Raw genomic sequence first — 218,586 nt, 5'->3', positions numbered from 1 at the left:
CACACCTGTAATCCCAGCACTCTGCCTGGTATGATTGCTTGAGCTCAGGAGTTCAAAACCAGCCTGAGCAAGAGCCGAGACTCCAATCTCTAAAAATAGCTGGGGGTTGTGGCAGGTGCCTGAAGTCCCAGCTATGCCGGAGGCTGATACAAGAGAATAGCTTGAACCCAGGAATTTGAGGTTGCTGTGAGCTATGACATCATAGCACTCTACCGGGAGTGATAAAGTGAGACTCTGTCTCAAAAAAAAAAAAAAAGCCCCCAAAACCCCAACATATTTTTCTTACTCTTTAATTGATCTAACAGATAATAGTTCGTTCAAAATAATAGCAAAAATGTATTTGATTGTGTGTTCTTATATACATATATATTTATTTGTGCTTCTGCATTAATGAAATGAATGATAATAATGGTACAAGAAATAGGAGGGAGGAATTAAGATCATTTTGTTATTATTATAGGTACCTGCACTACCCATGTAGTGGTATAGTATGGGTTTTTTTGTTTTGGGGTGTTCTTTTTTTTTTTTTTGAGACATTCTCAAGCTGTCACCCTGGGTAGAATGCCATGGCTTCATAGCTCACAGCAACCTCCAACTCAGGCTCAAGCAATCCTCTTGCCTCCGTTTTTCTATTTTTTAGTAGTGATGGGGGTTTCGCTTTTGCTCAGGCTGGTCTTGAACTGGTGAGCACAAGCAATCCACTGGACTCGGCCTCACAGAGTGCCAGGATTACAGGCATGAGCCACCACGCCTGGCCGTGTTATAGTGTTATTTTAAAGTAAACTTGTATTAGTTGTAAATGTATATTGCAAACTCTAGGACAAGTATAACTGTAACTGATATGGGCTAAGAAAGGAGAAAAAATGGAACCATATAAAATTATAATTAAAATCGCAAAAAGCAGAAAAATAGTGGAAGGCAAAAACAAGAACAAAGAACTAAGCCATTGAATAGGGAACAAATACTGTAAATAAAAGTCCAATTGTATTAATAATAACTTTAAACACTAATGGTCTTAATATACCAGTTAAAAAGACAGAGATTGTCAGAATGGATCAAAAAAACAAGACTCAGCTATATGTTGTCCACAGGAAACCAACTTTAAATATGAAAATATAGGCTCGGCGCCCATAAAATAGTGCTTACGGTGCCAGCCACATACACTGAGGTTGGCAGGTTTCAACTTGGCCCAGGCCAGCTAAACAACAATGACAACTGCAACAATAAAAAAATAGTCGGGTGTTGTGGCGGGCGCCTGTAGTCCCAGCTACTTGGGAGGCTGAGGCAAAAGAATTGCTTAAGCCCAAGAGTTTGAGTTATATGAGGAGTCAAAAGACTTAGGAGAGAGAACCACTTTAATACTGAAAAAAAATGAAGTTGGACGACTGACACTACCAGACTTCTAGACTTACTATAAAGTGACAGTAAATAAGATAGTGTGGTATTGGCAAAGAATACACAAATAGATCAATGGAATATAATAAACATTCCAGAAATAGAGTCACATAAATATAGTCAAATGATGTTTGACACAGGAGCCAAAGAACTGCAATGGAGAAAAGTTAACTTTTCAACAAATGGTGCTAGAACAAATGGACATTGACATGCACACATATGAATTTACACACAGACCTTACACCCTCCACCTCAATTAACTCAAAATGGATTGCAAACCTAAATGTAAATGCAAAAAATATAAAATTTCTAGAAGGTATCATAGGAGAAAATATAGATGACCTTGGATATGATGATGACTTTTTACAAAGTTCACACTTTCTGGCTTGGCGGCTGTACCACAGTGGTTATGGCTCCAGCCACATACACCAAGGCTGGTGAGTTCAAACCCAGCCTGGGCCAGCTAAATAACAATGACAACTGCAACAGAAAAATAGCTGGGCATTGTGGTGGGCACCTGTAGTCCCAGCTACTTGGGAGGCTGAGGCAAGAGAATCTCTGAAGCCCAAGAGTTTGAGGTTGCTGTGAGCTGTGACATTCCAGCACTCTACCGAGGGTGACATAGTGAAACTCTGTCTCAAAAAAAAAAAAAAGAAAGAAAGAAAGTTCACACTTTCATCAGCAATTGTTAATCTGTCCAAAGCAGATGCATACATAAATAAATGATGAAAATTCAGGGTAGCAAGATCCTGTTTCTGAATAAAAGGAGAAAGAAAATGAAAATGTTATCTATGGGCTCTTAAGAAATGGAACAAAAACTGGTTTTACACATGCTTCTGGCATAAGACAGACTATATGGAATGAAGGGACAGGATTTAAATTTGGCTTTATGATTTTCAAAAGGTCACATGATATATAGTTTTACAAAGAAGTTCTCCCTGAATAATGAAGAAATGTATTTGGTAGTATGGAAAATGCTACTTGCACCTCAGCTCATGCCCTCGAAACTCTTGGTGATTTCCACCTAATATAGACTCAGTATCCACTGAAGTGTGACAAGTGTGTTTTTTTGGATTCCTGAGATTTTTCACTAAGGACTCTTGATGTTTCAGTAACAAACAAAGTTTGTGAACTGATTAGTTCAGTATGTGAAAAATATTTACACTGCACACATATAGATATAGATTTATTTTTTAAAAGAGAAACAGGGTCTCACTTTGTCACTCAGGCTGGAGTGCAGTATAACACAGTCATAGGTCACTTATAATCTCAAATTCCTGCATTCAGGCCATACTCCTGCCTCAGCCTCCTAGGTAGGTAGGACAACAGGCAAGCACCACTGTACTCAAAGCTTTTGGAGATTTTTTAATCAGCAGACAATATCAAAACGAAAAAGTTTTAGGATTTTATTTTCCATACTACCATATACATTTCTTCATTCTTAGGGAGAACTTCTTTGTAAAAGTACATATTATGGGACCTTTTGAAAGTCCAAGTTTCAGGATTGGAGCAACTACATGTGTAATACATAGGATCTTAAAGATTATTTAAATCCCTTTAAAAGGTAGTTGACTGTTCAAACAAACATAATTCACTCAGAGAATCACTGTATCACTTATCTAGGGTGGAAGGGAGCTGAGAGCCCATTTTGCAGATCAGGAAATGGGAATCACTAAAAGACATCACACCCTGCTCAGTGAGACTGGAATCCAGGCCTCTACTCCTGAACACCAGAACTTTCGCTGGAATAAAGAAAAGTACCTTGTTGTGGTTTCCTAAATGTAACCTAGCTTACGCTACTCTGTTTTTCCAGACGCCAAGAAATGTTTGGTTAAAAGTATATTAACAATGAATTAGGTAAATACATGAAACGTATAATAACTATCGGTATCTTAAAATACCTTGTAAAAATCCTTTTTTAATGACCCTCGCTTCCACCCTACAGTTAAAGAGATTTATTTTTGAAATACCTCTACTGAATGTCTCATTGCTGTCACAGACTTAAAAGGAGGGTGGGGGTTGAGGGAGTTATCTTTGTGTCCAGTAGGGGGCACCACTGGCAAGAACAATGAGAGTTCCTGGAAATGACCCAAAGGAGAGTCCCAGAAACAGATGAAAACAGGAGAGAAGGAGTCAAGTGTTAGAGGGATTTTTAAAGCTATAAGTATTAAAAAAATGACCAAGAGGCTCAGTGCCTGTAGCTCAGTGGCTAGGGCACCAGCCACATACACCGGGGCTGGCGGGTTTGAACCCAGCCTGGGCCTGCCAAACAACAATAATAATAACTACAATGAAAAAATAGCCAGGCGTTGTGGCAGGCACCTGTAATCCCAGCTACTTAGGAGGCTGAGGCAAGAGAATCACTTTAAGACCAAGAGTTTGAGGTTGCTGTGAGCTGTGATAGCACAGCACTCTACTGAGGGCGACATAGTGAGACTCTGTCTAAAAAAAAAAGAAAAAAGGGGGGATGGAGACAAGATGGCTGACTGAAGCCAGCTTTCCACAGAGGCTCCCATCCAGAAGGAGAGTTAAAGGACAGAAATTTAGCAAGAAACCTGGCGGATTAGAACTGTGCCAAGACAGAAGGTTGAAGAATGCACATCAACCTTGCTGAGGCGAGCTGCGACCCCAAGGATACAAACAAAAGGTACAAAATCCATCACCAAGTGGACAGGAGTCCCCTCCCCCATGAGAATGGCTCGGAGTGCCCCATAAACAAATGAGCAGAGTTTAAAAGTCTTCCCATTATACTCCATGGGAGAGACCCTCTAAAAACTGGATCTACTTCCCCTACTAGGGTGCCATGGCGCTCTCCTGCCAGGCATAAAACTATGTAAAACTGTATATATTCTCTACCTGCAATTCTGAGCTCCCAGCACTCCCCTCCACTCTCACTCTGAGGTCTGGAGGCCTGTCCCTCAGGAGTCCAAATTCTTGGGTGATTTCTCAAGGAGTGTGGGCAGGGCCTGGACTGCTGCTGCTCAGTGCTGATTCTGTGGTAGGGGAGTGAGGAGAGGATGGTCGGCTAAGAGGGAACCACGCTGGAGTGGCAGTGCCCCGAGGCACAGAGCAGCAGCTGTTTCTGGCAACAATAGGGCTCACCCCTGGATATTCTGGAGTCACACCCCCTGTCTCTCTGGGCTACCAGAGGAGGCCGGGCATCTTCTCAGGTAGCAACCACCAGCGGAACAGATCTGGGATGGAAATGCAGGCCCTGTGAGTAAAGGATTTGCCTGAGCCAGTACCGGCCTGGGTGGAGCGTGGGGACTAAAAAACGCACACGCAGTGCTGGCTGACTCCCATGGGGGTGCTGACCCAGAGGACCATTTTACTGAGCCTAAGACACACCTGGCCCCCAGGGGATCATCAGCCTAGACAAGGGAGGGCAGGAGGCTAGAAATGACAACTAACTGTGCTGCGAATACAAACTTCCAGGCAGCAGCAAAGACAGGTCCTGAGGCGTAGGTTCTGTGAACTCAACACAGCTTCTCTTCTGCAGGGGAATTTAGCTGGGATAGAAACAAATTCTGCAAAGTTGTTCTGTTCAGTCAGTAACATCAATCAGGGGCAGGGCTGGAACTGAGTGAACACCCCCGTCTCCATCAAGCACCCAAGGTTGTCAGGCCTTACCTCCCCCTGCTGCATAGAGGCAGAGAGCAGCAGCCTGGCTGAGGAGACATAGATTTCCTTGTGATTCAGGCAGGTGCAACCCCCTGGAGTATCTGCTCATTGGAGGCAACTGGCTCACAGCCCTGTGGGGTTATCAGTGACTGGGTGTGACAGAGGTGCAAGGTGGGGAAGGAGGTATCAACCTTCCCAGACTAATCTATTTGCTGGGTGGGTCCTCCTGACCTCACGGAGCACTGAGCAAGTTATATTTGAGTTGTCAGCAGACCCCTGTGATCTAGTTGCCAGAGACCTTTTAAACTCTTCCACCTGAGACAGGTGCTGACTGAGACAACTGATTTGGACATTTTGAACTGAGCCAATCACCCGAGGACTATCCAAGTGGTGTCCTGGGTGTGTGGTTTTAGGAAGGTTTGATTTTCCTTTTCCAATTGTTGCTTGTGGGGGACGGGGTGACTTAATTGCTGGTATTTCTCCACAGCTGAGACTTCAACCCAGAGTAACTGTTTCACTAGGGTTGGATGGAGACCAGCTGAAAACAAGACAACGCCACTTAACCCCACAACACCAAACAGGTCCCCAGTTTTTCAGGCTGTAGCACTATACGGGTTCTCTGCAAAGCTCCAGGGGAAAAGTCAAACAGTGTAAAATAATCATGGGGTGGAATCAGCGGAAAAGCACTGTTAATATGAATAACCAGAGTAGATCAACCCCCCCCCAAAGGAAAGAAATGGCAGATGTAAGTGAAGATCCCATTCATAAACAAATGGCCGAGATGTCAGAAATCAAATTCAGAATTTGGATTGGAAACAAGGTTAATAGAATGGAGGAAAATTTGGAATTAGAAATTCGAGGAGCAATTCAAAAGTTGGAATCAGAAATTCCAGGAGAAATTCAAAAGTTGTCTCAAGAATTTGACAAATATAAAGACAAAACCACCAAAGATTTTGAAACATTGATAAAGAATTTTCAGTCCTCAAAAATATGAAAAATACAGTAGAATCCCTCAGTAACAGAGTGGAGCAAGCAGAAGAAAGGATTTCTGACATTGATGACAAAGCTTTTGAATGCTCCCAAACTCTCAAATACGAAGAGAAATGGAGAGCAAAAATGGATCATTCTCTCAGAGAGCTCTGGGATAATTCGAAGAAGGCTAATATCTGCCTCATTGGAATCCCTGAAAGTGATGAAGTAGCTTCGCAAGGCACAGAGGCCCTTCTCCATGAAATTATGAAAGAGAATTTTCCAGATATGCCAAGAGATTCTGAAATTCAGAAAGCAGTTTCAGAACCCCAGCACAACTCAACCTGAATAAGACATCCCCCAGGCACATCATAATTAACTTCACTAAAGTTAATATGAAGGAGAAAATTCTCAAAGCAGCCAGACATAAGAAAACCATTACCTACAAAGGGAAGAATATTATAATGACTGCAGATGTCTCTGCTGAAACTTTTCAAGCCAGAAGAGGGTGGTCATCGACTTTTAATCTCCTAAAACAAAATAACTTTCAACCCCGGATCCTGTATCCAGCTAAACTGAGTTTCATTTATGATGGAGAAATTAAATACTTTAATGACATTCACATGTTGAAGAAATTTGCCATAACCAAACCAGCTCTTCAGGATATTCTCAGACCCATCCTCCATAATGACCAGCCCAATCCTCTACCACAAAAGTAAACTCACTCAGAAACTTTTGATCAAACTCCAACTTCCACGGTGGTGAAAGGATTAAAAATGTCCACTGGACTTTCAAAAAAATTGATACCCAAAATTTTCCAGACTTATCTATATTCTCCATTAATGTGAATGGCTTAAACTGTCCTCTAAAGAGGTACAGGTTGGCTGACTGGATACAAAAACTCAGGCCAGATATTCACTGCATACAAGAATCACATCTTACCTTAAAAGATAAATATAGACTCAGGGTGAAAGGATGGTCGTCCATATTTAAGGCAAATGGTAATCAGAAAAAAGCAGGTGTTGCAATTCCATTTGCAGATACAATAGGCTTTACACAAACAAAAGTAAAGAAGGATCAGAACGGTCACTTCATAGTTGTTAAGGGTAATACTCAATAGGATGAGATTTCAATTATTAATATTTATACACCCAACCAGAATGTGCCTCAATTTATAAGAGAAACTCTAACAGACATGACCAACTTGATTTCCTCCAGCTCCATAATAGTTGGAGATTTTAACACTCATTTGGCAGTGTTGGATAGATCCTCCCATAAGAACCTGAGCAAAGAAATTTTAGATTTAAACCTAACCATCCAACATTTGGATTTAGCAGACATCTACAGAACATTTCATCCCAACAAAACTGAATACACATACTTCTCATCAGCCCACGGAACATACTCCAAAATCAATCACACCTTAGGTCACAAGTCTAACCTCAGTAAATTTAAAGGAATAGAAATTATTCCTTGCATCTTCTCGGACCACCATGGAATAAAAGTTGAACTCAGTAACAACAGGAATCTGCATACTCATACAAAAACATGGAAGTTAAATAACCTCATGCTGAATGATAGCTGGGTCAGAGATGAGATTAAGAAGGAAATTGCCAAATTTTTGGAACAAAATGACAATGAAGACACGAATTATCAGAATCTCTGGGATGCTGCAAAGGCAATCCTAAGAGGCAAATTTATAGCACTGCAAGCCTTCCTCAAGAGAATGGAAAGAGAGGAAGTTAATAACTTAATGGGACATCTAAAGCAACTGGAAAAGGAAGACCATTCCTACCCCAAACCCAGTAAAAGAAAAGAAATAACCAAAATTAGAGAGAATTAAATGAAATTGAAAACAAAAGAATAATACAACAGATCAATAAATTAAAAAAGGTTTTTTGAAAAAGTCAATAAAATAGATAAACCTTTGGCTAACCTAACCAGGAAAAAAAGAGTAAAATCTCTAATCTCATCAATCAGAAACGACAAAGACGAAATAACAACAGACTCCTCAGAAATTCAAAAAATCCTTAATGAATATTATAAGAAACTTTATTCTCAGAAATATGAAAATCTGAAGGAAATTGACCAATCCCTGGAAGAACATCACCTTCCAACACTTAGCCAGAATCAAGTGGAAATGTTGAACAGCCTGTATCAAGTTCTGAAATAGCATCAACCATACAAAATCTCCTTAAAATCTAAAAATCTAAAAATCTCCAGATGGTTTCATGTCAGAATTCTACCAAACCTTTAAAGAGGAATTAGTACCTATATTACTCAACCTGTTCCAAAATGTAGAAAAAGAAGGAAGACTACCCAACATGTTATATGAAGCAAACATCACCCTGATCCCCAAACCAGGAAAAGACCCAACAAGAAAAGAAAATTATAGACCAATATCACTAATGAATATAAATGCAAAAATATTCAACAAGATCCTAACAAACAGAACCCAGCAACACATCAAACAAATTATACAATCAAGAACAAGTCGGTTTTATCCCAGGGTCTCAAGGCTGGTTCAATATACATAAATCTATAAATATAATTCAGCACATAAACAAATTAAAAAACAAAGACCATATGATTCTCTCAATTGATGCAGAAAAAGCTTTTGATAATATCCAGCATCCCTTCATGATGAGAACACTTAAGAAAATTGGTATAGAAGGGACATTTCTATAGAGGCCATCTACAGCAAACCTACAGCCAATATTGTATTGAATGGAGTTAAATTGAAATGATTTCCACTCAGATCAGGAACCAGACATGGTTGCCCATTGTCTCCATTGCTCTTTAACATTGTAATGGACGTTTTAGCCATCGCAATTAGGGAAGAAAAAGCAATCAAGGGTATCCATACAGGGTCAGAAGAGATCAAACTTTCACTCTTCACAGATGATATGATTGTATATCTGGAAAACACCTGGGATTCTACCACAAAACTCTTAGAAGTGATCAAGGAATACAGCAGCGTCTCAGGTTACAAAATCGACATTCATAAATCGGTAGCCTTTATATATACCAACAATAGTCAAGCTGAAAAAACAGTTAAGGACTCTATTCCATTCACAGTACTGCCAAAGAAGATGAAATATTTGGGAGTTTATCTAACAAAGGATGTGAAAGATCTCTACAAAGAGAACTATGAAACTCTAAGGAAAGAAGTAGCTGAAAATGTTAACAAATGGAAAAACATACCATGCTCATGGCTGGGAAGAATCAACATTGTTACAATGTCCATACTACCTAAAGCAATATACAATTTTAATGCAATCCCTATTAAAGCTCCACTGTCATACTTTAAAGATCTTGAAAAAATAATACTTTGTTTTATATGGAATCATACTTGTTTTATATGGAATAACACTTTGTTTTATATGGAAGAAACCTCGAATAGCCAAGACATTACTCAAAAATTAAAACAAAGCAGGAGGAATCACGCTACCGGACCTCAGACTATACTATAAATCAATAGTGATCAAAACAGCATGGTACTGGCACAAAAACAGAGAAGTAGATGTATGGAACAGAATAGAGAACCAAGAGACGAACCCAACTACTTACCATTATTTGATCTTTTACAAGCCAATTAAAAACATTCAGTGGGGAAAAGATTCCCTATTTAACAAATGGTGCTGGGTGAACTGGCTGGCGACCTGTAGAAGACTGAAACTGGACCCACACCTTTCACCATTAACTAAGATAGACTCTCATTGGAGTAAATATTTAAACTTAAGACATGAAACTATAAAAATACTAGAAGAGAGTGCAGGGAAAATCGGTCTGGGCCAGTATTTTATGAGGAGGACTCCCCAGGCAATTGAAGCAGCTTCAAAAATACACTAGTGGGACCTGATCAAACTAAAAAGCTTCTGCACAGCCAAGAACACAGTAAGTAAAGCAAGCAGACAGCCCTCAGAATGGGAGAAGATATTTGCAGGTTATGTCTCCAACAAAGGTTTAATAACCAGAATCCACAGAGAACTCAAACATATTAGCAAGAAAAGAACAAGTGATCCCATCGCAGGCGAGGCAAGGGACTTGAAGAGAAACTACTCTGAAGAAGACAGGCGCACAGCCTACAGACATATGAAAAAATGCTCATCATCCTTAATCATCAGAGAAATGCAAATCAAAACTACTTTGAGATATCATCTAACTCCAGTAAGATTAGCCCATATCACAAAATCCCAAGACCAGAGATGTTGGCGTGGATGTGGAGAAAAGGGAACACTTCTGCACTGTTGGTGGGAATGCAAATACCTTACACTTGTCTATAATCCATTTTTAATGAATTTTTGCATGTGCAAGAGATGAGTCCTGTTTCATTCCTCTGTATGTAGCTATTCACTTTTCCTAGCACCATTTATTAAATAGGGCATCTTTTCTCCAGTGTTTGTTTTTGTCTGCTTTGTCAAAGATCAGACATAGGCCTAGGCAAAGAATTCATGACCAAAACACCAAAGGCAAATATAGCAACAACAAAAAGGAGGCTGAGACTAGAGGATTGCTCAAGCCCAAGAATTTGAGGTTGCTGTGAGCTGTGATGCCATGATACTCTCTCTACCCAAGGCGACAGAGTGAGACTCTGTCTCAAAACAATAAATAAATAAAAAATAAATAAAGTAGCAAAAGGAACAATCTGGGAAATAAATAAATTGTCACATAGCCACACAAATGAATACTACAGAACAGCGAAAATGAGCCATTGATACAACATGAATGAGTCTGAAAATAAGTATCCTGAATGAAAGAAGCCAGACTAAAAATGGTATGAATGAATGTATTTATACAAAATGCTAGTGTGGTGGATGTGGTGGCTCACACCTGTAATCCCAGCACCATGGGAGGCTGACGTCAGAGAATTACTTTAGGCCAGGAGTTTGAGACCAACTTGGGCAATATGGTGAGACTCTGTCTACAAAAAAATTTTTTTAAAGAATTAGCCAGATGTAGGGCGGCGCCTGTGGCTCAGTGAGTAGGGCGCCGGCCCCATATGCCGAGGGTGGCGGGTTCAAACCCAGCCCCGGCCAAACTGCAACCAAAAAAAATAGCCGGGCGTTGTGGCGGGCGCCTGTAGTCCCAGCTGCTCGGAAGGCTGAGGCAAGAGAATCGCGTAAGCCCAAGGGTTAAGAGGTTGCTGTGAGCCGTGTGATGCCACGGCACTCTACCCGAGGGCAGTACAGTGAGACTCTGTCTCTACAAAAAAAAAAAAAAAAAGAAAAAAGATTAACAGAATTAGCCAGATGTGGTGAGTCGTGCCTGTATTCCCAGGTTGAGATGGTGCGGCAGGGGGATCGCTTGAGTCCAGAAGTTGGAGGCTGCAGTAAAGTTATGATGATGTCACTGTACTCTAGCCTGGGTGACAGAGCAAGACCCTGTCACTATATAAAATAAAATACAGTGAAATGTAATTCTAGAAAATGCAAAGGAATCATTAGTGACATAAAGTAGATCATTTGGTTGCAGGAGGACTGAGAGTGAGAATGCAGAAAGCTGGAAGGAAGGGGTTACAAGGGGTTAGGAGGAAAGTTTCGGAGGTGACAGACACAGTCACCATCTTTACTGTGGTGACATTTTCCGGAGTGTATACATATGTGAAAGTTCAGACATTTTACACTTTTTTTTTTTTGCAATTTTTGGCCAGGGCTGGGTTTGAAACTGCCACCTTTGGTATATGGGGCCCGAGCCCTACTCCTTTGAGCCACAAGTGCTGCCCCATTTTACACTTTTTTAATTTTTGTTTTATTTTATTTTTCAGATTAATATGAGGGTACAAGTGATTAGGTTACATTGTTGGCATTTGTTAGGCATTGTCCAAGTTCCAGGCAACTCTTCACCCAGGACGTGTGGGGTTTATCCTTATAGTGGGCCTGTTGGGTGAGCACTTACCAATCCTCTTCCCTTCCTCTTCCCCCCTCCTTCTGAACTAAATTGTGTTTTTCTCTTGTATGGCATGTAGTTCATCTACTGGTTTCACGTTAGTATTGAGTACATTACGTACTTGCTTTTCCATTCTTTTTTTTGGAGACAGAGTCTCACTTTCTTGCCCCCAGTAGAGTGCCGTGGTGTCACAACTCACAGCAACCTCAAACTCTTGGGCTTAAGTGATTCTCTTGCCTCAGCCTCCCTAGTAGCTGGGACTATAGGTGCCTGCCACAACTCCTGGCTATTTAGAGGCAGGGTCTCACTCTAGCTTAGGCTGGTCTCAAACTCGTGAGCTTAGGCGGTCCACCTGCCTCAGCCTCTTGCTTTTTCATTCTTGTAATACCTTACTAAGAAGAATGTTCTTCAATTCCATCTAGGTTAGTACAAAAGATGTGAAGTCTCCATCTTTCTTTATGGTTGAATAGTATTCCATGGTGTGTGTATATATATATAGTGATACACACACACACAAATAGTATAAAAGTGTTCTCTTCTCTCCACCTCCATGCCAGCATCTGCACTTTGGGAATTTGTGACATGGGCTAATCTCACTGAGGTTAGGAGATATCTCCAGGTGGTTTTGATTTGCATTTCTCTGATGATTAGGGATGAGGAGCATTTTTTCTTGTGTTTCTTACCCAGTGATAAATAGGATTGATTATTCTTTTTGTTGATTAATTGGAATTCTCTGGAGATTGTCCTTATCAGCCCTTGGCAGAATTGTAACATGCAAAATCTGGAGGCGTCACTTTCCCAGACCTCAGGTTATATACTGTAAGTCCAAAGTGATTAAAACAGCATTGGATTGGCGCAAAAACAGAGTCATTTGTGGAACAGACATCTGTGGAACAGAACAGAAAATCTAGAGATAAAACCAGCCTCATACCGCATTCTGATCTGCAATAAACCAAACCAAAGCATGCACTGGAGAAATAATCCCCACTTAGTAAATGGCATTGGGAGAACTGGATTTCCACATGTAAGAGACTGAAATTGGCCCGGCCAGTTAATCCTAGCACTCTGGGAGGCCGAGATGGGAGGATTGCTTGAACTCAGGAGTTTGAGACCAGCCTGAGCAACAGCAAGACCCCATCTCTACTAACAATAGAAAAATTAGCTGTGTGTTGTGGCAGGTGCCTCCCGGCTACTTGGAGGCTGAGGTAGGAGGATCTCTTGAGTCCTGGAATTTGAGGTTGCTGTGAGCTAGGCATACCATGGCATGCTAGCCTGGGGCAACAGAGTGAGACTCTGTCTCAAAAAATAAATAAATAGGTGGCTCCTGTGGCTCAGTGGATAGGGCGCCGGCCCCATATACCGAAGGTTGTAGGTTCGAACTCGGCCCCAGCCAAACTACAACAAAAAAATAGCTGGGCACTGTGGCAAGTGCCTGTAGTCCCAGCTACTCAGGAGACCGAGGCAAGAACATTGCCTAAGCCCAAGAGTTGGAGGTTGCTGTGAGCTGTGACACCACGGCACTCTACCGAGGGTGATAAAGTGAGACTCTGTCTCTAAAAATAAATAAATAAATAAATAAATAAATAGCCAGGCATGGTGACTCACTCCTGTAATCCTAGTGCTCTGGGAGGCCCAGGTGGGTGGATTGCTTGAGCTCAAGAGTTTGAGAACATCCTGAGCAAGAGTGAGACCTCATGTCTACTAAAAATAGAAAACTAGCTGGGCATTGTGGCAGCCACCTACAGTCTCAGCTACTCGGGAGGCTGAAACAGGAGGGTCACTTGAGCACAAGAGTTTGAGGTTGCTGTGAGCTATGATGGCACAGCACTCTACTGAGGGCAACAAAGTGAGACTCTGTCTAAATAAGTAAATAAATAAATAAAGTTAAAAAAAATACTGAACCTGCATCTCTGACCACTTATAAAAACTGACTCATGATAGATAAAAGGTTTAAATCTAAGGCATGAAATAATAAAAATCCTAGAAGAAAGTGTGGGGAAAACCCTTGATGATATCGGCCCGGGGAAGAATTTTTTTTTTCTTTTTGAGACAGTCTCAAGCTGTCACCCTGGATAGAGTGCCATGGTGTCACAGCTCACAGTAACCTCAAACTCTTGGGCTTAAGTGATTCTCTTGCCTCAGCCTCCCAAATAGATGGGACTACAGGCACCTACCACAGAGCCTGGCTATTTTGTTGTTGCGATTGTCATTGTTTTTAGCTGGCCTGGGCTGAGTTCGAACCTGCCAACCTCCTTGTACGTGGCCAGCACTCTACCCACTGAGCTATGGGTGCTGCCCCAGGGGAAGATTTTATGAAGAAGACTCCATTGGCAATCGCAACAACACAAAAATAAATGGGACTTAATTAAGCTAAAAACCTTCTGCACAGCTAAGGACACACAATTAAAGTAAACACATTTTACATTTTAGATAGGTGCACTTTATTCTGCGTCAATTTTATGTCACTATTTGGGGTGTCACTCCAGCACCTGTTTCCAGGCTCTGGTAATAAGCAGCCTCTTCCCTGTGTCTCTAGCATGGGCTGATCTCTTGGTCACCCCAGTGTTCAGTGTGGCTTCTCAGCTTCTTCATCACCAAGGTAAAAAAATCCCTGAATTAAATTCCCTTTGTTCTGAATACTTGAAGTGGCTTCTGTTTGCCTGATAGACATTGTCTGGTACATTTGGTTATGAAAAAAATAATAATAATTTCTACTTGGAAGGATGTCATAAGGCTACCTGCTTTCTCATGCAGTCTCCTGGGCACCTAGAACACCCACTCTTTTCCTTTCTTCCTTCCTTCCTTCCTTCCTTCCTTCCTTCCTTCCTTCCTTCCTTCCTTCCTTCCTTCCTTCCTTCCTTCCTTCCTCCTTCCTTCTTTCTTTCTTCTTTCTTTCTTCTTCTTCTTTTATTTTTTTCTTATTCTTTTTTTTTTTTTTGCAGTTTTTGGCTGGGGCCAGGTTTGACCTGCCACCTCTGGTATATGGGGCCAGCACCCTACTCATTTGAGCCACAGGCGCTGCCCTTCTTCTTTTATTTATTTATTTTTGAGCCAGAGTCTCACTTTATCACCCTGGGTGGAGTGCTGTGGCATAATAGCTCACAGCAACCTCAAACTCTTGGGCTCAAGCAATCTTCCTGCCTCGGCCTCCTGAGTAGCTGGGACGACAGGCGCCCACCATATTGCCCAGCTAATTTTTTCCTATTTTTACTAGAGATGGGATCTCCCTCTTGCTCAAGCTGTTCTTGAACTCCTGAGCTCAAGCAACCCACCCTCTTCGGCCTCCTAGAGTGCTAGGATCACAGGCATGAGGCAGAGCCCCAGCTTCATGTCACTTCTTGTTGGCTTTCTAGAGAAATCCCTGTGTATTGGGGGGAAGGCTTTGTGGTTGTCTCAGTCTATTTGTGCTGCTGTAACAAAATTTCACAGACAGGGCTATTTATAAAGAATAGAAATTCATTTCCTGTAGTTCTGAGGCTGGAAGCCCAAGATTAAGGAGCTGGCAGGCTCAGCTGTCCAGTGAGGGTCCAGTCTCTGCTCCCCAGACGGTGCCTTAAACTCTGTGTCTTCATATGGCAGAAAGTGAAAGGCAAAAGGAGATCGAGCCCTTTCATGGCATTAATCTATTCATTAATTAATGAATATTCTATCATTAGAATTAGTCATAATTCATAATGGTTTGGCCCTTATGACCTAAACACCTGTCAAAGGCCCCAAATCCTAATAATGTTGCATTGGGGATTATTACATTTGCAACACATGGACTTGGGGAATATACTCAGGCCATAGCTGTGGTTAAATAAAATAGTCTGTAGTTAACAGGGAACTAAGTGGTTAGAGGGTGAGCATGAGGTGACATTAGGAATGAGATCCTACTAGGATAGAAAGGTTCCAAACAGGCAGTGGAGAACTTGAAGGTCAAGTTTGCCTTCTGTAAAGTGTGCTCAGAAACAAACATCTATTCATTCAGGTAAAAATATAAAAAAGTAAATTCCTTGGGCCAGGCATGGTGGCTAATGCCTATAATCCTAACAGTCTGGGAGGCTGAGGCAGGTGGATAGCTTGAGCTCAGGAGTTCAAGACCAGCCTGAGCAAGAGCAAGACCCTGTCTCTACTAAAAATAGAACAACTGAGGCAAGATGATTGGTTGAGCCCAAGGGCTTGAGGATGCTGTGAGCTATGATACCAAGGCACTCAACTCAGGGTGGCAGAGTGAGACTCTGTCTCAAAAAACAAAAAAATGAATCCTTGCACATTGTCAAAAGACAAAATTACAACAAACTCAAAGAACGCAGTTGGCCTTATTGCAATTCTAAAGTTGGGCAGTGCTTCATTCTGTAAAACAGAATATCTGTTCCAATGATTAGAGCAGAACAGGTTGGTTTTATTAACAGAAAGGGCTGAAGAGAGAAGCAAAGAACAAAAAGCAGATTGGTCATTTCAAAGTTAATTTCCTTATAAGGTGGAGACAGGGAGACAGAACAATAGAAGGATAACTAATTGGTTAACATTAGGTTACTTCAGGTTAAGGATTGTGGAATAATAATAAAATCCTAAGTCCCCAACTAACTGAAGGGGCACCCTTGGCCCAGAAGAGCCCAGAAAAACCTTGAAAAACTAAGTTTTCCAGCCATGACAAGACAGTAGATTGGTCACACCTTAGCACACTCCCATCACTAACTGATACCAGATTTTTCCTAAGAATTAAACAAAAATAAGCCCTGGGAAAATAAAGAGTGGAAATCTCATTCATTCACTGACTTCAACCAACCACCCAACCACTCAACGTCACAGCCAGAACTCCACTCTGTTTTTATGGTTTCAACGTGACAACTGAGCCCCCGCCACAGTGCGTTCTTTCCTGCCCTGTGGAGGGGGCTGGGCACAAAACACCTTTGTGTCCTGTTTCACTTTTTGACACATAGAGCCTAATTTTCCTGCATTTTAATGTTAAATCTCCACCCCAAAGTGAACATGGAATGTATGCAATATGAATGTTTGCTTAACATGCATGCTTATGACCCCTCCCCCACAATGATTATCCCTAGCTCTGCCTATAACCTGTTCGATGTCTAGCCAACCTCTCTGGCAAAAATTCTTGTTCCATGCTTCCTTCTTCGAAGAGCCTGGTTTTGGTCTCAGCCCTAGGTCCCGCTTCTCAGCCTGTAGCTTGCAATCTTTTATAAGAAATAAAGCTCTCCTTTCTAAATGTATTCATCTTGTGATTTTTTTTTTTAATTTTTTATCAATACATTTCATTACTACAATATCAAAACCCCTCACATTTGTTAATGTCTTTACCAGGCTCCTCAGAAAAGTCTTTGGGAGGCCTGGTAGTAGCTCTTGCAGAAGCAGATACAAATTCTCCAAGATTCTAATTTTTTCTTGGAAGCTCCACTTTTATCAAATATTTTCAGTGGTTTTCCCTGAAATAGTAGGATTATTTCGTTCCTTTTTGGGAAACTCTCTGCTGAATACCCAAGGCTGAATAACTTTAGTTTGTCTGCCAGTTCATCTTTTAAGTTAATTTGGTGTTCATGAAAAAGCCTATTGGTTCAGCCCACAACCAGATTAGGTGAACGCTTTTCCTTGAAATACTCCTTGGTCCTGGACGTGCAGCAGAAGTGTCTCCTGGATGCTTCCTATTTTGTCCCACAGAATATTAGAAAGTTATGTATTCAAGGATTATTATCTGATAAAATCAAACCAGATGAGATGGTGTCCAACTGTACTTGCAGCTATTTAGGAGACTGAGGTCAGAGGATCCCTTGAGGCCAGGAGTTCAAGGCTGTAGTGTGTGATAAGTGCACCTATGAATAGCCACTGCACTCCAGCCTGGGCAACATAGTGTTTCTTAAAAAAGAAGATTTCATAAAATTAATCTTTTTTATATAACACCACCACATCAATAAAAATCAATCAGTTTTATTGCTCCATCAAGGGCATTCTTTAGCAAAACTGGCACATTTTTATAAAGGCCTGTAAGGCAGGACGTGGTGGCTCAGGCTTATAATCCCAGCAGTTCTGGAAGCTAAAGTGGGTGGATTGCTTGTGCCTAGGAGTTTGAGACCACGTAGTCAGCAGGTGTCGGGGGCAGCTCTGCATGTTTCTGAGGGAATCTGCATTACACATGAGACCACGTAGTCAGCAGAGGTCGGGGGCAGCTCTGCGTGTTTCTGAGGGGATCTGCCTTACACATGAGACCACGTAGTCAGCAGGCGTGGGGGGCAGCTCTGTGTGTTTCTGAGGGGATCTGCCTTACACATGAGACCACGTAGTCAGCAGGCGTGGGGGGCAGCTCTGTGTGTTTCTGAGGGGATCTGCCTTACACATGAGACCACGTAGTCAGCAGGCGTGGGGGGCAGCTCTGTGTGTTTCTGAGGGGATCTGCCTTACACATGAGACCACGTAGTCAGCAGGCGTGGGGGGCAGCTCTGTGTGTTTCTGAGGGGATCTGCCTTACACATGAGACCACGTAGTCAGCAGGCGTGGGGGGCAGCTCTGTGTGTTTCTGAGGGGATCTGCCTTACACATGAGACCACGTAGTCAGCAGGCGTGGGGGGCAGCTCTGTGTGTTTCTGAGGGGATCTGCCTTACACATGAGACCACGTAGTCAGCAGGCGTGGGGGGCAGCTCTGTGTGTTTCTGAGGGGATCTGCCTTACACATGAGACCACGTAGTCAGCAGGCGTGGGGGGCAGCTCTGTGTGTTTCTGAGGGGATCTGCCTTACACATGAGACCACGTAGTCAGCAGGCGTGGGGGGCAGCTCTGTGTGTTTCTGAGGGGATCTGCCTTACACATGAGACCACGTAGTCAGCAGGCGTGGTGGGCAGCTCTGTGTGTTTCTGAGGGGATCTGCCTTACACATGAGACCACGTAGTCAGCAGGTGTGGGGGGCAGCTCTGTGTGTTTCTGAGGGGATCTACCTTACACATGAGACCACGTAGTCAGCAGGCGTGGGGGGCAGCTCTGCATGTTTCTGAGGGGATCTGCCTTACACATGAGATCACGTGGTCATCAGGTGTCAGGGGCAGCTCTGTGTGTTTCTGAGGGGATCTGCCTTACACATTAGACCACGTAGTCAGCAGGTGTGGTGGGGCAGCTCTGCGTGTTTCTGAGGGAATCGAGCCCGTATACGAGTAAACGTATATATACCATGCAACCCATGTTCACTTTGTGGAGGGGGTTTAGCATTGAAATGAAGTGGAATTTGGCTCTTTACATCAAAAGGTAAACGATGGGACAAAAAGACTATACAGTGTTTATAAACTGGCTAAAACTGGCTTGAGGTCTGCACTTGCTCATTAGGAAAGAATGTTTGTAACACCAGTCTTCTGTGCCACAGAGTCATAGTGGTTTGGGTTGTAAATCAGAGTTAGGAGGCAATTTGCCTGACAATTTGTTCACCTGGCCTTCAGGAGCCTGACAATTTGCCCCATAGCTCCTGTTAAGAAGTCAGCAAGAGGCTCAGTGCCTGTACTGAGTGGTTAGGGCGCCAGCCACATATACCAGGGCTGGGCGGGTTCAAACCCAGCCCCGGCCTGCCAAACAACAATGACAACTGCAACAAGAAAATAGCCGGGCATTGTGACAGGTGCCTGTAGTACCAGCTATGTGGGAGGCTGAGGCAAGAGAATCGCTTAAGCCCAAGAGTTTGAGTTTGCTGTGAGCTGTGACTCCACCACACTCTACCCAGGGTGACAGCTTGAGACTCTGTCTCAAAAACAAAAAGAAAAACAATGACAACTACAACAACAACAACAACAAAAATAGCCAGGCATTGTGGTGGGTACCTGTAGTCCCAGATACTTGGGAATCTGAGGCAAGAAAATGGCTTAAGCCCAAGAGTTTGAGTTTGCTGTGAGCTGTGACACCAAGGCACTCTACTGAGAGCGACAGTAAGACTGTCTCAAAAAGAAAGAAAGAAAGAAAGATAGATTCAGGAAGAGAGTTGGATTGGTAGTGGGAGCAGAGAGCAGAACCCAGAGACCCCTGAGCAGCCCCGCTGCTGCCCCCAGCCTAGTTACTATTGCACATCTGGAGGAGCCGCCCCAGTCCCCACCACCCCCAGACACCATCACCCCCGGTCACCCTCACCCCCAGACACCATCACCCCCGGTCACCCTCACCCCCAGACACCATCACCCCTAGTCCCCATCACCTCCAGACACCATAACCCCAGTCACCATCACCGCCAGACACCATCACTCCCAGTCCCTATCACCCAAGGTCCCCATTACCCTCAGTCCCCATCACCCCCAGGCACCATCACCCCCAGTCCCCATCACCCCCAGGCACCATCACCGCCAGACACCATCACCCCCAGTCCCCATCACCCAAGGTCCCCATCACTCCTGGTCCCCACCACCCCCAGTCACCCTCACCCTCTGGACACCATCACCCCTAGTTCCCATCACCCCCAGACACCATCACCCCTAGTCCCCATCACCCAAGGTTCCCATCACCCTCAGTCCCCATCACCCCCAGTACCCACCACCCCCAGAAACCATCACCCCTAGTCCCCATCACCCTCAGTCCCCATCACTTTGGTTCCCCATCACTCCCAGACACCATCACCCCCAGTTATGGTCATCCCGATCGTGAGCAGCAAGGCCCAGACCCAGCGGCCACGTCCTTCCCCCCGCCCGCCCCCCCCCAGGCTCTGCCCACGCCAAGCCTGGCACCATGGGCAGCTGCGCAGGGAGCGGTGGCCCAGGTGGCCTCACATCAGTGGCGCCTGCCGGTAGGGACAAGAAAGTCATCATAAGGAAGGTTTTGGGAACAGTAAAATGGTTCAGTGTAAGAAACGGAGACGGTTTCATCAACAGGAATGACACAAGGAAAACGTAGTTACGCCAGACAGCCGTAAAGAAGAATAACCCAGGAAGCCCCTTCGCAGCGCAGGAGATGGAGAGACAGTGGGGTTTGGTGTTGTCGAAGGAGAAAAGGGTGCAGAGGCCGCAGATGTCACAGGCCTTGGTGGAGTTCCAGTTCAAGGCCGTAAATGCGCAGCAGATCAGAACCTTGATAGGCTCCATCCACGTTGCAGGGCTCCTCAGCGCAATTACCAGAGTAGTGAGAGCCTGGAAAGAATGAGGGCTCGGAGAGGGCTCCTGAAGGCCAGGTCAACAACACGGCCCCACGGCAGGCGCACGTTCCCTCCTTACTTACAAGCAGAGATCCCACGGGGGCGACCACAGCGCTCCAACCCTCCTCACTACATGCAAGGCCCCGTGGGCATCGACCACAGCGCTCCAACCCTACTCACTACATGCAGAGACCCACCCCGGGGGCGACCACAGTGCTCCAACCCTCCTCACTACATGCAGAGACCCCCCCCCCCCGGGGGCGACCACAGTGCTCCAACCCTCCTCACTACATGCAGAGGCCCCGTGGGCATCGACCACAGCGCTCCACCCTCCTCACTACATGCAGAGGCCCCGTGGGCATCGACCATAGCGCTCCAACCCTCCTCACTACATGCAGAGACCCCGTGGGCTTCGACCACAGTGCTCCAACCCTCCTCACTACATGCAGAAACCCCGTGGGCATCGACCACAGCGCTCCAAGCCTCCTCAGTACATGCAGAGAACCCGTGGGCATCGACCACAGCGCTCCAACCCTCCTCAATACATGCAGAGACCCCACGGGGGCGACCACAGCGCTCCAACCCTCCTCAATACATGCAGAGACCCCGTGGGCATCGACCACAACGCTCCAACCCTCCTCACTACATGCAGAGGCTCCGTGGGCATCGACCACAGTGCGCCAACCCTCCTCACTACATGCAGTGCCCCGTGGGCATCGCTCCAACCCTCCTCAATACATGCAGAGACTCCATGGGCATCGACCACAACGCTCCAGCCCTCCTCAATACATGCAGAGACCCCGTGGGCATCGACCGCAGCCCTCCAACCCTCCTCAATACATGCAGAGACCCCGTGGGCGGCGACCACAGCGCTCCAACCCTCCTCACTACATGCAGAGACCCCGTGGGCATGGACCACAGCGCTCCAACCCTCCTGTGCAATGAGAAGTGATGGAGGCGTTGACAGCCAGGGTGCAGGAGAGCAAGGCAAAACAGTAAGACAGAATATGGATCCGGGTTACAGACCATGATTCTGCAGGGGCCAAAGACAGCCCAGAGAGGACGCAATGAGGAGGATGAGGAGAACCAAGGAGATGAGACCCAAGGTCAGCTGCCGCCTCAAAGTCAGTACCACAGCAACTTCAATTACCAGCACAGACGCCCAGAAAACCCTAAACCAGGAAAGATGGCAACGAGACAAAAGCGGCCCATCCGCCAGCTGAGAATCCCTCTGCTCCAGAGAGTGAGCAGGCCGGGCTGAGTAAATGACGCTCACCATCTCTACCAAGGCTCGGGTTTAGTCATCCAACAAGAAGAAACGAACATGAAATTCCAGCAGCGAGAAATGAACAAAAGATCGGCGCTGAAGACGTCAGTGCTGCTTTTTGCCCATTGAGGAGATGAGCAGAACTATCTGCATTATCTATGCAGCATGGCACGTTTATTATTTTTACCTAAAGACATCTTTTTTGTTAGTAACAAATGTGTGCTGTTGTTGTTGTTGTTTTAAGCCTTGTTTTTTCTCAATATGCCTTTAAAGGTTTTTAAATCGTTTCATATCTGGTCAAGTTGAGATTCTTAAGAACTTCATTTTTACTTTGTAATAAAAGTTTACAACTTGATTTTTTCAAAAAGTCAACAAACTGGAAGCACCTGTTAATAAAGGTCTTGAATAATTAAAAAGAAAAGAAGAAGTTAGCAAGAGTGTGTTTTCATTATAGCTGTAGGAATTTAGGAAGATGCCATGCCAACTGGGTCTGGAACTTTGAACCTGTAGGTAACTTCTGTTTCCTTAACCTTAGGATCCCTGTCTTAGTTGATAAAGGGGCATCTATTCTGGTCCCTAGGTCACAGATATTATTAGTATTATCATTTTATGAATGGGGGAACTGAGGCTCAGAGAAGTTAATTAATTTGTCCAAGTTCACACACCTGAACAGTGAGGATGTTGGCATGGGAACCCAAGTGTATTTGACCTCCCATATTCTAAGCTTTTCCCTTATTCTGATATTTTCTCTTAAAACCCCTGGGTCTATCCTGGCACTTTAACCTGTGCGAGCCATTTGAGCGCAATCTAGGGTTTGTTTCCTGGGTAAGTGCTGAAATATCTACTTGTATTTGAGGTCAATACATCATAGGAATAAAATGTGCTGTGTCTAGGCTTTTAAGTATCTAAATGATCCAGAATTAGTTTTCAAAGGGGAAAATAACAGCTTTATGAAACAGGATTACAAAGCTAAAACTTAGTATCTTAAAATCTCTAAGCTTCACAACCCAGAAAAAGAAAAGAGAATACATTTCTCCAGTTACAAAAGAACCAATGAGCTCTAAAGGGAAGAGCAAGAGTGGTATTTTCCTGCAAACTTCCAAGAAATAAACATGAGTAAAAAAATCTGTCTTTTCTTGTGCAAAAAAATGACTGTTAAAAAATAAAAGAAAGAGACCATCATTTTGCTAGGCAACACCAAAAACTGATTATCTTGTGCCTGCTTGGGTAAAAGACAGAAAAGCCAAATGATGAAAGTATGCCACCCATTTAACAAACAGCTAAAGTACATTATCACACAGTTAAGTAACTTTACCAAATAGGGTCCATTTTAAACACCAACTTTAGTCCAATGTATTAATCTAGCATCTCTTGGTGTGAGCAAATGTCTTACATACAGCAGGTGCTCAGTAGTCCCAAAAGCTCAGGGCTTAGAATGGTTTTTTCCACCACTTAGTATAGCTGTGTGTGGTTACAGACATATCTGTATATATATATGAGGGAGGCAAAGAGGTGAAGCCCTTGCCCAAGGTCATGCAGCGCTCTCTTCTGCAAAACTGAAACAAACCCCAATCTGTGGGGAGAGAACAGAGGGGATGCCTGAGAGATAACATCCCTGGCCCCTGAAGTTAGACTGCCTCAGCACAGGGCTGGGCGCTAACATTTGGTAACCACGTTACAACCGTGAGCACCATGGATGACTTGCGCTTCATAGGGTTATTGGTAAGAGTCCTGTGACAATTCGCATAAACAGATGGGCCATGACATTTACAAAGGCAATTCAAATCGACTACTCTTAGTATTTTATTACTGTTAAATTTACAAGAGGCCATTGGTTTGGACTGAGCTCCTGTACTTGGTTCCACTGACCAAACTAACTGGGGTCATCCATGCAGAAGTTCCACATGACCAAGCCCAAACTAAGTTGTTTACTTCATCTTACAAGAAATAAGGAAATGATAATAGGCAAATTCCAAAAAAAAAAAAAAAAAGCAGTTTCAGCCATCATAATAAGGAAGCCCCCTCTGCTTTAACCTTTACAAGGAAAGTAAAGGTTCTCAGTTTCTGCTTTCCTCAGCTCTTTTCTGTCTACAAGCCAACCTTCTCTGCTCAGCTCATTTGAACACTCATTCCATTTTATAAACTGATGTGTTGCCTGATTTGAAAATGAAAGCCAATTGTATCTCTACATTTGTAAATTTAGTCCAGGCAAGGTGGATGACACACCTGTAATCCCAGCACTCTGGGAGACCGAGATGTGTGGATCACCTGAGCTCACAGGTTCAAGACCAGACTGAGCCAGAGTGAGACCTTGAGTCTAAAAACAGCAGGGCATTGTGGAGAGCAGCTGTAGTCCCAGCTATTTGGGAGACTGAGGTAAGAGAATTGCTTGAGCCCAAAAGTTAGAGTTATGAGCTGTGATGCCCCGGCACTCTACCGAGGGCAAAGTAAGACCGTCTAAATAAATAAATTTGTAACTTTGTCTTTTGATATTATCAACTTTTGTGCCCTTCTAATCCAGCAGCCTGATGGCTCTTTTACAAATGTCTCAGGATAATCAACTATTTTCTGGGCTGACAAGGGACAAATTTCTGGGCCCTGCTTTAAGACACCAGCCAACATCAGTAAAAAGCCATAGGCAACTAGCACTTGGGATTGGAATATTTAACAATTTAAATTGGGAATGAGGTCATTTAGGGATTGTTTCTTTCTTTTTTTTTTTAATTTATTTATTATTAAGTCATAGCTGTGTACATTAATACAATCATCGGGCACCATACACTGGTTTTATATACCATTTGACATATTTTCATCACACTAGTTAACATAGCCTTCCTGGCATTTTCTTAGTTATTGTGTTAAGACATTTTTATTCTACTTTTAGTAAGTTTCACATGTACCCTTGTAAGATGCACCGTAGGTGTGGTCCCACCAATTACCCTTCCTCTGCCCATCCTCCCCCCTCCTGGGATTGTTTCATGTTGATGTCACATGACTCAAGACTGGCTAGGCTTGACATTCCAGTGCTCTGGTTTGCTTTTCAGCAGTGCCCATTATGCTGCTCAGTCCCTCTTTGAAGGTTTCTTTTTATTTTAGTAGCTGTTTGTGTTAACAAGATCTCTGGTTAATTCTTCTCATAACTACCTGCTCTTGCTTCATGGTGTCAGATTCTTGGTTGTTCCTATGGGCATTGTGATGATACTGATTTTAATGTCCTGATAACTTTTTTTTAAGACAGGGTATTGACAGGATGTCTTTCTGCAGTGGGTCCTTGGCCCTCTAGAATTCACTTCAAGGCTTTTCTCCCACACTAACTGATATAGGTTGAATTGTATCCCCCAAAATTCGTATGTAGAAGTACTACTCCTTAACATGATTGTATTGGAGCTAAGGTCTAACAGAAGGTAGGCCTTATTGATTTATGACTTTACTTGTAATTCCTGTCTGCCTGAAATAATGTGTAAAACCAAGTTGCCTCCCCACCACGGAGATTGCTTGCTCAAGGCTTCTTGGGCATGGCTCTGGGTCATGGTCCTGTGTACTCAGCTTGGAATAAACATCTTTGAATTATTTTACAGAATTCCTGTTCTTTTCTGTTGACAGATGTTAGTGGATAGAGGCTAAAGGGAAGGTCTTACTTCCACCCTCCAAAAACAGATACTTGGGAGTCTTCTATAGCTACCCCAAAACATTGTGTCTAGACAGAGGTGGCTCTGAAATATGTATCAGAGCCTTAATAACTGCACAGAATCAAGAATTTGGGGTTGGAAAAGTGCTGCTCCCAAAGACCAAGTGGCATGCTGCTGCAATGTTAACTAGACAGCATTATCCCAAGCACTTAGGAAATCTGGGCTCCCTTCTTTGTTGTGCTGCTAACCAGACATGAGATCCCAGGCAATTCCTGAACCATCTGAACTCCATCATGTGATGGTGGCACGTGTCTCAAGCCCACAGTGAGTTTGTTTTATACCCAGGTCCTTTGGTTTCCAGTCTGTTAACAGGACTGATGACCACAATATGGAAGGTGCAAGACAGCCATTGATTAGTAGGTAGATACTTTTTATTTCCCCTTGAGCAGGGCAGAAAAGCTCTGAGAGGGCAGACAGGTAAATGGGATGCCTGGGGCAGAGTGGAAACAAAGCCAGTACAGCCTACAGCCCATACAGACCTTCAGGGAGAGGCAGAAAGCACCTCCACTGGTTCTGCCGCAGTCAGGAAGGTGGTTGGGGGCAGAGGTAGGGAGCAGGGTGGAGATGGAGCAGCAATAGACAAGGAGCATGGCTTTGGAGAGCAATCGGAATTGGAAATGTTTGGTTATTTTTTTAATTATTAAATCATAACTGCGTACATTAATGCAATCATGGGGTACAATGTGCTGGTTTTATATACAATTTGAAATGTTTTCATCAAACTGGTTAACATAACCTTCACGGCATTTTCTTAGTTATTGTGTTAAGAATGTTTGATTATTTTTAATTTGAGGCGAGTGTGTGTGGGTGTGAGAGAGAGAGAGAATGCGCTCAATTTTTAAATAAGGTAAATAGGTATCATTTTTCTGATGATATTTTTTCAGTGAGAGTAAGATATCCAAAACGATTATAAATAGAGTGCCAGTGCTGAACTCCAGACATAGGTCCGAAGATTTGGAGAGGGAGATCGGAAGAGCGCTCCTCTTAAGAGATGTAAATAGCCAGTGGCCAGGCCACAAAGCCTACGGTGCACCATGGCTGAAGTGTGGTGAGCCTGTTAAACTCGTCTCACCATCTTTAATAAAATGAGCCTTCCTTGCATTAAGTCCAGTGGGCCTTCCTGTGCGTGTGTGAGGGAGTCAGGGCAGCTGCACACTTGGGGTCCACCAGGGAAGGTCCCCTGCTGGCCTCCACCTCAGGCCCTTTTGTGTCTAGAAGCAGAACAAATAGCAACATTATCAGATAGGGTGCTTACTATGCTATGCCATGACCTAGGTTTATACTGGTGAAATAAAAGTAGAAAAATAGAAATAAAAAGGGATGTGGTCTCTGATCCCATGAAACTGAAACCCATCTATTCTCTTTTACTGCCCCCCTCCCATTTAGTCTTCTCCAGCCCTGTGCAACCCTGCCAAGTGCCTACCAGGTTCAAAGTGTCCAACTCTGTGAAATGATCACAGTCCCCTCAGTGGGCTCTTCAGGTTGGCTTTACCGTGGATGGTGGAGGTAAACTCACTGGCTACTTTGTAATCTAGTAGTGATTTCTGGTTGCCAAAAGTAGGTGTCATTATGTGCAAGGGCGGAGGAGAGAGAAGAAGGATCAGGTCCTCTGAGGTCCCTTTCCCCCTCAGGGGATGAGCCATCCAAGAGTATAGCTGGTTCTGGAAGGGTGGTAGGCATGCCACGGGGTTGGTGTGGAGTTAAAAAACAGAGCCCAGTTCTGTTAACTGACCTTCTGACACTTTGCAATTCTGCCAAGGGTCTCCTGCCATAACAGATGTTCTGTGGAACAAGCTTTACCAGTCATTGAATTTATTACAGTTACCAGCCCAAGCACAGTACCTCTCAACCTCTAAACCTAGTCAGTATGTGGCTTATAAAAATGAGCTTTCTTCAAATGACAGTTGTCATTTTGTAGCCTCTTTCAGAAATACAAATCATTCTAACTTTATCCCAAAGAAAATGTGAAAGTTTTATGGCTCTATAAATATTTGAATAAAACAATGGACTCGTTCTAGTTACTTTTTATCCTGTGTGCTTGCCAAAGGAGAAAGTAAATAGCAGAAATCTTATCACCAAGAACAAATTGTAATTTATGCCTGAGTCAAGATGTAATTCAGTACATACATACATTATCAGTCTCTTCAGAAGCCTTATTCCTTCTGGAGGAAGGTATAATATCTCTATTACACCATCTAAAAAAAAGTAGTTAGCCAAACCCCAGCTGGCTCCTTGATCGCAACTCAGCTTACTCCTGGAAGTAAGTACACATAGATTGTTTGTTACATTTTTATACCATTACCTTGACACTAATATAGAATTACCTAATTCACGAGCTTATTCCTAAATCAAGAAAGCACAAAATGTTAATAGCAACAACAGCAACCTTGATGGTATCATCGAAATGTAAATGCCCAAAGCAATTTTCTTAATTTGTACAATTGCTTAACCATTACAGTGGAAGAATCAAGACCATTGTCAAGCCTCTGTCAAGGAGAGTCTTTTTTTTTTTTTTTTTGTAGAGATAGAGTCTCACTTTATTGTCCTCAGTAGAGTGCTGTGGCGTCACAGCTCACAGCAACCTCCAACTCCTGGGCTTAGGTAATTCTCTTGCCTCAGCCTCCCAAGTAGCTGGGACTATAGGCGTCCACCACAACGCCTGACTATTTTTTGGTTGTAGTTGTCATTGGTATTTGGCAGACCTGGGCTGGATTTGAACCCACCAGCTCCAGTGCATGTGGCTGGAGCCCTAGATGCTGAATTACAGGCGCTGAGCCATAATTTTCCTTTATAAATATGAGGCACGCAGACCTTGCCTACAGTGGATAGGAATTGGAAATGTTTGGTCACATACAGAATCACACAAAGTGTACCATCAGCCCAGTCCCCCCAGGACTGTGAGTTCTCCTCCCACCTTGGTCTTTCTGATGTTGTAGACTTGCAGGTTGAGCCCTCCTGTATTCAGTCCTACCCCCAGTAGTGGCAGGTTACTTTTGATTTGCAATCTTGGAGTTGTAGAACCGTCTGACTTGTCCTACTAAGTCTTGAAAGCCAGTGTATATTTTACATTTGTAGCATATGTCAGTTTGGACTAGCCACATCTCAAGGACTCAGTAGCTACTGGCCGTAGTATTAGCACAGGTCTAGAAAGTCCACATGGTCTTCCACTCAAAAGATATTCTGAGTTATTCTCCATCTCCCTTTCAATTAATTAAGCCAAGCGGTGGTAGTAGGTAGTGCAACCACGGCCTCCCGCATGCTCAGCCTGGCCGGGCCAGTTGCTGCACTGCTACGCGCTCTGCCAGAGTGCAGACATTCGTTGTTGTTTTTGCTGTGGCTACTGTCTCAATCCCCCTTACGGTGTGTTTGATAAAAGAATTAATGAGATGTGCCACTGCAAAAAGTAGGATGAGTCATGAGAAAGACTGTCTCCTCTGACCAAACTTGAGTTGGGCTCCTCTGAGTTTTCTTTCGGACTAGTCCTTAACCTTGGGCTCTGACCTTAGTCTAGTGGCTATGCCCGCTTAGTCCAATTATAGCAAGAATCTGGCAGGGACAGTTTGCTGAGAACCCCCCACACTTTGTAGCCAACCATTCCTGGTAGCTAATCAAATTCTTTTTTTTTTTTTTTTCCAGTATTTATATTTTTGAGTTCTGGTAAGACATTTACTATCATCTACTATATAATTTCCATATAAATTATCAATTGTACAGTGGTGTTTCACATAAAATATATACTTTCTTTCTACGCATGTAAAGTTAAAGAGGAATAAGAACAAAAGATACCCTGTACATATAAAAATGCCACTTTTTGTTCCTGGCATTTGTAAGTCACACATATAAAATTAGTAACAAAATAAAAATTCCCTACCAAGGGAGAGCTGAGAAAAATTACCTTGATGGGCCTACAGCTAATTAAATTCTTTATTCTTTACCCCCAACACCTTCACCTTGGCTTGCCTTCAGCAGTAACTCTGTCCAGGTGGTTTACCCAGAGTCTCCTCTTATGCCTGTTATTTCCCCTTAGCAATTTTCCATCTACTGACACTGTACTCCTTGGCTATAAATCTCCTTGCCCTTGTATTTGGAGTTCAGACCAATCTCTTCTCTACTACAAAACCCCATCGTCTTAGGCTGCCTTGAATAAAGGCTTCCTTAGTATCTTTAATAAGTGTCATCAATGATATTTTCTTTAACAGTCAAGAGGGTGCTAATGGGGAAACATGACAAAAATGTAACCTCCTATAAGGAGCATTTGCTGGGTTTACAGGACCAATATCCTTTTCCCTGTTCCTGTGAGTTATGATTATACCATCTCCCAATTCCAGGTGGTCTTAGTGGAACTGTCAACTGAATTTTTCTGGCCCAAATGTGGACAAGTGAGTGAAAGTAGGCCAAAATTAAAATTCTGTTGGGAAATGGAACCTTCAAAATTCAAACCAGGGATGGACAGGGAGTGTTGGTGGCCTGTTGATTCTTGCTTCCTTGGTCCCTGGATCTAGCACAGTTCCTGCCTTTCTGAAGATAATCATCAGTTTGCTGAGTGTGGACTTTAGTTATCCATATAGTGACTGTCAAGAGGGTTTATCCAGACAATGGGGTTTTGCGGTAGAGGAGAGAGATTGGTCTGAACTCTAAATACAAGGGCAAGGAGATTTATAGCCAAAGAGTAAAGTGTCAGTGGATGGAATTGCTAAGGGGAAATAACAGCATAACACACCTCTTTAAGTTTTTAAAAGATGCCTTTGTCCATATTGTACATGACTCTTGAAAGGTCTGATGTTGGGGATAATTTAAAAAGGTGAAGTTATAGCTACTGGAATAGGCTTACTGGGTATGCAGTGGTGGAGAAAGTGCAACACCCAGGCACCCGGGAGGATAAACCCTTGACTTTAGGAGGTATAGTGGAGGGAGAGACATCAAGGAGAAATCCCCAGAAGACTTCCTTACAAAGGAAAGCACTACAGTGAGGGTCTCCTAAACCCTGGCAGAACCCTTCATTCTGACTGCTGGGTCTGCCATGCCCGGACCATGGCTTGATTGCCACTCTTCTTAACCTAACTGCTAAGGCCACTGAAAACTTCAAGGGATAACCCCAAATCCTGCACCCCCAATGCAAAATTTCTGTCCACTCACGTCATCGTCTTTCCCACCTCAATTCCTGTGGACATTGCTCAGTCATTCCTTGGGGTAGACGAATGTCCCCCCACTGGCTGTGTGGACAAGCTGGACAACCTGGACTTGCAGCAAAGCCAGACCTAGATTCGTTTACACAAATTGAGTTGGGGACTTCATGGCTCACTGGTCTACCAGGAAGCCATGCTGGAGGCCCTCAACCTACACCCTTCAAGCAATATGGGTATCACTTGGGGGATGCCAACAATTCTCCTTTTCCAGGGGCACCATGTATACCCCTTGGTACTGCACTTCTTGTGTGGAAACAGGCATTAGTTTACTTTCTGTTCAAACCCACATGAATTTGTACTTTAGAGTTGGGTGTAAGAGACCTTCAAGTATTTAGGATGACTGCAGAGATTGCCCTGAAATGACTCTATTTTGTTGACTTGAGGAAACCTTCCAGGTGGATACTGACTCCTTATTTTAGCACACATTACAAATTGTTTTCTCTACAATGGGAATCATCCAATTAAAAAAAGTGGTACAAAATTTGTCCCCATCTTTAATAAAATTCCCACCACTTTGGACCTGGGAACCAGGTCAGCCTCAGAATTGCCTTAGACTGCTTTTGTGGGTCAAGACACACTGTGCATCACTAACACATCCTGCTGCACCTCAGCTAATGCCTTATGCCACGTGGGAAGGTCAGTAAAGAATCTTAATGACAATAATGGTCTATGAGATTTGTTTAACTCGGTGGGTCCATGACTTTGAGAGACAGGGTTGAGATTAATACTTCAGGGCAGCCTCATCCTGCTGTTTGGGTTCTGTCAATAGTGTCAGATAAAAAGAGTAAATTTGGTCCAAGCAGCTGTTGGTCAGAGTAGCTGACAGAGGGACTCAGTTATGAGAAAATACAAGAGTATGGAAATAACTACTGGCTGTTATTTGAAAAATTCTCCTTGGGATGTCTCTAGTTTTGCTTCTTGTGAATAGAGACAACATTTATTCCAGATTATCATTTCAATGATGTTAAATAGGGAACATCCTTGCAATACAGAGGGAATATATCTTTCCAGAGTAGAGGACAGGTTTAATATGATCTTGTCTATCTCTGTCCTGTCTAATATGATCTTGTCTATCTCTGGGAAGAGATCGGGCACACTTACTGTCCATTATAAAAGGTTTGGGTTCCCGTGTTCAGGGCCTTTCTTTTGGTGATGCAAATCTAGTGTACCTGCAGCCTTCATCTGAGCTGCTCTGTGTTACTTAGGGAATGAGGGGAACCGATATGAGCAGGATCTTCATGCCACCTGCTGTGCTATGACCAATGAAGTCCTTTGTTTCTAGGCACACACTCGGTGGCTCAGGCCTATAATTGTAGCACTCTGGGAGGCCCAGGAGGATGGATTGCTTGAGCTCACAGCCTGAGCAAGAGCCAGACCCTGTCTCTAAAAATAGCCATATGTTGTAGCAGGTGCCTATAGTCCCAGCTACTTGGGAGACTGAGGCAAGAGAATCTCTTAAGCCCAAGAGTCAGAGGTTGCTGTGAGCTAAGATGCCACAGCACTCTACCAAGAGTAACAAAGTGAGACTGTCTCAAAAAAAAAAAATGGGGGCGGGACACAATTATAAGAGGGACTTTACCTAAGAAATGCAATCAGTGTAACCTGGTTCTTTGTACCCTCAATGAATCCCCAACAATTAAAAAGAAAAAGTCCTAAAAAAATAAAATAAAATAAAGAAAAAGTCCTTTGTTTCTGACTTCAACATCTTGTGTTTTCTGCCAGCATTCATAGAACTATGGCAGGCCAGCTTCTTAGCTAGCAGGCAGGGTAAAGTTTCAGACCCTTTACAGTTCTTGACAAAATGTCAAGTAGGTAGTTGAATTTTGAAAAAGTAGAGTTCACAGGACTGGTATGGAAAGTATCAGGCTACGGAAACAGCCTAAGTGCCCATGAACCCATGAATGGATTGACAAACTGTGGTATATGTATATCATGGAATACTTTTCAGCCTAAAAAAAAGAGACTTTACATCTTTTGTATAAACTGGGATGGAGTTAAAACATTCTTCTAAGTAAAGTACCACAAGGATGGGAAAGCAAGTACCCAATGTACTCAATACTAATATGAAGCCAGTAGATAACTAATACATACCCACACAAGAGAAAAACTCTATTCAAGTTGGGAGGAGGGAAGAAAGGGGAAAATGGAGAAGGGAGGGGAATTGGTGTGCTCCCACCTAGTGGGCACAACGTAAGGGTGTATGGCACACCTCCGGGGGCAGGACATAACTACAACAGGGACTTCGCCTAACAAATGCAAACATTGCAACCTAATCATTTGTACCCTCATATTGAAGGGAAAGAAAAGAAATTAATTCATTCATTCATATTATTTAATATGAAAAAAAAAGAAAGTATCCAGCCATCTAATAGTTTTACCATAGTATTACCATAGTATTAGCATGCCTGGATACTTTTTGGAAGCCTCACATGTCCTGGGACATCCCTCATTTGCAGATAAAGAGCCTGAACCTTAGACACAAACAGTTTATCCAAGATAATGGCAAGGTTACAATCGAGCAGAAATTGGAACCAGGTCTATATGCTTATTGATTAAACCTGGCTGTCAAGTCAGACTACAAATTTTCCTTCTTCTCTTTGCTACTTCTTTTTCCGTGACTGACCCTGTTTCATAATTAATGAAAAGGAGATGGTAATAGTACCAGCCTTAAAGGGTTATCCTGAGTTATTTGCTTTTTTTTTTTTTTTATTGTTGGGGATTCATTGAGGGTACAATAAGCCAGGTTACACTGATTGTTTTTTGTTTTAAGATATAGTCTCACTCTGTTGCCCAGGCCAGAGTGCAGTGGCATCATCATAGCTCACTCACAGCAACCTCAAACTCCTGGGCTTAAGCGATCTTCTTGCTTCTGAGTAGCTGGGACTACAGGCACACACTACCACACTCAGCATCGTTTTTTTACTTGTGGAGATGGGGTCTTACTCTTGTTTAGGCTGTTCTCAAACTCCTGGTCTCAAGAAATCCTCCTGCTTTGGCCTACCAAAGTGCTGGGGTTACAGCCATGAGTCACTGTCCCCAGCCCAGAGTTTTAAATACTTTAAGTTTTGTCAGACAAGATTGTCATCACAATGTTTTGCATGCATACGCACACGCACAAATGCTTGGCACCCAAATAATGTTCCTTAGCATTAAGATAACTTGGTTTACTTTGTACCTACTACTGATGGCCACTTTTGTCAAGAGCTCATTAAAGCAAAATTGTCATGTGAGGAAGCAGGACCTGAAATGCTGTGAGAAACTAGCACCTGGGAGGTTTTTCTTGGCTATGCATCATGATTAGAAGGTAGCAGAACAGGCTTTAGAAAAGCAGTTTACCTCCTCATGAACCGGTTCTGTCAAGAACTTTCTAAGAGGTGTTAAAGACTAATCTTCCAAAGACCACCAGGATAAGCCTGTTAAAATCAGATTTATTATCTTGGTATAGTAAAGGGGACATTCTATAGAATGTTCTTCAACATAAAGGAGAAAAGCATCTTTTGCAAGGTTTGGGGTCCCATTGAAGGAGTCTAACGAGGCTCAGCACCTGTAGCTCAAGCGGCTAAGGCACCAGCCACATACACCAGAGCTGGTGAGTTCTAACTGGCCCAGGCCTGCCAAACAATGACAACTACAACCAAAAAATAGCCAGGCGTTGTGGCGGGCGCCTGTAGTCCCAGCTACTCGGGAGGCTGAGGCAAGAGAATCGCTTAAGCCCAGGAGTTGGAGGTTGCTGTGAGCTTGAGATTCAGTCTCAAAAATAAATAAATAAATAAATAAATAAATAAAATAAGAAATAAAAATATAAGAAAAAGGAGTCTGAAGAGGCAGAGTTCAGTTCTGGGTTGACTGCTAAGGTGGATGTTGCAGAAGCAGGATGAATCAGGACTTGGGTGCTGTCATAAGGACAGGGTGCCTTACCAATGGAATATCCCCGGTAATAGATTAGCAAAGCAGGTCTGGGGGGTGGCGTTGGTGAGAAAGCAATAGGCACTCAAAGAGGGGCCCTTATGGTATTTCAAGCTGCAGCTGACTTTCTCTGTGCCTGTCCTCCCAGCCTGAATCACAAGAGGGCCACTTTGTTCTTTTTCAGGTCAAACTCAGTTCCAGTCTTTTAGTCCTGACAGATTATTATTCTTTCAGAGTTAGTATGCTATCTATCAGAATTTGGCGTGTTTATGCAATTGTGGAAACTTCCAAAAGTCTGGGTGTGCAGATCTCTGAACCCAACCTCTGTTGGGATTCACAAGTTAGAGAGGGAATTCAGTCTCATTCACATCCTGGGCTGTTGCCAAAGGGTTCCTGTATATTGACTTGTTGTTTGTTTTTAAAACTTTTTTTTTGCGACAGAGACAGAGTCTAGCTCTGTTCCCCTAGCTAGAGTGCAGTGGTATCATTACAGCTCACTGCAACCTCAAATGCCTGGGCTCAAGAGATACTCCAGCCTCAGCCTCCCAAGTAGCTGGGACTAAGACCACATAGCCACCATGCCCAGATAATTTTTAAAATTTTAGTAGAGATGAGGTCTCACTCTTACAGTCTATTTGTCTGAATTAGTATAATCACCCCTGCTCTCTTTTGGTTACTATTTATTTGCATGAGGTATTTTTATCCTTTCACTTTCAATGTATGTGTGTCCTTAGATCTAAAGTGAACCTTTTGTAGACAACATATATCTGAATCCTGTTTGATTTATTGTTTAAAAATCCATTTTGCCAATATATGTCTATTCATCAAGGAGTTTAACCCATTTACATTTAATGTAATTATTGATAGGGAAGTACTTACTTTTAGCATTTTGTTATTTGTTATCTGTATGTTTTGAACAAATGTTTTTGTCCCTCATTTCCTCCATTGTTGCCTTTCTTCATTTTCAGTTTATTTTTTGTAGTGACACATTTTGATTCTGTTTTCATTTCCTTTTGTGAATATTTATAGCTATTTCTTTTATGGTGACCATGGTGATTATATATGACATCCTGAAGCTATAACCACCTATGTTGTTGTTTATTCTGTTTTATTATTTTTTCTTTTCTTTTTTTCATGATAGATCAGGAGGCAATATAACAATCTATTTTGAATTGAAATTCAATTACACATAAAACTATATTCCATTATAGTTTTGTCTCTCTTAGCTTTATATTATTAATATTATAAATTATATCTTCATATATTATGTACCCACTAACATAGATTTATGATTTTTTTACATACTTGTCTTTTATTTATTTATTTTTTTTAGAGACAGAGTCTCACTTTATCACCCTCAGTAGAGTGCTGTGGCATCACACAGCTCACAGCAACCTCCAACTCCTGGGCTTAGGCAATTCTTTTGCCTCAGCCTCCTGAGTAGCTGGGACTACAGACATCCGCCACGAAGTCCAACTATTTTGTTGTTGTTGTTGTTGCAGTTTGGCTGGGGTTGGGTTTGAACCTGCCACCCTCAGTATATGGGGCCAGCGCCCTACCCACTGAGCCACAGGAGTCACCCCTGTACTTTTCTTTTAAATCCTTTAGAAAATAAAAAGTGGAATTAAAAACCAAAATTACAGTAATACTGTAATATATATATTATTGATAATATATATGTATTTGTCCATGTATTTACCTTTACCAGAGATTTTTATATCCTCGAGTTACTACCTAGCATTCTTTCATTACAAGTTGAAGGACTCTCTTTAGCATTTATTGAAGGGAAAATCTAGCGGTTTACCTTATAAAATCTAAAAGTATCTTAATTTCTTCCTCAGTTTTGGACAATTTTACTGGATGTCAAATTCTTAGTTGATAACTTTTTTTTCCTTTTAGAAAGTCAGCACTTTAAAGATATTAACCTAGTACCTATGGCCTGCAAAGGTTCTGCTAAGAAATATGCTTATAGTCTAACTGAGGATCCCTTATATGTGACAAGGCACTTTATTGTTGCTGCTTTCAAGAGTCTCTCTTTGTCTTTTGTTTTGAACAATTTGATTATAATGTCTGTTGGAGTTTCTTTGTGTTTGTCCTTTTTCATGTTCACTAGGCTTCTTAGATTTGTAGATTCATACCTTTCATCAAATTTGGGCTGCTTCCAGCCACTATTTTTCTTCAAACAAATTCTTTACCCTTTCTGTCTCTTTTTTTCTTCTTATATTTCCATAATGTCTATGTTGATCTGCTTGATGATATCCCATAAGTTGGACTCTGTTTACTTTTAGTTCCTCAGACTCTATAATTTAAAATGACCTCTCTTATATTCACTGATTCTTTCTTCAACATATTCGGGCCTGCTGTTAAGCCTCTACTGTATTTTTCAAATTAGCTATTGTATTTTTCTTTTCTTTTCTTTTTTGTTCTTTTTTTTTTTTTGAGACAGTCTCATTATGTCACCCTGGGTAGAAGAATGCCGTGGCATCACATCTCACAGCAACGTCAAACTCTTGGGCTTAAGCAATTCTCTTGCCTCAGCCTCCCAAGTAGCTGGGACTACAAGCGCCCCCCACAACATCCAGCTATTTTTTGTTGCAGTTGTCATTGTTGTTTAGCTGGCCTGGGGCAGGTTTGAACCCACCAGCCTCATTGTATGTGGTCAGCACAGTAACCACTGTGCTACGGGTGCCAAATCTAGTTATTTCAGTATTTTTCAGCTCCAAAATTTATGTTTAGTTTTTACTTTAATAACTTTAATCTTTTTGCTGATGTTCTTATTTTTTTCTCCGTTCTTATGTTGTTTTCCTGGATTCGTTTAGTCATTATCCATGTTTTTCTTGAGCTCTTTGAGCATACTTAAGATAATTGGTTTAAAGCCTTTGTCTAGTAATTCCAATGTCTGTAATTCTTCAGTTAAAGTTTCTAGTGATTTATTTTGTTTTATTTTTAATAGACCATTTTTTTGTTTCTTTGTACATCTTGTGACTTTTGTTGTTATTGGAAATTGGGACACTTGAAAAAACAGTCACCTCTCCTAGTCTTTGCAGACTGGTCTGTAATAGAGAAGACCTTTAGTAATTGGCAGAGCAAGTTATAAGTCTTGGGATCAGCCAAGGATGTCCCAGGTCAGGCTTGTATGTTTCCTTGTTTTTTTTTTTTTTTTGTTTCCTTGTTTTTTATTACCCCTATATTCACGGCTTGTTTTTTTTTAATTAATTTTTTTATTGTTAAATCATAGCTGTGTACATTAGTGCAATCAAGGGGTACAATGTGCAAGTTTCATATACAATCTGAAATATTCTCATCAAACTGTTCAACGTAGCCTTCCTGGCATTTTCTTAGTTACTGTATGTAGGCATTTGTATTCTGCATTTAGTAAGTTTCACCTGTACCCATTGTCATGGCTTGTTTTATGTCTTAATTTCCTAATGAGTCTCACTCCAGCTTCTTCTTCAGGTCTTAGATGTTCTATTATATTTCTCTATCCATAATCTTTTGCTCCAGGCATCTACAAGGCTTCAGTCCCCTATAGTTTTCACATACTGTGTGCCTGTCACGCTTTTTTTTTTTTTACATATACATGTGTTTATTAGGTTTCCATTTTTTGCCTTCACAAAATTAAAAAGGCTTAAAATTTAATAACAATAACAATGTTTGGGTGGCGTCTGTGGCTCAAAGGAGTAGGGTGCCGGTGCCATATGCCAGAGGTGGCAGGTTCAAACCCAGCCCCAGCCAAAAAAAACTACAAAAAAAAAAAAGCCAATAACAATGTTTAAGATAAGGACTAGAAACAAAAACCTTGTAAAGAACAAATGAACATAAATACATTCAGAAAAGAAATAATAATAATGCAAAGAAAGGAATATTTACATTGTCAAATAAGAGTATGTCTATTATAGAATGCTTTGACTCTGAGATTCAGTATGGAGTCATCAGTTAACTACTTCTTATTTTTTTACGTCTCAAAAAATAGACAACTAATATTTATAAATAAAAGTAAAAGATAATTTCAAACAATAAATCATGCCAAATCTTATAGACAATAGAAAAAGAAGAAATACTTCAAATTCATTCTACTTCATCTGGATACACCTGATATTAAAATTGGAGAAAAAATATTATTATAAAGGGGAAATTACAAACATATTTCACTTATAAATGAGGATGCAATATCCTAAACAACATATTAACAAGTTGAATTAGGAATTAATGTTTAAGTAATGCACTTTGGTCAAAATTAAATCCAAACGGTCTGTGAAGCTAGTGAATGATGCCCCATGATCATATCAATGTACACAGCTATTATTTAATAAAAAAATTAAATCCCATTTATGTGAGAATTAGTCACTATTTTCTTTTCTTTCCTTGTTTTTTTTTTCTTTTCCTTTCCCTCACCCCCTCCTTCTTTCTCTGTCACACTTTTTTCTAGTGTGAAATCTGAGCTAAACTGCCTTTCCCTATCTGAAAACTAATACACCTAGCTTGCTACCATTCAGTTTTGAAGATTTTAACTTAGGGCAAGAATAGCTTGAGAAGGCTATGAATAGGGTAGAGAAGTTTGGGAATTTTCTGCCATGGAAAGCCCAAATCAACACTGGCAGCATATGGTGATTCTCAAGCAAATGTTTACCAGAAGGCCAAGTGCCAAAAAGATATCATAAAATACTGGCTTCAGAGACCATTTGGAGCCAACTACACCATGAGAAATTCTGTGCTGGGATGTAAATAAAGTGTAGTATCTCACTTTCTAATTAATTGTGTCACCATGATTTCGCCATTCCTCTTGAACCATGTGACTTGAGGTATTTAAGTTTATGACAGTCATATCCAGTTTCCACAATCCTCAATTCCTTATCTACTTACTGATCTGGCTTCTCCCATGTATAAAAGACAAGACCTCAACAGTCTTTTTACCTCAGCAAAGTTCAGTGCTGAGAAAGTGTATATATTTCTTTCATCTAGAGTAGAAGGTGATGGGATGGCTGGTTCCAAGAATGATGAGAGCATTGTCCCAAAGAGACAAACAATGAATTCTGTCATTAGCCTAACTTGATGGGTTCAAGAAAATACAGGGATCCAAAAATTATTTCTCATTTGAGTTTCAGTGTAATCTAAATGTGATTGATGCTTATTAGGTTGTCCATTCATCTTTCTCCACTGCCTCCCCCAACTTTCACCCCTTTCCAGACAACTGCCCACTCACACCTATAAGTTTAAAGAAGGAGTAGCCATAATTGTCTCACGTGGCCTTGCCCATCTGACCTGTGCTGAGCCAATCAAAGTCCTTTCGCTGAGAATTTGGAATAATTATCAAGATATTTCCGTCAGGCCAGGTGGTTTTTAGAACAGAGGTGATGGAAGCCAGGGAGCCGGGGGGTGTCTGTATCCTGCTGTGTATTATAGAATGAGAAGCAGAACAATCTATCCTGCCATGAAAGATGAGGCAGTGAATCCTGGCAGTGTCAGGTTGCCCACCTCCAGTTTGCTTCTGCAATTAGACACTCTTGTAGTCTCCTTTGCATAAGCCAACTCTAAAAAACAAGACACTAAGGACATAAGAGTAGACTGACATACCTCAAAGAAAATACCTTCCTGTCTTCAGCAAAAAATCTGGAAAGGAGACAAAAATTAGAAGCATTTGATTCTAAATCAATGCTAGTGTATTCCATAAATCGTTAATTATTCTGCACTGAAGTATTTTCTCTACCTTTCACACTATTCCCATGGAAGAAATATAATAGTCAGTACAAGGTATAATGATTGATGTAGTATTGTATAAAAGTAAAGGCACAGACCCTGAAGTCAGAAGATCCTCCAACTTCAGTTGCTCTTAGGAGCTGACCCTTGGAGAAGCAGCACAAAAACAAAAGGGAGCAACCAGACAGGATCAATAAATGCACTTGCAAACAGTCCAAGGGAAAAGGCATTGAACTTGAAGAGTTCTGGATTACTTCAGAAACTCAATTTTATGAGGTTCCAGAGGAATTGGGTACAGGCTGACAGGAGAGAAGAACTTAATGTCAAATGCAACCATTTTCACAAGGTCCCTGTCGGCACGACCTTGACCCATCTTACTCTCTCTGATGTTCATTTCACAGTCTAAACTTTGGTGGTGGTAGTCCTCACTGTGATTCTCCCAGGATCCTGGCCAGGGTGGTTGGAAGGGTTAATAATACATTAACATGCTGATTCTGTTCCATTCCTCCTGATTTCTTTTAATCTTACTAAGATTTGCATTATAGAAGATAATGTCCAAAGAAATGACGCAGAATTGGGTCATGGATTTTACATATACACATGTTTTAGAGACAAGACTCATGGGCTTAAGTAATCCTCCTAGTTCAGCCTCCTGAGTAGTTAGGACTACAGGCCTACCCATGTCTGCTAAACATGTCTAGCACATTACCCTCTAGCCTAGCAGAATGTGTTGGTTATTTTTAAAAGAAATTTCTTGGCTGGGCATGGTGGCTCACCTATAATCCTAGCATTCTGGGAGGCCAAGGCAGGAGGAATTGCTTCAGGTCAGGAGTTCAAGATCAGCCTGAGCAAGAGTGAGACCCCTGTCTCTACCAAAATTAGAAAACATTAGCCAGGCGTGGTGGTGTGCACCTGTAATCCCAAGTACTGTGGAGGCTGAGGCAGGAAGATTGCTTGAACGTAGGAGTTTGAGGTTGCAGTGAGCTATGATGATGCCATTGCACTTTAGCCGGGGTAGGGGAAGTAAGACTGTATCAAAAAAAATCTTTTGCTACCCATTTCCCTTTTTTTTGCTACCCATTTCTTATTACATGAACTCAAAATTTTTAATGATTTGGAATTATTGTATGTTTTTCAGTGTTGCATAGCAAAGAGAAGAAAGATTTACACTCAAGAAGTATTTCGGTGTATCCACACTTCTTGGGGACGGGACACAATTATAAGAGGGACTTTAACTAACAAATGCAATCAGTGTAACCTAATTCTTTGTACCCTCAAAGAATCCCAAACAATAAAAAAAAGAAAGAAAGAAATATTTCAGGGAGAAAGGATCTTTTTCACTTTGTTGTTGTTCTTTTATTTGTTTTGTTTGTTTGTTTTTTTGTTTTTTGGATTTTTTTTGTAGAGACAGAGTTTCACTTTTATCACCCTCGGTAGAGTGCCATGGCGTCACACAGCTCACAGTAACCTCCAACTCCCGGGCTTAGGCGATTCTCCTGCCTCAGCCTCCCGAGTAGCTGGGACTACAGGCACCTGCAACAACGCCCGGCTATTTTTTTGTTGCAGTTTTTGGCCGGGGCCGGGTTTGAACCCGCCACCCTCGGTATATGGGGCCGGCACCCTGCACACTGAGCCATAGGCGCTGCCCTGTTTTTTTGTTTTTTGAGGCAGTGTCTCACTATGTTGTCATGACGCCCGGCTATGTTTTTGTTTTTGTTGTTGTTGTTGCAGTTGTCACTGTTGTTTAGCAGGCCCAGGCCAGGTTCAAACCGGACAGCCCCAGTGTATGTGGCCAGCGCCCCAATCATGAGCTATGAGCACCGAGCCAGATCTTTTCCACTTTGGCAATTTTTTATTCCTATTACTTTTCAAAAGAAAGATGTGTCCTCAGAGAAGGCCAGAAGACTTAACACAAGCAAAAATTCACTCATAGAAGTCACAGATGTAAATCCAAGAAACAATTCACTAATCTCCCCAGTAGATGAGTACAGCATTTGAAAGCACCAATATCCAACTGGCCCATTAATACAAAGTCATTTTTCTATTAAAATGCAAATTATGTTATTACCCTTTCATTCTAACACCTTTAGGTTGAAACAAAACTATGCACCAACTGTTTTCCTCATTCATTAAAATGACAAGTCAACCAAAACAGTCATGGTAGAATGGCAATACATTTGCAAGCATCATGGAAATGCAAATATTCTCTTAAGCATTATAGTAATCTAACTAGCAGCTCTGAAACCTTTGTTATAAAAAAAAAATACATTGTTAGCTATTTAAAATAGTGCTTCAGAAAACCTTGAGCTGACAAGATTCCATGCATTGATATCATCATGTAGGATAAACATTAAGACGTTTCAACTCTTATGACCTTTGGGAGGAAGCTATAATATCCTTTGTTAGTGAAAGATCATTTCCACCTTGCTGCCTTTTCCAGAAATGCCATATTTAAGTTACCTAAAAGAAATAGTCAGGATATTGGAGAAACAGGATTCACATTTTACTTACAACTAAGTCTGTTAAAATAATAAAATGCATTTTTTCTGAAACAAGTGTGAGACTGTAAAGACAAAGTCTCTTTAGTGCTGTCTGCCTAGAAAATGAACTTATGTTACATATATACTGGTGAAGTTCTAGAACAAGTTTAGAAAAGCTAATAAAGGACATCCAAATGGGTGCAGAGGAGGTCAAACTCTTTTGCTCTTCGCCGATGATATGATCTTATACTTAGAGAACCCCAAAGAATCAATCACAAGACTCCTGGAAGTGATCAAAAAATACAGCAATGTTTCAAGATATAAAATCAATGTCCATAAATCACTAAGTAGCTTTTGTATATACCAATAATAGCCAAGATGAGATGCTAATCAAAGACACAATTCCCTTGACAGTAGTTTCAAAAAAAAAAAGAAAAGGAAAGAAATACCTACGAATACACATAATGAAGGAGGTGAAGGACCTCTACAAAGAAAACTATGAAACCCTAAGAAAAGAAATAACAGGCTTGGCGCCAGTGGCTCAGCAATGATAGCACCAGCCACATACACCGAGGCTGGTGTGCTCGAGCACAGCCCAGGCCTGCTAAACAATAATGACAACTGCAACACCAAAATAGCTGGGTGTTGTGGCGAGCACCTGTAGTCCCAGTTACTTGGGAGGCTGAGGCAAGAGAATCACTTAAACCCAAGAGTTAGAGGTTGCTGTGAGCTGTGATGCTGCGGCAGTCTACTGAGGATGACAGTAAAAAAAAAAAAAAGAAAGAAAAGAAAAAAAGAAATAGCAGAAGATATTAACAAATGGAAGAACATACCATGCTCATAGGAGGGAAGAATCAACATTTTGAAAATGTCTATACTACTCAAAGCTATCTACAGATTCAATGCAATCCCCATAAAAATACCACCATTATACTTTCAAGATTTGGAAAAAAATCAATTTTTTTTTTTTTTGAGCCTTGGTAGAGTGCTGTGGCATCATAGCTTACAGCAATCTCAAACTCTTGGGCTCAAGCAATTCTCTTGTCTCAGCCTCCCAAGTAGCTGGGACTATAGGCGCCTGCCACAATGCCTGGCTATTTTTAGAGACAAGGTCTCGCTCTGGCTCAGGTTGGTCTCCAACTTGTGAGCTCAGGCAACCCACCTGCCTCGGCCTCCCAGAGTGCTAGGATTACAGGCATGAGCCACTGCACCTGGCTGGAAAAAATAATTCTTCATTTTGTATGGAATCAGAAGAAGCCCCATGTAGCTAAGGCAATTCTTAGAAATAAAAACAAAGCCGAGGGTATCACCCTACCAGACTTTCAGCTATACAACAAGGCCATAGTGATCAAAACAGTATGATATTGGCACAAAAATAAAGACATTGACATTTGGAACCGAATAGAAAACCATGAGATGAAACTAACATCTTATTGCCACCTGATTTTTGATGAACCAAACAGGAAAATACACTGGGGAAAAGAATCCATATTCAATAAATGGTGTTGGGAGAACTGGATAACCACATGTGAAAGACTGAAACTAGACCCACACCTCTCACCACTTACAAAAATTGATTCAAGATGGATAAAAGATTTAAACTTAAGGCATGAAACAATAAAAATCCTCAAAGAATGTGTAGAGAAAACACTTGAAGATATCAGCCTGGGGAAAGATCTTATGAAAAAGACTTCTGTGGCAATTGCAACATCAGCAAAAATAAACAAATGGGTAAACTGAAAAGCTTCTGTACAGCTAAGGAAATAAGAACCAAAGCAAACAGACAACCTTCAGAATGGAGAAAGATATTTGCATATTATGAATCAGACAAAAGCTTGATAACTAGGTTGTACAGAGAACTCAAATTAATCAACAACAAAAAAGACCCAACAATCCCATATATCACTGGGCAAGAGAGAATAGAACCGTCTCTCAAGAAGACAGATGAATGGCTAACATACATATGAAAAAATGCTCATTGGGCGGCGCCTATGGCTCAGTGAGTAGGGCGCCGGCCCCATATGCCGAGGGTGGCGGGTTCAAACCCAGCCCCGGCCAAACTGCAACAAAAAAAAAAAAAATAGCCGGGCGTTGTGGCGGGTGCCTGTAGTCCCAGCTGCTCCGGAGGCTGAGGCAAGAGAATCGCATAAGCCCAAGAGTTAGAGGTTGCTGTGAGCCGTGTGACGCCACGGCACTCCACTGAGGGTGGTACAGTGAGACTCTGTCTCTACAAAAAAAAAAAAAAAAAAAATGCTCATTGTCCCTAATCATCAGAGAAATGCAAATCAAAACCACTCTGAGATACCACCTAACCCCAGTGAGAATGGGCCACATCAGAAAGTCTGAAAGCTGCAGATGCTGGCATGGATGTGAAGAGAAGGATGATACAGTCTGGGTAGGCTGTGATAACTAAATGCACGTAAAAGACAGCTCATGGCTCGGCGCCTGTAGCACAGTGGTTACGATGCCAGCCACATACACCGAGGGTGGTGGGTTCGAATGCGGCCTGGGCTAGCTAAACAACTGCAACAAAAAAATAGCTGGATGTTGTAGTGGGCACCTGTAGTCCCAGCTACTTGGGAGGCTGAGGCAAGAGAATCGCTTAAGCCCAAGAGTTTGAGATTTTTGTGGGCTGTGATGCCACAGCACTCTACCAAGGGCAACATAGTGAGACTCCGTCTTAAAAAAAAAAAAAAAAGACAACTCACAATACAGAGCAGCTAATGATGAGTGGTAAAGGAATGTGATAGACATTAATGAACTTCCAAGGAGAGAGATTACTTTGGCCTGTGATAGTGAAGATGGCTACACCTCAGGATAAAGATAAGAAACCCCAGGCCGGGCATGGTGGCTCGCACCTGTAATCCTAGCATCTGAGAGGCCAGGATGGCTGGATTACCTGAGCTCACAGGTTTGAGACCAGCCTGAGCAAGTGCAAGACCCCAATCTCTAAAAAATAGCTGGGCGTTGTGGTGGGTGCCTGTAGTCCTAGCTGGTCGGGAGGCTAAGACATTAGAATAGCTTGAGTTTGAGGTTGTTGTGAGCTATGATGCCACCGCACTCTACTGAGGGCAACAAAGTGAGACTCTGTCTCGAAAAAATAAAAAAAATAAAAGATAAGAAACCCCTTGGCATAGTATAGAAAATAATGGTTCTCAAACAATTGGGCAGTGTGTTCTGACAGTGACTGTCATAACTCGGAAGATGCTAGAGTCTTGTAGTGGGTAGAGGCCAGAAGTGATCCTCAACGTCCTACAAGGCCCCTGATGATGACAATACCAACATGGAGAAACTCTGACGTAGAGGAAGGAACACAGGACTTGGAACAATGGAAATACCGGCTTTGAGCAATATGTAAGGCAAGCTCATTCACACCCCCTCACCATGCCCTCAATAAGGTCAAGAAGATCATGTATAACCCATTGTAGAGGAAGTTTTTAACTGAGAAGGAAGACAACCTGAGGTCTAGAGGTCAATCTCCTTTTCCCTGGCCAGCCCAGTATGCAAATGAATACATCATTCTCGGTGGCAAGGCTTCAAATTATGTCAAAGCATAGTAATAGGTACTTGCTCTCCGTCACTAAAGCTGCTGTTGCCAGGTGCCTGATTTTCCTGATTTTCTGGCCACCATAATTCATTCCGAGTCCCCAGTCCGGCACTCTTATCTCCAGGTGACTAGCCAGCTACCTGGTGGTATGCCAGGAACTTTGGACCCCTTTCTTCTTGGAAAGGGAAGCAATTTTTCCTTCACCATGACAGACTTATTTTGCATTTGGATTTGCCTTCTATTTGCCCTGCCTCTGCCAGCACCACTATCTGTGGGTTGTTTTTTGTAACAAGAAATGATCAGGAACGAAGTAATGGTATTACAAGTGATTTTGGGCTTGTAAAACACATCAAAAAGAATGCTCAAAAGTGTTTAAAGATCCTAAATCTGATACAAAAACTCATATTGTACCATTTGAAACTTGGTTACTCGTGGAAAGAGGCATATTATAAAATTGCAAGAGATCTGTTATATTGCTTACAGAGGTGTTTGGTTAGTAGCTGAAATGATATGTAACAAAGAAATTACTTTCTTTTTAGTAATTTGGAAAAACAGAATTCTGCTTTAAGCAGTGTGCTTTTAAAATACATTAGAAATGATTTGTTTAAAAATAGGAATAAGGATATAATAGCTTCGATTAAATATTTAAGCAATGCTATAAAGAAAACTGCAGGCTCTTTTACCTCTAGGTCACAAGATGGCTGCTAGCAATTTACAGGACAAGACATTACTTCACTTGTCCCACTCACAGAATGAAAGCCCTTCCCCTAAGTACCACTGGACCAACTTTGATCACTTTTCCCATCCATGAACCAAGAATAGTTGCCAGGGGTGGTCATGTGGACAACTTGGAGATAGGGTTAAAAAAAAATGTAAAATTAGGGCAGCACCTGTGGCTCAAAGGAGTAGGGTGCTGGCCCCATGTGCCAGAGGTGGCAGGTTCAAACCCAGTCCTGGCCAAAAACTGCAAAAAAAAAGTAAAATTAAAGGTGACCGTGATTGCAGTCCAGGTAGATTTGTAGATGTGTTATTATGCATTGAAACATAGGAAAGGGTAAAGATTTTGTCAGCTGCACCATGTGTGACTCTGTGACTTCAGAGACTGTCAAAGCCTAGTGATGTTGAGTGGCAGAGAGCTGTGAGTGTCCTATCAAAGGAGGAAGAAAATCTCAGACCACATATCACAATTTGGGTTGAAAATTTTATCATAAAGAATTATCATCGGCTCAGTACCCATGCTTAGTGGTTAGGGTGCCGGCCACATACACTGGGGTTGGCAGGTTTGAACCTGGCCCGGGCCTGCTAAAACAACAATGACAACTGCAACAAAAAAATAGCCGGGTGTTGTGGCAGGCACCTGTAGTCCCAGTTATTTGGGAGGCCGAGGCAAGATAATTGCATAAGCCTAAGAGTTTGAGGTGTCTGTGAGCTGGGACACCATGGCACTCTACTGAGGGTGACATAATGAGAATGGCTCAAAAAAAAAAAAAAAAGAATTATCATCGAGAAAATTCTATGAAAGAATCTGTTTTATTCACTTATGTGCATACCATTTCAGGAGTTTTTAAGGAATAACTCCTTAATAAGTTAGCAATAAGTAGACCATCATTGTGACTTTCTGCAGACACGACATTTAGAGTGATCCATATAATTCTGGCATCTTGACTTGCTCATTTCTCAAAAGAGTCACTTGTGAAATGGAAACTTCAAAAGAAACCCAAAAGCCTTAAAATATATATATGCTTTATGATCTGAAGATGACTTATTATCAAGCAAGACCTGCCAAAAGACCATTTGATAAAATGGGTCATCTGGATACCTGAACTCCTCATAATAGCATGATTCCTATCATGGTCTCTAAGGAGAGGTTTGCTTTTTAGCAAGGCTAAGTTGTTGGGTCAGCCCTGGAAATAGTCTCTAATTGAGTAAATGAAGTGCATAGGTTTGAACCAGTGCCAGGCATCTAGTGAAAAGGGCTAACGTCAGAGAAAGGCCCTGGGAGGCAGGATTGGGATGGTGAGAGCACTTCAGTTGCTCTCGGGAGGTACGAACATTAGTGAAATGAGCTGCTGGGGGGCCAGGGGATTGGGAGGGGGCTGTGAAGTGGTGAATATGCTCTTTCCAGGAGCAACAGCATCTGCTAAGCTCTGGGTGATGATGTACATGTGAGACTTGTCACACCTTCAGAGGGCCACCACCTCTAAATGTTCATAACTAATTCAATTTTTTAAAAGTCTGTGGGTCAGCACTTTGCAAGCCTAACAGGATATTTATGTAAGTGATATGAGCCCACAGACCACTAGTCTGAGCACAAAAGTTGTCCTCTATCCAATGGAATCTAGAGCTAACGGCACAAGGACTTCTCACCCCCGTTATCCATGATTAAGCTTTGCACAAGAAATGCTCCCCAAGCTAGGTCAGCTCTCTCCCTGCAGGAGGAATTCAAAGCCAATAGTCAACTCTCTCAACATTTTTAGAACAAGCAAAAGTCCTGTCTTGTTCAGAAGTCACAAGTCAGTCTTCTGAGTTGAATGAAAGAATGGAGAATATTGATGCTATTTTTTGCCAGGGATTGAAGAGCATAAAAGTTATGCGATAGTTACCTTACTCTGTTTCCCTCCCATATATTGACCGGTATGGTACTTGGTTTCTTCCATGACAAATTACTGGGAGCTTGGCATGTGAAAGTCAGGACAGGGAGTTGGGAGTCTGTTGTATATACACTGCTGAGTCAATGAAGTTTCTGAAGTTTCTGTTACGATTAAGAGCATAAGCTCTGGAGCCAAATGCTTTATTCACATTCTGATTCTACCATTTACTTAGTAGCTGTCTGAGCTCAGGCAAATTGCTTAACTCATCTATAGAATGGGGATAATAAAATACCTAACTGTGTGGTGGTTAAGGTTTTTTTATTTTATTTTAGAGACAGGGTCTTATTCTGTTGCCTAGGCTGGAGTGCACAGGCACGTTCATAGCTCACTGCAGCCTCAAACAATCCTCCCACAGCAGATTCTCAAGTAGCTGGGGCTACAGGAGCACACCACCAAGTCTGGCTAAGTTTTCTTATTTTTTTGTAGAGATGGGGTCTTGACGTGTTGTCTGGGCTGATCTCAAACGATCCTCCCACCTCGGCCTCCCAATGTGTTGGGATTATAGGCATAAGACACTGTGCCTGGCCTGTTATAAGGATTAAATAAGTTAATTTTTAGAACAGGGCACCACAAAGTTGATTGCTATTATGGGGAAAATATTATTTTGAAAATTTGAGGAAACTGGTGCTCAGAGAAGTTAAGTGGCTTATTCAAAGTCACATTACGGGGGGAAAAAAGTAACTGCTGGTCTTTGAACTTCAGTTTGTTGAATTCCAAATATAGTATGATAGCCTTATGGTCCTTTAACCCCACTCCAAATGTTTTCATAATGATGCTGGGTTTGTTTGATTGTTTAATATATATGATACGTATTTAGTATATTATAGAAATCAATGGAGATAACTTTGGATAAGTAACCTTCTAAATAATTGAGATTGAATTCTCCAAAGAGGAAAGCAAGTTCAAGGAAATAGTTGAAGATTAATGAGGCAAAGCTGGTTTAAGTCCTATAACCCAGAAAGTAGAGAGAAAAGAGTCTTTCTATAGACAGGAACTTCAAACAAAAAAGCTTGCCTTTTTAGGGGAGAGAACTAAAACTTTTTTCACTTGGTGCTTGTTGTGGGATATGGTAGGATAAACTTGAGCTTGATTGGTAAACCTGTCAGTAAAGCCTAGAGATCAAAAGAGGCCTCCTGAATGAAATGGCCTTGCAATGCTAATGTACACCAGAAAGTTCACTCAGGAACATTAGTCTCAGATCGACATCTCTTTATCAGCAAAGGCCTTATAAACAGCAGGTGCTCAAATAATAGTCATAAAACCTCAGTTCAGAAGTAGCTGAATCACCATTTATTTACAGATAAGGAAATCAAGGCCAGGAGAGATGAATGACTTGGACAAGGTCACCCAGTGAGTTGGTGGCAGAGTTAAAACTAGACTCCAGGTCTGTCTGAGTCAGTAGTGAGGCCCATGACCCTGGAGTCAGACCCCACAGAGCCAAATCCTTTATTGCTTCTTGTTTCCTTCATTAGTTTGAGGAATTATAAACTATTTGGGGGCTTCAATTTCCTTACTCCTAAAACAGGAGGAAGAACAGCCCTATTGTTCCCACCTCCACTTCCAAATGGGTAAAAGTGGGCAGGCAAATAGGAAGAGTGTTTTAGTAGATTAGCATCAAATGCTTACCTTCTTTTCTTCAGTATTTCCATCAGAGAGCATCTTTTTTTGGAACGTCAACAGTAAATAAGTCTTTTAAAGAAACCACATTGTCAGGTGTAGCTGAGGCAAGAGAATCACTTGTGCCCAAGAATTGGAGGTTGTTGTGAGCTATGACACCAAGGCACTCCACCGGGGGCAACAAAATGAAAAAAAAAAATAAATAAACCACATTGTATCTATGATGTGTGCGCTCATGCACACACATACAACCGTGTGTACATGTGTGATTTTTAAGTAACATTATATAAAAAGGGAGCATGATTTTTATTTTTATGTGTATTTTAGAAACAGAGGCTTGCTCTGTCACCCAGGCTGGAGTGCGGTGGTGCTCACTGCAGACTCCAACTCCTGAACTCAAGTGATTCTCCTAGATCTGCCTCCCAAAGTGCTAGGATTACAGGTGTGAGCCATTGTGCCTGGTCTGGGGATGGTGATGTTAAAATTATATTTTAAATGTGACATTATTTGGAAAATGAAGCATCAAAAAATAATTCTGTAGTGCCAGCAATTGAGCGTTTATATTGCAAATTAAACTAACGATAAAATGATGATCCATTCTTCTTAGGTAAATGAAGTTCTCTTCAAGCTGTAAGGTAACACTGGTTATTTAAACAAATATAGAACATTGATCCAAGGTAATTATTAATGTAGTTCTTATCTGGGGCAGTAATTATAATTCAAAAACTATACCAATATTTTTAACAGAGAACTTCTTTGGGGATGAAGATTTAATCTTCAGCAAATACTGGTTAGGCAGAAAAGACAAATGAAATTTCTGAACCTCACAGGTGAACTTATGAAAAATTAAAGTAAATGATGATGGAGTAGAAGACTTCAAAATAACAGGTTTCTTGTGCTTATTCCTATTTTAAATTATAATAATCTCTCTTTTTTTTTGAGACAGAGTCTCAAGCTATCACCCTGGGTAGAGTGCTGTAGCATCATAGCTCACAGCAACCTCCAACTCTTGGGCTCAAGTGATCCTCTTGCCTCAGGTTTTTTCTTTTTTTAGTAGAGATGGGGTCTCACTTTTGCTCAGGCTGTTCTCAAATTCGTGAGCTCAAGCTATCCACCCACCTCAGCCTCCCAGAGTGCTAGGATTACAGATGTGTGCCATCACGCCTGGCCTAATTACCATAATTTTTGATCAAATAAATTGTTACAAGCCATTATAGAATCTGGCTGTCGGCCGGGCATGGTGGCTCACACCTATAATCCTAGCACTCTGGGAGATCGAGGCAGGTGGATTGCCCTGAGCTCAGGAGTTCAAGACCAGCCTGAGCCAGAGTGAGACCCCGTCTCTACAAAAAAATGTCAGGCCTTGTGGCAGGTGCCTGTAGTACCAGCTACTTGGGAGGTTGAGGCAAGGGAATCGCTTGAGCCCAAGAATTGGAGGTTGCTGTGAGCTATGATGCCATGGCACTCTATCAAGGGCCACAAAGTGAGACTCGGTCTCAATAAAAATAAATAAATAAATATAAATTTAAAAAAAAAGAAAATTAAAATCTGGCTATCTAAAGCTAGGTGCAGTAGCTCATATCTGTAATCCCAGAACTTCAGGAAGCCGAGTTGGGAGGTTTGCTTGAGGTCAGGAATTTGAAACCAGCCTGGGCAACATTGCAAGACTCCATCTCAAAAAAACAAACAAACAAACAAACAAAACAGCCAAAAGTGTTATCCTGCAGCAATCCTAGCTACTAGGGAGACTGAGGTGAAAGGATCTCTTGAGTTCTGGAGCTTAAGCCTCAGTGAGCTATGATCTTGTCAATGTACTCTAGCCTGAGTGACAGAGGGAGATCTTGTCTCTTAAAAATAAATAAATAAAATAAAAATAGCATAAAATAAAATAAAATCTGGCAATATATAAACCTGCATTCAAGGCAGCATCAGGTACTAATAATAGTACCCAGCTTTCTGGCCTGGCCCAGCTCAGTACAACCATGGCCAGCATCAGATTTTGTTCAACTTAAAAAGAATAATAGTTCTTTTTTCTTTCCCATTTCCCCCTTTTTATTTTCACATAGAGAAAATATTTGCCTTCAGGATACAAAGTTTTTTTTATCTGGGTCCTGAAAGAGAGAGAGGCATTTTTATAAAATGAGCAAGAAATGAAAAAATTTTACATCATTACAAGGAGGTTCATTCGGCCTATCCTTCATTAAAGAACTATATAGCCTACTGAAGAGAAAGAACAGTCACAAGGACCTATAACCAGAACTAAAGGAACAATGAACAATCCATCCAGCACCAAATTACTGTCTACTAAATACCTATAAGGCTTGAAGAGCCAATGAGTTTCTTAACTATGTAACACATCAAGTAATATACTGCTATTTTGTATCATCTCTACCCTCATCATTCATATCCACATTTATACAATACACAGGCTTCAAAGTGAGCATAGGATACTGCTTACACAAGCAAGTAGAGAACAATTAGTGTATATCTTTCAAACTCTTCCCCTTTTGGCTGCCTTCCACATCAGGGAGACTATTGAGCACTGCGTTCAGATCTTAAGTATGGGCCACCTCGTCAGAGTTTGTTTCTCCATATGGATAACTGTGAAGACGAATCTTCCTCTCCATTTAATAAATACCGTAAAATGACGCCTTGTGTATTAGTGTTTTGGCCTGGGGCTAAGCATTCAGTTGTGATTAATTCAAACTCTGCCCCGCCTTCATGGAGGTTAAGGTTTTTGTTAATTGAGCTTACTTTTGCCATTCATTATCCAAAATACATTTATAGCCCTTGCCTTTTTTTTTCTTCCTTGAGATAGGTTTTTGCTTTGTTGCCCAGGTTGGAATACAGTGGCTATTCACAGGCACAATCATAGCACGCTACAGCCCCAAACACCTTGCTTTAAGCAATCCTCCTGCCTCAGCCTCCAGAGCAGCTAGGACTACATGTGTGCTTCTGCCCCAGCTTTTTTTTTTATTAAAATAGCCTTTGCCTTTTACTGTGAAGTTGGACCCTTTGAAGAAGCTTGGATGAACTAGGGAAGTTCAAGGAAAAGTACCTGAAAACAGCAAGGAGTCAGTGCCACCAAATATTATCTGCTATTTCATTTTACTCTTACAGCAGCCTTATAAGGCTTGAGGAAGGCAAGTATTATTATCCTCACTTTTCAGAGGAGGATATATAAAGAGAGGCTAGATGACGTGATTGAGGTCACTAAAAGCTACTTGGTAGTCCAAAAAAGGACTAGAATTTTGGTTTCCTACCAAACAGGTTACCAGTGGGAGCATTACTATTCTCTTCTCTTGTTGAGCAATATCTCCTTCCTAATTCCTCCAAAGGGCTCATCTTTACCTGAAAAGAAAACTTCTAGTACAACCCAATGAAAATTAAGCATTGTTGGGATCGGTGGTCCTTAAGATCTCTTCAGGCAGCTGTCAATCACTGCTTCAAGGGATCTTTTCCTGAGACTTCCCAAGTTCTGAAAGTCCGAACTTAAGGGCCATGTCCTAGAGACCTTTAAAACAGACAAGGGTTATGGGGGCAAGACATGATTGCAAGAGGGACTTTACCTAATAATTGCAATCAATGTAACCTGGCTTATTGTACCCTCAATGAATCCCCAACAATAAAAAAAAAACAAACAGACAAGGGCACAGAAATAATTAAAGAAATACCTCCATTTGAAAGTATTTGGTCATACACACGTAAGCACCTGCTCCATCTATCTTTTTCCCTAGCTCCCCAGCTAGTAGATACTAAGTGTCACCAGTATTTTTACAAATTTATTTCACAGATAAGGCAGCTATATTAACATACATTTAAATAAAAAATGTTTAAATGTACTACATTTTTGAAAGTATATCAAACTTATTTCATGTGTCTTTGTTCTCCATCCAGAGTTCATCCACGTGTATATAAACGCCATATGTATTTTTAATCATGATTCAAATTTTATTTTTTTAAAAAGTATATAAATAACAGTACCCTAATTGATATAAACACTTATTTTATCTACTTAAAACATTTAGGATTGACTGTAAGGAAATCAAAGACCATTGCTCCATATTTGAACCCTCGTCTGAAGGATGGGCATGGAGAAGAAAAGAGATGTGTACCAGAGTTTTGCATTTAGATATGGGAAGTACTTTGAGATGAGATTACATGTGGGAGTAGAACAAAAAAAAAATCTTTTGGGGAAGGAAAGGACTTATTTAAAACAAGTCTGAACTTAACTTTTTTTAAAAAAAAGGAAAAATTGCCTTGGCATCTGTAGCTCAGAGGCTAGGGCACAGGTCACAAACCCACACTAGGGCTGGTGGGTTTGAACCTGGCCCAGGCCTGCCAAACAATAAGAACTATAAAAGAAAAAATACCTGGGCATTGTCGAGGGCACCTGTAGTCCCAGCTACTTGGGAGGCTGAGGCAAGAGAATTGCTTAAGCCTAAGAGTTGGAGGTTGCTATGAGCTGTGACGCCACAGCACTCTACTAAGGGTGACATAATGAGACTCTGTCTCCAAAATAAGAAAAATGAAAACTTAATTTTTTGGGGAAAGATTAATTTAAATCAGCTGGGTGCGGTAGCTCACGTCTGTAATCCTAGTGCTCTGGAAGGCCAAGGCGGGTGGATAGCTTGAACTCATGAGTTTGAGACCAGCCTGAGTAAAAGTGAGATGCCTTTCTCTACTAAAAATAGAAAACCTGAGGCAAGAGGATCACTTGAGCCCAAGAGTTTCTGGTTGCTGTGAGCTATGATGCCACGGCACTCGGGGTGACAGCTTGAGACTCTGTCTCCAAAAAAAAAAAAAATTAATTTAAATCCTTACAACATAGCTTGGCACCCATAGCTCAGCAGTTAGGGTGCCAGCCACATAAACTGAGGCAGGCAGGTTCGAACCCAGCCCCAGCCTGCTAAACAACGACAACTGCAACAACAATAACCAAAAATAGCCGGGCATTGTAGCAGGCGCCTGTAGTCCCAGCTACTTGGGAGGCTAGGGCAATAGAATCACTTAAGCCCAAGAGTTAGAGGTTGCTGTGAGCTATGATGCCACTGTACTCTACAGAGGGTGACATAGTGAAACTCTTATCTCAAAAAAAAAAAAGAAAATAATAATGATAGTGATGGATGAGATACTTACGCTGGGATGGAAAGATCATCTTTAACATCTGAAAAATCCTAGTGTTGGCTTGGCGCCTGTAGCTCAGCGGATAGGGCGCCAGCCACATACACAAGAGCTGGCAGGTTTGAATCCAGCCCAGGCCTGCCAAACAACAACAACTACAACAAAAAAAATAGCTGGGCGTTGTGGTGGGTGCCTGTAGTCCCAGCTACTTGGGAGGCTGAGGCAGGACAATCGCTTGAGCCCAGGAGTTGGAGGTTTCTGTGAGCTGTGATGCCACAGCACTCTACCCAAGGTGACAGCTTGAGGCTCTGTCTCAAAACAAACAAACAAACAAACAAATATATATATATATATATACTGTAGACTAAACAGTAAGCATTTATTTTTTATAGTTCTGGAGGCTGGGGAGTTTAAGATTAAGGTGCCAGCAGATTTGGTGTCTGAGGAAGGCCCACTTCCTGGCTCATAGACTGCCATCTCCTCACTGTGTCTTCACAAGGTAGAAGAGATAAAGGAGCTCTCTGGAATCCCTTTTATAAACACTCTAATCCCGTTCACGAAGCCTTGACCTTCATGACCTAATCACCTCCCAAAGGCCCCATATGTAAATATTAGGGTAAGTACACTTTGGTGGGGACACAAACATTCAACCTATAGTAGTTATTGTATCTTAATTTTCTTTCATAATCTTTTTTATTAAAGCATAATTTTGTACACTGATGAATTTATGGAGTTCAATGTACTGCTTTTTAAATTATTTTTTATTAAATCATAAGTTCGTACATTGATGCCTTTATGGGGTTCAGGGTACAGCTTCGATATGCAATGTGAAGCACATACATTGAACTAAGTAACACATCTATCACAATTATGCTAATTTCTTAATAGTTTTGAAATGTACCATTGCATCATGCACATTAGGTGAGATTCCCCCCAAATACCCTCCCTCCTTCCATATCCTCCCTCCCCTCTCTCTCCTCTTCCTCTCTACTTTCTGGACTATAGTTATACATTCATATGAATGTATAGGTGATTATCTATTGATTTCATAGTAGTATTGAGTACATTGGATGCTTTTTTCCCCATTCTTGAGAGACTTTACTAAGAAGAATATGTTCCAGCTCCATCTAGGTAAACATAAAAGGTGTGAGGCCTCCATCCTTTTTATGGTTGCATAGTATTCCATGGTATACATATACCACAATTTGTTAATCCATTCATGAGTTGATGGGCACTTGGGCTATTTTCATGTCTTGGCTATTATGAATTGGGCTGCAATAAACATTCTGGTGCAAACGCCTTTGTTGTAAAATGATTTTTGATCATCTGGATATATACCTATATATATTGTATAGGAATTGCAGGATCGAACAGTAGGTCTACTTTTAGTTCCTTGAGTGTTCTCCAAACTTCTTTCCAAAAAGGTTGTATTAGCTTGCACTCCCACCAGCAGTGTAGAAGAGTCCCCTTCTCACCACATTCACGCCAGTAGTTTTGGGATTTTGTGATGTGGGCTAATCTTACTGGAGTTAGATGATATCTCAAAGTGGTTTTGATTTGCATTTCTCTGATGATTAAGAATGATGAGCATTTTTTCTTGTGTTTGTAGGCCATGCACCTGTCTTCATCAGAGAAGTTTCTGTTCAAGTCTCTAGCCCACAAAGAAATGGGGATTAGTTTGAATTCTCTATGGATTCGAGTTCTCAGACATTTGTCAGAAGCATAACCTTGCAAAAATCTCCCATTCTGAAGGCTGTCTGTTTGCTTTACTTACTGTGCTGTAAGTACAGTAAGTACTTACTGTACAAAAGCTTTTTAGTTTGATCAGATCCCAGTAATGTATTTTTGGTGTTGTTTCAATTGCCTGAGGCATCCTCCTCATAAAATATTCTCCCAGGCCAATTTCTTCACGTGTTTTCCCTGCACTGTCTTCTAGTATTTTTTTTTTTTTTGTGTTTTTTTTTTTTTTTGGCCGGGGCTGGGTTTGAACCTGCCACCTCCAGCATATGGGACTGGCACCCTACTCCTTGAGCCACAGGTGCCGCCCCTCTTCTAGTATTTTTATAGTTTAATGTCTTAAGTTTAAATCTTTTATCCGGTGAGAATCAACTTTCATAATCTTGATAGCGTTACAGGTACTTATCTCTAACTTAGCTCCAGGCACCTTAATAACTACAAGATTTAAAAGCTCACTTTCCTGGTTCATAATTTTGGTTAGAAGATTGAGTCAATAACCTCTAATGTTTAATAAGATATCTGGACACAAGTACTCATCAGTTGTTTCTTTTTCTCTTGAAAGTACATCCTGCAGATAGAATGAAGAGAAACTACTTCAGGCTAAATAATTTGATGCTTTGTTTTGTTTTAATCTACATGGTTAGAATTAATTACAGCGGATAAGGACTTTCCCATTTGGGACACAAACCTGTGAATAGAAAACTTTGTAAAACACTGATTTCACTAGGGGCGAGAGGAATGAATAGGCGGAGTTTAGGGAAACTACTCTGTATGATCCTATAGTGGTAGATACATGTTATTAAGCATGTGTCAAAACCCACAGAATGTATAATACAAAGAGTGAACCCTGATGTAAACCATGAACTTTGGTTGGTATTGATGTGTCAATGTTGGTTAATTGACTATAACAAGTACCGCCACTCTGGTGATGATGTTGACAGCGGGGAGGCAGTGTCTGCCTGTGTGTGTGTGTGTGTGTGTGTGTGTGTGTGTGTGTGTGTGTTTTGGGCTTACATGGGAACCCTTACTACTTTCCACTTAATTTTGCTGTGAGCCAATAGCTGCTCTAAAACATAAAGGCTATTCAAATTGATTTCACAAAACTTTCAGACATAAACATATGTTTTTAAATAAACATGTCTTGTTTTCAAAATGTGACTTTGTTACTAAAAATCTTACAGCCTTTTTTAATAAGGTAGTACCTTTTTATACGTGATAATTAAAAATAGTATAATGAAGTCATTTGATAAGAGGACCTTTTGTTTGTTTTTTTGAGACAGAGTCTCACTATGTCATCCTCAGTAGAGTGCTGTGGTGTCACAGCTCACAACAACCTCAAACTCTTGGGCTTAAGTGATTCTCTTGCCCCAGCCTCCCAGGTAGCTGGGACTATAGGTGCCCGCCACAGTGTGCATCTATTTTCTGTTGCAATTGTCATTGTGGTTCAGCTGGCCCAGGCCGGGTTCAAACCCAGCTCCCTTGGTGTATGTGGCTGGTGCCATAACCACTGTGCTATGGGCGCCAAGCCAAAAGGACCTTTTTGGCAAATTATTTTGTACAGTGAAGAATCACTCTAGCTGAGTTGCATGATAAATCCAGGAATTCCCTAAAGCACCACACATCAGAACATCAGATTTTAAAACATTATTAAAACAGAACCTGAAAATTGGAGAGAAGACACTTTCAAGATTATGAGGTAATATCTGAAATAATTGAACATTTTATCTGTTTTCTGATTGCTTTATAATCTGGTAGCAATCGCAAATCGGTGAAAATTTTCTAAGAAATAGCCAGATGCTTTCATTAGATAGCATAATAGAAGGTGAATCTCTGGAATCACGGGAGTAAGGCGAGGCCTATTTCATTCTCTGGGAACTAGCCAATCTCCTAAAATATAGTTTACAGTGGTGGCTCATCCTGCTCCTGTGGGTGACAACGAGAATTCCACTGGGATCCCAACTCTAAGAGGTATTAGGTAAGAGGCACTTTTAGTGCCTTGCAAGAGTACACGCTAAATCTTACCTGTTAGAAAAGAGCACAGGATTTAATGGTACATTCTAAACTCAAGATGGCCATCCTGCTCCAGTAGAAGGAGATGATCCTTGAAGAATGTATGAGAGAGCATCAAAAAAGTCCCTAAATAGTACAATGGAAATCACAGAAAATGGAAACCAGCAAGTAGGTGTTTCTTTTCAGGGCTTAATGGAATCCAAATCTGAGTCAAAAGGTTGGTAAGAGAGAATGATACACAGGCAGTCAGAATCCTGCCCACCCGAGGCTGCATGATAAAAACCAGACTCTCCTGGGGCAGTGAGGGAGGGAGATAGTCGGTAGTGGGGGTGGGTGAGGGGAGTGTGAGTATGACTCTCAGCACGAGTCAAGGACGCAGCAACTGATGGGAATCAATAAACACACTCCAGTGAGCTCAGGAAAAAGCATCTGAATTTGGAAAAACTAAACTTCCTGAGGGTCCCAAAGACTTGGGGTACAGATTGATAGGAGGGAAACTTAGTGCCAGCACAGAACTGTCCCACTGGCCCCCGTGAACAGCCAGCTGGCCATCAGCCTCTCTCTGTGCACCGTCACTCTCTCCATGACCTTGTTCCTTTCTGTTTTCTGTGATGTTCTTTTCCACATTGTAAGAACATTCACAGTGTTAGATCTCACTGTGATTTTCCACAGACCCTTGGTGGAGTGGAATGGAAAAGGAGAAGGAGGACGATGTAAGTAGCCCCAATGTGTAGGTGATTACATGCAACTTTGTGAATTTTTGTGAAGGCTTTTGCTTTATGGAGGTGGAAATTGGCAGGAATATGATTCTAGTTTTCCCAATTATTTAGATTTCCCCCACCACATCATATATTAACTTTTAGAATAGTACTGCAAGAGGATACCCGAGAAGGGTGAGGTCCAGGAGAATAGGTCTTCCCAAGGAGACCACAAGGATACACCTGCAGGGTCCTCTCCACGGTGACTCAGCTCTTGGGAATTTGTAGACTTAACTTCCTGGAACGTGGAAATTTCCACTTCTGTGAAATCCTGTAGTTCTGTGGGAGCTAAAACAGCATCTTCTGCTTGATTCAAACTGACCAATGAAAAAGGTACCTATGGGTTGGAACTTTTTGACCGGAGATAAAAAGGGAAAGACCAAGCCAGTTGGGGTGTGCATCCATTTCGAATTCTTCTATGCCGTAAGCTCCGGTGGCTAAAATAAAGCCCTTCCTCTTATAAACATGGTGTTTGGGTGCTCTTTCTCTCCAGTGGGCCTCATCTTCCTGCAACAGTACCATAATATGTTTGTTATATAAAAGATGGTTTTATCCAAACTACATATATCGCCATGTAAACTCCATTAGAAATGGAAATAATACCATTTAGAATATTTAGAAATGGATAACTAATTCAAATTTATCAGCTTTAATGCTGTTAAATGGAAAATACTTGAAAGTGTCACAGCTGAGTAAATATCAAAGAAAAAAAGGTATACTTTAGATAGAATAATAACAAATGGCAGGCTGGCCAAGTTCTTCGATTTAAAGTACTTTTAATCCAGATTACGTGTCAAGAGATGAGGGGAAGAAATCCCCTCAGTAAAATTCAGAAATCTGATCACCAGGCAAAATTTCCCTATAACTAAGTCACAGATGGAAATCCAGTTTCTTAAAAAAATTGCTGTGGTCAGTTGTTAACACACCAGTACTATCTACACAGTTGTTTAAATATGACAGATTGCCATGACTCAGCAGGTTCATTAATCACAATTCAGCTTGCTATTAGGAGAGAAAATTACTGGTGTTATTAAATTTCCACTCCATTAACTTGACTTTTATTTAGAGCCATTTATCAATGAATTCCTTCTTTATTAGAAGTCACAAGTTAACTAAGCTGTAAAGTCGTCAAAGAAACACAAATATTTGATGATATCCTGGAGATGTAAAAACTTAGTGCAATTTTGTTAATTCACAAAGTTTCTCAATCTATTCAAGACAACTCAAGCCCTTCCTTCAAAAACCATTAGCTATAGACATCTGAAGTAGTGCCTGGGGCAAACTCTTAAAATAATGGTTTCCAGTAATTGGCATCAACCAGTCTAAGGAGTCTGTTGCTCTCTCAATCTTTTTTATAGTCCCCAAGTATACCTCTGTTTAAGGAACTACAGAGTTTCACCATGTTGCCCTCGGCAGAATGCCATGGTGTCACACAGCTCGCAGCAACCTCCAACTCTTGGGCTTAAGTGATTCTCTTGCCTCAGCCTCCCAAGTAGCTGGGACTACAGGCACCCGCCACAATGCCCAGCTATTATTATTATTTTTTTTTTGGCCGGGGCTGGGTTTGAACCTACCACCTCCAGCATATGGGGCTGGCGCCCTTCTCTGTTGAGCCACAGGTGCTGCCCCGCCCCGCTGTTTTTTGTTGCAGTTGTCATTATTGTTTGGCAGGCCCAGGCCGGGTTTGAACCCCCCAGCCTTGGTGTATGTGGCTGGCGCCCTACCCACAGAACTACAGGTGGCGCCCTGTAAACTCTTGTCTTAATGGAAGACGGCCAGCTGTATTTTACTGCATTCTTCAGGAATATTCCTTTCCAACAAAGCTGCTTCCTAGCCCTCCATAGAAAATATTCAGTGGTGCCACATTCAGGGTTAGTCCGGAGTCAGATTATCTTCTACAAGAATCTGAGATCATAAACAATATTAACTTGTCAATCAACAAACGTTTATTGACTACTCTTCAGAGAAATATTAGCCACTAAAAAGAATCTAGTACAAAAAGACTGCTCTACAACTTTACACTCTAGATGAGCTATAACACACTAACACACAGGAATAGCTGACTCTATAGATGAGCTATAACACACTAACACACAGGAATAGCTGACTCTAATACAGAGCAGCAGACTGTTAGCACTAAATGAAAGTTTGGTACTTGTCTCCACAGGTAAATGAAGAAAGAGGAGAGGTTTGAGGAAAAGGAAAGAGAAGTTTGTGAATGTGCTGGCAAATGAAAAAGATGTCAGATTCTTTTCTTAACAAACCATTGTTCTATTGCTATTTAACTTCAATCTCCTAACTTCTATTGGAGGACATTCCATTAGGCCACCTCCTTTTGTACAAAAAAACAAAGAGCTCTTCCCTGTCCCTCTGATTACTGGCCTCTGACAGAAATACAGGATTTTATTCCCTAAAAGAGTGAGGAGGGTTTTTTTTTTAATTTTGAGACAGTCTCACTGTTACCCACCTCGGTAGAGTGCTGTGGTGTCATAGCTCACAGCAACCTCCAACTCCTGGGCTTAAGCAGTTTTCTTGCCTCAGCCTCCCAAGCAGCTGGGACTACAGGTGCCCGCCACAAAGCCCGGCTATTTTTTGTTGTAGTTGTCATGGTTGTTTAGCAGGCCCAGGTGGGTTCGAACCTGTCACCCTTGGTGTATATGGCTGGCACCATAATCACTGTGCTATGGGCTTCAAGCCAAGTGAGGAGGTTTTAAAGAGACAGCTTGTAATATGTTTTACCCTTTTTCAGACCGTTACTTATGTTACAGGTAGGAAATGCTATGGGATCTGAAAACTCATTCTAGACTACAGGGATGAGATAATTAGGCCATCTATAATGGGAAAGAAGAGAAGAGAAAGTGATAAGAAGGATGAAGGAATTATTCATATCTGATAGCAAAACAGAGTGAATCTGTAATAACTATAAATCTACTTTTGTACATGGTATCAACATGACTACATTTCTAATATGAATAAGATTATCTCTGACTTAAGCACATTTGATACTCTCCATGTGAAAAGGTGAAGCACCCTGAGGTCATCCATGGTTGATTCTGTTTGGCTCCATTTAGAATCACAGGAAATACAGTCAGGCTGGCCCTAGTGGAATGGCTATCTATGCTAAGGCTCTAGGTTAACCCCTTTCCGTAATCTAGCTTGACCAAATCAATTCTAAATGATCATTGTGCTGATTGACAAAGCTGGTACTGACTGTTCTCAGGTTAATAGGTCTAGGGGCTCCTAAAGTTCCATTCAAAAAATGTGGTCGGGGTGGCACCTGTGGCTCAAAGGAGCGGGGCACTGGCTCCATATGCCGGAGGTGGCGTGTTCAAACCCAGCCCTGGCCAAAAACTGCAAAAAAAAAAAAAAAAAAAAAAAAATGTGGTCAGTTTTTCTGTTCCTTAGTTCCAGGTAATTATATTTATGTAACCTGGGTGGTGTTAGTAACTCATAAATGACATAAGCAACAATAGTCCTACTATTGCTGTTTCTGGTCAACCAGCATCCTGATATGTGCTTTTTGTGGTGTACTGCAACCAGTATCTGTGATAATTTAATAAATGTGTGAATACAGGCAGAGGTAAAGACAATGAATTAGAATGGAGTACTCAATGAAAACATAACTTCCTGAAGGAAAGAAACATAAGTTGCTTCTGTCTCACCAGAAGCCTTTGGCCTCTACTAAAAATAGAAGGTAGCAGCACCTGCTATTTGTGCAACTACCTCCTGCCCATTCCCTGTAGACTGTGGGATACTGAATCAACGTGCTTGCTTCCTCTAAACTCTAGAAGGAATGTAAGTTTTGATAGGAGGGACAAAGAACTAAAAATGACTGGAATTGATCAGCACAAAGGTGATGCCCTGGAAGAGACTGTCCGTTAGTTTCTACTCCTTAGAGTCCTTCCTTGAATTCTGTCCTGATGGACTTGCTTTTTCAGAGGCATGGGTGGTGAAATCTTCCTCAGTAACATTTTTGCATTTACTATTCTTTTTTTTTTAATTAGCTAAATTGGATTTTTGTGTCTTAAAATCACAAAAGGGGCTTAGTAAAGTCAATTTTCCTCCTGTTTCAACTTCCAACCACATCCTTAGGGATGGGAAGATTCAACCTGAGCATCAACTGCAGAAAATCTCCAGTTGATTTTAGAAAAAGCAGAGGTAAACAGTCCAGGGAAAGAGAACAAAGAGGTATAATCCCCTCAAACCACTCATAACAATGAACATGAAAACAAATCTCAACAGACATCACTGTGAATGTATTTTAGTATACCCATGTCTCATGACAAACACCTGCTATGTCCAATTTCACTCTCCAAGAGAAACCCATTTTGGCCCTAGAAATTGTGTGTCAGGCTTGTGCGCTGACAAATAGAAGTATTGCTACCATTAGTTTCTGTATTAGGTAACTAAGAAGACAAGAGCTGACTCCAGCATCAGCCATAGATTCTGTTCTCTATATATCCAAGGCACTGGAGCAGTGATTTTCAACCAGTGTGCCATAAGAGAATCTTAGATATGCGACCAAATTTTTTTTTTTTTTCAGTTTTTGGTCGGGGCTGGGTTTGAACCCACCACCTCCGGCATCTGGGGCCAGCACCCTATTCCTTTGAGCCACAGGCGCCACCCTTATGCGACCAAAATTTTTAAAGATCATTAATTATTTTCAAAAAAATGTTCACAGCACAGTAAATATTCTTTTTTTTTTTTACTTTTTCTCAATCAACATAATTTAAGTGTGCCGTGGTAGTTTAACTATAGGTTCAAATGTGCTGTAAGGTAAAAAAAAAAAAAAGGTTGAAAAACACTACCTATAGAGCTACTTAGAGACTTTAGATTTTTTTTTTTGAGACAGAGTCTCAAGCTGTTGCCCTGGGTAGAGTGCTGTGGCATCACAGCTCACAGCAACCTCAAACTCCTGGGCTTAAGTGATTCTCTTGCCTCAGCCTCCCAAGTAGCTGGGACTACAGGTGTCTGCCACAATACTTGGACTTTTTTTTTTTTTTGGTTGTAGCTGTCATTGTTGTTTGGCAGGCCTGGGCTGGGTTCGAACACGCCAGCTCCAGTGTATGTGGCTGGCACCCTAGCCGCGGAGCCACAGGCGCCAAGCCGGGACTTGAGATTTTATAGTGAGAAGCTTATAACCCACATTTTCAAAAAGTTTTTTTGTTTTTAAGCTAAGGAAGATCTGGACATGTTTGGAGGCAGAAGGGAAAGAATTGCTAACAAAAAAAAAAAGAAAGGTGGCTTCATTGGCATGTGACCTGTGTTGTCACCCAGGGCCCTGCATTTGACTTTATGCTCTGCTACCAGTGTCTTGAAAGTTTTGAACCAGGCCCTGTATTTTCATTTTGCACTAGGCCCTGCAAATTACGTAGCAAGTCCTGAGGTACTGGGTATGTGATGTATCCAATTGATACATGTCAAAGTGCTCTGAAAGGTATAAAGCACTATCCGGTAGGCTGATTAATGCTCCTCCATTAATGTCCACATCCTAATTTCTGGAACTTGTTAATATGTTACCCTATATGGCAAAAGGGATATTTCAGATGTGATTAAATTAAGGATTTGGGGATGGGGAGATTATCCTGGATTATCTGGGTGGGCCAAGGTAATCACAAGGGTCCTTATTTGATGGCGGCAATAGAGTTAGGGACATAAAAAGAAGGCAGGTGACAAGAGAAGCAGAGGAAGTAAAGGAGCTGTGACCATGTGATGCAAGGTCATAAACCAAGGAATGCAGGTGGTCTCTAGAAGCTGGAAAAGGCAAGGAAACATATTGTCCTCTAGAGCCTCCAGAAGGAATGCAGCCCTGCAGATTCGTTTTTGATTTCTGCCCTCTAGAACTATAAAATAATGTTTGTTTTATTATAAGCCACTCAATTTATGGTAAATTGTGATAGCAGTTATAAGAAACTAATATACATCACATAATGTAAGATGATCTATTTTTATTTTTGTATAAATCAAGACTATCAATAAAACTGATAGCAGTTATCATTTACTGAGCACTTCCTAGGTGTGAGACAGTATCCTAAACTTTCTGTATATAATCTTAAGTAATCTTAGAGCAATATTTGAGGTGGGAATTAAGTCCACATAACTAGAGTGTTTTATAACTGCGTCCAATCTATGTCACTCCAAGCTTTTCTGTGCATTTATCCCCACTCTCATATTTCATCATAAACTTTTGAATTTGTCTTCGTGATTTAAAATGCACTATATTTGCACGTGTCAACATAGGAGTGGGGGCAGGAAGAGGAAGGAGATGACATCCATACATGGGGTGCATAAAATGAAAGAGGAGCCGAAGCCATCTATACATATTGCAGGTTACAGGAGTTGCGAAGCTACAGAAAAGTGAATGAGACTCAGCAAGCGCTCAGGTCGCAAGCCAAAGATTCCACATCGTTGGTTCCTAACTTGAGTTTGTACTGGGCAAAATCCTGGAGCCTGAGGCGTCCCGGAGCCACACGCGCTGGGGGACCGCAGGGACCAACGCGGAGTTGACTAGCCGCGTTTCCCGGGAAACGCCCGGGGGAGAGGCGACAGCTGGCCAAGTCCAGGAAGAGGGCGCCCTGCTCCCGCGCCCGCACCTCCTGGTGTTTTGGAGGCCCGCGTGGTCCCGCCTCATTGGCCGCCGTGAGCCCCGGGAGGCGGAGCGTCCTCCTCAGTTGTAGTTCCCAGGATTGCTCGGCCGCCGGCTCCCCCTTCCGACCACGGCGCGCAGGCCGCGGCCAGGGACCACAACTCCCACAAGGCTCCGCGCTCGGGGCGTGGCCGCAGAGCGGTGGAGGCTGGGGGCGGGGCCGCCTGGGGGATGCAGCGGGGGCGCTCGGCTTTCCGGCTTCACTCACAGCTGCCCGGCGTCGGGCGGAGAATTGCTCTGCCTCAGGACCGGCGTGCAGACCTCTGACCCTGGAGTCACTGGGCGGCCAGGAACCGTTCCCTTAGGTCGTCGCCTGGGCCGCCCGCCGTTCCCCGCCCCCGTGGGCCCCGGCCGGCCGCTGCTGTGGGAGAGGTCAGCATGAGCCGGGGGGTCCTCCGGGCCGGCGCCGGGCAGGGGGCGGCGGCGGCCGCGTTGCAGCTGCTGGTCACGCTGAGCTTGCTCCCGAGCGTCGTCGAGGGCCAGGTAAGCCCGTGTGATGGCGGGTCCCGGCCGAACGCCCTGTAGCCGCTGCGAACGGGCAGCGGCTGTGGCGCGGAGGGAGGCCAGGCCAGGTCGGGCCGGAGCCGAGGGCATTTCTGACCAGCGGAAAATCTGGGGGGCAGAGACCTGCCGGTCGGTCAACCGCAGGAAACGCCTGCGAGCCGCCGGCGGTGAGCGGGGATGGCGACACTCGGGGCAGTGGCAGTCAAAAGAGGAAGATGGTGACGGTCCCCGGAGCTGTTTTTGTTTTTATCTTTCGGTTGTTTTAAGCGGCTGGGAGTGTGGCAGAGACGGGACAGGGATGAAAACCCCAGAGGTTTCGGGAGAAGAGCACAGGTAGAGATGGTGACAGCCTTCCCTTCGAGAGTTAACGAGGGAGGGAGGCTGAGAGTAGGTGGCATGCTTAACAGACCCCCAGGTCCCCGAGGCCCCCCAGAGCGGAGTGGGCTTGGGGCGGGGGTAAGACTTAACTTCCTTGAACTTCTGGACTAGAGATCCCTGGGCTTTTGCCCTTGCTCAAGACGGCTTCATTTTTACCCAGCTGTGCGGTGTCTGTGAGCCCGGGGACAGACGGGGGTCTAAATCTAGCCTCGTGGCTACTGGATGGAGGCCCTGTCAGTAGCGAGGTGCCGGCTGGAGAGTGTGGGGGTGTCCCTGAGAAGCGAATATGACAGAAGTGTTTTCAGTGTGCTGGAAATCGGAGGTTTAGCTTACCAGAGCCTTTGCCTTAAGAGAGGTGTTTACTTCTTTTCTATCAGTTGAATTTGAGAATTTGAATAGATTGCCAGGTGCTGCTGTGTCTTGCCTGCACCTGCTGCAAACTGCTAAGAGTCACACACACACAAAGTGTCTCAGGTGGCCTGATAATGAGGGGAGATGTCATTTGAAGCAATTCTCATCTAAGAAAAACTGAAGGTAACTGTGAGTGTAACCTCATAAACATGTTTTTTTCTGAATTTATTGAGACACTTATTTTATGATTTTATGGTGCCCAATGCTAAATCCCAGAAGGCTTGAATATTCCATTAGTAACCATATTTGAATATTTTTAAAATAATGATTTGGTAAAAGTAAAAGGGCAAAACTTTTGGTACTGGGGAACATAATTAAATGCAGATTTTCTGGTCCTACCTCCAGCTGTACTGATTGAGTGGATCTGGGATGTGAACCAGGAATCAGCATTTTAAATACATCTTGAAAGTCAGTAACTGCAATGCAGTTATCCTGTGGACTACCTCTTGGACCCCGCTTGGAAAACACTGAAATAAATAGTGGAAGTATGGGCAGACTTAACTAAAAGTAAATTGGCCAAATTGTCTTTGGCAAAATTATTTTCTAGTTACTAGTTGGTTGTTTGTCTTTGAGTGGAATTTACATTTAGATATTTTTTCTTAAATGAGATTTTTCATTTTCTATATAGCATATATTGTGTACTTTATCATCAGCCTAGAAGCTTAATTTTAGATTTCTTCATCTACCACTAATTATGGGTAATTAATGTTTTATAATTACACCTGTACTTTTAATTTCATTATATTCAAATGAATATATATTGTTGAAGTGCTAAAGATTTGTGCATATTCAAAGTAGCATTGTGCCAGACAGTCTTCAAAAATGAATTTATTTGGTGAGCTGTTTTCAGCAGTACTTTTGATCATGTTTTAGATAGTACATTATCAGATTTTATTCATACAGCTTTTAGAAGTGGGATCATTGAGGTACTGAAGTTCAGAGAGCTTAAATGACTTGATTGAGTGACTAGAGACTTAATATGGCCTCCTTCTGGTCTATATGGTATATTGGTATATTTGCCTCTCTGTAGTATAAAAAAGCAGGATACCAGGAAAAACAAAAGTTAAACTCAGCCAGTTCTTTCACTTCTTCCATACACTAAATTGGTAGAAAAACAGTAAAGGTAAAGAATTATAGGAAATCAAAGTCAATTAATGAGCTATTGATTTTAAATATATCTCCTTGCAATAAAAGCAGAAAAATATTATGGAGCAGAAAAATATTATGTAGCACATAAAATGATATGCATTTCTGTGTCTCATGCCCCATTTTCTTACAAATGAAATGCAAATATGCTTTGTGAAGCATGTTTGGTGAAGCACTGGGAACCTACAGGCATAGTGCATACAAGTGATGTAACAATTTTCCCATAAAAAAGTAATTTTAGTCACAGATATATAGTAAATTCTTGTAAATACATTTATGAGGTGGCAAGAAATCAAGGAATACACAAAGCCCCCCACCCCCAACAACGAAAAGCAAGACTTAGGACTCTAATAGCGCCGTACCAGTCCATTACCCTGAGGTTTTCTCCCAAACACTAAAGACCTTATGCTTCTGCTTTGACACCTGCATGGGGAAGGTGGGTGTGGGCAAGAAATTATGTCTATATCTACCCAACGAGAGGAAACTAATAGGAGATGTCACCATAAAGCCTGAGCTCCAAAGAGCTACATCCCCAATGTAAGGGTAAGTGAGAAATAAATCCCACTTCGAGTAAGGGGAATGTAAAGAAACTGGTAGGAGGCTCAGCGCCTGTAGCTCAAGCAACTAGGGTGCCAGCCACATACACCAGAGCTGGCAGGTTTGAATCCAGCCCGGGCCTGCCAAACAACAATGACAACTACAACCAAAAAATAGCTGGGCGTTGTGGCAGACACCTGTGGTCCCAGCTACTTGGGAGGCTGAGGCAAGAGAATCACTTAAGTCCAGGAGTTGGAGGTTGCTGTGAGCTGTGACACTACAGCACTCTACCCAGGGTGACAACTTGAGGCTCTGTCTCAAAAAAAAAAAAAAAAAAGGAAAGAAAGAAACTTGGTGGGAGAGTGAGGGAAAAATAAACTCTCTTGAGAATTTGTAACCCATAAACCAGCCCTTACACAGGTTTGCAAGCCAAATTCATGCTACTTGTTCTAGGAAAATTTAATTTATAGCAGTTCCAGATTTGTATGTTCTAGGCTACTGGTAAAAGCAAATATCCCTTCCCTCTGAAGGAATTTTTTTTTTTTCTGTAGAGACAGAGTCTCACTTTATGGCCCTCGGTAGAGTGCCGTGGCCTCACACAGCTCACAGCAACCTCCAACTCCTGGGCTTAAGCGATTTCTCTTGCCTCAGCCTCCCGAGCAGCTGGGACTACAGGCGCCTGCCACAACGCCCGGCTATTTTTTGGTTGCAGTTTGGCCGGGGCTGGGTTTGAACCCACCACCCTCGGCATATGGGGCCGGCGCCCTACTCACTGAGCCACAGGCGCCGCCACTAATTCTACTGTTTTAAGGTTCTCTTTTGACCCACATGATCCTTCTGCCTCTGCCTTATTTTTTTCTGTTCCTTCTTTAGGAAAAGTATTTAAAATAATTGTATTTATTTTATTTTTCCTATTTTGGTTCTTTTCTGTCTTCAGCCTATTCCAATCAGACTTTTTCCCCTACCACTCCGCCTCTCTGAAACTGTTCTTGTTGAGGTTACTCATGTCCCCTTTGTTGCTAAGGCCAATGGTTAGTTCTTAAACCTCAGCTTTACCGATTGCCAGCATTTTCCTCCAGCTTATTATTTACTTTCCTTGAAACATTTTCTTTTGACACCCATGATGCTAAACTACTTTGCTTTTCTTATCTGTTGGTCTTTCTCAGTATTCTTAGTTCATCCTCTGCCCTTGAACCTCAGGATTCAATTTTGTTCTTTTTCCTCTCTCTTTATCGGTTATCTCATCTAGTCTTCTAGACTGGGATTCTCAGCTCTAAATCCATATATCCGACTTTTTTCCAACCATTTCCACTTTGGTGATTATTAGGTATCAGGAACCACATTTTTGATCTGCTTTTCCCCTTATACACATGCTTCACCCAAATGAGTCTCCTTGTTGGTTTCTCAAACATAGCAAATTCATTCTTGCCTCAGGCCTTTGTACTAGCTGACAGAGGAATGAGCAGCACAGAACTTGAGATTGGCATCTGAAGTGGGGGTGTCTTAGGAAACTTAAGAGTCTGTCTGCACTAACTCTGGATTGTTACTGTCAGAATAGAAATGTTGAACACCCAGTTGGTCTCTGGAAGTTGGAGAATTGGTTGGTGTGATTTTAAAACATCCCAGATTCAATAAAAGCTAAAGTGGTCTTCTAGGGCGGCACCTGTAGCTCAGTGGGTAGGGTGCCAGCCCCATATACCGAGGGTGGTAGGTTTGAATCCGGCCCCAGCCAGACTGCGACAAAAAATAGCCGGGCGTTGTGGTGGGCGCCTGTAGTCCCAACTACTCAGGAGGCTGAGGCAAGAGAATCGCCTAAGCCCAAGAGCTGGAGGGTGCTGTGAACTGTGACGCCACAGCATTCTACCGAGGCAACGCAGTGAGACTTTGTTTCAAAAAAATAAATAAATAAAAGTAAAATAAAGTGGTCTTCTAATTCTTGCCTATTAGCATAGTCCTCCTTGTTCCTAAAAAACATTAGGCAAAATTACTGCCTCAGGGTCTTTGTACCTAATCTTCCCAATGTCTGGGATGCTTTCCCTCCAGATACCCATATTTCTCCTTTTTCTCCTTCAAGGTTTGCCAGAATTTCAGTGAGACCTTCTATACCTGTCCCATTTTAAATGGTAGCAGCCCCAATTCTGCATTCTGTTTCCATTTCCTACTGTTTTTCCATATGTAATATCACTTTATTACCATCTGATGCTATACTTTGTTTATTCATTCCCCCCCTTTCTTCCTGTGAGAACATAAACTCTTTGAAGGAAGAAATTTTTGTTTCTTTTTTTTCTTCTAATTCTACATTTCCAGCACTTAAAACAGTACAAAGCTCATGTTAGACCTCAATAAATATGTTGAATGAATGAATAAATGAATGAATTCATAATTGAAATCTAAAGAGCCAACAGGATAATAAATATTAGAGAGAACTTAAGATACGTGGAGAATAGACTAAGAATGTCTAATATCTCTAATTGGAGTTCTAGAAGAATATGGTAGAATAAGAAAGAAGCAGTACTGATTTCTATAGATCGGGATGAAAAATAATTCAGTAGGCTCAGCACCTGTAGAACAGTGGTCATGGTGCCAGCCACATGCACCAAGGGTAGCAAGTTTGAACTCGGCCTGGGCCAGCTAAACGACAATGACAACTACAACCAAAAAATAGTCAGATGTTGTGGTGGGCGACTGTAGTCCCAGTTATTTGAGAGGCTGAGGCAAGAGGATCACTGAAGCCCAGGAGTTGGAGGTTGCTGTGAGCTGTGATGCCATGGCACCCTACACAGGGCAACAGCTTGAGGCTCTGTCTCAAAAAAAATAATAAATAAATAAATATATATATATATGGATTGTATTAATTTTCCATTACCCCTATAGAGTATAACAAATTGCCACAAATTTAGTGACTTAAAACAACATAAATTTATTATCTTGTTGTTCTGAGTATCAGAAATCTGAAAGTGGTTTTTACGGCATTAAAATCAAGGCATCAGCAAAGATGCATTTTCTCTGGAGTCTTTTTCTAAGCTTCTAGAGCTTTTCATGATCTTTTGCTTGTGATCTCTTCCTTCCTCTTCAAAGCCAGCAGTATACCATCTTTCAGTCTCTCTCTCTGACATTCTTATCTCCCTCTTATAAGTGACTTTTAACTATTAATAGATTAGTCCCACTTGAATAATCCAGTATTGTCATCCCATCTCAAGATCATTTAACCACACCTCCAGGTCCCTTTAGCCATGTAAAAATAATATACAATAGAACCTCTTTAGTTGACCACCTGCCTGCATTGACCATTTCCTTAAGGTGACTTAATTTTCATAGACCAGACATGCACCACATGTACTCAGTGGAAGTTCCATATGTTGCCCACCTCTGTATGTTGACCTGTTTGTTACAGTCCCCGTGGGTGGCCAACTCTGCTGTATTTCTAGGTTTCAGGAATTAGGGCATGGACATCTTTAGGGGAGGAGCAGTTATTTTTTGTGGTATATAGGGCAACAATAGAGTGAATAAATTGTGATATTTTACATCTTGTAACACTTAAAACTAGGAAAATGAATGAACTACTGCAGACTTCATCATCACAGATAATACCAAAATAAAGTGTTAGCCAAAGAAGAATGTTATGAAAGACTTCACACTTTCGATTCCATTAATATTAAAGTTCAAGAATAGGGGGGAAAACTCTTTAAGTATATTGTTTAAGGATGCATTACAAAGAAAAGTAAAATAAGTAACAAATATAAGATTTGTTTTTACTTCTACGAAGAAGAAGGTAGATGTAACTAAGGAGAAATTTAAAGGATACTGGCAATATATTTTTAAAATGGTGATACACTGATTTTTGTCTTAGTAAAAGTAACGTTTAAAAGTTAAAAATATGCACATAGCAATTTTGTGTACCTTAACCCATCTCATACCACAATTAAAATATTTTATTATTATTATTATTTTTTTTTGAGACAGAGTCTCACTATGTCGCCCTTGGTAGACTGCCGTGGCATGACAGCTCACAGCAACCTCAAACTCTTGGGCTTAAGTGATTCTCTTGCCTTAGCCTCCCAAGTAGCTGGACTATAGGTACCTACCGCAACGCCTGGCTATTTTTTGGTTGCAGTTGTCATTGTTGTGTAGCAGGCCCCAGCCGGGCTCGAACCCGCCAGCCTCAGTGTATGTGGCTGGCACCCTACTCACTGAACTATGGGTGCCAAACCACAATTAAAATATTTTAAAGTAATAAAGTATTGCGGTTTATAAACTAAAAGTCAGCACTTTAAAAAAAATTCATAATAAAGAGGAAGGAATTGCTCTTTTAAATTATTGTACTTTTAAAGCTTAGAAAGATTTTTGGTTTTTGTCTTTTATTCCCTTTTGTTATTTAGAGAACTAGAATTTGAAGTCTTGCAAGTAGTGAGAGCAATAGAATGAAATTGAGGAGTTAGTGAAGGGATTCTGGTAAGTGGCAGCAAAGCATGTAGAATTCCAGAGCTAAAATTCTTGTTAATGATCCCTTCTTTATCTCAAGATAATGTAGCTCTAACTCTGTGTTGGGAGGGAGTTTGAGAACATATTTATACTCCTGGGGAGAAAGAAGAAGAAAGAAATGGCTGGCAAGGACTGGTTACCTTTTTCTGATCATCATTTTCATATATTCCTCCTATGGACTACATGAATAACTTTTAACAGGCTGAGTCCCATTTTTGTTTTTAATCGAAAAGTTCATTTGGGGTAGCTGAAACTTCATATGTAATTGCAAGAAATAATACAGAGACATCCCGTGTACTGCTTTGTCTTTATCACAAGGTGTGACATCTTATGAACATACACAGTATTGTAACTAGGATATTGACATTTATGGAATCTGTTGATCTTACTCAGATTCTCCCAGTTTTATTTCATTTGTGTGTGTACGTATTAGTTCTGTACAGTCTTATAACATGTAAATTCATGTATTCACCACCAGAGTTAAGATACTGTACAGTTTCATCATCAGAAGAATCTTGGTTGCCCTTTTGTAATTACACAACCTACATCCTTCCCATCACACTCTCCCATTCCAGCTCCAGTCTCCTATCCCAGTCCCTAATGACTGGCAACCAATAATCAGTTTTCCATTTCTAAAATTTTTTCATTAAAAAAAATTCTGTATTGGCTCAGTGCCCATAGCACAGTGGTTATGGTGCCAGCTGCATACACCAAGGCTGGTGGGTTCAAATCCAGCCTGGGCCAGCTAAACAACAGTGACAACTGCAATAAAAAATAGCCAGGCATGCTATGTGAGAGGCAAGAGATCACTTACGCCCAAGAGTTTGAGGTTGCTGTGAGCTGTGATGCCACAGTACTCTACCGAGGGCGACATAGTGAAACTCTTTCTAAAAAAAGAACAAAAAGTTCTATAAATGAAATTATATAGTATGTAACCTTTTGGGATTGGCTGTTTTCACTCAGACTAATTCCTGGAACATAAAAGTCAATGAGTCCCATTCTAATTTAGCAGAGGAGTGTTTTATGAAATTTTTGGACTCTGAATTCACTTTGTATATACCAATTTCTCTTCTTGGATTAATGTATACTTTGAGTATTAGATAAAAGCAAGGATTTAAAAGTCTGATTTGGGAATCATTTCTACTTTAGAAAAATTATTTTAGGGTAGTGCCTATGGTTCAGTGAGTAGGGCAACCAGCCCCATATACTGAGGGTGGTAGATTCAAACCTGGCCTTGGCCAAACTGCAACAAAAAAATAGCTGGGCGTTGTGGCAGGTGCCTGAGGCAAGAGAATCGCCTAAGCCCAAGAACTGGAGGTTGCTGTGACCTGTGATGTCACGGCACTGTACTGAGGGCAGCAAAGTGAGACTTTTGTCTCTAAAAAAAGAAAAATTAGTTTAAGGTTGCTAAATCTTAATTTTCTTCTGTGTGATATGAAGATAATACCTTATTCATACAATACTATTTTAAAGTGTATCTGAGATAACATAAAAATCTTAGCATCATGCCTGTCACATAAATGTTCAATAAATGACAGCCTAAAGCAGTGTTTTTCAACCCTTTTTTTGTTTGTTTGTTGTTTCATAACACACTTGGACATATAAACTTCTGCGGCACCCTTAAATTATGTTGATGTAAAAAAAGAAATATACTTACTGTACTTGAAACTTCTTTCAAAGATAATTTAATGATATTTAAAAATTTTCACAGCACACCAGTTGAAAATGACTGGCCTAAAGAAATGGTATGAAAGATATGGGTACTATGGCAATATTATTAGAGTTTGTGGCTTCTGGGTTGGTTTGAGAAGAAATTGCTTTAATATTCTGTTATCTACTTGGAATTCCACTATATTTAAGCCGAGGAAAGAATTTAATATTTTTCTTTTTGAACACTAAACAAAAAAGTTCAGTTTTTCAGAATAGGTATATCTAATCTTTCTATAATATTTCTTATTTCATTTAAATGTTAAAAGTGACTGCTTTAATGTTATATATCTTAATCAGCAAATACTTGGCTAACTTGAATGAATAAATTATCTTTTTATCTAATAGTATAGATTTGTTAAGGTTGAAACATCAGTAATTTACATATTTTAAATTATATATATATGCACACACACACATTCTAGGTTGCTGGAGTTCTGGATGATTGCTTGTGTGATATTGACAGCATCGATAACTTCAATACCTTCAAAATCTTCCCCAAAATAAAAAAATTGCAAGAGCGAGACTATTTCCGTTATTACAAGGTAAGGTTATAATTTTTTATTCTGTTGATACCAAAGATTTCTATATAGCTATCTACAGATGTGACTTTCATGACTCTTTTGAAAACCCATTTCAGCTTCTCTTAGCACAGTATGTATACATGTATCTTTTATCATTTGAATGTATTAAGTATTGTAATGAAAATCTGTCAGTCTTTTTAAACACTGAGAATGTGAACTCCCTTCCTACATTAGGAGAACTCCTCAGTGGATTTTGAGACAGAGACTGTCTCTGTAATAGAAGCCCAAAATGCCTTGTGATGTAGGTGCTGCCATCTAAACACACCAGGCTTTGAGTTGTGTCAATGGCAGTGTGCTAGCATTGTTGGCAGTACAAACTACCATAGCAGCAGATGTTTGTTGAGTAGCTCTTTGGGAGGGCTGGCAAATCAGGCTGAGGCTACAAGTAGAATACCACCTGTAGTAGCAAAATTGGTTCTTTTTTTTTTTTTTTTTTTTTGTAGAGACAGAGTCTCACTGTACCGCCCTCGGGTAGAGTGCCGTGGCGTCACACGGCTCACAGCAACCTCTTAACTCTTGGGCTTACGCGATTCTCTTGCCTCAGCCTCCCGAGCAGCTGGGACTACAGGCGCCCGCCACAACGCCCGGCTATTTTTTGGTTGCAGTTTGGCCGGGGCTGGGTTTGAACCCGCCACCCTCGGCATATGGGGCTGGCGCCCTACTCACTGAGCCACAGGCGCCGCCCCGCAAAATTGGTTCTTAAATCTAAATCTAGTAATCGTCTACTCTAGACCTTTACAAGATGATCACTGATTGTTTAGAGGTAGCACTAGTCTTTAAATATGATCATAAGGCAATATTCAAAATAACATTTCAAATATTAGGACATCTTAAAAGCTGTTTTGCCTGTGTTCTTGCTGTCAGGATTCGGCTGGTTTATAATTTCGTTGATTTTAACTTTTACTTCTAAAAATTGAGCATAATTTTCTTTTATCCTGATTCTGTATTGGCTATCTTAGCTCTTTAAAAAAAATTTGCAGAGAAAAAAAATCCAGTATCTTAACAGTTCTAAGTTGTGCAGAAAGATAACAATTTAGAGAATTAAAGATTTGGGAACCTATCCCCTTTGCCCAAGAATATTCAAAAAAGGTGAATGTAATTTAAAAAAAAAGTGAATGTTTCTTCTCTATTCAGTATCCTTTAGGAATACATATTTGATGAATTTCTTTCAAAGAATAATCTTACACCTAAACTACTAAGTGTTTATTAGGCATTTTACATAGAAATAAGATGAATGTTTTTTTAAATTCTTATCACTAAATCTATAAATCTGTATTTATTTGTAGCTTCTTTCTCCTGTTGCCTTTCTACTGTTGGTTTGAACCATATGAAATTGTTACTTTTATATTTCAAAAATGGTTGAATATGCCATTTTCATATGCAACAAAGGAAGCATTTCTTCTATCAAAGACCATCCCTTCACAGCAGGTCCAGATCACATCTCCATTCAATGTTTCATGGCCCCCACTCTTTCACTTCTTCCTTTTGGGATTGTGTCTTTTATTTCTGTATCCCTACAAGGCCTACTAAAGAGAGAGATTGCTTGAATGAGATATTTGCATGAGGATGGTGCCTGTAGCTCAGAGGATAGGGTGCCGGCCACATACACTGAGGCTGGTTGGTTCGAACCGAGCCTGGGTTTGCTTAAACAGCAATGACAACTAGTACAAAAAAATAACTGGGCGTTATGGCGGGCGCCTGTAGTCCCAACTACTTGGGAGGCTAAGACTAGAGAATCACTTGAGCCCAAGCATTTGAGGTGGCTATGAGCTGTGACACCATGGCACTCTACCCAGGGCGACAGCTTGAGATTCTGTTTCAAAAAAAAAAGAAAGAAAATAGAGATATTTGCATGAATATCTCATTTAACCTTCACACCAAAAATTTGTCATCAGAATTATCCACATTTTTCAGATGAAGAGATAATGGTTTAGGCATCCTAGGTAAGGCACTTTCTTTTTTTTTTTTTTTTTTTAAGAGTTGGGGTCTTGTTCTGTTGCCCAGGCTGGAGTACAGTGGTAGAGTCATAGCTCACTGCCGCCTCAAATTCATGGGCTCAAGTTATCTTCCCTCCTTAGCCTCCTAAGTAACTGGGACTTCAGGGATGCACCACCATGTCCAGTTAGATGGGGAACTTTTGTTGGCTAACAAATAGAAGTTTTATTAAGAAAAGATATGAAATGGCTCACAAAATTGAAAGATAAGCTGAGGATGCATACTTCAAAAAAAATTAAACTGTAGAGCTGGACTAATGGCCACCAAAATTTTGATCAAATTAATCATTTCCCCAAGTTTTTGCAACAATTTATACAAGAGTCAGATTTCTGGAGTAGAACCAATAGCCTGCTTTTATGAAGCTGGACAGTTGGCTGGTGTCACTGGTATTTATAACTTCTCTTTTGTACTATCCGTTCTATTCCTTTATTCACCAAATATTTATTGAATCGATTACTTTGTGCTAGGTGCTCATCTAGGTACTATGGATACAGTAGTAATAAGAAAAAGAAAGCTTTTATTTTGATTAGGGAAACATTAAACAAGTAAACAACAAAGGTAAGTTCTGTGGGGAAAAAATCAAAGTGGGAGATAGAGTATAATGGGAATTGAGGGTGCATGGGAAAAGTAAGTAGCTCTGTTTTAAAGAAGATAGGAAAGAAGGTATTTATGCTAATGTGTTGAGCAAAACCCTACCTAATGTGAAACTGTAGCAATTACAAGATTTGGGAAAAGAATGTTCCAGAGAAGGGGAGTAGAACAGCAAGAATGAAGGTCTTGACACAGAGAAGAAGCTCAGTGTGTTTGAGGAGTAGGCAAAAAATGGGGTAGGCATGAGAAAGTAAATGAGAGGGAGAGTTAGGGACCATATTTTTTTTTTTTAGGGACCATATTTTTTAAAAAGAGGGCCTTACTGACCATATAAGGGTATTAGATCTTATTGTGAGCACAGTAAGAAACTATCAAAGAGATTTTTGTGCAATAACAGGTGTGCCCCCCCAAGAGCTACGTGTTTAATGATAACTACATGCTCCACCCCCCCCCTCCCACCCAGCTGCACCACGAATGTCCGGAGTATAACACCTGCTTGTTAATGAGCAACCGATCTTAATTCGTTAACTCCTGTAGCTGCTTGAGGGTTTGTCTCTGGGCAGCCAAACATCTTCCTACCGGCTAGGAGATTGTCCTGCTCCCAGCGCCTCCCCCAAGAGCCAGTGACCGCTTCCACATGTTTGGTATGCAGTCTCCTACGGAGTGCTAGAATTGAAAGAGGTGGAGAAGGATGAAATTGTGGTTGTATAAAGAGGTAACACCAACAAGCTTTTCTGATGGATTGGGTGTAAAAATGTTAGGGAAGTGAAATTAAGGACGATGTCTAAATTTTGGGTATATAAAAAATACATCATAATCAAGTATTATTAGATTTTATTCTAAGAATATAAGAGTGATTCTTTTAGATCTTTAACAAAATTCAACATATGCTCCTGATTTTTAAAAAAAATTAATTAAGTAAGAATGATGTATACTTTCCTAACATGATCATTTCAATCTTAACATCACCATAGCCAGCATCTTACATATGGGGAACTACAAGAAGAATTCTCACTTAGGGCCGGAACCAAGGCAAGGATACCCATTATTTCTGTTACTGTTGAATATGTTAACCAGTATAGTCAAAGGAAAAAAACAAATAGAGACATAAAAATATTAAAAGAATAAGTAAAATTATTTCCATTTATAAATAAAAAAGTACACCTAAAAACTCAATAATAAAATGAACATTAACAATAAAAAATGCATTAAGATAACAAACTATAAAGTTAATATACAAAAAATTGGTATCTTTATAAATGCAAATAATAAGCAGCTAGAAGATATAATGGAAATAAAAACCCATTTACATTAGCAATGAAAAATATTAGTTAGGAATAAATATATCAAGAAATACGTAAAACCTAAGGAGGAAAGTTTGAAAACACCCTGAAAGACACACAAGTATACTTAAGTAAATGGAAACCTATCATTTGTAGCATAAGATGTTAATTCTCCTCAAGTTAATATATTATTTAATGTGATCTTAATAAAAATACCAATGTGTTTTCATCTTTTTCTTGGAGCTAGATAAACTGTTAGAGGTTGGGTTCTCTGGGAAGCAGACACTGAGATCGTGATTAGTGTGCAAGAGCTTAATTAGGGACTGCTCTTGGGACCAGCAATTTAGGGAAGGAAAAACAGAAGGGAGGAAATCAGAACTGGTCAAAGGGAGAAGTCAAGTTGTGATGCTGCCTACATGGAAACCTCAGGTGACCCTACAGGGAATTCTTAAGATGATAGTTAGCTGTTCCCCTTTGGGGTGTGAGTTGTAGGCCTTTATATCCCTACTTCACTTAGTCACTGGATGAAACCTACCACAGAAAGGGTAATCTTGGATCAGATGGTTCTCTTCAGCTAGGCTGTCTGCCTGCATTCATTTCCAAAGCTGGGGTAATGACAAGCCTTTCATTCCCAAAGGGTGATCTACATACACAGCATGTCACAGTGTACCTCAGTCTACTGCTTACACCAGGTGTTGGTTATCTACTGCATAACTAATTAGCTTAAGATTTGGCAGCTTAAAACAGCAAACCAAGAAGGTGCCATTTGAGGAAGCCTAAAGCCAGTGAGAAAGCAAGCTATGTGAGTACCTGGGGAGAGAGCATTCTGGTCAGAAAGAACAGCAAGAGTAGAGGCCCTGAGACCGTAGCACACTCATGTATTTGAAGAACAACAAGGAGGTCAGTCAGCAAGGAGAGGAGAGCAGGGGGACCACGTCGTGTCTGGACCATGTCTGGGACCATATCAGCCATCATGAGATGAGTTGGAAGATTTTGAGCATTGTTAAAAGGATCACTCTGGTTGTTATATTGAAAATAAATGGTTTTAAGGACTAGTTGAGGAAACCATTAAAATGCAATGGAGATGATCTAGGAAAGAGAAGACAGTGGCTTGAACCACAGTGGTAACAATGGAAGTCGTGAAGTGTTAAATTCTGAATATTTCCGTCTTTAAAAAATATGTTTTTAATTAATAAATAATAATTGTGCCTAACAAATGCAATCAGTGTAACCTGGTTTCTTGTACCCTCAATGAATCCCCAACAATAAATAAATAAATAATAATAATAATAATAATTGTGTAGCCAGGCATTGTGGCCGGCGCCTGTAGTCCCAGCTACTAGAGAGACTGAGGCAAGAGAATCACTTGAGCCCAAGAGTTTGAGATTGCTGTGAGTTAAAATGCCCCGGGACTCTACCAAGGGCGACAAAGTGAGACTTTGTCTCCAAATAATAATTGTATATATTGAGAAGGTATAATAGGATGTTTTGATTTGTGTTTACCTTGTAGAAAGATTCACTTAAGTGAGTAAATATATCTACCACCTCACCAATTTTTTTTTTTTTGGTGATAACATTAAAAATCTTTTAGCAGGCTTGGTGCCCATATCTCAGAAGTGGTTAGGGCATCAGCCATGTGCATTGGGTTCTGGCAAGTTCGAACTGGCCAGGTCCTGCTAAACAGCAATGACAACTACAACAAAAAAATAGCTGGTCATTGTGGTGGGCACCTGTAGTCCCAGCTACTTGGGAGGCTGAGGCAAGAGAATCGCTTAAGCCTAAGAATTTGAGGTTACTGTGAGATGTGATGCCATGTCACTTTACTGAGGACAACATAGTGAGACTCTGTCTCAAAACATATATATATGTATTTTAGTAGTTTTGAAATATACTTGAGTTTATTTGTAGACACTTTATTCCATCGGTTGGTGTTTGTTTTTATACCAGTACTATGCTGTTATGATTATCATAGCTTTGGAATATATTTTGAAATCAGGGAGTATGATGCCTCCATTTTTGTTCATTTTGCTCCAGATAGTTTTATCTATTCAGGGTCTTTTCTGGTTCCATAGGAATTTTAGGATTAAAAAAATTTTTTTTGTATAAAATTACATTGTAATTTTGATAGGAATTATATTGAATTTGTAGATTGCTTTGTACAGTATGACATTTTAATATTCTTCCTATCACTGAACAGGGAATGTCTTTACATTTACTTGTGTGTGCTTTAATTTCTATCAGCAGTGTTAAGTCTACAGATCTTTCACCTCCTTGGTTAAGTTTATTCTGGATGTTATTATAAATGTGGTTGTTTTCTTTTTTTTTTTTTTTTTTGAGACAGAGTCTCTCTGTCACCCTCAGTAGAGTGCTCTGGTGTCACAGCTCACAGCAACCTCCAACTCTTGGGCTCAAGCAATTCTCTTGCCTCAGCCTCCCATGTAGCTGGGATAAATAGCCACAATGCTTGGCTATTTTTAGAGATGAGACCTTGCTCAGGCTGGTCTCGAACCTGGGAGCTCAGGCAGTCCACCCACCTGGGCCACCCAGAGTGCTGGGATCACAGGCGTGAGTTACTGAGCCAGCAAGTTCTAATTGTTTTTTGATGGAGTCTTTAGTCTAATTGTTTTTAATGGTGTTTATAGAAAATCCTAAAGATGTCACCAATGAACAGAGACAGTTTCACTTCTTCCTTTCCTATACGGATGCTTTTTCTTTCTTTTGCCTAATTACTCTGTGACTTCATTACTGTGTTGAATGTAAGTGGTCAGAGCATCGTTTTCATCTTTCTTTTTTTTTTTTTTTTTGTTTTTTGGCCGGGGCTGGGTTTGAACCCACCACCTCCGGCATATGGGACTGGCGCCCTACTCCTTGAGCCACAGGCACCGCCCTCATCTTTCTGATCGTAGAGGAAAGGCTTTAACCCTTCACCTCTAAGTATGATGTTAGCTGTGAGTTTGTCACATATGACCTTTATTGTGTCAAGGTAGATTCCTTTTATACCTATTTTTTTCTTTTTTTTTTTTTATTGTTAAATCATAGCTGTGTACATTAGTGCAATCAAGGGATACAATGTGCTGGTTTCATAGACAATCTGAAATATTCTCATCAAACTGTTCAACGTAGCCTTCATGGCATTTTCTTAGTTATTGTATGTAGACATTTGTATTCTGCCTTTAGTAAGTTTTGCCTGTACCCATTCTAAGATGTGCACCGTAGGTGTGGCCTCACCCATTACCGTCCCTCCACCATAACCTCCCCCCTCCCTTCCCCTTCCTTGGCCCTTTCCCCATAGTCTTGTGCTTCATGTGAAAGCTAGAATTTAGCTTCATAGTAGGGCTGAGTACACTGGATACTTTTTCTTCCATTCCTGAGACACTTTGCTAAGAAGAATATGTTCCAGCTCCATCCATGTAAACATAAAAGAGGTAAAGTCTCCATCTTTCTTTAAGGCTGCATAATATTCCATGGTATACATATACCACAATTTGCTAGTCCATTTGTGGGTCAGTGGGTACTTGGGCTTCTTCCATGACTTAGCAATTATGAATTGGGCTGCAATAAACATTCTGGTACAGATGTCTTTGTTATATTCTGATTTTTGGTCTTCTGGGTATAAACCTAGTAAAGGAATTATAGGATTGAATGGCAAGTCTATTTTTAGGTCTCCAAGTATTCTCCAAACATCCTTCCAGAAGGAACGTATTAGTGGGCATTCCCACCAGCAGTGTAGAAGTGTGCCCTTTTCTCCACATCCATGCCAACATCTCTAGTTTTGGGATTTTGTTATGTGGGCTACTCTTACTGGGGTTAGGTGATATCCCAAAGTAGTTTTGATTTGCATTTCTCTGATGATTAAGGATGAAGAGGTTTTTTTCATGTGTTTGTAGATCGTGCGTCTGTCTTCTTTAGAGAAGTTTCTCTTCAAGTCCTTTGCCCACCCTGAGATGGGATCACATGTTCTTTTCTTGCTAATACATTTGAGTTCTCTGTGGATTCTGGTTATTAGACCTTTATCGGAGGTATAACCTGCAAATATTTTCTCCCATTCTGAGGGCTATCTGCTTGCTTTACTTACTATGTTCTTGGCTGTGCAGAAGCTTTTTAGTTTGATCAGGTCCCAGTAGTGTATTTTTGATACTGCTTGAATTGCCTGGGGAGTCCTCCTCATAAAATATTCACCCAGGCCGATTCCTTCAAGAGTTTTCCCTGCCCTTTCTTCAAGTATTTTTATAGTTTCATGTCTTAAGTTTAAATCTTTTATCCAGTGAGAGTCTATCTTAGTTAATGGTGAAAGGTGTGGGTCCAGTTTCAGTCTTCTACAGGTTGCCAGCCAGTTCACCCAGCACCATTTGTTAAATAGGGAATCTTTTCCCCACTGAATGTTTTTAATTGGCTTATCAAAGATCAAATAACGGTAAGTAGCTGGATTCATCTCTTGGTTCTCTATTCTGTTCCAGACATCTACTTCTCTGTTTTTGTGTCAATACCATGCTGTTTTGATCACTATTGATTTATAGTACAGTCTAGGGCCTGGTAGCGTGATTCCTCCTGCTGTGTTTTTTTTTTTTTATTATTGTTGGGGATTCATTGAGGGTACAACAAGCCAGGTTACACTGATTGCAATTGTTAGGTAAAGTCCCTCTTGCAATCATATCTTGCCCCCATAAAGTGTGACACCCACCAAGGCCTCTTTCTGCTTTTCCTCCCCCCCATAACCTTAATTGTCATTAATTGTCCTCATATCAAAATTGAGTACGTAGGATTCATGGTTTTCCATTCTTGTGATGCTTTACTAAGAATAATGTCTTCCACTTCCATCCAGGTTAATACGAAGGATGTAAAGTCTCCATTTTTTTTAATAGCTAAATAGTATTCGAATCATGGTATACATATACCACAGCTTGTTAATCCATTCCTGGGTTGGTGGGCATTTAGGCTGTTTCCACGTTTTGGCGCTCCTGCTGTGTTTTTATTGCTGAGTAATGTTTTGGCTATTTGAGGTTTTTTCCTGAATCCATATAAAACGAAGTATTATTTTTTTAAGATCTTTAAAATATGACAATGGAGCTTTAATAGGAATTGCATTAAAATTATATATTGCTTTGGGTAGTATAGACATTTTAACAATGTTGATTCTTCCCAGCCGTGATCATGGTTATGTTTTTCCATTTGTTAACATCTTCAGCTATTTCTTTTCCTAAAGTTTCATAGTTCTCTTTCTAGAGATCTTTCACGTCCTTTGTTAGGTATACTCCCAAATATTTCATCTTCTTTGGCACTACTGTGAAAGGAATAGAGTCCTTGACTGTTTTTTCAGCTTGGTTATGGTTGGTATATATAAAGGCTACAGATTTATGGGTGTTGATTTTGTAGCCTGAGACATTGCTGTATTCCTTGATCACTTCTAAAAGTTTTGTAGTAGAGTCCCTAGTGTTTTCCGCATATACGATCGTATCATCTATGAAGAGTGAAAGTTTGATCTCTTCTGACCTATTTTGGGGGAGGTTTTTTTTTTTTTTTTTTTTTTTGCCAGGGCTAGGTTTAAACCCGCAACTTCTGGCATATGGGACTGGCACCCTACTCCTTGAGCCACAGGCACCGCCCTGGGGAGTTTTTTTAAATGATGGACAGATGTTGAATTTTATCAAATGCTTTTTCTGTGTCTACTGAGGTGATTGTGGTTTCTGTCCTTCATTTTATTAACATGGTATATCTATTTATGGGAGGTTTTTTTGGTATCAAAACCAGCTCTATTATGGCAAAAGCTGGACCTGAAGCCAAAGTGGTTGTCCCATGACTTGGCACTGAATTGATCTTACCCATTTCAGCACTTTGTAACAGCTGGAAGCTGCTATGCACTGCTGTCTGCCTGGGGCTGGGGCCTGCCCTGCAGGGAGGTCAGCCTTGCAGTCAGTACCCTCCAAGTGCCAGAGTCCACGAGTGAGAGCAGTACATTGTGTTTATTGATTTAGGTATGTTGAACCATCACTACGTCCCTGTTATAAATCCCACATGATCACAGTGAACAAGTTTTTTTAATACACTGTTGACTTTGGTTTGAGAGTATTTTGTTGTTCGAGGATTTTTTTGCATCTGCTTATCAGGGATGGGCCTGTAGTTTTCTTTTTTTTGTAGTGTCCTTCTCTGGCTTTGCTATTGGGGTAATGCAGGCCTTATAAAATGAGTTTGGAAATACTTCTTTTTCTTTAATTGTTGGAAGAGCTTGCGAGGGATTGGTACTAGTTCTTCTTTAAATATTTGGTAGAATTTAGCAGTGAAGTTATCAGGTCCTGGGCTTTTCTTTGATGGGAGACTTTTTATTACTGATTCATCTCCTTACTTTCTGGTCTGTTCAGACTTTTCAATTTCTTCCAGATTCTAGCTTGCTAGGTTGCATGCTTCTAGGAATTCATTTGTTTCTCTAAGTTATCCAGTATGTTGGTGTATACTGGTTCTTGGTATAGTCTCTTGTGATCCTTTGTATTTCTTTGATATCAGTTATAATGTCTCCTTTTTTATTTCTGATTTTGTTTGAATCTTCTTTTTTGTTGTTAGTATAGCTAAAGGTTTGTTGATTTCTTTCTTTAAAGATATTTTAGTTTCATTGATCTTTTCTATTGTTTTTCTGGTCTCTATTCCTACTTTAATTTCTGGTCTCTATTCTTACTTTAATCTTTGTTATTTCCTTCCTTCTGCCTTTTTCTAGTTCATTGAGGTGTACAATTAGGTTCTTTTGAGATCTTTCTTTTTTAATGTGGGTGTTTATTGCTGTAAACTTCCCTCTCAGTACTGCTTTTGCTGCCTCCTGTAAGTTTTGGTAGGTTTTGTTTCTATTTTCATTAGTCTGGAGATACTTTTAAATTTCCCTTTTAACCTTGACTCCTTTGATTATTGAGCATGGTGTTCAATTTCCATATATTTGTGAGTTTTTCAAGATCCTATTGATTGTTATTGATTTCTAGTTCTATGCTATTGTGGTCAGAAAAGATAATTAATGTGATTTCAGTGTTTTTAAATTTGTTAAGACTTACTTTGTGGCCTAAGGTATGATCTGTCTTGCAGAATGTTCCATGTGTACTTGATAAGAATGTGTGTATTCTATTGCTGTTGGATGGAATGGTTCGTAAATTTATGTTAGATCCATTTGGTCTAAAGTGTAGTTCAAGTCCAGTGTTTCCTCATTGGTTTTTTGGTCTAGTGTTGAAAGTGGGGTATTGACACCTCCTATTATTATTGTATTACAGTCTTATCTTTCCCTTAAGATCTATTAATATTGCTGTGAGGTTGGGTATGTATATGTTTACACCTGAGCTGGCGGGTTCGAATCCAGCCCAGGCCTGCCAAACAACGACGGCTGCAACCAAAAAATAGCCAGGCGTTGTGGCAGGTACCTGTAATCCCAGCTACTTGGCAGGCGGAGGCAGGAGAATCGCTTGAGCCCAGGAGTTGGAGGTTGCTGTGAGCTATGATGCTACGGCACTCTACCCAGGGTGATAGCTTGAGGCTCTGTCTCAAAAAAAAAAAAAGAAATCTCTTTCTCTAAAACACTCATAGGCCTACTACACATGTATTACCAGGGACAGAGTTGATCACCCTGGGTTGCCAATCTACCTATTTTTGCCTCTTGCTCTATGATGTGGATATTGTTTATTTCACTTAACACATATTTATTGTGGTGTCTAGTATGTTTCTAGGCACTTTTTTAGGCACTGGGGATAAAATAATAAGGCAAATTTCCAATCCTTACAATGGAGGGTGCAAACAATAAATAAGTAAATAATATTCATGTATTGGTAAGTACCATAAAAGAATATGAAACAGTATGTTAGGGTAGAGGTTGTGTACTGAGCACTGCTTTAGAGAGCCGCTCAGAAAGTTCTCTTTGCTGAGGTCATATTTGAGGGAGACCTGAACGAGGTGAAGGAGTGGAGAAATAACAGAAGGTCTGGAGAAATAACATACAAGCAAAGAGAAGAGCCAGCATAAAGGCCTTGAGACATAGGCAGTGTGTTCCCAGCAAGAAAACCAGTGTGCCTGGAGGAGCATGATAGGAGAGGTCATGGAGGTGGGCAAGAGACCAGGTTATGAAGGGCCTTGTGGAGTTTGGATTTACTTCGGTGGTGATGGGAAGCCAGAGGAAGGTTTTGAACAGAGATTGATATGATCTGATTTGTTTTAAAGAGAGAACTGCAGTTTCTGTGTGGAATAGATAGTAGAGACTGTTGCAATAGTTCATTCAAGAGATAAGTGGTGACAGTGAAGGGTGGGGAGAAGTGAACAGTGAATTGTTTAAAGAGGAATAAGAAAAAGGAGGAAACAGAATAAAACCCAGATTTTTGACTTGAGCAATCCGTCTGCAAGTCCTGTGCAATTACTGCCTTCCCATAATGTTTAGAATATGAAAATTCGGAGTTTTTGCACTTGGTTAAAATGTCCTGCATGATCTATCCCTTACTTACCTATACCCTCGTTCCCTAACACCGTCCCCTTTCCATACTAAACATCGTCCAGACTGGTGTTTTTCAGACTGTCTAAGCTCTTAATTGCCTTATTCAAATGCACATTTCCTCCAGCTTTCATCCATTCTAAAATATTACCTCTTCAGAGGCCTCCATCCACCAGCTTCATTATTAAAAACTAGATTTTTCTTTGAGCACTTACCACAGCTTGTAATTAAATTTATTTAATTACTATTTCCTCCAGTAGATTGTAAATTCTAGAAGGCAAGGAGGGAGTTTTCTCTGGCTCTTTTTTTTTCCCTTGCACAGTGCCTGACACCTAGTGGATGTTCAGTATGAAATGTTGAGAGAACCGGGATTGAAAAGGTAACATCAGAAAAAAAAAAAAGGTAATATTAGGGGGTTGGAAAACATTAAAGTAGTTCTAAAATGCTTTCCAGTGTTCTTCAGATGAGCAATGAGCTTCAACTTTCTTTTTTGAAGTGTGAGAAGACAAATAATAGCCATTTCATTGTAAAAAAATTTTTTTCTTTTTTGAGACAGAGTCTTACTATGTTGCCCCCGGTAGAGTGCCAGGGCATCACAGTTCACAGCAACCTCAAACTCTTGGGCTTAAGCAATTCTCTTGCCTCAGCCTCCCAAGTAGCTATGACTACCGGTGCCCACCACAATGCCCAGCTATTTTTTGTTGTTGTAGTTGTAGTTGTCATTGTTGTTTTTAGCAGGCCCAGGCCGAGTTCAAACGCGCCAGCCCTGGTGTATGTGGCCAGCACTCTAACCACTGAGCTACAGGCACCAAGCCTAATTGTAAAATTAATATTACATTTGGGTATCTGAAAAGCTGCAGTCATTTTAAATTCTGCACAACATGCCACAAGGATAGGAAACTTTTCCTTCTTATTCATCACCATGTCATCGGTGCCCTGCATGGTGACTCAACTTGAAAGCATTATGTAACTACAATGCATATTTAATAACATTAATTTATTCTTTCTCTCAAGGTTAATCTGAAGCGACCTTGCCCTTTCTGGGCGGAAGATGGCCACTGTTCGATAAAAGACTGTCATGTTGAGCCCTGTCCAGAGGTATAATAAATAAATAAAAATAAAAGGGGAAAAAAAAGCTTACTATCTCTTAGACTTTTAGATAAGCATAAGCTCTTTTAGGTAAATGTCAATGGATTTGGACTTGTCAACAAATTCATATGTTCTCAGCCCTCCCCAGATTATTGAAGACTATACTTCCCACCAAAATAGGTTTGAAGACACTTCCATCCAGTATTATTGGATGTGGAAGGATAATCTGATTCTAAAATGAAAGAAAAATCAGAAGCCTGGATCTCAGTTGACTTTTATTTCATGCTTTATTGAGTCTACATCTTGTTTCAAAGGACAAAAAAAAAAAAAAAAGAAAAATGCTACTGGACCTAAACTTCAAATTCAGAGTGGGAATTAGAGTAAGTGGAAAATGCCAGGCTTAGAATTATTTCACTTGGCCTCACTACATTTACATTTTTAAAAAGGGTATATTTATTACCAAGAGAATGCTACATTTTTTGACTCTAATTTTTGACATCTCCATCAATAGTAATTAGTTATAAGCTGTGTCTTCATTTTACTTTTTGCTTTTCTTACCTAATCTCTTAGTCTAGTTTGTTGTCCCTAAAAATAGAAAACAACATCTGGACCAATGTTCTAAAGAGAGAATTCTTTAAAATTTTATTCTCTTTGGGCGGCACCTGTGGCTCAGTCAGTAAGGCGCCGGCCCCATATACCGAGGGTGGCGGGTTCAAACCCGGCCCCGGCCAAACTGCAACCAAAAAATAGCCGGGCGTTGTGGCAGGCGCCTGTAGTCCCAGCTACTCGGGAGACTGAGGCAAGAGAATCGCTGAAGCTCAGGAGTTGGAGGTTGCTGCGAGCTGTGTGAGGCCACGGCACTCTACTGAGGGCCATAAAGTGAGACTCTGTCTCTACAAAAAAAAAAAAAAAAAATTTATTATCTTTATTTTCCTTTAAGGGTAAAATATATGTTGTTTAAAATTTTATTAGATAAATCAGTTATAATAATTCAGATTTATTTATTAAGGCCTATAATTAATTAAGGGTTTTATCGAAAAGAATACTGGACTATATGTGTAGTTCTTCCTTTGATAAGCCCTAGATTAATAGCCGGGCATTGTGGTGGGCGCCTGTAGTCCCAGCTGCTCGGGAGGCTGAGGCAAGAGAATCGCGTAAGCCCAAGAGTTAGAGGTTGCTGTGAGCCGTGTGACGCCACCGGAGGGTGGTACAATGAGACTCTGTCTCTACAAAAAAAAAAAAAAAAAGAAAAAGATAAGCCCTAGATTAATCATATGGACCAAAAATTTGACTCTTGCTTTCTAGTAATCTAAAATTTTCTAAACTTTGAATGTCATCTTAGAGCAGAAATTCAAATTGTACACAATATTTTTCAAATAATTTTGAATTTTTTAAAGCTTTCTTTTCTGTAGGTAAGAAAGTTTATTGAAAAAGTGATTGCCAGTTTTTCTAACCTAAAAATTACTATAAACTATAAAGAAATACTGCAATAGGGGTTATTAGAGTTGATTTTGACTCTCTGACTTTGTTGTTCAGTTTTCTGTACTTTGATTTACAAGTTTTTATATTGGGATAACTCTTCTGCCTCATGACAGAGTATTAAAATGGAATTTGAGTGAATGCAAATATGCTCCCCATAGAATAAAATACTCAGTGAATTAAAGCAGTGCATTATCATTGTGTGAAGGAATTTCAAAAAAATGTAAAGATCATGTTTTAAATTTCTTTTGTTTTTAAGAGTAAAATTCCGGTTGGAATAAAAGCTGGGCATTCCAATAAGGTGAGTCCCTTTCCTCTCTGAATATCTCTGCTTCACATAGTAAGACTTATTAACCATTTACTGACTGACAGACAGTGGTTACAACAGAGAACCATGATATGATTGGTTAGTTGGGAATGGAGACATTTTGCCTCAGAATTCCAAATCCCTAATTTGTGCCTCAGACAGGCTGTGTATCCCTAGCTTCTTGTGAAATTACCTCAGTTCTGGGGGCAAGACATGATTGCAAGAGGGACTTTACCTAACAATTGCAATCAGTGTAACCTGGCTTATTGTACCCTCAATGAATCCCCAACAATAAAAAAAAAAAAAAAAGAAATTACCTCAATTCTGTTTTTGGAATCTCTAGGAGAAGTATTAAAATGTAACTATAAGCTCTGCACCCGTTGCTCAGTGGTTAGGGTGCTGGCCACATGCACCGGGACTGGCGGGTTCGAATCTGGCCCAGGCCTGCTGAACAATGACAACTACAACAAAAAAAATAACCGGGCATTGTGGGGGGCGCCTGTAGTCCCAGCTACGTGGGAGGCTGAGGCAAGAGAATCGCTTGAGCCCAAGAGTTTGAGGTTGCTGTGAGCTGTGACACCAAAGCACTCTACCGAGGGCAACAAAGTAAGACTCTACCTCAAAAAAACAAAATTCCTTTATTAACAACTACACTTTTCTGCATATGAACATGCCATAATTTATTTTGCCATTCTTATATTTTTAGATAACTATTGACTTTTAGTGTTTCACTATTGTACATAAGTAATACAGATCATCGGGCCCTCTGCGTCCTCTCCTTCATGCTGCGTGTAGTCTTTTGTGTTCACTTTCTCATGTTTACTTTTGTTTCAGATCTGTAATAAATAAATAAAACAGTATAAAGGCAGTTGAAATCCTCTTAACCCCTTCCCAGTCCTATTCTACTTCTTCCCTCCCTAGAGTTAACCATCTTTTTTTTTTGAGACTGAGCCTTACTTTGTTGCCCTCAGTAGAGTGCTCTCTAATCATAGCTCATGGCAACCTCAAACTCTTGGGCTCAAGTGATCCTCTTGCCTCAGTTTTTTTCTGTTTTTAGTAGAGACGAGGTCTCACTCTTGCTCAGGTTGGTCTCAAACTCCTGAGCTCAAGCAGTCCACCCGCCTCAGCCTCCCAGAGCTCTAGGATTACAGGTGTGAGCCACCACACCTGGCCCCTATCCACTTTCCTCAAGGATCCTTCTGTGGTTTTATACTTTTATTGCACGTGTACCTACAGGTTGTATACTTACTACATGTGTATCCACAAGTAATATACAGATTAATTAGTGTAAAAATTTTTTTTAATTTAAATATTATATTTTTGTATTTATTAGGTTAAAAACATTTTTTCAGTTTTTTTTACTCAATCTTATGCTTTTTAGATTTTTCTCTGTTGAGGGTCATCACCTGTAGTTCCATACACTGGACCTGGCAGGTTTGAATCCAGCCCAGGCCTGCCAAACAATGACAACTCCAACCAAAAAATAGCCGGGCGTTGTGGTCGGTGCCTGTAGTCCCAGCTACTTGGGAAGCTGAGGCAAGAGAATTGCTTAAGCCCAAGAGTGTGAGTTTACTGTGAGCTGTGATGCCACGGCACTCTACCCAGGGCAACAGAGTGAGACTCTGTCTCAAAAGAAAAAAAAAGGTTTCTCTGTTGATACATATGGATTTTGTTCATTCATCTTAACAGTTATATAGTAGTCAATTGTATGACTATAACACAGATTAGCCAATGTATCGATGGCCATTTAAGTTATTTGCAATTTTCGCTGTTTCGAACAGTGATGCCCTAGTAATTTTGTCTTTTGTCTCATGTAAGGGTTTTTCTAGGTCTATATTTAAAAGTTGGTTGTGGGAGGCACCTGTGGCTCAGTGAGTAGGGCACCAGCCCCATATACCAAGGGTGGTGGGTTCAAACCTGGCCCCGGCCAAACTGCAACAAAAAAATAGCCAGGGGTTGTGGCAGGTGCCTGTAGTCCCAGCTACTCGGGAGGCTGAGACAAGAGAATAGCCTAAGCCCAAGAGCTGGAGGTTGCTGTGAGCTGTGACTCCATGGCACTCTACTGAGAGCAACAAAGTGAGACTCTATCTCTAAAAAAAGAAGAAAAGGTGGTTGCTGCTGGCTTGGCACCTGTAGCACAGTGGTTATGGCATCGTCCACATACACTAAGGCTGGCAGGTTGGAACCCGGCCCGGGCCAGCTAAACAACAGTGCCAACTGCAACAAAAAAATAGCCGGGCATTGTGGCAGGTGCCTGTAGTCTCAGCTATTCGGGAGGCTAAGGGAAGAGAATCGCTTAAGCCCAAGAGCTTGAGTTTGCTGTGAGCTGTGACATCACGGCACTGTATGGAGGGCAGCATAGTGAGACTCTGTCTCAAAAAAATAAAAATAAATAAAAAATAAAAAAGTTGGTTGCTGGACCATAGGGTCTATCTATCTCAACATTACACATAATAACAAATAACTTTCTAAGGTGGTTGCATCTTTAAATTGTTTTCTTAGAATATTGTCTCACTAGTAGGACTGCTAGTTCAAGGGTACATGCGTTTTTACAGCTATAGATATACATTGTCAAATTTCTTTCACAACATGGTTTTTACACTTCATGCCAACACATTAACACTGCTTGTTAAATTTTAATGTGTTAACTTATTTAGTTGGGGGAAATCTGTGCCTCATTATTATTTGTATTTCTTACATATGATAGATGTATCATCATTAACAAATTGATTATTCTGCCAGTGGAAGATGAATAAAGAGAAAGTTAATAATACTAAACTTACTGTGAACTTCCTTGCAGTACTTGAAAGTGACAAATAATACCAAAGAATTAGAAGACTGTGAGCAAGCTAATAAACTGGGAGCAATTAACAGCACATTAAGGCAAGTTTTATTTTAGTACTATTAAGAAAATATTATCTTATTTATATCCATAATCTAGTTTTCTTGTGATTTTGGTAACACATTTTTGCTAAACACTACAGTTTCAATTAATAAACTTTTAGAAAGAAGAAAAAGTTACTTCTTCATCCTAAATTCCGTATTGCTTTGCCTCTTCTTGGCTCATTTGTCCATAAATTCCTAGAAAGTATCATCAGTAGTAAATCTGTTAAAAAGTAGAAATTTAGAATAATAGTAGACCCTTGCAGTACTATGGCTCTATTCTTCCCGATTATTATGGGAAAGATATTATTAGATTATTATCTAAGTCTTTTATAAATAGTAATTCAATCTATGTTACATTTTGAACAATAAAAGTTGCTATTAGCATAACTTAAGTTTCATCTTTTTTTTTTTCTGTTAGCTTTTCCTTATCTGCTTTAAGCAGAAACCAGCTTTTGAAGACCAATATTAACTAATTTATAAATAGCCTCAGATTATGAAGTGTGGAATGACTGGACATAATCTGTAGCAAGGACTAGAATACTACAGGAATTCTTTTAAATTTCCATTTGTTTAGATTTGTATTTTTATGTACTATAATTATTAATGACTCATATAAAGTTAGCCAGTCTTATTATCTTATTTATTGAAGAAAAACTTTAGTAAAGAAAAGTAAAAAAGATAATCTAATAAACTCCTACGTATCCTCCATTTCAAATGAGGAAGTGTGAGCATTTTCTACCATTCCAAAGAAACAAAAAACATCACAGACAAATTTAAAATCCCTTATGTTCTATTCCCTAATCTTTTCTTCTTTGTCTTTAGTTTTCCTTTATATAAAACCATATTTAACATTCTGCTACCTTTTTTCATTGCTTTCTAGAGCTGTGTTGAAACACAGGGAGATTTGTCTCATTCTTTTAACTGATGAATGATTTTCACTATATAAATTCTTATTTTATGTGTCTATTCTACTGATGGACATTTAGGCTATTTCCAGTTTTTTACTTTTAAAACATGCCACCTTACACATTCCTGAATATGTTGCTTGTTGTGCATTAGAAGTAAGACTGCTGAATCACAGGATTGTCCTTTTGCGACTATTCTTGACATTGCCTACTAGTATTTCAAAGTACTTCATGTGAGGGTGCACTGACTCCAGTGCTGGGAGCTTGTTTTGTTCTCCACATCCTTGCCAAAAGGTGATAATGTTTGGTGAGTGTGAAATAGTGTCTTGTGTTTGTTTAATTTATACCTTGTACTTATTAGTGTGAGCTTGAGCATTTTTTTATCTGTTTATTGGAGATTTAGTTCTCATTCATTCAACAAATGAATACTTACAATGTGCCAAGCACTGCTCTGGGGTACCAGGAATTCAGTAGGGTACATTGTAAACAAAATTTCTGCCTCATGTAGCTTAATTCTTATTGGAGGAGATAATACAATAAACCAGATATACAAGTAAAAGTAAAATGATGATGAGCGCTAGGGAAAATGTAAAGAGTAGAAGAATGGAGAAAGAGCAAGAGTGAGGAGGGCAGCACCGTTTTAAATTGGGTGGTCAGAGAAGACCTAAATGATAATAGGACATTTGAGCACATTGCTGAAGGTGAAGGGGTGAGTCGCATAATATGGTTGCCTGGGGGCTGAGTATTCCTGGTATATGTAAGTGTGAGTTAAAGGGCCCTGTGGCAGCATCATGCCTAGACTTGAGGATCCACACAAGAAGGTCAATACAACTTGAAGGACAATGATCAAGGGCAAGATAGAAGAAGGCAAGATCCAAAGATACAAGGCGGGGAGGGGGGAGTAGGAGGGGATCTGATAGAGCACTGCAGGCAACTATAATGAATACTACTTGTTTGCTTGTTTGTTTTGAGGCAGAGTCTCGCTATGTCGCCCTCGGTGGAGTGCCGTGGCGTCACAGCTCACAGCAACCTCCAATCTTGGGCTTAAGCGAGTCTCTTGCCTCAGCCTCCCAAGTAGCTGGGACTACAGGCACCCGCCACAATGCCTGGCTATTTTTTGTCACAGTTGTCATTGTTGTTTTAGCTGGCCCAGGCTGGGTTCGAACCCGCCAACCTCAAGTGTATGTGGCTGGCACCGTAACCACTGTGGTACAAGCGCCAAGCCATAAATACTGCTTTTAAACTGAGTGGACCACAAGTCATTGGAGCATTTTGAGCAGTGGCATGTGATAAGGGAGCCTGATCTGTTGTAGAAGCCTTGTTATGTGTTATTGTAATAATGCAAAAAAGACATATAGTTAGACCAGGTGATAGCAGTGAAAATGATGAGAAGTAGTCAGGTTTTGGATGTATTTTGAAGATTGAGTTGATAGAATTTGCTGAACGTTTGAATATGAAGTATGAAAAAGATGACCTTTTTGGATAACTATTAAGATTTAAAACTATAAAAATGGAGTTGCCATTGTCTTGAACTGTGGACAACTGCAGAAGAAGCAAGTTTGATGGAAAGTTATAGTGCAGCTTTGACTTGTAGTTACCAAGCAGGCAGGAAGAGTCTGAGTTAGGGGAAAGTTTGGGGAGTTAGTGAATGTATAGTAATAATCACCAAAGAGAGAGTGTAAATAGGGAAATGATTTAGGGACGAGGCCTGAGTCATAAACACGGTTTTGAGGTCAGTCGCCTGTTCATGTCTCTTGTCGTTTCTCCAACGGGGAAATTGGGGGTTGGATTGTTTGAGCTTGTCTTTTAATTTTTCTCAGAGATTTTTTTTGTTCTTCAATAGAAATTATTAATTTTTCAAACTTTTTTTTTTTAATTTCAATTGGCTTTATTGGATTCTAGAACAGGGAAAGACATCATTCTTTTTTTTTTTTTTTTTTTGAGACAGAGCCTCACTTTGTCGCCGTTGGTAGAGTGCTGTGGCATCACAGCTCACAGCAACCTCCAGCTTCTGGGCTTAGGCGATTCTCTTGCCTCAGCCTCCTGAGTAGCTGGAACCACAGGCGACCACCACAACGCCCAGCTATTTTTTTTTTGCTGCAGTTTGGCCGGGGTTGGGTTTGAACCTGCCACCCTCGGTATATTGGGCCGGCACCCTACTCACTGAGCCATAGGCGCTGCCCAATTTTTCAAACTTTTAAATACATATACAATAAATTATAAAATTTTAAATCATGTTTTAAATTTAAATGCATATACAATACAGTATAAAAATCTTACAAAAGTGAATCCAATCCTGCAGCCACCATCCAAGCCACCATACTTGCTACCCAAAAGGATTACTATGTGAAATTTCCTAGTCATTCGTACTGTTCAAAGTTAATACTTAATGTACTTTTTGGTATATAGTATTCTATAATAAGAATTACTACATTTCCATTCTATTGTTGATAGCTGGATGTTTTCCACTTTGGGCCCATTTCAGAAATATTTTGGTAAATACACATATGCCGTTCTCTAGAGAATATATCTAGAAGTGGAATTAGATCTGCCAAATGGTTTTCCAAAGTTGCGACTAAAGTATATTGCCATTAGCAATATATGAGAGTTCCTTGTTCCAAACTTCTCCTACAGTTGGTACTGTAATTTTTATTTATTAATTTTTTTTTTTGAGACAGAGTCTCACTATGTCGCCCTCGGTAGAGTGCCGTGGCATCACAGCTCACAGTAACCTCAAACTCTTGGGCTTGAGTGATTCTCTGGCCTCAGCCTCCCAAGCAGCTGGGACTACAGGCGCCCACCAAAACGCCCAGCTGTTTTTTTTTTTTTTTGGTTGTAGTTGTCATTATTGTTTGGCAGCCCCGGGCTGGGTTCGAACCTGCCAGCTCTGGTGTGTGTGGCTGGTGCCCTAGTCACTGAGCTACAGGCACCAAGCCAGTACTGTAATTTTTAAACAATTTTTCCTTAAGGTATAATAACATAAAATTCAGTCGCATATTTAAAGTGCACAGTTTGATGTTTTGGTGTGTATGCATACCGACAAGACATCCTCACAGTTAAGACAGTTATCATATCTGTCACCCCCAGAAGTTTTCTCGTGCTCTCTGATAGTCCTTCAATCCAGGCTCCTCCTGCTCTTTTTGCCCAGCGTGAAGACTACTCCTTTAACCTCACAACACCATCTTGACGGGAAGTACTGGGTTAAGCCCAAGAAATTCTCATGTAAATACCTTTGTATCCGTCCTCAAACTGAGTTCTGGAAAAGGTAGACTAGATGGTCCCTTCTAACTCATCTATAAATCAAACTGGCCAGCTCTATTAGTGTTAGGTGTTGCATTCAGTATCTTTTTCCCTACCTTGGCTTTAGGCAGGGGTTAGAAGAAGCAATCAACAAAGCCTTTCAAATGAGGATGCTCAAAGAAAAATGCTCGCCCTCGTAGAGTGCTGTGGCGTCACAGCTCACAGCAACCTCCAACTCTTGGGCTTAAGCGATTCTCTTGCCTCAGCCTCCTGAGTAGCTGCGACTGCAGGCACCCGCCACAACGCCCTGATATTTTTAGAGACAAGGTCTTGCTCTGGCTTAGGCTGGTCTCAAACTCATTAGCTCAGGCAATCTACCCGCCTTGGCCTCCCAAGTGTTAGGATTACAGGTGTGAGCCACAGCACCCAGCCCTGATCATAGATTTTGTTAAACGTGAATTAGGATGTAAAATGATAAACCATGATAAAAGTGGTATTGGTATAATCAGTGAATACCACATTGGGTGGGAGCTAAAAGAAATACAGTTCTTAATATTTTGGATCTTGTAATTGTAGGAGCAATTTAAATCAAGAGAATTCTAAAAATAAATTTTATTTATTTAGTTCTGGAAGAAATATAAACATTATTACAATTTCTAACTTAACTGAAAAGGCCAGCTTGATTTTTGTGTTTTAACTGCATGTTATATGTATTTGTAAATTAATTTGTAAGTAAAACAATTATTAGACTAGGGCTAATAATTTTAATGTATTTAAAAATATAAATCACTCATGGAATTTAATATGTTTTTCACATAATTTTTTTATCATTCCTTCATGCAGTCACTAATGATGGAATGTGTGACATCATCTAATAAAGAAGTGACCTAAGATTATTTATTTTAATTACATTAGAATACAGTGTTAAAATTTTCAACTCCAAATTTAATCCTTTTTCTTTTTTATTCCTCCTTCCCATAGTAATCAAAGCAAAGAAGCTTTCATTGACTGGGCAAGATATGATGATTCACAGGATCACTTTTGTGAACTTGATGGTAATAAAATTAAACTATTATAATTAAATTATTTTAGTTTTAACCCATTTATAAGACATTTGAATCAATGGAAATATAATCTGAGTGAATAGTGGATTTTGCTCTATAGATTTTATTCTTCATAATGGCATTTATTGAAAGCCTGCTGTGTTCCAGGACCTGTTAGGTGCCTTAAATACACTGCTTCTAATCTCTGCAGCCACCTTAATAGGTGTGTATTATTTCATATTTGAGAAAACTGAGTCTCAAAAAGACTAAATAACTTGCCCAAGATTTACACAAGACCTTCAATTGAATCTACTCAGTTACAGGTCTGTGAACATACTATAAACATGTTTACATTGGAATTTGCTGTAGGTCTTAACAAGCTCACTTAAAGATGCTTTCCAATACCAGGGAGGACTCCTTTTTTTTTTTTTTTTTTTTTTTTGAGACAGTTTCACTATGTCACCCTTGGTAAAGTGCCAATGGCACCACAGCTCACAGCAACCTGAAACTCTTGGGCTTAAGCGATTCTCTTGCCTCAGCCTCCCAAGTAGCTGGGACTACAGGTGCCCACCACAACGCCCAGCTATTTTTTTGTTGTTGTTGTCGTTGTGTAGCAGGCCTGGACCAGGTTCGAACCCGCCACCCCAGTGTATGTGGCTGGAGCCCTAACCACCGAGCTACAGGCGCTGAACCACCAAGGAGGACTCTTAATTCTATTCCCCAAACTCCTTTCCAAGAGCCCCCTCGGATGGTGCAAAGATTGGACACACTATATCAGAGTAACTATAACTTCTCTTAAGAGAGGATAATTGCAGTGACTCACAATTTTTATCAATAGGATAATAATCCCAAAGATTGTGCTGAGTGGGCTTAAATCATTCATTTGGCCCCTTTTTACTTTTTATCTTGGTATTGTATTTTTGGTGGTGGACAAAGGAATTTGGGTTTCAAGCATGCATAGTTGGAAACAGACTGCAGTGCTGCTGAACACTTCAAGTATCTTCAAGTATCTAGAGCAATCATACTGCCTGTTAAAACAAAACAAAGCTGATAGAATTGATTTTACTCTTGTAATTTTTAGCTCCCTTAATATATATTTTCAATCATTATGCTATCACGTCTGAATCTTTTTTTTTCTTCATTGGTTATTTAGTTGGTTTTGTTGGGTGAAGGGACTGATACTGGCCTAGTCTGCCTGTTCATAGAGGACACTATACACATGTTGTCCCACAGGTACACACATGAATATTTATACATCCATATATACATACGTCTGCATCACTGACAGCAGTGTAGGGTGTATCATTTAGTTTAGTGGCTTGTTGTCTGTCTTCTCCAACTAGACTGTGAGCTACTTCAGGGCAAGGCAGTATCTTTTTGGTTCACTACTATATCCCTGGTGCCTAGAACAGTGCCTGGACATGGTGGGTATTTAATTAATATCTGCTGAATGAAATAGTTGATTCATGAATAGCCTAAATAGTATAACAGAGTTTTACTTTCTTTTTTCCCTTAAAATACTTTCTAAGTCTGTGTATTACTTAAGAACTTTATGAACTATAGATTATTCTCAACTGTTTAAATCACAGCAATTTGGGATAGGGTTAGTGATGGAGGGCTGTGTGTTAAATCCTAAGTTTATAATATAATACTTTTTATCTGTGACCATGAACGAAAATCTTACACACTAAGTTGTCCCATGTCACCATTATGTTTTAATGGATGTATAGGTTAGGAGGCAGGGACGAATGTATAGCGTCCTTGAAAATGTGGTGTGACCTCATGACTCTTAGGACTGTGAAAAGAACATTTGGTTGGGCGGCGCCTGTGGCTCAGTGAGTAGGGCGCCGGCCCCATATGCTGAGGGTGGCGGTTCGGACCCAGCCCCGGCCAAACTGCAACCAAAAAATAGCCGGGCGTTGTGGCAGGCGCCTGTAGTCCCAGCTGCTCGGGAGGCTGAGGCAAGAGAATCGTGTAAGCCCAGGAGTTGGAGGTTGCTGTGAGCCGTGTGACGCCACGGCACTCTACCCGAGGGCAGTACAGTGAGACTCTGTCTCTACAAAAAAAAAAAAAAAACATTTGGTTGAGGAAAATGGTATACTTGAGGAGGAGGAAAATAACTTTAGTTCAAGTTGATGAATTCCTAGAATTAGGAATTTGGATTCAAAGGAAATTCAATCCTTAGGTAATACTTAGCATGGTCAAATAGAAGAGCTTTCGAGCAGCTTTGTACAGGGAGAAGAGAAAAGGAGAAGAAGGTCCAGAGAGAATTATCTGAGTGAATGATGCAGCCTATTACAAAGAAAATTTATAGGTTAGGAACAAATTAAAATCAGTGTCACAGATGGCCGGGATAAGGATAGACACCAGCAATAATGTGTTTGCAGGGAGCTCAGCCTGGATGTGCTTTCTCCACACATGCTGCTCACTCTTGATGTCTGGAATTTCTGTTTGTTTGTTTATTTACTTGAGTCAATGTAGATCAGCGTTTGACAAGCTTTTTCAGTAAATGGGCAAACAGTAAATATTATAGGCTTTGTAGACCATACAGTTTGTCCCAACCTGCTCGACTCTGCCATTATTGTGTGAACACACTAGATAAGCAAATGAACATGGCTCTGTTCCAAGAAAATGTTATTTACAAAAATAGACAGTGGGGCAGATTTGGCCCTTGAGTTATAGCTTACAAATTCCTAGCGTAAGTTAACAAAATCCACTCTTTTCATGATTTGAAAAAGTATTAAAACATTTTTTAAAAAATAACTCTTGATTGGCAGTGCCTATAGGTCAATGGATAGGGCACCAGCCACATACACTGAAGCTGGAGGGTTCAAACTTGGCTCGGGCCAGCTAAAACAACAATGACAACTGCAACAACAACAACAAAAAATAGCTGGGTGTTATTGCAGGCGCCAGTTGTCCCAGCTACCTGGGAGGCTGAGGCAAGAGAATCGCTTAAACTCAACGAGTTTGAGGTTGCTGTGAGCTGTGACCTGTGGTGCCATGGCACTCTATCCAGGGCGACAGCTTGAGATTCTGTCTCAAAACAAACAAACAAAAAAACCTCTTGATTGAATTAAAGGAATGAACATTAGGAACACTGAGAATATGAGTTTTATTTAAGGAAGTAATTATAAAAACCAAGATTAGTGAGTTAAGTGCAGTGGTGCACCTTGCTATCCAGCTACTTAGGAGGCTGAGATGAAAGATCACTTGAGCCTAGGAGTTGGACTCCAGCTTGGGTAACGTAGCAAGACTCTTGCCTATTAAAACAAAACAAAGCTGATATAAGTTTAGCTCCCTTAAAATATATATATTTTCAATCATTATGCTGTCACATCTGAATCTCTTTTTTCCTTCATTGGTTATTTAGTTGGTTTTGTTGGGAAAAGGGGTTGATAACTAGTCTACTCTGCCTGTTCACAGATGACCTGTACACGTTGTCCCACATGTACACACATGAATTTTGATACATCCATACATACATATGTGTGAATCAGAAAATATATATTTGCTTAGTTATGTTAAATATTTATTTAGTTTATAATCAAATCAATTTTGCAAATAAATTTATTCAGAAACAGCTCAAAGATATTTAACAATAGAAATTAAATAATCAATTTTAACATTTTATTGTACTTTTACTAAAAACCATACTTTTAATAACTTCATAGTTAGAATTTTTATTTTTAAAGTAAGTTTTTTTTTGTTCTGTTTTCTTTTGTTTTGAGACAGTTTCACTATGTTGCCCTTGGTAGAGTGTGGTGGCATCACAGCACACAGCAACCTCAAACTCCTGGGCTTAAGCAATTCTCTTGCCTCAGCCTCCCAAGTAGCTGGGACTACAGGTGCCAGCCACAACGCCCAGCTATTTTTTGTTGCAGTTGTCATTTTGGTTTAGCTGGCCCGGGCTAGGTTTGAACTCACCAACTTTGGTGTATGTGGCTGGTACCATAACCACTATACTATGGGTGCCAAGCCTAAAGTAAGGTTTAGAAGTTATTATAGTCCTGAATCAATCTGTGTTCTTAGACAGTTTTTATTTATCCACCTGTAAATTGTTTCCTTTGCCTTGTTTTGTATAGTGGAATATCTTTATAATTTTAGGGCTAGAAATGGAGGTGATATAAAGTTTGCAAAATCATGTTTCCAATGTAAGTTATATATAACCCATTTAATAATGGTAAGTTGTTAATTATCTTTGTATTCTTCCTACATCATAAAAGTACCAGGTAATAGCTTGGTGCCCTAGCACAGTGGTTATGGCGCCAGCCATGTGCACCAAGACTGGTGGGTTCAAGCCTGGCCCAGGCCTGCTAAACAACGACAACTACTACAAAAAAATGGCCGGGTGTTGTGGCAGGTGCCTGGCTACTTGGAAGGCTAAGGCAAGAGAATTGCTTGAGCCCAAGAGTTTGAGGTTGCTGTGAGCTGTGATGCCATGGCACTCTACTGAAGGTGACATACTAAGACTGTCTCAAAAAAAAAAAGTACCAGGGAATCCTCAGAAGGTATGATCAAGGTGCCATTTTCCCTTTATGATTGTGGATAATCCCAATCTATGGTCATTGAATATCCAGTGAATATTGTTCACTGCCAGGAAAATACACTGTTGGGTAATGAAAGGAAGAAGGGCATTTGATGACTATATTGGCACCCTTCTTTTAAGCCAGGTGCCTATGAACTATTTATTTAATCTCATGACAACAAAAGGTAATAAGGGTATAAATAAAGGAATATATCTGTGCCAACATATGTAGTACTTGAGCTTATGTGTATATAAGATCATACAATTTTCTATAGTGATGAAAGTATATGTTTTCCCTTCCTACCCAGAATGTGTGCTTCAACAATTAAGAGCTTTTTTTTTTTGTAGAGACAGAGTCTCACTTTATTACCCTGGGTAGAGTGCTGTGGCGTCACACAGCTCACAGCAACCTCCAACTCCTGGGTTTAGGCAATTCTCTTGCCTCAGCCTTCCGAGTAGCCGGGACTATAGGCCCCCGCCACAAGGCCCAGTTATTTTTGTTGTTGTTGTTGTTGTTGCAGTTTGGCAGGGGCTGGGTTTGAACCCGCCACCCTCGGTATATGGGGCCGGCACCCTACCCACTGAGCCATAGGCGCTGCCCATTTTTCTTTATCATTTGTATTCCTCAGAGATTTCTATCAAAATGCCCAAATAGTAGATATACTCATTCGCGTTTTAATGTGGAAATGGTTATTTAATATAAGGTTTTTCAAGAAGTTATTGAAAGTTGTGCTAACTGTACTGGTTTGACTGTGAAAAAATCACTTCAGTATGTTAACATTGGTAAAAATAAATAATACGTGTTTTTAAAACTAGAGCATTGTGTAGTTTATCAGTAATCAGATTTGAATCACAAAGTAAATCACCATTTACTTCAAAAGTCCAAGTAAAGAGTAGAAGGGAAATCTCTATTTTTAATACAATATATATTAAGGAAATTTTTGCAATCATGTGGTTAGGTAGGTGTATGCTTAAATAAACAATCACGTAAAATATTAACAGGTTAGGATTTTGTTTCGTCTTTTCAAACTTGGGTGATTAAAAATTAAGAAAGGATTGGGCGGCGCCTGTGGCTCAAGGAGTAGGGCGCCCGTCCCATATGCCGGAGGTGGCGGGTTCAAACCCAGCCCCGGCCAAAAAAAGAAAATTAAGAAAGGATGAATGTCTTTAATAAGGTGAGGGATATGACATTACTTAAAAGAGCACTGAATAGTGAATGGAAAGTTGAGGTTTTTTTCTCTCTCAAGTAATTTTTCTTTTGAGACAGAGTCTCACCATGTTACCCTTGGTAGAGTGCCGTGGCATCACAGCTCGCAGCAACCTCAAACTCTTGGGCTTAAGCAATTCTCTTGTTTCAGCCTCCCCACATAGCTGAGACTACAGGCGCCCACCACAACGCCCATCTATTTTTTTGTTGCAGTTGTCGTTGTTTAGCTGGCCCAGGCTGGGTTTAGACCCACCAGCCTTGGTGCATGTGGCCGGCGCTATAACCACTGCGCTACAAGCACCAACTCATAATTTTTCTACGTCCTGGGTCAAGCACATTCACAAATGTGCTAACCAATCTACATCTAAGTTGGAGACTACTTGAAAAACGTATTTCTTAGTCCCAGCTACTCGGGAGGCTGAGGCAAGGGAATTGCCTAAGCCCAGGAGTTGGAGGTTGCTGTGAGCTGTGTGACGCTACGGCACTCTACCAAGGGCGATAAAGTGAGACTCTGCCTCTACAAAAAAAAAAAAAAAAAAGAAAGAAAGAAAGAAAAACGTATTTTTTTTTTTTTTAGACAGAGTCTCAAGCTGTCACCCTGGGTAGAATGCTGTGGTGTCACAGCTCACAGCAACCTCCAGCTCTTGGGCTTACGTGATTCTCTTGCCTCAGCCTTCTGAGTAGCTGGGATTACAGACGCCCACCACAACACCCAGCTATTTTTTGTCTTTTTTTTTTGGCCGAGGCTGGGTTTGAACCCACCACCTCCAGCATATGGGACTGCCACCTCCAGCATATGGGACTGGCGCCCTATCCCTTTGAGCCACAGGCGCCGCCCAACACCCAGCTATTTTTTGATTGTAAATGTCATTGTTTGGCGGGCCTGGGCTGGATTTGAACCCGCTAGCTCCTCCCACCCATGTATGTGGCTCGCGCCTTAGCTATTTGAGCTACAGGCGCGGAACGTAGTATTTCTTTAACCTAGTCCTGTTTAGTTGGTAACACTAAGTGTCAGGTAAATGGTGAAATATGGATGGTTTTTATGAACTGTTTCTCGTTCAGATGAGAGATCTCCAGCTGCTCAATATGTAGACCTACTGCTGAATCCAGAGCGCTACACTGGCTATAAAGGGACCTCTGCTTGGAGAGTGTGGAACAGCATCTATGAGGAAAACTGTTTCAAGTAACTGGAGGGGGTGTGGCAGGAGGAGTAAAGGGAGGGTGGAGCAGAGGGGCACATTTGTGTTGGAAAAAAATCAGATGTAAAAGTCAAACCATTTAACGTTTGGGTATTAATGTTTTCTTTTTCAGGCCTCGATCTGTTTATCGTCCTTTAAATCCTCTGGCACCCAGCCGAGGTAGGTTTTTCATAGATACATTTCATGTTTTTAGATATTATTTATAAAACATCTTTGCAACGAAACTTTAGACTGAAAATTTTTTCAGTTATTTTATATTTTTTCCTAATTTTATCGACAAAGATAAAGATTAGTTGTCAACAAAGTGTAAGATTAGTTCCTAGTCAAATCTCAAGATTTCTATACACATTTTAGATAACTATTTTCATTTATTAAGTGCCTACTATATGCCAGACCCTAAATTAGAAGGGGTTTTTCTTTTTTTTTTTTTTTTGGCTGGAGCTAGGTTTGAACCCACCACCTCTAGCATATGGGACCGGCGCCCTACTCCTTGAGCCACAGGCGCCGCCCTAGAAGGGGTTTTTCCCTAAAGGCTTTTTATTTGCCTTATAAAGTGAACCTGATGCCTCACAGCAGCCTAGGAATATTTGAAAATATGCCATGTTAATCAAAGCCTTGGTAAAATAACTAGCATTTCTAATTCTGCCTGGAGTTTCTCCCAGCAAGGTCAGGGAGAAACTGAGCTGTCAGTGGACTCATCCAGGTGGTCAGTGTGTTGACTTCCAATCACAATGGGGAAATGGGTCTCCCTGGGTCTCTTCATGGGCACCATTTGTTGTATTTCCTGACTTCTGTGGTGTCTGGCATTCCTCCAGTGATCTTTCAATATCTGCAAGTTATAAGGCCACAGAGACTGTGGCAGTCACCTGGGCCTCCTGGAGCAAAGTAGGAAGAACGGAGATAACCAAGCTAGGCAGGCTGGCGCGACACACAAAGACCCCACCCGACTGTGGGAGGCTGCTGGCTGGCTGCTGTGTCTAACTGCACAGTTGCTACTCCAGTGCCCCTGACTACCTAAACTAGAAGCTTTATGTAAAATAAATTAGAATATGTGAGTAAGCCACATATATCAGAGATTTCCTGGGGACCTCTTAGAAATCTACATGCCCAGGGACTATCCATGCTAATTAAGTAAAAATCCTTGGTATTTTTTGAACTCTTTAGTTTAGGTGGTTCTAATATGCAATATTAGGTTTCATTAATCTAATATTAGGTTTTAGAACCAATGGCTTTTATTAGGTTTTATTAATCTAATATTAGGTTTTAGAACCAATGGCTTTTATTAGGTTTTATTAATCTAATATTAGGTTTTAGAACCAATGGCTTATCCCAGTTCTTCTCAAACTTCAGTGTTCATACATCTCACATAGAAAACTTGTTAATGTACAGGTTCTGATTCTGCAGATCTGGGTGCTATGCAGGATGCTGACCTATGTACCACACTTTGAGTAGGAAGAACATAGAGAAGTTTTAGAAACTTAGGCTGCCTTCAGCAGTACTCTAGAAATGTGGCTAATGTGAAACCAAATTTGAAATTTTAATTTATTTTAGTTCATTTACACTTTAAAAACTGAAGCAAGATAAAAATATTATTGCCACTAAACAGAACTTTGTTTTGGTAAGATTCCTTGCATCATGTAACATTATTGTGTCATAGGACATGTATACATTTTACTTTTAATAATGTAGATATTAGAAAAACATTTTTTTTTTTTTTTTTTTTGTGGAGACAGAGTCTCACTTTATGGCCCTTGGTAGAGTGCCGTGGCATCACACAGCTCACAGCAACCTCCAGCTCCTGGGCTTAAGCGATTCTTTTGCCTCAGCCTCCCGAGTAGCTGGGACTACAGGTGCCCGCCACAGCACCCGGCTATTTTTTTGTTGCAGTTTGGCCGGGGCTGGGTTTGAACCCGCCACCCTCGGCATATGGGGCCGGCGCCCTACTCACTGAGCCACAGGTGCCGCCCGATATTAGAAAAATTTTTAATTGCATATGTGCCTGCATTATGTTTCAATGGGACAGTATTGCTGTAGTCATTTGGGCACATCCTCATTCTGTTCTCAGAAACCAAACCCTGGGAGCAACCCTGTAATGGACTTAAGCATTCCAATGTTTTCTTTAGACTGAAATTTATTTTTAAGAAATTGAATTTCCTGGTCTAAATTTGTATCTTTTTAGACATTTTGAGAACCAATAGACTTGGAAATATTGAATACATAGACTGCGTTTGCATGCTGAGTCTATCACAGTGTGGCAAATAATCTTTTTCCCCAAATTCATTTCGAAACTGCCTGGAGACGGGGATTGGGTCATGGAAAAGACATGTGTGGCTTCTTACCCTTTGTCTCTTTTATTACTTTCAATTCATAACTTTCCTGTTTTCAACTTAAATGTTTTTTTGTTTGTTTGTTTGTTTGTTTGTTGAGACAGAGCCAGAAAATAGCCTTAAGCTATTTCCCTGGGTAGAGTGCCATGATGTCACAGCTCACAGCAACCTCCAACTCCTGGGCTCAACTTAAATGTTTTAATTACACAAAATTTTATAAAAATTGAAGCAGTATAGAAGGTATAAATTGAAAAGGGAATGCTCTTCCCCAACCCAATTACTGTTCCACATAGTATACAGTTTGGAAGGTATTCTTCCAGATATTTACCATGGTCAATTACTTTTAAAGCAGAAAATATTACTGTTCACTCAGTAAAACTCTGAAGTCACAGGAACTTCCATGTTATGATAAATTAGAGACCTAAAACTGCTAGAAAGATGAGGAGAGGAAGGAAATCACTCTGTAGAAAAAGATGGAGGGAAGGAAGAGAAAAGGAGAAAACAACATATTAAAGAAAGACAAAAGACTGGGTGAGGGGAAAGAGAATGGGCGCTGGCTGTTACAGGAGTACTCCATAAAGTAATTAAATAGCTCTTGCTGATGCTGTCTGCATCCTGTCGCCATTGAAATTGGTGATTAACAGCTCCTCTTTAGTTGTCTTCTTTTTTTCATTTTTTTTTTTAGAGATAGGGTCTTGCTTTATAGCCTAGACTGGAATACAGTGATCATAGCTCACTGCAGCCTTGAACTCCTGGGTTCAAGCGATTCTCCTGCCTCAGTCTACTCAGTAGCTAAGGCTAATTTTTTATTTACTGTAAAGATGTGGTCTCCCTATGCTGCCCAAGCTGGTCTTGAACTCCTGACCTCAAGCGATCCTCCCGCCTTGGCCTCCCAAATTGCTGGGATTACAGACATGAGCCACTATGCTTGGCCCCATGTCCTCTGAACTGTGTTTCTTCCATACTATTCATAAGTTGCAACAGGTTTGTACATCTATTTTTCTAACAGTTTGGAGCAAAATGACTTTTTTTCCAAAAACAAAATCTTACATTTAGTACCCTACATATAAAGCTGACAGGTGGAGCTATGGAGCCCTAAAGCCCAACCTTCTAGCCTGTTCCTCATCTCTAGGGAGCCCTGGAGCAACTCCAGCACGAGGGCTTCACTGACAGGGGTCCTCAAACTTTTTAAACGGGGCCAGTTCACTGTCCTCAGACCATTGGAGGGCCAAACTATAGTTAAAAAAAAAAACTATGAACAAATTCCTATGCACACTGTACATATCTTACTTTGAAGTAAAAAAAAACACAATGGGAACAAATACAATCACACCACCCCATGTGGCCCATGGGCCGTAGTTTGAGGACCCCTGGTAGGAGGTACTGTTACTAAGTATACCTGTACTGGAGAGCAGTAGTTTAAATGAGCAGCATATTTCAGCATAGAAACAGTTATATTCGGACAGGGTTGTGCACATAAAGATTAAAGGAGAAGCTTTGTATATCTGCTAATTTTCTAAAGTAGTGGGTTTATTATTTTTAGTTGCTTTCTGGCATTATTTATTGCATAAAACATATGTGCAAATTTTATACTCTTTGGCCTATGTTCTTATTTTAAGAGGCCTCATTTCCAGGATGACTACACTGACCAAAGTTCTCATGATATATTTAATAGTTTAACACTTTTAATCTCATGTTGAAATATGTAAGATTGGAATCTGAGCTGTGTAAGATACTTTCTGAAATCTTTTCTATTATTTTCTTTTAGGTGAAGATAATGGTGAGTTGAAATGCTTATGTTTGTGTTTGCTTTAAGTGTAAAGGAAATGTTTACCATGATCAAACTTTCAAAAGAAAGCGCTTATCCTGTTTTTCAGAAAATAACTACCTGAATGGGTGACATAAAACAGATTATTTTTTATAATTTAAAGTTCTTATATGTTTTAAAAAAATACAAAGACTATTTCACCTAAATGTTTAATTTGGAAAACAAGTTCGCATTCCAAGTTCCCCATTTACTGGTTATGATCATCTACTTGAATATGTTCTGGGGCAAAGCTGGAGGAGGTGGAGCAAGATGGCGGCCAAGTAACAGCTTCCCTGCAACTGGGCACAGTGAGTCTGGGGAGATAAGACTTGAGGCATCTCTGGCTCGTGGGATCTGCCTATAATCATCCCTTTGAGGATACAGGGAGTCAGCAAGGGACTTCTGAACCCCAAGAGGAGGACAAAAAAAGTGGAAAACTGGCAAGTGGTTGCATGTGTTCATTCGACCTAATCCCGCTGGCAGCCGTAAGTACAAGCAGCAGTGAGACTGCAAAACGGAAAGGCTTTACCTGTGAACTGTTTTGGTGTTTTTGGACTTGGCACTCAGTTGAACTCCCTTAGGGAGAGCTTGAGCAGGAGTGTGGAGAACTTTGGGCATGGTCTAGGATCCCAGACTGAGCCGCTGAGCCGGACAGAGCTAATAGTGTTCGGCTATGGGCACAGGGAGCCATTGTGAGAGAACTGCCCTGACAAGCTCTGCCCTCAGGGTTGCAGAGCAAGGATCGGGCGGGAGCTAGTAACCTAGTGACTGAGCAGCCTAAAGGTGGAGACTGAGCTGCCTTATAGCCTTAACCCTCAGAGGCAGAGTGAGACCAGTTTTGGCACACTGGAGCCTTAGGCTGTTGCCCTGGGCAGAGTGCCGTGGCATCACAACTCATAGCAACCTCAAACTCCTGGGTTTGGTGTGGCCCAGACCTCCATAACAGCTGCACCGCAATCCCCAACCCGCGAGAAGAAGAAAAGAAATAACCAAAATCAGAGCAGAATTAAATGAAATTGGAAACAAAAGAATTATACAACAGATCAATAAATCCAAAAGTTGGTTTTTTGAAAAGATTAATAAAATAGATAAACCTTTGGCCAACCTAACCAGGAAAAATAGAGTAAAATCTCTAATTTCATCAATCAGAAATGGTAATGATGAAATAACAGACCCCTCAGAAATTCAAAAAATCCTTAATGAATACTACAAGAAACTCTACTCTCAGAAATATGAAAATCCGAACGAAATCGACCAATACCTGGAAGTACACCAGAACAAAGTGGAAATGTTGAACAGGCCTATATCACGTTCTGAAATAGCATCAACTATACAAAATCTCCCTAAAAAGAAAAGCCCAGGACCAGATGGCTTTACGTCAGAATTCTACCAAACATTTAAAGAAGAACTAGTACCTATATTACTAAACCTCTCCCAAAATATAGAAAAAGAAGGAATATTACCCAACACATTCTATGAAGCAAACGTCACCTTGATCCCCAAACCAAGGAAAGACCCAACAAGAAAAGAAAATTATAGACCAATATCACTAATGAATATTGATTCTAAAATACTCAATAAGATCCTAACAAACAGAATCCAACAACACATCAAAAAAATTATACACCACGACCAAGTGGGATTTATCCCAGGGTCTCAAGGCTGGTTCAATATACGTAAATCTATAACTGTAATTCAGCACATAAAGAAACTAAAACATAAGGACCATAAGATTCTTTCAATTGATGCAGAAAAAGCTTTTGATAATATACAGTATCCCTTCATGATCAGAACACTTAAGAAAATTGGTATAGAAGGGACATTTCTTAAACTAATAGAGGCCATCTATAGCACACCCACAGCCAATATCATATTGAATGGAGTTAAATTGAAATCATTTCCACTTAGATCAGGAACCAGGCAAGGCTGCCTATTGTCTCCACTGTTCTTTCACATTGTAATGGAAGTTTTAGCCATTGCAATTAGGGAAGAAAAGGCGATCAAGGGTATCCACATAGGGTCAGAAGAGATCAAACTTTCACTCTTTGCAGATGATATGATCGTATATCTGGAAAATACTAGGGGTTCTACTACAAAACTTTTAGAAGTGATCAAGGAATACAGCAATGTCTCAGGCTACAAAATCAACACCCATAAATCTGTAGCCTTTATATATACCAACAATAACCAAGCCAAAAAAACAGTCAAGGACTCTATTCCTTTCACAGTAGTGCCAAAGAAGATGAAATATTTGGGAGTATACCTAACAAAGGATGTGAAAGATCTCTACAAAGAGAACTATGAAACTCTAAGAAAAGAAATAGCCAAAGATGTTAACAAATGGAAAAACATACCATGCTCATGGCTGGGAAGAATCAACATTGTTAAAATGTCTATACTACCCAAAGCAATATATAATTTTAATGCAATTCCTATTACAGCTCCATTGTCATTTTTTAAAGATCTTGAAAAAATAATACTTCGTTTTATATGGGATCAGAAAAAACTTTGAATAGCCAAAACATTACTCATCAATAAAAACACAGCAGGAGGAATCACGCTACCAGACCTGAGACTGTACTATAAATCAATAGTGATCAAAACAGCATGGTATTGGCACAAAAACAGAGAAGTAGATGTCTGGAACAGAATAGTGAACCAAGAGATGAATCCAGCTACTTACCGTTATTTGATCTCTGACAAGCCAATTAAAAACATTCAATGGGGAAAAGATTCCCTATTTAACAAATGGTGCTAGGTGAACTGGCTGGCAACCTGTAGAAGATTGAAACTGGACCCACACCTTTCACCATTAACTAAGATAGACTCACTGGATAAAAGATTTAAACTTAAGACATGAAACTATAAAAATACGGGTGGCGCCTGTGGCTCAAGGAGTAGGGTGCCGGTCCCATATGCCGGAGGTGGCAGGTTCAAACCTAGCCCCGGCCAAAAACTGAAAAAAAAAAAAAAAAAAGAAACTATAAAAATACTTGAAAGTTCAGGGAAAACTCTTGAAGGAATCAGCCTGGGTGAGTATTTTACGGAGGAGGACTCCCCAGGCAATTGAAGCAGTATCAAAAATACACTACTGGGACCTGATCAAACTAAAAAGCTTCTGCACAGCCAAGAACATAGTAAGTGAAGCAAGCAAACAGCCCTCAGAATGGGAGAAAATATTTGCAGGTTATACCTCTGATAAAGGTCTAATAACCAGAATCCACAGAGAACTCAAACGTATTAGCAAGAAAAGAACACGTGACCCCATCTCAGGGTGGGCAAGGGACTTGAAGAGAAACTTCTCTAAAGAAGACAGACGCGGTCTGAGGCAGCCTTCCTGCTCTTGCCGTGTGCTGGTGTTGGAGGACCCTCCCTGCTTCAGATTTACCAACAGCATGAATCAAGAAAAGTTAGCCAAACTTCAGGCTCAGGTCCGGATGGGGGCAAGGGTACAGCTCGCAGAAAGAAGGTGGTACATAGAATAGCTATAGCTGATGCCAGAAAGCTTCAGAGTTCTCTTAAAAAACTGGCTGTGAACAATATAGCTGGTATTGAAGAGGTGAACATGATTAAAGATGATGGGACAGTTATTCATTTCAACGATCCCAAAGTCCAAGCTTCCCTCTCTGCTAACACCTTTGCAATTACCGGTCATGCAGAAGCTAAACCAATTACAGAAATGCTTCCTGGAATATTAAGTCAGCTTGGTGCTGACAGCTTAACAAGCCTTAGGAAGTTAGCTGAACAGTTCCCATGGCAAGTCTTGGATAGCAAAGCACCAAAACCAGAAGACATTGATGAGGAAGATGATGACGTTCTAGATCTTGTACAAAACTTTGATGAGGCATCAAAGAATGAAGCTAACTAAAATTTTTTCTGATTTTTGGAAGCTGGCATGGACTAGATTTAACAAATCAGCTATGTGGTTCCAAAGTTTTACAGACACGGAGAACATCACCTGTTACTAGTTCAGTAATATAAGTATTTTGTATATTAATAATGCTGTTTGTTCAGTATTTTTCAGTCATTTGATTTTGCATTTTGCACTTCCAGGATCTGTTCTTTTGGTCAAAATATGAAGTATTAGTGGAGTTTGAGGGTGTTTTGGGGTTTTGATTCTTGGGTTTTTTGTTGGAGTACTTTTGGTGTATGTATGTGTATGTATGATTGTCAGTATGTATGTATACAGTGGAGAGCAAATTGGAAAACAGTTCTGTTTATCCTTCTCCCTTCCCCAGTAGAAATAAAACAAATCTTTAAAAAAAAAAAGAAGACAGACGCACGATCTACAAACACATGAAAAACTCATCATCCTTAATCATCAGAGAAATGCAAATCAAAACTACTTTGAGATATCACCTAACCCCAGTAAAAGCCCATATAACAAAATCCCAAAACCAGAGATGTTGGCGTGGATGTGGAGAAAAGGGCACACTTCTACACTACTGGTGGGAATGCACACTAATACATTCCTTTTGGAAGGATGTTTGGAGAATACTTAGAGACCTAAAAATAGACTTGCCATTCAATCCTATAATTCCTTTACTAGGTTTATACCCAGAAGACCAAAAATCAGAATATAACAAAGACATCTGTACCAGAATGTTTATTGCAGCCCAATTCATAATTGCTAAGTCATGGAAGAAGCCCAAGTGCCCATTGACCCACGAATGGACTAGCAAATTGTGGTACATGTATACCATGGAATATTATGCAGCCTTAAAGAAAAATGGAGACTTTACTTCTTTCATGTTTACATGGATGGAGCTGGAACATATTCTTCTTAGCAAAATATCTCAGGAATGGAAGAAAAAGTATCCAGTGTAGTCAGCCGTACTTAATGAAGCTAAATTCTAGCTTTCACATGAAGGCTGTAACCCAAATATAGCACAAGACTATGAAGAAAGGGCCAAGGAAGGGGAAGGGAGGGTGGAGATTAGGGTGGAGAGAGGGTAATGGGTGGGGCCACACCTAAGGTGCAACTTAAAATGGGTACAGGCGAAACTTACTATAGGCAGAATACAAATGTCTACATACAATAACTAAGAAAATGCCATGAAGGGGCGGCGCCTGTGGCTCAAAGGGGTAGAGCGCCGGTCCCGTATGCCGAAGGTGGTGGGTTCAAACCCAGCCCCGGCCAAAAAAAAAAAAAAGAAAATGCCATGAAGGCTACATTGAACAATTTGATGAGAATATTTCAGATTATATATGAAACCATCACATTGTACCCCTTGATTGCACTAATGTACACAGAGATGATTTAACAAAAAAAAAGAATATGTTCTGAGGAAATGGAGTGAAATTAAGATACTATTATCAGATAATTTGTCCTGTGACTTCTTTATTTTCTTACTCACTTTGAAATTTATAATCTCAGTTATCAATATCAGATGAACAATTTATCAAAAATTGGTTACTGAATATCAGTTATAGGTACCTTCAAAGCAGCCAAAGCAATTATGTCAACTGGATGTTTATCTTTATCTTTGTTGAGGAGCACTGTGATAACCATTGTGCAAAGTAGGATGATGTATAAAACATGATGCCAGCTCGGCACCAGCCACATACACCTGAGCTGGCAGGTTCAAATCCAGCTTGGGTCCAACCAAATAAATAGCTGGGTCAGGTGCCTGTAATCCCAGCTACTTGGGAGGTGGAGGCAGGAGAATTGCTTGAGCCCAGGAGTTGGAGGTTGTTGTGAGCTATGATGCCACAGCCTTCTACCCAGGGTGACAGCTTGAGGCTCTGTCTCCAAAAAAAAAAAAAAAAACCATGATGCCATCCGTCTGGGAGCTAACAACATAAATACTCTTCACATAGTACAGACAGTAAGTTTCATTATACAGCTTCTTAGGGGTAAACAAATCATACCATACTGGAGTGATCTGGGAAAGCTTCCTGGAGGAGGTGTGGCATTTGAGATGAATTTTGAATAATGGAGCAGATTTAGGCTAGCAGAATTGGACAGTACATGCTAGTTGGAGGAAATAGCATGAACTTAGGAGTTGAGAAAAGTTAGGCATATTTGGGGAGACAGTAAGGAAAACCTTTTAGTTGTAGGAAAGACTACATGTGGTGGTAGTTTAAATGGGAAAAATGGGTAGATGTCAAATTATTGAGGACCTTGGGAGTTAGACTTCCTGTTGGCAGTTGAGGTTTTTTGAGTAAACAGGTGAAATAATGACAAAGGAGCCTTAGTTAGTATGTTGAATGAGTGAGTCTATAAAATGATATTTGTGGTGTTCGCAAAGGCAGTAAACTAATTCCCTGCCATCTCATTTATCCTACAGATTCCTTACTCAGCTCACCTCTTTGTTAGGTTTTCTATAATTTCCATCACTCTCAGTTAAAAAATAATATGAAGGGCGGCGCCTGTGGCTCAGTCGGTAAGGCGCTGGGCCCCATATACCGAGGGTGGCGGGTTCAGACCCAGCCCCGGCCAAACTGCAACCAAAAAATAGCCAGGCATTGTGGCGGGTGCCTGTAGTCCCAGCTATTCAGGAGGCTGAGGCAAGAGAATCGCTTAAGCCCAGGAGTTGGAGGTTGCTGTGAGCTGTGTGAGGCCACGGCACTCTACCGAGGGCCATAAAGTGAGACTCTGTCTCTACAAAAAAAAAAAAATATATATATATATATATGAAAAGGGCAGCGCCTATGGCTCAAAGGAGTAGGATGCCGGCCCCATATGCCGGAGGTAGTGGGTTCAAGCCCAGTCCCAGCCCAAAACTGCAAAAAATAAATAAATAAATAAGAAAAGGTAACTTAGGTACATTAAACAATCTTGATCCTGATCAACTGCCATCTTTTTTTTTCCTGCAGTTTTTGGCCGGGGCTGGGTTTGAACCCACCACCTCCAGCATATGGGGCCAGCATCCTACTCCTTTGAGCCACAGGTGCCACCCCCATCTTTTCTTTTAAACACTCAGAAGAAGAGTATTTATTGGTCCAGGAGTAGTTACTATTTTTAAATTGACAAATAAAAATTATTTTTATCATGTCCAACATAATACATTATGGGATGGCTAAATTAAGCGAATTAATATATGCATTACCTTACAACCTTATCATGAAAACAGTTAAAAATCTCTCTTAGCAATTTCAAGAAATAATAAATTGTTATTAACTATAGTCACCATGTTGTGTAATAGATTACTTGAACTTATTCCTCCTACCTGAAATTTTGTATCCTTTGACCAACATGTCCCAGCAACAGGAATAGTTCTTAAGGCATTAGTACACTGATAAGCCCTTTCATATTCTATTATTAACTTTTCTGAAGAATTATATTTAAAATTAAGGTATATTTTCAAAGTTAGTAATGTTAGGTAAATGAGGAAATATAACTAGCTTTAATGTCTTTGGAAAGAATGGAATCAGAAATAAAGTTGAACCTCTGTAAGTTGGCCACCCAAGGGACTACAACCAATTGGTCAACATATGTAGGTGGTCAACATAAGAACAAGCCCTTCTGTGCTGACACGTACATGCAGTTCATGTCCAGTCTATGAAAATGAGGTCAACTTGAAGTGGTCAACTATGCATAGTGGTTCTGCTATAATTTATTTTTTGTATTAAACAAGTTTTTATTTAATCAAAAAATTTCCAGCACCTGTAGCACAGTGGTTATGGCACTGGCCACATGCACCAAGGGTGGTGGGTTTGAACCCAGCCCAGGCCAGCTAAAAAAAAAAAAAAAGACAACTGCAACAAGAACAAAGCAAATAGCCGGGCATTGTGGTAGGCGCCTGTAGTCCCAGCTACTTGGGAGGCTGAGGCAAGAGAATCACTTAAGCCCAAGAGTTTGAGGTTGCCGTGAGCTGTAAATACCACAGCACTCTATCGAGGGTGATGTGGTTAGACTCTGTCTCAAAAAAAAAAAAAAAAAAAAACTTTTCCCTCAAATTTTAAAAAAGTTCTGTGGTTATTATTATGAAAAGCAAATTTAAGATAAACTGTTTGCCACCATGCTTTTTGATATTTAAACCTTCAATTAGTAAGATTTACAAAGTATTTCGAATGAAATGTTCTCAAGAATTTTCATAGTCAAAATGTCATTTGTAAGAACAATACCCTTAAAATTACTTAAATTATTTGTGGGCTTTATTTTCTAGAATCATATGCCTATTTCTGCACTTCACTTGAAGTAAACATATCTAGAAGTATTACTTAATCTATCAAAGTAAAAAATATTTTATAAACCTAATTTATTGTACAAATGACCACATAAAATATTTTAACCCAATTTTCTGTGCCTCTTTTTTTAGGAGAATCATTCTATACATGGCTCGAAGGTAAACTTAAGTGTTTTATTATTATTTTTTTTTTTTTTTTGGCCGGGGCTGGGTTTGAACCCACCACCTCCGGCATATGGGACTGGCGCCCTACCCCTTGAGCCACAGGCGCCGCCCAAACTTAAGTGTTTTAAATATGGTTTTTGTTAAAAAATGTATTGAGCCGGAGGTGGCAGGTTCAAACCCAGCCCTGGCGAAAAACTGCAAAAAAAAAAAAAAAGAAAGAAAAAATGTATTGAAACTGTTATGTACATTTTATTGAGCATATAAATTTACATACTGTGTTTTGTAAGCTTTAGAATTTTATTACCCATATAACATGGTTTTGACAGTGTTTGAAAGAAAATAACATTTGTGTTAGGTTGTTACATTTTGGGATAAAATTATGTAAAAATTCTAAGGATATTGGTCAGCCAAAAACTAGTGTTATATAAATACTATCGCCACATTTTCCCAATGGGTTCCCTGGTCTTATTTCCATCCTGTATGTAATGCTCATCCAAACTACTTTTCTAGTAACCAGTATGCAAATCTGTTTTTAAAGTAGAAACGTTCCTTTTGGAAGGAAAGAAGTACATTTTATGGAAAAAACAAGGAAGGAAAGATAAATTTGAATTCAAAAGGTTCTAACCAAGTTTCACCCAAGTTAATATAATCTAAATTTGTCTAATTAAAAGACCAGGCATTCTAGATCCCAATGTCTTAGATAACTTTGCATTCTTGTTATTTCCAGTGTTGAAAATATGTTGGGGGCGATGCCTGTGGCTCAAAGGAGTAGGGCACTGGCCACATATACTGGAGATGGCAGGTTCTTCAAACCTGGCCCTGGCCAAAAACTGCAAAAAAAAAAAAAAAAAAAAATATATATATATATATATATATATATAAAATGTTATTAATGGAAAGCTTAAATGTTCTAGGATTTTAATAAACTTAGGGCAATAACTGAACATATTATGTTTTAAAAAATGTATTTTACCTAATTACTATTAGTTTGTGAAACTAAAAGTTAAAATATATTAATGAAAGATAAGCAAATTGAGTGACAAAGGAAAATTGGTAGCCATAACTTTATAGGAACTCTACAGAGGTAAACTAGTTAATTCTAGCCTGTCTTTGTTAATTGATCATGTAATCTCATGAACATGATTTTTCATTGTTTTTAATTATCTATATGCATATATTGGCCATTATTAAAGTGACCATTATTGATGTGCAAATACTGTTGAGAGTAATACTAAAAAATAGCCTATGTAGGAGAAGACAGTTAGCTCTTCTCTCTCTTACTCTAAAGATAGAAATTGTGGAAAATAGCATTTAGGTTACAAGAGTAATCAGAGCTTTGCACTTCCTGGTGTCCCTTCTCTAATCTTCAGCCATTTTATTGGACATAAGTATTGCTTATGGAGATGTACGTTAGAAAAAAAAGAATGTAAACTTCAAATCTTATCTCTTTTTTTTTTTTTTGAGACAGAGTTTCATTTTGTCACCCTCAGTAGAGTATCATGACATCATACAGCTCACAGCAACCTCAAACTCTTGGGTTCAAGAAATCCTTCTGCCTCAGCCTTCCCAGTAGCTGGGACTACAGGATCCCACCACAATGCCAGCCTATTTTTTTTTTTTTTTTTTGTTAGAGATAGGGGTCTTGCTCTTGCTTAGGCTGGTCTTGAACTCATGAGCTCAAGCGGTCAGCTCCCCTCACACTCCCAGAGTGCTAGGATTACAGGTGTGAACCACGGTGCCCAGCCTCAAATCAGATAATTTTGCTCCTTGATAACAGATTTGATGAAGTTTTACTAGAATAGTTAGTACTTAATATTTTATTAAATTTATTCATAGTGTTTGTATCTCCTACTATAAACATGCAAAATGGGTCATATACTTTTTTTTTTTTTTGGCAGTTTTTGGCCTGGGCTGGGTTTGAACCTGCCACCTCCAGTATGTGGGGCTAGTGCCCTACTCCTTTGAGCCACAGGCGCCGCCCTGGGTCATATACCTTTAAGAGGAAGCTATAAAATAGAATTAAATTTCTATCTTTTGGTTCCCACCCATGACAATTCAGATAGGGAACAAGATCTCAAAACAATTATTTATTCCTATAAGAGACTACTTGTTTCAGAGCCATCTCTATACTAGAATATATTAAAAAAGAGAATAAATTAATTTAAAAGATCTTGAAAAGATGTAAAGTAAGCCACATTAATATTCATACATTAAAAAAAATATTTACTGGCTCGGCATCTGTGGCTCAAGTGGCTAAGGCGCCAGCCACATACACCTGAGCTGGCAGGTTCAAATCCAGCCTGGGCCCACCAAACGACGGCTGCAACGAAAAAAATAGCCAGGCGTTGTGGCGGGCGCCTGTAGTCCCAGCTACTTGGGAGGTGAAGGCAAGAGAATCGTTGAAGCCCAGGAGTTGGAGGTTGCTGTGAGCTGTGATGTGACAGCACTCTACCCAGGGCAACAGCTTGAGGCTCTGTCTCAAAAATATAAATAAAATAAAATAAGTAAAATAATTTAAAAAGTGTCCTGGGAGGCGCCTGTGGCTCAGTGGGTGGGGTGCCAGCCCCATATACAGAGGGTGGCGGGTTCAAACCCAGCCCCAGCCAAACCGCAACAAAAAATAGTTGGGCGTTGTGGTGGGCGCCTGTGGTCCCAGCTACTTGGGAGGCTGAGGCAAGAGAATTGCTCGCCTAAGCCCAGGCGGCACCTGTGGCTCAGTGAGTAGGGCGCCAGCCCCATATACTGAGGGTGGCGGGTTCAAACCCAGCGCTGGCCAAACTGCAACAAAAAAATAGCCGGGCATTGTGGCGGGCGCCTGTAGTCCCAGCTGCTCCGGAGGCTGAGGCAAGAGAATCATGTAAGCCCAAGAGCTGGAGGTTGCTGTGAGCCATGTGATGCCAGCACTCTACCGAGGGCAGTAAAGTGAGACTCTTGTCTCTACCAAAAAAATAAATAAATAAATAGAATTGCCTAAGCCCAAGAGCTGGAGGTTAATGTGAGCTGTGACTGTAATGCCATGGCATCTACCAAGGGTGACAAAGTGAGACTTTGTTTCAAAAAAAAATAAATTTCCTCAACATCTAAATGAGACAGTATCTTACTTTCCACTGTTAAAGCCTATCCCCCAACCCTGTGGAGAGCATAAAAAAACCCCAAAACTGTTGATGGTGAAAAAGGAAAAAACCAATTGTTCTGTATCCAGTGACTTCTTAAAACTTACTTTTCTGCATTTTATTTTAAAATTTCCTGTAAAGGATATTACACTTCTAAACAACATATTTATGGTGAGCTCAGCACCTGTGATGCCATGGCGACATGGTGAGACTTTGTCTCAAAAAATAATTATTAGTGTTGTGGTGAAGTAAACCTTAAATTTTTTTTCAGTTTTCTACTTTTCACATTTATTTAAAAAAATATGGAACGCTTCACGAATTTGCGTGTCATCTTTGTGCAGGGACCATGCTAATCTTCTCTGTATTGTTCCAACTTTAGTGTATGTGCTACTGAAGCGAGCACTGAAGATAAAATGTACCATCTTGATTATTTGTAGTGGTATTCAGTACATTCACAGTCTGTATTAGTATTATAAAAGAACATCTTTTAAAACAGAGGCAGGGGCTCAGCGCCTGTAGTTCAGCAGCTAAGGTGCCAGCCACATACACCAGAGCTAGCAGGTTTGAATCCAGCCCAGGCCTGCCAAACAATGACAACTACAACCAAAAAATAGCCGGGCATTGTGACGGGCACCTGTAGTCCCAGCTACTCAGAAGGCTGAGGCAAGAGAGTCGCAAAAAAAAAAAAAAAAAAAAAAAAACAGAGGCAGGGCTAGGGTAGGATAGTGGGATTATCTTGACCTCTGTCACAAGTTTTGAGTAAAAGCCAAGTTAAGAAGACTGTAGGCTCAGTGCCCGTAGCTCTATGGAGAGGGTGCCAGCCACATACACCGGGGCTGGCGGGTTCAAACCCAGCCCAGGCCTGCTAAACAACAATGGCAACTACAACAAAAAATAGCTGGGCGTTGTGGTGGGCACCTATAGTCCCAGCTACTCAGAAGGCTGAGGCAAGAGAGTCGCTTAAGCCCAAGAGTTTGAGGTCGCTGTGAGCTATGATTGCACAGCGCTCTACCAAGGTCAACATAGTGAGACTCTGGAAAAAAAAAAAAAAGGCTCTGTAAAATAATTTTGTATCACATTCCTGAACTCCATCTCATGATGCTAATCAAATAATAAATAAGTCCACATGCATTTTTTATTAGTTGAAATTCCTGGATATATGTTTACGAAGTTTCAGCTCCCTGCCAAGTGGAATGTAAGAATTCCAGGGGAGAAAGTTAGTAAGACACTTTTTCTCCACTGTCATATAGGTTCAATGAAGGAACATACAGAGAAGGGAAAAGGAGAAACAGCTATTAATCTAAGCAGTGCCTTTATAATTAATTACATTTGCCTCAGTGAGTTCTTAGCTTAAATCACAAAAATAGATACCTGTGCTGTTGCCTTCTGGGTAATGTGGGAACTTGCCAATTTCATCCAGTGTTTGGACCTTCACTAGCCCAAACATCTCTCTTATTTCGTATTAATTTCTCATCATATTTGGTTAACTCCATTCTAAAGCCAGAATCTTATTTTGTCTCCTAATGAAAGAATCTTGATCTAATTGTTGTAATATTATTCCTTCATTTATTTCTAATGTCATTGAATCTTAACTTTAAAAATAAACCTATGTACCGAATCTCCTTGACTCAATATTTCTGTTATCTAAATGGGTGTGATTTCTTTTTCAATATTTTTCTGAATAGGTTTGTGTCTGGAGAAGAGAGTCTTCTATAAGCTTATATCAGGACTTCATGCTAGTATCAATTTACATCTATGTGCAAATTATCTTTTGGAAGGTAATCAGATATTTACATGGACATTTTGCCTTTTACTATTCCAAAGATTATTGGGGGGGAATACATATTCTCTAAAGCAAAAAAAAATACCCCATTTACTAAAAGAACATAATGTATTATTTCTCTTTAGAAACCTGGGGTAAACCTAGCTGGGGACCTAATATCAAAGAATTTAAGCGCCGCTTCGACCCTTTGGAAACCAAAGGAGAAGGCCCAAGAAGGCTGAAGAATCTGTACTTTTTATACTTGATTGAACTTCGAGCTCTGTCAAAAGTGGCTCCATATTTTGAGCGCTCGATTGTCGACCTTTACACTGGAAATTCACAAGAAGATGTTGACACAAAAACCCTTCTACTGGACATCTTTCAGGATACAAAGTAAGAATTGTGACTACAGTAGGGATCCAAAGTTTTCCACTCTGTGTTCAAATGGGGTAGTGCTTACTGTACAATAAAACTGACTCCTAAAAGTTAGGAAACGGGAGAATTAGAACTAGGAAGGAAAATGATCAATAGAAATTAAGTATTTATGGCTCAGCGCCCATAGCACATTGGTAACAATATTTATATTTATTTTTTCTTTTTTGAGACAGAGTCTCAACTATGTCATCCTCAGTAGAGTGGTGTGGCATCACAGCTCACAGCAACCTCAAACTCTTGGTCTTAAATGATTCTCTTGCCTCAGCCTCCTGAGTAGCTGGGACTACAGACACCTGCCACAACGCCCGGCTATTTTTTGGTTGTAGTTGTCATTGTCATTTGGCAGGCCCGGGCTGGGTTCAAATCTGCCAGCCTTGGTGTATGTGGCTGGAACCCTAGCTGCTAAGCTACAGGAGCCAAGCCCTATATTTAAACTTAAATGCTATTTTAAGTGTGTTAGCATTAAGTGAGTATGTAAGGAAACATGAGCCTTACTTTCTAGAATATAACATTTTAAAAATAATGCTTGGTCTATAAACTTGAGTTTACTGATAGTTAAAATAGCATAGAGAAAAAGTTATGTTAGGAAGTGTTTAAAGTAAATTATGTATTGTTTTAAAATAATAATGTGTTACCTACTTTTCACATAGGTTTTCAGTTAAATTTTTAAATTGTTTTATTAAGTAAGTTCTATTTCTTTGTCTCTCCTTGCTCTAGCATTTTAAAATTTTGTCATTTCTTTAAAATGTTATAGTCTTATGAATTGCAAAGCCATCTGTATGTTTAGTCTTTTATTAAGTAGTTTATATGTGAAACTGTTTACCCTCCTACTTCACACTAAACCTTACATATGAGCAAATAATTTTAAATATTTGTAGGAAAAGAAAATTCTATCAGATTATACAAAGTACTTGGATTTTTCATCTGTAATATAATACTGTCCTTTTTATCAGGTCCTTCCCTATGCATTTTGATGAGAAATCCATGTTCGCGGGTGACAAAAAAGGGGCCAAATCATTAAAGGTAAAAAGTTCTTGATCCGGGAACAGGGTTGGGAGCAGTTTACTGATTTTGTATTAATTCTGTTCATCTAAATTCTTTTCCTTCCCAGTTCTCTCGCTTGTTGAAGTTGGTCTGATTGGTTTTACTATAAGTGGTACCAAAAGCCTGTTCCATTATTTCCTCAATTCCTTACTTACTCTCTTCTAGTTTAACCAACTGCTTAATGATCCTCAGCTATTATTATTATGCTCAATAAGTATTCCACTTTTATAAATGTCTTTTTTGACAGGAAATTTTCTTAGCTTAAAAATTAGTGTATATTCTTGTTTTGATGGATCTTTTTTCTTTGTTCTTTTTTTTTTTTTTTTTGCAGTTTTTGGCCAGGGCCAAGCACCCTACTCCTTTGAGCCACAGGCACCAACCCACCCCCCTTTTTTTTTTATTGAGAAAGAGCCTCAAGCTGTTGCCCTGGGTAGAGAGGCTGTGGCATCATAGCTCATAGCAACCTCCACCTCCTGGGCTCAAGCTATTCTCCTGCCTCTGCCTCCCAAGTAGCTAGGACTACAGGCGCCCACCACAATGCCTGACTATTTTTTGGTTGCAGCCATTGTTTTTTGGCAGTCCCCAACTGGATTCCAATCCACCAGCTCAGGTGTACATGGCTGTCGCCCTAGCCGCTTGAGCCACAGGCGCCAAGCCTTGATGCATCTTTCAAAATATCACAAGTTTTTAGGGCAATAAATAGTATATTTATCTAAAGTTTATTTTATGGAATATTACAGTTTTTTAAATTTTTATTTATTTTATTTTTTGAGACAGTCGTACCTTGTCGCCCTGGGTAGAGTACTTGACGTCACAGCTCACAGCAACCTCTAACTCTTGGACGTAAGCCATTCTCTTGTCTCAAACTCCCAAGTAGCTGGGACTACAGGCACCTGCCACAACGCTTGGCTATTTTTTTGTTGTTGTTGTTCTTGTTGCAATTGTCATTGTAGTTTAGCTGTCCCAGGCTAGGTTCAAACCCACCAGCCTTGGGGTATGTGGCTGACCGCGTAACCACTGTGCTTCAGGTGCCAAGCCAAATTATTACAGTTTTTGAAACTATTATCTCTTTGTCTTTTTGAACTAACCTGAAAGGTACAACTTACCTGTTTACCTATGATATCAAAAGGAGAATATACCTTAGGAGTATTTTTCAAACTACTTCTTAGGCCCTTACTGTTTCCATTTGTGCGATGTACATTAAGGAATAAATTGTACCTTTAAAATTGTACCCTTAAAAGTATTTGAAATGGACTGGCAAATACTCTTCTACCACATCTTCACAGTTTTCTATGTGCAGTGCTGAAGTTCAGAAAGATCCAAAAATCCTAACATTTTCTCATGTTTGGTGCAAGGTAATTTGTTAGCAAAAGTGGACCCGACCTGACATAAGAATACAACAGGTCTTCATAGGGGATTTTTTTGTGAAGGTGTTGGGTTCATGGCTTTTTTTTAAAGAATTCTGCTTTGTATGAATATTTTTACATTTTCTTTAGAATAATGTATTTCACTCCAGGTATTGCCTCATGCTTTCGTGGGATGGTTCATAATATGTAATACATGTACTGTATTTCTAAAATTTAATAAATTCTGTTTAAAATACGTTTGACCCCAATGTCTTTTAGATGTAGGTATACTACAAGAACCAATAAATTAATACTGAGTGATGCACTGTTGGTGAGAATTTCTTGGTATTTCTGAAAGAATTAATTTAGCCACAACTACATGTTTATGTTGGGGGACTGTTTGGTATTACAGTTGTTTTGGTATATCTTGCTTATGGTATTTAATATGTTGAACTCACTTTTATAATTCTTCCTACTTTCTAAGTATCCACACAGATATTCAACATTTTATCTTTAAGAATGCCCTTGAGTAACAGGGCAACTATAATTCCATACATTTTTGTACATGAGGAAAATGAGACTAAGCAGAGTTTAAAGTCTCACAATTATCTGTCAACTACATAGTGCTGGAAATTTTTTTTGCTATTTTTCAAGGGTATATAAAGGAGAACCTAAGTCCATTTTCCATCTGCTTCAAAGAACATACATTACATGAGAATGGCCAGCCAAGGAGTTTCTGTGTTCTACTTGTATTGTCTGACTTTTGCCAAGGTCTTAATTCTTCTCAGCCCTTTGGGCTATCTGGGCAGGGCTTTGTGGTGGTCAGTTTTCAGGCCACGTGCCTCCAGCTTTGTGCAGTAAAATGTTTCACACAGTGCAGTAGTCTGAACTAGTGTTGCTCAGATAAGGGAAGACATCTTAGACACACACACACAGGCAGAAGAGTTTCTGTAGAGTAGGAAACTATTTCCACAAAATAGTGTCCCCGAAGAATCTGTGTTAGCAAACACGGGAGTCTGTGGGACCACGCACTTCACACAGGGCCTGTCCTCACTGATGTGAACTGAGCAACCCTGACAGACACTGTATGGTATGAAGGACTGATGTAAAATTTATCATTATTCTAGAACTAGCTTTCCCATATGGGACATACAAAGCAAAGTATCAAAAATAAATGAAACAGGGCGGCGCCTGTGGCTCAGTGAGTAGGGCGTCGGCCCCATATACCAAAGGTGGTGGGTTCAAACCCAGCCCCAGCCAAACTGCAACAAAATAAAAAGAAAGAAAGAAAAAAATAGCTAGGCATTGTGGCGGGTGCCTGTGATCCCAGCTACTTGGGAGGTTGAGGCAAGAGAATCGCCTAAGCCCAAGGATTTGGAGTTTGCTGTGAGCTGTCACACCACAGCACTCTACCGAGGGTTAATAATCTCAAAAAATAAATAAATAAAAATAAATGAAACACAAAATAGATAAATTTATCTTTAGTGCCAGGTAGATATCAAATGGAAGCAGCAGTTAAGTTCCTTAAATGATGTATCATTTACTTTTGTGTCTCTCATTGTGCGTATTTTGGTGCTTTGCGTAAAGTAGCTCCTCAGCAAAAAGTCTGTTGAAGTAACATAAACAGTGAACTTGGTAGGTATCAGTTGTTCTATGTACCATGTTATGCTGTCCAAATTCAAATATTTTTCTTCAGTGTTGGAAAACACTACTCATTCATTAATAAACTTCAAAAATGTTACTTCTTATAGTTCAGCCAAATGCAATTTAATTTTAAAGTCTAATTAGACTAAAAATATTTTCTGCGTGCTAGGAGGAATTCCGGTTACATTTCAAGAACATCTCCCGCATAATGGACTGTGTTGGATGTGACAAATGCAGACTGTGGGGGAAACTACAGGTCCGTGTGTTGTCTTCCCTTTTTGAAATACTACTCATGTTAAGTTTCCCACTGAACAATTAAGACGTCTTCATTGTTCCTTGAATTAGAATTAAGAAATAGGTGGATCCAAAGTGTGGAAGGTTTCTATTGATGAAAAAGAATTATTAAACTATGTTATATAAGGCTGTTTTTTGTATTATTCTGTGTTAATAATTTTAGTTTTATTCTTTCTGCAGTTGGTAGTTATGATCACAGTATATAAAAGTTAAAATTATATAAAAATACTTAAATATCAAAATTTGGTCACTGACTTCGTTTCAATGATCAAAAGAAGGCTACCTAGTCACAAAACAGGAAAACCTCTGCAAAACACGTCTATTACCCTATATATTCAGTATAAAAGACTGTTGGGTATTTTATTTTCTTACAAAGATGATGATTTATAGAATATCAAGAGACAGAATTATAATAATGGAGGCTACACCGAAATCAAATTTTTCTTTTTCTCTAGTGCTAACATTGGGAAATGTAAGCATCACTAATCTGAAATTGAAGTTGCTACAGGCTATTAGAAAATGCTTTTAAGGTTACAAATTGAATATTATAATCCTAATTGACACTTTCAAGGTTAAAAAAAGGCATTTTAGTATTTGAACCATAGTATGATATGTATCCAGTAAGTGTTAAATTATAATTTATCACATGCATAACCTGTGAGGAAACAGAAACAATAGTTTAACATGTTAGTGAAAAGCTCAGTTCATATGAACTTCCTTTTTTAACAGTGGCTATTAAGTATTCCTTTGAACCTTCACAGTAGTTATGATACAAAGTTGATTGTAAGTTTATTGGTGTTTTCTTCAGACTCAGGGTTTAGGAACTGCCCTGAAGATATTATTCTCCGAAAAAGAAATCCAAAAGCTTCCAGAGCATAGTCCATCTAAAGGATTCCAACTCACCCGACAAGAAATAGTTGCTCTTTTAAATGCTTTTGGAAGGTAAGAATCATTTTCCCAGTGAAAAACTTTTGATTCCCTTCTGGGTTTCAACTAACTGCAAAGATCATCTGTTCTGTTCAAGTAGGATTTGTTTTATTTTGCTGACAAAAGGATATAATTTCTGTTTTATATTATACCTGTACTCACTTTAGAGTAGCTTTCATGCTAACAAGTCAGTTTCTCTGCAGGCCATAGGAAAAATTAATAGTTTCTAGTAAATTTCTATTAAAATTAATAGAAATTGCCAATACTGGGCCAGGCACAGTGGCTCTCACCTGTAATCCTAGCACTTGGGAGGCCGAGGCAGGTGGATTGCCTGAGCTCACAGGTTCAAGACCAGCCTGAGCCAGAGTGAGACCCCATTTCTAAAAATACGCAGGCATTGTGGAGGGCACCTGTAGTCCCACTACTTGGGAGGCTGAAGCAAGAGAATCACTTTGAGCCCAGGAGCTGGAGGTTGCTGTGAGCTGTGAGGCCACAGCAATCTACCCAGGGTGACAAAGTGACACTCTGTCTCCAAAAAAAAAAAAATTGCCAGTATTTTTCAGCATGCCACCTCAATTTTGAGGGGGAAACTATTTTCCTAATAAAAATCTCTTTAGGTGATTCAAATACAATAGCAGGAGTAAGGAGAAAAGGTTAGCTGAAGGGCTAAAAGAAAAAGATTAAATCTAAATCCTTTACCTGCTCTTTATTTCCTAAGCTGCAGGGTCATTTTCTTTCACTCATTTCTACTCCATTTTTTTTTTCTGTATACAGACATACAGTTTACTTGCTTGTTTGTATCACCCATGGTTTAAAAATAACTCGAGTTTGCATGGATATATGTAATACCAATTGAGGAATACAGAGGAAAAGAATCACAGAATACTATAGGCTGGGCACCCGTAGGACGCCAACCACATGCTCTGGGGCTGGTGGGTTCAAACCTGGCCCTGCCCTGCTAAACAAACAAACAACAACAACAACAACAAAAAAGCTGGGCATTGTGGCGGGCGCCTGTAGTCCCAGCTACTTGGGAGGCTGAGGCAAGAGAATCAACTTGAGTCCAAGAGTTTGAGATTGCTATGAGCTATGATGCCACGGCACTCTACCAAGGATGACCAAGTGAGAATCTATCTCAATAAAAATAAGAAAATAATACTGTACTGCCTTGGGAAAAGGGTAAAAAGTCAAATGAAGGAAGAATTTTTTTTTTAAGATGGGGACCAAGTGATACATTTGCTTAATATGCATCTTAAGTTAAAAAGCAGCAGTTGACATTTCTCATCTTAATAGCAAAGATTTTACCTGTTGCTCCCCTGTACTTAAAGATGACTGTAGATTGAGATTTCAAACATAAGGATATACATAGAATGTCTACCATTAGTTGATATTTCATGAAAAATTCAGTCTACCCACTCAAGAAGTCTGTAGTAGGTCAATACCCACCTACTAGCCAGGTAACTCAGAGTAAGTTACTTGATTTATTTGAGCCACAGTTTTCCTAATATGTAAAATCAGGGTTAAATTATATCTACTTCTAGGATTTTTAATGCTAAAATGAGATCATAAATATGGGCTCAGAACATTGCCTGACATTGTAAGCTCTCAAATTACTCTAATTTTCATCTATCAAGAAGTTAGAATAATGAAAGGAGCTTAATAGTACAGACTGTATCACTCTCAGTTATAGCAAAGAAAAGTATGAGACTGTACATAAGGATAATATAGAACTTAATAGGATTATTTTTTTGGTGATTCCCATTCCGGAGTTTTGTTGTTTTTTTTTTTGTTTGTTTGTTTTTGAGACAGAAGCTGACTATGTCTCCCTTTGCAGACTGCCGTGGCATCACAGCTCACAGCAACCTCAAACTCTTGGGCTCAAGTGGTTCTCGTGCCTCAGCCTCCCGAGTAGCTGGGACTACAGGTGCCTGCCACAACGCCTGGCTATTTTGTTGTTGTTGCAGTTGTCACTGTTGTTTAGCTGGCCTGGGCCGGTTTAAACCCACCAGCCTCAGTGCCACGTGGCCAACAGGGTAACCACTGTGCTACGGGAGCTGAGCCTGCAGTTTGATTGTTGCACCTGGGCGGAGAAGCACTTCATTCAATCAATCAGTAATCATTTATTGAACACCAAAGCATTGATGGGTACAGGGCACAGGGAGAGAGATTTGGGAGGAGACAAAACAGTCTTTAGCCTCAGGGAGCTAACAACATGGAATGATTTTTTAGTGAGGAATGTGTAAAATGAATTTATAAAACCAAATATAAATGATTTTTGAGCTTCTTATTCATATCACTGTACCCATCTATTTATAATATGAAGTAACGCTCCACGTTGTCAATTTTTAATAAATTATAGCATACTAATTTAAAAAATAGAAGCTTCAGTGTTGCCTACATTTTTTCTTTCAGATCTTGCTTTCCTATGATAGCCCATGTAACAGTATCATTTGAAATATGTATCATGTGAGCAGTACTAATGTGGTTTTTTTCCTCCTATAGGCTTTCTACAAGTATAAGAGAGTTACAGAATTTTAAAGTCTTAGTACAACACAGTAGGTAATAAATGTCTAACTAGAAACATAAAATGACTTTGTAAAGCCTTCTAATCTTGGACATTCAGCAGAAAGAGACTTATCTCCTAATTCAAGAATTGTGAACTCAAAAAATGCTCACTTGAACATTTATGATTCTTCACAGATTATCAATTAGAAATATTTATAAGTGAAATATATACTTTCAAACTATGTAAGTTATACTAATTGTGTTTAATTTCTTGCATTTTCATCTGTTGAATATTGTTTGTTTAGAATTACTTTTGTTTTTATTCTGTTATCCTTTATATTTCCAGTTGTCAAAACTTAAATAACTGTATCTCCATTATGGAGGAGAAGCAGGAACAAATGTTGCTCAGGGGCTGGTATCAGTGACAAAAACTTATCAATGATTTCCTAATGTGTTTTTAGTCTTGCTCTGCCCTCCGTGTCACCGTCTATCACATGGAACTGTCACTGTGATAAATGGCCCTTTCAATGAACAGTTAGAGAAATTCCTTAAGATTCTCTAAGACTTTAATTAGTTTTTATTTTAAGATTTTTAGTTGTTGCTGTTTTGTTTTCCATCTGAAAGACCTGCTCTGGTAAGGTGAGCAGGTGCTCTTCCCTCTGCTACCCAGCCAGATTTCAGGTGTGTGTAGTGGGCTGGGTCAAGAGTATTTTACTTAGAACCTTCTTTTGATTTTGCTTTTCTTTGTTCCTAGATATTTTAGGGAAAATGAAATTTGCAGATACTTTTAGAAAAAAAATTGATAACAGGTAACTTCTCAATAAAATTTGAATTTTATGAGTTTTACCATGAATTTATAATGCCAATTAAGAGCATTATATACAAAAATTTGCTATTTGAAATGAAAGCATTTTTATAGGATTTAATTTTAGGATGCAGTCTATGCAATCCTCAGTGTGATTTTCTTTCGTAGAATACAGAAGCAGGTAGATTAAGTCAAGCCTCCTTTAAGTGCTCCCCCCCAAAACCTACTTTTTTCATTTTAGTTCATTGTATGTAAGTAGCATTTTGTGTGATTCTTACCAACAAACAGTTAATAAGTCCTACACTGCTATTTTCTAAAGCTGGGATTTAAAATCTTAAAACAGTATTTAAAATCTGTATTCTTGAAAAAGATGTGGATAGAATGATTAATTTGGAAGGTTGCATCTCTGTAGAAGTGGTCTGAGTACAAAATCTAAAGTTTCTCCTTAGATTCTGCAGTCTCTCGTGAAGTAAATACGTGCTCTTATCCCTACCTTGAAATGTGTTCATTGAGAATTTTAAATTATATTTTAGTTAGCTCACCCTACTTCTAAAAATACTTAGCCATCCCTTGGCGAGCTATGGTTGAGGAGTAAGGTCTCACTAGAGTTATTTTCTCACTCATTTCTAACCTTTATAAAGACTGGCTTGATTGGAGCCTCTGCAACTTTTTTTCTTTTTCAGATTTGCAAGTATGGGGAGGGGAGGGACCTTAATGTAAACTGTCTAAAAGGTGACTAAATAATTTCACTAATAAATTAACAATAATTATTCTTAACTTAGTGTTCAGTTTGAGAAAATGCAAAAATTCTGCACTTTATTATTACTGTAAATTTAAAGATCTTTTTGGTAGTGTTGCTCTGCTATTCCCTCATAAAGTCTATTATTTAAACTCTTTACTAGAGAAAATCCTTGGTATTTCCATTTATTGCTTTTTTCTGTGATTTGCATTTAATCTTTGGAAAAATGGAGTATGTTCTAGGAGATTAAAAGACCTAGTTGGGATAAAGAGTTCTTTTCAAAGCTTTTAATAAAACTTTTTCATGATTAAGAAAATAAATGAATTTCAGCCGAAGAATACTTCATTTATGTATTTGTTTTACCATACGTTAGATTGTGGGGAGGCAACCATTTTTTTCCTTTTATTAATTCACTATACTAACAAGCGGGCAGTCTACATTTTTTTTTTTTTTTTTATTGTTGGGGATTCATTGAGGGTACAATAAGCCAGTTACACTGATTGCAATTGTTAGGTAAAGTCCCTCTCAGTCTACATTTTTTTAATGTGTGTGTTTCTTAAATAACAGTATGAATGTGGTGACTTTTTCATGGTCCTTGTGATATGAACTATTTTTCATAGTTCACATACTTTTTGTTGTGAAGTGATACTAGACTCTTATTTGCATTGTGAAAATGCTTAGCTGGTGAATTCTTCCTGGCCTTTTGTTTTTATTTTAAAAATCTAGCACTTGATTATATGATCGACAGAAATGATTGTACCAGCTGATAAAGCAATGAAAATGAAGAAAAGGAAAATTCTCCTTCCTTCAATGGCATGAGTTTATTTTTTTAAAGTGGCATTTATGTAAATTAGACATTCTATATTAAAATCGGTTAAGTTTGAAAGTTTCTGTTTCAATTCTTAGATTATGAAAAAGATCTGACAGAATAGTAATAGATTTCAGTTTTGAAATGTGGTAAGTCTTTATTTTAACATTGTGATTCACTGTTTGTAATCTCTGTATGTATATGAAAACACTGTGCCATGTTTTTTGACTTTGCCTAGGTGCCATTCATTTTATATAAGAAAGGACAGCTATTTTGATCTTCATCAGCATTGCCTTCAGCTGGAAATTTGGGAACAGTTCACAGTAAACCTCTCAGCAGTTTACAAACCGAAGTACCTGCAGAAACCATAGGTATTCACCAAAATGCACAGATTAGGTACATGGTTATCATGGAAATTATCTGGTAAAAAACAGACACAAAACTACGTGTACCCTATTTTAATTAATATCTCTACAGGTACAGCTTTGATTTTTGAACAGAATTTCAAACAATCTACTGTTGTGCCCACCAGAAGCTAGAAAATGTGAATTAAAGCACATGTTTCTGCAATCTTTTCTGTCTTGTTTTCTCCATTTTAAATGTTTCTTTTACAGCATGAGGATTTGAATATAATTTGTGGAGAAGGGAGAAAATATATAAGTAGTTTGAGGTTGCTGCTGCTTGAAATGGCACACATTGGCAGGCACTATATTAGGACTTTAAATTTAATCTTCACAACAGCAAACTAGGTAGGTATAATTACTTCTCCATTTTACAAATAAGAAAATGGAAGATGAGAGGGGCTAAACAGTCCATAGTTACAAATTCTAGGGAGCAGAGCTAGATTTGAGACCAGCAAGTCTGACTTCAGAACCACTACAGTCATAATGTGGTCTGTGTAATTTCCTAAGTTGATCTATTACCATTCATCTAGAACATGGAGACTTTGAGCATTTGTATTGAATCAGAACATTTTTTAAATATGCTTCTTTTATTTAGTTTTTGAATAGATAATACATTCACATGGTTAAAAACCAAATAATATAAAAGTTATTCCGTGAATGTCATCCTTCTATCCTTGGCCCAACTTCCTGCACTACACACAGCCCTCGCACCATAAATAACATCTGTTCTTGATTTAGTACGTCTCCATCCATACTTTAGGCATATACACAAATGGAAAATCTTATTTTTCTCTCATTTTTACAAAAAAACTGACATATACATACCATTTGCCTTTTTTCCCACTTAATATTTCTTGGCAGACTTCATATTGCTACATAGCTTTCTCATTTTTTTAGTAGCTGCTTGGTACTCTGTTACACAGATGTGCCACTGCTGAATTAACCAGTCTCCTATTAATGGGCAGTTGGGTTATTCTGTAACATTTAAAATTTATGTAAAAATTTACCTATAGAATAAGTTCTCCCAAATAGAATTTTGGGGTCAAAACTTATATACATTTGGTATATTGTCCTCCATAGTGGATAGTTACTAATTCATCTCATCTGATATTTATGACAGTAGCTGTTTACCCAAAATCTCACTAACATAGATGTTACTAAAATGTTAGATTTTGGCCACTTTGAAAATATCAATGTGTAAATTCTAATTACAAATAAAGTTGACCACATTTTAATATGTATAAGAGCCATTTGTATTTCCTTTTGTGTTTATATCTTGCCCATGTTTCTATCATATTGTTGGTATCTTACCAATTTCTAGGAGTATATTTGTTAGGGCTATTTAACCCTGTGAATGTAATGAGCTGCAAATACTCTCTTTCCAAGCTGCAAATATATTTTTTCCAAATTGTTATCTGGAACAAGCCAATAACAATTTGGCCTTGCTACTGATGGTTTTGCCATGTTAGGTTTTATCAATTTTTTAGTAGTTTCTGATTTTTGAGTCATAGTTAGAATGCTTTCTTCACTCCAGAGTAATAAAATTTGTGAATATTTATGGTTTTATTTTTTACATCTAAATTTTGAACTCTTAGAGTGCATCGTGCATAAGATATGTTTCCCACCTAACTTTTTTTCCAGATAATTAACAGAGTTGTTTCAATACCATTTACTGGACAGTTCTTTTCCTTCCTAGTTTGAGAAGCCTACATTTATCATTTCTAAAATACCACACGTATTTAGCTCTGTATCTGGGTTCTGTTTAGTCTTGCACCAGTACCATATCCTTTTTATTAGGCTTTATTTTTACTATCTGGTGCACTGAGCCTCTCCGTTCCTCCCCCACCCCAACCCCCGCCCCCCTTTTCCCAGGTGTTCTTAATTAACATATGGAACATGCTAAAACTGTATCCAACTCTGGTTACCTTTCAAGAATTGTACTTTTAACCACTTTGTTACTCTTTTTGATACTTGACCTGATAAAGATATACTTTTTATCACTTTTTAATGATTTCATGATTCTATTTGCCAGTGGCCAAACAGGTCAAGGCAAAAAAGAGGCAGCACACAGTGCCTGTGTGGACAAATTTCATCTCAGTGCTTCTGTTTTAAGGCTTAGTTTCCAGGGACAATTTAAGGACTTCCTTCATATACAAGCCATACTTCCTTTTTTATTACATTATGAATTGTCCAAAAGTTGAATAGCTGTCTAAGCTCTATAAGACAAGAGGTAGGGGCCCTTAAGCGAGTCCCCAACTTGTAAAATAAAAGTGCAAATGCAAGAAGTTACCTTTTTAAAAAACAGAGTTATCTACCAAAAGAATAGGATTTGACTATTCATTTACTATTGTAGGAACTGGGTTATAGCAGGAAACAAAACATTCATGCAACTTAGATATAACCTAACTAGACTCTATTAGTCTATACTGAGAATGTACCCCAAGAAGAAATGTCAACTTACGGGGAATGGCCAACACAGACACCTGTGGAGGATGTGCCCCCAATATGAATTTTTTTTATTTTTTTGAGACACAGCCTCAAGCTGTCGCCCTGGGTAGAGTGCTGTAGCATCACAGCTCACAGCAACCTCCAACTCCTGGGCTTAAGCAATTCTCTTGCCTTAGCCTCCCAAATAGCTGGGACTACTGGCACCTGCCACAACACCCTATTTTTTTATTGTAGTTGTCGTTGTTTGGCAGGCCCACTCTGGATTCGAACCCACCGGCTCTGGTATATGTGGCTGGCGCCTTAGCCACTTGAGCTACAGGCGCCGAGCCCCCGATATGAATCTTAATGTCTTCTAAACAGTGCCATCAGGTTGTCCTAGATTGATGTTATTAATCAATGAGAGCCATTCCCCTACCAACCTGTTGGTCAGAGCAGAGTCACATTCACCAAACAACATTCTGGTACCATTTAACTTTCTCTGTGGCTTTCCTTCACAGAATCTACCTCCAAATGTGTTCTGCTCCCTTTGACAAGTTTTAAATTTGCACATCTGAAGCCCAGACTTTTGGGCTACTGCATTCACCAAGGGAATAGCACCCAGTTATACCAATTTAATGTCCCTGGTAAAAGCATCATTTGTTTATCCTAAATGGACCCTGAAGAGATACATAGTATAACGTAGGCATCGGGTAAGCGCGAAATACTTCAATTAATGCTTTCAAGAAGTACTGTGACTTGGGACTGCAAAGAGACTTTTGGGAAAAGAATCATAGCAACAGGAATCAATAAAAAAGGGGCGGCATTGGGGGATGTTATAGTGTTAAGAGCCACAGGTCACAGATCTAGCTGAAGGGAGTAAACATCTGAATCTCTACGTAAGTTCGAGGGTACTAAATCTGTTCTGGACATGAAGAGTTAACATTTTGAATGACAGGGCAACTAAAGTCCAGAAGGGCAGACCAGGTTTGGGGGCTAAAGAATTAGTATTAGCAAGGTATCCATCAGTTTCTGGAAAAATATGGGGCAGGGCCCAGCCATAGCTCAAAGATTAGGGAACCCAAATATAGAGGAACCTGGGAGTTGCTGAGTCTGGCTTTGGATCTCAGGACCCTGAGCCCAGACCTGATGACCCCATCATCCAGCCAGTCTTAGAACTCAGTGCCCTGGCCCATAAGAACTAGGCACCAAGTACAGGGGGCACAGGGACTTCTATACTTGAAGGTCTTTTGACCCTTTGGTGCAAGGGCTCTTTATCACTTCTAAGAGCCAAGAGTGGAGTTAATAATTACGGGTGTTCCTGAGTTCATGGACTACTAAGTTAATAGGTTACAATCCACAGACACCTGACAAGTGCCTAGTCGAGTGAGTGTCTTGCCTGTAATAGATACTCCTTTATCCTCACTGTTCCCTTTAAATAAATACTGCCTCAGTTTATCAGTTCATTTATAGTCTGATGAAAATAATTCCACTACTTTAGCCTGATTTCTTTCTAACAGCTTCTCCATCTGGACCCCTAAGAAGCCTTATAGTAGCATTATGCACAGTTAGAAGTGTTTTTTAATAAAACTCTCATGTAGGATAAAAAATGGTAATGAATATTAATTAGACGTGTCTCTGATTAGACCCATGAGTCTCTTCTTTCTCATGCAGCAATCTCAATCAAAAGCAGGGTACTTTTTAAATAAAGTTTGTTTAGTTGGAAACACTTGATAAGTTTCAAATACTTAGTCCCACTTAGCTCTAATGTAAGATCACCTGTATGTTAAAAAAAATAAAAGCAATATTTTAGTAATAGCAACTACATAATATACACGAGAACCCTTTCCTGAAAGTGCTTCTCACTTTCCTCTTAATGGGGGTCAAGTGTTCAACTAAGTATTGGCCCAACACTAACGTCAACAAAGAGCTGCTGTCTTAGGTTTTGGTGAAAGGAAAAATTGGGAGGAATACTGTCAGCTAAATAACCATACGTGGCTACATGTAACCAGCACAGCTAGTACATTCAAGAAGGAACTGGCCTAACTGCGATTGATGTGTATATTGTTAAGAGTCAAAACTTCCTACAGCTCATAACTCTAGTCCAAGGTGTTTTTATTATCAGCTCAAAGGGGTTAATAGTAAAATAGAAAAAGAGCCAAAGGAAAATATCTACACAAATTAGTTGGAATTCTTAGACAATAAGCTGCAGAGGTGACACCAACTTGTCAGCAGTTACACACAACCATTCACATGCGGCCTTTAGTGTAGCATCAGGCTTAGATAAAAGATACAGAATTTCCGTGACACTGCCTTTCCCCCATAAACTCTTCAATTCCCTCAAAAGTTTTGATGTCACTGTGGAGCTTTAAAACACAGGACATTTTGGTATTTTAGAGCCAGTAATCATTCCTTCCTTTTCCTCTCTTTGCCTCTAATATTCCATATAAGGAGATTTTTTTTCAGTGTATCTAGCAGAACAAGTGGAAAGCAAAAGGAATTTTAATTTTCCTTCCCATACCATTCCTGAGTATTTCACAGGGTATACATGATCATTTACTATGAGAGAGAAATGGTTTGATACAATCATAGCGTTTAATATTTTTTCTTTGTGACACTCCTAAAGGTTTTAGCATTCCTTTTTGTAAAAGAAGGAAGAAAAAAAATAACCACCTAGAACATTTTTATCCTGTCCAACAAAAAACATAGTTCAAATAAATACTAGCAGCTTTATCATGAAACTGTATTGTGACTTATCAATTATGCTGGGCATTTCAATTTTTCTGCCAGTAACAACAGAATTGTAAATCATGTAAACCACATGATTTTGGTGGTTCATTGTATTTTTTAAAAATGCATCTGCCCTTACCTGATATAATATTGAGGGAGTTTCAAGTTTCAAGCATATGCTGAGTCTGCCTTGAAAATTTTCCAACAATTAGTAATAAAGACAATGTGACCACAATAGGGTTTCTTAAAACTACTTAAAATAACTACTTATGATATTATTTTAAGGCGCTCTGAATAACAGTGCAGAGCTTGCTTCAATGCAGAATTTTCCCTGACAAGTGACTATTTTATATGGTCTGTGACCCAAATCTACCCATGCACTGAAAGCAAGAATGTCGTTATGTGGGATCACGCAGGGTAAAGGTAGTCTTTAAAAATGAAAAACCCAATTGTGACCCAAGTGAAACCTGAGATCCCAATTTTAATTACCACCAAAGTAATAGAAATAGATGATCTCAGTGAAATAATGCCCAGAGATCACTTATTCCTGAAGACCAAAATGGTAAGGGTCATTTAAAATGAGTTGCATTACGTAGGCAGGACTTACTAATAATAGTTCCTTTTTATTTGCCCTTCCCTCTGTCTCATGATGAAATTTCCTAGGCAGAGCAGAAGGATACCTTCTCTCTTGTAACAGTGCTTGCTCTAGAATCTTATCCCTATTTTGTAGAAAATCAGAGCATTTAACCATCCGGCAGGCAGAGTTTTCTGGCTCCAGAATGTATATGATGGTTTAAGCATTTCTGGCCTGGGAGGTAGTATTTCGTAACATGTTTTTCACTTACATGAAAGATGACTTAATAGACAATTGTCTGGAACGTACCCTTTACGTGGCTAAGAGATTGGCATATATTGCAATGCTACTGTCATTTTAAAAGTGCTGCTTCCAAAAGGTGTTTACCGAGCTATTTAAAAATAAAGGACATTATTTTAAATATAGTTGGAGATTACAGAAAAAATTATTAGGATTCCACATAGTTTTAGCTCAAGGGCTTGGTGGATTTATTATTAATGTGCTTTTTGGGACTTCTTCTCTTCTCCCTGAATGTAATGCATGTTCATTGAGTTGGGAATGGTATAGTCTTGCTATGGTCCTGAGGATATTAGATTTCACTGGGCTGAAAGAACTATGCAAAAGCTCTGAATATAGCAGAGGAGGTTTAATATAGTATAAATCACCTACATTTTTAACATTATTAACTTGTTATCATTGAAGTGTATACATTAGTGCCCTACTGAAAGGAAGTAACAGACTTTTGGCACAATTTAAGAGATTCTTCAAGGCATCAGCCATCGGGACCTTAAAAAAACTCTTATGAAGAGCGAGTTACCTTACAATTTGTTGATATTCCATTTAATTTTAACTTTCAACACTGGAGTTGCAATTAGCTTTCTAGATGTCAATTTTATTTTAGGAGTCTACCAATGTGGAGCTCAGGATCTGAGTGAACTTCAGTGACCTGAAGAGGTAAGGATTTGAGGAATACTTTAGTTCAAAAGCCTTAAAAAACCGTAAGACCATATATTCTATACCTTTAAAGTGAATTATGCATAAAATTCTGTGCAAACTGCAACACATATTACAATAATGTTCTCAAGAAAAAACTCTAGTATACTTCAGCATTATTAAGTTATATAAAATATATCCTTATAAAAGTACAGATTTTCTTTAGTAAGTTTAAATTATACCCACTGAAATAGCCAGGCTCACTTTTTAATATTAACATAAGAGTTTGTCAATCTAAATTATCATTTAGTCCTATGGAGCCTTTAGAAACCTTTAACAAACAACGAATAAAAATCAAGTCCTATTTCTTAAGGAAAAGTGCCCTAAAAATTCAGCTGTCAATAAGTTTGTGTTTCTGAAGCTTTTCAACTGAGGAATTGTCCATAAAACTGTTAACTGATTCTACCCATGGCTTGGTTTGTCAGGATCCAAAGTTGAGTCTTGTTGCAAAGTTCCTGCTTGTGCCAGGAAGCTGTTAGTTTGTTGTCCCCAATCATAGCAGTCTGGAGCAAAACTTAAAAAGAAAAAATTACTTCAGTAACTTGAAACATTACACTATGTATGACATGTCTATTTCAGGTAGACAGGGCTGGGATTTTGTATAACTGTAGATAATTCCACAGTTCTTTTTATTTTATTTATTTTTATTTTGGGTTAACGTGAGGGTACAAACAACCAGGTTACAATGTTTGCATACGTTAGGTACAGTCCCTCTTATAGTTTATGTCCCACACCGAAAAGGTGTGCCATATGCCCTTACACTGTCCTTTAAGTGAGAGCACCCCAGGCCCCTCCCTTCCTTCCCTCTCCCCACGGCCCTCATTCTCCTTTCCCCCAACTTGAATTGAGTTTTTCCCTTATGTGGACGTGTATTACATCGTCTACTGCAAAATTCTTTAAAGTAGCTTTTTGAAGCCCATTTTGCCACAAATAATGCTATGCCCAGTGATAGAAACTCACCTACTAAACTCCACTGAAACTCTTTAAAGCCCAGAAGTCACTATGTATAATAGTTTCTTTTTTTACAACAAATTGCATCTGAATCCTAATGTGGAATATAGTTCATACCCTATCTTTGTACAAATGACTTCTGTGCCTCAATTTCCTCATCTGTAGAATAGGAATAATATTAGTAACTACATTGTTGGGCAATTGTAGGGACTAAGTCAATTAATACCTACAAGTGCTTAGAACAGTGTCAATACATGTATAGTTAGTACTTAACACACACTCAAGTTTTCATTATTATTTTCCCTATAGAGCGGAAAAGGGGATTCTGTTCTTCCCGCATACAGTAGTCAGGACTCCCTTACAGAACAGTTTTAGGGAAGAGGTGAAGCTCAGAATCTGAGTGGCCCAAAGAACAACTTTGACCTAACAAAGGTCAAAGGACAGTTTTTGACCTCAAGAAATCGTTCTTATTGGCTCACTTCCAAATTATGTTCTTTCTATCTGCAGGCCCTGGGGATTGGTCTGCTTTCTTCTTTTTTCCCAGCTACCATCTTTTACTCTCTCCAGGGTATCTCTCCTCCCTGATCCACGGAGAAAACAATGTACTCTCCCAGCTTTTCTTCACTTCTATCCCTAAAACAAGGACTCTTCACGGAGCCCTTTTAAGGTTTTCTAAGGACTTCTTTCAGTTAGTAGTGAGTAAAACAAATCAAGTATATCTTCTATCATTTCATCCCAGAAGGGAAAAATAGTTATGTTAAAATGTTAATAGTAAGTCCTTAAATTCACCAAAGATTGCATAAGATACATTTTCATATCTAAGGCTCCCTCTTCACGGCGGCACCTGTGGCTCAGTGAGTAGGGCGTCGGCCCCATATACTGAAGGTGGTGGGTTCAAACCCAGCCCTGGCCAAACTGCAACAAAAAGATAGCCAGGTGTTGTGGTGGGTGCCTGTCGTCCCAGCTACTTGGGAGGCTGATGCAAGAGAATCACCTAAGCCCAAGAGCTGGAGGTCACTGTGAGCTGTGATGTCACAGCACTCTACTAAGGGTGACAAAGTGAGACTCTGTCTCTAAAAGAAAAAAAAAAGAAGCTCCCTCTTCCCAGGAACAAGACAGGGATCTCAGCATGACAAGCAGAGAGGAGAGGTACCCAGCAAGCACCAGGTCAGCCCTTTAGGTTCTCTAACCTCTGTGGCCTTGCTGGCCTTACAGTCCCAGATGCACAGATTGGAGGTGGGGGTGTCATACTCATCTGAGCAAAGGGGACGGGAACTGCAGTAGTTACTACTGTCCTGCATGCAGACTGTGCAAAGCTAACTAAGCGCAACTTGGAACCCTGGGGTGGTTCTGCGACTCGTGTCACGTACCCGGTGCTTCCCTCCTCTTTCTGAAGATTAAGTGATGGCAGCTCATTTATTGTCTCACATCCTCTACACATGCTGTTTGAACTCCTACTGTTTAACTGCCCTCTCCAAAATATTCTAAGCCCAATGTGCAAGTGGATGTTCAAGAAAGTAGACTCTTCCTATGAAAACTCACAAAACAGTGAAGCATAAGCATAGGTGAAACCAAGGGGCAGGCTACAGAGATAGACACAAATGATTTGTATGGTAAGGGACGCAGAGCACAGATTTCAGCAGGACTGCCTGAGCTGGGATCCCAGCCTAACCACTAACTAGCTGTGCGACTTTGAACAAGTCACCCGATCTCCAGAAGCCTGTTAGTTTCATCTGTCAGGTGAAGTTAATGGCAATATTGGTCTCAGATTGTTGAAGACTAAAGGCGTTGATACTTGTGACTCTCTTACAATAGTATCTGACGCATAATAGAAACAGTGTTTATTAAATAAATGTTTGTCTAAATGAAGACCAAAATAACCATCCTTCATTTAAATAAAATTTTCAATTAAAAATTTACATCATTAAAATTTGAAAATTTGGCCCTGGCAAGTTATAATTAATTCTAATAAATAAATATTATTCAATTTACTCTCTGGCTTTAGACTGAAATCTGCCTGGATGTTCCACATCATGTTCCACTGAGTGACTCGTGGTCAAAGTCTATATTTCTCTCGTGGAGCTTCAGAGTGCACATTAGCACATTACGGCTCTGAGAAATCCTGCACCTTAAAAAAAAGTTGAGGGGCGGCGCCTGTGGCTCAGTCGGTAGGGCGCCGGCCCCCTATACAGAGGGTGGCGGGTTCAAACCCGGCCCCGGCTGAACTGCAAACCAAAAAATAGCCGGGCGTTGTGGCGGGTGCCTGTAGTCCCAGCTACTCGGGAGGCTGAGGCAGGAGAATCCCTTAAGCCCAGGAGTTGGAGGTTGCTGTGAGCTGTGGGATGCCATGGCACGCTACCGAGGGCCATAAAGTGAGACTCTGTCTCTACAAAAAAAAAAAAAAAAAAAAGAAGTTGATTCTCTGGCTCGGAGCGCATAGTTCAGTGAGTAGGGCGCCAGGGTTTGAGCCTGGCCTGGGCAGCTAAACAACAATGACAATTTCAACCAAAACATAGCTGGGCATTGTGGCAGGTGCCTGTAGTCCCAGCTACTCAGGAGGCTGAGGCAAGAGAATCGCTTAAACCCAAGAGTTTGAGGTTGCTGTGAGCTGTGATGCCACAGCACTCTACCTGGGGTGACATAGTAAGACGTCTCAAAAAAAAGTTGATTTTCTTTTTAAACTATCATTTCTACATGCACAGCATAGCTCTTAAGTAAGTTGTGTTCCGTGGAATATTGTTTAGGAAACACTTCGTGTGATAATGCTGAGGCTTTTAAAATTTTGATATCAGTTCTAAGTCCTGAATGTTTCATGTAAGTAAAATGATCTACTGCTATCCAGTTCTACGCTACAGCCAGCTGCATGGTTTTTACGTAGGAATTTTCTTTGAGTGTGAATCCATTTTATTGGTGCATTTATTTCTCCTAATGAGGCCTCTCTAACATGAACAGGAATCTTACCTTCCCTGAAGACCCTGAGGGGCAGTGTTCCAGGCAAGGTCGTCATCACTGTCATATCTTCGAGGGTTGTCAAAGAAATAAGATCTGGGACTGAATCCAGGGCTAGGAACCATTCCAGGGTTGGTCTAGAAAGATAAGTGATCATTTAGCACAGTTCCAGACACGGTACCTTGTACTAAAGACTTGGATAAATAAGATCTCTTTGTTGCCAGACATGCTGGCTTGTGCCTGCAATCCCAGTCACTCAGGAGGCAGAGGGGTTAGGATTATTTGCTTGAGGCCAGGAGTTTGAGACCAACCTGGGCAACATAGTGAGAGCCCATTTCCAAAATAAGAAAAGATGAGGCAGGTGTGGTGACACATCCCTGTAATCCCAGTTATTTACGATGCTGAGGCAGACAGATCACGTGACCCCAAGAGTTCGTGGCTACAGTGAGCTATGATTCTGCTCCTGCACTCCAGCCTGGGAAACAGAGCAAGGTCTCTTCTCTTTAAAAGTAACAGCTGGGGCGGCGCCTGTGGCTCAAGAAGTGGGGTGCCGGTCCCATATGCCAGAGGTGGTGGGTTCAAACCCTGCCCTGGCCAAAAAAAAAATAAATAAATAAAAAATAAAAGTAACAGCTGGGCATAGTGGCTCACGCCTGGAATCCCAGCACTCTAGGAGGCCCTGGCGGGTGGATTACTTGACCTCAAGAGTTCTAGACCAACCTGAGCAAAAGTGAGACCCTGTCTCTACTAAAAAATAGAAAAAACAGCTAGGGATCATGGTGGGTGCCTATAGTCCCAGCTACTCAGGACGCTGAGGCAAGAGGATCACTTGAGCCCAAGAGTTTGAAGTTGCTGTGACATAAGATGCCACAACACTCTACCCAAGGGGAAAAGTGAGACATAAGCTCATCTAAAATTCTTTCTTGCAGGAGATTTTCTACTTATCTGGACAGAGAAGCTGTACCTGTTTAGCTACAGCAGTGGTTCTCAACCTTCCTAATGCCACAACCCTGTAATACAGTTCCAGTGGGTTGCGACCCACAGGTTGAGAACCACTGAGCTAGAGTGTTCTTTTCAGTTTTTATGTTTAAGAGGGATTAACTTTTCATCAGTATGGACAAATGTATGAGAATCTTGCGTGCAAGAATGAATCATCATTTCACTCCCTTATTGAAAAATTAGACAATGCCAAATTATCCAGACTAAAGTAGAGATAGATGGCTGTGGATTTAAATCTGTATAATCATACAGACTATTACTAACAAAAGAAATAATGATGAAATCATTCTGGAAAGGATTCTCATCCCATTTCTTTTTTTTTTTTTTGTAGAGACATAGTCTCACTTAGTCGCCCTCGGTAGAGTATTATGGCGTCACACAGCTCACAGCAACCTCCCAACTTCCAGTTCCTGGGCTTAGGCAATTCTCCTGCCTCAGCCTCCCGAGCAGCTGGGACCACAGGTGCCCACCACAACACCCAGCTATTTTTTGTTGTTGTTGCAGTTTGGCCAGGGGCAGGTTTGAACCCACCACCCTCGGTATATGGGGCCGGCGCCCTACTCACTGAGCCACAGGCGTCACCCTTTTTTTTTATTCCAGTTTTGCCTGGGGCTGGGTTTGAACCCACTCCACCCAGTATATGGATGGGGCTGCGCCCTACTCCTTGAGCCACAGGCGCCACCTCTCTCCCATCTCTATAAATCATTTCATTGTTTCTGTCCCCAAACTAAGTTCCCCTCAAAAAATTTCCAATGATGGGCTTCAAGGAGATCCTAGAGGTTACTGCTAGTTTTTAAGATCATACCCGCCCTGGTACAACTGAGGATGGAAGAGCCTTCCCTGCCAGCAACTTTACTAAAAAAGTAAAGTCATTTTTGTTAGGAGAGATTTCAAATAAAGAAGCTGTCAAAACTGGATTATATGGCAAATCAAATCTAGCATGTGGTGTTAAATCCTTGTGCACACTATGAATAGACCAGCTGAAAATTAATATAGAGTATGAAATAAAGTGGCTGTATGATGGGCATCTATCTGTGAATTCCTGTTTTTCTATTGAAAGGAGCAAAGTGGAGCCTATACAAGTTGGGAAAGCTTAAACTTTACTATTTTTAACAGTTCAAGAATGCCTGTGAGCCACATGCAAAAGAATGAAGGCTTTACTTCAGACCACACACATACAAAAATAACTCAAAATGCATCAAGGACTTAAATGGAAGAGCAAAAACTGTAATACTCTTAAAAGAAAATATAAGTGCAAGTTTTCAGGGGTAAAAAAAGATGTTCCCTGACTTACAATGGGGCTATATCCTGATAAATTCATTGTAAGTTGAAAATAAATTGAAAATACATGCAGGGGTGAACAATCCATGGCCCACGGGCCACATGTAGATTATGTGAAGACTTTTTTGCTTAGCTGTGGTGTCATATACCATAAAAATTAGGCATAGACTTTTTCTTTTTTGGTCATCAGCTTTTGTTAAGTGTTTGTGCATTTCATGTGTGGCCCAAGAGAATCCTCCTTCCAGTGTGGCTCAGAGAAGCCAAAAGTTTGGACACCCCTGCGGGTATCCCTATGAGTCTATCTATTGTTTACCCCAGGACTGCATGGCTGCGCGTGTGGCTTACTGCATCTCTGGGAGTATCACACCACATGTCACTGGCTTGGGAAAAGATAAAAGTTCGAAATTTGGAGTACAATTTATACTGGACTGCTTTTACACCAATTGTAAAGTTAAAAAACTGTTAAGTTAAGCCATTGTCAGTTAGGGACCATCTGTGTAGGATTTGGTAAAAGATTCTTAGATAAGATGCCAAAAGCATGAGCAACAAAAGATAGGTAAGTTTCTATCACTGGGCATAGCATTTGTGGCAAAATGGGCTTCAAGAAGCTACTTTAAAGAATTTTGCAGTAGAAGATACAATACACGTCCACATGGCGGGTTCAAACCCAGCCCCGGCCCAAAACCACAACTAAAAAAAAAAAAAAAAAAAAAAAGAGAAAAACTCAGTTCCTACTAAGTCAGCTTCCCAGGACTTGAAGACTTCTGATATTGGTGGGGATGTTAATGAATGAGTTTTGTTTTTGTTTTTTTGTAGAGACAGAGTCTCACTGTACCACCCTCGGGTAGACTACGTGCCATGATGTCACATGGCTCACAGCAACCTCTAACTCTTAACTCTTAGGCTTACGCGATTCTCCTGCCTCAGCCTCCCAAGCAGCTGGGACTACAGGCGCCCGCCACAACACCCGGCTATTTTTTTGTTGCAGTTTGGCGGGGGCTGGGTTTGAACCCACCACCCTCGGCATATGGGGCCAGCGCCCTACTCACTGAGCCACAGGTGCCGCCCGAGTTTTGTTTTTTTGGCAGGGGGGAGATTCTGTATAATGAAAGATGTTAATATTTGGAAGATCTACACATAACTTGAGTAAATCGATATATTCCAAAACTGTGTAGGGGTAAGAGTCCAGAGTGCAGGATAAACCAGTGGATTTTAAAGTATTAAACAATCTGCAAAGTTCATTCACCTGGAGTTACATTCCATACTGCAACTAACTGTTCAGCCACATATTGTTGAGTTTGGGTGTAGTGTCGAAGAATATCAGTAATTATATTAAAATATTCCTCTTTCCTGCAACTGTATCTCTATGAGGCTGGATTTTCTTCATATAATTCAGCCAAAATGACATTCACCACAAATTGCATGCAGAACCAGACGTAAGAATCCAACTGTCTTCAAATAAGCCAAATGTTAAAAAGAATTACAAAATTTGGCTCAGCACCCATAGCTCAGTGAGTAGGGCGCCGGCCACATACCAGACACCCTCGGCGTATGTGGCTGGCGCCGTAACCACTGTGCTACAGGTGCTGAGCCTAATTAATATTTTTAAAATTTGCTTTAATTTCTAATGAGGTACAACACACACACATTCTCCAAACAAAAGCTTCCTCCATAATTTGTGTAGTGTCCTGAGACCAAAATATCTGAGACTGCTCTCAATAATACGCTAACAATAAGGCCAGCGCGGGGGCTCACGCATGTAATCCTAGCACTCTGGGAGGCTCACTAGCACTAGTGAGCTCACAGGTTCAAGACCAGCCAGAGCCAGAGTGAGACCTCATCTCTAAAAATAGCCAGGCATAATGGGCGGCTGTGGCTCAGTCGGTAAGGCGCCGGCCCCATATACCGAGGGTGACGGGTTCAAACCGGGCCCTGGCCAAACTGCAACCAAAAAAATAGCCGGGCGTTGTGGCAGGCGCCTGTGGTCCCAGCTACTCAGGAGGCTGAGGCGGGAGAATCGCTTAAGCCCATGAGTTGGAGGTTGCTGTGAGCTGTGTGAGGCCACGGCACTCTACCAAGGGCCATAAAGTGAGACTCTGTCTCTACAAAAAAAAATAAATAAATAAAAATAGCCAGGCATTACGGTAGGCACCTGTAGTCCCAGCTACTTGGGAGGCTGAGGCAAGAGAATCGCTTAAGCCCAAGAGTTTGAGGTTGCTGTGAGCAGTTAACGCCACAGCACTCTACTGAGGGCAACGTAAAAAGACTGTCTCAAATAATAATAATTATAATAATAATACCCTAACACCAAAAATAATTTTTTAAGAATTAAAATGATACCCTAACGGTAGATTCTCTATAGCCTATATACATAGGAAGTGTGTTAAAGATGACAGGTGTCCATGGATAGTGAGATCTGAGATTACAGATTAGACATTCAACATTGTTCTGTATTCATTTAATGAAAATAGTACTTGAGCAAGATCATTACTAGCCTTTCACCCCTCAGGATTCAGATACACACATATAATCTCTCCTTCCGACTGCCTTGGTTTAGGGAATGTAGCTCCTAAGAGCCCTGGAACAATGCAACACTGGATGAAAACAAGAAAAACCCAAACAAACAAAACCCACGGAGAGCCCAGGTGAGCCTCAGTGAGCAATGGGAATTCTGCTCAGGAAGACGCCTCACCTCTCCCTTAGTCAAACAACATTCCCAGATAACTTCAGTTACCTTCAGAGAAGGAAGAACAAGGCAACTGGTGTCAACCTAGAATCCACTGCCTCCCCATCACACGTTTATTGCCAAGGAGGAGATACGCAGGGCCTGATTTTACAGAAGACTCCACACGGTCCCAATGTGAGCAAAGGTAAGATAAAGTATAGACCCACTGTACAGGGAGCCACCTGGCCCTGCCCTCTTCAACAGCAGTGCCCAACCTTTTTGGCACCAGGTTGCATGGAAGACAATTTTTCCATGGATTGAGGGGGCTGTTTTTGAGATGATTTACATCTCCAGCTCAGGCCATCAAGCATTAGATTCTTATAAGGAGTGTGCAACCTTGATTCCTCTAATGCTGTTGTTTATCTGCCAGGAGGCAGAGCTCAGGCAGAGATGTGAGTGATGGGGAGTGGCTGTAAATACAGATGAAGACGCGCTCACTTGCCTGCTGCTCTCCTGCTGTGAGGCCTGGTTCCTAACAGGTCATGGCCCAGAACCCATCCACATCTCAGGGTTGGGAACCACAGAACTGGAGAACACTGTTTCATCCTGGCTACCGCCTGAGCCCCTGTGACTCTATTCACAGGCCCATTGGTCAGACTGTGCTTCACCCCTCCTCCCAGCCCTGTCTCACTTTTTTCTTTTCTTTTTTTCTTTTGAGACAGAATCTCACTTTGTTGCCCTAGGTAGAGTGCCATGGCATCACAGCTCACAGCAACTTCAAACTCCTGGGCTTAAGTAATTCTTTTCCCAAAGCCTCCCAAGTAGCTGGGACTACAGGTGCCTTCCACAACGCCCGGCTATTTTTTAGAGATGGGGTCTGGCTCAGGCTGGTCTTGAACTTGTGAGCTCAGGTAATCCACCCACCTCGGCCTCCCAGAGTGCTGGGATTACAGGTGTGAGCCGCCATGCCCAGCCTTCTCACTTTTTTCCATGCCTGGCCCATTAGTGATTATACAAAGATGAGTAAGAAAAAACAAAACACAGGCTTGAATAGTCAAGGTTGTGATCTTGGTATGAAATAACAACTGTATCATTTGTGGAAATCGTTCATCTACACTTTCCTTACCACCTACTCTTCGGACACGCTGCCCCACATCTACTCCCTGTATTTTTTTCTGGGTTTCATAGATCAGTGGGTCAATAATCTACCACTAGTTTGTGTAGCTGGAATAATTTATGGGGAAGGGCTCCTAGAAGGTTTCTCACTCTGCCCAGTTTTATATTTTCTGTCCTGCCCCTATAACGCATTTATATAAGGCTGGTTGAACAGAAATGTGACCAAACTGGGGGAGTGGCTTTAGCATTCTTCACATTGACGTTTGTATTTCCCTGTCCTCCCTCTTCCTACTCACCATCTGGCATACTATAGAGGGGAAGGACTGGATTACCATTCTCCATTGTCCTCTGCTAAAAGAAAAGCTTACACATTTGGTTCACAGCAAGTCAAGGATTAAATACTAGCAAGGCTGTGTTGCATTACGTAATCATGTTCCCCAGGCCTTGAGATGCACCTTACATTTTTTTTCTTTGTAAAATAAAGCTAAACTGAAAAAACACATTCTCTCTCCAAAGAGAATTAAGAGAAGGTCTCAATGAATAGTCAAGGGGACTCAGCGCCTATAGCTCAGCAGCTAGGGTGCCAGCCACATACACCATAGGTGGTGGGTTCAAACCCAGCCCAGGCCTGCCAAACAACAATGACAACTACAACAACAACAAAAAAATAGCTGAGTATTATGGCAGGTGCCTGTACTCCCAGCTACTTGGGAGGCTGAGGCAAGAGAATCGCTTAAGCCCAAGAGTTTGAAGTTACTGTGAGTTGTGACGCCACAGCGCTCTACCCAGGGCAACACAGTGAGACTCTGTCTCAAAAAGAAAAAAAAAAGAAATGTCAAGGAAACTTTTTATATCTCAATAGGATGGAAGAGGCTCTCTACTGAAAAGCTAAACAGAAGTTCTATTTGCAGGTCTCATAATCAGAATTAGGAGATATTTCAGCAAGTATAAAATAGTTTACTTACAAGGTCTTTTGCAGGACTTCTAACTCGGAAGAAGTAAACTACTAAGCTGGTCGGTAAGAGTTCCCAAACAAAAAGCACCACTCCAAACAGTACATATCCAGCATCTCCCAGCTGATTCTTCAAATCTGCCTGTTAGAGGGAGAAAGGGAGAGTCACTATACCTAGGGCAGAGGAAATAAATTCAATTGATTCTAATGTGAATAGAGAACTATCCCAATACTACAGTGTAATTCCTTTCCCCAGAAATGTGCATATTGAAATCAGATAACAGGGATGGCCCAAACTTGAGGTGGGAGTTATTTAAACCACACCGAGATAGATGATTATCTTCAGAATATTCAAAGACAGAAACTCCCAGTCTCTGATTTTTTTTTTTTTTTTTTTTTTTTTTTTTTTGAGACAGAGTCTCACTATGTCATCCTGGGTAGAGTGCCATGACATCACAGCTCACAGCAACCTCCAACTCATAAGCCTAAGTGATTCTCTTGCCTCAGCCTCCCGAGTAGCTGGGACTACAGGTGCCTGCCACAACGCCAGGCTATTTTTTGGTTGTAGCTGTCATTGTTGTTTGGCAGGCCCAGGCTGGATTCAAACCCGCCAGCTCTGGTGAATATGGCTGGCATCCTTGCTGCTGAGCCCCAGTCTCTGATGTTTTAAAACGTCACCCTCCAGGCAGCACCTGTGGCTCAATGGAGTAGGGCGCCAGCCCCGTATGCAGGAGGTGGTGGGTTCAAACCCAGCCCTAGCCAAAAACTGCAAAAAAAAAAAAAAAAAAAAAATTTCACCCTCCAAAACTGTTTCTTATATCCAAATTAATTCTCACTTAAATCTAAGCTGATTTTCAACAATCAGAGAGAACATCATATTGCCACCATCTAAATTGTTGAAAGCAGCACGTAACTATTACCCCTTAGTCTCATCTCTAGAATAAACACAGCAGCTTTCAAACTTTTCTTCACATAAACCATATACTGCTCTTTACCCTCTGAAGCTTTTTTGCAGGCTAGCTTGTCTAGGAAAAAATTCTCAAAGTCCAGAGTGTTTGGCTTCTGCACCCCCACCACCACCACCCCGCCTCGTGAGATGGCCAAACGGGCGTGGTGAGGCTGCGTTCTCCTGCCTTGGAACAAGCAAAAAGTGTTCCAGGAAAGTGCCCAGCTGCGTTTGGGTCAGCCTATCAGAAAGGCCAGCATCTCAAAGAAAGACAATGCACCAGAATCAGGCCACAAAGGGCCAATTACCTAACTATAACCCTTCTGCCTTCTCTATTAGAACATATTTAAAGTACAGTAACCACAGCTACTCCTGCGACTCTTCTGAAGGATTACTGTCACACCCCACGTCTCCCGTGCTGTTTCACCCATACTATGTATCTCAGTAGGATGCTCTTTTTCCATTCTAAACAATAATGTGTGCAACTGTGGTAATTTGTTTTGCTTGCTCCTAAATCATTTTGGAAGCACCACACAGGTCCAGATAGTCATAAGTAAATATCTCCTAAAAACTCAAGATTTAAAAATCATGATATTTTAAATCCATTATAATTTTGGGGACAGTGCCTGTGGCTCAGGGAGTAGGACACTGGCCCCATATACCAAGGGTGGTGGGTTTGAACCAGGCCCCGGCCAAACTGCAACAACAACAACCGAAAAAATAGCTGGAGGTTGCTCTGAGCTATGATGGCACGGTACTCTACTGAGGGCGACAAAGTGAGACTCTGTATGTTTAAAAAAAAAGATGACTAAGACAGTAAATGCTGGGCAGTGCTGTGGCTCCAGACCCATAGACCAAGGGTGGCGGGTTCAAACCCAGCCTCAGCCAAACTGCAACAAAAAATAGCTGGGCCTGTGGTCCCAGCTACTCGGGAGGCTGAGGCAAGAGAATTGCCTAAGCCCAAGAGCTGGAGGTTGCTGTGAGCTGTGATGTCACAGAGCTCTACAGAGAGCAACAAAGTGTGACTCTGTCTCTAAAAAAAGATAGTAAATACTATACATATTTTACCATAATAAAAAAACAAATCCTGGGCGGCGCCTGTGGCTCAGTCGGTAGGGCGCCGGCCCCATATACCGAGGGTGACGGGTTCAAACCCGGCCCCGGCCAAACTGCAACCAAAAAATAGCCGGGCGTTGTGGCGGGCGCCTGTAGTCCCAGCTACTCGGGAGGCTGAGGCAAGAGAATCGCTTAAGCCCAGGAGTTGGAGGTTGCTGTGAGCTGTGTGAGGCCACGGCACTCTACCAAGGGCCATAAAGTGAGACTCTGTCTCTACAAAAAAAAAAAAAAAAAAACAAATCCTTAGCGGTGCCTATGGTTCAAGGAGTAGGGCCCTGGCCTCATATGCCGCAGGTGGCGGGTTCAAATCCGACCCTGGCCAATAAAAAAAAAAAAAAAAAATCCTTTGCGTTATCATGAGTAAGTCTCTAATTGATCACTATTTAAAGATTAGATTTTTATATATTTGATTTTCTCAAAATATGGCACACACACCCAACAAGCAGTGCCTTGCCCCCAGCTTTCGCCCAAGTGTATTTGGGACACTGGATGGGTTAGGGATAGTCACTGCTGTTCTCATTTTAATCTTTTCTAATTATAATGCCTTACATGTGCCTCTTGCAAATGTCACCTTGTCCTCACAGGCTTAACTTATCATGGTAATTTTAGTCTGTCTTCCACTGTTGTAATTCAGCTCAGGTTTTGAGCACTGCTGAGATTTTGGAAGTGGATTTATTTGTAGTTAGGTATTCGACATTTTTCCAGGAAAAGCTAAGAAATCTTTGCAAATCAATCCAGTAGACTCTTATTAGGGAAGTTGTATTTCTTTGCTATGGTATCTTATTTGATTGTCTCTTTTCTGAAGTGGGCCATAAACTCCCACTGGGCAGACTGGGAATCAATCTGTTCATTTTTGTATCCCTGAAACTTTGCACAGTGCCTGAAACACAAAAACAGTATCTGTTGAATGAGCGAATGCTAGTTTATTCTCATTTTTATTTTGTGCTTTTGTGAGCATGGCTGCCAGATGACATTTTACTACCTCTGTTCATGTGCTTTATAATTTGCAACTTAAGAATTTATATAAAGTATTCTTTATTTTTATTTTTTTTAAGACAGAGTCTCACAATGTTGCCCTCAGTAGAGTGCCGTCACATCACAGCTCACAGCAACCTCAAACTCTTGGGCTCAAGCTATTCTCTTGCCTCAGCCTCCCAAGTAGCTGGGACTATCAGTGCCCGCCATAACACCCAGCTATTTCTTGTTGTTGTTGTTGTTGCAGTTACCATTATTTTTTAGCAGGCGCAGGCCAGGTTCAAACCTGCCACCATCAGTGCATGGGGCCAGTGCCGCAACCACTGTTGTACGGGCACCGAGCCCAGTATATAAAGTATTTTTTAAAAAGAAAGAGTTACCATGTTGAGAACACTGGTACAATGAGTTTTTACTAAAACCTTAATAAGCGTATTCACTTATGTCTAGATTTTCTCAAAGGCTGTGTACATGCGCCATTTAAAACATTCTGGTAACTTCATACTTTTATGTATTTTCTGAAACCTAAATGCAATTTGGTTAATCTCTGTAAATGTCACTCTTAAATCATGGAAGCACTTTACAAAAATTTAAGTAGTGCTTGACAAGAGCCCAAAGAGGTAGAAAGAAGTGGGGGGGGGCGGAGGGGGGTGCATACGTGTGTGCACACACACTTGGATATAATCTCCCAGTTTTCTCAGAGACACCTGAACAGGAACAAGGCAGGTGCTGTGATCCCATTTAATAGGAGGATGCAAACACCACACGACTCTGAAGGTCACCCAACTATTCAGCAGCAGAAACAAGAAGCAGATCTGCCCTGTGGAGTGCTAAAAGGCAGTGACACTTAGCCCTCCATACCCCGGGGTACTGAGCACAGACTCAACCACCGTGTACCAAAAATATTTGGAAAAAAGTAATACAACAAATAAAAACTGATACAAATAACAAAATGTCACATAGCAACTATTTACATAGCAATTATGTTTACTAGGTATTGTAAGTGATCTAGAAATGGTTTAAAGGACACGGGGGGATGTGCATAGGCTATGCACCAACACTGCATTTATATGAGGGGTTTCGGCATCTGCAGACGCTGTGTCTGGGGGGTCCTGGAACCAATGCCCAGAGGATACCGAGGGATACCTGTGGCCATGTCTGGTAACGCCTGCTCGGGGCCCTACTGACCTGGTCTGACACATTGTACCAGTCGTAATCAAAGGAATGAACACTCTTGCTCTGAGAGAAGGATAAGATGAACAGGTTGTAGCAGGCCCGAGAGGTGTAAAGCAGTATCACGGTGACACCGATGGCAGTCACTTGACACACAGACGAGCCCTGGAAAAGAGGGACAAGGAAAGGCCACTCCACAGCCAGAACAGCAGTCTCTACCCCAGACCCCACTTGGGGTCAGCCCAGTAAGGCCTGCAGGATGTTAGAGGCTCTGCCGTCTCATTCAGGTCTCTAGGGCCTCAGACCCCATCCCAAACCTCACCTCATCCCCACCCCTTCCTAAAACTTTTAAGTCATCTTTATATAGACCCCAGCACAAATGGGGTCAGAAATGCCTCTAACAAAGGGTTAAAATATGGGCCATTTGTCCAAGGCCTAGATCCTTTTTTTCTTTTTTGAGACAGTCTCACTATGTCACCCTTGGTAGAGTGCCGTAGCGTCACAGCTCACAGCAACCTCAAACTCTTGGGTTTAAGCAATTCTCTTGCCTCAGCCTCCCAAGTAGCTGGGACTAAAGTCGCCCACCACAACACCCGGCTATTTTTTTGTTTAGCAGACCCAGGCCAGGTTCAAACCCACCTGCCCCATATATGTGGCTTGCGCCCCAACCACTGAGCTACAGGCACCAAGCCACAAGGCCTAGATTCTAAGTACAAGAAAGCAGATACATTATTTTGTTAAATCTCTAAGTGCCACCACTGCTCAGCTCCCAGAGGATCCTCTCAGGTCAGGGGGACAATCTCAGAGGGATGGCAGCTGGGACAGAGCTGTGTGGCCGAAAGTGTTCTGGGCAGTGAGGACCTCCCCAAATCCAGACTCTACAAGGTTGAAAGCACAGGAGTCCTGGCCTCACTTTGGCCTTGGTAGTTCATGCCCTGCCTGACGAAGCTAACAACTTCCAAGGTCAGTTAAAAGACCCTTAGCTCCAAACAATAAACATGGCTAAAAATCTATAACAGACCTGTGAGTTTCGCTTTTGCAGGTCATTCATTAAATCCAAGATATTTTATTTTGCCAAGGGTGCTTTGTTACCTCGTGCACATAACACAGGGCGAGCTCAATGGCTTTCTGACAATCTCTGATTAATTTCCCCTGTAAAACTGCCATCTGTTGCTAAAAGGTTTGAATTGCCCCTGTATGGGAGACAACAAAACAGAAAACATTGGAAAATATTTCTAGATAAGGCAGTTGAGGAGGAGGGAGCGCTTGGAGTGGGGGGGTGGGTTGGCCTGGCATGCACTCCGCACCTCGGCAACGCTATTGCGCGTGGAACGGCTGCTTCTGGTAGACTTGCCCAGAAGAAAAGATGTTTGGTTTTCACAAGCCAAAGATGTACCGAAGTATAGAGGGCTGCTGTATTTGCAGAGCTAAGTCTTCCAGTTCTCGATTCACTGACAGTAAACGCTATGAAAAGGACTTCCAGAGCTGTTTTGGGTTGCATGAAACTCGTTCAGGGGACATCTGCAATGCCTGTGTCCTGCTTGTGAAAAGATGGAAGAAGTTGCCAGCAGGATCAAAAAAAAATTGGAATCATGTGGTAAATGCAAGGGCAGGCAGGACCCAGTCTAAAGACCACATTGAAACCAAAGAAAGTGAAAACTCTGTCTGGGAACAGGATAAAAAGTAACCAGATCAATAAACTGCAGAAGGAATTTCAACGTCATAATTCTGATGCTCACAGTACCACCTCAAGTGCCTCCCAGCTCAATCTCCTTGTTACAGTAACCAGTCAGATGATGGTTCAGATACAGAGATGGCTTCTGGTTCTAATAGAACACCGGTTTTTTCCTTTTTAGATCTCACATACTGGAAAAGACAGAAAATATGTTGTGGGATTATCTATAAAGGCTGTTTTGGGGAAGTCCTCATCGATACACATCTGTTCAAGCCTTGCTGCAGCAACAAGAAAGCTGCTGCTGAGAAGCCGGAGGAGCAGGGCCCAGAGCCTCTGCCCATCTCCACTCAGGAGTGGTGACTGAGGTTCTCATGTAGAAGGGGAGCAAAAATGATTTAAATTTTGAAAAGACCACAAAGCAACAAACTGACCCTCCTATTTTTAACTTGGATACCTGCCAAAGACAACTTTTAGAATAGTTTTGAGTGGGCTATTTTTCCCCCCAGTTCCACAAACTCTGAAGCCAGTATTTAGGTGACTAAAAAAGAATTGTACAGGGCGGCGCCTGTGGCTCAACGGGTAGGGCGCCGGTCCCATATGCCGGAGGTGGCGGGTTCAAGCCCAGCCCTGGCCAAAATAAAAAAAAAAAAAAAAAGAATTGTACATAATATTTAAGATGCTGAGTATTTCATAGGAAAGCTGAATGCTGCTGTAAAGTGCTCTTTAAGTCTTCTTTTATTTAATCCCCTGTAATGAATGGGGAATTTCAGGGGACAGAGATGGGATTTGTTGTATGATAAACAGTATGTAGTTTTAGTCTTTCTCTATTGAGAAGCAGTGGTTGGGGCATTCTTAAAGATGGCTGGCTACACTTGTTTTCCCTTATGATAAAATTTTGTCATAATACAGTAACATAGACTTGCCCCTAGATGTAATTGTTAATAATTTTGAATATTAAGGTCTTGCCAAGGTTGTGACAATTCAAACCTGTACTACTGATTATTAAGCAGGACAGACTGAGCTTTCTGTTACAAATACCTTGAAGGAAAATATACGGAGAGGTAACTGTGTATTTTGCATCCTGTGCCACCTCCCTTCATATTAATATTTGAGAAAGATTTTAATTTATGGGGCGGTGCCTGTGTCTCAAAGGAGTAGGGCGCCGGCCCCATACACTGGAGGTGGCGGGTTCAAACTTGCCCTGGCCAAAAAAAAAGAAAACATTGCAAAAAAGAAAAAAAAAGATTTTGATTTATGTGGAATTTCTAAAGCACAGTGAAAGCTCCTCTGAAGGAAATGACACGTCTTTAAGAGAGGTGAGACCCCATATAAATAGTACCAAAGTGTTACCACATGGTAGACAGCATGAAAAATGTTTAACTATCTAAAAAATAAAATGTTTAAGTCTTCAGATGGCACAAAACAAAGGTTACTGCTTTGGGGGGCATAATTCTTAGAGGGCTTGCTGAGTATGTAAATAATTGACTTTTGTTTGTGTTAAATGAGTGTCTGATGACTTCACTGAAAATCTGCACAATTCAGTGTTAGCTCTGGATGACTTCAGTTGTCCTTTGTGAAGGTTTTATCTGTGTAGAGTGGATGTTTAACTTCTTTTAACCTGTTAGGGTTTTTATTTTTTTTTCACTCTATATTTAAAGTAAAATTTACTAAAAGAAAAGAGGTGTGTGTTAGTGGTAAGTGGGTTGGTTTTGGTTTGGCTTCTTTTAGTCAGGCTTTTTGGACATTGAGATACCGTGCTTGGAGTTCTTCAGTTCTAAAATCCTCATTCAAAGCCTCTCACTTGACCCCAAACCAAAGTGTTCTTATTGCCTCTTTTCTGAAAGTTCAGGAGAAAAATACTACCAGTTCAGACTTTTCATGAGGGAGGAGTATTTGCTTGCCTTACAATGACATGATTAGTTTTTTATTTTTTGAACTGGATTTTAAAAATTGGGTAGGGGCGGCACCTGTGGCTCAAAGGAGTAGGGCGCCGGCCCCATATGCCGGAGGTGGCAGGTTCAAATCCAGCGCAAGCCAGAAACTGCAAAAAAAAAAAAAAACAATAAAAATTGGGTAGTATAACAATAAGGAGTGAGCCACTTTTTATGGGCACCCTATAGTTTTGTAGTTCTTAATCTAAACATTTTATATTTCCTCCTCTTGGAAAAAGCCTACATGTGATAAGCCACCATATGCACAGACTACACAGTTAGTTGGGCCGGCTCTCACGGCCTTTGAGGTGAATTACAGGAGTCCAGCCATGATCATCCTCCTGAATTCTTTTGAAATGTTTTTTTTTTTTTTTTTTGTACATTTTGGCTACGGTATTGGTGGCAGAATCTACTATGATATGGATCATCTCTACTTCTGTATTTATTTATTTGTTACTAGACCTCAACCACAGTCTTCTGTTTTCCCTTCCACCTCTCTTGGCCTGTAGGACGTACTGTCTGTACTCATGCACTTTGCAGTAATAGATTAGAAATCTACAGATCTGTTTTGTACTTTTTATACTGTTGGATACTTATAATCAAAACTTTTACTAGGGTATTGAATACATTTAGTCTTATTAGAAAATAAAAAAAAAAAATTGGAAAATAAAGTCTAAAATTCACCAAAATTTATAAACCAAAAAAACCTATTCTGGCTCAGCACCTGTAGCTCAGCGGCTAGGACGCCAGCCACATACACCAGAGCTGGTGGGTTTGAATCCAGCCCGAGTCTGCCAAACAATGACGGCTGCAACCAAAAAAACAGCCAGCGCTGTGGCGGGCACCTGTAGTCCCAGCTACTTGGGAGGGTGAGGCAAGAGGATTGCTTGAGTCCAAGAGTGTGAGGTTGCTGTGAGCTGTGACGCCATGGCACTTCACCAAGGGTGACATAGTGAGACTCTGTCTCAAAAAAAAAAAACTTTAAGGATTACCAAGAGTGTGGCTAAATCAGAGGATGCCCTGATTAAGACTTTATATTTTCCAAGTGAGACAACAGGCTTTAACTCCTGTTCACGCTTCTTTTTTTTTTTTTTTTGGTTTGGCCAGGGCTGGGTTTGAATCTGCCACCCTCGGTATATGGTGCCGGTGCCCTACTCACTGAGCCACAGTTGCCACCCAACTCCTGTTCACTTTTAAAGACACAACATTGAGGGAGACAGAGGTGGGCCCAGTCTTCAGACCAAGGATGTATTACAGCCAGATGGGTCTCCTGGCAAACAGCATGGCCAAAGAGCTGTGCCACAGGGCAAAGTCACGTATTCTGGCAGCAGAGGAACTAGAGAAATCACTCAACTACTTTGCAAGTGAGAAAATCAGGCCCCAGAAAGGCCAAGTGTCTGGGGGTCTAGCTCCCCAGCCAGCAAGGGCCAGTTGCTCCCCAGCCCCCGAGCCCGTGAGGCTTCTGGGCTCAGATTCAGAACTTGTCAATGGAGGAAAATTGGGGATCGGGGTGATCAGAAGTGCTCTGGCACCACCACGTATCTGCATAGTTGTCCTTCTTTCCAATTCTGGGGAGGGGAAAGGAGAAACGGAGATTCTAGGCGGCCAGGCCCCACGATGAAGAAGAATGGGTCAGAAGCCTCTGTCCCGGGTCACATCTGGCTCCCTCTCTGGACAACTGACAGGAGGGAACGTTGCCCTGAACTCCAAGAGCGGTGCCTTCCTTTATAGAAAAGCTGCTTGTGGGCACAGCCAGTGGGCAGAAGCCTGAACCCCGGCTTCCAAAGTAGCGTGGTGACCACCTCACTAAGACCACAGACCCCAGAACCAGGTTGCCATGTGTGAACCTCAATTTTGCACCTACTATGTGTGACCTGTGGCGAGCTACTTGACCTTTGTGCCTCAGTTTCCCTATCTATAAAGTGGGGATTAAAATACTATCTACTCCCAGACAGTTGTGAAGATTGCATTGGTCTATACTTGACTTGAACTACTTGGCTGCTTATAAAAGCACCCAGGGCCCTGTATAGTGGGGCTCATGCTTGTAATTCTAGCATGTGGGGGAGGAGGCCAAGGTGGGAGGATCACTACAGATCAGGAGTTTAAGACAAGCCTGGGCAACACAGCAAACCCTTATCTCTGTGAAAAATTATAAATTAGCTAGGCATGGTGGTGCACGCCTGCAGTCCCAGCTTCCTGGGAGGCTGAGGCAGGAAGACTGCCTGAGCCCAGGAGTTTGAGGTTGCCGTGAGCTATGATCACACCCACTGCACTCTAGCCTGGGTGACAGAGAAAGAGGCCCTGTCTCAAAAAATAAACATAATAAAAGGTGCCTAGAACACAGTCCATGCTAGATATTTGTTATTATTATTAGTACATCAATCCCACTAGTTCTCTAAAATGTTAGTTAAATTACTGTATCTATAAATCAGAGACTTAACTCTTGCCCAGTAATTTTGCATACACCAGCTCTCTTTAAGCCATCAAGAATGGAACTACCTCAGGTGGCGCCTGTGGCTCAAGGAATAGGGCGCCAGCCCCATATACCGAAGGTGGTGGGTTCAAACCCAACCCCGGCCAAAAAAAAAAAAGAACGGCACTATCTCACACACAAAGTTCAATGAACTGTACTCCACTGTGCTCTGGGCACCACAGTATGGCTCATCATTTGTAGGTTGGGTGCAAAAGAGATTTGCTGTGTGCTATTTGCAAACCCAGAAGCTATTGTTAGAACAGGTTTCACGGGAGAGATCTTGACCACCTTTCTGCCCTACCTTAGACTCCAAGTAAATGTTGGCTAAGGACATCTTAGAGATTTTGTAGAGACAGACGGAGAGAGAGACAGCACACAGCACGAACAGCGTGTCATTGATGGCCACTCTCACGGAGACGATCACCTTCCTCTCCCAATTTCCCGTCTTCACCAGCACGGCACAGGTTAAATTCACCAACAGGAAAACAAGACTGATGAAGAGCGAGGCCAGGTAGAGCAGCAACCTGGAGAGGAGGAGAGAGAAAGTTCAGGTGCTGTCGCCTGCATGCTGGCTGACAGCCTCGCCAGTTTAGAAGGGCTCTGTGGTACGTTCTGGGGAACCTACAGGAGCAGGCGCGCCAGCCAAAAGGAACAACATGCAGAGCCTGGACTTTGGCCGTAAACGGTCCCAGATGTGAATTACAAACTGACCACAGATCATGTCTCTGGAAGGTCTTCAAACTCTCTGAGCTGCACTCGTATGGTCTACGGGAGTCTGGAAGGACTGAGGACTTGGACGTGCTGGCTGGCGTGAGCACCCCATAGAGGGCCCCTACTAACAGGGCCACGCTGCAGTGGAGAGCACAGGCCCAGAGCCAGGGTTTCCCACACTGTCAGAATGCAACTTGGGCAACAAGCCACCTCCGTGAGCCTTAGTTTCATCACCTGAAAATAAGACTAAATAATACCTACCCTGCAGGTTGTTGGAGAGATAATGTGTTTGCATATGAGATAATGTGTTTGTGTAGCGTATTTTACCCTCCAAGAAAAAATCCTCCCTCCTCCACTCCAGTGATGGAGTCCAGGGAGCACCCACCACTGGATAAGTTGTGACTATGGCTATAGCCTGCGGCAGCAGCTGCCCACTGCTAACAAGCACTGAACTGCCACCTCACTGGCCACTGGTAGCCTGCAGCTTCTCTGAGCCACACACTTCCTTGGTGACCTGTGTAAAGACCACATGAACACGTCTCCAATTTATCACCACTAAAATGAACAGCTTCTCTTCCCAACTGTCCCTATTATAGTCATCGCAGCCAGACACCACTCAGCAGACACGAGAACAAGGAGCAGCCCTATTTGGGTCAAAAGCAGATGGGTTTAATATGATTGCGTTTGCACTTCAAGTCTGCTCTCCAGAGAGCAGAAAACTGTGAAGTAAATGTCATTGTGAAGCTAGAAAGTGATGGCGTCTTGGGCGGCGCCTGTGGCTCAAAGGGGTAGGACGCTGGTCCCATATGCCGGAGGTGGCGGGTTCAAACCCAGCCCTGGCCAAAAAAAAAAAAAAAGAAAGTGATGGCGTCTTTAAAAGCCACCAAGGCTGGGATGCAGGAAACGCAGATTCTAGTCCCAACTTGACAAGCCACTGACCATGTGGGGGAGACTGAAGGGTGGAGGGGGAGAGACACAGACAGGAGGAGAGGGTTCTGGGAAGTCTTCGGGTCAACAGTAGGATATTAGAAAAGTTTGGGGGGAATCAAAAGATACACATGGATTTCAACTGTGCGGGGACATCAGTGCCCTGACCCCCATGTTGTTCAAGGATCAACTACAGAGGACGCCAAAGAATGAGTCCACAAAGAAAGGAAAAACTGCCACTTGTAATACTCAATATATACCCACAACAAAATATGGATACAAGTCACGTTTCACTTCTGCAATTACAAGCAGTGCTCAAAGCGGTCTCTGATCTCTCCTGTGTGACTCTGCTCTCGCTGACAGAGCTCTTGTGAGAATTCAAAGGAACCTGCACCGCCCTTTTCTGCTTTTTTTCCTCCTGTGTCTCCTCAACCTTCAGTGCCTCCATGTCTCACCCCAGCCTCTCCTTTTCTCAACAAGAGGTGAGGCCGGGCAAGGTGGCTGACACTTACAATCCCAGCACTGTGGGAGGCTGAGGCAGGTGGATCACTTGAGCTCAGGAGTGCAAGACCAGCCAAAGCAAAAGCAAGGCTGTCTCTACTAAAACCGAAAAACTAGCCGTGTGTTGTGGCGGGCACCTGTAGTCCCAGCTACTCAGGAGGCTGAGGCAGGAGGATCACTTCAGCCCAGGAATTTGAGGTTGCTGTGAGCTGTGATGATGCCTGTGAATAGCCGCTGTACTCTAACCCGGGCAAGATGGAGAGAACATATGTCTAAAAAATAAAAATAATAAAAATCAAAAAGATGAGGGAATTTCGATCTCCTCTTTTTTTCTTTTGTAGAAATACTGTTTTTTGCGTAGACATAAAATTACGCTGTATAGACAATGTAATGTTTTACTTCCTTTTTTTTTTTTTTTGAGAAAGTCTTTTGCTTTCTCACCCTCAGTAGAGTGCTGCAGCATCACAGCTCACAGCAACCTCAAACTCTTGGCCTCAAGCAATTCTCTTGCCTTAGCCTCCTGAGTAGCTGGGACTTACAGGTGACCGCCATGACACACTGGGCTATTTTTAGAGATGGGATCTCCCTCTTGCTCAGGCTGGTCTTGAACCGATGAGCTTAGGCAATCTACTCACCTAGGCCTCCCAGAGTACTAGACTATAGGTGTGAGCCACCGCGACCGGCCCTGTAATGTCTATCTTCTTTACAGATTGCTAAAAAGTCTCTTTGATTCCTCCCCCATCCCTACCGTCAAATCAATAGTCTCCATTCCAACTCTCCTGTCTGGGTCTCCTGGAGCAATCTCACCATACCGCCCCATGCCTTTGGCCAGACTAAAGTACAGTTTCTTGACTCATCCCCACCCTAAACCCCAGCCTTGCCTCCTCCAATCCACAGGCAGATCCATCTAGGGACACCCCCTACATGCCAATTAAGCTGGTTTACTCCAGTTTCCAAACCCATCCATGCATCCCCACTCCCTGTCTTAGGCAAGCTGATTTTTTTCCCTGAAACCTTCCTCTCCCTTGACTTGTAGCAAATCCTATTCTCTGAGCCTTTAGGACACTTTGTTTTGCTTAGGCAATTCTCTTATCTCAGCCTCCTGCGTAGCTGGGACTGCAGGCACCCGCCACAACTCCCGGCTATTTTTTGTTGTTGTTGTTGTTGCAGTTTTGGCTGGGGCTGGGTTTGAACCTGCCGCCCTCGGTATATGGGGCCAGTGCCCTACTCACTGAGCCACAGGCACCGCCCAGGACACTTTGTTTAATCTGCAAAACAAAATTATTATTTTCTTAAAGAAGGAGGCTATGTTGGGAGATTTGAAACAATATGGAAAAATATATGTATGATCTAACACTAAAATATGTATGATCTAAACACTAAATTATGATCTAACACTAAAAAGTCAAGATGCAAAATTGGCAATGCAATATAAACATCCCCTTTGTCTTGGGAAGTGTATATAAAACCTATAAAAGAATATATACATCACTGAATCTCTTTGGGGCTAGAAGGGTCTATATTGGGAGGAAGGGAGTTCAGTAGATTTATTTTATTTCCACATATCTATAGTCACAAAATTTCTTGTTCTACTTTTTTCCCAAATAAGACTGTATCACTTTCTGTCAAATTATCTTGCAAATCTAACCTTTTCCCTACAGACCTGCAGCTGTGGTAGAAAGGGAGAAATTTGGAAGTGGCCCGACTGTGTCCAAAGGGGAGTGGGAGGGCAGAATGTATCCAAAAAGTGGTTCCATGGGAACAGAGTTTTGTGCATTGCCCCAAAACTACTACTTTTCAACCTAAACTATAGGGTCCAGATAAACAGCTTATCCTGGCATAATGAGAGGAAAGACCAAAAGCAAAAAATCACAAGACCCAGTATCTAGGAAGACCACTGTGTTTGTGGGACCAGGCGGGACCATCTCTTGCACTGGTCAGCAAGTGCAGAGATGAGGCAGGTCTTTTTATGTTGTTGTTGGTAAGCAGGCCCAGGCTGGGTTCAAACCCACCACCCTCATACACAGGGCTAGTGCTCTAACTGCTGAACTACAGGTGGCCAGCCAACGAGGCCGGTCTTAAAGGCAGCTGGAGGAGAGGGGAAGTGGGACCTGGGTGCTGCCCACTACCCTAGTACCACGGTACTTTACTGCCCCCTACTGTGAGGGGTTGTTTAAATTTCTCTTGCAGTCACATAGATTTTTTTTTTTTTTTTTTGTAGAGACAGAGTCTCACTTTATGGCCCTCAGTAGAGTGCCGTGGCCTCACACAGCTCACAGCAACCTCCAACTCCTGGGCTTAAGCGATTCTCTTGCCTCAGCCTCCCGAGTAGCTGGGACTACAGGCGCCCGCCACAACGCCCGGCTATTTTTTGGTTGCAGTTTGGCCGGGGCCGGGCTTGAACCTGCCACCCTCGGTATATGGGGCTGGCGCCCTACCGACTGAGCCACAGGCGCCACCCATCACATAGATTTCTTTTTTTTTTTTTTTTGTAGAGACAGAGTCTCACTGTACCGCCCTCGGGTAGAGTGCTGTGGCGTCACACGGCTCACAGCAACCTCTTAACTCTTGGGCTTACGCGATTCTCTTGCCTCAGCCTCCCGAGCAGCTGGGATTACAGGCGCCCGCCACAACACCCGGCTATTTTTTGGTTGCAGTTTGGCCGGGGCTGGGTTTGAACCCGCCACCCTCGGCATATGGGGCTGGCGCCCTACTCACTGAGCCACAGGCGCCGCCCCACATAGATTTCTTAAAGAAAGTGAAAAGCAAAGCCTGGCTTATTATATATATTTCATTTATTTAAAAAAAAAAAAAAAGGCCAGGAGAGGTGGCTCACGTCTGTAATCCTAGCACTCTGGAAGGCTGAGGCAGGTGGATTGCCTGAGCTCACGAGTTTGAGACCAGTCTGGGCTACAGCAAGACCCCATCTCTAAAAAAACAGCCAGACATTGTGGTGGGCGCCTGTAGTCCCAGATACTCAGGAGGCTGAGGTAAGAGAATCAGTTGAGCCCAAGAGTCTGAGGTTACTGTGAGCTATGACACAACAGCACTCTACCAGAGGTGACAAAATGAGACTGCCTCAAAACAAAACAAAGATAGAGGGCAAACAGTGGAAAATGCTTAAAATCTAAGTACTCTTAGGCAATCCCATACCCAGCATTCACATTTCCTAAACCAAAGAGATGGAAAGACACAGACTGTGGAAAGAGAAAAACTGAATCAAACTAGCACCCACTCTGGCAAAACTCCAAATTAGCTGATGTGTGGGGGGGAAGTAGGACTTTAAGTGAAAAATACATTGATTCTTGGCTGGGTTGAATATACATTATCTCCAAGAACACTGGGGTGGGAAGTTTCAACTAGTTCCAAACTAAAGGGTTATGTTTATCTCCAATGAGTCATGATTAAATTGGAGAAGTCAACGTTACCAAAACATCTCCAGGGATAAATGGGGGACTGAAGTGCCTCTAAGTGGCATTTGGTTTAAGAGAAATGGGAGATTAAGACAAATGAGACTAAGGATGTGCCTAAACATGAATAAATCCCTAGGATGTCTTTATACTTGGCAATGAAATTATTAGGTCTAATTTAACAGGTTTCTTCCATTGAAATCTCTACCCTTCTGCTTCAAGGAACTCTCCAAGTTCTCTCCCAACCATCTCACTTTTTTCTTCTCAGTTTCCAGTATTCTGAGAAACATCTCACTTTTAATATCCAACCATTTCTCTCCAACTTCTCTCTTGACCTCTGCAAATCCCTTCCCAATAAAAAGAGCCTTACATATCAGCACAGCCTGTCTTTGGGGGATTTTGAACTCTGGTTCAAAGATCAAACCAGGACTGTCTCCAGGCATACGTCTCCTCACCTGGAGACCCTACCCAGGGCTCAGGGGTTAAAAACTTTTTAGGCAATTTTCTTTTTTTCTTTTATTGAGACAAAGTCTCAAGCTATCACCCTGGGTAAAGTGCCATGGTGTCATAGCTCACAGCACTTGGGCTCCAGTGATCCTCTTGCCTCAGTTTTTCTATTTTTTGCAGAGACGGGGTCTCGCTTTTGCTCCAGCTGGTCTTGAACTCATGAGCTCAGGCAATCCACCTACCTCGGCCTCCCAGAGTGCTGGGATTACAGGTGTGAGCCACCGTGTCCAGACTAAACAATTTTCTTTCTCAACAGTGCTTTCACATTCCACCTCTAGAAGATGACTATTACCCCAGTCTCAACCAATCATTTTCAAGATAAAATCAGTTCCATGATGCAGTCAGAATGTTCTTCTCCCAACCCAATTTTCTCTCATACTTTGACCTACATTTCTGAAAGGCAAAGATTACAGATGCAGAGATGAGGCCAGCTGGTTTGTTACCCGAGAAGACAGGGGATTGTCTACTACAGGTTGAACGTACATAATCTGAAAATCCAAAATCTAAAATGCTCCAAAATCTGAAACTTTTTGAGAACCAAGAGTATGCCACAACTGGAAAACTCTACACCTGACCTTATGTGATGGGTCACAGTCAGTACTTTGTTTCATACACATAATTATTAAAAATATTGCATAAAATCAGCCTTCAGGCTATGTATATAAGGTGTATATGAAACAAATGAATTTCATGTTTAAACTTGGTTATCTCACTGTGTATGTGTAAATTAGAAAAAAATTCCAAAACCTGAAACATTTCCGATCCCAAGCCTGTGGATTAGATACTCAACCTGTACTTTAATTTGCCTTCCTTAGGATCAACATTATTCATGGTAGAGACTGAAGTTCCCTCAAGTAGTCTGGTGGCAACGTGAGCAGAACTACCGAAAAAGAAGTGAAGGGAGATAGCAAGATTAGGTAAAAAAAAAAAAAAAAAAAATGCAACAAAGCAGGGCAGCGCCTATGGCTCAAGGAGTAGGGTGTCATCCCCATATACTGGGGGTGGGTTCAAGCCCGGGCCCTGGCCAAAACTGCAGAAAAAAAGAAAAAGAAACAAAGCACAGGACAATAAATCTTAGGGCTTCTATCCTGGCCTGGGCACTATCACATAACTTTGTGAACTTCAGAGAAACTTTCTGAACTTGTCTGCTTGGCTATCGACCGGGAACTAAAATATTGCACTTTCAGAATTTTAAATAGTCTTTATGCATTTTTATGTACACATCTTACGTATTTTAAAGTAACAAAATAATGTTTTCGTTTTGACCCAAGAGTTGCCTTTCCAGACATGTTTGCCCACGGCAGTGCTGTTCTCCTGGGCAGGGATGCCAACGCGCCCAGCCTCATTCCGCGCAGCCTCTCCCCTGCCAGAGGCCTCATCTTCCCTCTCATCAAATCTGACCATTTGTTAGGCCACTGTTCTTGGCTTTGGGGAAGTCAAAGACCTCTCTGAAAATGTAGGTGAAACTATGATCCCCCCTCCACAGAAAAATCATGCAGATCCACCTCTTCACAGAAATTTGGTACAGAACTTAAGAAGTTCCCTCTCAGATCACCAGACACCCCTAATCTGCAGCAACCTGCGGCAGCCATAGCCCACGCTGTCAGCACACTGCACATCCTGCTTTGCCTGATTCAGGGTCTCTGTTAGCGCATCTTCACAAACGGCCTGTGAAAATCCCAAATGACTATATTCCTTGTGGTGCCTGAGCACTGAATGGTCAGAACTCCACTTGCTAGATGTGGACAGATACCCAGCATCAGCTATGTAGCAAGTTATGGTAACTATATGGTGGATGCTGGAGTTCTGGAAGACAAGGGGCCTGCTAGCAGTCCGCAGCTAGGGACAAGGGGGCTCAGGCTGCCAGGTGGTGGGCAAGGCACTACCAGGCTGCACCTGCTCAGGGGACGCGGGGGTAGGGAGGAGCCCCTGACATCTTCAGGGCACACTGTTTCTTCTGAGCCCCTTTACTTCTCAAAGGCCTTTGAAAGGTTTAGGTCAGTGATTCTCAACCTTCCTAATGCCACAGCCCTTTAACATAGTTCCTGTGGGTTGCAACCCACAGGTTGAGAACCACTAGTTTAGATACAAATAAAATAGATACACATCTATTTTATTCCTATTTCCTCCGTGGTTAGGAAAGGCACCAGGCTCTTGTATCTAAGGTAAGTACGCTGCAAGACCCAGTGGGTCGTGACCCAGAGAGCTGACGCTCACGGGCAGGGCACACGATGCTCACAGGGAGTCAGCAAGCAGGATTGGACCGGGCACAAGGTGTGCAAAGCCCAGCTGGAGAAACGGGATTGTGTGTGTGCTTTGGAAGCTCCATCATTCAGAGAAATGCCCAGGTACTCACCGGTACTTGAGTAATTCTGGAGAATACTTTGACTTGGCTTTGAAGATCACCTGCAAAGACAGAAGAATATGGCAGGTTGGGGGTGCAGGACGCTGACACCAACTAACTGTTAACGTCACCTGGGATTCCCTTTTCCTTTTATACCCAGGTGCTAGGGCACTTTCTCTGAAAGTGAGGTCTACATTTTGAGAGAATATTTGTTATGCCAAATGCTTTTTTATGCTGTGTACACAATTTTAAAAGTAAAGACATTTTTAAATGGTTAAAAAAGAAAACAACAATAAAGGTGTTACTGGTCTACTGCGGCCAAGCACCTCTCTTAGGTTAAGTTTCTTATTTAAGAAAATAGTCCACCCTCTTAGGATTTTTGCTGGCACCAAATTAATAGTGTTGAGTATATGAGGTTGGACGATTAAATTCACAAACTCATTCTAGAAAAACTGCTGCATATCTCACTGCTCAGCACCACTACGGTCAGTCACCACATGGCCAAGGGGAGTACTTCAAAGGTGACGGCACTGACACTCAGCAATGAGGTATGCAGCGCTTTCTCTAGGACGAGTTTGCAAACTTAATTATGTAACCTTATAAGTGTCCCCAGGCCTCAAACTTTACAGTACATTTAAAATTATAGGGCTCAGCGCCTGTAGCTCAAGCAGCTAAGGCGCCAGCCACATACACCTGAGCTGGAAGGTTCAAATCCAGCCTGGGCCCACCAAACAACAGTGACAGCTGCAACCAAAAACTAGCCAGGCATTGTGGTGGGTGCCTGTAGTCCCAGCTACTTGGGAGTTGGAGGCAGGAGAATCCCCTGAGTCCAGGAGTTGGAGGTTGCTGTGAGCTGTGATGCCACAGCACTCTACCCAGGGCGACAGCTTAAGGCTCTGTCTCAAAAAATAAATAAATAAAATAAAATAAATAAATAAATAAATAAAATAAAATAAAATGAAATGAAATTAGAGGGCAGCACCTGTGGCTCAGTGAATAGGGCACTGGCCCCATATACCAAGGGTGGCGGGTTCAAACCCAGCCCCAGCCGAACTGCAACAACAAAAAATAGTTGGGCATTGTGGTGGGCGCCTGTAGTCCCAGCTACTTGGGAGGCTGAGGCAAAAGAATAGCCTAAGCCCAAGAGCTAGAGGTTGCTGTGACCCGTGACGCTATGGCACTCAACCAAGGGTGACAGAGTAAAACTCTGTCTCTAAAAAAAACAAAACAAAAAAATTATAAAACAACATTAGATAGACTATGCCGGTATCTACCCGGACTGTCTTTTGCAAGAGAATGACTGCAGACAGGAATTTCTCCAGGTCTTTAGGACACCTGCAGCCTCCCCATGCAGAGTGAGCAGGAGGACCGCCTGCCTGGCCTTTGAGAAGCCAAACAAGAGACAGCAAGCAGGTGCTCAGCCAGGTGCTCACACCCAGAAATCTCAGTGCTCTGGGAGGTTGCAGTGGGAGGATCACTTGAGATTAGGAGACCAGCCTGGGTACACAGCAAGATCCCATCCCCACAAAATCTTAAAATTAGCTGGTCATGGTGGTGGGCACCTGTCGTCCCAGCTACTCAGGAGGCTGAGGCAGGAGGGTCATTTGCACCTAGGATTTTGAGGCTGCAGTGAGCTATGATCACACCACCACACTCCAGCACAGATGATAGAGCAGGACCTTACTTCGATCAACCAATCATGAATTAATTAAAGTATGAGGGGGAGAACAGCAGGAGAAGGAAAGGGTGTGGGATAGCGGGGCGGAGGGACAGCTTTCCAGACATGATCTGTCAAGTATCAGAACACCCACGTTTCACCAAGTTTAGACCCTTAGGCCAATATCTCTCCATTCTCCCACCACCTCCCCCAGCCCTGGAGACCACAGTTCTCCACTCAGGTTGTCTGACTACAGCTTTTTTAGATTCCACCTGTCAGTGAGATCACTGATCTTCGTCCTTCTATGCCTGGCTCTCTTCACTCAGCAGTGTGCTCCAGGTTCATCCAGGCTAAGTCCCGGGGACCCGCCCTATAGCGCGGTGACCACAGGGAGGAACACTGTATTGTGTACTTGAAATGTGCCAAGGGAGCAGACCTTACAGGTTCTCACCACACAAAAAAGGCAGGGGGACTACGTGGGGTGACAGATGCTCACTTGCTTGAATGTGGGAACCATTTCACTAGGTATTCTTTTTTTTTTTGAGACAGAGTCTCACTTTGTCACCCTGGGTAGAGTGCTGTGACATCACAGCTCACAGCAACCTCCAACTCTTGGGCTTAGGTGATTCTCTTGCCTCAGCCTCCCAAGTACCTGGGACTACAGGCGCCTGCCACAACGCCCAGCTATTTTTGTTGTTATTGTTGCAGTTTTGCAGGGGCCGGGTTCAAACCCACCACCTCAGGATATGGGGCCAGCGCCCTACCCACTGAGCATAGGCGCTGCCCTTCACTAGGCATTCTTATATCAAGACTTCGCACTGCACATTTTGAATATGCACAATTTTTATTTGTCAATTATACCTCAATAAAGCTGGGAAAGAAAAGACTCACATTTCTTACTTCCCAAGCAAACCGTTCTCCCTGGATTCCCAAATATGCTCTTGACCTCTGGGCCTTTCCTCCTGGGGCCCTCAGCCTATGGCGGCTGAAGCTCATCACCCTCCAAGTGCATCTGTGGTTCCCTGTCCTCAGCTCTCTGCACAGGGCTCTCCTCTCAGGATCTGCTCTGGCCATGCAAACGACTGCCCGAGGGACAGGAACACTGCCAGAACACTGCTGGAGGTGGAATCAACAGAGTGCCAAGTACGGAGTATGAGCTCCGCTTCTGGCCAGGGGGAGGGAACAGATGGCTCCGAGACCCATGGGGCACACGGAGGGGTCAGACACAGCTGCCCCTTGTCGGAGGAGAAGGCAGGGAGAAAAGCCGCTTGCTGGACTACAGGAGGAATTATTTGGCCTCATCAAGGAAAGATGCAAATTTTGCTTTCCTATTTTGCCTATACTTAGTAGAGCTGACTCAAAGATAGGCAACCTAGCTGAAGATGACTGGACTACTCAACAGAGGCAGGGGTTCTAGCAGAACCAGAAAATTAGTAATAACCGATACTGGAAACAAATGTCAAATTTAGAAACTGCTGGGAAAGCAGGGGTGTTTTTCCCCCTTGCAGGGATTCTCAGAGCATTTAAGTGGCTAAGATATTGTCAATGTTCAAGAGAAACATATGGGATACAGGAGTTTGCCAATTTTTGGGGGGTGGGGCTGGGTTTGAACCCACCACCTCCGGTATATGGAGCCAGCGCCCTACTCCTTTGAGCCACAGGTGCTGTCCTTCCAAATGTTTTTGACCACTTACCGTCTTCCTAACTAGTGCTGCAGGGAACAGAGTTTGGGAAACACTGCCCCATGGAACTAAGTATAGATGGAACGTTCACGGCAGCCTAATAATGGAGTAACAGCAACAACAAACAAGAAGCATCATCAACTTGACAATGACCTTTAGCTTTACCCCCTGAACATGAACACAAATCAAGCACAGACTGAGTATGAGAGGCCCAAGGGGCTACTTAGCCCTGAAAGCCCAATGGGGGTTGCTCACAGGCCCAAACTCATTTCATCCCCAAGTCCATATTCCTGCCTGGAAGGAAAAGATCATCAGCAGATAAAAGCACCATCTGAGATTAAACACCTCATTCGATCCTCCCAAGCGCACAGCTATGATACATCAAAATAAAAGCCTTGACCATGGTTTTTAAAAGTTACATCCACTCTCTATAATTTGTGGCAATTATATCTTGAGTTCCACTGTACCTAATCAAGTTTCCTAATGCTTCATGTTAATCTTTAAACTTAAATTCCTTGAGTTGTGTTTGAATTCCTGGCATTTGAAACTAAAATTGTATCTGTGCTGATACTATCTACATGTACAACTTATTATGCAGATAGTATCAGTACATATATATATAATTTCAGTACAATTTTTGCCTTCACTAATTAAAGGGCATAAACGTCTAAATCGTATTTTACAAAAAACAGATTGAAACTCTCTATCCACTCCTGTCTGTGCTCCAGGAGACTTCAGGGAAGACTGATGCTGTGGGAACCTGGGCCAATCCTGTGGCTGGCTCCTGCCCCTGCCGGGGGCCCCCTTATCCAGCAGCACATCTCTGCCGTCTGCGCTGGCTCCACTGACCTCAGCAGGAAGCGAGGGGAGGAGGTGAAGGCTCCAGAGGGGGCAGAGAAAGATTAATGGTGCTGTTGGATCCCACAGTGTGACAGCACAGGCGCTGTCTGCACAGTGCAAAAACGTAAAGGAAGACAACAGAGACCGTGCCAGAGGCTAAGGAACAAAGGAGGCCAGACAAAAATTCAAATGTCCCAACTCTCAGATAAATGATGTTCAAGTCAGACCAACTGATACGGAGCATAGACCCTGCACCAGACACCAGTCCAATTACTGGAACCCGGGACTGTAAAATCTAAGGAAGAGCCAGTCCTGCCCTGGAAACTCAGAGCCAGACACACACGTTAGTAAATAGGTAACAACGGGCGGCGCCTGTGGCTCAAACACTCAAACATACGCCGGAGGTGGTGGGTTCAAGCCCAGACCAGGCCAAAAACTGCAAAAAACAAAAAAAAGCAACAATGGTGTGAACGAACATGTGAGGAGGTATGAAAATTGTGAAGAAGAATAGGGACGTGTGAGGAAGTGTAGGGAGTTGTGGGGAAGACAGGGGAAGCCTGAGGAACAGTGGGAAAGTGTGGAGAAGTATGGGGGAAGTGTGAGGAATAGCAGGGAAGTGTGGGGAAGAGTGGGGAAATGTGGAGAAGTGTAGGGAGGTGTGGGGAAGTGTGGGGGAGTGAGGGGAAGAGTACGGAAGTGTGGGGAAGAGTTGGGAAGTGTGGGGAAGAGTGCGGAAGTGTGAAGAAGAGTGGGGAAGTGTGGGGAAGAGTGCAGAAGCATGGGGAAGAGTGGGGAAGCATGGGAAAGCGTGGGGAAGAGTGCGGAAGTGTGGGGAAGTGTGGGGAAGAGTGGGAAAGAGTGGGGAAATGTGGAAGTGTGGGGAACAGTGGGGAAGTGTGGGGAAGAGTGGGGAAGCGTGGGGAAGAGTGTGGAAGTGTGGGGAAGAGTGTGGAAGAGTGTGGAAGAGTGGGGAAGTGTGGGGAAGAGTGGGGAAGTGTGGGGAAGAGTGGGGAAGAGTGTGGGGAAGTGTGGGGAAGAGTGGGGAAGAGTGTGGAAGAGTGGGGAAGAGTGGGGAAGTGTGGGGAAGTGTGGGGAAGAGTGGGGAAGAGTGGGGAAGAGTGCGGAAGTGTGGGGAAGAGTGGGGAAGAGTGCGGAGTGTGGGGAAGAGTGAGGAAGTGTGGGGAAGTGTGGGGAAGAGTGGGGAAGAGTGGGGAAGGGTGCGGAAGTGTGGGGAAGTGTGGGGAAGAGTGGGGAAGAGTGCGGAAGTGTGGGGAAGAGTGAGGAAGTGTGGGGAAGTGTGGGGAAGAGTGGGGAAGAGTGCGGAAGTGTGGGGAAGAGTGGGGAAGTGTGGGGAAGAGTGGGGAAGTGTGGGGAAGAGTGGGGAAGAGTGGGGAAGGGTGCGGAAGTGTGGGGAAGTGTGGGGAAGAGTGGGGAAGAGTGGGGAAGGGTGCGGAAGTGTGGGGAAGAGTGGGGAAGAGTGGGGAAGGGTGCAGAAGTGTGGGGAAGTGTGGGGAAGAGTGGGGAAGAGTGCGGAAGTGTGGGGAAGAGTGAGGAAGTGTGGGGAAGTGTGGGGAAGTGTGGGGAAGAGTGCGGAAGTGTGGGGAAGAGTGGGGAAGTGTGGGGAAGAGTGGGGAAGTGTGGGGAAGAGTGCGGAAGTGTGGGGAAGAGTGGGGAAGAGTGGGGAAGGGTGCGGAAGTGTGGGGAAGAGTGGGGAAGTGTGGGGAAGAGTGTGGAAGAGTGTGGAAGAGTGGGGAAGTGTGGGGAAGTGTGGGGAAGTGTGGGAAAGAGTGGGGAAGAGTGCGGAAGTGTGGGGAAGAGTGGGGAAGGGTGCGGAAGTGTGGGGAAGAGTGGGGAAGTGTGGGAAAGAGTGAGGAAGTGTGGGGAAGTGTGGGGAAGAGTGGGGAACAGTGGTGAAGAGTGGGGAAGAGTGGGGAAGAGTGGGGAAGTGTGGGGAAGAGTGGGGAAGAGTGCGGAAGTGTGGGGAAGACTGGGGAAGAGTGCGGAAGTGTGGGGAACAGTAGGGAAGTGTGGGGAAGAGTGGGGACATGTGGGGAAGTGTGGGGAAGAGTGGGGAAGTGTCGGGAAGTGTGGGGAAGAATGCGGAAGTGTGGGGAAGAGTGGGGAAGAGTGCGGAAGTGTGGGGAAGAATGCGGAAGTGTGAGGAAGAGTGGGGAAGGGTGTGGAAGTGTGGGGAAGAGTGCGGAAGAGTGGGGAAGTGTGGGGAAGAGTGGGGAAGTGTGGGGAAGAGTGCGGAAGTGTGGGAAAGTGCGGGGAAGAGTGGAGAACCGTGGGGAAGCGTTGGGAAGAGTGCGGAAGTGTGGGGAAGAGTGGGGAAGTGTAGGGAAGAGTGGGGAAGAGGGCGGAAATGTGAGGAAGAGTGCGGAAGTGTGGGGAAGAGTGGGGATGTGTGGGGAAGAGTGTGGAAGTGTGGGGAAGAGTGAGGAAGAGTACGGAAGTGTGGGGAAGTGTGGGGAAGAGTGAGGATGTGTGGGGAAGAGTGGGGAAGAGTGCGGAAGTGTGGGGAAGAGTGCGGAAGTGTGGGGAAAAATGCGGAAGTGTGGGGAAGAGTGCGGAAGAGTGGGGAAGTGTGGGGAAGAGTGGGGAAGTGTGGGGAAGAGGGCAGAAGTGTGGGGAAGAGTGCAGAAGAGTGGGGAAGTGTGGGGAAGAGTGGGGAAGTGTGGGGAAGAGTGGGGAAGTGTGGGGAAGAGTGAGGAAGAGTGCGGAAGGGTGGGGAAGAGTGGGGAAGTGTGGGGAAGAGTGCGGAAGTGCGGGGAAGTGTGGGGAAGTGTGGGGAAGAGTGCGGAAGTGTGGGGAAGAGTGCGGAAGTGTGGGGAAGTGTGGGGAAGACTGGGGAAGCGTGGGGACGTGTGGGGAAGAGTGCGGAAGTGTGGGGAAGAGTGGGGAAGAGTGGGGAAGTTTGGGGAAGCGTGGGGAAGTGTGGAGAAGCATGGGAAAGTGTGGGGAAGAGTGAGCATGTGTGGGGAAGAGTGCGGAAGTGTGGGGAAGAGTGGGGAAGAATGCGGTAGAGTGGGGAAAAGTGCGGAAGTGTGGGGAAGAGTGCGGAAGTGTGGGGAAGAGTGGGGAAGTGTGGGGAAGAGAGGGGACATGTGGGGAAGTGTGGGGAAGAGTGCAGAAGTGTGGGGAAGAGTGGGGAAGTGTGGGGAAGAGTGGGGAAGAGAAAGGAAGTGTGGGGAAGTGTGGGGAAGAGTGCAGAAGTGTGGGGAAGAGTGCAGAAGAGTGGGGAAGTGTGGGGAAGAGTGGGGAAGTGTGGGGAAGAGTGGGGAAGTGTGGGGAAGAGTGAGGAAGAGTGCGGAAGGGTGGGGAAGAGTGGGGAAGTGTGGGGAAGAGTGCGGAAGTGCGGGGAAGAGTGGGGAAGTGTGGGGAAGAGTGGAGAAGAGTGCGGAAGTGTGGGGAAGAGTGCGGAAGTGTGGGGAAGTGTGGGGAAGACTGGGGAAGCGTGGGGACGTGTGGGGAAGAGTGCGGAAGTGTGGGGAAGAGTGGGGAAGAGTGGGGAAGTTTGGGGAAGCGTGGGGAAGTGTGGAGAAGCATGGGAAAGTGTGGGGAAGAGTGAGGATGTGTGGGGAAGAGTGCGAAGTGTGGGGAAGAGTGGGGAAGAATGCGGTAGAGTGGGGAAAAGTGCGGAAGTGTGGGGAAGAGTGCGGAAGTGTGGGGAAGAGTGGGGAAGTGTGGGGAAGAGTGGGGAAGTGTGGGGAAGAGAGGGGACATGTGGGGAAGTGTGGGGAAGAGTGCAGAAGTGTGGGGAAGAGTGGGGAAGTGTGGGGAAGAGTGGGGAAGAGAAAGGAAGTGTGGGGAAGTGTGGGGAAGAGAAAGGAAGTGTAGGGAAGAGTGGGGAATTGTGGGAAAGAGTGGGGAAGTGTGGAAGTGTTGGGAAGAGTGGGGAAGTGCGGGGAAGAGTGGGGAAGTGTGAGGAAGAGTGCGGAAGCGTGGGGAAGAGTGGGGAAGAGTGCAGAAGTGCGGGGAAGAGTGGGGAAGTGTGGGGAAGTGTCGGGAAGTGTGGGGAAGAGTGCGGAAGTGTGGGGAAGACTGGGGAAGTGTGGGGAAGCGTGGGGACGTGTGGGGAAGAGTGGGGAAGTGTGGGGAAGCGTGGGGAAGTGTGGAGAAGCCTGGGACGTGTGGGGAAGTGTGCGGAAGTGTGGGGAAGAATGCGGAAGAGTGGGGAAGAGTGCGGAAGTGTGGGGAAGAGTGCGGAAGTGTGGGGAAGTGAGAGGACGTGTGGGGAAGTGTGGGGAAGTGTGGGGACGTGTGGGGAAGTGTGGAGAAGAGTGGGGAAGTGTGGGGACATGTGGGGAAGTGTGGGGTAGAGTGCAGAAGTGTGGGGAAGAGTGGGGAAGTGTGGGGAAGACTGGGGAAGAGAAGGGAAGTGTGGGGAAGAGTGCGGAAGTGTAGGGAAGAGTGGGGAAGTGTGGGAAAGAGTGGGGAAGTGTGGAAGTGTGGGGAAGAGAGGGGACGTGTGGTGAAGAGAGGGGAAGTGTGGGGAAGGGAGGGGAAATGTAGGGAAATGTGGGGAACTGTGGGGAAGAGTGGGGAAGTGTGGGGAAGAGTGGGGAAGTGTGGGGAAGAATGCGGAAGAGTGGGGAAGAGTGCGGAAGTGTGGGGAAGAGTGCGGAAGTGTGGGGAAGTGAGAGGACGTGTGGGGAAGTGAGAGGACGTGTGGGGAAGTGTGGGGACGTGTGGGGAAGTGTGGAGAAGAGTGGGGAAGTGTGGGGACATGTGGGGAAGTGTGGGGTAGAGTGCAGAAGTGTGGGGAAGAGTGGGGAAGTGTGGGGAAGACTGGGGAAGAGAAGGGAAGTGTGGGGAAGAGTGCGGAAGTGTAGGGAAGAGTGGGGAAGTGTGGGAAAGAGTGGGGAAGTGTGGAAGTGTGGGGAAGAGAGGGGACGTGTGGTGAAGAGAGGGGAAGTGTGGGGAAGGGAGGGGAAATGTAGGGAAATGTGGGGAACTGTGGGGAAGAGTGGGGAAGTGTGGGGAAGAGTGGGGAAGTGTGGGGAAGAGTGGGGAAGAGCGGGGAAGCGTCGCGAAGAGTGGGGAAGAGTGCGGAAGTGTGGTGAAGAGTGGGGAAGTGTGGGGAAGAGTGTGAAAAAGTGGGGAAGTGTGGGGAAGAGTGGGGACGTGTGGGGAAGAGTGGGGAAGTGTGGGGAAGAGAGGGGACATGTGGGAAAGTGTGGGGAAGTGTGGGGAAGAGTGCAGAAGTGTGGGGAAGAGTGGGGAAGTGTGGGGAAGAGTGGGGAAGAGAGGGGAAGAGTGGGGAAGTGTGGGGAGGAGTGGGGAAGCATGGGGAAGAGTGGGGAAGAGAGGGGAAGTGAGGGAAAGAGTTGAAGTGAGGGGATGAGCGGGGGAGTGTGGGGAAGAGAGAGGAAGAGTGGGGAAGTATGAGGACATGTGAGGAGGCCTGAAGTAGTGTGGATAGGCATAGGGAAATGTGAAAAATGTGAGGAAGTGTGGGGAGTGTGAGAAGATGCAAAGAAGCAGAAGCATAAGGACCTTAAGGAGAGTGAGGAGGCAGGAAGAGGAGGAGCCCCCTTCCCTGGTCAGAGCACAGGAAGGTTTCAGGAGAGAAACCAGGTCTGAGCTAGTAGAGAGGGCCAGAGTGTGGGCTTCAGAAGCCCATAGAGAAGGGGAGAGGGCAGGAGCGTGCTTAAAGGCAAATCACAGACATAGCACAGCTTAGCGGGTAGCTGGTGCTGGGGGCTGCTGAGGGGACATGGAGGCTGACTACTGATGGGCACGGGGTTTCTCTACTGGGGATGATGAAAAAGTCCCGAAAAGGACTGTGGTGATGGCTCACAATTCTGAACACTTTTAAATGAGGGGATCATATGGAATGTGAACCTTAATAAAGCTGTTACAGGCCAGGCATGGCGACTCATGTCTGTACTCCTAGTACTTTGGGAGGCAAAGGTAGGAGGACTGCTTAAGGCCACGAGTTCAAGACCAGCCTGGGCAACATATCAAGATCCCATTTCTATGGCTTAAGCGGCTAAGGCACCAGCCACATACACCTGAGCTGGCGGGTTTGAATCCAGCCCACACCCGCCAAGCAACAATGGCTGCAACCAAAAAATAGCTGGGCATTGTGGGGGTGCCTGTAGTCCCAGCTACTTGGGAGGCAGAGGCAGGAGAATCACTTGAGCCCAAGAGTTAAGAGGTTGCTGTGAGCTATAATGCTATGGCACTCTACCCAGGGTGACAGCTTGAGGCTCTGTCTCAAAAAAAAAAAAAGATCCCATTTCTAGAAAAAAATTTAAAAATTAACCAAGAATGGGAATGCATATCCACAGTCTCAGTTACTTGGGAGACTGAGGGAAGAATATTGCTTCAGTCCAAGAGTTGGAGGTTGCCTCGAGCTGAAATAGAACCACCGCACTCTGGACCTGGCAACAAGTGAGATCCCTTCTGATAAGAAGATTAAAAAAGAAAAAAAAAAAAAAGCTGTTATAAAGTCATAAAGGGTAGGAAGGAGGCATGGAATGGCCCTCAAAGCCTGCGGGTGGGGGAGAGGCCTGGGAAGGTGTCCCCTGCTGCCGGGAAGACAGAGTGAAGGTGGGCTCGGGCCAACCAGGGAGGGCCCTGGGGGGGAAGTGGGCAGAGGCGTCTGTGCCAGGAGGAAGTGGGAGCAGTGAGTCAGTCATAGAGCACAAGTTCCCCTCCAAAGACGCAAGTTCGGGAAAGGCCAGACAGAGCCTATTCCCGGGTGCCAGGTCCTTGAGAAAATGGAGCTGGCCTGTGAGCAGAGAGGCTGGGCCCTGAGTGGCAGAGGCAGGAGGCAGGGGACACAGAGGCAGCAGGGAGGTCAGGGGCGAGCGCCCCAGCTGCTGCTTGGGGGAAGTTGATCAGAAACTGAACAGTGAGTACCCCAGGACCCCACCCTCCCTTGGGCATCTACACAGTTCTCTGAAAATACCAGGGTTTTTTCAGGGCTTCCCCCATGGTGGTAAAAGGGATGGAAGGACAGGGGAAAGGGGCAGGGGCAGGCTTAAAGGACAGAGACCCAGCAGTCGTCATCTCATGAAAATAAAGCATTTTCCCTGCCAAAGGCAAATTGCTTTTGGTTTTCCCATCACTCCTGCTTTTGAAAGTCCTACCTAGAACAGGTCCGGGGTGACAATGTGCATGACCCTGGCCCCCCCCCTGGTGACTGCTGGAGGACTGAGCCACAGCTGCATGAGCCCCTGGGGAGGCTGTGGCTGCTCTCCCCAACACCCCGCCCGCCCATTGGCTCCCAGTGCCCCCTCAGTAACCCAGGCCTTCCACCTGACCCTTTCGGATGACGCAGGAGGGCCCAGAGCCCTGCATATGACGTGCTTGTTCCGACAGAAGCAGAGAGGCCTCAGGAGCAGCTGCTGAACTCTGCCCGCTCCCATAATAAACCACCTGCTCACGTCACCAGCTGGCCCCCACTCTTTGAACCCCCACCTCTCATTTTTTAAGCTAACCCAACTTGCCTCCCACTGTCTTGCAATCATTTTTACTAATGTCACGTTGGCGTCTGTGGCAAAAATAGTCTCCTGCTATTCTTTGGGGGTATGACAGCATCCCTTGTGTGGTCAGCAAAACTCAGAAGAGGTGCCCTCTGCTTTCTCCTAACTCGCGCTAGATTTACGAAGTGCTCTACGCAGCTATTTGCTTTATAAATCCACCCAAACGTGTTCCTTGGCCTTGGAGTCTGCACTTCTGTGACACCCCTCCCTGGATACCTCACAATCCTCCTACCCTTAAAAAAGTCACATCCTGCCCCGAGGGACCTGCCCGCGTGCCCCCTCCACTTAGCTGAATCCTTAACACTTTGCCACATTTACGCCAGCTGTGTTTTACCTCCTGGGCTTAAGTGATTCTCTTGCTCAGCCTCCCGAGTAGCTGGGACTACAGGCACCCGTCACAAAGCCTGGCTATTTTTTTTGCTGCAGTTGCCATTGTCATTTAGCTGTTGTATGTGGCTGGCACCCTACTCACTGAGCTACAGGCACCAAGCCTGTGTTTTACTTTTAACAAATCAAAATGACACAGTTGCATCCCCCAGCGTACCCCTTCAGCACTATCCTGAATTTGGAGTTTTCATACCTGGGTGAGATGATGCTTGTCCTGGGCACGTCTGTGCTATTTGCTTTATTCTCGTGGTTCCCACGGGGGCAGGGAACGGTCTTGCTCAGCTTCGTACTTCATACAAATGTATCGACACCTTCCATCGCCTCCCTCAGCTTTGTGTTCACCCTTGAGTGTGTCTGGGCTATGCCTCTGTTGAAACACACAACTGTAGTTCCTGTAGTGTCACAGAGTCACAGCACAGCTGACCCTTGACAACACGGTGAACTGCATGGGTCCACTTATACCAGGAAATTTTTTTTCAATCAAATGTGAATGGAAAATATAGTACTTGCAGAATGTGAAAACCGCAGACACAGACAGCCAACTTTTGTGTACTTGAGCCCCACAGGCCTGACAGCAAGACTTGAGCATGCACGGTTTGGGAGTCTTGGAACCAATCTCTCATTAGGAGGGCCGGCTGTATTCCCCACTGTATAAACAGGCCACAGCTGTGTGTCCCTCCCCACTTCGTAAACCTAGCGCGAGTTAGGAGAAAGCAGAGGGCACCTCTTCTGAGTTTTGCTGACCACACAAGGGACGCTGTCATACCCCCAAAGCCAGTGGAGGGGCATCTCAAGATGGTTAAGAGTGTGAACTCCGGAGCTGCTTTACCTGGGCTTGAATCCAGGTTCTACCAATTCAGTGTGACCTTGGAAAGTCACTTGACATCTCTGGACCTCAAATACCTACTTAATGTACTGTGTTAAATGAGGTTAATAGTAGTGCCCACCTTACAGGTTTTTGTGAGGATTAGGTAAATTAATACACATAGAGCAAGGGCTGGGCGCGGTGGCTCACACCTGTAAACCCAACACTTGTCCCGGGTGGACCGCCTGAGCACACAGGTTCAAGACCAGTGAGATCTAGTCTCTAAAAATAGCCAGGCATTGTGGCAGGCGCCTGTCGTCCCAGCTACTTGGGAGGCTGAGGCAAGAGAATCATTTGAGCCCAGGAGTTTAAGGTTGCTGTGAGCTGTGATGCCATAGCACTCTACCCAGGGTGACACAGTGAGACTCTGTCTCAAAAAAACAAAACAAAGAAAATACCTACAGAGCATTTAGACAAATGCCTGCCACCTAGCAAGTACTATTTAAGTGCAGCTGCCCCTGGCCTGCTATGATTTGTCCTTATGTACGTTCTCAGACCATGATTCCAAATGTACAACTGGCTCAGTGCCCGTAGTTGTTACGGCGCCAGCCACATGCACCAACGCTGGTGGGTTCAAACCCTGCCCCGGCCAGCTAAACAACAACAACTGCAACAAAAAATAGCCGGGCATTGTAGCATGCACCTGCAGTCCCAGCTACTTGAGAGGCTGAGGCAAGAGAATCACGTAAGACCCAGAGCAGGTGTCCTCAAACTTTTTAAACAGGGGGCCAATTCACTGTCCCTCAGACTGTTGGAGGGCCGGACTATAGTTTAAAAAAAAAAAAAAACTATGGGGCGGCGCCTATAGCTCAGTCGGTAAGGCACAGGCCCCATATACCGAGGGTGGTGGGTTCAAACCCGGCCCCGGCTGAACTGCAACCAAAAAACAGCCGGGCATTGTGGCGGGCGCCTGTAGTCCCGGCTGCTCAGGAGGCTGAGGCAAGAGAATCGCTTAAGCCCAGGAGTTGGAGGTTGCTGTGAGCTGTGTGAGGCCACGGCACTCTACCAAGGGCCATAAAGTGAGACTCTGTCTCTACAAAAAAAAAAAAAAAACTATGAACAAATTCCTATGCACACTGCACATATCTTATTTTGAAGTAAAAAACAAAACGGGAACAAATACAATTCCCACCACTTCATGTGGCCCGCGGGCAGCAGTCTGAGGACGACTGCCCTAGAGTTCGAGGTTGCTGTGAGCTGTGATGCCTCTGCACTCTACCGAGGGCGACACAATAAAAATCTGTCTCAAATGAATAAATAAATGCAGAACTACTGACCTGTGACCACAGGTGCTTTCTTGACCATAAAAGGAACTGTCATACTTGAAAAGATTAGGAACCACTGGCACATTCGGTATGTGCACTCGTGGTCCCTCTGCGTCACCCACTTCCTGATATACTAGGGAAATTATGCAAACCCCAAGGCCCTGGTCTCCCCAGGCACTAGCCATTAGTCAGCTGTTCCCGTCTGCTGTTTCTGCGTTTCTACAGGCCAAGCAGCCTCATTCACCAGAGCAGGGAGCCAGGACAGTCACAGTCCCTGAATCCAGAGGCAGGATTTCTCCCTTCCTGCCGGTTTCTTCGAAAAACACAAGGGGGGAGTAGTTAGGGGGTGAATGGGGGCTGTGCCTTTGAGGTCGACTCCCCAAGACACTCAGGGCAGTTAGGATTTTCTTTTCTTCCAGGGACTCAGGAACAGGATAACAACCGAGTCCCCCTCTTAGTCCTGCACCCGCAATGATGGATGAAAGAAAAAACAAGCACGGCGTGGGTGCCATAATTCTGGGGGTGGGAACCTGAAGCCCAGTCCATGTGCCAGGCTGGCCGGGTGTGCGAGGGCCCCCGGGAGGTGACTGGGTTCCAGGGTCAGGTCTTCACTTTGTCATTCCCTACGTTTGAACCTGGCCAACATGTGGCCCACGGAGCATGCCTTCTGCCCAAGAACCCCAGGGTCAACCCAAGAACCCAAATGCGGGCCTTCAGGTCCCCGTTTTCCTGTGCTGTCTCTTGTCACCTGAGTGCCTGGAGTCAGAGGCAAGGCTGGTCTGACCACCATGAACCTGCTTTGCTACTTACCTTCCTGGGCCTCAGTGTCTATTTGTTGGAAAACGGGCTGGTGCCATATAATCTTTCTTTGGGTGCCTTCCCAGAAGGTGGCTTGTGTGCTCCACCCTGGGAAGCCAGCCCCCCAGGTAGGGCCGGGCCCCAGGGCCAGCTTCCCTCACAGGGGTGGACTGTCCTGCCCTTCTGTCCCCTGCCTGGCTGAGGCTGTCTAGACAAGCAGCTCCCTGTGACAGGCACAGAGGGGAAGACAGATCATCCCCACCAGCCTGCCCAACAGGATTCTCTCTGCAGCCACACAGGCCCTCCTATCATTATGTTTCTTAAATGCTCTGCCACAAACTGCAGTTCAGTTTACTGGCCAGCGCCCTGGCCATGATTGTTCCAAATGTACCTTAATAAAATGACGCCTTAGAAGCACCGAAGACACGGCTCTCACGGTAGGAAGAACAAGCCAGCTGGGCCCACGGGCTCCGTGAAGGAGGTTCTGTGCCATGCCCAACCATCACACCACAATTCCTACTGGCAAATTATGCAAAAACTACATGAGAAGTTAGCAGGTAAAATGCTGCAGTTTTGTTCTCCTAACAAACTAACATTGTGCTTCAGAAATGAGGACGATCTGAGGCTTCAGACCTTCTCAGGAACTCCTGCCCTCGCTGGGCACATCTGGCGTTAGACGACGCTCTCTGTGTCCTGCTACGGAGAGACGGCCACAGGCACCTCCTGGGGGGAAGCCACGTGGTGTGATGGAGAGAAGCACTCTGGGAGTGAGACCTTGGTCTGCTCCTGGGGCTGCCCCAACTCGCCATGGGACACTGGATCGGGACTGCAGGAACAGTGACCAGGACAATGAGGGACAACCTGTGACCCAGCAGGAACAATGAGAGGAACTGAGATTGGCTAATCCGAAGCAGAGAGAACTTGGGGACACACAATATGTGCTGTCAAACCTATGACAGGTGTCTGTCCTGGGAGGAAGGATTCCGTGTGCTGCAGAGGGCCCCAAGGGGTAAGAACGGAATCCCAGTGTCAGTCTGGACTCCAGGATCTGCCAAGAGCAAACCCAGGCAGCCCAGAGGCTGCAGCCTGCCCTGCTGCAGGACCTGGGAGAAGGCTGTAATTGTGGCTTCCCACTCACAAACCCAGACCAGCCAGGGAGCTGACCTGGTTACCCCAGAATCTGGCTGTGGTCAGAAGACACCCCCTATATCAACCAACATCTAAACTTTCACCCTGGAAACATCTAAAAATGGCCTCTCGTGGCAGGAGCCACCAAACAGGAGTGGAAACCCCACAGCCCAAACCACAGGCAGCAGCTTCTACTGAGAGCTCTGCCTCCACCACAGTGCTGGCTTCTCATATTTGGGCTTGGAAAATAGTTTTATTGCCTTGCAATAAGTGTGACTTAAATAGCAGCAAAGCCACTAGTTCTTTTTTTTTTTTTTTGTAACCCTTTGTTGCCCTCGGTAGAGTGCCATAGCTTCACAGCTCACAGCAACCTCTAACTCCCGGGCCTAGGCGATTCTCCTGCCTCAGCCCCCCGAGTAGCCGAGACCACAGTGCCTGCTGCCACTAGTTCTTTTTAAAACTTGTGCACTAGAGAGAGAATCACAGAGGTGAAGGGAAGAATGCAGCTCCCAACTTCCCTTTGCAAACATCGCGACGCTTTGTGTCCCCACTATAGGGGTTGTAACAGCAACCGATGAATCCCACAATTCGGAGAAATTATTTAAGGAAAGTCTGTTTTCCCTGCTCTACACTGAGGTCCACGGAGGGAAGAACACTATTTGACCTTAACCAGATTCTACACAGTGTCTGGCATGTAACAGATAGTCAAAAGCGTGTGGTGCAACAACCTCAATGCCCATCCACGGATGAATGGATAAACAAAATGTGGTCTACCCAGGCAGGGCAAGATCAGCCAGCCGTCTAAAGGAACGAAGTTCGGATACGCGCTACGATGAGCAACATTATGCTACGTGAAAAGGAGCCAGACACAGAAGGATGCATATTGTGCGATTCCTTTGATAGGAAATATACAGAATACATAAATCCAGAGAGACAGGAAGCAGACTAGCGGCGGGGGTGGTGGGGAGTGACTGTTTAATGAGTATAGTCTCTTTGGGGGGGTGATGAAAATGGTCTAGAACTAGATGGAGGTGTACATGTACTAAATGCCACTCAACTTGTTCATATCAAAAAGTTAACTTATTTTTTTTTACAGACAGAGTCTCACTTCATCACCCTCGGTAGAGTGCTGTGGTGTCACACAGCTCACAGCAACCTTCAACTCCTAGGCTTAAGTGATTCTCCTGCCTCAGCCTCCCAAGTAGCTGGGACTACAGGGGCCTGCCACAACACACGGCTTTTTCCTCCCCCCCCCCCAATTTTTGGCCAGGGCCAGGTTTGAACCCACTCCCTCCAGCATATGGGGCCTGCGCCCTACTCCTTCAGCCACAGGCATTGCCCAACACCCAGCTATTTTTTGTTGCAGTTTGGCCAGGGCTGGGTTCGAACCCACCACCCTCGGTATATGGGGCCAGCGCCCTACCCACTGAGCCATAGACACCGCCCTCAAAAGGTTAATTTTATGTTACTTCACTAGAAAATTTTTTTACATTAAAACAAAAAACCCTTGGTGAGTGACCGAAATGAGTCTCCATCTTCCGGCTGAAACTTGTATTGCTCTGTGTTCACTGGGAGGATGGGGACAAATGTGTCTTATCCTCCCAGGAAAGGAGTGTGATCCTGACAAGGCCCTTGGCGAGCCAGGGCTGCTCACACCCTGCCCACTTCCCTTTTTATCCAAGACTACAAGGAACTGTCACAACACCCTCTTGGGACAGTGTGACCTCTGGCAGCTGTGAATTCCAGGAAGCCAGGGAAAGCAGTGCATGCAGCAGGGCGCAGCCCGGGAAGCTGGCTCCAGCGGTGTGTGTATTCTCACCCTGTGTTTTGCAGACTGTAACCTGGCAGGAGTAGCTGCCATTCAAAAGTGGGGGGAAGTAAGCAGATGACAAAAATCACATGACATCAAGACCATGTCTCCCGGCCAGGCGACCAGGGTACGGGGACCCTCCTGTGCAGCATGGATGCAGGTGGCCCACTACACTCCCATTTCTGTTTATGTCTGTCCTTCCCAGAGACTGTGGCCCTCTGGGTCTCTGATGCCAGACACCTATATGGAGGGGATCACTACGGTTTATTCACTGAATCAGTGACATTCCCTGAACCCTAAAAGAAGCCAAAGCCTGTTTCTGACTTACCTGAAGGGCCTGCTCCAGCAAAAATAACAGGACAAATGTGGTAGTTGGAGGGGTGGAAAGATCTTAGTGACACACACTGTCCTAACCCAGGGGTTGGCAAACTACAGGCCACAGGCTGAGTCTATCCCACAGGCGGTTTTAGGAAGACCTGTGAGCTGAGAAAAGTTTTTACCATTTTAAAGGGTTATTTAAAAACAAAAAGGCATATGCAACACAGACCAATTGTGGCTCCAAGGCCTGCAATCTTTTTTTTTTATTGTTGGGGAATCACTGAGGGTACAGTGAGCCAGGTTATACTGCTTGCCTTTGCTCAGTGAAGCCCCTCTATTAATAGGGTCCTGCCCCCCAGGCCTGGAATCTAGACCCGCCCCGGGATTTCCTTCCTTGTAGCCCCTCTCCCAGGCAGGTTTGAGGATATCACCCATCCAGGCCTCATCTGCCCTCACAGGTTACCCAACTCCTTACCACAGGATAAATAAAAAGGGAAATATTTCCGACCTCAGAGAACACCTGCTGTCCCAGGTATTGTTAGAACTGCTTGCTGAAGCTATTTCTGTCCTGGGGGAACAAGACAGGCCTGCAGACCAGAGGATTTCCTCCTCCTGCAGGATGCCAGGCAGGCAGGAACGGCCTGACCAAAGCAGCTCTGGGATCACATGATTATTGTTTTCAAAACGCTAAGCAGCTCACAGTGAGATCCTGGTGAGGAGCTGTCCACCAGGTCCCTGTTCTTCTCTGTGCAGCCCTCTCGTTCCCTGCATCCCCTCCCACCCAACCCCTCAGAGCTGAGCTGCTAGCCTGAGAGGCTCAGAGTGTGGCCACAGCAGCAGCCCTCGGTGAGGGACAGGTGCTGTGGGACACAGCCACTGTGGGCTCTGGAACTCACCTGAGAATCTTCACTAGCCTTAGGACAGTGCCCTGTCCCCGTGGCTCCAGTTTAACTGACCTTGGAAAGGCAGATGAGCAAAAAGATGTGAATCCTGAAAGAGCTGGAGTGTCTGAAGCCAACAGTGGGGGCTCCTGATGGTGATGATGATGGCCATGGCGACGCCCTCAGCCCAGCCTCTGAGGGGAGGCTGGATTTCAGACCTACTGTGAGGAGTCTGCTACCAGAGAGCTAAAGGCACTCCCGGTGTATGGGTCCCCTCAGTTGGCCTGAGACACTAAGGCAGGGGGCAGAGGGAGTACAGAGCTAGTAGTGCCTTAGTGCGAGCTCAGGAAACCGAGCTATAAAATTAGAGGAGCCACTGCCTGGGAGGTGCTGGGGCTGGACTGCAGACCAAGTGTGAAAAAGGAAACCTTTCCTCTCTCACGCACACGCACACGCATACCCCGTCCTGGCTGCCTGTGAACCCACTACATAACAACAGGCAGCCAGTGCCAGGGGCCGAGACCGCAGAGCACAGGTGTGGGGACGGATGCCAGGCTTCACAGAATCCCTACCCCTGACTAGCCCCGTCTCTCCCTAAGTATCTCACTTCCTCACCACCACCCAGGGGCCTGGATGCTTCCTCTTCACAACTGCTTGATCACAGTCTGGCACAAGACAGGTTCTGCCCAAACTGACTGCCGAGAGCCACAGCAAAAAGCACTTGTTCCTGAAATCACCCATCTCCCTTTTCCTGGGTGAGGAAACAAGGAGGAACGGCCCCTGGGTTTCCGTTTTGACCAACTCATGGCAAGGACGGAATCAGTCCAAAACCTGGGGACTCCTCCTGCCTCCTCATCCCTAGCTAAGTGACCAGGGACAAGTCCCAGGCTTCTCCAAACGTCAGTCAGGTCACGTGCAAAGCAAGGGGCTGAGGCCCCCAGTGCCTCCCAACCTGGATTCAGGGGCTCAGCTAAAGATTGTAGACTCCCCATACTCTTCCCAAGGGCACACATCAATAGTCACTGCTGCTTTACGAGCATAAATGTGGTGGCAAAAGTCATTTTGATGGCACAGTGCATTGGTAAAGGGCAGGGCCAGCCCCAGGACATGACCTTCAGGAAAGTGACTGGGCACTTAAGAGGCTGGGTCCAGGGCAGCGCCTGTGGCTCAGATGGTAAGGCGCCGGCCCCATATACCGAGGGTGGCGGGTTCAAACCCAGCCCCGGCTGAACTGCAACCAAAAAATAGCTGGGCGTTGTGGCGGGCGCCTGTACTCCCAGCTACTCGGGAGGCTGAGCCAAGAGAATCGCTTAAGCCCAGGAGTTGGAGGTTGCTGTGAGCTGTGTGATGCCATGGCACTGTACCAAGGGCCATAAAGTGAGACTCTGTCTCTACAAAAAAAAAAAAAAAAGAGGGGTGGCGCCTGTGGCTCAGTCGGTAGGGCGCCGGCCCCATATACAGAAGGTGGCGGGTTCAAACCTGGCCCAGGCTAAACTGCAACCAAAAAATAGCCGGGCGTTGTGGTGGGCGCCTGTAGTCCCAGTTACTCGGGAGGCTGAGGCAAGAGAATCGCTGAAGCTCAGGAGTTGGAGGTTGCTGTGAGCTGTGTGATGCCACCGCACTCTACCGAGGGCTATAAAGTGAGACTCTGTCTCTACAAAAAAAAAAAAAAAAAAGAGGCTGGGTCCAGGGCAGATAGGAGAAGAGAGTGACAGCCTTAACTACGACAGAGAGAGCAAGGGACTCAGGGCAGACGGCATGTCCTTCAACCCACACCGGCCCCGTGGGAGGGGCATTACAGTTCTGCTGCCCTAGTGAAGCAGCAACCTCAGGGAGGTATAGTAACCTCTGCAGCCTCAGAGAGGCCATGGGACCCACACTAGCAGCAAAGCCAGGAAGGATTGGAGCCCAGCTCTGTGCCCAGTCCTCTCACAGCCGATTCACAAGCTGGCCCAGTGCCCACAGCGAGCCCCCAGGCCCCACCACAACCCTCAGGCCCCAACTGTCAGCCCCTGGCACCATCCCACGCAGCACGTGACTAACCAACCTCGGCTGAGTGCAGGGACATGGAAGTCCCCAGCAGAGTTCCAGAACAGACCAGATCCAACAAATGCCAGCTTCCCATCTGCCCTCTAGGTCGTGGTGAGGTCTCACCCCCCGGTCAGCGTCTGTTCCCCACCAAGAGGACTCACTTCTCCATTGCCTTCTGTGAACCACCGGACTGACAGGGCAAGAGTTTGTCATAGGGCTTGGGACAAGGCTAAACCAGGCTGTTCCATTCAGCCAAACTCAGGAACCTCAAACGCTGAGTTCCAGGCTGATAATTCTGAAGGGGAACGGCTGGAACATATAGCTGCCCAGGTGTCGCCAAGCCCACAGCCACACCACCAGAAGCTGCCTGGCTCCTCAGCCTGTACCCTAAAGCCAGGAGGTGGACAGCACTGTAGTATCTCATGAACAGAGACTCATGCAGGCCTCAGGTTTCAGGGTGCTGCCCCACCCTCTATTAAACAGGCAGTTCGACATGGCGCCTACTGCAGGCTCCGGAGTCACAGCCTTGGTGCAAGCTGTGGCCCTACCTCTGTGTGGTGCAGCAGTGTACCCAGACCTGGCTTAAGGAACCACAGCTGGCAACAACAGGTACACAACACTGTGTCCAAAAAAAAAGCCCCACAGATTTGGGGCCAAACAGATACCAACACAGAGGGCTTACGGGATTAGCAGAACCAGCCCTACCAATCTCCTCCTGACCCTCCCAGGCTGTGCTAGAAGATGCAGAGTGGAGACGGGGTCAGGAGACCGAGTCAAGCAGCTGGGTGGCAGGCGAGCACCTCACCCCAGGTCAGCGAGGAGAAAGGGAGCCCAGGCAGATGCTTGCCGAGCTAGGGACATGCGGCCCAGTGGATACAGCCATCAGAACAAATCAGGGACAGAGTCCTGGTGGACCCCCATCTGTGCCCTGGAGCGGTGACGGCACCAGGCACCTCAAGGGTGATCACAGGGAGGGCCCCTAGGCAAGCAGGGAGTGGAAGGGGCCAGGGTGGTGGGCCCAGAAGACACTGGGTAGACACCCAGCCTGTCATCAGTATGACCAAGTGGGAATTGAGGGACCTCAGTGGCCCCAAGCTTCAAGTCAAAAAGGGGGCCCAAAGCCATGTGGCTGCCCAACTTGAAGAAGCAACTGAAACAGAAGGAGGATGTCAGAAGGGGCAGGATGAAGGTGGAGCCGCCACTAAGTATAGCCAGGGTGAGACTAGAAACCCAAAGGCTGGAGGCCTTGAGACATGTCACTCTCCTGGCCAGCTGGGAAGACACAGGGCAGAGGCCCAGAGCACAGGACACAGTCCTGACGCCAAGCCCTAGGACTCGAAGCCTGATATGCCTGGGATGGAGTCGGGAGAGGAGCTTTAAATTGGACATAAAGATTTAATAACTATGTATGCCTAGAAAGCTACAGGATACATCTGAGAACTCTCTAGGAGTGGCAGGAGAGACTGAACTAGCAGAATTTAAAAGCTGTGATTTGGGAAGAAAGCAAATAAAATTAAGCCTACCCAATGCTCAGGTCGCCCTAACATGTGTGCCTGAAGGGTATGAGGGCTGCTTATCACTTATACGGCCTGTGAGCTGGATGGGGGCGTTGGCTGGGGTCAATGGGGCCAAGGGAGACAGGAGCAATCCAAGACCACTGTGCAGAGAGACTCACGGTGTTGTGGACAAGTGTCCTCTCAAAGCCTCAATGAGAAAATCACCAGGTGACTGAGTGACATTTAGCAATGAGGTATACAGCACTTTTTCTAGGATCAGTTCTCCAACTTAATCATTGCTGCCCCATATACTTTGTACCTCCCCAACTCAGCTTTAAGCTCCCGGAGCACAAGGTGTTAACATTTACATCTAAGTAAATGATTCTATTGTAAGAGGCTTCAAATACTGTCCCATAAAGTACAAGGATGGGGGGTGGCACCTGTGGCTCAGTGAGTAGGGCGCTGGCCCCATATACCGAGGGTGGCAGGTTCGAACCCGGCCCCAGCCAAACTGCAACAAAAAATTGCCAGGCATTGTGGCGGGCGCCTGTAGTCCCACCACTCCAGAGGCTTAAGCCCAAGAGCTAGAGGTTGCTGTGAGCTGTGATGCCATGCACCCTACAGAGGGCGACAAAGTGAGATTCTGTCTCCAAAAAAAAAAAAAAAGAACAAGGATGGGGCGGCACCTGTGGCTCAGTCGGTAAGGCGCAGGCCCCATATACCGAGGGTGGCGGGTTCAAACCCGGCCCCGGCCAAACTGCAACCAAAAAATAGCTGGGTGTTGTGGCGGACGCCTGTAGTCCCAGCTACTTGGGAGGCTGAGGCAAGAGAATTGCTTAAGCCCAGGAGTTGGAGGTTGCTGTGAGCAGTGTGAGGTCATGGCACTCTACCGAGGGCCATAAAGTGAGACTCTGTCTCTACAAAAAAAAAAAAAAAAAGAACAAGGATGGGCTTGGTGGCTCACACCTGTACGAAATCCTAACACTATGGGAGGCTAAGGCAGGAAGATCACTTGAACTCAGGAGTTCAAGGCCAGCTTGAACAAGAGCAAGACTCCCTTCCGCTACTAAAAACAGAAAAATTAGCATGCCTGTTAGTGCCTGCTATTCAGGAGGCTGAGGGAAGAGGATGTTTTGAGCCCTAGAGTTTGAGGTTGCTACACAGCACTCTACCCAAGGCAAAAAAAAAAAAGACAAGCCTCACACTGACACCACACAGATATAGGTACAAATCCTGGCTCTACCACATACTGACAGTGTGACGTTGAGCAAGTGCTTTATAACATCTCTGAGCCTCAGTTTGCTCCTCCTCTACAAAACACAGTACTTTCTTTGGAGGGTGTCACAATACAGTAGAACCTCCCTACAGTAACCACCTCCTTTTGTTGACCTAATTTTCACAGACGGGACATGCACCACATGTAGCTATCAGCACAGCAGGCCTAGTTCTTTATGTTGCTCACCTCTGTATACTGACCAGTTTCTTACAGTCCCTAGGTCACCTTCCAGAGGTTCTACTATAAAACAAATTGCCTACAAGTGTCCCAAACACATAGTACATACTAAATAATTGTTAGCTACCACCCCCACCCCTCCAAAATCGGATTTACTTGATCTGAGGTGGGCCCAGGCAGCAGTAATTCCTAAAATCTCCCCATTTTAGGAGATTGCAATGGCTGAGAAGGGGGGGCTAGAGGCTGGAGAGGGTGGCTGGGTTAGTCAAAGGGCAGACCCGTTTCTAACACCCCCGGAGTATCAGAGTTCCTGTTAGGAAGCCAGGAATGACTTTGTTCTGCCAGGATCCCAGATGCCAGCACTCTACAGGCCATCTTCTCCTGCCAGCCACCAGGTGCCCTCAGGCGAAACGTCCTCTGCTGTGGTGCCCACTGATGGGAAGCTTTAAAGAAGACAAGGCTATGAGTCCGGGCCTCCCGGCCAGGGTACCTCTGTCTGCCCGGTCACTTTTTCCCTTGCTCAGCATTTCCTCACCAATCAGCAGATGGGGCAGAAAATGTGCAGCCCTGTCCCTAATCCAGCACCAAGTTCAGAACTGGCATGTGACTTCCAGAGAGCCCTGGCAGCTCCCTACAGTCTGCTTTTTGTTTTGTTCTCAAAAGGGGGCAAGAACAAAGATCTCAATGTGCAATATTGCCACTGTCACAGTTCTGGAGGTAACATCAACGTTCCTGACTTTTGCATCTGCCGAACCACCCCATTTTGATTCAACCACAAAGCCCAAGTGTCTGTCTGCAACAAAGCCAACCGCCTGAACTGGTTTGCAGATTTAAAAGTAGCATTTGGACAGACAAAACACATTTCTCTCAGAACGGAAAATATGCTGAAACACTGGACTTAACAAGAAGGCTCTGAATATAGACCCATTTTTTAATTATAATATCAGGGCAGCTCCTGTGACTCAGTGAGTAGGGCGCCAGCGCCGGCCCCATATACTGAGGGTGAGGTGTTCAAACTCGGCCCTGGCCAAACTGCAACAAAAAAAGAAAACAATAGCCGGGTGTTGTGGTGGGCACCTGTAGTGCCAGCTACTCTGGAGGCTGAAGCAGGAAAATTGCCTAAGCCCAAGACCTGGAGATTGCTGTGAACTGTGACTCCTCGGCATTCTAATGAGGGTGATAAAGTGAGACTCTGTCTCTAAAAAATAAATAAATAAATAAAATTATAATATCAACTAAATATTACACATGCTATTTTTCAGCCAAAAGTGTTTCCTTCACATTTTCAGTTAGTTGTTCCTACTATGCCAGGGTGATCCTTTTTCTACCTTTTCTTTTTCTTATAAAGAGCCATTCTATGGCTATGCTATTCTTCCTTTTAACCAAGTGACCTTTTCTTTTAAGACACCCTTGTAAGGAGTAAGAGGCCTGCCTGCAAGGGGTCTCTGCCCTGAGGCAGCTCTTACCTTACCTCCACCAGGAGACACAGGTGGCACCTTCCCCTTAGGCAGAGTTCTAAGGAAAACTGACATTTTAGTGCTTGGAGAGGTAATGGGGATCAGAGCCGGCAAGGACGATGGGACGCTGTTATTAAACCTTTGTGTAATGCTTCTCAAAGTATTCCCAAAGTGCTTTACAATTACCCTACTCTCATTAAGTCAAACATCACCAGCTAAGCAGCAGCCAAGTCAATTCACACGCTCTCCCAGCTCTCTTATTAATAATATGCCTCATGAAATGATTTTCGTGTGTCTGTAAAAAAAGTTCCAGTAAACTTTAATGGCTTTTTCCTAGGGCCTATTAGATGAACTCAAGACAGCCTGATCTCGGGCTGCAGCGGCTCGGAGAGGGAGTCACCCCAGAGACAGTTTAGTAAAACCGAGCAATGAGTTAGTAAGTAGCAGTTCAGCCAAGCTCCTCCGGGGGAGGTTCCAAACATCTCCTCCAAACCAGGGCAGTCCCACCCTGCCATCGCTCAAAAGATAAGGCATTCCCCGGCCCACACCCGGAGGCCAACATACAGATGACCTTCCCGGGCCAGGGCAGGTGTCTGGACGTAGAGGGGAACTAGAGTTCAGGCCTCCCTGGAGGGCACACCCGCCCCTCCGAGAGCACCAATTCTGGGTTGTGCGGATGCTGCTGCTTGGCCCAGTACAGGGAGGCGCCCGGTACCCACTTGGGTAACCAGTGGACCTTCCTGCTACTCTCCTTTGGGGATGGGGGGCGGGGGCTACCTAAGAGAAAGGCCCGCAGATTGGACGCGGCTCACGCCGGATACCAGCGCCTTTTCCCCCACACTCCACTCTCAGGCTCACCGGCCGGGACCAGCCCCTGCGACTGCACCGCCCCGCGCGCCCGCCCGGGCCGCGCTCCGCGGCTCACCTGCGTGAAGTACAAGTTCATGAGCGTGAGCGTGAAGAACTGCAGGCACACCGGAAAGCAGTAGAGCAGCCAGAAGACGAAAGGGCTGAGCGAATTGGCCGCCACGAAGTCTTTGAAGTAGAAGGAAAAGAGGACGGTCCGCAGGGAGGCCCAGAAGAGGCAGAGGAAGAGGAAGACGCTCTGGTAGCTGAGGCGCTTGTGGCGGTAGCGCAGCACCAGCCAGAGCTGCACGTAGACGAAGACGAAGAGCAGCGCGTAGAACACGGTGTAGGCGACCGTGAGGCCGAGCTTCACGTAGGGGGGCACGGCCGGGGTCAGCGTGGGCTGCAGCGAGTCGTTGCGGACCGGGTCCCACGGCGGGGCCTCCATCGGGCCCGGGGCGCTGCCGCGCGGCCGGGGACGCTCCGGCCTCATCGGGGCTCGCGGCCGCCGCTGCCGCCGCCCCCGCGGGGGTCCCCGCGCATCCCGCTCCGCCCGCAGCCCGAAGACTGGCGAGAAGAAAACAAGCCGCACTTCCTCCCCCGGCACCACATGATTCACTGGGGCGGCCTTTGTTTGCCATTGGTGGCGCCACGCCCGCCGCCCCCGCGCGCCCGCCGGACTGGCGCGCCCCCGGCCCGCCCTGGCCCCGCGCGTCCCTCACCGCTGCCTGCGCGTCCCCGCCGGCGCGCGCGCCCCGACCCGTCCCGCCGGCGCCACGCCGCGCGCTCCCGCCCGCGCGTTCGCCGCACCGACCCCCGCCCCGTCCCACCCCGCGCGCCTCCAGCTTCCCGCGTTCTGCCGCCGAACAGTTGTTTTGCAGAACAAGTTTTCTTTTTCCTTTAAAAATGAAACTTACGACTCTGCGGCTATGAACTGGCCGGCGTCTGGAGTGATGTTTATTTCTAAATCCAGAAATGCCAAAGACAGGGTTTGTGTTTTCGAGGTCAAGTTTGCATACTCAAAATAAGCAAACGCCTGTCCCCGCAACCGCCGCCTGCGCCTCGCACGTACCAGGTCCGCGCCGTGCGCCCAGCGCCCGCCTGGTGGCGACGCAGCCAGTGCCCGACGCGCGCGGGCGGCGGGTGGGTGGACGGAGCCCCCGGGGCCGGACGGCAAGCAGTGCGCGGCCTCCCGCTCCGAGCCGACCCGTCCGGTCCCGGAGGCCTGGACTCTGCTGCCGCCGAGCGGTTCGCTCCCGCTTCGGGCACGGCGGCGCTGAGTTGGGTTTCAACCGGGACGCCACACTAGCCTTGCCCTGGGAGCTGGGAAGTGTTCTGGGCAGAAAGGGGAAGTCAGGCTGCCGCCTGGAAGCATCGAGAAACCAGTTTCCAAGGCGCTTGTGGTTTCTTTTCGTATCTTAAGTTAATACTCCACTTTGTGCCTAATCGTGTGTTCTTTTTCCTAAGGAGGATCTGAGGGAGCCTGAATCCACTCGGGCTTTTCCTGAGAATTCGTGTTTTCAACACTCCCAGTACATTCCAGGCGATTCATTGGGGCCCAGCGTGCCTTGGTGTCGCGCTCCTGTTCTGGTTTCCTAATCCTTTCCTCTGTTCCTATTGCTATTTTTAGAGGAAACGTGGAACCGGGCTCCCCACCGCTGCCCTTGTCCTGTTCAGTGGGTTCTGCACAGAGCAGCTGGGATGATCTTCCTGAAGAATTCGTCTGTGGATGTCCCTGCCTGCTTAATTCCCTCTACTTGCTTGTCACTGTCCTGAGGATAAAGTCCAAAGTCCAGCCCTAGTTCACCTCCCTTCCTTATTCCTTGAGAGCTGTTAAGCAGCCTTAACACCTCCTCAGTCCCCTAGGCCAAGAACACTTTCTTTTTGCTTTTTGTTTGTTTTTTGGGTTTTTTTTTTTTTTTTTTTTTCAGTTTCTGGCTGGGGCTGGGTTTGAACCCGCCACCTCTGACCTACCCCTTTGAGCCACAGGCGCAGCCCCTCTGTTTGTTTTGTTTTAAGAAAACTCTTTCTGACCCTTCCTACAACTGGCCAAATCCTCTTCATCTGTGGTGGTGTTACTTCCTGCCTCGCCACCCACCACACACTCAGGACGACAGAGGTGCTTCCATAGAGTCTTTGCCTAATTGCTAGTCACCCCCACTTGTTCACACATTTCCTTAGGATAGAAATTATGCCTTGTGGCTCAGCACCAGTAGCACAGTAGTTAACGGCGCCAGCCACACAGACCAAGGTTAATGGGTTCGAACCCAGCCCGGGCCAGCTAAACAACAATGACAACTGCAACATAAAAATAGCCGGGTGCCTGTAGTCCCAGCTACTTGGGAGGCTGAGGCAGGAGAATGGCCTAAGCCAAGGAGTTGGAGGTTGCTGTGAGCCGTGTGATGCCACGGCACTCTACCGAGGGCAATAAAGTGAAACTCTGTCTCTACAAAAAAAAAAAAAAAAAAAAGGCAAATTTTCATTATCCTCTGACCCAACCTGACCAGAGGATCAACCTCAAATTCTCCTCATTTTCTGAGGGTATGTTGCTGCCCTGGTGTCAATCCTGTGTTTCCCAGAGTTCTTGATTGCATGCAACAGAAGTAAGGTTTGGTTAATTTAAGCAGGAAAAGAATTCATTAAAATGTACATTACAGGCTCGGAGCCTGTGGCTCAAGTGGCTAAGGCACCAGCCACATGTACCTGAGCTGGTGGTTTCAAATCCAGCCTGGACCGGCCAAACGACAATGACGGCTGCAACCAAAAAATAGCCAGGCGTTGTGGCGGGCGCCTGTGGTCCCAGCTACTTGGGAGGCAGAGACAGGCAACTCGCTTGAGCCCAGGAGTTGGAGGTTGCTGTGAGCTGTGATGCCACGGCACTCTACCCAGGGCGACAGCTTGAGGCTCTGCCTCAAAAATAAAATGTATATTACATACCTCACAAAATGTTCAGGACTGCTGGAGAAGCTTAGAGACTAAGGAGGGATGACACCTGGTTCTATAATAATATCATCTATAATAATTCACTGCCGCTACTATGGGCTCAGATGCAGGTAGTCTGCACCACAGACAACACCAGTGCTGGATACTGGAAACTGCCCATATAATGTAGGCAAGAAGATACTTGCAAGTAATAGAAAATGTGGCCAAGAATAAGTTAACAATAAATGTTTATTTTTCTTACATATCTAGATGCTGTGTGCTGTAACCATTGATTCAACTGTCCCCTCCAGATCTGCCAAGGACTCTGGCTCTTTCTGTCCTTCTTTACCTTAGTATATTGGCTTTAATCCTAAAGTTCCCTCTCAAGGTTGCAAAATGGCTGCTGCAGCTCCAGCCATTATGTTTGTATTTGATGCAGAAATTAGAAGACAGAAGGAGTGGCTTCTGTCTCAGGAAGGCAAGAATTTACCCCCAAATCCCAAATCAGATCTCCATCTGTATTTCCCTGACCAGAAGTATTCCATAAGCTATCAAAAGATACGAGGGAAGCCAAGAAAGCACCCCTCTGGATTGACCAGCCTCTGTAGTAGGGGTAGGCAAATGAAAGAAAGTGGAAAGGGAGATGTGTGAGCAAATCTGTGTCTAGAATAGATTATGCAATTCATGCTTCTTGAAGTCATAAGCTTCCTATTCTAAGTCTGGGCCAGGGCAGAGCCTAGACCTTGGACCCACATCTTGGCACAAGAGTGGCTGGGAGCATCACAATCTGGTGACAACTCACGATAAGTGACTGAGGCAAAGATCTCAATCAGTGGAGATTTATTAAGCCAAAGCTTGAGGACACAACTGGAAAAAAACACAAAACACAGACAAAAACCTGTGATTGTTTTTTCCAAAGAATAATTTGAGACCTTCAACATTTAAGGAGGATAGGATATACAGAAAGAAGAACCCAGCAGGGGAGGAGCAGTGAGGCGAATGGTTACATTCTTAAAAGGCACCGGAAACTTACATTTTACATAGGAATAAGGCGATCGTTGGGAGAGAAAACATGGGAGCAAAGGAAGCAACAATTAAGTAGCTGCTCCTGGTAGGTGGAAGAATGTTTGATCTTGTCTCTGTTCTGCACCTGGGAAGATAAACTTGTAATTCATCGTTAGTGTGGAATCAAATAGACTTCGGTTTTAGCCTGCAGACCCTAGGTTACCAGTTGTAAGATAAGTCCTTGCTTATGGGTGGCCAGCAAAGAATTTCCTTCTGAATGGTCTGTGTACTCAGCCCTTCCCAGATGCCCGGGCCTTTCCTCTTTCCAAGGAGATCTCGCTGATGCATAATGTTAGGAACAGTTATTGTTTGGAAGCGGGTGCTGCTTGAACTGGGCCTCAAGGCTGACATTCTCTTTTACAATAAGGAATGGGGAGCGGTCCTGAGATTTTTCTTTTCCTTTATTGCTGGCTCTGCAGGTTCTTTGGTCAGAGCTGCTAATTCGTGAGGGAGGGAACTCCCCAAATGGAACAAGGGAGCTCCCAGGCTGGGAGGCCAGAGTGGTGAGAAATACCTTTCCATATTATTTTAGATCCTCTCAGATTACTTTTTGCATGTCAAAAGTTGAAAATTAACTTTTTGGAAAACAGATGTCACATTTGCATGAAATTATCTCTTTTATTATTTGTCCTCAGGAATTCTTTTCTACTTTGGTTTTCTTATTTAAGGAGTGAGAATTTCCTATCCTGACTACCTCTGGTATCCAGGAGCCCCCAACTTGAAGCTGCCAGGCCTCCTGACTAAAGCCCACAGGTCCTCAGGCCTTTGTCACACACACCTCCCATGTTTTCTCCCCAATAAAATGCATTTGTCTTTGTTCCACTTCAGAGGACTAGAATTTCTTTTTTTTTTTTTTTTTTTTGTAGAGATAGAGTCTCACTTTATGGCCCTCGGTAGAGTACCGTGGCATCACACAGCTCACAGCAACCTCCAACTCCTGGGCTTAGGCAATTCTCCTGCCTCAGCCTCCCGAGTAGCTGGGACTACAGGCGCCAGCCACAACACCCAGCTATTTTTTTGTTGCAGTTTGGCCGGGGCTGGGCTTGAACCCGCCACCCTTGGTATATGGGACCGGCGCCCTGCTCACTGAGCCACAGGCGCCGCCCAGACAGGACTAGAATTTCTAAGGTGGTAAGTAGCTCCTTTCAATAAACAAATCCAGGCTGATATTTCCCTGAGAAAGAACACTTTGTATGATTTGGTACTGCTGATTCTAGCTACGGAAATGAATTATTGTTAGGAACCACATAACCGATGACGTGCTCAATCTAGAATATTAATAGAGGCCCTTAGCAGGAACACTCTGACTTAGAGAACATTAACCAGTCAACTAAGGAGGACAGGCCCCTTAAAAATGGAAACTTTTACCTAATAGTAGAGAATCACCAGAATATAGTTTATATTCATAGATGTAAGCTGCTAGAGCTAAGTATCTCAGCGGAAACGGTAGAGATTTATTGAACAGAGAATTATTACTTTTTTTGTACATTTTAAAAATTCAAAAATTCGACCTTTCAGAGATTAGTGTCACGTGATTCTCCAACCCATAAGACTTTTTGTTTGCTCTAGACAAAGACTAGTCCAGCCTCACCAACTCTAAAGTGGGAGGAACACAGGGCGATTGCCTCCTGTCCGTGAGCAGCGCTCCTTTAGGTGCTGGGTTCTTCCTGAATGAACAACTGATGGATTGTTCCTAGCCCCTCAGGGCAAAGTCAGGAAGGAGCTAAGGAAATTTCACCCAAACTATGATTCCTTGGTATAAAGAATATTGTCAGTGAAAAGGTCATTTTTGATTAGAAAGCACTGGCCTCTCCTCCATAAAATCTGAGTAGCCTGATTTAGACTCAAAAAAGGGGCTTCTGGACTCCTCATCACATGCTATTAAACCTGGCCCTAAGGTCATTTGAAGCACAATACCTGCCTCTCTGGTTGATTTACTGACCAACCCGTTTCCCTCCATCTACCCATCCCCCCCTTAGCAACCACTGGCTGCACTATACTTTCCAATTTCTCTCCCCCCCTCCCTTCTATATGATGTCTTTAAAAGCCACTGGCTATCACTGAAACTTTAGGAAATCATTCTTGTGGCTCTCCCCAGGCGCATGTAATTTGGAAATAAATCTTTCTCTTATTAATCTACTATAACTGTGACTTGATCTTTTCAGCAAACCAATCTAAGTGAAAAGGGCAAGTTTCCTGAAGACTCCCCTTCAGTCAACATGTCTTGTGGGTATTTAGGTCTAAGTCACAATCTTACAATTGAATGCTAAGGGTTTCAAAGGGTTCAGGAATGCTGAGAATGGGAGGGAGGTGAGATAGCGTAACTGATAAGGGTTTTGCAAGCTAAGGTTATGCTTGTGTAAAGTCCAGAAGTTCTTTTTTATTTTAAGTTTCTATTTTAACAAATAAATTTATGTTTTGTAAAATATGAATGAATTATATACCTATTTTTTTGCTGTCATGCTTATAATGCCTATATTGAAAGACTATTAACCATTTCAGATTTTAAAAATACGTTATCAGCTTGGCGCCCATAGTTCGGTGGTTAGGGATCCAGCCACATGCACGGGGGCTGGTGGGTTCGAACCCGGCCTGGGCCTGCTAAACAACGATGACAAAAAAATAGTAATAATAGCCGAGCATTAGTTGTGGGTACCTGTAGTCCCAGCTACTTGGGAGGCTGAGGCAAGAGAATCACTTAAGCCCAAGAGTGAGGTTGCTGTGAGTCGTGACACCACAGTACTCTACCGAGAGCAACATAGTGAGACTCTATCTCAAAAAAATAAATAAATAAAAATAAAAAATATGTTATAAAAATTTATCCATTTCAAGTGTATAATTTAGTTGACTTTTTAAGTAACTTCACCAAATGGTACAACTATTGATACCAGAATTTCTTTTTTTTTCTCAGACACAGTCTCAAGCTGTCACCCTGGGTAGAGTGCTGTGACAGCACAGCTCACAGCAACCTCAAACTCCTGGGCTTAAGCGATTCTCTTGCCTCAGCCTCCCAAGTATCTGGGACTACAGGGGTCCACCACAACTCCTAGCTATGGAAAATATATCTTTTCAAAGTTTTTTTTTTTTTTTTTAATATATATAGACAGAGTCTTACTTTATCGCCCTCAGTAGAGTGCCATGGCGTCACACAGCTCACAGCAACCTCCAACACCTGGTCTTAGGCGATTCTCTTGTCTCAGCCTTCCGAGTAGCTGGGACTACAGGCACCTGCCACAACGCCCGGCTATTTTTTTCTGTTGCAGTTTGGCCGGGGCCGGGTTTGAACCTGCCACCCATGGTATATGGGGCTGGCGCCCTACCCACTGAGCCACAGGTGCCAGCCTCAAAAATGCTCCTTCTGGCTCAGTGCCTGTGGCTTAAGTGGCTAAGGCACCAGCCACATACACCTGAGCTGGCGGGTTTGAATCCAGCCTGGGCCCGCCAAACAGCAATGACGGCTACAACCAAAAAATAGCCAGACGTTGTGGCAGGCGCCTGCATTCCCAGCTACTCGGGAGGAAGAGGTAGGAGAATTGCTTGAGTCCAGGAGTTGGAGGTTGCTATGAGCTGTGATGCCACGGCACTCTACCCAGGGCAACAGCTTGAGGTTCTGTCTCAAAAAAAAAAGAAAGAAAAAGAAATGCTCCTTTAATAATTTAATAATTTTATTAAATTTTTGGTATTATGTGGATCTGGGGTAAAAAACGGGAATTTGGTACAAGTTGGGATCCACAGAAGTTGAGAGCATGGAATATTTGCTATTTGCCTGAAAAACAAATGAAAAAAAATTTTTTTTTTTTTTTTTGTAGAGACAGAGTCTCACTGTACCGCCCTCAGGTAGAGTGCCGTGGCATCACACGGCTCACAGCAACCTCTAACTCTTGGGCTTACGCGATTCTCTTGCCTCAGCCTCCCAAGCAGGTGGGACTACAGGCGCCTGCCACAACACCTGGTTATTTTTTTGTTGCAGTTTGTCCGGGGCTGGGTTTGAACCCGCCACCCTCGGCATATGGGGCCGAGGGCCCTACTCACTGAGCCACAGGCGCCGTCCCCCCCCAAAAAAAAAAATTTTTGAGACAGAGTCTCACCATGTCGCCCTCGGTAGAGTGCTGTAGCTTCACAGCTCACAGCAACCTCAAACTCTTGGGCTTAAGCTATTTGCTTGCCTCAGCCTCCCAAGTAGCTGGGACTACAGGCGCCTATCACAACACCCGGCTATCTTCTTGTTGCTTGTCATTGTTGTTTAGCTGGCCCGGCCCCAGGCTCGAACCCACCAACCTTGACCAACCTTGGTCGGTGCATGTGGCTGGTGCTGTAACCACTGTGCTATGGGCACCAAGCCAGTCAACTGAAATTTTTGCTACAAATGAATCCCAAGAAGTATGTTAACATCATATTCTGCCCCAGAGAAGTTATTATAAGTGGTTTGCTCAACGTTCAGGGGGAGAAAACTAGTTCTGTTCTTACCAGTTCTTGGAAAGGCATTTAAGCTGCCTGGTAGTATTCAACATTTCTTTAATTAGGTTCCCGTTTTCACCTCCAGAAAAGGCCATGTTTTGTATAGCAAATGAAGGAAGAGGCAGCTTGTGCACCCACGGAAAGGCCCTGAGGATTGATCACATCTTATCTTCAGAGGTGTAAGATGCCCGCATTGCAGGAAAATTAGCCATTGTGATTGCTCCTTGGGTCTCCTGGGGGTAAACAGGCGTTTAGCCACTGACAGTGGTTGGATTCTCCAGGCTGAGCTGAACTGTGCAAGAAAGGCGGCCGATAGCTTCAGGACAGGGCGCAGGAGTAAAGGCTGGGAATCAGCCTTCACAGCCTTTCACTCCTTGCTGAAAATCATTCTGAGAAAGCAGTTCAAGATTTTGGGCCAGATCCAGTTGTGTTGGGCCAGAAGCTTACTTAATATTGGAAATCCTCTTTAAGGAAAGAAAAAACAAAATTCCAAAACCAGGGCGCTGTCTGTGGCCCAAAGGAGTAGGGCACCAGCCCCATATACCGGAGGTGGCAGTTTCAAACCTGGCCCTGGCCAAAAACTGCAAAAGAAAAAAAAAAAAAATTCCAAAACCAAAATTAGGTACTAACATGTTTAGAAACAGAAATTTGCCGGCAGCGCCTGTGCCTCAGTCGGTAAGGAGCCGGCCCCATATACCGAGGGTGGCGGGTTCAAACCCGGCCCCGGCCAAACTGCAACCAAAAAATAGCCGGGCGTTGTGGTGGGCGCCTATAGTCCCAGCTACTCGGGAGGCTGAGGCAAGAGAATCGCTTGGGCCCAGGAGTTGGAGGTTGCTGTGAGCTGTGTTAGGCCACGGCACTCTACCGAGGGCTGTAGAGTGAGACTCTGTCTCTACAAAAAAAAAAAAAAAAAGAAACAGAAATTTGCTTAGAACAACCAGTTACAAATTTTAAGAAGCTGACCAATACTACAAACATCACAAAATCTAGAAGAATCATCCAAAGTTTTTGCTTAGTAACTGCCTGAGGCATCTCTAAATACCCTAAGCCCTCTAAATACATTTTTGTGGCTATATACTCTTCTTCAGGTAAGGATGATCCTGTGATGTAATTTTCTATAGAGAGAATAAAAAGGTAGTCCTTTGCAGTTTTTTTTTTTTTGGCCAGGGCTGGATTTGAACCTGCCACCTCTGGCATATGGGGCTGGCGTCCTACCCCTTTGAGCCACAGGCCCTGCCCAGAAAAGTAATTCTTTTCTCTAGCACAGTTGATTCCATTTTGTTTTTATTTATTTATTTATTTTTTTTTTTTTTGCAGTTTTTGGCTGGGGCCGGGTTTGAACCCACCACCTCTGGAATATGAGGCCAGCGCCCTACTCCTCTGAGCCATAGGCGCCACCCTGTTTTTATTTTTAAAGTTCAAGAGAAGCTCGGCGCCTGCAGCACAGTGGTTACAGCACCAGCCACGTTCGTACACTGAGGCTGGCAGGTTGGAACCCAGCCCAGGCCAGCTAAACAACAATGACAACTGCAGGTGGCACCTGTGGCTCAAAGGGGTAGGGTGCTGGTCCTATATGCCAGAGGTGGTGGGTTCAAACCCAGCCCTGGCCAAAAACCACCAAAAAAAAAAAATGACAACTACAACAAAAAATAGCCAGGCGTTGTGGCAGATGGTTGTAGTCCCAGCTACTTGGGAGGCTGAAGCAACAGAATTGCTTAAGCTCAAGTTTGAGGTTCCTGTGAGCTGTGATGCCACAGCACTCTACCGAGGGGGACAAAGTGAGACTCTGTGTCAAAAACATAAAAATTAAAAAAATAAAGTTCAGGAGAGTTTCAGCTTCACAACTCATTATTGTTAGTCATGTAGATTTTTAGGATTGTTTTTGAAGTTGGGGGACTTTTCGATGAAACTTTCTTTCCTTTATGATAAGTGTTCAGGGCATTTCAGGTTTTCCAGTGTAGTGATTAGTTTTAAATAGTCTTTGAATGGATGCGATGTCCATTCATTGCCCAATTTGTTGTGATGTCCATGTCCTGGTCTGATATGAGTTTGAAGTAATCTTCTTATTTCAGGAACAGCTTGCTGAAAGGAAAAAACAAAGGCCACCCCAAGAAAGAATGCAGGCCAGCCCTGGGGGCTCCCAAGGACTCCCCACACCCCGAGCAATTTTCTTCTGCTTGGCAGAGCACACAGACTGCTTGGTGCTGAGAAAGGGAAGGATGACCTCCCTGCCCACAGCGCCACTGAATGTCCTCTTGGGGCAAAAACCATCCTACATCCTCTCATCTGGAGATGAATGAGAAAGGCAGACAGATGAGGCAGGAAGGCAAAGCAAGGGGCCTGCAGGAGGGAGATTCAGGGCTCCAGGGAATCCAGTTCTAGGCTGGGCTGGGAGGATTTGACTGGCGGAGACCTCAGTACAGACAGATGAACTGGGCGTGAATCAACTCTAGAGTAGATAAAGAAAACTGGGTCCCAGAGCATCTAGGGGCAGATTCTCAAAGTGCTTGCTAGGTTTTGCTCTTAACATGGGAGAACAGCATCAGGCATTGGAAATTCCAAAAGGAGTAATTTAATTCTTGATCTCCAATATCGATTAATCAATTATAAGGAGTTAGCAGAACTGGAAAGGAAAAAGCCTGGGAAATCGCAGAGCTTTTCCTAGAAGAGAAGTTATGGATGTTAAGAGGCAGTTTGGGATGTCAGTGGACAGGTGAGTGGCTGCTCCCCTCTGCCACATATAGCAGCTCTGGACTAGCCAACAGCTGCTGGCTCAGCATGTCCAGGACGAGGGAACATCACCAGCCTTCTGCTTTGAGAACCTCCACTGCCGCACCTCAAGCAATCACTTACAACAGGCCAAGGACAGCCCACCTACAGGTGATGGTGGGCAGCCTGCACGTCTCCTATCAGAGAGCTGAGTAGTTGTGCTGAGCTGGGCGAGTTTTGGAGCAGGTAGGGGCCTCAGAGAAGGAGGCAGGCCAGTGCTAGCTACTGAGGCTGGAAGTGGATCACCCCAGGCTTTCCTGGGATGAACAAGCACTGGCCCTGCTGGGTTACTGTAAGTACCATCTTGCTGGTAAGCACCATTCTTTCTATGCAGACTGGGCAATCGAGCTCACGGCACTAGTGTAAAATGAAATAAAATAGTGCAAGAAGTGCTCAGCCCACATCTGGAAGAGCCCCACAGTCGGAAGTGATAAATGGTGCTGAGACTAACAATTCCGTGCTGGTGATGGAGGACCTTGGGCCACCCCTAAATGAGTGGTGATGGATAGGTGCTGAGCTGTCCGCTCTTACCTCGCTCTCTTGTAGCAAAAGTAACTTGGCTACACATGGCGCTGACATGAGCAGGCACTTAACAGGTGCCTAATCCCCCAGCTCCAGGACTGAAAGTCGCAAGATTAAGATAGACAGGGAAGGGCGGCACCTGTGGCTCAGTGAGTAGGGCACCCGCCCCATATACTGAGGGTGGCGGGTTCAAGCCTGGCCCCTGCCAAACTGCAACAACAAAAAAATAGCCAGACATTGTGGCAGACGCCTATGGCTGCTCAGGGGTCTGAGGTAAGAGAATCACCTAGGCCCAAGAGCTGGAGGTTGCTGTGAGCTGTGATGCCACGGGACTCTTCCAAGGGTGACAAAGTGAGACTCTGTCTCTAAAAAAAAAGATGGACAGAGAAGGGAGTGTAGAGTTAGCCTCAAATGACAAGAAGGAACCGGCCTTGTGAAAAAAAAAAGAAAAGGGGTAAAGAAGGACAGCAAGCAGGTTTGGGAGAACCCTAAGGAGGTTAGAACACGAGACGGGGCGGGGGTGGGGGTAAAGAGGGCCAGGGACTGGAAGGAAGTCACCGTGAAGAAACCTGAACAAGCAAACGAACCCAAACCAACCATCTATAAGGTGTTTAAATTAAACACTTCAACATGCGGTATTCCACTCATCCCTAACTATATCTCCATTAATTTATTAATTATTTATTTTGAAACAGTGTCTTGCTAGACCCCAGGCTAGAGTGCAGTGGTGTGATCACAGTTCACTGCAGCCTCTAACTCCTGGGCTCAAATGATCCTTTTGCCTCAGCCTCCAGAGTAACTAAGACCTCAGGTGCATGCTGCCACATCCAGGTAATTTTCAAAAACTTCTTTGTAGAGATCAAATCTCCCTATATTGCCTGGCCAAGCCAGACTCAGACTCCTGGTCTCAAGCAATCCTCCTGCTTCAGCCTCCCAAAGTGCTGGGATTACAGGATTGAGCGACTGGGCCTTGACCTCTCTATTAATTTGTAATACCATTCTCTCTGGCTAATGGATGATTAAAGGAAGCTCAGAGAAGTTAGAGGCCTTCCCTGAAGAGACACAGCTGAGATCAGAGCTAGCCCTGGAAGCCCTGTGTCCAGCTCTGAGTCACTGGACAATGTTGCCCCAGGAGCCCGGTGATGACCACTACCTCCACCAACCCAGGATAAGATCAGAGTCAATTCTGTGGGCCCCATGGCCACAGTAGGGGCCCCTGAACAGTATGAGTTGACATATTAACTGCTGTCCATTAATATGCAGCTGGATGCTGGACTGTGGTCACTCAGCAAGGGCAGAGAGCCCCGGGGCAGCAGGCAATGGGCTCTGTTCTGCTTCAGGAAGGGCTGCTCCGAGGGACTTTGTGGTAATGGTATTTTAACTACAAGCTGCTTTAGAGGTGGGGTCTTGGTCTGAGTTCCTGTTGACTCTGCAACAGTAAGTTGTAAAAGAGTCGGTGCTGGACTATAATTGGCATTGTTGTGAGCATCACAGGGTTTCTGGCAGCCAAGTGACAGACGAGCCACCACAGGTTAGATGTTAGATGCAGCAGGCGAGCTGTGCACCACAGCAAGTGCTGAGACTACAGAAATGCTTATGACACAAGCCTGTGCCTCAAGGAGACTGAGACAGGCAGACAGGCACACGCACCCGAGTGACAAGTTCTTCCACAACCACAGCAAAAGCAGCCAGGGAGGGAACCTCAGGCTCTTAGTGGGGAAGCAGAGCAGCTGTCACCACCCCAGGGAGATGTGGTTTGGTTGGGTCGGTAGACACTGCACAACAAGATAGTCACTCTGTTTGTGGACTGGTCCAGGGGCTCAGGGATGAGAGAGCACACCCCCTGGCCCCGGAGCATTCCTGAAGATCTTCTATGGCAGGAGGGAGAGGCTGGCCAGGGCCCACTCGGCAGCCGTCCACCAGGAGCGGCTAAAAGGCAGGATTGGACTGTGCAGAGACTATTAGTCAGGACCCTCTGGGTTGCTGCCAACATCATAAACTACAACTAATTAACTTCAGCAAGAAAGGATATCAGGTTAGCCAAGGAAGCAAAGCCCAGGCTGGCCTGAGATGTGCCAGGACCAAGGCAGGACATCAGGCGGGTGTCCACTGTGTCTTCTCTCCAGGAGGGTGGGCTTCTGCCTCTGACAGGGCCATGGCTGCCACAGCGCTGCATGCACCTCCATTTTTTTTTTTTTCTTTTTGCAGTTTTTGGCCGGGGCTGGGTTTGAATCCACCACCTCTGGTACATGGGGCCGGCACCCTACTCCTTGAGCCACAGGCACCACCCTGCTGCATGTACCTTCAAAGAGTGGTGGAGAAAGTGCTTCCATCCCCATTGGAGAACTCTTGGGGAAAGGGCCAGTGGCCTGCTCTGGGGCGACTGGCTCCATATCCCCTTCCTGGATGGAAACTTCTGGGCAGGCAAGTGGTCCAGCATTGTGCCCCCATCGCAGCACCAGGCCTGCCTCTAAAAACAAACATGGAAAACTTCACTGCTTTAGTAGTTTTGGGAAATTCTGGGCTAACCAAGCATGTGACTCATCTCAGGCCACCATAGCAAAGTACCACAGCTTCACTGGAGGCTGAAGGTCAAGGGCAAGGTGTCAGCAGGAGTTGGCTCCTCCTGCAGCCTTTCTTTTTCTTTTTTCTTTCTTTCTTTTTGAGATACAGTCTCTCAAACTGTTGCCCTGGGTAGAGTGCTGTGGCATCACAGCTCACAGCAACTTCAAACTCTTGGGCTCAAGAGATTCTCTTGCCTCTGCCTCCCAAGGGACTGGGACTACAGGCGCCTGCCACAATGTCCAGCTATTTTTGTTGTTGTTGTTTTCATTTTTTGTTTTTCATTGTTGTTGGCTTGCAGATGGCATCTTCTCTCTGTTGTCCCCCCGGGAGGCCCCTCCGTAGAAAGGACACTGACAGTGGAAAGGCTCAGGACTTTGAAGACCGCACTTTCAGTCCTTGCTGTGCGTCTTGCTGATTTTTTCACCATTAAGATGTTGGTCTCAGGCAGCGCCTGTGGCTCAAGGAGTAGGGTGCCGGTCCCATATGCCGGAGGTGGCAGGTTCAAACCCAGCCCTGGCCAAAAACCACAAAAAAAAAAAAAAAAAAAGACGTTGGTCTCTTTTCTAGAGCTTCTCACATTATTTATTGTCCAAGTGTAACATATAATAGACACTAAGATATAAAGAGGGTGAGCAGCGCCTGTGGCTCAGTGAGTAGGACCCCGGCTCATATACTGAGGGTGGTGGGTTAAAACCTGGCCCCGGACTAACTGCAACAAAAAAATAGGCTTTGTGGTGGGCACCTGTAGTCCGAGCTACTTGGGAGGCTGAGGCAAGAAAATTGCCTAGGCCCAGGAACTGGAGGTTGCTGTGAGCTGTGTGATGCCACGGCACTCTACCGAGGGCGATAAAGTGAGACTCTGTTTCTACAAAAGAAAACAAAAAAAGATATAAAGAGGGCAAGCAAGATCTTGCCCTCCAAGAGCTCACACTGTCATGGGACACAGGCACACAAAGTGACTGGACTGTAAGTTTTAGAACAGCAACCACATAGGCCAGGCACAGTGCGTCAGACTTGTAATCCCAGCACTTGGGAGGCTGAGGCGGGTGGATTGCCTGAGCTCACAGGTTCGAGACCAGCCTGAGCCAGAGCAAGATGTAGTCTCTAAAAAAATAGTTGGGCATTGTAGTGGGCACCTATAGTCTCAGCTACTTGGGAGGCTGAGGCAAGAGAATTGCTTGGGCCCAAGATGTTGAGGTTGCTGTGAGCTATGACATCACAGCACTCTACCAAGGGGCAACAAAGTGAGACTCTGTCCCCCCACCCCACTCCCAAAATAAAAAACAGCAACAATAGCTGCAGAGATAGGGAGGCATGAGGCAGTTGGTTTGCTAACACTGGGATTACCGAGGCAGGTGTAGAAAGGGGAGGGTGAGGATAATGTTAGAGGTCACCAGGGATCAGATTGAAAGGAGCACTCTACATCTAACTAAGGAGGTTAGATTTTATCCCGGAGGCTCAGGCCATCCTTGTAGACTTGAGGGCAGGATCAGATTCCCCTGTTAGGAAGGTCACATGAGTCTAATCAGCAAGGCTAGCAGCTGGGAAACCAGCCAAGTGGTTCTTACAACAGTCGGGGGAGAGGGGATGAGGTCTGGAGCCAGGAGGAAGAGGAGGAGCCCAAAGAGAAGAGCCAGGAGGTAGGAGGAGCCTCAGGAGAGAGGGTGTGATGGAAACCTCAGGATGAGAAAATGTCCAGGAGACCCTGGAAAACAAGTCTGTCAAATGCTGCAGACCAGAGGCAGCTCTCAGGCGGAAAGCTGCCATGAGACTTTGCCACCAGGAGGTCTCTGACAGTTCCAGGGTGTCATGGGCAGAAGCCAGGCTGCAAGTGTTAACGAGAAAATAGAAGCGGGAAGTGAAGGAGGAAGGAGAAGAGAAAGAAAGCCTCAGTTTCCTCATTAGGACAGCAATAAAAAATGTGTTATGAGACTGTGGCTTTAAAAGCTACCAGATGGGCTCGGCGCCCGTAAGCACAGTGGTTATGGCACCAGCCACATACACCCAGGCTGGCAGGTTTGAACCCAGCCCAGGCCAGTTAAACAACTGCATCAAAAAAACAGCGGGGCGTTGTGGCAGGCGCTTGTAGTCCCATCTACTTGGGAGGCTGAGGCAAGAGAATCGCCTGAGCCCAAGAGCTGGAGGTGAGCTGTGATGCCACGGCACTTTACCAAGGGCGACAAAATGAGACTCTGTCTCTAAAAAAAGCCCCCAAAATAATTTAAGTTAGTATGACATATGATTATATCTGTCTGTCTTGTCAGGTTTGAGGGATATTCGTTAGTTTTTATCCTAAGGGAATTCACTTGTAAGGTCTCGATCAGTTTCACTTTTTTTTTTTTTTTTTTTGTGGTTTTTGGCCGGGGCTGGGTTTGAACCCGCCACCTCTGGCATATGGGACCGGCGCCCTACTCCTTGAGCCACAGGCGCCGCCCTAGTTTCACTTTTTTATATTAATTTAGTATGACAACTTAGGCTTTCTTGACTTAAACCAGCTTAAAATGGTCAAAATAGCCTAACTGTATTTGTCTAGCTAACATTAGACAAATAATGTAATTTAAAATTTAAAATAATTTAACATTATTTTTCTAATTTGCAGAGCCCAATCCCTTGGGAAATGGGCCATTGACTGTTTTTGACTGCTTCTTCACTGAGAAGGGGCAATGTGAATAGTGGGCTCTGCCTCAGCTCTCTGTCAGGGTGGGAGTGGATGTTTATCCAGAAGGCCATAGTAAATGGGACGTAGTTGTTCGTAAGTGTGGTCATTTTTATGCAGGTGGATGTCTGGTTGTTCTTGTGAATGTTGATACTCAGTGGTGACCAGCCTCTGTAAGCGGATAGCCTTCACTGTTATTCAGGTGCACACAAAGGTTAGAGTCCCTGTCTGGCTGTGCACAGGGGTTAGAGTCCCTGTCTGGCTGCCTAGGTGTGTTTTCTGTGGAGCCCAGCCATGGGGGCTCAGTTGTCAGTTCCAGAGGACAGCTGTTTAGGTTGTATTCTAACTAATTGGCCATCTTATGGGTACTCCCCTATGACTAAGAAAAAGATGAAGTTGGGAGGCGCCTGTGGCTCAGTGAGTAGGGCGCTGGCCCCATATGCCAAGGGTGGCGGGTTCAAACCCAGCCCCGGCCAAACTGCAATTAAAAAATGGCCGGGCGTTGTGGGGGGCGCCTGTAGTCCCAGCTGCTCGGGAGGCTGAGGCAAGAGAATCGCGTAAGCCCAAGAGTTAGAGGTTGCTGTGAACCGTGTGACGCCAGGGCACTCTACCCAAGGGCGGTACAGTGAGACTCTGTCACTACAAAAAAAAACAAAAAAGAAAAAAGAAAAAGATGAAGTTTTACTGTAACACGATCTGGCCTTTGTACAATCTTAAAGGTGAAAAAAGTCGCCACTAAATAGATCCTTGAATTTTTTTTTTTTGTTGTTTTGTTTTGTTTTGTAGAGACAGAGTCTCACTGTACCGCCCACAGGTAGAGTGCCGTGGCGACACACAGCTCACAGCAACCTCTAACTCTGGGCTTACGCAATTCTCTTGCCTCAGCCTCCCGAGCAGCTGGGACTACAGGCGCCCGCCACAACGCCCAGCTATTTTTTTTTTGTTGCAGTTTGGCCGGGGCTGGGTTTGAACCCATCACCCTCGGCATATGGGGCCGGCGCCCTACTCACTGAGCCGCAGGCGCCGCCCAGATCCTTGAATTTTTATACTATTCAACAACTGCTGCTCTCTTGTCAAAGATTAAGGAAATGGGACAAGGTCTCCTATGCTCAAACTTTTATTTCTTTCTCTCTCTTTTTTTTTTTTTCTTTCTTTCTTTTTTTTTTTTGTAGAGACAGAGTCTCACTTTATGGCCCTTGGTAGAGTGCTGTGGCCTCACACAGCTCACAGCAACCTCCAACTCCTCGGCTTAAGCAATTCTCTTGCCTCAGCCTCCCGAGTAGCTGGGACTACAGGCGCCCACCACAACGCCCGGCTATTTTTTGGTTGCAGTTCGGCCGGGGGCCGGGTTTGAACCCGCCACCCTTGGCATATGGGGCCAGCGCCCTACGGACTGAGCCACAGGCGCCGCCCTTTTTTTTTTTTTGAGACAGCCTCAAGCTGTCGCCCTGGGTAGAGTGCTGTGGCATCACAGCTCACAGCAACCTCCAACTCCTGGGCTCAAGCGAGTCTTCTGCCTCTGCCTCCCAAGAGGCTGGGACTACAGGCATTCACCACAACGCCTGGCTATTTTTTTGGTTGCAGCCATCATTGTCATTTGGCAGACCCGGGCTGGATTCGAACCCGCCAGCTCAAGTGTATGTGGCTGGTCCCTTAGCTGCTTGAGCCACAGGTGCCGAGACACTTTCTCTTTTTTTTGAGACTGAGTCTCAAGCTGTCGCCCTGGGTAGAGTGCTGTGTCATCACAGTTCACAGCAACTTTCAACTCAGGCTCAAGCAATCTTCTTGCCTCAGTTTTTCCATTTTTTAGTAGGGACAGTGTCTTGCTCTGGTTCAGACTGGTCTTGAACTCCTGAACTCGAGCAATCCACCCACCTCGGCCTCCTAGAGTGCTATGATTACAGGCGTGAGCCACAGCACCCAGCCAAACTTTCATTTCTGTTTATGTACACACCTTATATTTGTCTCTATTTAATGTGTATACACCTGAAGAAAAGCCTGTTAGAATGAATCCTGCCTGATTAGGCCACTTATAGATATTACTCTTTAACTAAAAATGTTAAATAACATTTAACAGTTAAAATGTTAATTAACATTTTCTTTTCTTTTTTTTTTTTTTTTGTAGAGACTCTCACTGTACCGCCTTCGGGTAGAGTGCCGTGGCGTCACACGGCTCACAGCAACCTCCAACTCCTGGGCTTAAGCGATTCTCTTGCCTCAGCCTCCGGAGTAGCTGGGACTACAGGCGCCCAGCTATTTTTTGGTTGCAGTTTGGCCGGGGCTGGGTTTGAACCCGCCACCCTTGGCATATGGGGCCGGTGCCCTACTCACTGAGCCACAGGCGCCGCCCATTAATTAACATTTTCTTTTAGTTAAAGAGTTTCTATAGTAACACTGTTTAACCTGTGTATGTTTTGGACTCTGAGAGAAGATGGTCCTTGAACAGTTCCTTAAATTATTGTACTATTTTACAACTTAAATTGCTTTGTCAACAATCAACAAAATGACATGAAATTCCATATATACAGCTTTTTATGTTTTTACATAATACAGATACAAAAAAGAAAATAATCTTCTTTTTTTTTTTTTTTGAGACAGAGCCTCAAGCTGTCGCCCTGGGTGGAGCACTCTGGCACCACAGCTCACAGCAACTTCCAACTCCTGGACTCAAGCAATTCTCCTGCCTCCGCCTCCCAAGTAGCAGGGACTACGTGCCCGCCACAACGCCCGGCTATTTTTTGGTTGCAGCTGTCATTGTTGTTCGGCGGGTCAGGCTGGATTTGAACCTGCCAGCTCAGGTGTATGTGGCTGGCTCCTTAGCCGCTTGAGCCACAGGTGCCAAGCCAGAAAAGAATCTTCTAATGCTCCAGAAAAACGAACAAAAAAACCCCACAAGGAGTCAGTTGAACATTAAAAAAAAAAAAAAAAGAAGAAGGTGGCTTGGCACCTGCGTCTCAAGCGGCTAAGGCGCCAGCCATATACACCTGAGCTGGCTGGTTAGAATCCAGCCTAGGCCCCCCAAACAACAATGATGGCAGCAACAAAAATAGCCGGGCATTGTGGCAGGCGCCTGTAGTCCCAGCTACTCGGGAGGCTGGGGCAAGAGAATCGCTTAAGTTCAGGAGTTGGAGGTTGCTGTGAGTGGTGATGCCATGGCTCTCAAGCAGCTAGAGCGCCAGCCACATACACTGGAGCTGGCGGGTTCGAATCCAGCCCGGGCCCGCCAAACAACAATGATGACAACTACAACAACAACAACAAAAAAATAGCTGGACATTGTGGTGGGTGCCTGTAATCCCAGCTCCTTGGGAGGCTGAGGCAAGAGAATCGCTTAAGCCCAAGAGTTTGAGGTTGCTGTGAGCTGTGATGCCGTAGCATTCTACTGAGGGCGACGTAGTGAGACTCTGTCTCAAAAAA

At 43.0% G+C, this 218,586-nt stretch overlaps 2 protein-coding genes, 1 non-coding gene and 3 pseudogenes across 17 annotated transcripts; 4 read left to right on the top strand and 2 right to left on the bottom strand.

Moving 5' to 3' along the window:
• Positions 1 to 20,460: 20,460 nt before the first annotated feature.
• Positions 20,461 to 22,232, top strand: LOC128596362 (Y-box-binding protein 1-like; annotated as a pseudogene).
• Positions 22,233 to 67,400: 45,168 nt separating this feature from the next.
• Positions 67,401 to 135,646, top strand: ERO1B (endoplasmic reticulum oxidoreductase 1 beta). Of its 9 annotated transcripts, XM_053604797.1 has the most exons (17): positions 67,406 to 67,761; positions 76,869 to 76,988; positions 90,357 to 90,440; positions 92,170 to 92,211; positions 95,018 to 95,100; positions 100,230 to 100,303; positions 107,089 to 107,209; positions 107,338 to 107,384; positions 119,624 to 119,650; positions 124,455 to 124,547; positions 124,678 to 124,924; positions 125,920 to 125,989; positions 129,170 to 129,256; positions 130,103 to 130,236; positions 132,724 to 132,780; positions 133,481 to 133,535; positions 135,317 to 135,395. In XM_053604797.1, the coding sequence occupies exons 1-16, from the start codon at positions 67,657 to 67,659 to the stop codon at positions 133,515 to 133,517; spliced, it is 1,428 nt and encodes a 475-aa protein (XP_053460772.1). In that variant the 5' UTR covers positions 67,406 to 67,656; the 3' UTR covers positions 133,518 to 133,535; positions 135,317 to 135,395. The 9 variants fall into 9 exon arrangements, with proteins under 9 accessions (XP_053460766.1, XP_053460772.1, XP_053460771.1 ...); XM_053604791.1 differs by lacking the exon at positions 133,481 to 133,535 and having other exon boundaries at positions 67,401 to 67,761; positions 135,317 to 135,646; XM_053604796.1 differs by having other exon boundaries at positions 133,481 to 135,646.
• GPR137B (G protein-coupled receptor 137B) lies at positions 80,102 to 198,924 on the bottom strand. 6 transcript variants are annotated; one of them, XR_008382985.1, is made up of 9 exons: positions 198,292 to 198,924; positions 171,815 to 171,864; positions 163,704 to 163,926; positions 157,339 to 157,488; positions 153,130 to 153,258; positions 146,116 to 146,240; positions 142,610 to 142,717; positions 140,612 to 142,156; positions 113,854 to 114,315 (listed from the first exon to the last, which is right to left on the bottom strand). XR_008382985.1 is itself a non-coding variant. In XM_053604801.1 (8 exons), the coding sequence occupies exons 1-8, from the start codon at positions 198,703 to 198,705 to the stop codon at positions 142,108 to 142,110; spliced, it is 1,248 nt and encodes a 415-aa protein (XP_053460776.1). In that variant the 5' UTR covers positions 198,706 to 198,924; the 3' UTR covers positions 140,005 to 142,107. The 6 variants fall into 6 exon arrangements, 5 of the variants coding, with proteins under 5 accessions (XP_053460780.1, XP_053460776.1, XP_053460778.1 ...); XM_053604801.1 differs by lacking the exon at positions 113,854 to 114,315 and having other exon boundaries at positions 140,005 to 142,156; XM_053604803.1 differs by lacking the exon at positions 113,854 to 114,315 and having other exon boundaries at positions 140,005 to 142,156; positions 163,827 to 163,926.
• LOC128595805 (transcription factor BTF3 homolog 4-like) lies at positions 114,324 to 115,688 on the top strand (annotated as a pseudogene). The gene has a single exon (XR_008382986.1). The product of XR_008382986.1 is annotated as a transcription factor BTF3 homolog 4-like (transcript).
• On the bottom strand, positions 123,066 to 123,172 carry LOC128597827 (U6 spliceosomal RNA). Its single transcript, XR_008383385.1, has one exon. It is a non-coding gene; the product is annotated as a U6 spliceosomal RNA (small nuclear RNA).
• On the top strand, positions 157,497 to 159,444 carry LOC128595804 (SIN3-HDAC complex-associated factor-like; annotated as a pseudogene).
• Positions 198,925 to 218,586: the final 19,662 nt, after the last annotated feature.

This window comes from Nycticebus coucang, chromosome 10 (assembly GCF_027406575.1).
Source record: "Nycticebus coucang isolate mNycCou1 chromosome 10, mNycCou1.pri, whole genome shotgun sequence".
NCBI classification, from domain to species: domain Eukaryota; kingdom Metazoa; phylum Chordata; class Mammalia; order Primates; family Lorisidae; genus Nycticebus; species Nycticebus coucang.
This window is presented reverse-complemented; position numbering and strand designations above follow the sequence as displayed.

Coding starts and splice junctions, on each gene's coding strand:
- GPR137B (XM_053604801.1), bottom strand. CDS start 198,705: ATGAGGCCGGAGCGTCCCCGGCCGCGCGGCAGCGCCCCGGGCCCGATG. Junction 171,865..198,291: donor TGAACTTGTACTTCACGCAG/GTGAGCCGCGGA, acceptor CTGTCTTTGCAG/GTGATCTTCAAAGCCAAGTC. Junction 153,259..157,338: donor GGTACAATGTGTCAGACCAG/GTCAGTAGGGCC, acceptor TCCCTCTAACAG/GCAGATTTGAAGAATCAGCT.
- ERO1B (XM_053604791.1), top strand. CDS start 67,657: ATGAGCCGGGGGGTCCTCCGGGCCGGCGCCGGGCAGGGGGCGGCGGCG. Junction 107,385..119,623: donor TCCTCTGGCACCCAGCCGAG/GTAGGTTTTTCA, acceptor CTCTTTTTTTAG/GAGAATCATTCTATACATGG. Junction 125,990..129,169: donor AAGGGGCCAAATCATTAAAG/GTAAAAAGTTCT, acceptor TCTGCGTGCTAG/GAGGAATTCCGGTTACATTT.